The sequence below is a fragment of the Falco biarmicus genome, chromosome 4 (assembly GCF_023638135.1).
Source record: "Falco biarmicus isolate bFalBia1 chromosome 4, bFalBia1.pri, whole genome shotgun sequence".
Lineage (NCBI taxonomy): Eukaryota > Metazoa > Chordata > Aves > Falconiformes > Falconidae > Falco > Falco biarmicus.
Genome location: NC_079291.1, coordinates 109871376 through 110151992, shown reverse-complemented (window position 1 = coordinate 110151992; position 280617 = coordinate 109871376). Strand labels below are relative to the sequence as shown.

The window sequence follows — 280617 nt, the reverse complement described above, 5'->3', positions numbered from 1 at the left end:
TACGATTTGGGTAGGTGGTATATGAGTCAGTGGTCGCGATCTTCCCCTGCCGGAATTACCTTTTACTAAAGTTCACGGTTTCTTGGCAGGTAACTACAAGCTGTTCCAGTCGACTCTCCCCGGTTCCCATTAATCCTCCATTCTGACATTTCAATACACTTTCTACATACAGAAGACTAGTCAAATGCAAAGAAATCCTCTCCCCAGTCTACCTGTAAATACTGGATCCAATTATCTTCAATCTTCTTGAATCTTAAGTCTATTATCTAAGTTCTAATCGTTCCTACTAGGTGATTCTGACCTATTCTTTTGGCCTTGCTACAGGGCTGTACAGAGGATTTCATAGCAGCTTTTGCTGTGCAACTACAAGTCTCATTAAAATATATTTCTTTTTCCAAATGATTTTATAAAATCAAATAAAGTCAATTAATTCTAACTTATTAGCAGATCTGTAACGCTGTTACAGAAAGCATGGTTCAATATAGGGCAAGTCATCATCCGTACACCTGGTGGTGTGGTGATAAACGAGCATAGGATAAATTAGCATAGGATAAATTAGCACATGTGTGAGCCTGGCCATTCAGAATATCGGAATGGAGCACCTGAGGCAGGAGAAGGATCTCTGTTCCAGAACGCTCCCTGTCAGAGGACAAGCCACAGTGTACTCACCGGAGCGTGTTCGTGGGTTGGAAGCGACCACCGTGCTGCGAAGGGAAATTTTACTGCTCTGAGCAACGAGGTCCCAAAGGTCCCCACCACCGGCTGGGGTTTGGGGATTGTTTCCCACGCAGGCTGTGCTTCAGTGCCCAGTAGTGTCTCTGCGCTGCTTTAACTAGTCGCAAGTCAGATCGTGGAGCTTGTCCTTTCCTTCGTAAAAGTGTGTTAATTAATCGTATTAATAACATATCCATATTGGTATATTAATCTTTTTTTATTAATCTGTTAAATAATACATTATAATGCATTCATTATAATTAACATTAAGTACTTCATGGCACACAATATAAAAAGCAGTAGATCTGTTGAGCTCCCGTTCAAAATTCTTTCCTACTTTGTAGGTTAGCGAAAGATTTTGCAAGAGTTGTGAGGATTTAACTCTGAAGCACAATTTATGGAAGTAGCCAGAGAAACATTTTTGGGGGACTATGTTGTTTGTCATTATGACTAAAATGTTTAGGTGCAAATTAGATAATAGCTCACCTGTGTAAGTGTTGGCTTTATATAGTATTTTTTAACTAGTTGTACTAATCTGGCACATTCTCAAGAACCACTGTAAGTAAATTTATTAAATGTTCCATTTTTTAGTATATTTGCTGAAACTTAAAGAGTCCCCTCTAAATAGTGAGACTGTTGCACGCTGCTATAAACAGTAACTTCTGTCTGGTTAGTAAGTAATATGATATCATCATTGAAGAATTTAAATCAGCTGGTATTACTCAACTAGTTCTTGTCACCACTTAGAAAACTTAATGAGAAAGCTTTCAAGTATCTATACTCACTTATCAGTCAAATTTATTTTTTAAATCCTATTCCCCTTCTTTATAGCTACCTGCAAACTCAAGAAGAGTCCTGTCTTTCTCCACCATTAATTTTATCGAAAGGATGATAACAAGAGAACAGGACAACAGTAGCTCGCTATCAGAAGTATCTGGGGAAAAGAGCACGTAAAGAGAAGGTGTCAAAATATTTAATTGAGATCAGGTGTTATGAATTAAAATAATTAGCTAATAAGAAAGACACACACACACACACCCCACCCCACCCCACCCCCCCCTCGCATGTAAATTGTGTTCAGGATCTTAACCCAGTTGGTAGCAGCTCTGAGCTCAGTGAAGGGATGCTATGTTTCTATGAATTTGCTATGTTGTGTTTGTGGTGTTTAGTTGCTTGGACTTCTCAAAACCATAGCTCTGGAAAAATAGGTAACTTTTATTCTATCTTTTTATGGTAGATCTAATTACTTGACATTAAATTAAAAGGGCATTACATGTATTTTTGTGGATTATATTGACCTACAATGTACTTACTCTAACAAGTGAAAAAAGAGGAAGCTTGTTTGAAAACAAAGTCTGGTAACTTTTCAGAAGGAAGTTATGCTGTTGGCTAATATTTAGAATTAAGGTAACAAAGAAAACTTTTGAAGGGGAATTATTTGGTGTGGTTTTACTTGAATATTTGCATATTAGAAGAAAATCTGGGGAACAAGGTTGCTAGAGTATTGCAGAATTGTCTATCTTAATTTTCATTTCACCAGATCAAAGCTTCTCTTTGATGTGTCTAGGGTAGATTTTGTTCTAGTAATTTAAAGGCTTTGTTTTCCAGCTTTCCTATAACGCTGTTCTTTGCTGCATTTCCTTAACAGGCTTTTGTATCTTTTAGGCTTAATCTACAGATAGTTTCTTATATCTGTTTATCTTTTTACTGTCTCTTATATTGGTTCTATTTCCAATAGCACAGTTTTTACACTAATAGCTTGTGGTCTGGGACGAAATTTTGAGAGCCTATAAAGAGTTTATCTGAAAGTTTATGTAAAGTTATGTCTCGTACCGATTTTGAACTTGGCCTCTAGTCTGTTTTTCAGTCTAACTTTTCCTTTGCTAACTTTGGTAAGAAAATCTGCAAACACCAGAAGGTCTTAAGTTTCATTTACACTTTCAGCCAGCACTGCTGTTGAAGGGAGCAGTTTTCTTCTAGCCGCTTGTATCAGTGTAGGTGTTTGCGTGGCTGCATATCAGAACAGATTGGGGAATTGATGTGGGTTAAAACCAACTGTGTTGAGGTTTGTTGTTTTTTTTTTTAACCAATCTAGTTTTAACCAGGTCACCAACGTGCTTTACCACACAGGTTTGTGCTGGTACAAGTAAGAGAGATAGCAAGATTTCTTCTTCTGTTGACAGTGCTGGCTCAAAAGAGACCAGTACTTGGGGGCTTGGTTTGGTTTTTTTTAATATAAATTTTTCACATTTAGAATCTTGGCTGTGATTGATTCCATGCATTAAATTTGTGTAAGGAAGGGTACAATATTCTGTATGTTGCACAGTTGTCTTTTGCTTTTATTCCTTCTTTTTCAGTCAAGTTCAAATACTGCAGTGTGTTTCTCATGACAGTGCTTGGTAGAAGTCTGACCTTGAGCCTTTATTTCAGTTTTTGCCAACTACAAGACTTAGCTACAAGGTCGTTATTGTTTCTACCTTGCCAGTGTGGTCTCTAGCTCCTTACAGTCAAGGAGTCTCACGGAGGTTGACTTTATTCAGTCTCTGAGTTGCAAGTGTGCACCTCAAAGCATATGCTAAGCATCATATTATAGAAAGTTTCTGTGTCGGATCTTCACAGAGGTATCTTAATACCAGCATCTTCAGCTAAAGATAACAGTTTTCACTAACTGAATATAAAAATCTGGATGCTTAGGGTCTGTCAATCCATGCATTGATCTAGCAGTTTGGAACTGGGCTCAGCTTCCCTGTGCACTTCTGTGCACCATGGACCAGTGGTTCCCAGTGGTTCTTCTTCACAGCATCAGAAATGTTGTAGTTTAGGTGGTGGTAAGTACCTCGCTAGTGGTGGTACTGCTTCCCAAGAATAAGCTCATTCAGTTCTCCTTCTGCTCTTGCCTCTGTGGATATTTCTCCAAGATAACTGACAACTTTATGTCCTTTAGATTCCCCACTACTGAAAAACTGTCCTACTTTTCCATAGCATGTGTCTGTTGCAGGTGGCAGCCTCCCATGATCGTACATACATACACTTGCTACTTCTTGTGTGTAACCATTCTAACTCTTCTAATTTTTATAAAGTAGTGGCAGTATCTGGAATCAGAAGTTCATATTGTTTGAAGTGTCTGCGTGTTTCTGCGATTACATTAAGTTCTCTATTGCTGAAATTCTTTTTTTATTTGAAGCACGGGTTAGGTTAACTGCTGCTGGTGCAGCTGCACACACACAGTTGGCTTGCTGTTTGTACACGCTAACAACTGAACACCAGCAGCTGTCCTCTGTTTCTGTGTTGGGTCTGAATTTCCTCTTGGAGAGCCTCCTCTGGATTCTAACTGAAAATATTGATGTTAAACAAAACGCAGGGGGAGGCACACATGTAATAACAAACCTTTTTGCTTAGTTTTGAAGAGGTTGGAAACCTTTTCACTTGAACGTTTTTAGGGAACGTGTGCTATTTGTTACATTTTGTTAGTAAAGCTTCCACCCCCGCAAGCTTATTTGTGACCCTGTGACTCATCAGTATCCAAGGTATTATTTTCCAACAAGGACAGAGAAATAGCTGGATATTTCTAGGTGACTCCTGCAGACCTGTTGCTGAAACCAGCTCAGTCACCACCACACAAAAGCTTACCCTTCTCTTGCTGAGAGATTGCCAGGTAACAGTTACAATCAATCAACAAATGGATTTTTACTAGGCAACAGTGATAATAAAGATACTGGAAATAAAAATGAGTATAGAAGTTGGTTGAATACTGAAATTTTTTGCTGTTTTTCTCACCTTGGTTCTGTCTGCTTGCTTGTTCTAGTCGGGAAGGGATTTCTGTGACAGACTGGCAATGTGTGAGAGGACATATTTTTACACAGCAACACTATAATCATTCTGTGGGATGCAGTGAAACACTGTGAGACAAAAATCGTGATGTGTTCCTGCAGGTGGTGTACTGCAGGCTGTTTCACTCTAGGCCAAGTAGTTATTTTGTCCCCAGCAACTTCTGAGCTACAGAGAACTGACCTCTATATGAGACCACGTATCACACATTGCCAGCTGAAATCCTGTGGGAGCTGGGAGCCGCTGTTTTGCAGAAGTGATCAGTAGCGCTGTCGTCGTTCTTACTGAATGCTTTAAACTAGTATCACACCTTAAAGCTTTCAGGGAAGTTGCACCTTAGTGTCTCTATCTGGGTAGGAGTGATAAGATAAAGCCGTGTTTTTATGGGTTCCCCCCCTCTGTGCAGATACCGAACAGCGATAAGGGTGTTCCCTTGTGCCATTCTTAGATGGAACAAATAGGAGCCATAGGTTATCCCCAGTGCAGTGCTTCCTATTTCAGCTCTGCCTTCCTGCATTATTAACAGTCCTGGCTCTGGAAAGGTAACAGAACTCCAGCCGTATTCCCAGCGGCATTAACCCCGAGCAATACCAGATGCTGCTTGTCAATGGTTCTGTTCATTGGAAGCAGTGAGGCAAGTGATGAAACACCAGCTGAAGGTGACTTCAGAAACAAGTAATTTCAATGGTAATAATGTTTTCAGGGGCAGTGACTGTAATAGGCTGTTTCCTTATCATCCTTACTTTTAATTCCATTTTGTGAGTATTTCTCTTTGTAATTGCATGATTCACTGTAGCGTTAATGAATCAGTTTTTCCTATGATATGGGTAGATGTTAATAAGTTGTGTCAAGTCAAGTGTGATAGGTTAAGGGTCTGATGGTTTGCGGTTCTGAGTGCTCACCATTATTCTGGAGTGCTTCTTTGGTATTTCTATGTATTTTAGTTGATCAGCTGTTAACTATAGCTTAGCAACATCTCATTACATAGTAGTCTGTGAAACTGAGTGAGATCTTGTAGTTTGCTAGTACAATTTGTGTGTCGGAGGGAGTTTACTGTCCAACAGCTTCAAATGTTCAAGTGTATTTAACTGCCTAAATAATTACTAATATGCTAATAGCTTTGAATCTGTTCATAAGCAAGGCAGTTATAGCTTCAATACAGTACAATATTTATTAGACTAATAATTGTAGCCACTAAACTGCATATTCTCATAATCATCTATTACTGAAACAGTATTGAAATTCTGAGCACACACTAAAAAAGGATCATTAAGCAGAATAAACAGCAAGTGACACTGAAAAATACATTACAGTGATATTTTAAGCTAATGCTTGTGTGGGCTGTGTGAAAGCACAAAGAGTTTATCTCCTACAATCCTGGTTTGCAATTTTGCTACTAAACAAGTAGTTTGTACTGCTACTTTCCTTTACCTGGCTATGCTGGGTAAGGCCCTTTATGTCCTGAAGCAGGAAAGGAAAGAGAGCAAGGTGGCAGGACTGAAAAATAGCATAAAGATGAATGAAGGAGTTGATGTAGAAAATGACTGATACGCAATTAATTAATGACCATGTCTTCAAAGTATCACTTTAATACAACTTACTTCATTTTCATAAAAAGGTTCATCTTAATCAGGAGGAAATGCTTTGTCCCTCAGTCCTGATTTATGTTCTTTATCCGTTCTGGGTTCTAATCCAAGTGGAGGCTCTGTTAAGCAGGCTCTTTCCATAGATGAAAGGGCAAATTGTCATTGTAGTTCCTTGTTTATGAAAGTATTCACTTGTATTATATTATCAGTGGAATCCTAGCTTCTCTCCTATTACTTAAGGTGATTTATTTGAAATTGTTATGGTGGGAGATACAATCAATGGAATTCATATTCTGTGAAAATTGAAGCTTTTAATATTGATTATAGTTTATAATGTCGTGGCAGGGCAGTAATGCATCATGTTTGTGAAAACTGAGAATGTGTGAGTTGTTTTGTATACTGATGTAGAAATGACTGTGCTTTTCTGCATTTCACATGGACTTTGATATCTGTAATGGAAATTAAAATCATTTAAAAGGGCATTTTCTTGTAGCTGGTCAGTCCTATAAGGTTAATATTTCATTTAATTTATCACAAACGCTGTTCCTTGAAGTGCCTAAGTAGATGTGTCTGAAATGTCTGCAGTTCACCTGACTAGTGATTATATTTACTTTCTTATTCTGCATTTAGTTCCATAAGGCTTTGTTTTCCTTATTTAGACCAATCTCAGAGGATTTGAACTGCTTTGCAGAGCAGCAGTTATAAGCTAGATCTTTCTTGTGGTATTTTTCTTTTGGTCTCTTTTAGTAACGTAATCTTTAAGATGCTGTGTTCTGCAAACTTTTTCAAACTGCAGTGCACTCGTAACTGGATAAATAGAAAAGAGGAAGTTGAATTTTAATTTCTGTTAAAAAGGTGTTTCTGTTTCCTTTTACTTAAAGGTTCAAAACTCTTGCAAAAATTCAGTCAATGAGCATATTTTGCCACAGCCTTGCAAGCTGCCTTGTTGGTTTGCTTATGGTTGTGTATTTTATGATGCATAGTTAATACAGCTATGTAAGAAAACAGTTTCAATGTGGGGGCATGGGTAAGGGCAAGCTGGCTGCCTCATTATTACAAATCACGTTAATCTCTTAGTTGATTTATTAGAAGTATGATATAGAATGGACTTAAGTAGTAATCCATAAATGTTTTGTATATTTCATGTATATCATGAATGGATAAATTCACTTTGGCTGCCACAAAATCCTGGTTGACAAACTGGTAAGAGATGGCTGGAGCAGAGGTGGAAAACTGCCTGAACTGCCAAGCTCAAAAGGTGGTAGCGGCTCAGGGCTGACCTGGCAGCTGGGCACACGTACGGTTCTTCAGGGGGCAAAGCTGAGTCCGGTCTCATTCAATAAACCACCCAGCTGGCTGGGCTGCGTGCAGCACCACGCGCTTTACAGCTGACTCCAGACTGGAAAAGGAATAGATGTGTCAGAACGAAAATCATCGCTGAGAGATATTTCCGTGACTTGGAAGATGGGTCTGACAAGTGCATGGAGTTCAACAAAGATAAATATAAAGCCCTGCACCTGGGACAATAATCCAAGCCAGCAGTGTGGGCAGGATTCTGCCTGACTAGGTGTAGCCCTGCTGCAAAGGACCTGGGTGTCACAGTGGATCACAAGCTAGACAGGAACAGCAGCGTGTCCCTGCAGCGATGAAGGCAGGCTGTGTCTTGGGCTGTGCCAACAGGTGTTTAGCCAGCAAATTGGTGATGTAATTATTCTGCTCTGCCTGGTGCTTTTTAGAGCACATCTGGAATATTGCGTCCAGTTTTCCTCAGTTCATAAGATGCATTGAAAAGCTGGAGGGAGTCTAGCAGAAGGCAGCCAAGACAGCTAGAATATGTCATGTAGGGAAAGGCTGCAAGAAACTGAGGAACAGGGTTTGCTCAGCCTAGAGAAGAGAGGGGATCTGATTAGTCTTCCAATACTCAGAAGTTGTACAGAAGGTGGAGGTGCTCTGTTCACAAGGTGACAGAACAAGAGGCAATGGACGCAATCAGCTTCAGGGGAAACTTGTCTGGATAGAAGAACAAAACCCAAACACCTTCACCATAAGAGCTATTAAAGACTGGAATACATTCAGAATCTCCCATGCTGGGAATATTTAAGACTTGACAGGGCCCCACAAAACAGAATTTAAGGCCTTGTTTTCAATGAAAAATTATACCAGATGACCTCCAGGGGTCCCTTCCAACCTAGACTTTTCTATGAATCAGTAGCAGTTACAAAGTCTCAGACACAACCTATCTGAAACCCTTCAGTGAAGGGGAACACTTTCAGAGAATGGAGGTCTTAAAGCAGATGTTAATTACCTGGCACAATGTTCTAAAATCGGAGCATTTCATCAAATCTTGTTAGTGTTTTATGAAGGAAATGGTATCAAATGGTGTGGACAGATAGGAATTTAATTCAAGTAGGTGATTGGTGGGCTTAGCAAAATGATGAGTTGAAATTAAAAAAGGAAGAGCTGAATATGCATTTCAGGACAAATTATGTATTTATTGCAGGCCTACTGTCTTCCTCGAGGACATGGTAAAAGGAGTATTGCTTTGCATGTTTAGAATTATCTTAAAGAAGGCAGTAGATGATGAAGAGGAGGGAGCAAGGTTTCGCTGGGAGAGAAATACACCTACTGCAACAAGACCTGCGGTTGTCCTGGTAACAGCACTTGTGTGGAACTAGGGAGGGTGAATCGCTGTCCAGTCTTAAGGTTAACCTGTTCGAATGCCAGTATGCCGCTGTGGAGAAAGAATTCCATATATCATTTTTTCTGGTACTAAAACTGAAAAAAGTGATTCCTAATTGCCAGAGTTTCTCTAAATTGAAGGGGTATTGTTATTCTTTTCCAGCAGTGACATGACCCTGGGTAATGTGTGAGCTGAGCTACTGTATAGATGGAGGCACATAGCAATGAACACTGCTGTCCGTGAATTTAGCTTGCCTCTAGTTCTTAAACACTTGTTTATTTTGTAAAAATTCTGTGTTCCAAAGGCTGAGAACTGCATGATGAAATCCAGTAAAAAGAAGCAACCTGTGGGTAAACAATTAATTTCAAAATTAAGTAAAGGATTAATAAAGGAGCTTGAAGTGGGGTTTTTTGGGTTTTTTCTCAGCTCTAAAGCCAAAGATTTCAAATTGGTATGTTTTGATTTTGAGTACCACTTGCATGATGCTCTACTGCTCTGATGTTTGGGTGTAGTAGGAAACCATAGTTCTCCTTGTCGTGAGAGAATCAGAAATTTTTAAAACTGAAGGATCAGGTTGCATATCACCTTGGTCTATTCAAATACACATAAAATGCTCTTTCTGGAATTTTCTATACCATAATTCATGTTTACTTATATACAAGGTTATTGAATTACAACTTTTAAAATAAGTAGACTGTATTACTACTCTTTTGTCACATATACTTGATATCATCTATTCCTATTTAGTTCTTTTCTAAGACTACTTTTGTTTCTAAATCTATTATTTGTTTAGCTAACAAAATTTTCATGAGATTATTAGGCACCTTTTCCTATTGGAGTGGTACCTTGCTTTGCCTTAAATAGTTTTGCCCAGTAGATTGTAATTAATTCTTTTTCTAACTTATCTTTTTGCTCTAACTACATATTTGAGTGTCTGAAAATTGTTGAACAAGTTGGTGTGTTCTTCAGTTTCCCTTCACGTGTTAAAAATCAGAAAAATAGTGTCATACCATTTTAACAAGTCTTACCTTGTCAGAAATGAAAGGGGATAGTTTACTTGTGTTTTGATTCCTCCAGAATTTTCTCTAGATGGAGATTTTTAGCTATTTTCTGTGAGTGTAGCTAGTTGTAGCTAGAGAAAGCTGAATATAATTAAATAATATTCAATTGATTAATTGAACAGGCATATGAATCCTGTGTCCAGAAAAACCTCGTAAGTGTTGAGATCATACTTCAGTTTAATCTGAAGTAACAGTTAAACTAACGTGTTTTATGATGCACAGAGTAAAATGTTCCATTCTTTCTGACCTGGTAGTGTTCCTGAAATTTTATGGTTTTTTAAATTTACTTCTTGGGATATTGCTTCTTTCGTTTTCTGTTAGCCAGAGCTAAAACATAGACTCTCACCAGAAGCCTGGAAATGCAAGAAGGATTTTGCTTAAAAAGAATCACTTACGGTTGATGGACCTCAGAAGAATTCTTTTCCCAGCAACTTGAATCTATTGCTTTCCAAATAGATTAAGTCTTGGATGTTTGCTCTGCTCACTGAATTTCTGAAAGACCTAGCAATTATCTGGTTTTGGGAGGGGAGGCAGTGAGGGTCGACTCCTCTTAGTTATTGATCTTATTTAGGAAAAAATAGTTCTTGTACATGACAGTGTTCATGGAAGAGCACGCATTGAAAGCAGTTGTGTTAGTCACTGCTGCTAAGTTAGCACAGAAGGTTCCCACGTTGAATCAGGGAGATGTCAGCTGCATGTCTGGGTATTTTTAGTGTGTTTCTTAGGTTCTAATTAGCGATGTCTTAAAACACAGTTAAAATTCAGAAGATTCCCGGACTAACTGTTTATCTTATCTTCATAGTGAATGAGAATAGCAAATGTTTCTCAGTAGAAAAAAAGCATGTATTGGATTCCCCTGTTAGAAACAATCTTTTCTTCTAATGATGTAGGTCAGCTTCTGTAAAGCTAAAAAGATTTGTGACAGCAGTTCTTGAAAGGGTCGCTGTGCTCTAATGATGTCAGGATTTGGATGTGTGTTGATCTTTAAAGAAACTAAGGCTGTTTCTGTAGCCTTTGGGAAAGCATGTACAGCTCTGCTAACTACCACAGAATTCAACTGTATGGGGCTTCGTTAACATTGTGTGACCTAATTATTCTGTGCATACATGGGCCACAAACATTTGATACTTTGTTTTGAGTTCAACCTATGGGAAATCGCTTTTAAGCTTTTTTAAGTTGAAGTGATTACATAGCCAACGTATGCCCAAATTTGATTTTTATATTCTGATATTCTTCTTGAATTTTGGAGAGCAGATGTTAACGATTTGGGCAGGCAGAGATTCCTTTCTCCATACTTTCCTTATTTTGGGTTGCTCAGGGGTAAGTGCTTTGTTTAAGGTTTGCATTTCAATATGCTGCTAGTAAGTCTATAGCTATTTTTGGTAGGCTTAATTACGTGTTACCGAGGAGAGAGATTCCAGTGGCAGTTAACGAAAAAACATCTTTCATCTCCACAGGCACCCTGAATTTAGAAAGTAGAACAAGGAGAGTCTTGTACATATGTATACTGACGGGATCATTAAAGGGAACCGACGCTATTACTGTTTGTGCGGTGACTGGAGTTCATTTCACATGGGAGGTGACCAAGCCTGACTATGTGAGATCTCTCCAGCTCATAACTAGTTCCTGTTGTTTATATAGATCCACAAAGAGAGTATTCCTATAAAATGTGTACACTTTTACTTTTCTTATCAGTCTGAATAAATTGTTTGATAACAAGCAGTCTTGGGAGGCAGTTCTCAAGGTGAACATGGCATTCATTGGCAGAAGCAGAGAAGAAGTTCATACAACTGCTTCGTGCATTCTGCTGCTGGTCTCTGGCCATGTAGGAGGCTTAATTCTCAGATTTGTTTTTCTGCTGTCTTCCAAGAGAAATGAAATGTCATTGCTTAAAACTCATGTTTTGAGAATAAAATGTGCAGCCTCCCAAAATACTGTATTGACTGAGTAGTTCACCCACCTTAAGCCAGATTTGTAAAGAATTCAAGCCAATTAAATTGGCTCAGATATTGCTTCTTCAAGACTCCTCCATTCCAGAGCTAGAATCAGTGTCAAGTGTTCCTGTTGGATTTCTGGGAACTACATAAAACCCAAACAAACAACTGTTTCCTTCACTAATAGCAATAGACTTTCACTTATCACTGTCTTAGGGTTAGATTTTAAAGCCCTCTGTGACTTGCAAATATTTCATTTTTGGATTTGAAAAATAGTATGTAGTTTAAGTAACCAAATAACAAAAGCACGTTGGCAATGCAGGATACTTCACAGCTTGGCACAGAGTGTTGCTTTTTTTTTTTTTAACATGGTGACATGTGCAGAGATTCTCAGACAAAAATGAATCATGAATCACATGGGTTTTTTTTTATTTACAGAAAGCATTGGGGAAAAACAGAGCTGCAAAATAACGAAAGATGTTTCCCACAGGACAAACAGAGGAAAGTATGTTAGGGTTGTCTTCGGCAGAAGATTCTTAAAGTACTGTGGAAGTTTCTGCTGGCTATAGCACAGCTTCTCTTGAGGGCCAGTCTGAGCAGATGCATACCGTCAGTTCCACGCAGCCAAGAGCTTGCCCAGCCTGCAATGATAGGACCTGTTGAGGAGCAGGGTGAGAGTTCAAATGTTTACACTGCATCTGGTTGTGCAAAACTTTATTTTTTTTGCCTGTGAGTTATCAGCATACAATTAAAACCTGAACTACTAGAAAATTACTAAAATGTGAGAAACAGCTCGTTAAGTGAGTCATATCTTTAATGCAGCTCTCGAGGATGAAGAGTAATACAGTAATGTGCAAGAAAGAATACATGTGTTACACTGAAGTGAAAGTGAATTAGTCAGTGCTGCGGAAGATCCTGAGTATCTGCAGCATAACTAAAATTTAAAATGCAGTCACAGATTCACTTCTTATTCAAGCATCAAAAATTCAAGCCTTGTGGTTTCTGCAGGTAGCAAAACCTGATTTTGGATTCAAACAGACATAAACACTATTTCTGTCAAAAATTTACTCATGCAAGAATGTCCATCTTTAATTCAATCAAATGTCTGAGATAGTTCCTATACATATTTTTCTTGGGGTACTTTTCACTATCTCAGGTTGCCAGTGTTTTATTTCAGCACCTTCCTTTACTTTTTTCCCTTTCTTTCTCCTTAGTTTATTGCAAACTTCAGTATCCTTTCAGAATGTCACTCTTAAATATTTATTTTTTTTCCCTTTCATTTTCTCCAAACTCTGATAAATCCAGCCTGACCTCCCGCTCCCACATCTTGCGCTGTAGGTTTTGGCGATGTTCACCTTGCCCTGCTGCAGTTGCCCCCAGGGCTTTCTGCGCTGCGTGAGGCAACCCTGAGACTGGGTGTGAGGCGCTTAGGGCTGAGCCTGGCATTCCCCAGCACGGACCATCCCCGCTCCATCTGCGGCCCCATCCCCGCTCATCAGGTCACTGATATAAAAGGGAAGGCAAAAGAAATGGGCAGCTGCTGTTTTGTGCCTGAAAGCAATTGTTGGCTCTTCTCCACCTTCTGATTATTCTGATGTAAATATTACAGTCTCCTTTCTCGTAGCTGCAGGCCCTTTCGGAAGGGTGAGCAATGAAGTGCAGGTGGAATGTTCCTGAGGTTTCTCATGCCTTCGCTCAGGACAGTTGTCAGGAATCGGGCAAGTAAATGACAATAGGGAGGCATTTTACAGAAGATCCCCAGTGGCCTGCTCATGAACATGAGAATAACGCTTGTACTATGGAAAAATACTCAGTTCGTTTAGCCAAAATATACCACCGTGTTATCTAGATATACCTTTAATAACATAAAACCTCAAGCATGTGAGGGTGGTTATTGCCTGTGTGCTGTGTTAGAGAAACATAGCCTTTGTATTTGTGGGTGGGTTTCAGTTACAGGTTTTAACCCTGACTTTGTAGATCTGATTGATGAGACAATGTCTATAACCTTTAGTATCGTGAAACTCCCCGAAGTGACTTGCTTGTAGATTGTGAAGTGTTCTGTGGAATTTCAGGTTTTTGTAATGTTCTGGCCATGGAATAATGACAGCAATTCTCCCTCCCCTCCCCCCAGTTTAAATGTCAATACTGTACTTACTATATATGAACAGCATCATGTGATGATTTTTTTGTTAACAACAACAGGAATATAATTTTGCCTTTTTTTTCTTGTGGTCAGTCCATGTAGCTCTTATTACAGCATGTGATTTAATAATTGAAATGGTTCTCCTCCTGAAGTTCCTTTTCCTCACCTAATTTTAATTTGGAGTGATCAAATATATTGAGCATTAAGAAGTTGAGAGAAAAGTATATTCTCTCATTCTAGCTTTATACAAGCAGTCCTATCCTTGGGTTTTTCAAAACTCAAACAACAAAAAAACCCTGAACTCTTTAAACACAGAATCTAATATTCTGAATCTCATTTGTTTCCTTTATTCATAGGGATATTGCATGACTTAATTAAAACTTTTTTTACTGCCCAAGAATATGTTCTTCATTGTAAGTGTAACCCAGGTGTATGTGGAAGTAGCTTTATGGCCTGGAGCTCGCTCGGAGCCAGCGACAGGGTTTGTGCTGCTGTGCCGCGCTGCAAGGCATCGCGTGTGACTCACGTATACGTGCGTTCACTTGCTCTCTCTTTACTGATCTGAAAACGGGCTATTTGTTCTCATGCTTATGTATTGTATACTGTTACTGAAATACTGTGAATTTTTCTTTAATAAGTGCAAAACATAACCTTGTCCTGCGAGATTGTCTAGAGAGAAATCTCTCCGGAACTGGTAATATCCTCAGGAGAAGCAGATTTCAGTATCAAGTGAATATGTGCTGTAGTTTAATGGGCATCTTAAATGTAAATAAAGTTGTCTTCAGATCTGATTTTTGCCTTCAGTTGCCAAATGTCTGGCTGAGTAATTTATCTTAAAATTTGGTATGCTCAAAAGGAACTTGAAAAGAGTAATCAGTGCAGCTTTGCAGTTGTTGATTTCTGCATTTACCCAATTTGACTACAAGAGCTGTGTAAAGTGAAATGATCTGTTTCTATAGCAACATACACAGTCTGGAAGAGCTTCCATGGTGTACAGATTATACTGAATCCTTAAAAACAAACATAAGTTAAAGATGAGAGATAAACTTAAAAAAAAAAAGAATGTGAAGAATATGGGTTCTGAGACAACCCATATAAAAGCACTAGGAGGATGTACCTCCTGTCAGGCATGGGGATGCCCTTTATTAAGGTGCCCTTGCTTGTTTCTTGGCAAAATTTCTGGAATCTCAAAGCTTGTCTAACCTCACTGCACAGTTTGCCAAGCAGCTGAGGTTGTGGCAGTGGCAGCGTGTCTGACTCAGCGAGGTTACAGCACGAACCGTATATTTAAACAGTGAAGTGTTGGCAAGAGAGTGTTTTTGTAGAGAAATAGGAAAAGACTCTTTGCTTGTTTGTGTGTGTGGTTTCGGTTTTGCTTTTTTTTTATTTTTTTTTAATAAGTCAGACTTCTACTTTCCATATATTTGTCGGAGACTGAGCCTTGAAGTTCAAAGCAGGAGTAAGGTGGTCATTTCTTCTTACACTCATGGTTGGTTTTTTTTTTTTAGTTGAGAGGAGAAACTAATCCTTCTTGAGAGATGAACTCAGAGTGCTTATGGGTAGTAGGCTTTCCTGGTGAATGCAGTTGCAACAAAAACAGCCAGGAAAGTCTCACTCCTGTCTCATGTGCCCCTTCGCAGAACAACATCAATGGAGAATTAACCTGATGAAGCCAAAAGAGAAAGGGCTGGAAAGGCTCTTATTTGGAAAGAGCACAAAGCCAGAACTTCAGATAGAAATAAGCAGAAATACAGGTATTGCTGATAAATGAAGAATGATGGTTTTGTGTTAATTCCATTGCTGAAGTTTAATATAAATGCTGCAGTACAATTCCTAGTTGCCAAAATTACGGCTTGTGTTGAAAGTCCATGGTAACAACTTCAGCAGTACAATGTCCTAGATGAGAAAGATAAAGTGTGGTTAACCATTCAGAAACTGAGAGAAGACAAGGTTATTTGCATTTATTAATCTCCAGTTTGATATGTACACATGATAAAAGAGGATATAATAGGATACAAGTTTCGTCAACACGTAAGAGGAGAAAGCCAAAGTTCGGTATTAAACAAGGCTATAATTTGATGGTGGAGGTGCACTGGATTAACAGTTCTCTGCTTATTGATGGAGGGAGGTCTTGCGACTTGCTTGTTCTCATTTGTTCCTTCCTGTGATCCCACCCCTCTCTTCCCCTCTGCACCCACCTCTTGGGGTTGCCTGAAGGCGAGGTAGGCTGAGTCAGCTGTCACCTGGCAAACAGCATGCTCTGAATCTCCCCGTCACTGCTTCCATCAGCAGACAAGCACCAGGCAGCCCTCAGGCGAGCAGTAGCTGAATGTGTTTGGGACTAGGAAAGCAGTAGGGATGGGAGAGAAAACCAGCCTTCCTCTTTCAGGGCAGCAAGGAGGTTTTCTGTTTACTCTAGGAAAAGAATTCCGGATCCGTCTGGGGTTTCATGTACGTCTGTAACAATCTTGATCTTACGAAGACGTGGATGCTTAGAAACAAATGCATAGATAATTTCTTGCTTAGAACTTGTAAAGGAAATTTTATAAATTAGTATAACTCAGAAATCTGGTAGTTTTTCCTGAGATCTTCAATAGCTCTCTAATAGTCTTAAGCCCTATGGAAGAATCCTTCAGAGTTTGAGATGTGTTCGTGACTGCTTCTAATATGGTCCTGACAGTTAAAATCTTTCCTTGTGTATAGCATTTATAAGGACCATAATTTATGACTGCCTGCAGTAGCTGAATAACATATGGTAATGTCAAAACAGACTTCATTTTGACTGTCCTTGCCATTTGAGTGGTGAGGGTGGATTACCTTGGATAATAGAAGTATAAAATCCTATTATAGTGCAACTTCTCCTTCTGTCTCCTTTTTCCTTCTGTTACCTTGTATATCTTGCTTTCCCTGGCTAGACAATCACCTGCATTTTAATGGACTTTCTGCTTAAGCTAATTCAGTACTTTGAGAATAACATTAGTGCTCCCTGTCTTAAAACACATGATTTTAAATTGCATGTTAAAATTTTAAAAATGCAATTTAAAATTGTGTGTTTAAATTAGGGGGAAGTAACCTGTCCCTTGTTGCACAATCCAGAAGTTCTCTTCTTCTGTCTCTTTCTCATTCTAATGAGAAAATGAAGGCAGGTTTTGTATTATGAAATTTTCGCTCTTATTTGCATTTTAATTTTATTGTAATTCTTACTAACAGGTAAGGCTCCAAATATATTTTTTTTTAAAAAAAAAAATTATAGTTTGTGATTTCTAGTAATTTATCCTGGTATCATATCCAGCTTACACAGATATAAAGATTTCTCTGTCCACAGCAGAACTTTCCAGGAAATAAAAGCCTAAACACGAAGCCAAACTGTAAAGCTCGAGATTTTTTTAACAACTAGAAACATATATCTGTTACAGGATAGATGCCAGGGTTAGGTTAGAAAATCACTTGGGTTGGGAAATTTCAACTTTCCTATTAATTTCTCTACAATATTATTTTTTTATGCATACACCTTCTTCTAAATAGGACAAATATTACTGTACACTAGAAATCAGACGTTTGCTTTCTCCTTGACTCCTGTGTATAAGCCTCAGACAGTATTAAATACTGCACCAACATCCAGAGGCGCGCTGGTTATGCTGTCAGTCAATGTGCTCATGCATCATTCGGAAGGATTCCTTTTAAGAGCGGGCAAATAGGTTTTAAATATGACAGGAGCATGGGTTTGGGTTTGTGTTTTTTTTGGAGAGGGCTGTTTTCCCACATCCGTTACTTCCCAGGAATTCTGATGTATACAGCAGGACGATGTGCCTGGTTCTGAGTAACTATTAGAACTCAGTTTGTAAAACTATCCTTAATATATGACCTTGAAAAAGAAGTTACTTTTCCATTTCCAAACAGGGTTGGGAAACATCTGTAACACTTGGCTTTTGTTTGCCCCAGATACGAAGGGCAGCGGAACTAAATAGCTCTGCTTACCCATGGCGTTCCTCCAAACAAGGTGTGGCGAGAAAATGCTCTCTCATTAGAGAAGGCTTTCTCAAACTCTTGATGTAAACAGAGCTGACCTCTAAACGACGCTTTATTCTGCATGGTATGGCATTGAAAGGTTTGGCCAAAGACGAGTTACCTTGTACAGGATTCAGCAAAGGGATTATTACTGAAGCATTTCTGAGTATGCATAGAGTTCTTGGCTTACTAAATTCATAGCATTGTGTCTGAAAACCCACAACCACATCCTTGAAACCCCAGTGCTTTTTCTATCCTCCTCTTCTGTGTTCATCACTTGTGCTTTCTTCTGCTGATGCTTGACATGTATTTAATTTATCTTGTTTGATGTGTCAGACAGTAAAAGAATTAAAAATGTCTTGCATGCTAGAATAAATGTATTTTCCATTGTGCATCACTTTGATTATTTTTCCAAGTATACTGTGACAAGAGAGTACTGTAAGGCAAAATAGAAAAAAAAAGAACATTCTCTTGAAATGTTTCAAGTAACTCGCACTGCTTCTGTAGGAAATTTTTGTGCATTCCTATACAGGTTTGCAAACATGTATCTCAGGCTACACAGATCAGTAGGCAACAGTAAATATTTTGGTGCACAGGTGATATTCAACTGTTTATAACCAGTGTGAAACAAATCCTAGTGTTGTAGAAATTCAAGCAGCACTCTGGCCGCTCCATAAAATCCACAGAAAAAGACCGTAAAGGTTGTACCTGGTAAATTTGAATTGTGAAGTGGTGGAACAGAGTATAGAAACGCTTAAAATGTAATAGATAAGAATGTAAAACTGAGTGTTTGGAGATGAGCACACTCTAAGTTTCTCTCAGTAAACAGACAATTTAACAGAAACATGTTTTGCATACTTGGTACAAGCTCTATCTAAATATTATAGTGTCTTTGGGGAAGATCAGAATAGACTATAAACTACTGCAAGATAATGAAGAAACTAAAGATCTGTTTGCCTTAGCTTTTTCGGAGTGAAATGAGAGACTGGTATCGCTGTCAACTCTTTCTAGATACATCAAACATGGTTGAAATGTCTGTGTGGGAAAGAACTTGGGTTTGATCCAAAGATGTTGGAGGCATTACAATTGAAACTAATTAGTTCATGTAATATGATCAGGCTTGTTTAGATAAGTTCAGAAGTATCTTTCATTCTTATTTAATACTGTCTGTAGCCTTTAAGCAGTTGTAATAGCCTCCTTATGCACATGAGTGTGAGCCAACAAGAGGCTCCTGCATGTGTATAACCACTAACAGGGTATATGAAAAGCTGGTCACAGAAACACTCTTTCATTCTGCAAAACTTTAGGGATTTCTTTCTTTTCTCTTCCTATTGTTCATTGGGATGACAGTAAGACTTCTCAAAACCTTTTTTGGAAGAGTAAGAAAATACAGGATGTATTTACTGAATGCAGCAAATGCCCTGAAATATTAAGAGCTGTGTTGTCTCCAGAAACAGTGGTTCTCCCATTATACTGAATGACAGCCTTTACAGCCGAGAGCTTGTCTAGTTCTGGGGGAGGCTTCCATAAGCTGTGCCTTTTGGAGCGGTGTAACTATGGGTAAGTCTTTGTATTGCCAAGATTCTAATTTCTGAATCACGACTATTTGCACAAGATGGGACACAGGCATTAGGACAGAGCTGGCCACAGAGCAGGCCGTGGGCCAGGCCTTTGCCTTGGAGATGGGACAGTGGCAGAACAGGGACTCAAAGCGGTGGGTTTCACACTGTAGCCAATTGTCACGGCCAACAGACTAATGAGTTTGTTTTGGCAAATTCCAGACCATGTCTAATTAAAACTTTCTCTGAACAGTCCTGAAATGCTTTTCTACTGCTTTTCTTTGAATGTCGTTTTTGATATCAATTAAACAGTTTAAGAGGCTTCCTCATACGCGTTTCCAGCTGACTGACTGCCCTGCTCTTGGTTCAGGTCATCTGCTGGGTCACCGACCTGCAGTGAGAGCCTTCTCCAAGGGGCTGCTCAGAGCTCCCGCTCCTGAGCGAGCTCTCTGCCTGCAGCCAGCGCTTCCCTTCTGCCTGTCCCCAGCCTGGGTGGCTCGTTTCACGTGCGTTTTTTACATCTAATTTGCAGTAATGGTGAACATATACCCATGTGGAAACATCGAGTATTTTCCCCATAAGTGAAATAGCAGAAATCTGGATGTGCAAAATGCCTTGTATTTTACTGCACGCATGTGCTTTTCACTGCTTAATTAAGGTGTAGTGCAGAGCTCCTGATGAAAAGTTGTAATTAAAGAGTTTACCTTAAAACAGTGTGCTGGGCGTAGTAGTTGGCATTCATTATTTCTGTATGGTTAAAAGTATCGGACAAAACGGAGTGTTTTGAATGCTTCTTTTAGTATTGCATCACTTACTTCGGAGAACTGAAGTAGTATTGTCTTTTGCCTGCACAGCTCTTCTGTGGCAGAGGCATGGCTGTAGGCATTGGCAATCCTGTAGCAGTATGTCCTGCAGAAACACAGCAGAACAGCCAAGCTAGAGCTTTCTGGGGAGAACCTTTCCTGAAAGGAAAGTCTAAAGAAACCCGTGCGGCTTTTTTGCCTGAGTGGTAAATATAATCAAGTCAAAATGTAGAGGAAGCGGCAGTAAAAGCAGCAGTACCTCATACTGATGCTAAATAGATATGCTTTTTAGCTATGCCTTCCAAAGAAAATAAAGTAAGATGAATGTTAAGAGGTAGTTGACTGAGGTACAAAAAGTACTGTCAAATAGCAAAAATAAATCTTAGTCTAGTTATTGAAGATCAATTTAGAAGAAATCTATGGGTGGACCGCGTGTCTGTCCTTGCCTCAGCAGAGCATTCTGAAGGTTAGTACCCAGACCTCAACCCGTCTATTAACATGTTCCTTTTCTCATCTAATGAACGGTAAAGCGGAGTTTGTTCTGCCTTTCCCAAACTCCTCCTGCTCAAACTTCTTTGGCTTGCTTACAGGATTATCCAGAAGCACTCTTCAATGGAGCCGGTGCGAGGCATCTGATTCAGTAGCGGTATGAGCCAGATATCCCTGTATTTTTGGAGACAGCCCCAGTGCCTGGCTGCAAGCTCCTGTTTTCTGCTTCGGGGCATAAACTGATTACTGCTGAAATCAGAAAGGAATGCCGTCTTCTGAATCTCTGCCCACTGCTATAGGGAAACGAACTGGACAGATACAACCTGGCAAAGCGTATTTCTCTATCACTAGATTCTAATTTTGCTGTTAACGTAAAGTTTGTTCTGGATGTAATTGCAAATTGACAAGTATAAATTCATCCTAATTGCATTTCATAAGACTCCTTAATCTTCATAAAGACACTAAGTCTGCACAATGTCTCAGTGTCAGCAGCAGTGACTCATCGAGAGGAGGAAAATACAGAACTCTAGGTCCTTCTGGTGCTCTGTGAAAAACTAAATGGATCTAACAAGCTACTGGATTTTTAATTTCAAAATCAGTCTCCTTTGCAGGGCACTTTAAAAACCTGCTGTTTCATTCTGACATTAGATGTGGAAATAACTTATAATGCATTTCTAAAAATATTTGGAAAACTTTTGTTGGTTATTTTGATAGCTGAAGATCAGGGGTTTTCCCAGCAGTCCTATAGTACTCATTTTCTTTTCCTACAACTAAATGTATTTTGAAGAGAAGAAACTATGTGCATAAGGGGAAAGAATGCAGAAGTCAGTGCAGGTAAGATAGCAGGATTTATAATAAATCAGTTCTGACAATTTCATTATGTTACTTCTGAAAGTGTTTCTTTTCACTAAAATGATTCAAGAGGAAACTTCCTGCAGATTAAAATGATCTTCCTAGATTCATTGATCGCTTAAATGAGCGAAACAATAAAAGGTACATAAGATAAAATGTTTTTTGGGACTATATTGCAGATTCTTAGAGAGCACATGTAGTCATGCGAGATGGATATTTCGTTACGGCTCTGAAGGCAGCCGTTACTATCGGGGATGGCTCTTCCAGGGAGGCGCGGTGCAGTGCTAAGCCAGCGTTCCCCGAGTCGCTTCACTGGACGTTCCTGTATGCTTGCATTACTTAGGCGTCCTGCCTGGGTTAACTGGCCTGTTACCTCAGGGAGTGGGATAGTGAAGAGCATCATGAAAGCTGAGAAAACTGTTAAAAAATGGTTCCAAACAAGCTTGCAGCTGGTTCTGTTGGGCTGGATTCTTCCTTTTGCCTAGTTACTACTGGCCTTTTTGTCCTTCTGGAACTGCTATTTAAGGACATCCTTGTACCCTGCTGGCACCTTGGGCAGGACTCGGGAAGGTGCCAGCTACCACGCTGAGTCACAGCTTTTAGCAAGTGTACGGGCACCTTAGATGGTAAACAAGTAGATCCACTTTATAATGAACTAGTGCAGCAGTTTTGCCTGGACTTAAACCACAAATTGAATTTTTTTTCCCACCTAGAATGAGGAAAGCAAACATGCATTTCAAAAGGGACGCTTCAAAAAAGGCTGATCCCCTGGATGGAGGGGATGTCTCTTTCAGTGACTAAAGGACACTGCTGCCTGGCCCAAATGTAAGTAGAGGCTTTAAAAAAAAAATATTTTTTTTGTTTGGGCTGACCCACACTGGTGCATATTTATCACACAAAGCCCGAGAGACATTCCCCCAGTGGCTGTGCTGCTCCCTCTGGACTGGCAGAAGGCAAGGCCATCGCTCACCTGCTTTTGGAGAATTTATCTTGTGCTTGGCACTGCGCAGACTGCAAGTTCACAGCTTCCACCACCTTGAGTGCAAGCAGAGATGACCATTTACTAAGGTATCTATAGAAGAGATTAAACTGGAGTCAGAAATACAGGTTCTGCTCTTCCACCATTCCTGTCAGTAACATAGGAATAACAGTGTTGTGCTAAATTACAGCATTTCTCTAAATATCTAAGAGGGAAAAAATCTGAAGTATTCCCATAGGGTGTTTTTGAAAAGTGCTGGATAAATGCAGTAAATGACAAGGCTGTGTGTCCTTTTCCAGAAAGCCTTATCACAGCAGTTAGAAGGTTATTTAATTGAAGTGCTGATATAAATTCATTAGCCATAATTTGTTTGTGGCTCAAAGTTAGTATACTCCAGTAAAAAAATAAAATAGGATTTGTAAATTGAAATCCTGCTTAATGACTTAGTGTTTCTGAAGTTAGGAAGATTGTTACTTGGAACCTGGGCTACTAACCTGGCTTCACCAAGTTAATGATTTGCCCGAAATGAAGTGTGGAAGACTTTCTTCATAGTGTATATTCAGCACTCGTCTGTTTTGTGATCTGAATAATCTTCTGTCCGTCAGTCACCTACAGTACAGAAAGGAAAGCTGACCGGCAGCCTTTTGCAACCAGCTGGGTGAGATGGGATAGAAACAATATTCTTGCTTTCATCTGACAAGCCGTGTGATTGACAGTGAAAACTTGGCTCTGAAGCCTGAGCCAACGCTGTATGTGGGGCCAAGAAGCATGCAGGAGCTTTACAGAATCGCTTATAACAGTTAAACCTTAGAATATTAGAATACCTTTCTTTTTTTAATTTTTTTTTTAAGGGGACCAGCCACACTTCTGAAAGGAATTATTACAAATCACTTACAGCCAAGTTCCTGCGTAGATGTACTGACTGTTGTGAAGGGTGTAGTTATACAGGGAATCATGGATTTGGGTTTAAGGGTGTTTAGAGCGATGGAATCAAGCATACATTAAAATTTTTACCTGCGTGATATAATCAAGTTAGTCTATCAAAATTTCAAGCAAAACAAAACAGTGCGCTATAAGTAGCTATGGTTTTTGCATGCCGCATTTTGCAACATAAATATGCTGCTTGGAGACAGGCCTGTGAGAAGATGCAGAAGGAGTATTTTGCTTCCAATCTAAGTGCTGCTGGTTTCCCTTTGCATGTTTCCTTTATGAAGTACCAATTAGGATGTCAGCACATGGTTTTGCTCTTTGAACATAGAAAATATAACACTTAACACTGGGGATTCAAGATCTTAATTCAGGTCCCTGTTGTGTATAATTTGGAATACAGTCTCCGATGACATGATCACATTTGCTTGCTCTTGCTCTCTTGCACACTCTTATTTTCTTTTTTCTCCTCCCCTCCTCCAGAATGCCTCCACCTCACCGAGAGCACAGACAGCTTGGACAAGATGAGTCAGAGCTGTTCAGTAAACAGAGACTATTAAATTTCTCCTTCCTATGCTAAAAAAAGTTATATCACCTATGCCTAAACAGACATCATTTTGAAATTGTAGAAGTGGTTTTCGAGAGGATCTTAAGCCTGCTCTATTATAGCTTAATATGCTGTATGTTGCTGGAAAACACTGAGAGCTTAAAAAAAAAAAACAAAAAACAAAAAAAAAACCCAAAAAACCCCCAAAACCAAAAAAAAAACAAACCTGCTTGGACAGACTGATAAAAACATTATAAAAATGGTGAGTCATACAGGCCATTAATTAAAAAAGCCCCAAGGGGATATCGTTAAGACACAATTGCCTTGTTATGGGCAGAAGAAAAATTGGGCTAAAATTACTTCAAAAGGTAGTGGCTGAAGTAAGCAATTGTGAAAAGCAAAGGGCTGAATCCCACCTTTTTATGGTCACAGGTGTTTTGATTTAATATAGCATGAAAATATTTGTTTAGCTTAGTCTAAACACTTATATGACACATTTATTTTTTAGAATGCTTGAGCCTCTTTGGCATTCTTTTACACCGGCATATGGAACGATAAATGTGCCACAGTTTCTCAATTCTGCCCTTTACATTCTAATTAAAGGAGAAACAACCCACTTATCTGACTGTTTTCCAGAAGGAGGGATGATGAAATTTATGATAGTTTGTGAGTTGGAACCTCCTCCCACTTCCCCTGCACAAGACCTTAGAGAACAGAATCTATTTCATAACTATCTGGTAGAGGTAGGAATCTTTTAATGAGAGAAGCTTGACATAAAAATATCACAGTTTACTGGCTATCCTGAGTCAGGGTAAACAATGAAAGATTTATTATGTTCTCTAGTAACAGTGGTATTTTGGATGAGCAAAAAAAAATCAGCCTCTTTCTCTCATGGGCTAGTTTGACATGGGGATAGTCACTCTAATTGAAATTAATTTTCCCAGTTTGTTTCAGAATTTTATATGGAAAAAAATATTTTCGTATTCCTAAAAGAAATCCTTCATGTGTCACTTCAGTTTATCATTCAATCGCAGTGGGAGGCATCCCGGGTGTGCCTGTTCCAATGCTTTTCGGTAATTGTATTCATGAGACTGAGTGCCCCCAGTCTCTCCTCTGGGTGCTGCTTCTGTTTGTATGAACTTTATGCTTATGCAGGTCCAGCAGAACACACGGAAGAAGCCAAACTAGTGCTAAAAGAGGCAGTGGCAGGACCAACAGCAGCATAAGCAGCTCTAGCAAGCCGCATGGAATCCTGCGTGGTGAAAGCAGGGGAGAGGGGCTGGCACAAAGGGTTCCAAACCCAACCTCACGTGAAATGTTTTTCCCAACTGAAAGAGAACATGGGAACATTCACGTAAGTCATATAAAAACAATACTCTGAATTTCAGATAACGACCTGTGAGCCAAAGACCAGGGGGAAAAAGGATTTTTTGTAGCGTGAGCTGTGACAGGAGCACTGGCCGGAAAGGTTCTCTGGGCATCGCTGAGTCCAAGCTCCTGTGCAGAGCCAGGTTGCTGCTGGTCCTGGGTGGGGTCAGCCATGGCTTGGTGCACCTGGCCCAGGGACGGAGCACCAGCCGTCTCCCTGGGCACCTGTTCCAGTGCAGCACCACCTCGGGAAGAGCTTTCTTTTAACATCCAATATGAAGGCCCCAACCCTGAAGCTGTGGCTGCTGCCCCACTGCCCCTTGCTCTGCTGCCCCACAGATCTTGGCCAATGGTGTCTGAAATTGCCCTGCAGACAGTTGTAGGTTTGTATCAGATGCCACCACAGCCTTCTGTTTGCCAGGTGGACCATAGTACTTCACAACTACCAACTGACCTATCTTCTATTAAGTCATCTAATTAAAAAAAAAAATATGTATTTTCACTTGTCTTCCATAGCAAACCACTTCCTTTCAGTTTTTAATACCACCGCTTCTCAGCCACATTGCAGAACTCTCTCAGATGTCCCATCTTTTATCATTGCTATTCCTGGTTGAAGAGCCCCCAGCCTCTCAGTCCTCCTCACATGAAAACTTTTCTGTGCTCTTTATTATTTTTTTCCTTCTGTTGATCATTTCCAATCCCTCTGTGTTTTGGGGGGTGGGATGGTGGGAAGTCACCATTCCCCAGAGTATTCATCATGAGTGTTACCAAGTAGCAGAACATCTAAACTAGTTTCTTTGCAATTCTTTTCCTGATGCTTTCCTACATTTTGAGTGCCCTTGATAGTTCTCTGAGCACAGAAGAACAAGAAGAGTATCTTGTATATATTACCTGAGAGGCAACAGCTAATTTTAAAGGTGTAATTGGGTAAGCAAAGTAATTTTTCTTGACTATGCATTGCTTTGGACTCCGTGACATTGTGTCTTTCTTTTCATCCTTGTCACTCGGTGAGATCCTTGAAGCCTGCTTTGGATTTTAGTGCACTGGAAAACTCAGTGGTTTTCACCCTTTCTTACAGCCACTTTGAGTGCCAAGCAGCACCAGTCACCCAGATGTGCTTGGTGACCTCAGCATTAATGCTCTTCCTTTGTGAAAACTGTCTACTTATTCCTGACATTTTTTTATTTATTAAATGTATTGGTCCACGCAAACCTTTTCTTTTTGTTCTAGGAGAACTATTTTCATTAAGAGCCTTTGGTGAGATGTCAGAGGTTTGAAAAAATCCCATTATAGTACACTTAAATAATTTTAACAAACACAATGACCGATTTCTTTAAAGAACTCTAGAAGATTTCACTTAGCTTTTCTCTAATGGCTGTATCTTCCCTGAGTAAATAAAAGGAGCGTGAGCATGTTTAAATTTAAACAACTGCATTAATACTTGTAGAAGTATTGCAACCACATCTTTGCATCTCAAAGAACTGTATTACTCAGGAGCTTTTTGCTTTAACTTACTAACATTTTCTGGGGGCTCTTCTGCTTTCCTGAAGATGTCTCCTCATCTGCTTTTTCCAGGGATTTTTTTCCACTTGCTTTGGATCCAGTGTACCTAATAACATGCCTTAGATTAGCCTAAGAATATAGGGACTGCAGAGGATGAGCTAAATGGTTAAACTACAGTGACAGCTCTTCTTTTTTAAGAAAACCCAATTAATAAGTTAAGCTCCCAAAACAAGCTCAGAAAATATTACAGAAACTGACTGAAACTGAAAGCAGCAAAGTCTGTTTGAGATCTGATTAAATAGAAGCATTAAATTCTCTGGATGTATCTATACACTCTAAATACATAATCTTACAGATGAGGTGGTGATTTCTCATAGATGCATCTGTTCTCTTTTGTTTTGGGTTTTTTTTTTTTTTTTTGTTGTAGCTGCTGGCTACTGCTTAGATAAGCTTTTACTATTGGAAGACAGATATTGTTGCCTAATTTAGTTTGTCACTACAGAAGGATGGGATTTTTCACACAAAGAGCAATGAAAGGGCTTGTCACTGTGGAGAATTTTCTGATCTTTCTTCAAGTGAATTAAATCTTCCGAGCGCGCCCCCCCCCCCCCCCCTCCTCAAAGGTATGGTCCTGCCATTTGTTGGAGGGACATTTGTGACGCAGGATGCCTGCTGCTGGAACCGTGAAAATGAAAATCCGGCTGTTTACTTACTCTCTGTAGAAAAGACCCAAACCCCTGACTTTAGTGGTGACACAAATACCCACCTAAAAAGGGTACCAGGAGCTACAAAAAGAAGTGGTTATTTCCAATTTTAACCTCTATATTTTTCTTCCAAAACCTGAGAGATCAAGACCATCATTCCTACGGCAAGCCCAGCATTTGCCTCATCATTTTAGGTTGTCAGAGCCTTGGAGGTAGGGCATTTTTTTGCAAAGCACTGACTCCTATTTCTGATCAATTAGGATTGTCAAAGCACTGCTGACCAATATGGAAAAATCCTATCATGGCCTTCAGTTTCATGCATGATCCCTGATTTTATTTTTCTCCAAATACTTCTACTGTATGGTATCTAATATATCTGTTACAACAAGGGAGTTGTGAGGAAAGTTGATAACTTGTGGATGTGAAAGAAAGAACTCGGGCATTGGCAACCTATACATGGAAGAGAGCGAGAGCTTCTGTGCAGCGGGCGCTTCCCTCCAGCAGCTGTGAAAGTAGGACTGCACGTTCCAGTCAATAAAAACCCCATTCACTGAGTGTAGTCGTTATGCACAATTGCAATTACAGGATCTAACCATTTTTAATTTCAAGTGAATCTTTTTTCTTTTTTTTAACTAGAAGGCAGGTTTGGATCAATACCCTCTAAATTAGCAATCCCTGGTGGATTTGCCAGATGTAGACAGCAGAAACTTGGTTTATAAATAGGTGGCTCTTACAGTGCATCATCTCTAACAGAAAGGTTCCTAAATATATTATTTTTACTAGGTTTTGTTCTTACAGATCACTGTCTCCAAGTGGCATGCAGTGTGGGATGGAAGGTGGTGACGTAATGTGACTCAGAACACGACTGGTGGCAAAATATCCCAAAAGCATTGTCACTGGAGCCCTATCGATTGAGGATTTCTTCAGTGAGGTTTCTCAGCTTTTTCAGTAGAGCTGTGCTCTAGTCTTTAAGCTATTGCAAAAAAAAAAAAAAACAACCCCCAAACCAAAACGAACAAAACCAAACCTAGTACACAGATCTATAAGAGAAGCTTACAGATGGGAACGCTGATAACTAAGGCTATTTTCATGGCAACAGGATGCCTTTGGAAAATAGGCAGGAAGGACAAAGCAGTGAGCTGGTGCATTACATGGAACATGGAGAGGCTTTTAAGTATAAGATGCACCAAGCCTTCCAGCTAACCTGCTTTTCCCACAGGTTCAAGTAAGCCTCCTTTGCTCCTACCTGCCAATCGTCCCCCAGCAAAGTTGTACCCCAGCTGTTCAAGTGCCCCAGGTTCTTTACATTGCTGCTGTTGTGTAATCATTCATCTCTTAATTGTTTTAAAATTCAGGCTCTGTTACTTTCTTTGAATACCAGCAATCTCATTATAGAGTTTGATTCCACTTTACAAAGATGTGGAACTTGCCCATGTTTTATCAGAGGTTGAAAGAGGTGGCCTCATCTGAAGGTTCAGCTAGCTACGAGCTTGGCGCTCTCCCATAGCAGCTACGCAGTACTGGTGTGTAGGTGCAGCCTGTTCTTTTCAACAGATAACTTGAACAAGAAAATTATTGGTGACTGCTTTGAGAGAAAACAGCAGCGTGAAATAAAAAAAATTAAGTCTGTTTTTGTCACAGATGTACTTTCTGCTACCTTCTGTACGTGGTAATTGCTTTAAAAAAAACCCCCAAATTTAAAAAAAGTTCCAAAGTGAACATAGAGCTGAACTACAGAGAACAATTCTGTTAAGCTGAAAAACATCCAATTTTCTCTTCATCCAGGAGAAGAAAGTATAGGCTAGGTAAATGTGAAGAAGCAACCCCGAGCTGGGAGCAGCGTGTCCTGCCTCCAGTGACACTGCTGACGCAGCTCGACGCGTCTTTATTGACAAGCATCTGCTGCCCCCATCTCCTGGAGACCAGCGAGCTCTGGGGTGGTGGGGTTAGCTTGCCCTGGCAATGTTCTGTTACTTCGTTGGTTGCAACAGGCTTTCTAACAGGATACAGCATCACTGGGAGATGAGGTTTGGGTTTAGCTGTTTCTGAGGCTTTGGCTTTGCTTTGGGGAGGAGTAGGATTCTTCTGCTTTTTAGTGTAAAACAGAATCAGCAGTTCCTACAGTTTCTATGTTTTGCTTGTATTGCTTCGGGTTTTTTGTGGTGGTTTTTTTTTTTTTTAACACATAACTGGTGGTTGTGTTGGATTTCTTCTATTGAAAAAGGTAAACAGAATCGATTTTTCCGTAGTGCACATTTATCTTCAGTAAAACATTTATACATTCTTGAATTTGTGTTAATAATAAAAATTTTTAGACATATTCTATAAATCTGTTCAAAGGTTGGTATGTAATTTCCATTAGGAAACTCTAAGCGGAGTTAATGGTTGACTGAATTTTGTTCAATTTTTTAAACTAAATGAATAGAGACATAGATATAGATACAGCTAGGTAAGAGTCAGAACTCATGACTGGAAAAACCCGAAACTGATACAAAAGTATATGGATTTGGGTTGGATGCCAATTTTTCTCAACCCAACCCCCCTGTTTGTTAGACTGAGGAGTTTCTCTAAAATAGAAGGAAGATAAATGTGAAGTGTATTTATGTAAAGGACCTGCCTGTCCATCTTCCCCCACCACGCACTCCTGTCCTGCGATTCCTCTCTACTGGTTCCTGTTCCCGTGGCAGCACTGTGACTGTGCTTGCCTAAAGCCTGAATTTCCAGTACGAATCCTTGTTTTGCTGGGAAACCTGTAGTGCAGGTGGCTGCATCCCACCACCAGCAGCCCTGAGCTCCGCAGCTGCTCACCAGCGCTGTTCACGTAGCCGGTGCCCAGCTCCGGGCTGGTGGGTGGGGAGAACCTTCCCTCAGGCAGGCAGAACAACCAGCTTAACCTTCCCAGGAATCGCTGCCTTGGTTCTGTGTGCACGGCATCTGCACAGCATGTGCTGCAGTGTAATTTTTTTTTTCTCAGACATACCAGGTTTATTGTTGCTGCAGTGTGTTGGGTCTGCATATACCCGTGTGTTTCTTCTCGGGAAATCACAAAGATCTGTGACAGCCCTTGCCAGGTGAATTGGATCTCATTATAGATCTTTATTCTTATAAATACTATCTTTCTGATCTTGCTGTGATTTTTTTTTTTTTTTTTGTCTAAGGTATTGAATAATGAGGGTTTCAAGCCAAGCACAGTTTGCTGCTTTCCTCTGTCTGACCATCTATTCTGCACAGCTTGTCGTTAGAGCTGTGCTCAACCAGGGCAGTTAAAAACTGTTTCTCTCTTGTAATCACAGATCCAGACCGAATTCCAAGATTGCGCTTTGAGATTCCCATGCAAAACCGCTTCGATGCAAAATGAGTAGTGGTGGCTCCATGCTGCTCGCTTCAATAAGAGCTGGGTCTGTCTCGAGTTTCATTGCATCTTACCGCATGCCTGGCTTTTGTGAAATGATAAGGGTATCAGGAAGTTGTTGATAAAAAATAATTTATTTCTCCTTTAAATAAAAATATCAGCAAACTTTATTTTTAGTAAGATCCAGCTTTTTCTTGAAAAATGGACTTTACTGTTCAAAACTGGTTTTGTTTAAAACTGTATTAGCTATTCAGGTTTTTTCCTGTTTGTTTTTATTTACGTCATGGGGTTTTGTAACCAGCTACGTGTAGTAAGTTTTGTAACTAAAAAAAAAAATCATAGCTTGTCCTGATAGGATGATCTGTGTTACACAATTTAGATAATTATTTTAAAAAGAAAACACATACTTTTTCTATCTAATAGGAAATTTGGGATCGGTTGTGTAGGACACTGATCTCATTAATATGAATAGAATGAAACTGAAGGAATAAGAAGCCTGAGAAACAGAACTGTACCATCCCATTTTTATCAAGAGATCAGTGAATATTCCTGGTATGATGTGTCTTAACTAACACTAGTTATTTAAGGGTTTTGGATACAAATTGCTGTATCCTTAGTAGGCTTTCATGAATGAGTGAGAAAACCAAGTATCTTTCTTCTCGTGGATTTACTTGCTACCTGTTGACTTGCCCATGGCTGTGTTGACAAATACTTGCTAAGCCGCCTGCGCTCACTTAAATTTTATCTGAGTTTTGAATCCTCAGGCAAACCAGGGAATGTGTCCTCTCTCCCCCTTTGGATAGTTTGTTTCTGCTACATTTCTGATGCTGACTTCTGCAGAAACTCAGCAGGATATAAGTAACAATCAAGTTTGCTTTCTCCTTCAAACTTGTTGACATCCATTAAGTCATCTTTTGGCATGATGAAAGGAAATGATAATGCTTACTATTTTTATAAATCCCTTTCTGAGCACTGCTGGTCATTAGTGACTTTGTGTCAGGGTAGGTGGTAGAGAGATGCATAGCTCTGGCAAAGTGCAGAAGCATTTTCCAGAACAAACTACGTATTTCTGTTAGAATTTTGCTGGGGAAGGTGTTGTACACAAACTCCTGGTATCACCATTGTTTTACCAGCTCTCTTAGACCAGGTGCTGTGTTAATTTGGCTGGCATGCAGTCTGGCACCTTGATGACAGTCCTGCAACTATGGGATGGTTAACTAAACCAAAAAAAAAGTGTCCTCTAGCTAATGATATACCAGAAGACTGTGGAGACAGAGGCATTGTGTGTACAGTCTCATTTACTGCCTGGTTTACAGATCAGTAATTAGGTGTGAGAAGTCCTAGCGCGTGTGGGGCATATGAACAACTGACAGGGTTTCCCTGTCTTGCTTTCATTTTGGTTGAAGTCTGGTGTCCCACAGAATAGAATTGCCTTTGTTCTCTGAAGGGATGGGGTGGCTCTGGTTTGTAAGTGTTTGTGGCTGCAGAGCATGTGGTCTGCGCTGTGTGTCCGTGCTGCAGCCCGCCACGCGTGTTTGTGTAACCTTCAGAAGCCCTGTCAAGTTGGGCTGAGATTGGCCAACAGTCCCAAAGCTGAAAGGGGAAAAGGAGGCGTACGAATACATACACCGTATGATGGCACAAGCTTCACTTCTGGGAAGCTGGATTGAAATTATTTGCATTTAATGTTGACTCGACAGAATTCTTGCACGCTTTTGTAAATGCCTCCTTATTAATAACTTCTAGCTCCTGGTATAGTATGATATAGCATCCGTGGGTTTTGTCACCATCTTAAAAGCCCATTAATTTCTAATTCAGGAGTGCACGTTCAGGTACTTTCCCACAGGAAAAGGCTTTGAGTTGGGGTCAGAGGTAGAAAAAATTACTGATTTGCTTCTATCCTATCGTTTCTTGGGTACAGAAGGCCAGTCTAAAACCACAACTGCTGCTGCAGTGATTAGGGTCAGTGGGAATTTTCTCTTTGCTGAGTCGGTGAGAGTTCCATCAGCAGCCTGCAAGGTGGAGGTACTGCAGTGGTACTGGGTGTTAAACTCAAAAGACGAAGACGAAAGAATGCCTGAAATAATTGTGTGTGCATACAGTCTGAAGAGTAGGGTGAGCGGCTTGAAATCCATTCAGGATTTAGATTCATGTGGGCAACACGGTGTCTGCAGAGGGAAGGGATGCTTCTGAACATCCAGCACCCATACATCTGTATCTTTGTCTCTAATAACAGTCTGCCATATATAAAAGGTGTACTTAAGTTAAGCAGCTCTTCCAAAGGTTGTACAAAATTAGCAGGTGCTTTTTGAGTGGTATTTTATGGGGGTTATTGTGGCTGGTTTGGGCTTTTTTTTTTTTTTTTTTTGAGAAGTTCAGCTGAAGAAGTCCTGAAAATTCCAAGTAAGTGGTTCAGACCTCAGATGGATCTTTTCAGATAACATGGTCATATTAAACAAAAATGGGAAGTGACCCTCATTTTAAGAACCCTCCCCCCCCTCAAATCAGTCTGTTGGGAAAATTTTTAGGTATAAAATTCATAATAATGCCAATAAAAAATTATCTTTTATTTCTACATAAGCAGGACTAGAAAGCTACCTGTCACTTTTCTGGTATTTTTTTTTAAATATAAAAAGAGCTGAGAGTTATGCGAAGAGGTGAAATTATTTATTATACCAGCTGATAAAGGTTGATGGAGGTAGCTCAAAAAGTAAAGGCTTCCACACCTGTATGCTAACATGTTTTTGTTTTACTTATCCTGCCTATCTTCATCCGTTACAATTTCTAGAAAGATTTGTAGATTAATCTCCCTTATTGCCATCAGGGACACATTTTTGCTGTTTTACACAGTCCTTCACAAAGTATGTGGTTTAGTTAGCAATCAGTAACAGCAATAAAAGTAAAACTGTAAAATGGTTTCTGTTAAGTAATGGTTTATGTCCCACTTCTTCAAATATAAAGTATGAATAAAATCCTTCTGAAAGGTTCATTACTAAATGTGTCATTCCAGTCATCTTTCCCCAATTTTCACTGGCAGCAAGAGCTACAAATCATGATCTAAGGACTTAACCTGCTGAATGTAATAAACTGCCAGACAATTCCGAACAGTAAGGAATAATGCTTTTAAAAGGAAAAGTCAAAACATTTCCCTTAGTTTTTTAGAAAACATGCAAAATATTTTGCCAAATATGTTTTTTTCTTCAGCTTTTTTTTATTCTTCTATTATCTGCTGTTTTAAAGTCTCCCTGTCTCCTGTGGGATGTCTGTAGCCTCTGAATTTATCTTTTTTGTTGATCGCACATGACAGTTTGTCAAGTTTTAGTTGATGTTCTGCACTGTGCTGTGATTCCTTGTTTGTCTTGAGTGTTGCTTAGACATAAACATAGACTATTAATTCCATGACCAGAATTCATGAACAGCTGCCTCAGGCCTTGATGGCAGTTCCCGAAAAGAGTTTGTAACAGGGGGGCTTGGCTACCTGGGCATACAATGTAGAATTCTGGGTTTATCGCTTCTAATTTTCCACTATGTGAAAATAAGCAGAAAAATAACATATCACAGTTTGATGGTATAAGGTAGTTTCAAGTGTATTATAGTGCCAATATGCACTCGGTCCTAATATTTACTAAGAAACTGCTTTATTCTTCCTTACCACATACCACAGTATGTCTTGATTTTTTTTCTACAGGGGTGTTTAAGTATAGTTCCACACAGAGCTATGCTTGCATTATGACAAAAGTGTAAGAAAACAGAAAGTGAAGATAAAAGTGATTCAGCACTTGAAAAGGATGAGATGTTTGTCAGCAGAGCAAGCCTCGCAGAAGAATGCTGATTAACAACTACATGATGCCCTCACCAGTTGTTTTTTTCAGTTCTGCCTCTTACTTGGGAGGCCACAGTGACTCATGTAGAAATTAGCATTGTTCTGTATTAGCATTAGTTTTTAGGAACACTTAATTTCTTGAAGTAATTTATCTAAGCATTGATATATTGCATTTTTGTGGGTAATTGTGACGATATTACTGAACATGGTGCTTATGGAATCTGTAATGCAGAGAGGATAAAACTGAAATCTATCAACACTTAGGTCCTCTTTCTTTTAGACAGTTTCTTGCAACGTATTTATACAATATTTGTATTATGGCTGCATCCCACAGTGCATGGAGAACCCCATCCAAGCACAAGCAGACCTCAGCCCGGTGGCAGGTGCAGTCTCCTCTTTGGTGGGGACTGTGGCAAGCGTGCAACCTTCTTGCCCCGGTGATGGTTGTATACTTGGGTTTCAAGGACAAAGCAAATACAAGTCTATCTTTACAGCAGAGAGACAATTTTTCAGCTAAAAGCATTGTTTGCAAAATGGTCTATAAGTTTAGAGACAGTTTTGAATGCTACTTCTGTAGCATTTGATTTTAATAATCTACTAATTTACTGTGAATCAGTAGGAGATGCTTTCTGCAGTTAAGGCATTTGTGGTCACGGATCAGGTTAACAGAATTTTCCAGATCAGTTAAAAATTGAAAGGCATTTAATTGATAATTTCTTAGAGAGGCAAGGAAATCTTGTTATTGAGGACTGCCTGGAATTCCGCATGTCCATTGAATAATGACCGTGCCCTTGGAAAATTCATTTGCTGCTTATACTTTGGCTTTCCATTTGTAAAGGGAAATACTGACTCCATTCTCCACCTCTTAATCATCTGATTGCAAGTCAGGACCTAAATTTCCATTTTGGACCGTGCCCAGTACAGAATATTCAGTACCAGCTGAAGCCACTACATCCAGTACAAGCAATCAATTTCAAAAGACTTGTTTATTCAACTGGCAGTCTCTGCGAGGGGAGGCAGCAGCCAGCCTTTTTGCAGTTCTCACTAGGAACAGACGTATCGATATTGACCTGGAGACTCTTTCATTTGCTGTGTTTGAACAATGCACTGAAGCTGTAAATGCTGTCAGGCTTGCAGCGATGGGGATAGCCAACAGCATATTGCATTAATTTGGGCTTCATTATTGTTCAACCACAAGTTACAGGTGTCCAGAAACATTCTGGAGGAGTTTTTGCGGCTGTTTGTCTTGGAGACATCTGTTGATAGATAATTTAAATCTGCTCATTTGGTTGTATGTTTTATGCGAGTTCGGTTTTAAGAGTTTTTATTAAAATAAAGTAAAACCAAAAGTGTTTCTGCCAGTAATACACTTCTTTTTTTTTTTCTCTTCTGTTTTTTTTTTTTGTGGGTTTTTTCCATTGCTTTCAGGCTTTTCTAGAAGCCTAGCTTAGCCCTGTTCTGCACAGTAGATGTTCTGAGATTGCCCATGTTATGTGGTTTTAAATCTTGGCATTACAGAATCACTTGTATTTCACTAATTTTTATCATGTGAAGTATTTTTATCAACCTATGTATCTCTTCCTTATCAGGCCTTTGGTGTGTTTTTTACTGAGTTATGAGGAAACATTTAGGTTTTAGAGAGATACTCTGAATTTACATGGGAGGATGAAAGGAACAGCTTTAATGTACTTAGTCAAATAAGTATTTTTCTCTGTAAGGTTGTCAGCATATACGAGGAACTTGTAGAAACAGAAAAGCTGGATTACTGAGGCTAATCAGTCTGAAATGCTTAGCTTGTGGTTTTCATAATGAATTTCCTTTTATTTTAGGTGTTGGGATGACCAATAGGATTGATATAGAGCAAGTAAAACATACCAGGCATAATTCCTTTTTACAAAAAATCCCGTTACACATCACTATCTTATTTTTTACAATTATTTAAATCTCCCACTTTGAGAGCAGAAAGAATTCCAGTAAAAGGGTTGTTACAAACATCATTACCTTCTACTCTGAGTATGAAGTGCAACTCTTCCATGTTTTCCTGAGTAGTGTAAACACGTATCAGTATTACCAGACACAGTTGGAGGCATGCTGTACTTGTGTGACGTGGTTGTGGATGAGGATGAGAGAGCAAATAAACTGTGCATGACAGAGGTTACTCATGCTGTTTAATACAGATAATGGAGGGTGGTTAAATATATTTTACTGCCTTCCTGACTGAACTATTGATAACAGAGCAGAACAATGAGGGATATACTTGCTTTGACAGAAATGTTTGGCTGAATAAATCTTGATTACTGGTAATACATAAAATGGAATCTATCGTCTAGTTTTGTAGCACTGACAGCAATGCTTAAAGATTATTCTGTATCTTGAACTCTAGTCCTACCATTGTTTAGCATTTCCTGCAGTGATAGGGTGCTTTTCTTCTCCCAGCCCTGAGATGCAGGATGATGGGGTTATAAGCACTGTGGAAAAAAAATGAATGTAGTAGCACTCATCAGAAAGTAGTTTCATACATGGCTATTGCAATCAAATATATGAATAACTTCTGGACATAACTTACTTTGTTGTTTCACCTTCAGAGTGCACGGTGCCACCTACCAAGGTGCCAGCATTGTTACTAGTTATGATTTCACAGATTTATTTCTGTGTTAAATCTAGATGTTACTAGATTTATTTCACAGGCTAAACTCCAGATATTTTGTTGCTTTTTCCCATTGTGAGCAGAAGTGCACCTGTACGTGCTCCCTACCACTGTGAAACGGCCCTTACCTGCCAGATCTGGGCCTCCTCTTCTTTATGAAACCTGCCGTGACTCAGTCTTTCTAATTCCGTACAGAACAATATTCTACTAGATCATCTTTTACTAATGAATGTGAGAAATGTTCCAAATAATAAACGGAAGCTGTGATTCTTCAAATGTAATGCTAAACTGACAGGTACGGAATGGAAATGGGCAGTGGCCACAGCATGCCTAGCAGAAGAAACAGAAGAGCAGCAGTGAGCTCTTTGCTTTATGCAGTGTGTACCAAAGTCGAATTGCCTTTGGCTTAGAGAAAATGAAAGTACCATTATTAGCTTTCAGGAGAATGCTAGAACAGTATGCGTGCTGTTCCTTTTGAGAGTATTTGCTTCCCATCTGACACACACATTAAGAACTAAGAGTAAATATTCAGATATCTTGACTGTCTTGCCTTCTTTATTATGCTGTGCTCGGTTTTCATCCTGGGAAGCCATATGTGAAAGGCTTGCAGAATTAGCCAGATAGAACAACTGTGGTTTTTTTTCATACAAACTAAATAGTAATCACTCTTTAAAACATAGATTGACCAGAAGTGTGATTCTTGTGTGGTTAGCCTTTGATAATACTGATACTATGCAGCATTAATTTCTAGTACTTGCAGCTATTGTTTTTATAGTTAGGCAAATATGTGTGCCTTTGAGGTTCATCTAACCCTTTCAGAATAGGTTAAAATTAGAAGTTGCTGGTAGAGAGCTCATATGTTAAACCCAAAAAACCTAAACTGCTTTTGGATTTGCTATCCTTTCACTGCCAGCACCAAGATGCCAATTACTTACTTTGCTCTTTTACCAACCCAAATCCTGTATCTGTTAATAATGCTATATTCAATGTGCTGAAGTAAAATATGCAATTTAATTTCCCTCAATAAATACAGAGCAGGTTGTGAAGCAGTACAAAGGAAATGTGGCAAATAATGTGCCACAGATTAGCAAACTCACCGCCTAAGCAGAGGTGATTTCTAGCAAAATCAAGTTTCACTTGGGATAATCCAGCATCACCTGAGTTAGAAGTTCTTTTCTGTAGAATATTTGGCAAAAAAAAATAAAATATATATCATATATTTCATCATGTCTGACACATTCTGTTTTAGAATAGTCCTACATAGGTAACAAAAAATATTTTGTAATAAAGATTTACTGACAGTCTTTCCTTAGCAATTCTTCAATGATTTCTGCTGCTCTGAGCTTTCCCGTGTCTGAACTTTCACTTTATTTGCTGTCACATAATCTTTCAAGATAAAAAAACCCTGCAAACCCACTCTAGTTTAGAAAGGATGCTTTTGTTTAATCTACAGCAAACTGATTTTTAATCAGCATATTTTAAAAATTGGAACAGAACTTCAATGTAAGATAATTACTCTACTAGATGTGCTAGTCTTTCACTCGATACTGCTGTGGCATTTTGTTGATAACATGCTAATTTGTTAAGATTTCACTAATGATCTGAAGAAGTCAATTTTAGAGAAGAATATAATAGAATAGAAAACCATGGTGTTTGTGTTCTACAGGTTTCACTTGTTATCCCTCCTAAAATTAGTCAGCACTTTACTTCATTTTTATGTTACTTTATTTTACTTTACTTGTAGCTGAATAAAATGTGTCTTATACAGGAGTATTGGACTTCTTGGAAGAAAACTGTATCTACTGAAAGCTGACACCCTCTTGAATTTTGTGCCATTGTTCAGGCTGGACACAGATTCAGCTTTGAATATGCAATATCTCCAAAGTCAGGACTGTAATGACTAGTGGTCACATGGTAAAGCAGAATTCCCTTCCCTTCTTGTCATTAAAATCCAAAGATTCTACTTGAATGAAAATAGTTTCCTTGATGTGTTTCTGGTACTCCTTCAGGACCATGTTGGACATACCAGAACAACCTTTCCTGGTATCATTTAACTCTTGGTTTTGTCTTTAAAGTCAGGAATTTTACAGAGATGATGCTGAACATGAAAGTAAGCTAAGCAGTGAATGAGATTACACTACAATAGCTTTACATCACAGCTTTTATGTTGATCTAGAGCTATACTGATACCTGGCAGAAAGAATATCAAGCCTCCAGATCTGTTCATTGGTCCTTGTTCTTTGCTTCCCTCAAAGCTCACACACATTTAATTCCCTGTATTTAATGATACAGAGATAAACCAAGTTTTTTTATGTTGTTTTGTGTACAGAACTTCTAAATTGGTAATTAAGCAGCCATTCAATTTGCGGTGAGTGGTTTGTCTTACTAGAAAAGACGAAGCGAGAAAAACTTGTTTTGCTAATGACACTGTCTCAGTGCTGGTCTTTTTGTTGTTGTTTTGTTCCATTATTTTTCTTAATAGGCAATGATGGGACTGAAAGAAAGTTGCCTCTGATGTGCAGGGAGCATTTGGGATGAGGTGCACCTAGCTGCATTTTAATCTCTTGTGTTTGCAGAAGAGACCAAAGCATTTTCTGAGGTTCCATAGTCTTTTTATTGCTAGCATATTTTGCTGTAGCATTTACATCTAGAGCATTTTCAGACCATCTGGAGGAAAGCTGTGTGCAAAAGTAAAAACTGAAACAAACTCTAAGTTCTCTCTGTAAATTTATTCAGTGAGCCCCTCCTTATCAGTAAGGCAGGTTTTTCTTGGGATGGATGTAACACTGCCACTTATGTAACAATGCAATGAGTTTTCTCTTGTAAAATAGAAAGTCGGGTAACTAAGCAACAAAAATCATTCTTGCCCTGAACAAAATTGCTTTCCGATAGTTAGGATACTAACAAAAGTACTTTCAAGAATTAAAGGGTGAAGGTTTCAATGTGAATCCGAACATTTTAGCCTTCTCATGCTCATTATGTTATTTCAGTAATGACCAAAATGTTTTAAAATCCTTTTTTCTTTTGTAGAGAGAAGCTATGGTCCAGCTGTGTACCCTGACCCACACGACTTCCAACAAAATGCTGTTGTCTTTACCAGGATCCTGCCTCTACATGTGTTGATCGGGATACAGGATCAAGGTACTTTTTGTTTGAGTTGATCTTTTGTCCCACTAATTCAGATTTTAGTGATAACATATACTAGAATTTAAAAGCTTAACATGAACTTTTAACAGAGGGTTTGCTGATGCCTCAACTGGACTGTAAACTGCTTAAGCCAGTGATCACCGCTGTGCCTCCCCAGGCGCACAGTGCTGTACGCGGGGGCTGGGGGCTGTGCTCCGACCTTCCTGCCCGCTGCATTCACTGCAGAGGGGAATCCAGCTTCTGGTGACCCAGAGCCTTTGTACATCCCATTTCAGTCCCTGGATATGAGTGTGAGGGGGGTTTAAGTGTTGGCTTTGCCTGGGTATCTCTGTGACCAGGCAGGCTCCAAGTCTGCAGAGTGGTGACAGCGGTGCTCTGCCGGTTGGGATATTGCGTTCAGGCTTCAGGAGCTACCTGGAAAAACTTTTTCATGTCACTAATGATGGTATGTCTCATGTAAGGAACACAGAAGATGAGGGACGCAGCCCCATCCCACGCCAGGCCACTGCAAAGCCTCCATAGCCCTAGGCGTCGCACGGCACTGCTGTAGGTCAGCGGGGCCTCGTTCCTCCCTTCCTGCTCCACTTCTGGGAGCCGAGGTGGGCCTAGCACCAACCTCCTCTCCAGGCTGGAGCTGGGGTCATCTCCAGGCAGGGGCTTGTAATGAGCCAAGAGCTCCTGTAAGGCTTGATGTGATTATCCACACACAGAACACAGTTATGGCATAGCAAGGTTTAGCTGGAAATAGCATATTGGGAGACACAAACATAATTATGCTTTCTTACACAAAACATCATTATACTTTTTTACATAGCAAAGCATAATGTATATGGTAAAGGAATTCAGTTTAAAGATACCACTGGGAAAAAAAGTGAGAGTTTTGTGGTCAAATTTTGAACCACAGGCTTTTTAGGGACCAAGAATGGTCAAAAGGAATTTATCAGCTATGGAGGATGAAAATTTTTTGGACTTATTTCAATGCAGACTTTTCAAGTGAAGTTTTATGTTCTTTTGATTTCTGATCATGTACTTTGTAGGAAAAAGTTACAGAATTTTGTTTTACAGGTGTTGTGGGAATAAGCTTAAGGGGATGGTTGAAAATCAAAAGAAGATGAAGAAAGTGCTACTTTTCAGGTTTGGACCTATTTAGTTTGACTGCAAGATAGATTTAGGGTCAAAGCCCTAAAACTCCCTGTTTTTAATACCACTTGCTTGTGGCATTGTTAGTGAAAGTGGGAGACAGTACATGGTGTACTGACTCAAAAGCCATATATGTAGTAGAGCTTCTAACTCGTAGTATTTTTTGTACAATGTATGTTGTGTAATATGGTGGCAATTAGGGTTAACACTGTAGAGGTGGGAGAAAGCTTTGTCAAGTGCCACCTCCTTGGAGAAGGTAGATGAGCAGAGCGCTTTCTGAGGCAACGTGGTGGGGGATACAGACGCCCGGTCTGCATAGGAACGAGGACTAGCATGGTCACAAAAGGCAACGGCAGGCTGAATGGAAAGTCGGAAAGCCCACGATGAATGCTGACGTAGCCTTTGTTTGGGGATTAGGAGTATGGATGCAACGTTTGGCGATGTGTTGGTTCCTTTGCTTCAGAATGCACGCTTCCAGGTGTGGGTTCTCAGTGTCATAGACTGAGAAATGTGATGTTGCAATAGAGTTGTACACTAATATTGAAAGGAGAGGGTAAAGAAGCTGAGTATTTTGGCACGGAGGGAAGGTCGTCACTAAGTAGACACTAGTTGTTCTGGAAATTAGCACTGAAGAAACTAAATGTTAAGAATGGAAGAAAGCATGATAAAAAGCCCTAACCAAAAGGAAAGGATGTGCTTAACAAAGTCTAGCCTGGCAAATAGCTGAATAAAGAGAAGGGATCTGAAATAAAAAACTGCATAGAGCAACTGGAGGCGGAGGTAACAATAGCATGGAACCAGAGTAACCAGAGTTGTTCACATTCCACAGTATCTGGGGGACTGGGACAGAGAAGTTGAAGAATAAATGACAAATGAGGAAGATCCTAAATGCTGGGAACAGGAGAAGGTCTACTGCGGTAACAAGTGAATGATGAGCCGTGTACAGCAACCGGAGGGAAAAGCGTTTTGTGTTTAGTATGCATGCGTGATTGGATTAAAATAACCTTGAAGTTGGAGTAAAGAAATAGGATTTGCAGGAAAAGCTGTACAGAGGAGGAGATCCTAAGCAAACTGTGTTATTTGCTGTGTTGTGCTGCACTGACTAATGTCAATGGCAGGAGGGAGCAAGGGTGAAGTGCTCAGCCCAGCAAAGAAACCGGTGCCTGGCACGCTGTTAGCAGTGTCCGAGAGCAGAGGATGGGAGAAGGGTGATGGATGATGGAAGGTCAGCTGGATATAGGAGAGAGATTAACTCTCTTAGTCCACTCTCTCTCATTGAATCTAATAGTTTTATGATTTATAGCTTCCTTCTACGGATGTTTTGTTTCAATTTGCTTTTTATATGTCACGTGGCACGCTGGTCTGTTCTGAATCAAAGTACTTTCACTGTATCCTTGTATTTGATAAGAACTGCAGAATCTCACTGTGTTAAGGCAATTCAAAATCTTGGGAGAGATAATAAGAAACTGAATTTGACCCATTAGGATGATATCAAATAGTTTAGCTGTGTTACTACATCAATAATCTACTGAATTTGTAGTACACTGTGTTTTAAAATTAACGTCTCTATCAGTTTTGAATGAGTCCATGCAAAGCCATTAGATGTTATTAAAGTACAATTTCTCAGACTACCAGGAAGACAACAAAATGAAAATCCAGAGCATAATCATGCTTTAACCTCTGGTGCCGCAGTGAAAAGGCTATCGGTTTCTCCTCCCAGGGATGCTGTATTGCTCAATACTTGAAGCACCAGGTGATTTGGGTAGACTTGTTATGCAATTACAAAAGTATGAATTCAATAAAGTTCCAAGGGCAACGTTAAAGATGTTTTTTTTTCTAAATTTTTCTTTTACCGTCCTTTCACCATACTGTGACTGCTCTATGCTGATTTCCCCAGTTAAGCTCTGTTTTTCTGTGTTGTGCAACTGAAAGACTACTCAAGTTACTGAGACTAACTGAAAAACATTATTTCTAGTAGCTTGACATCAATTCATAGTTCTCAAATTTAAAAGAATTTTAGAAAGGAAAGGCACTGATATTTGCCCTATGGCAAACCCTCCATATTTCTTTTAAATCTCATAAATTCATTTTATAGAGATGTGAGGGAAGAATAGATGAGGACCTTTATCATGGTGCTCAAGTATTTTCCCTTTTCCCCTCTGAAATAAAGTATTTTTGAGGGCTTTCAGTCGCAGAGAGATCATTCAGACAGTTTGTTGTTGAAGAGTAAACTTCATTACTTTAAAATGTAGCATTTGGTATAGATATTCTGAAACTTTTGTGATTGTATGTTTTACAAGCTCAGTGGAGACCTCAGTTTTTAATGTCCTCTATTGATTTTTTAACTTGTCTTTTAAAGGTCTCAAATACTTTTTAACTATTCTCAAAATAATCTCAGCTAACTGCTAAAACCGCTTGTGGGATTTATCAGCCTGGCCTCGCATTCTACCATCACGCAAACAGCCCTCCTAGATACGGGTTGATGTTGGGCTCCCCTGAGGTTATTTGAGAAAGGTGTATGCCGCAGGTTAGTATGTAAAATAACTCTTAGGTATTCTTGCCTGGGAACCCACACCTCTCCACGCTTCCCGTTGTTTTTATGGCAGCGACCTGGCCACCAGTGACAGAACAGCCCTTCCAAACAAACCACCCTGTGTCGCATCTGTCTGGGTGCCCGAGCTGGCTGGGGAGGGCACCCTGCAGCGCCATGGGCTGGCCCCTGCTTCCCTGCCGGCCTCCAGCCCCCTTGCTTTGTTCAAGGACCAAAGGAATAACAGCTAAGTCATCCAGGTTCAGAAAACATGGGGGTGTTGCCCAGCTTTTCTGCTACATATCAAATAACCAGATGTTCGCTTGTCCTTCCCTCTCTGACTTGGCATTTTGTGCCCCCCATCCTGGCTATGAATGGCTTCTCCGTGAATTGCTCCGAGCTGCACATCACCCAGCTACCTGTGATGGGAGTATCTGCTGCTCTGGGAAATAAAGGAGAAACAGTTAACATTCCAAATTCCTTGGAACTTATGCTTTTGTGCTCTCACTGTCCCTAAAGAAATAAGGGATAGGACTGTGCTGGTCTGTCAATGTTTTCATATTCTCAAGCTGTCCTCTGCCTGCCCCAGGCCATCTTGCAATGTCTAACTTTCCGGTGTGCACCGTTTGCTCTGGCTCTCCATCGGTTGTTGGGTTTTGCAGCTGTCTGGCAAGAGGCTGATTCATGGCGCCATACACCTTTGCTGAGTTATACCAGCTGACCATGTATTTTTGGAGTATTTCTTCTTTCATTCACTTTATTTATAAATAAACTTTACATGTTAAACACTTGTAGAGAGGAAAATGTTACAAAATAGATGGGGAGTGAAAGTGGTAGATACTGAATAGGATTTAATGGAAATTAAATATTTACAGAGCAGAGACTTGATAGCTCTACAGACTTTTCTGAACAATCCTGGGAGCAGAAATCATCTTCTAGATGGCTTTGATCCAGCAAAGCGCTTAAGGCACAGAGGTAGTTTCATTGAGTTAATTGAGAATATGTGTGTGTGTGTGTTTAAGTGCTTTGCTGGACATCAGCCTTGAATACACTATGCTTTCATTTAAATTCCATTTTTATTTTTTATTTTTTATGTAAGGATGTAAGGAATCACCTTATATTATGGCACCAGCAAGAAACAATATAAATCTGTAAGTATAAATCAATACCTACAAATTGAAATGAAGGCTGAATTTAAAAAAATTAAATAAATATTTAATAAGTATCCTTAAGAGCCACTAAATCTGTTCCATTTGTAATAAATGACTTAAAAGCAAATTTACTTTTGGGCTAATGCGAACTAGTCTGTTTTGCTCTGTGATGATCAGCTTTATGGAAAAAATCCAACAACAAAACAACCAAAAAGAACATCCCCAAACTCCACAAACCAAAAAAACAACGAAATTTTAAAGCCTACCTGAGTCCCTTTCAACTACTTGAGTTCACAGATCTGCTTCAAGTGGAAATTATTTCTGAGATGTGCTATTTTATTTAAATGACTACATACAAGACAAAAAGTGTGGGATGTGAATAAAGTATGTTTGTATCGCCCACTTCTCTGTCCGTGCTTGGATGTGACTTGAGAACAGTTTCTTTGTTTAGCCTCTTTGGTGAAGACAGTAATTCAGTATTTCAAAATACTGATTAATACTAAGTCATTCTCTATTAAAGCCTAATAAGGTCAAAATAATCATCCTTTGTAAAACTATAGTTAAATTAATCTCTTATTACAACCAAATGAGCAAAATATGCATGATTAGTTTACACAATTGAAATGCTGAAAATGTTCCGGGGTGGACGTTTTTTGGTGTTTGTTGGTTTTTTTTTAAATAAAATTAACAGTGTGTTAAAAAAGATTCAGACAGCATAAGATCATGAGACAGTTCACATGATAACACTTACAGTCATGAAACCTCGATGATAAAGATAAGTAACAAATGAATATAAAAGCCATTTAGTTAGTCTAAATACACGCATGGCAATAAGTGCTCTTTCTGGTTTCCTGACATAAACTTATATGTCATTTAAAATTGGGGGGAAACCCCACTGGAATGAATCTGGGCTGGTTTTTGCCTTAAAGATGGCATTTGGTAGTTCATGTTTGGTACTTTACCGAAAATAAGCTGTATGTGTTCCAATTGTTCAAACCTTCATGTCGTAAGTATTTATTTTTACAACGTGATGATGAGGAACAGCGTATGGCGTTCCAGTCATAACGCACCTGCTTTAGCTGCCTCACCTTCTGGCCTGACTGTAGAATGCGTTTCAGACCGTTCTGTTGGAGGAATACGCTGTGCTCATCACTATGTTTCCTAGGCAGTATTTCTGGTATACTATATATTTTATCTGCTGACTCTAAGGGGGAAAGTGTGCAGTTTGGATTGGGTGGTTTGGGGTGCATGTTTTTGTTGGTTTTGGGTTGTTTGGTTTTTTTCAACTTCAAGGAAATTTATGTGGTGTTTTTTTTAAAACATTTAAATGTGCTCAAGTGGTTTTTTTTCCCTACATACATCCATCTTACTAGTCCCTATTTTGCATATTCATAATATTGAACAATCTGAGTGTTGGTAACTCCCCCAAGTTTTTCTCCCCTGGCAGTAACATCAAATGATGGAATAAAGAAATATAGACCAAACTTTCCAAACTGTTTCAAGTGTGCCTTTAATTCTACAGATTTTCAACGGAGCAAAGCCTTCCTTCATCACTTAAGTCCTGGATAAATATTTTATACCTGCTTTAAACCACCTATGTTAAAATCAGTTTGTTTAATGAAGCAGTCACACTAGAGTTCTAACAGGAGAGTCATATAAAGAGAGGAAAAATAATGCAATCAGACTAAAATTTCTCTAAGGGGAGTTTAAGAAGTTGTGAAAAGACAGAATTAACCCCTTTTGGGGGGCAGATGGATGGGGGATGGGAAGACTGACTACTGAGGTCACAAATGTTTTATGCTTTGATGGACAGCATGATGGTGGGTATCCCAGGTTTATTTAAAAGGGGACAGGTTGCACAAGAAGTTAAAAGTATTATGTTAGGGACTGGAGATCTTTTGTGGGTGGTGACTTTTTTCAATTTATTTTTTTACCCCTTTCTGGCTATCCTGGAATGAAGGATGCTCCCAGGTAAGTCCCAGTACTGAAACTGATTTTGAATCAAAGCTGAAATACAAAAACCAAAAAGCTGACTGTAGAACATAAAAACTCCATGTCAGCCTGAATGTTTTTTTGTGTCTAAAATGAGGTTGCTGCCTGATTTACTTGATTCAGTTCTGCATTCTTTACAGTTTCTTCTTGTAGTCGAAGAGTTGGCTAAAAATTACAAAATTTTTAGAGATATGTAATTTTGTCTCACTTGTCTTGACGGCAGGGGAAAATGGACATGACTGTAGAGACTGTGCAAGTTTACTCAGTCATGATTACAAAACTTAATTTATGCTACTGAAGCTTAAAATAAATTTATTTAAACCATTCTCAGATAAGTGACTCAAGCGAAATACCTGTAGGATATAGCTGCATTTAAGCCTTGAGCGTGGATTGATTTTATTATACTTGCAAGTAAAATTGTCAGCATTTTTTTTTTATTTGGGAGGATCACTTCTACAATCATAAAATATTGAAAATGGAGATGGGATACAAATAAACAGGACAGATTACAAAGTTGGTTGTTAATGATTCAGTGCTTATTTGCACTGGGACAAGAATATGAAAAGAAAAGTCAGAATTAAAAACTCTGAAAGACTAGAATTAACTTGACATGGAAGAATACAGGAACTTAAAATAATTAAAACAATGCTTTCTGAAAGATCAAACAAAAATATGAAAATGAACTGCAAAGTATTCTGTGATGCTGAAAACCTCAATTTATTTGAAAACTATTTCTATGAAATTTCTTCACAAAGATTACATACCAAAAGTGAATGCTAATTCACAAGATCTACCCTTAAATGAGGTCTCAATGCCTCACTTAAGTTACTTTTCTTTTAGCATAAGATACATCCAACAGGAATGATAAGACCACTTAGTTATTTTTGGACCTATTGTGGAAGACAGTGAGAGGAATGACTGACTGAGCGAAATCTTTAAAGAAGCTTTCACTTTAAGGATGCAGTTGTGAGTCTTACGGATTCAGGCACCTACATCTTGAAAAATCCTTAGGTACCTGGTACTAGCCATAACTTGGTACGCAATGCCTTAACTGTCTGTTTTAAATATGGGACAATTTGATGAACAAATATTATCATGCCTTCAAATACAGTTTTTGAATGAGTAAATGTGGGCCATTTGGCATTGTGGAGCTGTTTTTGCTGTCTCTAGTTCAGTGAGGGCATTTGTTTATCCTCTGCTCTGTTCCAGCTTCGCTCAGCCCTCCCTGGCTGTATGCACGAGGTGTGGGAAACCAACAATAATTTTTTGTGCTGCACAGCAGTTGGGAAGCATAACCCCTGTCTACGTGAAACTTTGTGTTATACGCACACCCTCGCACAAGACTTGGAGTGATGGGGCAAAGGAAGGTCCTACCCATCTTCTGACCTGCCATGGAGATTGGTGGGGAGCTGGTTTCCCCTTCTCATCCATCTTGAGGTTCTGATTGCCTGAGATACATGCAATATCCGCAGTTTATCATTAAATGGAGGAGGTTTTAAGGCAGTCTGACGGTCACATTTTCAATGGCACTTCCTTCCATAGCGTGTATTTTTACCTGCTGAGCAATGCAATTTAAGCCTCTCGCCTATCTCATTGTTTTATAATTATGCCTATGCGTTATTTACATATGTCTATAAAACCCACTGTCTTCTAAAGGTTTTCCCATATAAGAGCTTATGTGAAATTCCATAAACGTGTCTGAAAATTATAAACAAAGGCATGGAATGTGGATTTTTACTGTGTAGCTCCTTTGGCTTTTCAGAAAGAAAACAGACTAGGCGCTGATGACACAGTTGAAGATTTGGTACACTGAAAATTCAGCCGAGGAGGAAAGTGTCATTCTCCCTGCATCACTGGAGCAGGCATACTTTAAACATGTTACAGCTTTCAGCAGTATTGCCAGGGCTCTGTTCTGTTCCTTTATCTCAGCTAGTGACTCATTCTGCAGTGCAACCAGAGGCATCACATTCACATCACCTACCAGATTATTATTCAGGGCAAAGTAATTGTTGTTGGCATGTTAAAATACTCCACTGAGTACTTCATACTTCATTTGTGAAATATTAGAATTTTCCTTTGAACCAAATCTCTTCAGCTGAAATCAGCTTAATATGTCCATGAAATCCTCCTGGCTCTCTTATTAATGTTATTTCTAATAATACAGGTTTTTTGTTCTGTAGTTTTTATAACAGCTGGCAAGGTGTGTGTTTGCAATCCCAAATCTTATCTGAAGGTGCATTTCTACAATATCAGAACATAAACAGCACTGGAACCTTGTAGAATTTTCCAGTCTACCTTCAGACTGAGATTTGCTAATGGAATATATTGCCAGAAGTAGAAAAAGGTTTTCAGCAGGACTAGTAGGTTAAGAACAGAAGTTGGGAGATTTGGACCAAGTGTAATGGTGAGTTTCCTAGGGAGACCAGAAAGTGCCTTTTTTTTCTCACTCTTGATTAGATTTTCTACGTAAAATTCATTATTTTATTTCAGTTGAACTTATGCTTCTATTTTTGCTTGAAAACTAAGCTTCTGGAATCTTCTGGTCACTGCAAGTATGGAAACTAATTTTCTTATAATTATTTTTTAAAAGTGGCTTATCCTTGTTTTTGACAAGGTTACTCTGACTGGTTATACCAATAGTCTGTGTGTGTGACTTTTATTGTGCTAGTATCTGCAGGCTATAATTAAAGGGATTTCAGAACTAATAATTCTCCCAGATATTTTGCTTTCTTAATTATAACACATAATGGGAATGCAAGACCAGCAAATGGGAACAAGTAAGATGCAGAACACAGTAGCAAATCTCATGATGTGTTCACACAAATGGCAATGTCCAGCATGATGTTTCATTTCATGTTCTGCTTTCAAATAACATTGACTCATCAATGTCCAGTTGAGTTAAATCCGTCTCTCAGAATATACTACTGTTTTGCAGGGATTGGCTTTCATAATGTGCAGCTTAATTACGGTAAGATTCTGCTGCAACACTGAGGCTTTATTTTTTTTCATTAACTTACACTAAAACCCTGTGACTGTCCTAGTAATATTCTGTCAGTCTGCATGTTTCTACCAAGCATGTTTTATTTCACCATCTCTGAAATTCTCTTTAATACACATGGAACCATTGGCACAGGACTTACTCATGCTTTTGTATTAATGAAGCAAATTAGAGCAGGTTTTGATGTTTTTCGTCCATATGTTAAGCTGCATGACTGGAGAAACCTGAGAATACTTTAGTTTAAATCCAGTAAGATAGCCTGTTTAACACATCAATAGCAATTAAATGGTCAGAAAAAATCGGGCAAAACTCCTAGCAAAATATTCTGCTCTTTTTTGTAAATGGCCTCTTCATGTACAAGATGTTCAGGTGACAAGGAGGCTGATTTAAATATGAGTGAAGGGCAAAAAGGCATGCGTTATAAAGCTGCAGGTTTTTTTCTGCATATAGCCTTCCCACATCCATTAACTTTAAGGAATTACCCTAAAGCAAGATAAAATGATTGTTTAAATGGAAGTTTCCATTAAATCCTATCAATGTTTCTTCTGTTTGAAGCATGAAAGAGCTGTGAAAGTGTACTGAAACTGAGGTGGAGATTTTTAGTTCGCCAAGCAAGGACAGGGCAAGTCTAGAGAGTATGGAGTAAGTAGGATTTGTGTATCCCCTGCCTTTAGCTAATGCTGGAGAACAGTTTTGTTCCATCTGTCTCGATCTCCTTTATAATAGCCTTTTAATTTAGAAATTCTTGAGTAATTAAAATTTTATTGTGTTAGTTTTTTAAATGCTTTTTTTATTAAAGCAGCTTAATAAACAGTGTTCTTCTACATCTCTTATTAAAGTAGCTCTGTAGGCATTCTGTCTTCAATAACTGAAGTTTTTTCTCTATTTTACTTAATTTAGCTGCTGTCATTTAAAAATTATTTTATAACTTTATACACTTGTAATTTTAATTTTCTCTGTTCCTTTGTTCACACCTTTGTCTGTCCGTAGAAGTAAACTGGAAACTTGCCTCAGTTTTTATGTGGTGGGAAGACAGTCATTTTGCATCAGCTTGGTTAACGGGAAGTCAGCTTTTGTCAGCACTGAGGAATGGAGCTACGGTTTAGAAATTAGACACAACTGTTTGGACACAAACTGACTGGTGGGGCTGGCAGATATTTCCTTTGGTTACAGGCAGTCACTAAGAAGTGATCTGTTACTAGCTAAGAACTAGAGTACTTCTAGAAAGAAGGTCACAGTTTTGTTTGGTTTTTTTTGTTAAGATTTTGAATTTTTGAACAGAACTAAGATGCCTGAAGCTCGTCTCTTGCCTCAAAGTGTCACACTTTAACGGTCACTTTATGACTGAGAGGTCTACTCCGAAACCAGAGGAGGAGGAGAGTATACATGCACATATGCACACATGCACTAAAGCATCAGCTCCCAAATCTTTATGAATCATCCCCTCAGTCTGCACCATCAGTCTCTGCACATTATCACAATCGCCCTTTGGCAGCCCACCCTCCCCCCCTGCCCCCCTGCCCAGTGTTACCTCCATGGGTTTTTTGCTCTCTTCGTAACCCTGGATTTCTGCAGTTACATCGTTTGTCCATTCTTCTTTCTTGTTTTTCCTTCTAGCCCCATCTCACAGACACACTGCACTGCTTCTCTTCCCCTGTTGAGCCCATGTTACAGGCCTGACTTGAACTTTAATGTACTTCACAAGCTTGGAAATGCAGTGTTGGAATACAGCATTAAAATATAGGTTCTTCTGTTTTCCAGCCTATCCGTCATTAATTCTCTAATTCGGAGGATTTCTTTCCCTTTAAATGTGCATTTTGGATACAAAATGTATTAAAAATTCACTTAAAATAAGGGTAGTTTTAGGCAAATCAGTTTTGCCTTAACTACCAGTAAGCTTCTGAATGAAAAGGTTTTTGTTTATGGTTTTTGGTTTTCAGCTTAGCCCCTTGTGTGAACAGGTTTATTAGGGAAACCAATTACTGAGGTCAACTTTGAGATGTTTCGAAATTGTAAACTCTATTGCAGGAATTATTTGTAATTATCTTAATGTATTTGTTGTTAATGTATTTCCTAAAAATTTTGCAAAGAGGTTTATCAGTTTGATTACAACTTTTAACTGCACTTCCAGTTTATTATCAAATCTCTCCCAAGAGCTGTTTGTTCGAGCATTGGTTTGGCTTTTTCTGCCATTCATTCCCTTTCTCTCTGTGCCAAAAATACAATAGCTATGTGTAGAGGAATGAAGCTGGGTTAATTAACATTGATAATATACAGCTGTGGGCTGGCTGATGTAGACAAAGTGCAGCTGTGGCTGGTTCTGTTAAGGGGTTGAGAGTCAGTGAAGAGAGAGCAGCCGAGGAAGAGAGGGGAGGAAGAAGCAGAGAGAGAGAGAGTGTGAGCGTGCCTGGGATGAGGAGAGACTAGGAGAAAGCAGTGGAGGGTCTGTATGAAGAGTGTGCTGGTATGAGATGGTAAAAGACCTTGTTGCAGCCGGCTGGTTTGGAGAGTTCTGTGACAGCTATGGGTGAGACAAATAAGGATGGTTGTGAGTGAGTGGCTTCTGGTGAAGGCAGACTGGAAAGCAGACATGTGGGATAACCTGCGACTGGAGCTAGGCACTCTATTGACTGATAATTTGTTCCTTTCCTCTTCTGTGAATTTTATTGAAAAGACTGATGTTTGTTTTCTGTTTATAAGTATTTGAACATCAAATGCAAAAAGTCAGTGTCATCCTCCTGTTTCCATGTCTGAAAAAAACCCAGCCGTTCCCAGAACACTGGTGTGAACAAAACTACCTTTCTGACAAGCTGCAGCACTATGACTGAGCCATCTGGTTGTTAAGCATTTCAGTGGATATTTCTGACCTATGTTTTAAATTGGTTTAATAGCTAGCATAATTAATATCATATTACAAATTATAATCTACTAATGTTTTTGTAGTTATACTGGACATATCATCTGTTTTGGCTATGATAGATTAGTTGCTTAGTAAAACAGAACTGCAGTCTTGAGAAATACACAAAATAGATGACTGAAAATCTAGGCAATAATGCTGTTGAATGCAGCATTGACTGGCTGTGGAAAACTTAACCCAATTAACTGTAGTAACCTGATAAAGACATGTCCATATAGATCCTATTTCCCAATATGGATCATATCATGAGATGATCCAAACAAGTAAGTCCTTAGTAATGTTAGCAGGGAAGCTATCATGGCTGATATGAGTAACATCTAGTGAAATTATGAAATATTTCTCTGTATAAGTAGTTGATTCTGATTTTGGTGTTTTGTTTTTTTTTTTTTTTGAAAGCACAAGCACAGTTATTGACATCATCTTCATTGTGTTCATGTCTTGCGGGGTTCTTCATGGCCTTGACACCTAGCAGGACTTTGAATGAAAGAGCCTGGGCTCTGGAACACAATTAAGGTGCACCTGTATTCTCTTTCCCAGGGAATGATTTTCACTCATGTCTTAAAATAACATAAAACTGTCCAATCCGTACTCGGGATCTTTATGTTACACAATTAATACTGTCATATTATACTTTGTCACAAATCTGAAAATCACTTCTGTGACATAAATTTGAGATTTTTGTGCTTTCATCTCTGTAGTGTATTAGGAAAAGATTTGGCAGTTTAGGTTACACATTAATTGTTGTCTGAATGCCCAGACTTATAAGTTGTTTGTTAGCATATCATACTTTATTGCTATCTTCTGTACCTATGTGGCACTATGCCTTTTCGTACTAGCTGCCACTGTAGTGTACGTGCCTTTTCAAGTGTTGGGTTGCATCATATCACTGAGCTCACATAGACTCACAAGAAGGAATTCAAAAATGTTGCTATAATTTTGGTTTTGACTTGATAAAGACTTGCCAAGTGACAAAACATGGCTTTATATGGTAAAGGTAGTGATATTTTTTTAAGTCTTGCTTTTTTCCCCAAGGGTATTGGATTGTACTGCAAAAAATAGCAAGCACTAGTGTTCACATTTATGTATGTGGGTACAAAACCACAGGGGAGCAGTGACAGAGTGGGCAATGGAACAGAGTCCTGCTCTGATCACTCCACCAGATTTCCTTTACGAGTAAGAGTAATATTAAAATTACTTTTCTGTCCTCTTGTAATTGTCTCCCCACCAACAAAATACAATAAATCTTTGCAAAGTTTTGATTCGATTAAAATTACAAATTGCATGTGCAGTTGCATGCTAATGTGGTGTTAACCCAGACTGGTGCGTGCACATCGTGTCTGTCTGTCTGTATAGCAGACAGCAGTTAAAAGGAACAAAGAGGGACTTCACATGTACACTTCTGCCTCGTACCTTTATTCCCAAAGGCCCTACACAGCTTAACCCTCTTAACCCTGTGAGATACTTGTTTAGGATTTGTATTTTCTTTACTGGCGTTTGATATGTAGCACTGGAAATGAAATGGGAATTTAGGGAAATGCAGCTTTTAGTGGCTCGAGGGAGTAAAGGAGAAACATTTCACTATGGTATGAGTCAGGACACAAAGATCTGTATCTTCCAGCTATTTACTTCTACCACAGATGAATTCTTTAAAATTATAGAACTGTGAACACTGTTTAAGAGGCCCTTTTGTGAATTTGTCATCCACCTAATAAGAGAGAGCTACTTGACGGGGAAATACTGTAGGTATCATGTCTAACTGCATTTGAAGTACTCCCTACATATTGCAGCTGACACATGAGATCATTCTAGTCTTAAAAATGATGCAGTACTACAGTAATGCAACCATCTAAATCATAAATGCATGTAGAAAGACAATACATTGTCAGAGATCCAGTTCACTTCAAAATGTGAAGAACCAGCTGCTGAAGAACACAAATATTAATACTGCTAGTGAATGACTATTCCTTTAATAATAATACATAAAAAATTATAAACTTTACTATATGCTGAAAGACGCTATTACTCAAACCAGGTAACTCAGAGGACCAAATTCATCACTCTACTTCAATTTTATTTTCTAAAGGGCTATAATCAGAGCTATCTGGGCCTTCAGATTCACTACTGGATAAAAGACAAGGCTGTGCTACCTTGTTAATGGACTGAGGGCTGTAAAGAATATCCCAGTAACGGATTCCTGGAGACAGAGACATCAAATGTAAGGGTTAATTTACTGCATAAATACAGCATTAACTGAAACTCTTCTGGTGTGCAGCAAAGTAGTCTATTTTTACAACTTTACCTTTACTGACCTGCATCTGTTAATCAGCTCTATATTATGCAGATGCTGTCGATGTTTGCAAAGGTATAACTGCATGTCCTTGGTACTAAAGATGCAACATTTTTTGATTCTGTTTTTATTCAATCCTTGATGGTGATGTCCTCACCTCTCGGATGAGGCTAGCTATAATCTATTTGCTTCCTACTGAGAGAGGACTGTTGCTACAATACAGTGACTCAGCTAATCTAAACTGCTGACTGTTCTGCCAGAATTTGAGTCTTTTCCCTGTATGTGGACCAAAATATAGGGCTTTCTGTAAAAATATGAAGCCTCAAAAGAAAATTAATCTGTGACACATAGAACTAGGCAATTAATTTCAACTGCTTTGTCAAATTCTGTAATCAAGCTAGATTTCTTGCAAAACGTGAGCATCTGACTTTTCCTGTCGCTCTCATTGCCTTATATCTAGCATTAATGTTTACACATGGATTTTGGTATGTGAAGAAGCAGCTGATGGAAAGTGCCATGGGTCCTTGGCAGAAAGTGAAAATTGTGCACCAAGGACAAATATGAAATACTAAATATTTTTATAAAGATAAAATTTCAGGCATTGAAATAGAAATCTTCTCTATAGTTTTCATAGTTGGCAAGAATGATGCTGTCTCACAAATATTTATGATTTTAGGATTCCTACTGTAGAGGAACCCACCCGTGTTTGCACAATGAGCTCCCTTGTATGCTATAGAGGCAACAGCTGTTGTGGGAGGAGGCAGTTCTCATACTGTGATGTTCTCCTCAAAAATGTCCTGCCAGCTGTCAAAATTATTTATTTACTTGTTTACTGGGGGAGGGAAATGAGTATAACTTGGGTGTCTCTCCTTGTTGTAACAGATGGCAGAGACAGAGGTACGCCTTTGGACTGATGCCCACACTTCTAGATCAGAGCTAACATCAGTGAAATAAATCAGCTAAATGCATTTTGAATAAGATCTAATATTTTGTTTTAACAAAATGTTGTCTTTAAGTGTTCTTATCTCAGCTTTAATTTCCTAACTCATGACATCACATGTCTGTCTTCTGTGCTCTGGTTTGATTTTCACTCACAAGCTGTAATAGTTATTCTTTGAAGGGGTAGGGGGTTAGGTTTTTCATCCCAGACCATTGCTAAATCTTTATGTTTGAATCTAAATACAAGGTATTTAAGCGAACAGCTTAGAAGGACCTACAACCAAGCAAAGGTCAATGGCTGACTGTATAACTTCTAGATCTCTAAGGTTTAGGGAGTTCCATAATCTATTATATTACCTTAAAAAAGCTCTAATATTAATCCCTATAAGAAAAGAAATACTGCGTAAGCAGGAACAATGTAACTTAGTTTATATGCTTTATATTAGTTTTATTTTATTTCACACTGAAAATAATAGGGGTAAGAATGTTTTCACCTAGCCCTTTTGTAAAGTATGGAAAAGGGGATTATTACATAACTTTTAAAAAGTCTTGTAGCATTCCTGAGTGTCAAACATCAGATTATCTCTTGCTCTGTCTCAGTTCTGTAGAAGAAATAGAATGAATCTCTAAACCCTAAATAGTCTAAGAAATCAAATGCTTAAAGTGCAATTACCCTTAGAGTGACTTAAAACATATGATTAGTGTAATGCCACTGCATGATGAAATAGCTATACCGTATTTGAAAGTCTTCCTGATTTCCTAAGACATTCAAATCTTGATAAAGACCTAAACTTGGTGTTCTGTCTTGCACCTTCATCTTTTAGTCCTATTGATTTCAAAGAACATGTTAAAAAAGAGATTTCTTTCAGTTTTCATTCATTCATAGTCTCTGAAAGAAGCATAGCACTTAATGAAACAGATGAAATTTAAAAATTGATGTGACAGTTTTAAGAGTAGTTACAGTACATTAACAACTATTACTCTATGAGTTCAGTTCGCATCACCACATAAACATGTCACTGTGATGCACTATTCTTGACAATACAAAAATATATTGGATAGATTGGTATCCATATTTTATATAGCTGTTTTCAGGTATTTTTAACTAGGAACATCGTAAAGTTTTGCTTTTAGAAAGCACTCAAATGTATTTTCTGTCCAACTGATTATTAGTGGGCTCTACATCCAAAAGTTAGAGCAGAACATATGCTTAAGACTGTGCTGCAATAATGTTTGGTCTTTATGATTAGTCCATTAAGTATGGACTGGAACAGAGGTCTTTCTCAACTATCTTGTGACATTAGGAACCTCTGAAATAGACTGTTTTCTCATTAGTGGGCAACTAAAGTAGCTGCACTTCTTCAGATGGCCACATATTTATTGTGATATAAGAATATTTCAGGGCATAAATGATCATTACAGAGATGATGACAGAGTGCTTCCCTCAATACAGAACTTACTACAGAATGATTTTTAAAATATTAAATTTCCTTAGCTAGTACTAAAGTTATTTTGGTTAAACACAAAATGAAAATTACCCGATAATAGCAAATACATTGAACTAACATTTATTGTGCACTCTATTGGACAGATTTAATCAAGAATTTAGCACAAAGTTATCACCATTAACATTAAGTCAACTTCAATGCAAGAGAAGTGTTCTTTCTCACTTGGCCTTACTCTGCAGTTATGTATAAGGACATTCAGGCTTTTAAATCTCTGTAAAGAAGAATCCGTGTAAATTCTATATATTTGCAAAAAGATAAGAGAATATTTTTTTTGGCTATTCATTGAACAATAGTTTGTCCAATTCACATGATTTTAATAAGCAACATGGCAAACTGTTTTGCAGTACAATATACTATAATAAAATTTTTTAGATCACTTGCCCTCTTTAATTTTTCTTTTGGTGGGCTAAAAATTCTTTTCCAGAATTCTCGTTGCATAACAAATGGACGATATTAAACTCACTATGAGCAGCAAAACGGAAATAATTTTCTGAAGAAACCCATGAACAGAGACGTGACAAAACCTGTGCAGAATGTTGAAGAGTATAATAGTTTATTTGGCAGCACTGCAAGAAGTGACACAAAAGAGACCTGACAGCTTCAGCTGTGGGGCTTGCTCCTTTTAATTGCAGTAAGAATGACCAGTTATGTGTGTCTCAGTAACACTTATGGGCACACATTCAGGTTCTGTGTTTTAAAAATAATTTTTAGGAATTATTAAGTGTTAACTGCTTTAAAAAAAAGTCAAAAAAAGCTTTAGTAACATTCCATCTTCAGTGTTGTTGTACAAAGGTATCTGAGACACAAGATTTCAGGTTAAAAAGTAGTTTATATACATTTGAGGGACAGAAGTCAAGCCACAGGTTTAATATGAACTTTTGTCATCTTGATCACGGAATGAATAGTCTATTTCCTTAATTAGGAGTCCAAACTTATTTAATTTTTGTTTGTAAACAATGATGTAGTCAGTATTTGTTACTTGTGTCTTCTAGGAGATTGTGAATGATATGTTGACATCTGGTAATAATTTGAAAAAGGATTTAAAACTAAGTACCTGGGTTAGTTTTCAGGCCTGCGCTGTGTCGTACACAGTGTATTAAAGGTCCTTAGTCAGAATGCAATTTGCAGTAAATGACTAAAATTTTCTTCCATACTAAGGCCCTAAACTATATAAAGACTGACAGAAAGACTGCCTCCGTTAGACTTACCAGAAGTTTTGAATTAGCCTCTGAATACAGTTGTTTATACAAACTGTTTCTTTCTTTAATAAGAACAGAATTCATAGATGCATATTTTCCCTTTTCCTGAGAATCTCCAATTCTTAACCTTGCAGCTGAATTTAAGTCCTACTGTTACTATGTATTTGTCAATAAACTATATATTATAACGTGTATTCTTTTGTGTTATGTAGAAATGTGGCCTTCACGTTTTAAAAGTCAATTTTCAAATAGACAAGTGCCCGTCAAATAGGATGCTCCAGACTCTGAGCCACCTTCCACTGTGCCGAAGGAGGAATGATGGTATTTTGCCAGCAGAATATAGCCAGCTGATTGCTGACAGCTAAAGGGTTTGCGAACCAAATAATCCTGAAGTAATTTTTTAAAAATTTTTCTGGATTTCCCCTTCCCCCGTTTTTATCTGGAGAATATTTCAGTCTTTTAGCTTTTGGGATATGGCCATTTGAGGAATGCTGTATGCATGCATTTACATTGGCATAGGTGATTACTTTTGCTTTATCATTTGTTCTTTATTAGAGGACTACTTCAAATTTTGTTGTAGTCACAATTCTTCAAGAAATGTTTGAGGAAGGCCAGTCTGAAGGTATAGTTTACGTAACTCAATAACCTGAGTAATTACTTTGCACCATTTTGCCTAATTTTATTGCTTACTGGACTGAGGTATGAGCTTTTGACATTGTAGTACAGAAAACTATGGTGTACTCAAAGTTCTGTAACAGTGAGATCTGCTTTTAAAATATTTGAAGATGTGCTTGTTTTCAAACTATGTTTGCCAACCTCTGCCAGTACACAAGAGGGCTAACAGAGTATTTATGAACTTTCTCATGTAAGCAACACAGCAGAGAAGTAGAACTGCAAGTAAAACCAAAAGGCATACCTAGCTTTTTCAAAAGCCTTGAAAAATGTGCAGTCTTCTCAAAGCATACCGCTTCTGTGGAGTGACATTCTTTCACCTTTTGGTACCAAGGAATTGGTTTCTGAGAAAACCAAGATATTCTACAGTCTTACTAAACCTGAATAAAGAATGCAATAATACCCTAAGCAAATCACAGTCGTACAACTCCCGGATGAGATTAAAGGTGAGAAAGTGGAATCGTTGGCCAAGAATATTTTAGCTGAACTTTCTTTAAAAAAAATGGTAATTTTGGATGTAAAGATATATTGCAGATTGGTTTTCCCAGCCTATGTATCCCTTCCGTGTTCTTAGCTAATGATTTTGAGGGAAGTATTGGGAATGTATGTAACTGTATCTGCACAGATACATATAATCTGTGTCTGTATGTATAAACATATGTGCAATAATGTATGATTTACATTGTATAGTTTAGCTTTCACTTATAAAGCTGTGTTTTTCTTTTAATTCTTTATAGTGCAGCTGACTTTTAATGCCTTTTTTATGGAATAGATAGGTATTCATTGATGATGGTAATTTTTGAATCCTACACATTGCATAGTACTGGCTTTGAATTAATTTGAGAAACAAATTAGTAACAAAACAAAATTGTATTGTTTAGCTCATGTGCTGTCATCCTTTCAACTCGTTGCTCATCTTGCATGTTGCACATTAATGGCTTATCAGGTTTTCACATATGTGGTATTCAAAATTAATTTGTGGTAACTAAAGCAGCCAATTAATTAGGTAAACTTGCATTCATCTTAATCATTTGATAACTCATTTAAAAAGAAAATTACAGTTTTATTGCAAAGACCATATTGGATGTAAATGCCATATTTTGTTTGCTGCATTTCATCTAGAATTATGGTTTACAGTGTTTTATTCTTTTTCATTAGAAGCCAGTCCTGGGTTTATTTTCCACTATATAACTGTGTTGCAGTTGATGACACAATTATCTATTCAATCAATTAGAATATGAGTAGGCCACTTTCACTCTAACTTTCATAACATAAATAAAAAATTTGCAGAAGAAAACCCTTAAAAAAACCACAACCAAAACACTTTTGTGCCAATTAAATAGACTATGTATGATTTAGCTGGCAGACTTTGATCTTCAGAGGCTGTTCATATACTGTTTAGCCTCTTATTTGGAGAATGGAAATTTTATTTATGTATCATTGTTTTTTCTCTGATTCAGGTTTTAAAGGACAAAAAGGCCCATACCAGTGAAAGCACAGTACATCTGAGTGTACGCATATATGCACCTAGTGTAACTCAAGCCTTCAGCTCTATTGTTCTTAGCAGATGAACATTTTTTGTCTTCTGTACTTTTTCTGTAGCATTTTTATTGTATTCCTTGTTAGTTTTATTCTTTAGATATGAAACTGTCAAGTTCTAAATGATACAGTAGGCAGCAATATATAACTAGAGCCTATGAGGAATTTTATATGTTTTTGCTTTTTATAAATGTTTGTTCTCCGGTCTTGGTCAAATTCCAGTGTGACAGTCACTGTGACTATGTCTGTCTGTTGTTACTCATAGCATCTACTATTTGTTCCTTTTCATAATGATGGGTTTCTTCCACACTGACAAACGTCCAGGTTTTGTGGATAGGCTTCTCCCTACATAGTATGTGTAGTTTGTAAACAGTTTGTTTAGAAAAATCTATATTTACTCATCTGCAAAATACTAAATGTGTCTTACTAGTTGTGGTTTCTGTATCAGTTAGTTTTTTGATTTTCTGTAATATAGAGCAACCTTTCTGGGTTGTAAGAGAACACCGCTGACTGAGATGCAGAGAAATAAACTGCCTGTTTGTTGAGATTAGTAATGTAATAAAGGCTATGGTCTCAAACCCAAAGGAGTATAGAAACCTCAGGAAATATAGTAGGTCATATAGGCATACTATATTTATTACTGCATTCCTCTAGAAATACAATGCCAGTAAACAGTATTTTAGATATACTTCATGTATAATCATGTAAAGTTAAGATACGGATTAAACATGCCTCTCTATATTTTCAATTTGTCCATGTGTGTAATGGTTGAATTTTTTGCTCCTAATTATATTTTAAATTTAATTATTTAGACTTCTGTGTCTTGAGTTCTGAAATACTTGCAAGGTTGCCTTAAGCCTTTACAGATGTATAGTCTAAATAATGCCAGAAATATTTGAGCCTTAATTGCATGGTAAAAAGTGCTTGAAGTTCCTTTATACTTGTATCAAAGGATTTAAAAAGTAAAATAAAAATCCTTAAAACCCAGGATATAATGAACCAAAAAAATCAGAGAAGAAATATATTTATTAGTAGGAAACTGAAAGAGAACTGTTACTGCTATTATAACTTCAGATTTTGGAATTCAGACAAACTATTTTAACAGACTTTTATCTTCTGTAATCATCCATTTGACCTATAGTTACCACTGATATAGATTGTATTCTTGTCTGTTTCTATTACAGATTGTTTGCATGTCACATACAGAATTTTTTAAACTCCCTCTTACATCTCAGCAAACATTATTTATGAAACTAAAAAGCCCCTCTCTGCAGTATGAATTCATCCATGTTCAAAGCTTGCAAATGTAAAAGCCTAGTCTGTAAAAAATTATGATTTATTAAATAAATTTTCTTGGGTTTTCCATGTAAGAGTTACTGGACTGCTGAGCACAGAGTATGTATAATACAGTACTTTTAAAAAAACCTTATTTTTTCTTCTTTTTTTCATTGTCAGGAATGCTATGTAGATTCAAATTTGAGGAAATAATGCCACAGAGTCTTTGGCTTTTGTACTCACAAGGAGGAAAAATGCACCTTTTGATACTGGCACAAGTTAGTTCAGTCACTGAGCACTCTGCAGTTTACAGAAGCTTCTGTCTAGGGAGCACAGAGGCTGAGCAGTTCTTAGCCACTCTCCAGGAGCAGAGGCTGCTGCTTTTTACTACCTCCTTACGTACTGTCACAGCCATCAGGTCCTCTCTGTGAATGCTAGGAGATTGGTACAGTGCATCTCTTGCCAATACAGAACCATTTGAATCTGTATGCTTATAAAATGTGAAATTACTTAAGGCCCAATAAAAATTTATTAACTGACATAAATAAAACAGAGAGCCCTTATGCCTCAAGACACTTACCTAAAAATTTTGCACAGCATCCTGCAAATATTTTCAGTTCCTGTTACATTTTTGTGAAATTTTTTAAAATCGAAAGTCAAATTTCCCAACGTGATTCAAAACATATGTAGGTAGGCATATAAGCAGAAAATTATATTAATACCAAGGGAACAATCAGGCAGTAAATTCTTAGATGTTTAAATGACCATCTGACCAAAAACAATTCTGGTCAATTTGTGTTCTCTGTTAATGTTCTTAAATCAAAACAGGAGAACCTAGATTTGGGAAGGGAGGATCAAGCTGACTTTGTGTCCTTTCTGAAGTAATGACCGAGGCAGTTACTCCCCAGTGTGCCTATTTCTGTCACATCTTCAAATGGTTTAACTGTACTTCTGCCACCTTGGACAACAAAATGAAAGGAAAAACATAAATAGAAAGCTGACATGTTTCTGCTTCAGGGACATTTTAACAGCAGGAGTTCTGGGAGAACTCAGTGAAGTTTTCTAATGAAACTAAGTGTACTAGTTAGCAAGCTTCATCCTTTCTTTTCCTTTTCTTAGTTTGCCAACACAACTAATCCCTGGAAATTTGATCTTTTTTTTTTTTCTTTGTGATTTCAACATTTCAACAAAATGAATTTATACTTGCTACAATTCTCTGCTTTGATACTGACTCTGTCATTTAACATACCAGTGATTCAGTATTCTCACTTCCTAATATACATAATCATGTTGAATTATCTCACAAATGTGTCATGACGTGTTGAAGTATTAAGAAGAGTAGATTGGACAAAACGTGCCGTTCTTTTTCAGGCACAGTTTTATGTACTGTTAAATTTAGCAAGCTCCCTGTAATATTCTGCTGAGACTCTTTGAACAAAGTTTTCCATTTGCAGTAACACCAATGCTACATGAAGAGCTCTGCTTTTTGTTTGTACTAGGGACCAAGTTCTCCGAGACTTTGACCAAATTCAGTTGCCCGTGACTTCAGAGCAGTTTTGGATTTATAAGGTTGTTAAAATAATCTACAGGATGTTTTAAAAAAAACCCTGGAGTCTAGCATTTGAGGATGACTGATCTTTTTAAAAATTTTAGTCAGCATAGTGGTAAAGGGGTTAAAAAAAACCCCCAACCAAACAAAAAAAAAAACAACCACACAAAAAGCCCCGAGTACAGATTTCTGAGAAGATGCTCACAGAGAAGAGACAGTGCAAAGTTAATAAAGTGAACTAGGAAATATCTTCCATTCTAGCATTCCACATCGTCATAACATCTTCTGAGTGCACAGGGTAGGTGAATAAGGCTTCTGCTACTTACCCAAGCATCCCAGAGTTTGTGAAACCATAAAGGGCGACCATACCAGAGGGTCTGTTGGCCATAATTACAATTAGAATCAGTTCATATAATCTTAAAGTAATTGTTTGGGTGGACCAAGAATATACAAGAAAGTACAAGTACAGATAGGAATCGGATGTCATCAATCAGAAAACAAAAGTTTTACACACAAATATGTTAACAAGGATAGATCTTGCGTCACTGAGATTTGAGCAGCCTAGCCACTCAGTTTAATCATTTTTTTATTTCATTTTATAGTAATGGATCCTGACATTCAAATCACTCCCTATCATTTCCATTTGCTACATGTATCTTGCCTTCATAACAAAGAGTACAGCTGACACCGAAGATAGATTTCAGCCCTGTAATAGAGACCTGGTTAATACTTTTGTTACTGTGCACAGCAGAATGTAATACAGTTTGTTCTGCTTGGCTCTGCAAGACTGACTGATTTTTGTCAGTGAAACAAGCAGGTTCTGAGTATGCATAGGAAGCAGCCTGTCCAAAGGGGAAGCTTTTTTATACAATCACCCTTCAGTCTAGAACAGTAATTTGAAAAATATCTCTATCCTTTTTCAGTATCAGACTGGTTATGAGGGTTTCTCAGTAATCACAGGGAAGATGAAAGAGTTTGTACCATATAAAAAAAATCATATTTTGAAAAGCATAGGCAGTCCTTTTCCTTGACTTTGGCTGCCTGCTTTTTAGATGAGAAGGGAGAGGGGGGACAAGCAAGGAGGAATGACACAGTTCTTTAATCTTGTAATTTTTATCATTTTTGCATGTACAATATCAGCAGAAATTATATGTGTGCACTTGCCATGGTGAATTGCAATATTCTACCTCTGTCTGCAAGTGACTCGCTTCTGTGTTGTAGATGACTTATCTCGCCTTATTGTGCTTACTTGTAAGCTTTTCAGAAATACAAGTAGCCCCAAGATACCTTAACATTACCGAGAGAAAATTATTCTCTCTAGATCCCAGTAGACCTAAACTGATGTAGAAGTAAGTGTAGTTCCACAAGTTCTCTGGCAGTGCAGGCCACAGACTGATGAAGCGACAGCAGCTGTAGCCCAGGATGGTTCCACTTGTTCAAATTTTCTGTGCTCTTAATGCAAAAAGCTGTATCTGTAAGTGGCCTGGATTATGGCTTGAACATTTCCCCCACCAGTGTGTCTACGGTAAGCATCTTCCAATGGTCATATTTTATTTAGATTTTTGTCATTATATAATACATGAATGTTTCCAAATTCATTAAAAATCCTACGCTGTACTACCTTTGAGCATGTAAGCTGTAGACTGTGGAAGTGTCAGCACTCAGGGAAGCTTTATCAAATCTTTAAAAGAAATTGCTTCACGAATTTGCTGTGTATAATCTCAGAGCACCTGTTACAGGCAGGATGGCCTGTAAAGATCAGTTGCAAAATGATTTGCCACTGGGTACATCCTGGATAAAGCTGCATGTAACACGATAACGGCTGAGTTACGTTACAAACCAACGTGCGCGCCCCAAAACTCAGGGGAATGAAGTAAAAGCCGTGGGCTTTCTGTAGGAGCAATTTAGAGAGATGACAAAGCACCCCTCGGTTTCCGTGGCGATGTAAAATTGCCCGATGATAGGCAGCACTCCACTTTCATTAAACTCTTGTGGGTTTTTTTTCAAACCAGCAGCGGTGGCGTTGCGGGGGGGGTTATCAGTGGGAGGCCTCGCTACCAGCGCGGCGGCGGCGGGTGCCCGCGCCCCCTCAGCCGGCGGCGGGACGCGGTACAAGCCACGGCTGCAGCCGCTGCTGTGCCCCGCGGCTTGAGCCCGGCCCCTGCAGCGCTGCGCCGGGCTCCTGCTGCTGCTGCTGCTGCTGCTTCATCCCTGTCCCCGCCATGGCACGCCACCCGCGGCTGCGCTGCCGGGCACCCAGCCGCCACCCGCAGCCCGCCGGGCTGCTGCTCCCTGCCCCGCGTTACCTCTGTGAGAAATGACGGCATGACAGTATCTAGGCTACTACAGCCTAGCTCCTGCTTGTAACTGGCGCCCTTGGCCCCGCGGGTCCCCCTCACCGGTGAGAGGCGCCGTCCACCGCCGCCCCCCGCCTCCCGCCGCTGCACCGGCGGCTCTGCCCTGGCGCGGGCGGCGCGCGGCTGCGGGATTCCCGCCCACGGTGCAGCCAGCGCGGGCCCGGGTGCAGCCCGCAGCGTCCCCCCCGGGTGCAGCCGGCGCCGCCGCGGGGACTCGCGCTCGCTGTGGCGCGGGCCAGGAGCGAGGCCCCGCGCGCGCGGCTCCCCCGCCGCTCGCCCCAGCCCCGCCGCGCGCGCGCGCCTGCCACCTAGGGACGGGCGGGAGCGGCAGGCGCGCGCGAGCCGCCGCTGGCCGCGCTGCTGAGGTGAAGGCAGCGCCGCCCGCCCCGGCCGGCAGTGAGGCTGCGACCGAGCCCGCCTGCGGATCGCAGAGCCCGCCGCGGCGCCCGCCGCCCGCCCGCCCCGGTTCAGCGCCCTCCTCCCGCTCCTCGCCGAGAGCCTCGCCTTTCTCCCGCCCGGCCAGATGATGAACTTTCTGCGGCGCAGGCTCTCGGACAGCAGCTTCATCGCCAACCTGCCCAATGGCTACATGACCGACCTGCAGCGGCCGGAGCCGCAGCAGCCGCCGCCGCCGCCTCCCTCAGCCTCCTCGGCCCCTACCTCTGCCTCCCCGGCTGCGGAGCGCCGGCAGCCGCCGCAGTCGGCGCCCCCCCAGCAGCAGCAGCCGCCGCCGCAGCAGCAGTCGACGGGCAGCAGCTTCTTCAGCTCCCTCTCCAACGCCGTGAAGCAGACGGCGGCCTCGGCCGGGCTGGTGGATCCCTCCTCAGCCGTCTCTTCGGCCGCCGGCAGAAAGTTCAAGCTGCTCTTGGTCGTCGACGAGCCGCACACGGACTGGTAGGTGCCCCCGCGCCTCTGCATGCCCCTCTGCGCCCTCCTTCCCCGCCGCCCTTCCCCTCCCGCCCACTGCGGTCCCGCTCCCCGCGGCCCCGGCCCCGCTGGCGGCGGCTCTCCCTCCCCGGCAGACGCGGGCTCACCTGCGGGCGGCCGGGCGCGCCTCGGGCCCCGGGGTGAGGCTGCCCGGTGCGGGGGGCCAGGGAGGCGGCGGGGACCGCCGGGCAGTGCCTCCCGCCGCCCGGCCGCGCTCCGGCGGCACCCGCTGGGCTGAGGCGAAGCCTGGCGGACTGGAAGATGGAGCGAAACCAGCAGACCCTGGAGCCGCCTGACCCTGGTGCCGTTTTCCATCAAAGCACTAAATAAAACATATTCATCGCCCTGAAAAAGCATACCCCGAGTTCTCTAGCGAAATAAAGAACTCACGTATAGCTGCAGGTAGGATTTAGGTGTTTTAGGCACGGATTTCTGTTTTGAACTGCGTGTGGTTGTAGCGTTACGTGTGTTAATTCATATTTATGACCGGGCTTGTTTCCACGCAGATCCCGCTGCTTCTGTTGCAGCGTCTAAAATGCGTGTTTGGGTGAAGGTCCTTCAGGTTATTGAGGACCAGACCTCCGTTTTAGCTTAGCCCTGTGAATCTGGGCGGTTGGGTTAATTACTTTCACGGGTTTTGTTTGGGGTGGGTGTTTCCCTTCCACAAGCATAATAAATGTAGGATTTACAAAATGTAAAACTTGAACGGCAACTCACTTCTCCCTGTGCTTGGCTGCTACCAGTAGGAAAGGTTATAGCTTATTCAGACCTGTTTATCACATATGACTCTGGTGGATGCTGTATTTTAGAGGAAGGATGTATACTTATTTATACAACGTTCACTAACTTGTTTTCCTATAATGTGCGTTTACGTGTCAAGCTGTGAATCCTTCTCATTCACTGTTGCTAATTACAGTGTATAAGGTCTTACCAGTGCCTTAAAATAATACAGAGTAAAATAAATATGTTTTTATAATACTGACATCATTCAGTAATGGATTGTGGGTTTGGATTTTATTGTCAGCTTCTCAAATTTATAGCCTTACTGTCTAGATGGATTTGTACAGTTCTATGATTTGATACAATTTGCTTCAAAATGGTACTTTAATAAAATACTTGAAACAAAATGTAAGCCTTTATCTGTAGCAAGTGTGTTATTAATGTTAAGATAACATCTGTATGTTTTTCAGTTTTTTTCTTCTGTGTCTTGTTTTATGGTGGGGTTTTTTGTTTGTTTGGTTAGGTTGTGTTTGTTTGTTTGTTTTTTTTTACAAAAAAGGTTGTTGTATCTGCTGGACTAAGACAGCCTCAGTACCTACGTCATGGAGATGCATCCATGGACACTGCTCACTGCCTTGCAGATACATCTATTTATTTAGTATTCTATGGGGCACAAATTTTTGCCTGGTAAATTAAATAAGTGTATATGTTCATAGAGTTTGTTTCTGGTAGATTTTTTTCTATACTGACTGAAGCCATTCTGTGTATTGTAAACATGGTATGTTTTCGTACTTGATAAATGCACCCAAAATTAAAATAATCTGTCGGCAATATCAAAGCTGTTAGAGCTCTGCGTGGTGAATGCCACCAACAGCATTCCAGGTAGGAGACTTGATGCAGTCACAGATACACACAAGGTTACTCATGCGTGCTTGCTTTTTCTTTTTTTTTCGCTTTTTTTTTTTTTTCCCTCCTCTCCTTTCTTTCTCATAATATGTGACGTGGATATGTAGTAGCTCTAGAAGGAAGTTTGTTGTGGTACTGGCTCTTTCCCCTCCAAAAAGCTTATAATTCTGTAACTGAAGATTTTAAAATAAACTTTGAAAAATTATATATATATGGTTATTCTGCTAATACGTGTAGAAAAGTTTGTTCTATACCTTTGGAATTATGGATGTCCATATCGACCTGCATGAACTGCTATAATATTTGACTATTTGAGCTAAAATGGGATATGTATGATAATTTGAAAAAAAATACTGAAGGATTGGAACTTTAATAGATGAATTTTAATGGTCTGATGGCCACCACGCTAGCTACCCTGCCTGGTATGATGCATTGACGTACAGTTTTGCAAGATGAGGTATGTCGAGCTGCTGTCATGTGATACACTAAAACAAACCCTGTCAATGACAAGAAAAACAGTACTAAGTAAAGCTCTTAGGGCCTCCTAGGAAACAATTTCAGTTGATTTATGTTAATCCTGAGAGGACGATCATGTGCTGGGTGTTGTTTTCATAATGTTTTGAGCTGTATTGTGTTTGTCTTAAATTGAAAATGGATGTATTGCTTTTGGATTGCAGTTTCAATAGAAGTAAAGGAATTCCAGTCTGAATCATGCTGAAATCCTACTAATTTAGTATCCTCTTTTCAGCAAGGGCTGGAGGAAGCATTAAGTACCTTCTTCTGTCAGCAAGGGATATTGCCTCTTACCTCTAGCATCAGAAGGACATTTTGTTTCCAGTATATTTCATTTCAAGTAGAGGTTGACTTATACTTGAAGTCTGAGGTTTAGTAACCTGACATTATTGTTGTCACTAATGAAATTATATGGGATATTCTACGTACAAATAAATGCTCAGTCGTGGCTTGCATTTTTAAATGTTGATCTCAATGACCTCTTTTATCATTTTCTTGTCTTGAGAAGTTTGTCCTGGTACAAGTTTTGAAATTCTCCTGTTCTGTGTCACAGGATAGGGTGAAAATGGGAGAATTAACTTATATGTACTAATTAATGTATTTTTTCCATGTTATATTATTTGACTCCTTAAGGAAAGAGAGCACATGCAGTCATTGTGTCAAACCATCCTCCTTTCTCCAGTAGCACTCTCTATCAAAGATGTCTTACAGCTGTGAAAGACTATTCTTTTCCTACAGGTTCTTCGGACACTTGTAGCTACGTACATGAGAGAGACTTCTGAGGGCTTCTAATAAAGACAGGACTGCAAAATAAGCTGCTATCAGACTTTCTGTCGGCTAGTAGCTTTATAGGAGCCTCAGTGGCAAGTGAAGAGAAAAAAATGAAAACAGGATAAAGCTTGTAGTCAGCTGTCGGAGACAAATCCATAACAAGTAGTCTTCGATGGTTCTGGTTCTCATTGAATCTCTTGGAATCTCATGGAATCTCTGGTTCTCTTTTGGTCACTTTACATGATAACTGATCCTTCAGTCCAAAGATGAAAGCAAATAGCTGGTGATCATTTTCACCAATTATCTTTGAAACCTTCCCTTATTCTAGAATATTGCCACAAAAAAGGGGTGACTTGTAATTAAAACACTCCTTCAAATGAAACAGTACTATTAATTTATATAAAAGCATTGGAAAAGCTAATTTTATATTTTGGCCTATCTTTTGTGCATTTTATTGTCATGTTCTTTTCATCTGCAGCTGCATACTGAACGGACATTTTTAGTACCTTCACTGATGTCTGCAGCCTTTTCTGAGTTAACACATCTTGTTGAGAACCTTACAAAGTGTTTGAAGATGTAGTGGAAAAGTGTGTGATTCACAGATGCTTCATGGATCTGTTGGGGAGGGGAGAGCTTCAAGAACAACTTGTTATGTTTAATAATGATTTTATATAATGGACTTCAGTGATTTTTATTTTAACATCTTTAGGAATCTTTGTTGATATCTTTACAAATGGAGGAAACTAAGAAGTAAAATAATTTGTTCAAGGTCTTCCAAGAGACAAGTGGCAGAGCTAAATTAAAACCTAGGCAGCTTGCTTAACCTTTTCTTTTAATTTTTTCCTAGCTACTGGTCTGCACTAATTGTCCATGTTTTTCAGCTAGATAAGTTTATTTAATTTCCTTAGGAAGTAACCATTTTGTTCTGTATACAAAAATGTACTGAACATTCAATGCTGAACAAGCAATTGATTAGAGTCCATACATCAGTGGCAAGGTGCCAAAACACTGTGCATATAGATTATTATCTCCATTAAAAGCTTAAGTGCAATATTTAGAAAGCTGTTTTGATATTGAAAACTAATTATTGCTTAGTCTGTCTTGTGCTTTAAAGCTTGAACATAAGTCTCGTTGGCAGTAGTGATGAAACTATAAAAAGAATCAAGTTGGAAAATTTTGTTCTTGTATTTTTATGCATGCGTCTTGCTATAAGTATCAGTACCTTCCCACCACCCCCCCCCACCCCCACCCCCCCCCCCCCGAGAATTATGTGTTTCTTGTAATGTTTACTGCAGTTAGTCATCTTGTGATAGGCCCAAAAGCTAATTTCCAAATGGCTGAGGCAAATGCTATATGAAGAGCAAACTTTCTGTTTTACAATTACTGAGTCATTTATGGGCAAACATTGCTCATCATAAATGTTTTTAATATGATCACTATTGTCATAGTGCAGAAAAATGTTGGTTTATAAAACAAAAAATTACTGAAGTGAGCTGAATGGGTTTCTTGGGTTTTTTTTTGTGTTTACTAGAAGGTGGAAGAGAGTTTAAATTCAAAATAGTGTGTAGATGTTTTATGTAGGGGTAACTACCAAACAGCTTGCATACTGCAATGAAAATTTGTTCCAGTTTTTCTGTTTGGTAGGGATGGTTCAATTGTGAGTAACTAATTAGTATTTCCTAACTGCAGTTGAACTAGAAATTCTGATTTATCTTACTTGATTTAGTTGGTTTAGTAACTGCAGTTTTTATTGCATTCAGTATAAGCCTTTGGCAAATTTTCTGATTTTAGAAAGTGTAATTTAGGAATGCATAAATGAGGGCAACTGCTTTGCCAGAGTTCTTGCAGGACAGTGTTCTTGCCAGCCTCCTGGCATTGCAAAGCGTGCTGCTACTAGTATTAGCTATAAAGCCAGGGCCTGAGCAAACGTGGAACTAGTAGTGATTGCACAGAGGGAGGGGGATTGAAAGGATCCTCAGCACTCATTTAGGGGCTGGAAGTGAGAGGTTTTTGAAGGCAAGTCAAGGCAGGGGACAGCAGTGTTGCAGAGGTAGGAGACTGATTTTCAGAAAGGTCTAAGCTCTGAATACCCGACCAAATGGCCAAATGTAGATACATGCCTTCGTGCAGTGAGTGTAAGAAAAAGGTAATCTTCTCAATGTATGTATTTGTATAGGAAGAAAAGACATGTAAGTTTTATTAATTTTAAATGCTTATTAAGAACTGCTGTGCCTTTTGCAACAAGAAACTCGTAACATTAAAAGGCAAGTAAATTTGTGTTTGGTATAACACGCCAATCTTTCAAGGAGGCAAGAGGTTCAGTGAAACCCATGAAACTGAGCAAGAGTGATAAAGATTTAACTTTGGTTTCTCTCCAATTTTTGCTTCATATGTAAACATTGCATTTAAAAGTTATAGTTATGAGAAGTTGCACTTGAATCTTAAAAAAATTGGCTATGTTGCACTCTAATTCTAGTTATGGCCTTTAGACTGAGTTCCTAGTACCCCAAAAAGCTGGCAACCAGGTTTTACATGAAGACAGTATGTGCTTAGACAGCTTCTTACAACCAGGTAATTGGATCAGTGCTACTTCCGAGAAGGTGCTACAGTTTTCAACTCTGCATTAAGGGTTTTCGTTTTTTGCAATCAAAATAGCAACATAATTGAAGGAGAGATTCAGGCATAAGCAGGGGCTGTCATGAGCACAAGGGACACAACTCTCTAGTCACTGGGAGGATACGCTTGGGCACACAGATGAAACAAAGTGAGTTTCTGCAAAGCAAGGTGAAGTTTATTTTGAACCCGTCTCCTGATCAAGCGTGAGCAACTGGATGTGTATTTCTGAAGGGCTGGAAGTATAGCTTATTGAGCCATGTTACTTGTTTGTCCATTTTTTTACATATTAAGTCCACGCTGGGCAAGGACTTGAGCACAAGGATGTGCAGTTGAGCTAACTGAGGGATGTGGTGTAATGTGTTAACAAATCCAAATTTGTAGCATACAGCAATCTCATGCAAGTTGTATGTTGTGTCTGTTCTCTGAAATGGCCAGCTGATACGGTTTGGCACCAGACAATGTGAGTGCTGGTATTTGAAGGTGAACTAAGAAAAAAATGCAGATTTTTTTTCCAGTTCTGTTCTGTGTAATACTTGGCTGCATTAGTATAGATAGCAAAACACAGTACATGATAGAGATTACTTTTTTGTCTAGGTTAAGAAAAAAAAAAAAAGAAAAAAGCTTATAGTGGAAAACTCCTTGTCCTCCATACTCTGTGTATTGCTCTATCTAAACGAGCTGTTACATGTGCTAGTGTTATTTTAGGCAACTTTATGTATATGAGATGTTGACTACAAATTTGGACAGAGTGTATCGGGTGTCATCCCCTGTCCCATCCCTCTCCCCTACGCTCAGAATTAGTGTGATTTACTTTTTTTCCTTTATCTCTGAAGACACCACAGAAACTTCTCTGAAGTTTAATGAAACCTTTAGTAACATGTTCAGTTGAGTAGGTGATATTAAAATATGTTTGCCAATGTTTTCTTCTAGTTTGCATTAATAGAAAGGAAAGGGGAAAACTGGCAAGGAAATAAAGGATTTTAAGTAGGTATATTTCAAAGTAACAAGACTGAAGTGAGAGAGAAAAGGAATAATAAATTGCTTTGTAGACCTTAGACTCAAGTAATATAAGAAATTCTACTTACAATCTATTCAGAATTTGATAATGATTTGCCAGTAGCAAAATGTTGAAATAGGAACAGTATGAAATAAAAGGTTATTAAAGACTGTATTATTAGACTTCTGATTGTCTTGACAAAGTGTCCAGAGGACTTACTGTATTTTGAGCTGTCTGTTTAAAAGGGATGTGATTTGCCATTCTGTAAACATTATAGGACGCTGCAAGACTGTACACATTTTTTCTGAAACCATGTTTTTTCAAAAGATTGGTGCTAAATGTTCTCATAGTATCAATATATACTTAAAGTAGTGACTTCACTGTATGCGTTTTCAGTACCCAGTTCTTCATAGTACCATGTGATAGTCATCCACAGAAGTATTCGTATGCAATATCAGATGATTTTATCACCTTTAGCTCTTCAGCCAGCGTACCCATCGTGAATGCTCTGAACTACAGAAGTCTGTTTTCAGTATAACTGAAACACAGACTGATGATTTGGATTTTTATACATTTGTAGATAAGACGAACTGAAGTCTGCATGAAAAACATGGCAATACTTTAGTGAAAATATGTGTTAAGAGTATAAACTTGTGTCTGGAGAATAATAAACACAAGAAGTCAGATTTGGATATAGAACCTCTGTGGAAGGATTCTAGACCTGGTTGGATGAACCACCAGGAAAGGGTAATTAGAAGTAGGTGGAAAAGTTGCAAAGAATGGAAAAGAGTAAATTGGCAAAGGAAAGCTATGTTGTAGGTGACACAAAGTGAAGCAATAAATGACAAAGTAAGTGTTACCTGGAATAATGCTAGTGCCTCCAAAGATGAGGCTGCTTGCCTTGTGGAGTGGAGGAAAAAAAAAAAAAAAGTGTAATGAGATGATAAGACTTACAGATGCCATGGGTGGGAGGACAGCACCATACCTTGGTTTAGAATGCAAAATGTTTGCTTGATTGCACTGCTGCTTTTGCTAATTAAACAGCTTTATCTGCACTGAGTCAAACTTGACTTCTCAGAGGAAAGCTAGTGTGCTTTTAGCCAGCCAGCTGGAGGAGAGTAATGATGAGTATTCATGGTAACATGAAGCACAGACTAGCTTAAGCTTTTGTGAAAAGTGTAAAGACTGTCCATTTTACAATGCCCGCTTTCACCCCAAGTGTGTCCCTTAGTTGGCTGAAACAGAAATATTAATGCACTCACGTTAACAAATTCACTGATTCCTAATAAAAAGTCGGTGACTAAGGTCAAATCCTTGTTTACATATTTACAGGCAAAAGTGGTGGAAATGTTTAATTCTGAAGGCACTGAACCTTAAATCTAAAGAGGCAGTTTCTGGGTTTCCTACAGACTTGTGGTGTGTAAAGCAGAACAGGGTTGGCTCTCGGCTGTAGCTAAGGCTGGGTGGTTTTTGCTTAAGCTGTGTCAGGCAATAAGTGTGGGATGTCTGGGGCTCGAGCTGTGATTGTGGCTGCCTGTCAGCAAGCAAGCCAGTGGGGCAGCATAGCTGATGAGGGCTGCCGGAGTATACCTGCTTACTCTGCTCCCTTTTGCATTGCAAGTGTTGGTGGGATTCATTTAGCTAGTGGATTGGTTAGGTAGATACTGCTGAAGAACCGTTACATTTTTTCTGCAAGCTGCAGTATCTTCCTGTGTATCTGTGACCGAAGTAGGTAAAGACACATGGGATGTCACCATGTTGTTTAAGTGCAGCTGGGAAGGAGTGTGAACAGTGTTCTCTTAACTTTCACCTCTGAACACCTGGGTTTGCTTGGTTACAGCCTATTTTTTGTGACTTACTGTGACCTCTTCATATGAGAGGTGGGGGCAGGGGAATACAGGTTCTGTCCTCCCTCTGTGGAAACAGGGACTCTGTCCCAGCTTGTGCAGATAGAGGCATAAACGTACTTTCCCTATTTTCATTAAAAAAAAACCTCCAACCCAACCAACCCACCAACCAAAACCCAAAAAAAACCCCTCAAAACCGACTGTGGGAGGCTTGGTGTCTAATAAAGTGTGATCAACTCTTTTTTGCTGCCACCCCCAAATCTAGCAGATGGGGAGAGCAAAGCCATCACATGCCAGCATCAGCCACTCAGGGGCTAGGAGTTGTTGCAAAAGGCAGATTTTGTCCAACTATGAAATGCATCGTCTTTTCGCTTTTTGCCATGAGTGTTCCATGTTTGGCCTTCCTTGATTTACCGTTTGATCTCTGTAGTGTTATATCCCAATTGGATATTGGTGTTTATAATGCAACATATACACTGAATCATGGGAGGAATTATTAAAAAAATATTTTAAAATACATGCATTTCTTTGACTTTTTTCAGGTGATTTATATAATATAAAAATATTATCAGAGCCTCAGATAAAATAATTTAAATGTCTTAATTCTGTTCTAAGGCACCTGCACAAAATTATTTGATATAAACTAATATTTTTTCAATGTAATGAATTGTTCCTATTTAAAGGATTTATAGCTTTATAGATTTATTTATAGATTATACCAAATTTAAAACATTTTAATAAAAATTTTACAGAGTAATAGACTAAACAAAAATTATATGACTGTTAAGACACAAAATTTCTATAATTTCCTGTCCGAAGAACCATTTATTTAACATCTTGCCTTTACAGAAATTAACTGAGTGAATAAGCATTAAGGGATCTCACAATGAATAGATAAAAATCTAGATTTTTTTTCTCTAAAGATATAACAGATTTCCTCATGAATACTTAAAACTGTTATAGGAAGTTGTTTCCACTGCTCAAAATGAAGAAAAATCATAAACTCAGTAAGAAATGTAGTAACAAAATAATGTGCAATGCATTTTTAAAAGGTGAATTTACACCTTGTAACCAGCATCAGCAAAGGATGCAGTGAAGGCTGACAGGAGTCTAGGTTTTATTTCATTAGCCTTGGCAGTATTATGTCCTCTGGAGTCAATTTGTGCTTCGGTTTCAGAGTTGGGCACTCTGGCAGGCTACTGGTACTTTTTTTTTTTTTATTGCAATAGTAAACTTTCAGCATCTGTATTTCTGATTTAAACTAATTTGCCTCATCTGGTATGCAGTTTGTGTTTCTTTGTTAAGTAGGCATTGGAATAGGGGAGCATGCTTTGATGTAATTTCAAACTGAATATGACCAGTCATAAAACAAAGTATCAGCAACTTGTGCTGCGTATTGGAATGCTCCTGCAGGTAATTACTTTGGTGTTTGTTGAGAAGGTGAGTGTGCTAGTAATGAAACCCAAGTTATATTTGTGTGTGGATGTGTCCCTGTCTTCAGGAGTCAAAAAGATCTACATTCCAGTAGAATGAGGTATTTTGAGTAGGTATTTCAGAACTAAGTGCAAGTTTATATATTCTTTCCACATATATCTGAAAATAAAGTGGTTCTTTTGTGCAAGAAGTGCCTTTATCTCTTCATTTTGATCTTGCAAATCTAATACTGTTTATTAAACATTGGTTTTTTTGCTGAATTGCCTGGTTTGTAGGGGCTGAAATCTGCTAAGCTACGCTGATCAGTTTCCATTGATCATTGTGCCATATGCCAAGATCCTCTATTGTAATATTACTGACTTCTTGAAGGAGAAATCAGGGGTAAGTGTATGGAGAAAGTATGTGGGGGATAAAAACAAGCCTGGACAAAAAACACCATAGAACTTAAAATGTCTCTGTAGTTTTATGATTTAAAATTAGTTCCAAAAGAGAAAAAATTGATTCTGATTCCTAGCTTAAAAACCAAGGTAACGACATGACCTTCTTGTTGTATTTGTATACATATCTCTCTGCCTAACTTCAGTTTTGTTCTGTTTAACTGTGTTTATTGTTTATTACTACTTGACTTCTTACAAATAAAACCTGATTATAATTCTACTGAAACAATACAGATTTAGTAGATTAAATGCCAATGTGAGATCAGTCACAGTCTCTTAAGTCTCACGTTTTGTTTAAAGAAAGTAGAATATTCCAAAGAGGAGGATTTGGCATTATTTCACTACCTCTTCACTTGCTTCAATGATTTATTTGGCTTTGAAGGGCACTTCCAATGGTTCATCATTAGGAAAACTTTAAAAAAAATTCCAAGGTTTCATTCCTCTGTAGGACCAAAAAAATGATTAATATTAGAGAAGCCAGAATCTCAGTTTGGGGATTCTGGAAGGGTAATAAAAACGTTTTGTCATAAAACACTCTGATTCCACTGGGTGGTGATATGATTACATAATGTGCTGTGTCTACAGAATTTGTTTCACTTAGTAGTTGTCTTGGCCATCTACTGTTCGAGGTAAATAAGAATCACAGGAATATTTTTAATTAGGAAAATAATACTTCTTTTGAATCCTTTGTCTTCGAAGCAATAAACAAAATTAATTCTCCTGAGTCTTATATAACTGTTGCATACAATATATATTAATAAATTACAATAGTGTTTATAGTAGCACTTTATTATTTTATTCTAAAATTTTTATTTAAAGTATTTGTGATGAGACTTAAATAAGCACGCATTACAATTAACAACAAAAAGTTGCTTTAGTAGTAGTGTGCTAGGATTATGAAGTGTGTATTTGTGTGTATGTGTGCATACATATATATCTGTACATATATATTATTTTAATAAAAATTTGGAGGAATTTTCACTGGTGGACATTATGCGGATAAATAATACTTCTGTGGTTGTAGATTTCTTACTCTGGTGCTATTGGGTTGCACTGAAATAAAAGGCAGCTTTTTCTTTGTGCCACTGGGTAGCCACTCAGCTATTCTGAAGATGCATTACATGGAGAATCTCTTGTATGGGTTGTCAGGACAGAAAGCATGGGATTTAGAGATTCAGTATTTTGTGTGAGGTTATACTATACCTAAATTCTTTTAGTTAGACCCATATTCTAAAATTTTTGTGCTGATTCATTTTCTTACTAAGGCAGAGATGTCTGGTACGACCTAGCAGCAATTCAACATACAAGAGGTTAAGTTTAATTTTCTTGGCAGTAGTAATACTTTAGGGGAGTCAAGACAGACACTGATATAATTACTTTGTGTTAGGGTTTACATTACTTCTATTAAAATAACTTCCACCGGATCGGTCTTTGTTCTTGAAATGTGTGGGTAGAAGAGGACTGCAGGTCTGTTCAGGTTGGTGAGGATCTTAGTCCTTTTCAATTTAAGTTTTGCAGTGGTTGTCTAGGCTTTTGTTTTCTAGAAGTCCTTTCCAAAAAGTTAGGCAGGTGATGAAGTTTTGAGGTGGTTTGTTTTTGTGTGGGTTTTTTGGGTTTTTTGTTTGTTTGTTTGTTTCCTGAATGGTGTTGACCCGTTGTCACTATACATTTGAGATCCCCGGATCCTTGGCTGTTAGGTGGTGTATTGACATACCAGACCCTAGGTAGCCTTCAGAGTAAATTGCTACTTCAGAGTACAATGCAGTGTTAAGGTGTGATTGCTTTTGCAGGCGAGTTGTCCAAGTCCTTTGGTGATAGTATCAGTGTATTTCAAGAACAATACTCTGGAAAGGTTTTGATGTGGAATAAACACACCAGCTGCTGTTACTCTGAAATTCAGGCTGTGTGTGATTTTTACATTGTAACAACATAATTAAATCTGTATTTTCTGGTTTGCTATGCTTGAGGTAGCTTGTTGTTTGGCTTAGGTAGGCTTTTTCTGAGCATTTGTTAGTCATTTCGTATTTGGGTGATTTAGAACAATGCATTTATGGTGCTTTCTATGGAAAAGAATTATAGTACTGGTTTCAGCTTTTGTAAAAAAAGTATGATGAACTGATATCTGTCTGTCAAGATGTTATGAAGACTTTGTATAATTGCCTAACAAACACTAATGTAAGATTGAAAGCACATGCTACTTCATTTAAATGCTCATTTCCAGTTTGTGAATTTTCAAATGAGTGTTTGAAAGGAAGCAAACCTACATAATATTGAGAAAACATTTATTTTTTGGGAGTCAAACAAATAATTCTACAAGATTGTGCATAACTTTTCAAATATCTTAGAAGGGTTGTTTGTACCTAGAGCTCTTAGCTAATGCAGTGTTCTTTATAAATGTTAACTTTTTTTTAAAAACTGCTTTTACTGGCCTTTTTTCAATTAGTTGATGAAGAATTCAAAGAATTTCAACCTCAGTGTAATTGTCAGTGCTAGGATTCTCACTCAGAATAGCAGAGATACACTTCTAACATTGTATCTTACATCATCGGCAAGATCCAATTGTAACCACAAGATTATTGTTTAGATAATACTCTGTGTATTTATGTCCATGCATATGAAGTTATACCATGATAGATGAGTGATCTTATTGCTGATTGTGCTAAGTGTAGAGCTGCATCTCAGGAAGGGACACTGACACCTTCTTTGGCGGTCTCTAGATGATGAATAGAGGATCACTAATTCAACCACAGTCGTACGGAAGATCTCTGCACTGGATTATTTTGCTTGCAGGTTTCTCATAGCACTTTGGCAAGTACTGAACTGCAGAAAAAAGAGAAAAATAAAGAATAGTAAAGTTTCCGTATATGTTTTTTTCTTACTATCAGAACAAGTAAACATCAGCTTTTCATGCTGGGTCATTGAAAAGATAGTAATCTTTTAAAATCTGTAGCTTGGACAGATAGTGAGCTAGATATTGTTATAATCCTATTACCATAACTAGTAGTTTTAGCATATATGATAAAGTTATTTAAAACAAATTAATAGAAGCCAAAAGGGAAATCTGAGGAAGCAAAAGATAATTTTAAAAAAGTTACTGTGCTTACCATATGCTGAAATGTGTACACTCCGGAATTTTTGATTTACTTATAATATTCTTCAAAACTTTCTGTGTTGGCAAAGTATTTCAAAAATAGAAAGTATACTTCCGTATTTCTTAAATTAGTCTTAATTTTAGAGTTTTTTTAATGGATGATTTAGAATTTCTTTAAACCTAGACACCCTAGTCCTCAACATGAGAAGAGAATATTTTCATTTAGGTGGAAAATAGGATTCGGTGCAATATATAAATCAAAGTAAATTATGTTAATCGACAAAAATACCATGTTATAATGCATGGTTGATCAAAGTCAACATCTCTGCTGTATCTGTGTTTGAGTAGTGTATTCTAACTGATAATCTAGTTAGCATACAAAATGAATTTCATTTATTAATGGGAGAGGGATTAATGTGCATGTGTGTGAAGTACATATGCACATCTCTTTCTGCAGTAAACCAAGGGTATTTTCCTGAAAGAGCTGTCCAAAGCATAAAACTGTTCTGCATAATGCACACAAATTCTTCTGTTTCTGATGTTTCTGAAACATTGCCTGAAAACTCAGGGTAAAAATCTGTGACTGTAAGGCTAATAGCAGCTCTTTAAGTATGTAAATGGAAAATAATTTGATTAGAAACAATTTTGATCAGATAGTTAAAATTATAAATATGCAATCATCTTTAATACACATTCATTAAAAAAATATTTTTTTTAGGTGCCACTATGCAGGACCTGCCTGTGTAGGTCCTTTTATTTTATTCAAAGGGAATAGCTTTTTTACTGTTCAAACTCAAATTAAACTGAGATAGTGATGCTCAATTACTATCTTTTACAAGTCTCTTTTGTCAGCTATCTCCACTAACATTGCTAAATGCATTTTGAGGTTAATGTGCAGTCAGTTAACTATGTTAAAAAAACCCAACAAACTTCACTTTATAAAAGTTGAAATTTTTATTTCATAAGAATACATCAGAACTTGCTTTTCTCTGAATCAAGCATTACTGAAATTGTTTGGAAATGATGAAAAGGAAAAATCAAACTAGCTGTTTTTCATGTCATTTGTCTTTTTTTATTAACCACTTCTGATCTGATCCTTATGTTGAAACCCAAACTGAACATTTAGCAAGAAATTACTATGGAGGTTTGCAAGTGGCAATGAAAGAGGTAAAACAGTAATTGGGTATGTACTGTCACAAATACTCTATTTGTTTACTCCTGTTATTTTTCCACATGAGCAGTTAAGTGTCTGCATGTGCTAGCAGTGATGTTTTGGAGCAAGAGGGTAGTGTTACTAGTCATGAAGTTTTTACTAGTTCGTACTTTTTAAAAGAACTATTTCAAACCACTTTGTAGGAATTAATAGATTTTTTTCTGAAAATTTTATTCCTGACTTTAATTTGTCATCTTTTATTTCAAATAGGAAAAATCTATGACATGCTGTTTATAGATTTCAAGCTTAAGCTATAAAGTAAGGTAAATGCCTCCCCCCCCCCCAAAAAAAAAGATTGTAAAGCTTTTTCAAGCAAATAAAAATATTTACTATACAAAATTTACAGAAGTTAGTGGAGTGTTGTTGCAATTTCAGCATAGCTCTGTGGCTGGAGAGAGTGGCATTCAGGTGATCATTCTGATAATTCCTGCAAGCCATTAGCAATCAATTGTGGTGTCTGTGACCTTTTAAAACAATGCACATAAAGGTGTGAAAGTCAGAGTCCATTGCAAAGTTTCAGTTAAGAAATTATTTTCCTACTCACCTCCCTTTTTTTTTTTCAAGACTCCTCGTATGGAAAAGTTGGAAGTTAATGGCAAATTAAGTGTAGACTTTTGCATCAATAGTTCATCACAGAATGAAGAATGACATAATTGTTAGTGTACATGTAAAATGATTGCCAGCACATAAAATACTTGGCATTATTCAAACACATTTTCTCAAAAGTAACTTTATGACTTCTAAGTAAAGTATACATGTAGCTAGTGCGGGTATTAAAAAAAAAATTCAGCTCCCCTCTCCAGTATTTTCATGGGATAAATATGTTTGATTTGCACTTTTTTTACTTTGAGAAGTTGTACATCTTTGTAGCAACAGCACTTGTTTGGAAACAAATACATACATCAAACGAGAACTGCAATTTACTTACTTACCATTGATAGATCACTTTACTGGAATTTCTTTCTATTGGAATAATGGGGATTATATTTTCTTATTTCTGTAGTTTGCTAATAGCCTATTATGAATAGCACTGTAAATACAATGACGGTTAGACCACCAAACACAAGACAGTGGAAATGGAGCAGTCTGTCTGAATGGCTGTAAGCTGTTTCCTCTGCACACTCTACTTCCTCAATTTGTTATGTACATTTATAGCAGAGCAATGTTTTCCCTAATACATGTTTCTTGAGGGTTTGTTCTTGAGGGTTTGTTCTTGTTTTCCCCTGCTCATCCCTTTCCCTCTTCCAGTCTTACACAGAGGGTTTGTTTTTTTTTCTTTGGTCATCCAGCTCTTAGTGATTAGAAGTACTTGGCTTGTTGTAAAGGGCATGTAGCTAATTTGCTTCGTGAACTACAATAAATTGTCCTTTGTCAAACTGAAATAATGGATTTAAAAATTATCATGGCTGGGTATTGATATACTGAATGCAGCATTGATATACTGAAATACATTCATTACCTGAATAGGTTATCTTTTTGCCATATATTTAAACTACAGTATCACTTGCATTTAGGTTGTTATGATTCAAAGTTCTCTCCTCGTGCTCTTGCTGTCTGTATGAAATTAGCTTTTCCTTTTTAACATAATTTATCAAAAAAGTCATAAGTACCAGTGCTTCTATTTTGTTAGAAAATTTATTCATAAGACTCTATTATTAACTCACATTAATGTTCCCTTCGCTCCCAGTATCTACTACCTCCTTAAAGCCAAAATTACTTGCTAGATTTCCTATGATCATCTTAATGTCTAAAAATAATAAAATTAAGGAAATATGTGTATAGTACTTAAATTCAGACATTAGTTCACATGTACTAACAAGCATCTCAGAGTTTGAGTAGTAAAACAGACTTTAGTAGTTTTAAGTAATTTGTTCCCTGTGATTGAATAACACTCTACAGAAATAAATCACTGTTAATATCTGACATTCTAAATGGTTATTGAATGACTTACAAGTACAATTGGAAGAATATGGAAATCATATTTTCATAGGAGTGTTTGAAATTTGCACCAACTTCTTCCAATTTTTCATGCCCTTTTGTTTTGCACATTTTTAGCTTTTCAGCAGTTCAGCTTTTGAGTAGACAGATTGAGCCAAGAACAAATTTTTAAAGTATGCTGCAGGATGCTCGTGGAGAAGTAATGTACATTAATAGTCTCAAATTTTTCATCTGACTCCTGATTGTGATTGAGGACAATCATATGCAAGAAGTCATAAAGCTTATAAGCAGCTTATTATATTTTGCAATTAATACCAAGAATTATTAAAGAAGCAAACCCTGATGGCAGACTGCAGAATGTAGTGAACAGCTTATTCACCTTTTAAAAACTGGCAGGGCTTTTCTGAAGCAGTTGTGTGTTACTTGTTTCGTAGGATACAGTGTTAGAAATTACAAAAAAAATAATGTGTGTTGGACAGCTTTGAGTTAAGGCTTCAGTTCTGCAAGGATGAGTAGAGTTTGATACAGGTACAATTATGGCAGCTGTTGAGGTATTGACCCAGGAAATTTCTTAGAAACATTGCAACTTCATATTTGTAATAAATACAGGAATTGCAGGTAAACCCATATTCTCCTTTTTGGTTTCTAGTTTTCTTACAAGTCAAGGATGCTCTCGCTGATGGGATGTAGGGAACTCCCTGAAATTTCAGAATTTTAAAAAATCCAGCAATAATTGTTCTGTAAATGAGAAATGCCATCAAATGAAGCATGTGGGCTTAAATCCAGTGACTAGGATTTAAGTCAGAGATACTTGCATAATTGAGCCAAGTTTCCCTAAAATGTGCCTACAGAAGGAATAATACAGTTCAGATAAGCACACTTAAGCTAATTTAGCTAACTTGAGTAGAAACCAGAGAATTAGCAGGACTGGAAATCAGCAGCTGCAGTGCAGGGCACAATTAAGGTGTTGCCAACCTGTGCTGGATCCTGCTTAGTCGTTCCCTGCCCAGGAAGCTAAAAGCCAGTGTGTGTACGCTTCCCTGTGCTGTGGTGGTGATTTATTTCTGCTGGCACGTTCTGTGGCCCTATCTTTTTATACTGGCGTACCATGGAGCATACATAAATTAGCTTTGTTTGAAGGAAGGAGGTTGGGTAACTTTCAGTTATAGTAATAAAATAACAAAAATTAACCTGTTGTAAAACAGGGTAATACTGGGAAATGTAGGAAAAGTAAGAATTTGTAATAAAAGTAATAAAAATTCTGAATTGTACTCTGTTTATTCCAAGATCTAGGTATGCATATTTCATGTTCCATTAAGAAGATTGTGGAAGCAAAATAACTAATATTTTTTAAATGCTTATTTAACTTCCTGTATATCCACTAAGGTTGCATATTTTTAGTAGCTTATGTATTTGTATATTATGATTATGTAGATTATATATTTGTGCATTATAGTGGCATTGTACAAAGCAGTGGAATTTTAAAATAAACAAAAATAACAGTTTCTACATTGAATTATTATTTACCATTATTTCTTCCCTGCTTTCCAAACACTTCTAGAACAAGTAGCAAAACATACTTATCCCCACAGGAGTCTAGCAAACTTGGAATTAAATACATAAATGCTAACACAGAATTCTCAGCTAAGTAAATATAATGAGACTTCAGTCTTGCATCCCATATGTTAACCATCTTGCAATATTAAAGGTCTTTGGGTAGCAAAGAGCATATTTTGTTCATTTGACTTGGAAAAAATAATTTTGCCTTTTTTTGTTTGGTTTTTTTTTGGTGTTTTTTTTTTTTTTAAGGTGATGATATAATTCCTGCAGGTCTGAACCTTGCCTTTTACTTTCCCTCTAATTTGGAAAGCATTGCAGGAAAGGTGGTATTGACCTTTTGATAGTTGATGGCCAGCAAAGATAAATTTTTTCCATTGTAGTAAACAATTGGAACAGATTTGCTACATTTCTAAAGTAGAGGCTTCTGTTGCAAGCAAATATATCATGAAAAATTTGGAGTTTGGATTTGTCTTCTGAATAAGGGCTGGTAAAGATTTTGTGATTGCTAGAACATTGTGTATATTTGTACTATATAAAAAAAAAGAGTACAAGGGAAATACTTTGCATTTTAAATAAATGCAATTGTTTGTGTGAAATTAATGGAAGTTTCCACTGATGTTTTATGAAAAAGTATTTTATTTCATCCTTGGATTTCAGCAAAAGTCGTCGTAGAGATATTGGGGGTGGGGGTGAAGGGGGGCATAGCATTAACCATTCAAATAGGAGTAAGGATGTGTTTTTATACATTTCGAAAGCAGACATCAGAATGCTGGAAATTCAGTCCTCTGAAAATGAAAAATTAATCGTCACAGAAATGTATCTCAGCTTAGAGAAAATCCCTCTTCTGGGTGGAAGTCAGCACCATGACTCAGCTACTGCTCTTTTCTGATAAAATGTATGTGGGTGGTTACGCTGCAGCAATCTCTGTAGCCTTCCCTTCTGTTAGTGCCTACAGACATTTTTCTTATACCCATGCGTGTTCTCTGGTTCCATACAGAAGATTAATAGGTTTTTTTGACACTGTGAAGATGTATATAGGACATTCTTTTCTCTCTGTGTACAAGAAATGTATGTTTATTGTTTTAAAGCACATTTGTAGAGTAAAGCAGAATTAGTCAGAAAGGTGGAAAAATGTAGAAATAAAACAGTTGAATCTCTAATGCAAGCAGTGGGACATCTCTCTATCCTCTATAAACAATAGGAATTTATCAGATTTCTAGGGTCAAGTGTAACTGTATTTTTTCAGTGGAGATTTTTCTTTTTATTCAGAAGAAATCAGTAGAACAAAATTTAAACTTATTTTTTCATGCTAAGTACATTACAATACCTTAAGAGCTTTCAGATGTTTTACTGAAAATATTTTTCTTTAAAAAGCCAAAAGTGATGGATAATTCTGAATTTTCAGAAGGTGAGAAGCAGAGAACTGAGAAAGATTAGGATTGCTTTTGTTTTTTTGGGAAGACATAGTGAATGTTACACACTGTCCAGGCTCTGAATTGCTGTGTCATTCTAAATGAAGAGAAAAAAATGTGTATTTCTTGTATTACCTAGTATGGAAGCTATTATTTCCTATTGAATTGATTCTTGTTTTTATGTTCTAATGTTTGAGGTTTTTTAAAGAAAGGTATGTATTACTTCAGTACGGCAGCTATTACTTCTTGTTGAATTGATTCTTGGTTTTCTGTTTTAGTATTTGGGGTTTTTAAAGTTTAGAACTAATTATATGACAGTTCATATATAGATAGAATGGCAAAAATTGAAATTACTTACTGACTTGGTGTCCCGCTGTTTGTAAATCACTGAGGATTTGTGTTTGTGCACTTGTTCTCATCCTTTCAGAGTCTTCTGGGGGATATATTGCCATGGTGCATGTACCACAACTTTGCCATAAAAGTCTAACCTTGCAAATCTTGTGTTTTTTTCTAATGAGTATTAGCATTTTGTCAGGAAGAATTACCCATGTGAAAGTTAAATGCCTAAGTCAAATATCACTGATGAAATCTTTTAGGCAAGTTCAATACAAACTCTGGAAAGGTGATGTTCAGCCAAAGTCTGAATTTTCTGCTTTATAGGAAACATATATATATGCAGTATGTCAGATAACTGTCGATCAGCTTTTCTTAATGGTCCTGTTTGAAGTTGTATGCACGCTTAGAAGATTAAACTGAGGCTACATTTTTTGGTTTACAAATTTTCTAATACTTGATCAGTTATTGCTTTTATAAAAAATCCCCTTCTCACTACACTCACTAGACAGCATTTTTTTAACTATTAAAACTTTGTTTCTTCATTGAATTCTTGTGAATTATGAGGGTACTTGTAATGGATTGAAAATACCTTGGTGGTGTTGACATTTTATACAGTGTTTTGTAGAAATTAGGCATGTAGGCAAAGATCTTAATTTTCAATGTGATGTTAATCTGATAGGCTTTACATTTAATTTTTTTAAAGACTTGGGAATATGTTTTGGGAAGTTTAGAATGAGATCCTGAAAGACTTAGAGAATTATAGCTTTAGTTTTTCTGTACCAGTTTTTAAATGTTATCTAACAAATTATTCTCACTCTTTTTTTTATGAGCTTTCTTGGCAAAACAAAGAGAAAACTCCCCATGCTTCATACCCTTTTCTAATTTCAGTAATTAATCAGTTGGATTGGAGCTGATTGTAAAATAGTTTTCCCCGTTTGATAGCTCTTAGGAAATGTTTTTGGTACAGTAAGATGTTGAAGTATGAAAGAATTGGCCAGCATATTTGTAAATAACCTTGATTCCAGATAAATTTTCTCTGGGAAATTATTCTGACAGGTTCTGCTGACTGGTAAGACGATGCTTTTGATTTCTGGGTCCCTTTTAGATACACAGGTGGCAGCAGGCAGATAGTTTTAGTGAATGTTTTATTGCAACCAGAAAAAGTAGTATTTTAGATTTAGTTCTTGTCAGTAGCAGCAAAAATATTGAGGTATGGGTTGCAGAGAGTAATTTTGGATTGAATGATAACAGATTTATTTAATTTTTGTTTAGAAAGGCAGGCATTAAGAAATTCCCTGTTGTTTGCTGATTGAAAATCATGAAGACGTGAACTTTAGTCTTCTTTCAATTCTTGCAGTGTATCTTCTAGTTTTGCCCTTGTATTTTCTTTGTATTTTTTTCATATTTGGTCATTTTATGTTTTTTTCACTTTTCTAAGTGGCATCCAGGTTTTTATTTTGTTAAGATTATCTTGCTGAGTAAACCAAGTTTTCTGCTAATTTTTTTATAGGACTTTACATTTTAAATGTGTATTTAAAATTTCAAGGTTTGGTTTAATGCTTTTGAAACGCTGCAATGAGAGAACTCTTCCGTGATGTATCACCCACTGCACTGCATCTGGTATCAGTATGTCAAAGTTTATTATATAATCAAGCTATATTATGGGTATTTCCATTGATGGGATGTCTTTTAAAAAAAATGTTCTTATTTAAAATACATTTACTATTTGCAAAAAAAAGAATCTCTACCACAGTGTTGAGTAACAGGCTATTTTATCTGAGTCAAAATGATTTCTATAAGGTGACTTTCATATTTAAATTGTTGAATTGAAAGGATGAAAAACTTAATAACGAAAATATCAAGGATTTAAGGTTTACTTAAGATTCTGTTTGCTCGTACATCTAGCATATTCTTCGGAAATTTCTGCAGGTAAAATGTGCAAATGTAGTCTTTTCAGATTATTTTTTTTATTGTAATAAAACAACATTTTGGGAATTACTCCCTTTGGGGTAATTCTATACTATATCTAATAGTGCCAGATAGTGACCTCAGGAGCACTCTCAAAATCTCTAGGAAGAAGAACTCATCTATAAATTAGACAAAATCTTATCTAGTGGCTTTAAATCCTGTGAGTAATAAAGACAATTTGTTGAATGTTCTTTTCTGATTAATTTGTGTTCCTATAAAGAAGCTTTCTACTTCAACTGAACCATTTATTTCAGCCCTGCAGATTAGGTTTGTTAGAGGAAAAAATCAAGTTTATACCATTAACATTAAGAGAACAGTAAAACACCTCAGCACTAAGACTTCAACCAATATTTGATGACTCGCCATATAGAACTATCTAAGGTGTGACACTTTATTATTACAAGTAATACAATGTGATACCTGTCAGGAAGTGATGTTTTTATTATTTTTATTCTGTTAAAAATATTTTTATATATATGAATGATATAATGTAATAGTCTGTACATTTTGACAGCTTTGTATCCTGCTCCCTTTGTCCCTAACATCTGTAACATATGTGCCCGTTAAATGGTGATACATTTGAGCGTTGCCTGGTCACACACGTTCTATAGCTTCCACATCTATTGCCCTTCAGTGGTATCACTGTGGCTGTGCTGGCAGCGTGCTGCTAAATGGTTTCAATCTACATCTGCAAAAGAAGTAGTGAGCCAGGAAGGACTGCCAAAGCCAACATCATTAGGTTATGCTTGGCCAACGTACTACTGGGTAGTACGTAACATGATTTTAAAAATTATTTAACAGAGAGTAGAAGTACAGAAGTAGAACAGATAAAATTAAAGCATTTTTAGCTGTACTTTCTGCAGTGTTTAACTCGTCTATGACAACTATTATCTGCTAGCAATGACTGAGTGGATGTTATAGCTTGTAAGTGCTACTGGCTGCAACAGTCAGTAAGGTGAGCTAGGTATTTCAGACTGTGACCATCTACAGTTAAGGGTGATAGCTTAGTGTTTCCTCTGTGAAGTATCAAAAAGTGCAATGTTTAGAGGGATTTTTGAAAAAGACATGGCTTTAAACAGAAAATGCATGTGATGTCCTGGTTGTAGAGTTCATGCAAATTCTTCAATAATTCCCTTTTGTAATCTCAACCTGAGTGTATTGAGATTCAGCGTTCAGTTTAGCAGTCAGGGCTCTGTAATTTGCATTTTGCTTCTCTCTCAACTCTTGATAAATATCTCTTGGATCTGTTTTGTGTTTTGATTCCATTTTCTTTTTTGCTAGAGAGCACTTTAATCAGATAACACTGTTGGCTCAGGTCAGTTTCCTACAGCATGCATGACAACTTTTATCTTTTGCTGTTGATGCTTATTTAGTAGTAGATGTTGTATTTTTGCACTTTTTTTTTTACAGGCATTTTGTCTTTTCTCACAGGAGCTGTGCTCTTTTTGGGGCTTCTGTTGTTCTAAAGGTGATTCTCTGGAAAACACTAAAGCTAGAATCCCATGCAGGCTACAATTATATAGGTGAAAAAGAGGAAAAATATGAGAGTGCTTATTTTTGCATGGATTAAAAAGCATAATGAAGATAGTAACATTTTTTCTTTTTTGGAAGAAATGTATTGTAAATGTCTACCAGTCTCTTCAAAGCTGTAGCAAATGTGAAATTTTATTACTAAAATTTTTATTTCAAAAAGCATATTTGTCTCTTTTTAGGAAGGAGATGGTGATATCATAGACCCTGGAACTGTAATATGCTTATGTGTAGATATATCGGCAATTATAAGACTAAATCAATAGGCAATTTATACATAATTAAATGTACTGTTGCTTATTTCTGTAAGGTCTATCATTGAACCTGAGTGACTTCAGAGTCTCATCTAAAAAAAATGAATTATTTAATTTCACAATTTGCAATCTTAAACAGAAGATACTAGTTGTTATATACATACAGGGAACTTCTGTGAATAGGATATCTCAAGAATCTATAGGAAACCAGAAAACACAATTTAGATTTAAAAGTCCTAGCTTTGTCCATTCAGACAGCTCACATGTGGGGGAAATGGGAAAATCTTTTTTATTAGCTCATACTATGACAAAGAACCTTGTTGTTTTGTCAAAGCACTGCTCAGTAAAAATGATCCATAGCTCTGTGTTCAGCAAGTAAGCTGCCTTCTGTTGAAATGGCATGTTCCCCCTGAATAATTTTTCATTTTCCTGGTAGTAGTTGGCACTTTGAGATAGGTCTGTTGCACCTCTTTTAAAGAATAGCAGTGATCAAGTAGCTATAGATGTGATTTTTTTTTCTGAAGGTACGTTATAATTATGGGGTTTTTTCTTTATTCTTTAAGAGTTAGTAGATAGACCAAAGGGAGACTGTTTGCTTCTGTGTACATAGGAAATCACAGCTAATCAGTGGAGGTCGTGTCATGAAGAGACTGAAATTATTTTTCTGAGGGAGGTCATAGTTCATTTGCAAGAAGCTCTGTCTTGAGAAGCTGTTGGTGCAAGAGGAAGATAGGTTCTTTTTTTCAGTACTGTAAGGCTAGAGAGGTGATGTAGCAAACTACTACTACACAACTACAGGTTTAAAATTGAATTTTAATCTCATAACTTCTTTCCATACTTCTTCCTGCTAGTAACAATTATTTACTTTAACAAAATGTCTTGCAAAATGCATGTCAAAATAAAAGCTTCCAATGTTTGTGTTCAGGTGGATTTACAGTACATAAAATGTTAATTTTTTTTTTCTTAGACCATTTACAAACTATATTCACAATAGAATAGTTGAGCAAAGTTAGGTTAGTAAAATACTAAGCATTGTTGAGAGGCACTGAAATACTGTTGACTTAATAAAACTTTTTCCCCCTCCACTATTTGTAAGCTGGGCAGTGTAGAGAAGTGTTGCTTCAGACTCTAAAGACAGTATCTTCACTCTGTAGCTCTCCCATTGTGATTATGTCTTGGTTTATCTCAGTAGCTCATATTCCCTTTGGGCTCCGTAAAAGGCAATGCAAAGTTTATCTAAACCAAGCAAGTTTCGTGCATTGACCTATATAACACATGCACGACTCTCAGCAACCTTCCAGTCTGTTTGTTTAGAAGTTTGGATCAAATCTTAGGTTGTCTGCTTTAAATTTAGGTTGTCTGACATCTTTAAATTGCTTCCTACACTGTTAGAATACATGCAGATGTGTAGAGGAGATTATTATGTAAAGGACGGTGTTTTAAGAACAACTACCAATAAATGCCTGTGTTTTTTATGTCTAAAAATCAGACAATGGTTTCTTCTGATCATAGTAAGGTTACTGCAGAGTAGGTTTGCAAAGAAAGCAAGGCAGCAAAATTACATCCACTTTTGAAATAATTTATTATATAGTTTCCTGTGTAGTGACATATGTTGGAATATTTCCTTTAATCCAGTATTTTTCCTTATGTAAGCTATATATGTATATACTTCAAATGCTACTGTAGACTGTCACAAAGGCTCTGAATGCATAAAAAAAACTAGCGGCTTGGAAAAAAAAAAAGACTGATCTGATATTGGGTTTAAAAACATCATCTTAAATTTGATTGCTTTATTAATTAAATGAACCATTCCACTTTAAAGAGGTAGTCTGTACAGGTACAGAAGTCATCCTGAAGGCTTAATTGTGCATTGATGTCTTACTGTGCGTGTGTGTGTGACTTAAAGGGATGGTATCACAACTTCATGAGATGATTGATTAGTAGTTCTTCTGGCGACAAACCTGTGAAATGTAACATACCCCTAAACACTCACAATAGCCCTGAAATCATAACGTTCTGTTATTTTATGAAATGAGTGCATTCAAGACAGTAAAAGTAGAAATTTTTGATTCTCTTAATTACTTTTAGTTTTCAAGCTTTACTAGATTAGCTTGTTTTTTGCACTAGCCAAGATACAATATATTAATTATTTTTTCAGAAGACAGTTTTTGACAGCAAAATTTTCTTGCAGTGCCAGAAGGTTGTTCTTGCCTTTACTGCTTGTTCTCCTAATTAACATCAGCATTTGATTAATAATGTACTTAATAATGTTCAGGATAATCAAAGGCAGGTTTTGATGAAATGGGTGTGATTGTTTCCAAATCTGCTTGTCTGTTACTGCTCACACCACATATAATTGTATGTAATATCAGTTTCTGCCTCTGTTTACTATGTGTGCGCCAATATATTAGAGGAAAAGTATATATACTTTTTTGTATATATATACAAAAGTTAAATCTTATGTTTTGGCAATGATTCAAGAAATAAAGCCCAATGAAAATTAATACAGATGGAACTTGTACTAATGTTATGTATAGTGTTATGTGTAAATTAATAACACAAATACTATGTATTTTATTTGTGGTTTGATTTTTTTGTTTTTAAATATATTTATTTATACAAGTAGATAATGGGCCTCCATAGATGTTCCCATATGTGTGGAATCAGGATTGAAACAGAGACGGGTCAGCTGAGTAGTTGCTAATGAAGCCATTAGAACAGACCAGTTAATCTGGAATGCTTCTCAAGCAAATGGTAACTGATTTATGAAGACCAAATTACAATGATCAGCTGACTATTTCATTACTCAAATGTATTTTTTTACTGCTGATTCTGTACTTGCAAAAAATATTCCTCAAATAATGTGTATCTCTAAAGACAGTGGGAAAAGAATATTTCAGGCAACAAATAGAAAATGAGATATAAAAATATTGAGTACAATCATTCTGTACTTGAGAGAGAATAAAGTTTTTCAATATATTATTTTAGCAAAGTAGTAAACTCTAATGTGTATGAATAGTTTATTGCAGAAGTTTACCTTTTTTTTTCATCTCCACCAATTTTGGTCTCAAAACCCATGAACTGAGGAAAGATTATTCACATTACGAACTGTCAGTGATGTTCTGCTTGAGAAAATATGTCTTATTACCAGTAAATATGTTTTGGTAGGTTGCAGTTCTACACAAAGTTGGAAGAAACAGCTGGCATTTGCTACAAGGGATTTAAGAGCATTTTAAATGTACATGAAAGAGTCTTTATAGTCTTGAATTTAAATTGTTGCCTTTGAAATTGAGATTGTGGAAGAATTTAAAATGGGTTGCAAAATCTAAGTTCGTCTATGCATGGAAGAACAGGCTGCATTTGCTTGCTTATGTTGTTTACGTGGGATATAGAGGTGCTGACTGCTTTGATTGCTCACAAATTCAATTTTTCCAGGACAGTAAAGTGAATACTAAGAAGTCTCACTCTCTCTTCTTCCTGAAAAGAGGAGAGATGCTGTTAACTTGGAGGACCATCTACTGATACAGAATACGATTTTCAAAAAGCTTGAGAAATGCTTTTGTCTTGGTCAGCTGGGCAGCACCCAAATGCCTTGAGAGAAAAAAGTGAGAGGTCACCAATGCTGTGGGACACTGTAGTTCAAACACAAGCCACAGGTTGAGCACCAAAGGAGAAGACAAGGCAAAAATCTTTCTTCTTCAGCATTCCAAAAAGAAAATCCATGTTTCTACTGTAAATATTGTTTGAAAAGATAATATCTTGCTGGCTGCCTCAAAATGACAGAATTGTGAAAGCAAAGTTTATGAAAGAGAAGCTGCTTGCAACTTTTAATCCGCAGTTTGGTTCGGTATCTCAGCATTATTTCATCGTGTCTTTAGCACATTTTGTTTTTAATAATTATACCAGTATCTAAGCCAATCAGAATTAACAGAAATAGAATTTCTCTTGCTTGTAAACTCATATGAGGTATTTTATTCACTTTTAAAAAACTTTTAAAATTTTTATCTTCATGAGTGTACTTTTTTCTCCAGTAGGATTACATGAGGGCAATTAAGGGTTTTTTTTGCAGGGAGAGGGGAAAAAGTGGAGAGGTCTGTTAATAGAACAGAATATTCCAACAGTGGAAAGTGAAACTTTCAAACTTTGTTTTCTAGCATATAAACACTATATGCTCATTAAAAAGATTGTTACTTGGTTTCCCAAACTATCAAGAAGAATAGGACCTGAAAGAGTATCACCGCTTAAAAATTAAGCCTTGTGCAATAAGTTGGTGATGGTAAAACTGGTACCTATTTTTCAGAGCAGAAGATATTATCTTAGTAAATTCTTTCAAATAAAAATTTTTGATAGCTATGTGCAATGACTGAACATATATGGAATCACTTTACATGGATGTAGATTTCAGATGGTGACATCTTGTTGTATTCTTACTGCGTTGTTTTGTTCTGTAGAGTTCATTGATAACCTGGGGCATTAGAACAAGACAAGCATGTAGGAATACAAAGCCAGAATACTTTGCTTTCAGCAATATGGTCAAGGGTTTAGGACATGGTTGTCATTCTTCAAAAAGGTATAGGATAGCTTAAATATATGTTAAGATTCACTTTTGTTACCATGTGAGACTGAATCAAGGCCAGGTGGACCTTTGGCATGACCCAGCGTGTGTGTTCTTTTCAATATTCATTCTTCTTTGCAGATCTTAACTTTTTTATTGTTTAATCTTTAGTGAATATTTCAGTGCATTTTTTAATGTCCTCACATTTTTATCTTTTAGTAATGTTGTAATATTTTAGTGGTTGACAGAAAGCTTATTAATGTTTAAATGGCTAAATGACAGGAAAAGGCTTTTTTGCATTTAGAGACGTTGAATCAACAGTGCTCTTTTTATAAACAAAGAAATACTGCATTTAATTCGATGTGACTTCTAGCATTTTGCATCCAGATCCTTGTCTTTACTCCCAATGAAAGAGGGAAATAAAAATGGTGCATTAGTAATTTTAATAATGTTTTAGGTTGAATTTCTTCCTTTTCTTTATTCTGCTTAAGATTGCTTGATTATGTGTGTTTATTTGGAGTTTTTTCCTCCCCAAGACATTGTTTCAACACACTTCTGTGGCATGAGGTTTGTGTGTGTACTTTTAAGGAAGTGACAAGATAACATAAGTTCTGAAAGCTTTCTGTGTGAAGTAACAAAAAAACAATGTTGGTGCTGCAAAAACATTTCATGAGAACCTGACTACCATAAGTGCCTTTCCAGCAACAACATAAAATGCTGCCAGTTTCTTCAGGCATTGTGATTTATCACATCTAACTTGGCATGATAGGTCATCTTTGATCAGATTCCAGTTCTTAGAGCTAGGTGTGCTCTAACCAGGAACCTTCATATTCTAGGGTGACTGGAAGTGGATCTCAAATCCTGCAACCCGCGTCAGTTTTGTTTCTTTGAGTTCTCAGGTTCTCTAAGGAAATGACCTGCTGCTTTTTTGCTAACTGTGCCTGCAGAATCTTGTTCCTTACAGTGCCCAGCAAAACAGTCCTAGGTTTTCTTTAGGTTTAAGATCAAGTAGCATTACTGTGACCTGAAATGACTTTACATGGTGTGCTAAAAGGTGCTTATCTATCTGGAGAAGTTGAAGTTGGTTCCTCTACCAATAAAATCCATAGAGACTGGGGGTACTTAGGGATGTCTGTTGAGAATTTCTTGAATAACACTGTTAAATGGTTTATCCCAGCTATACTGCTGCTAAAATAATGAATTGACTGAGCATGTTTTGGAGAATGTGTGTCAGTGCATTAATGCATATAAGGCCACACGCAATTCTTGTCTTTGCTCTTCTCGTAGTGGTACATGTGATCCTATGTGTACTTTGTTGTCACTGCCATATTGTTCGTATGTCCAAAGTCAGAGGATGTTTAATACATTAACTGACTCATTATAAGCTAGTAATTTAGAAACTTGCAAGATTTTACATATCTCTACAAAAGGGAAGAAGGTACTTCAGAAGAATAACCTGGCCTCTGATCAACTCTTTTTTTCCCCCTGCTACTTATTTAATTAATGGCTGTGGGATTCACGGAGTCATTTTAATAATGTGTGTAGTAGGTGGAAGTTAGGTACTTTTGTCAGTGATTGCACTTGATAACAGGCTTGGACAAAACAAAAATGTATCTCCAGCTATGATAATTATGTCAGTGTTGCTAAGTCCTAGTTCTTTTCTACAAATACTATGCTTTGCTTTGCTACAATATAACCAAACCACTGCAGATTTCGCTTTATGTTGGATTTACTCTGGTATGAATAAATCTATTCTATGCCTTCTATGGTATGTTTACTATGTTTACTTTTCTATTAAAGTGACAAAACAGGACGTGGACAGCAGACTTCAGTACTGACAAATAAGATTAATTCTGAACGATGCAAAAGACAGAATTTAGGCAATTATAAACTATGCAGATACTTTCAACTCTATGCATTATTGTAAGGCAGTAGAAATTATTCACCTCTAAAGAATGAGTTGTATAAGGTAGGCTGTCCATTAGTCTGTAACAGGGTGGTTTTTTCTTGGTGTATTTAAAGTATTGTGGTACTGACACAATATGACTTTGATAATCCCTCCTGCTACACTATTTTCTATGTCTCTTGTCAGTGAGCTGCAAAAAAGTTTAGATTTGAAAAATCAGCAATTTCAAATTTATTTTAGTAAATACACTAAGTAAGATTATTATGTCTTAAATGATTATTAAATGCCCATAGATTCTTTTACTAGTCACCATTCTGAAATCAGGAAATACAGACCTCAGTAGGAGATTTGCACGGGCTTTTTGAAATGTCGTTCAGGGGATTGCTCGAACATGTGCCTTTCTTTGAAACGCAATCAAGGCTTTGTATTTTTGAGAGAAATCACCTGACTCGTGATGATGCTGGACAAATAAAAGTCTCTTGCAGGCTGGGAGCATGAAGGTCACATGTGATAATTATTGCATGTTTTTTCTAGAGTTTATAATAGAGAAGTATATCTGCTGTTGCATGTTCATCTGAAAATAGAGTACAAACTATGATTTTTGAGCTGTTTTAGCTGATCTAGATTGCCACTGTGCTTATCCAGAGCTAAGGATGTTCCAGAACTAGTATTTCAAGTTATTCTTTCAGAGGATATTTATTGGTTTTAAAGTGATTTTCTTCCGTGAAATATCAGGTCCTCATATATTAAATGCTTTTGCAAAGAGGACAAAATTTGCCACTTCTAAAATATGCTGATTTTTTACAAGCCTTAAATGCATTTGTATGTTAATGACTTCACTGATAATCTGTGAAGCACATCTAATCTGAAAATTGCTAAAGCTGCCTAAATGTTCAGTTCTGTGTGGATAGCTGTGTATGTATCATGTGTACTTGATGAGTATTAGATTGTGTGCTTAGATTCTTTAGTCCTGAAAGTCATTTAAGCTACATGAAACTCAAGCTATAAAAGTCTTGCTCAGAATGAACTGATGTTGATTTGGGGCATTATTTACTTAACTCCTTAGACTCAGGGAAGCAAAAAGGGTGAAACTTTGGCATTGAGCATTCCACATCAGCAGGCTATGTCGTAGGATTTTGCCAATAACAGGCTTGTACTTCTCTGGTTGAGAATTTGCAAAATTAGAAGTCGAGACACAACTGTAACTGTTCTGCTAAACTATGCCATGTTTGTAGATATAAGTGCTTTCAGAAATCAGTATTTAGATACCAATGTCTAAAGCATTGTAGAATGTGTTATGAAAGGAAAATATATAAGAATTTTGGTTCTCTGCCTCTGTGTTTTTCATCCTGTATTGCTGTGTATTAGGGACTGGTGCTGTCTGAGGCAGTCCTCTGCGTTAGAACTATTAGTTCTTGGCCATAGTAGCAAACAGCAAGATGGAAGCAGGAGGGGGAAAAGGATTTGTACATGTTGGTGTTATGGGTGGGGGCAGAAAGGGAAGAAAGGGCCTGTAGGACTGAGAGAAAACACAGCTGCAGACACAGGCAGAAGCTACAATGGCCGTGAAGCTGAGGAATGGTTTTATGTTGGGTTTTTTGTTGTTTTGTTGTTTTTTTTTTTAATTTGATTTTGCCTATTAGGCAAAAAGTCTTGATCCAAATTCAGTTTGTTATATTATTTTTTCCATCTATCCTGTACATTTATAAATTTCTCAAAATCTATTAAAGTTGCAGCAGACAAGTAAAACTAAATTGCCTTTTTAGTATGTGCCATTCTCCACTTCAGGAAGGAAATCAAATGAGTAAACAGCAGACCTGCTAATAAACTTGGATGATTTCAGCATAAGTTCTGTTTACATGACAGGAGCTGTATGCACACACAGACAGAAAAGTAGGAAATTAGTGTTTGAATGACCATCTCAAGGTACCTAAAACACTGATGGTCACATCTGCCATTGGAAATTCTAAAAAAAATATCAGTCCAGCTAGTGCAAAAATGAGCCATAGCATTGACAAAATCTTGTTGTTAAAATACAGAACAAGAATATATGCGAGAAGTGGCAATTGTTATATTTGAATATAACAATTATATATATTTATATAAGAATTCCTTATTCTTATGAAAGGGCAGGTTATAGCTCCCACAGTGTCTGTGGAAAAAATGAAATACAGTCTGTGCCATTTACAACTCTGTTGATAAGAACTGAGCTCAGGAGGGGGAAAAAAATCCTCCATATCTGTAACTGCCCACCTGCTTAAATGAGTAGTATTGTTTTATCTCCTTCATATACAAATTGCTTACTCGCTTGCAGCTGCTTGAGTCGAATGGGGGCAGAGCTTTCTCTAATATACAGGAGACTGTATATATTTATATATATCAGATATTTAGAGTTGTGGTGAGTAAATGCTTGGTATATTTCCCCTTCTCCTAGCTGAAAAATGGGTTCATGGCAAAAGGAATGTGAGCTATGGTCTCAGCAGTTTATTTCTTGACATGACTGTATGTTAAAAAAATTTAAAGAAATGGTATTGAATATACTCTTTCTTTAAAAGTAGGAAAAGCCTCTAGTTTATACAGTCATCTACCTAAACCGTTAATGAGAATTGGCTCCAGCATATAGTTATTCTACTGAAATATATTTTCTGTTTTCAGCTATGCTGTATCTGCATAAGTTACATGGTCTAATTAATGAGAAATGATTAAAATAATACCAAGCACGTGTCGGAATGGCCTGATACTGACAGGAAATTTTCAGCTGTGTTTGATGGTATAGAAGGGGGTCTTTATTCACTCTGTCAGACTCTGTACTGCTCTGAGGCCTTTTGGTAGAGATCATAATAATATTTTGCCCTCAGTATGTCTTTTCTGTTGTGACTGGGACCTGTAGGAGCTTGATTTTTGGTCCAGCAATACATGGCATGTGCTAGGTGCTGTAAAAGCACAGAATAAACACAGTCCCTTCCCTTTTACAGTGAACTTTGGTTTCAAAGTGAATTGTCACATCTGTAGTCAGAGATGATTAAAATATTTTTAATTAATTACTAGCCAAATAGTCATTTCAACTTGTGCAAAACAACATCACACACACTTAAATGCAATTTTTTGTGTTTGTCTGTGCTTTTACTGGGCAGTACTGAGAAGAGTCTGGCTCCATCTTTACTCCCTCCCGTCAGGTGTTCACACACACATTGACAAGATCCTCCCTGAGCCTTCTCTTCTCCAGGCTGAACAGACCCAGCTCTTTTGGGTCTCTTCATGTGACAGATGGCCTTGTTCCCTTAGTCATCTTCATGACCTTTGCTGGACTTGCTCCAGTAAGTCCACAGCCTTCTTTTCTCCCTTTCACTGCTTCCGAGTAAATTATTCCTGGATTCTGTAAAAGCAACAACAAAGGTTGACAGCTGTAAAAAAATATAGTGAAGCCTTTTATTAGTATGTCCTAAAATAGTTGTGCTTTTTGAGGATTCCTTGATTTTTCTGATGATGTGGTCTACTAAAAACTAATTTTGTTTTATGTTTGAGATTGGCGGTCATTAAGGTTCAACTGGATTTTAAAAGCAAACTTTCTGGCACAGTCATGAGATCTTAATCATAACACTTAATGTATTTTTATAATATATGGAGCTTAAATGACTTTTTTTGCTTACAGGACTGAAATTATTGTATGAGAATCCACCAAACTGGGAATTAAAAAACAAGTCCCAACCTTTAACCTTTTAAAGCTATGGGACAGCATCCCAGATTTTGGCCAGAAACTTATATTTTTTGATTTTATGGAACTAACTTTTACTGTTCCTGAGCATGTAATCTGCTTGTTGATTTAATTTGCTACTGAGAATGAGAGACAATTCCAGGAAAAGACTTGAAGTTTTATCAGTTATCATCCAGGCAATTGTTTTGAATCTATAGACCATAAATTTAGAAGCCACAGTTTTCTTCAATATAACATACAGTTTAAAATTAATAACTGCATGACAAGTTGCAAAAGAATTGCTCATACTGAGTTTTTTTTTAATGTAAGAAATAAAAGAGGTGAGGATTACTATTTTGGAAAAGAAATGGAAAGATAAGGGAAATGAAGGAGAACAGTTCTGTAAATGTTTTACCTGAAGGCTTCATACAAGCCATGTAAAGAAAATTACTGTAATCATATGCTTTTAAAATATGAAACAATTTGGAAATGGGTATTCTCTCTTTCCACCCAGTGGAAAAGTTTAGCTTTTGAATTTGTCAGCTGTAGTGACAGGTTAAACAGTACTTCTGCAGGTGAAAGGGACAGAACCCACCAGGTATGTGTCAATAATTTAATAAATGTTGTTTTCCTAACACTGTATGACAGAAAATACTGGCTTCTGCAGATACTTTTTTTCTTTTAAAAAAGTTATGATCTTCTCAAATTTGCAAATGCCTATCATTGAGATTGAACCTTTGAGAAATACTTTTGAAAGTACTTTGTTAAATCTATTGTATACCTGGAGTACCTTCTTTCTGAGTAATGACCATTTATTTCCATATTGTTTGAAAGTTAAAATAACTGTGAATTGTCAGTTCATAACTGCCCTCAAAAAAACCAACCGTTTTATTACATACATATTTTCTTTTATGCTTTGTATAAATTCTTATGTCCATTATAAAATTCCTGAACTTCCTTGTTTTTATTTAGATATTCAAGTTTAATTAGCAGCTGTTTTCATGTCCAAGTCTGAAGAATGCTTGAATGGTAGAGATTATTATGAATAACCTGTAGAAATTCTTACATTTTACTTAGAATTGTACTTAAAACATCAAAGTAAAATAGTAATCTTGAGCATCTCGTAATTACTTATGGTAAGAAGGTGAAAGTCTGGAAAGTTTATTTGCATAGAGATGAGCAAGGGAGCTTGAGTAAAACTATGGAAAGCTGAGCTATCCTGTTGGTGAGGGGTCTGCCGGTGGGGCCAATGTATAGTTCATATTGTTGGCTTTTCACCATGGCAGTTCACATCTGACAATAAGTTAGCTGAGCTAGTGGTTCTGGGGAAGAGTTAGAGGCAGAAAAATCCCAGAAAAATACTACAAAGATTAGAACTTCCCTTATATTTTGTTACAGACAAATCAGATACTGTTTACTTCAGTTTTTTGGTTTGCATAGAAGGTGTTTGCAAATGCTTATGAACTGACAAAATCTTAGAGGGGATACAGTTATCTGCTGTCCAAAAGGTGGGCTGTTTCTTTGCAGTTGTTAGTAAGTTCTGTTTACAGTCAACATATTCCATATAGTTGTGAGCAAGGAGCATGAGGCTTGAAGTAGGGTGAAAATTATCATGAAGGGTTTTAAGTTAGTGTCCTAATTGTCTTGGTGATCATAGGACTTCTTTTGACAAAATTTGAATGTTAGTGAAGCCCAGGAAAAGTTCTGCAATGCAAGGTTACATCCATCTCTAAATCAGGATGCTCTTTAATAAAAGTAAGTGAAAGCTTTAAAAAAATAAGTCTGGATTGCAGGCACCAGGCTGGCTAAGTCCTAGTTGAGAGGGGAGGGTCTGCTTAGAAACGTGTGGTTTATTGTAATATTCTAAACCTAATACATGTTGATGATCTGATTACAGTGAATAAATTCTTTCTTGTACTACACTGCTTGCACTTATGAAGGGTGATTACATTGTAACACAAGTCAGAGGGTCAGGTTAGAAGTCAGGGGTTTTCTGTTTTGGGGCTTGGGTGGTTTGGGGTTGTTTTTGTTTGTTTGTTTTGGTGGGGTTTTTTTGTTTGTTGGGGTTTTTTTATTATTTTATTTTATTACGGATAAATTTACCAAAATTCACTGCTATTATCTAGATGTGATGTAGGAAGGTAATTGTTTATGTTCTACACAACTTCTAAATGTCTTTTAGTAAATGTTTTCCTGGACTGTAGCACAATTTATTCCATGGACTGGAAAGCTAGTTTCAGTAATGAGCAATTAAGTGTACAGATACCTTCCAGTATGACAATTTGCTATTTGATTTTCTATGCCTTATGGTTTTGCCTGGAGCAGAATTTTCATAATACTGACTAACTGAATAAAACTCAGTTTGTTTATTTCAGCTGAGAATGTGTAAATAGGTCAGCCGTAATTTCCATGTGTTGTGCTCGAGGGAACTTGTAAGACATTTTCCACCCACTGTGTGGAAGCTCAGGTTCTATGTTACCAAAGCTTTTAAACCACAGGGTGGAGATTTTTGCATCAGGCTTCTGTGCAGCAGCACCGTTTGGTGAGGAAGGGGTATGAAGTGTTCAAGTTTCCAGTTATTTGTGTCTTTGCCGTGTTACTCAAGCGTAGAAAATCACCTCAGAAATATAAATAAAAGGACCTACTGATACCAACTAAATCTGGTGGCACTGAAAGGTATGTCTGCAATAGGGTGAATATTAACCACTAACTTTACTGGTGTTTCTGTAAAAGGAAAAATGAGAATAAAACATACCCAGACAAGTTTATGGCAGGATCTACTTATGCTGCATGTAATATATTTGCATATATTTTCCACACACAGCATAAGGCAATTCAGATTACAGCAGCCAAGTGGTAGGAGCTTATGTTACTTATTTCTAAGCATAGCTCAAATATAGATTGCTGTGCTGATCAGTTTTATGAAAGTTTTCATTTTTTCCATGCCTCAACATTCATTATTCAAAATCCTGCCTATTTCAGTTATGGAGAGTTGAGTTATTTTCATTTCAACATTTTCCCTCCAGGTACTACCCAAATATTTTTTAAAAAGCAGAAATAAAATACAAGGAAAATGCATTGCATGTCTTGTAGCTAAAGTGAAGCTATATTATGGAGGTGCAGTGATGGGATATTTGCTTTAAACCTAACAGTATTTATTTTTGTATATTTAACAATGCTATACCTTTATTTGCAAACTTGAGCTTCTGATGTGCTATCCTTTATTTGTTTCCATAATGCTTAAATACTTAAAATTTGAATAGCTGCCTTAACGTAAAATAATTTCTAATGCTTCTGTTGAATTTCTAGAAATGGAGTAGTATATAAAAACAATTTTTTGCAGTCATGTCAATCAAATCTTTTATTAATTTGCATGATAGTCTATGGATTTTAAAAATTATGAGTCAACATTCAGCTGCAAACTTCAAAGGAGGAATATTCAGTTTAGAGTTAAGTAGAGCGTATGAGTCAACTCACCAGCTTTCTGGAATGTGCTTTTTATCAGGAGACAGCAATGCTGAAGCTCAGGATATTTTTGAAAATATAGATGGTCAGAATAAGTTAACTATGAGCAAATCATGGCAACGTTAAAGTATACGTGTCTTTAGAGTAATGCAGATTTTCAGCTTCCTGTGGTGAGGCATTATTAGAATCTTCTTAAGACTTACCCAGTGACATAAACTCTTATCCAGTTTGCAGAAAGCTGATTAACTAAACAAGTAACAGTCCTGTGAAGGAAGTTTTCAGCAATGAAATAAAGTGGTGTGCAAGTAACAGAGAAAGGAAGCTATTCCATGGCAATGAACTCAATTTATGTTGGTAACTTAGTGATTTTTAAAATGTCAACCATTGCAAATGCTATGCTCATATGAATAAAATTTATAAAACTACATAAACCTACAGTGTATAGATGTGTAAATGGTTATAAGTATATGAAATACATGTAATTCATGTAGGAGTTATGTCTGTTATATAAAGAAAGCAGTACTCAATGCAGCGTGGTATTTTATTTTGAATACTAATATAGGAATAATTCTTCAACTGTTAGTTTTCTTGCCAAGCTAACAGTCGGTTCCTGGTTTATTTTACTCAACCAATGCCTTACGTTAGGCAGAAGGCTGTTCCGGGGGAATATAAAGAGACACTCAAGCACATGTCCGGGTCAGTTCATAGGTGCATCAGAGCGAAACAGAGTATGATGGGATGGATTAGAGCAGGGAAGGAGATGACCTGTAGAACTAAAGCAGCAGAGCAGATCACAGTGAAGATAAGAATAGCGTATTTGGTCTGGAATAGGAGAAATGACTATATGAACAAATAAAAGTACTTAGGTGGAAGAAAGGGTGTGTTATTACTATGTTATAGCAGTACATGTTTCAACCATGTATTGTATGGAAGACCAAGAAGACAAACAAATGTCTCAATGATATATGTATCAAATTTGCAAGGAAAAAAAATATTGACAGAATTCTTCCTGTGATGCCACAGCAGAGGGTGAACCTTTACTGGGTACAGCTACATCATGCACTTTCTGACTTATGATGTTTCTTTCTTGATCCAAGAGAACTGTGGGTAACTGTATTAGAGAAATATACTCTTATTGTATGTCAAAAGGTTTTTATAAAATTTCCTTTCCTATTTCCATCACATTGATATAAGGACTTCTGTATGCCTGGACATTAACTTATAAAACAATTGGGTAAAGAAGACAAAGTATTTTAAAACTAAAACCCAAAGAATAAACCACCCCACCCTTCTGATTCCAACTGCCTCATCTTTTCTAGATGTCTACAAAAAAGACCTAAAAAAATGAGTGAGTTAAAACCTATAGAGGTTACCAGGCTGAGGCCATCACTTCAGAGTGTCAGTTCTTGGAGTATGTTTCTGTAAGATGCACTAACAACTGCAGTCCCACAGATCCTGGATGAATCTTATGTTGGAAGGTGAAATGTAGGTCATTTCTCATTGCATTCTAAAATAACTTGTCACATAGGATTAATTTCATAGCTAAGAGGTTATGGTTAACATTGTGCCTTTTCCTATGTATATAATATGAAAGAAAGACCAACAGATTTGAGTTGTTCCTTGTTTCCTGTCCTTAACAAAATGATTTAATATTAATATGCTGTGTATTAACCTTTTTCCTTTTTTTCAGTTTATATACAATTGAAATCAATTTACCCTGAATTCTTTTTCTAGTCTTAGCTGTATTTTTATCTTGCTTAGAATGTTTTAAAATTGTATCTGCCAATAAATTATTTGGTATCAGCAACAGGTATGTTACTCTGTGCACATGGTATAGGAAATATACATACACATTGTGTGTCTTTTTTCTTCTTGTCTCTGTAGCCTTTTGCTGATGTTTAAATCTCTCATTTTCCATGATACTGCTCATGGAGTTGTGTGTTCAGGTGCTTTACTCCTTGCATGATTTTTGTCACAGTTTGCTTTTTTCTTTTTTTTTTCTTTTTTTTTTTTTTAAATTACTCTGTACATAAAGTTGCTTTGCCTTTTTTTTTTTTTTTTTGAGTCAAAGATGGAATTTATTCAGGCAGTTTTTGAGGTCCCTATGAAAACGGATATCAACCATAATATCTAAATTAATTTATCTAAATTTATCTAAAATAATACAATAATTCTGCTAGTTCTTGAGGGAACAGAGTATTCTATTAGGAACTGAGTTGTGCAGATAACATAGTAAAGCAAAGTTACATGCACTATGGGTAGTAAAATCTTTTGGACTCATTTTGCTCATCAAGCAGCAATTCACACCTAATTAATATTGAACATTTATTATCAAATGACATGTCAACATCTAAGGATAATCATAATAGTATTCACAGGAAAATGGACTTAAAAAGGGCTTCTTGTAGCTGATGCTCATATTGTTTGCACTTCTTGTTCCTTCAGGATTATCTTTTAGTTAATTTCTTAATTAAAGTTGGAAGCGAATGTTTTAGTTCAGAGGTTTCGTAGATGTGCTGTACTTTAAGAATGTGTAAAACCTTTGCAGCAGAGCTGGTTCAAATTTGGTGTAGTTTATCTGTTCTTCCTTGATAAAGGCACATACCAGTTCCAGGACTTTTTTCAGTTGTTTCTGCAGATTTCTGATGTTTCGATTATTTTTTTTTCTTTTAAACTCTTCAAGTATTAGTGACTTTAATTTGTCCATACAGACGAAGAGATAAGTTATGAAATAAATAATCTGGTACATGGAACTTTACTTTTTCTTGTTTGCACAACTCCGGAGGCGAAAGGCTGAAAAATTCTGCTGATATTTGATCACTTTTGAGATATGTGGAGGTCAATCCAAAGTGTAATAACTTAACTTGATGTGACAGTTGTCTGTTATCACAAATCGTGTTTTCTAGGGAGGAGTTCAAACTGGAAATATTTGAATACTTCCACACCTTTCCTTTTTACTCTTAACCCATCTCCTGGTTTTACAGGACCTTTTTCTGTGGAATGTGTGTGTCCGTACTCTGCTTGTGGTAGTTTTTTTTTTTTTTCCTATTGGTGTTTTGCTGTGGCTCCTTACGGAGCTTGCTGCCATCTAGCAGGAGATGGTTTAGTGTGTGACGTCTTCCTGGTGTCATGTAAAGTGAGACTGCCTGAAGATGTGATGCAGAGTAGCTTAAATCTGGGACGTGATTTAATGTAGCACAACAAATTGGCAGTTGTGCTAATTTATTTAGGTCTGGTAATGTCAGAGGTACCTGCTGAAAGTTTGTTGTCATTGTTTATTAATAGATACTTGGAAATATTAAGAGGAACAGGAAAAGTTGCATACCCTTTGGAATTTTTCCAGCAGGATATCCTGTCAGGTGATACATTAACTTGAGTAGGGCAAATCCCATCTGTCATGTCTGTACACTGAAAAACTACCCATTTCTCAAAGTCATAGCTTAATATCTTAAGAAATTCTGTATTCTTTATGTCATAATGAAGTCTTTGCTAGCTAATAGTGGCTATTGCAGTTATTTTGGGATTCTAAAATTTTTAATCATTAAAGGCAGTGAAAAGAGTTCCAGAGTACTGATGATGCTAATGCTTGTCTGTTCATCATCTCCTCTGAAAGTAACATATTCTCTAAAACAGAAGATCAGCATAATTTTGTATAAAATAATACATACTATTTTCAGACTTTTTTAAGAGACAGTGTTCATTAGGGTCATTTAGTAGTATTTGACTTGCTTTCCCTTCAATAGTCTAAACATCATATTCCAGTGATTTTACAGGGACCTGGATCAGTCTTGTGGTATATTAGATACTGTAAGTTTTGATTTGACAAATATAGCTAGGTTACCTAGTGAAAGTTAAAAATAAGTAAGAAGTAAAATTGTTTTTAAAAGGCAAGGTGTGCTATGAGATATGGGCTGTAGAACAGAAACTGAATTCTCAAGAGCTGAGTGCAAGAGGTTTTGTTGTGACACAGTTTTGGAGCTAGAAATGATCAGTTGGTTTCGGTTGTAATTTGGATTATTGGAGTTCTATGTACTGTGGAGGATCACCTATAAAGTTTCATTCTCTTTAATATTTTTTTTGTGAGAGTCACATCCTTCTTTTAAAGAAAATATTGTTTGTACATGGCAGCTTTTAAATTTATCTGTTAAAATCAGTCAAATTTAGGACTTTTGCTGGGAAATACATTTTTCCTAAATAACTTATGTACAGAATACTACAGTTTTTTTCAAAAGTGTTTTTCCAATAGCAAACATGATTTCAGTGATAGAAAAGGGATGTTTGATTTTGGAAATAATAAACCAGCAGATTTTTACAGGTTAGGCTAATAATTCCTTTTTGTTAGTGCTAAAAATGGAGTTGAAATGTTAAAAAGCAGGCTACAAGACACAGCCAGTTTTCAGATATATTCAGAATGTTCTGTTAAAAATGATGTGGCTTGCTAATTGCTTTTAAATTAGGGTATTTGTGCCTATGATGATTATTGCACAGCATCATTAGAATCTAACAACTGGAGTAGTGTCCTAATTGGGATTTGATTTTTAAAAAGTACTTGAGAAACATGATGCTGTGGACTTGCAGTTGTATTTCAAAACGTCCTTGTCAATGAATAGCAGGATGCCATCCTTCAAACAGACATTACAAGTGTTGGATGATAACACTGCATAAAGTAAGGTCTGTGTTGGGGTGAATGGTTGTTTCAGAAATGAAAATTTCTTAACCTACCCATTTCAATTATTATTACTTCTAAGAAATCATGTCAAGATTTATTTAAAAAAAAATGGCTTAGTCATTTAATAATTTGTCTCTGGGTTCAGCATTAACTATTAAACTTCAAAAAGACAAAACAGCAACAAAAAAAGAAAAAACTATTCAAGGCCTCTTATGCAATCTATACTATTCAAAAGCGGGGGTGTGGGAAGAGAAGGATGAGAGAGGGGGTGTTCTATTTCTTTACATCAGAAGATTAATCTTCCCTAAAATATTGTTTCATCATTGGGAGATCAGAACAAGAAAAAAATAATTTCAAACTATTTTTTATATATATATATATTGATATATATAAACCAAAATATTGATATAAAGTATGAATTTCAGATTAAAAATTATATTACATTTGTCTACCTTAAGAATAATAAGTATACCAATATGGGTGCGAACTGCTGTGTGCAAGCAGGTCAGATTGAGCAATTTACACACCTTTAAAACAATGTGCTTTTCTATGCCTAAGTGGTTTTCAGGGGTAATCTGTTTGTATATATCAGAACCTGTAGCATAATCCCGTAACTTTTTTTTCTTGAAGAAATGTAGCTGTAACAATAGATTTTCTAACATTAGTATGGTCTCTTTTTAGCAGATTTTTCTGAGAATTTCCTTCTTTTTTTTCTGTACCACATATCCACTCTTAATTTTTCTTGCACAGTCAGGATTTATTAAATACAATAGGTGGTATTCTAATAATCATAACAAAATGATACTATTAAAGGCCTTATTTAGTTATTGTCATGTCTTTTTCTTTTTTTTTTTTTATGGTCAGAGGCATAAAACAGGAATGTCAGAGAAACACTTTTTATGGACTATTTTTTTTAAGTTAGATACAGCTTGCTCAGTTTGAAGTTCTGTCCTGTATTTTGATCCAAATGAAGACATTTCCTGCTAAATTAATTGCAAATGTTAAAGTCACAGATAATATTATCCAAAACAGGCATTTTCCTTTATGTCTTCAGCTGTGTCTTCGTTATAGCCAGGTCGTTTCCAAAGGAAAAGGAAGATTTCTACTTTTTTTGTTTAATTTTCTGACTTGTGGTGTCAAAATCTAGTAATGCCTCTGTGATACCACAGTCAGAACTGGTTCAAAGCTTACCAAAGTGAAGAATATTAGAATCTCATCTCTGCATTTGTGACCTAATTCATGCTTTCCTAACATGCAGCTGGAGTTACTCCTTTCTTGTGCTTTTCCATCCTCCTCTTTTACCCTTGGGTTGTCACAAACTTCTGGTGACCTTTTGAGAAGGTCATATGCCCCTGATCTGGGAAACGGAAGCCAAAATAAGAGTTAATATCGTTGCTGAGAAAGTAGGCAAGTGAGAGAACATTTCTAATTTACAGATAATTTAATAGTGGAGGGGAGGAGAAGTTATTTTCTGTACTGACTTATTTTTGCCTAGGAACAAAAATCTGGATAGGGAGCTGTGAAATATGTTAAATGAAGCAGTCAGTTCCTCAGGAAAACTCATGGCTGGTAGGTGAGGTGTTTTTTTTAGTGTCTGTTCTGTGTTTCATTATCGGTTGATTGCATGAACAATTGCTTTCCCTGGGATGTGGAACTACATCCAGTTTTGAGATTGAACAACTTGGATATATATGTATTTTTACAAGCCATAATATAAATCAATCAAGTGAACACCGTGTCTATAATTGTTTGGCATCTGCTTGTATTTCTGTGTTGATGGGCATAATGCTGCCATTAACACTAAGAAAGCTTACCTTTTAACTTTCCATAATAGAGCATAGCGATTATTTAGTCCAATAATTTCAATAAAAGTGACACCACATACTGTAGGAAAAAAAACCTTCAGAAACTCAAATGCAAAAGATAAAAGAAGTGAAATGTCTAATGCTTTTCTATATAAGCTATAATATATTATCCTTGTAAGGTTCACTAAAGTACTGAATTTATTTAGTATTTCTTCCAGTATAGCTTACTGTAAATTACAAGAAGCTTTGAATGTTTTTAATATGAATGTTTAATGTCTTTTTAATTTTGTTAAAGTCTTGGTACTTTCTGTGGCAATGATAGCTGCTTTTTAACAAGATTTCACTGATTCAGATTTCCTTTAAAAGGTGTTTGGATGAATTAATCTGGGTTAATTTGGGGTTAAAAAACACTCTTGTTCTCTTGTTATATAAGAAAGCTTGGGAGAAGAAAGATTCTTGATCTATCTGTAATTTAAATTAATCATCATTATTTTATACACTTATTTCAACTTACCTTCTATTAGCCACATTTCTGAAGTAAACAGTGCTACACTCTTACCTCTCTTAAGTATTTCCAGCCACTGTAGCAGGTACGGATATGAGACTTTTCTATAACGCTCATTAACATCTTTTTTATTGTTAAATATACATAGAATACTCTGCCTTCATGTACCAAACCCTTTGCAATAGTGATTATTTTTATCAGGAGGTGGTTTGCCTTTTGCTATGGACAAGTAAGTCTGGAACATCATCTTCGGTGTGTGCCATCTAGGTGTGATGCTGCTGTGTTGTCAGTTGGCTGTAGGGCTTCCAGCGTGGCAGAAGAAGAAAGCTCAATCCCTAGTAATATTGCTTCTAGCCTAATTTATATGGGAATATGTTCTGTGACATTTTGGGGCATTTTATTTGAAATTATGCTGTAAACTGTGAAACTACCAATTGCACTGTAGGTTTTTGTTTCTCTAACCTTTTTATGTGTTCTGTGTGATATTTTGCTGATTGGAATTTTTTCTGTCAGAACACAAACATTCATACACTCTTTTCTGTTCCCTGATCCTTTTCCAGGAGGGAAGGCATAAACTGAGGTAAAGCAATAGCTTTTCTTTCATCAACCAAAGAGCTTCTGTTTCATTAATAATCAGAAGTCTTGCTTGAAATATTTTTTGATATTTTTTTAATGAGAAAATTTGATAGAAAATGGGAGAGAAAATTATTGCTTAGAATATTTTAAAATAAAACATACCTGTCTGTTTTATACCTTTTTATGCTAACTTTGTTGCTGTTTCTGACAAATCTACGTTAACCATTCCTACTAATACTGACTTACAGTACTCAGTATTCTGAAATTTATTTACTATATGCACGTGCAACCAATACTGGCCTTCTGTAAAACTCAGCATTTTTGAAACTGTATTCTGTTCATGAAATGCATGTGTTCACATTCCGGTGTGTGACGCTTGGTCTAGTATAGGGTTTTTTTTCTGATCTGTACTGTGATTTCATTTTAGCCATCTGAAGTTGACCAAAAGAGAATCCTAGAGTATCTCAAGCTGGAAGGGACCCATGGGGATCATGGAGAAGTGATCGCTGCTGCAGTAGTACACTTTCCTTTCTTCGGACTCCAAGGAATCAGCAGCTTGAATTTATCAGTCAGTGGAAGAAGGCTAAGGAATTTATCATGGCTGGAGAACAAAGGCGTGAAATCTTTAGGGGAGAAGGCTTTTGGGTAGAAGCAGATGGCACTAAAATTTCTGTAAGGCCTGCGGTAGTTTTAATTTTTTTCTGTATGGGTGCAGATGGGTGAGGGAGACTAAGGAGTCCTGTCTCTAATACGGTCAAACAGCTGAGAAAGGACTAGTTTGGTGGCCTGGTTGCCACACATGGGGCATATTTTACGCAAGTACTGTCAAGGAGGTTACACGAGGTACCAGCTAAAATGTAGTTTGAGAGCAGTGTAATTTGCATGTCACAAAGAAAAGAGAAAAAGTTCTAAGGTTTATAGCAGAGAAGCACTTTAAGATGTGGTGTCTCTGGCTTCATAGCCCATCGATTATTTAAAGGAGTCTGTGGAAGGTGACTGAAGAACCAAATTCAGTTAAGTTATATTGCCATCCATATGTGTGAAATTCCTAAATGGGTGGAGGATTCAGAAATAATTCTCTGCAGGTAGAGAACAGCCTTCCAGAGAGATACACGGTGCACACAGCCTTTCCTGACAACCAGCCGTTGTTGCCTATTGCTCTGGCTATTGCTGCACAGCAGCGTTCTGCCTAAACCAGTTGGTAAACTGTTAAATGTTTCTTTTCTCCTCTCAACAACGTAGCATGTGATATAGTGGTATGTAACAGTGCCAGTGGCAATGGGAGTGCAGGGCAGCAGGTGCGCTCAGCTGCACACTTGGATGGAAGATGGGAACGGCTCAGCATGGAGCTGGCAGCAGGATTTTGGGATGTACCATATGCATCCAGAGATGCTTGCAAGGAAATAGCACAGCAAATTTAGATTTGCACCACACCAAAGATCTATTTGTTTGGCTAAACTTTTCTGATGCTGTTGGCCATTGCTCAATAAGAAGTAAAAAGCCAGCTGGGTATTTCCGTAGCCCATCACAATATGCTTCTTTATGAAGAGATCTCTTAGTACTTTTGTAGGGAAAAGTTTCAAGGTAGACATAGAAGTGAAGGATTTGGAGAAGTATCCAAAATTGTATAGAAGGTGCTTAACAAAATTGTATGAAATTGTCAATATGTATCTAGCTATTTCTCTTTGAAGAGACACTGTTTTAGGTATTTTTGTGCTGCTCTTTTTATTTTCACAAGGCTAAATGGTTTGCATGATTCTGTCTATCCATCAGCTTTGATTGGAATTGCCCAGGAGGTTCAGAAATTGAGGGGTGCAGGATGACCACACAAGTCCTGCTAAATTTTTCAGTAAAAATTGTGTATGTATGTGCATGAGATTCATGAGTTTAAGTACATGTTCTGTCTCACTTTCTGATTTTTTTTTTTTTGTTATATCAGTGAGAAAGCATACGACAAGTGTTTATCTTTTTTTCAGGTATTTGTCAGGATATGAAGTACAGTGTAGCTGTTACCATATGTTAGGTGCCAGATACAATTAATGGTACTAGGAAATTGTCACATTAAATACTGGAATTTGTATTAGTCTGAAGATCTAGAAGCAGGACATGATATAAAATGTATAATATCTTATGTTAACTGCTTCATATTTTGTGAGGCCAGGATCCTAATTCTATGGACCAGATGAACTCTGAGTAAGGCTTTAGCCTTAATTTATCAAAATTAATCTCTCTAAGATCTTCGTATTTTGGTCAGTGTGAGCATATGCATAAGATATTTTTGATTATTTATGGTGGATATCATTTGAGAGTGCTGCTTATGTGACTCTTGATTGCTTTCCTTACATTTAACAGTGGTAGCTGCTCACAGGCAAATGGTGTTTTATGAACAGGTGCTGGGAATAGTGAGCAGCATGATTCCAAGCCGGTGTACTCAGCAGAGCCCATCAGGTGGGGCTGACTTTTGGATTGGAAGCCTGTTGTGTGAAGTGCCATGCAACATGTCCAAAGGCATCAGGTTTAATGCCATCCAACACAGTGGCCACAGTGTTTCCAGTAGAAATGTAGAGGCAGAATTCTACCAGTTATGATCTACAGGCTTGGCTTCTCCCAAGTGGAATTTTAATTAGTTCCTGATGTAGATTTTATTCTTAGATTTTATTCATAGAAGGATTTCCCTTCTATGATTTCTCATTTGTTGTGTTAAGTTTACAATAATTAAATTCACCAGTACACATTTGTGCCCAGTCAATGCTCTATCCTTGCTGATGTAAGGAAGACAGAAGTGTGGTAAGTAAAGTTGGTACTCAACAGGCAGAAGGATTTGATTCTGCTCTACTAAGCATAATTTAAATGTGAAGCTTGATTTTTCTCAGCTGCTAAGTGCTGCTGCTAGTGGAAGTACTTGCTTTATTTTTAGGCACTCTGTGCTGAAGTGCCTAAATCATGGAAATTTAGGCACTCTTACAGTGGAGATCATGCTATAAGACTGAACCAGAGCTTCAGGGGAAAAGAGCAAAAACACTGCAGCTTTTTACCAAATGTATGTTGCACAGAAGAAAGTGCATGCGATTGATAGCTTATACTGTATTTAATGTAGTACATTTGTATTCATATTTCATATCCCTGTTCAATGAATCGACTAAAGCTGCTTATGTCGCTGACCATATGTCCTCATCCTTCACGAGAGAAGTGGAATCGTGAAGTCAAGGTGTGTGTCTCTCTCCAAGCTGAGGTTTCTATACAGCAGGATGCTTGGCACGGGCTGCTGATTAGTCTTTCAATAGGCTGTATCGCTTTGGTTTTTTGTACCAGCCAGGTGCTCAATGGTTTTGTTTGAAGCTATATGCTAAATAACTTATGTAAACATTTTTCCAGATATGCATGATAAAAAGTTAGTGTCTGTGATAACGTTTTAAGTGGTGCACCAAGTTAAAAAGATGCTGTGAAGCAGTGGAGGCATTTGCATTCTCAGCAGTTCTACTCCTGCTGTAACAGGGTGATGCACAATTGCTCTTTGCTCTTTCGTGTTACTGTTCTGCTTACTATGTAGTCAGCATGGGCCTTATGCCTTGTTTCGCTTGGATGAATGGCTGCATGCCTTGGCATCGATATTTATGTGTAGTTAAATGGTGACAGTTGTGAGAAGTATAGAAATGCTGCTGCCTTGGTTGGTTCTTAATTTTCAGACATACACTTGAATGTAGGTGATAGATTCTTGCGATTCAATGTTTCAGACATAAATTGTTTGCAGAAAAAAAATCGTAACATCTTAATTTTCTATGTGGCATTTGGGCAAAATGGCTCTTCATCAGGTGACAGCATCTACGTCAGCTGCACACCAGGAAAGTCTGTTCTTCTATAAGCTGCTTCTAGAGGGAGTTCCCATGGTCACAGTTAGTTGCTTCCCATCTGTTGGAAAACAAGTCTGCGTGAGTAAGGTAGTAAAGTCAACACACCTTTTATATTGAATTCAGCTCAGACAATTATATATAATTCATGCAAAATTCAGACAATTCAGATGGCAATTACAGGGGAAAATTTTTAATATAAATACATGATCTGTGGCTGAATGCATTGCCATTTTTTATTTTTTTTTCACTTGTGGCCCTTATTTTTCAGGCACCGCTATGACTGTTCTTTCAGGGAGGATTTAATTTCCTACTTACTCATGAGTCAATCTTTGCACAACTAACCGACAGTAGATCTCCATGTCTTTACCCTATAGGAGCTTTTGAAGAAGGCTAAGGGCAATAAAATGCTTTGCACTTTTGCATCTCTATATGTAGTGTGTGTGCGTATAGAAGCAGGCTGTGTAAGTATGTATATAAAATAAGGAGTTCAGCTGGTTTTGTCAACTTGTGGAACTGTGGCTAGATGGCTTCCACCTGAACTCAGGATGTGCAGGGTGAATTCATTTCTGCTTGCAAAAGACCATCTGTTTCTAGAATCTCTATGTGTATTTAGACTGACTAGCAAAATAAGTAGCCTCTTCAACATCTTTTAAAGTACAAAAAAAGCAACATGATGTACTCATTAGACGAATGATGTTAATATATTCTAAGTAGCAGGTAATAGGAAATAGCCAGTCATTTCTGTGAAGTCAGTGTGGAAGGATGTGTACGGATTGTATATATTTTTTTAAACATGCATGTGTGCTGGAAAGTTCTAGATTTGGAGATATTAAAAAAACATGGCTTTTTATTTTGAGTGGTACACAGCAGATTTTTCCCTATCTCTTTTCATGCTGCTTTTTTATAAAATGGTAATTATTTTACATTGACGGAACAATGCTTTTGAAGAAATTGCAACATTTTCTTTAAATGGGAGATTTCTAAATTGCAGCATATCTCCAGTTGTAATGTTTGTAAGCATTCTGTGTAATTACAGATTCACAAAACTGACTACCACTCATGCAAATAATGACTTGGTGTTATTATGAAGTATTTAAGTCAGGAATGCAAAAAACAACAAAGCAGTATTTTGGAAAACCTTGCCCCTGGAAATTAAATATTATCTCTTTAAAATTCTCAAGGAAAAATCCCATTGGAGCACTACAGTGAGAGGAAGGGAAGATGAAGGACCTAGAATGCAGGAAAAAAAATCCCATTTGTAGTTCAGTTATCTAACTATGGAATAATCCATAATTTGTATCACCACTTCAGGTATCACTAAATTCAAGATAAAAACATTATTGTGAGCTCATCTACCAGCAGATGTCAGTTTATTACATCAGTTAGCAATTTAATTCTTATCATATCTAATACACATCCTTTTGTTACATTTGCTGGTAGTAATGGATTCTGGATCTGTGTGTGGCTTTATATTACTGTTTTTGAGGAAAGCCCCATGTCACTGAATACCTAAATGTAAAAAAATCATGCCTTCAGCTACTCCCTACTATAGACACTGGTGGGTAAAAAGGCTCAGGGAGAGTGGTTAAAGTATATTAATAAGTTTCAAAAAAAGTATGCGTATAGCAGATTTTTAGTGTCATTAATAATTTCAGATGTCTCAGGATATGAACTTCGGATTACCTTTTTACAAATTCTCTACTCTGCTTTTTAAGTACCACCTCTAAAAAGTCACAAAAGCACCCACAGAAGAGGTCTGCAATATCGTTACCTTGGAATATATGACCACATACTGTGTGCCAGGTGATGTGTTTGCATGCATGCTACTTACACATTAGCCGTTCTTTTTGACAGATCTACTGTCTTGCTAATGAATAAATTAAAAAATGACAGCTGTTAAAAGTACAAGTACAGATCCTGTTTGGAAACCAGGAAGGCCATTATTTAACAAACTTTTTGTTTGTATGTAGCCATTTAAAACATTTTTTTGTGATATGTGAAATAAATTTTCAGAGTAGAAAGTTCATTCTTCCGCTGGAAAGAACAGTTTAAGATGTTTTAAGGATGCCTAAATAAATACAGTTTTCTAAAGGGTAGGGTTTTCTTTCTTGTAATTCCATATGTGAAATTGCAGCTTTATTAAGATGGTGTGGCTGTAAAGGAAAGGAAATTGTACTTGGATCTGTTCAGTTTCACGGAGGGAAGAAAAACAGTTATTCTTTGTTAAGATGGACTAAATACAGTGATTTCAAATGCAGCAGCAATGTACTGTGAAAAAGTCCTCTTAGTTTTAATGCTGTAGTGAACAGCTTGTTAAAGTATCTGGTGTGTTTCACTGCAGTAGACCTTTCAGGATGTCCTTGCTTTTATCAGGTCTGTTAATCAACTTGTACCATATTCATTGTAAAAGGAATGAAAAATGTAGAGACAATAACAAAAGCGAATAAGGTTTGAGAAGCAGCACGGTGGATGGGGGAGAGAGAGAGAAGGTATGAGTCATCACGTTTTGCAGAATCACTGGCAATTTTTTATGGTTATATTCCAAATGAATTGGCACTGTCTTGAACTCCTTTCATTAGCGTCCCTTTTAACTCCCCTTTCAGTACAATGTGCTTTGTCATTCAACCCACACTTTTCTCTGCATTTTCAATTCCTTTGAGATTTTTCCTCTGTAGGCTTTCTTACAGTGCCACCTGTACTGAATTTTTTCTAATTAAAATTATCAAATTTAGCTATGGCCATAAGCATTAAATCGCGTGCACTTCTAAAACAAGGAGACCGTCATAACTGAGTGGATTTTGCAAGCTCTTACATTGTAATGAATGTCTTATTATGCAAATTTTTTAGACCAGTAGAGATTTTTGCTGCTGATATTTTTCAAGTCAAGCATATTTGCAGGTTTTCTTCATGTTTTCAAGCACACTAAAGACATTTGCATATTTATGAAAGAGAATGAAATATCATACTTTTAGATTTAAAATTAAGGCAAAGGATGATGAAATTGAGATGATGATGTGTTGCACTGCTGGCATTACAAAAGAATGATAAATGATATCTAAATACTCATTTATTTTTCTGGTTTTAAAGCCAGTTGGTATCTGACGTATGCTTGCAATTTGCAAGGAATAAATTATGGTGGCATTTTGTTTTGTAGTGAGCACAGCTTCAAGAAAAGAAATAGTCTTGTCCTACACAATATGAACAATATAAAATGAGAGTGACAGTTAAGAATAGCATCTGTGGTTATATGGGATGGAGGAGGAATAAATAGCTCCCCATCCACTACTCTTTCAGGGTAATGTGCAAATGGATGTGTGCTCTTTGGGACAGGGTTTATCACTGAAAAGGGCTGGAAGCCGTATGTAGGCAGATAAGGAAGTCAGAACATTTTTAGTAACTATGTGGGGGGAGGGATAGACATCTGCTGATTCGCCTTCAGCTGTGGAATCTCTAAAACTAGTCTGTCTTTGAAGCCATAATATAAATGCCGGCAGGGGAAAACACGTTGTAAGAAATGGTCTGTTTGCTGTGGTGATTCCTTCTTTTCTATTCTTGTGCAGATCAGAACAGCCTCCCAAGAGTAATGAAAGTAATGAAAAATATAGGTATTCCTTTTTGTCTAGATCCGTTTACATATGGCAGAATGCTAGCAAACCAGCAGTATTGCCAATCCTCAGCATTCAGAAGTAATAAAATCCCTGAAAAACGACTACTTCATTGGAACATAAGAGGCTTTGAAATACACGAGTTATGAGAATGAAGGCATGTGAAGGCAAATATTTTTTCATTTGCTTTTTTCTACTTGAAAAATTATTTTTTCCCAGATGTCATCAAGTATAATACTTTTTCCCATTCCCATCTGTTGTAGATTAGTTTCTTATTTAATTATAATGTTAATAATAAATATGCTATTGAGATTTAATATTTCAAAGCCCATGTCAGTAACCGGGAAGCCTGTTGAGATCACTAGTGAGTCCATATATAAACCACCTATAATCAGTTTGGTACCAGATTTTCATTTATTATGCTGTCCAAATCATCTTGAGCAATCAGGCATATCTTTCTTATGGAATACATATCAGTTATGTTAGTGATTTTCCAGTTATTTGGAAGTTGCACAGAATATGTTTTGAGGTAAAGAACAATCTCTTTGCTGGACAGACATTTTTCTTTGGTTGTTGAAATTCTCTCATGTATTAAATCTGCCAGGTGCAAGCTGGCCCGTGACATGCAGGTGTTCATACATTTCTCCAACAAGCTAAGCAAATTGCACAGATAATAGATACGGTGGGGAAAAATGAGTAATGCTTACAGTGCTCACATGTTTTTCTTGTAGATGTGTATATTCACATCTCCCACCCTGAAAGTTTTTGCCTTTAGCTGAAATACAAAATATTCCTCTAATGAAGGTCACCAATATTGAAACTAATGGTCCTCTTGGTCCAAAAGATGCAATTGCTTTCCCTTTGTAATGGTTTTGTGATGTGAACTCTTATGGTGTAATGGGAACTGTCTGTTTGTCTGTCTCATTATTCAAAATAATACATAAATGTGTGCCCTTCAAATTAACGGGACACGAACATTTGTCAGAAAAGACACACCCATGAGCTGCCGTAAATTATTCTGTATGTATGAATTTGAAAGCTTGTTGGAACAGGGTAATAGTGATCTACTATTACTGTGTTAAATTATGAGTCGGTTATCATTGAGTTACGCATCCTTCTTTGAGGCACAAATAGTGTGCAAGTGACTCAGGCACATGGTACTAACTTACAGTGAGTCATGGGCTGAAACGGGAATAGATTAATTTTGGTTTAGTATTTTACATAATCAAAACCTTTCATTGATTTTTTTAATATTTTTTTTTAACCTGAGAAATCCTTTTTGAAGTAATGCCTTTTTTAATTGAGAGAGAAATTTTTGCAGAAGGAAATAAATTGCTTTACCTAGGGCTGTATGTTAGGGAGTTACTCTTTCAGTTTTCTTACAGGCATCATCTTGTTCCCTATAAAACTGCAATTTGTGCTTTTTTCTTTGTTCTGTTAATTGACCTGTGTTTTTGCAATGATTCTCCTGCCCTTTCTAGTTTTAATCCTTACATTTATAATATCACAAAATGCTTAAAATTAAATAAGAAAACGTTAGCATATGTCTTCTGTAGTCTGATATTTTTCAGAGTGAGGAACATGTATATCGTGTTGAGATAGGTTATGTAACTGTGTTCTTTTATCTGGCCTAAAGACTGTTTTATTTGAAAATTCCTTGAAAAGAGAAAGAGTGAGCTTAGTTGTTTGCATGAGCTTTGTAAAGCTATTTCTCCTCCTTTTTAAATTTTCTTTTTAGCTTATTAGAAAATTGTATCATGTGTGTTGGCAGATCTTCACCTCACTGCAAATGAAGAAGAGTACAGCTGTTGTCCTTGTCTGTGTTTAGCTGATGGCTGAGATTTGTTTTAAGGGCTTTTTATAAGGGTATTTGGGATTTCATAATGACAAACTTTAGATGGTGATAATGCTACTGATAATTCAGAATTAGTCTTTAGCCTTCTTACCCTATGGCATGAAAAAAATCAGTGTTGTTATTCTGCCCTTATTCCAATTAAATCCAATGAAGTTTTTTTGTTTCCGTAGTTTCATTTTAGTCTCATATCACAACATTGGAATAACTGGCAAGGCATTGAGAACCTGTATTGATTCAGGTGATAAAGATCTTAAGAGAGCTGGTGAGTCAGACTCCATGGGGATCGTCGGACTCTACTGGCCTAGTGTAAATTTTACTCTTGTCAAAAGAAGGCTCTCGCTAAAAGCCAGTACTCCCATTTGCTCTAGTGATTTTCCATACTGCAAGCTAATGAAATAATCTTCCCTTGGTTTCTTAAAAAAAGTAAGTATATAATATGTGGTATATCATAGATATATATAACTAAAATAATTTATTGGAGTAAAAATTGTATATATATAAGGGATTTAAAGATATATGTAAAATATTTTAGATATACATACGAAATATAGAAAATTATATAAATATATAATTTATATATATAAGAAATTAAAATTAATTACTAACAAGGTGTAGCCCTATAGAACTGTGCTATTTACTGGGAATTGCAAATTGCACGAAGTTGGATTTTTGTGGATCTGTTTCTGTGCTGCTTTACAGTCACCTACCATTGCTGTCATTTAAAGTTAAGAGGCCATCCTCACTTGTGCCTGTGTCCCCACCTTCCTGCTGTTTTACTTACAACACATTATGTTCTTGGGGCAACAGCAAAAATCACTGGAGTCATTGTCCTCGTCTGGATTACCAGGCAGCTGCATGAATGCCGGCCTGGGTGGCCAAGTGCAGCTGTGGCCACAAGGAGGGTCAAGGCACTGGGCTTGAGTCATCTTTAAGGGACTGTGAAACTGTTCTGTCTCTCTGGACTTGTCCTCTATGGCTTCTTTCTCCTCTTCTTCCAAGTCCACTTTCTCGGCGCTGCCTCCCTTCTTCATCCCTTTCATTGAGGAAGGGTATAAAGTCATCGGTGGGGTTGATTCGAGGCATAGTCCCTGTTGCTGTACTGGTACTTTCCTTCCAAACTCACTCCTCGTTTTACTGTAGGTTACCTTCTCCTGAATCCTTATCTTCATACCCATCACTATCAACATTATGGGTGTCCGTGTCATATTCGTGTGGTTGGTTCAACAAATTTTCACTGACTGCATGATAGCACATGCCTGTACATTCTGGGATGAATTTCATTAAATGTGAAGCCCAGGAGAAATACAGTTAAGCTTTGTGCACAAAACTATAAATTATTGGCATAGTGGGCTTAAAAAAAAAAAAAAAAAGCCTAGTTATTGAGTGTATTTTTGCTATGCCTTTAATTAGGAGGTTAAGCAACAGATGATGGAATGGTTGTTAACGGAGGTTTCACTGTGTTAATTTACCTTCTGTCGTCTTGGTGATGGTTTGCAAAATACCACATAATTAGTGATTCTTGACTCTGATACAATACTTGTATTCTTTAAAAGAAAGCCAAGGTTTTATAGAGTCACTAAAGGAAATGAGATGCCATCTCTTTGCAGACCTCTAAAGACTCAAATGTATTTGTGTGTATATATACACACATATGTGTGTAATATAGGCATACACAGGCACAGATCCGCCACTTCTAGGTTAGATGTCTGTTGTCGAAATAGCTAATTTAACATGAAACAGCAATAAAACCCTGAAAGAGCTTGGAAAAAATTAAAGCACCAGAAAGTAAATAGAACCTGAGAGGGGAAAGGAAAGAAAACTGGAAAAGTAGCTGATAGTGACTATACTGACACTGTTAAAAAGTGAGATGTGGAGAAGGGTGGGGGGCGAGGGGAAGCATAATTTTAAGTGACCAGGAAGACAGCGGAAAGGATAGAGGAAACGTTAGCATCATCTGTCTGTATTTCATGTCATAAAAAAAATGCTTTCCTAGCTAGCTAGTGGGTGAAGGTATAAGAACAAGGGTACAAATTTTGCATAAAGTAGCTGATTTTGTCATTAGGAGACTCGACTTTTTTGTGCCAGTGTCAGCAAATTACACTAAAAGATTTTACAGCACTGCCCTGGGAAGAAGGAGATAACAGTTAAAAGAAGAGCAATGATAGATTTTTATCTTTTTTGCTGGATTTTTAAATTTCATGTCTCTTATTTTTCAAGCCATGACAATTTCAAATTAATCAGATAAGCTTTTGTCAACCAAAAGTACATGTTTCAGCAAGTTTGAAGATTAAAACAAACACCCATGTATCGCAGAGGAAGCTAAAAAGTTAATGAATGTAATGGTATGTTCTTTGGGCCTGATTTGTGTCCTTACTGTTTTCAAATGAGGTCGCACTGAGATTTAATTAGAGCTGAACAGTAGTCACTGCATAGCAGCTGTTCAAGTCATAGCGAAGTTTATCTGACAATTGCTTTTCCATACCTTCAGAAAAACTAACACAGCTTACTAACTGTCCTAACATTGTGAGCACTGAGAATTTTCTTGTGAGCATCTTTTTTTTTTTTTAAGTTTACAGCTTTAATAAGCAAGTAAAATCTCAGCTCTCCTTTCAAATAACTAAGCTTACACTTCCTTAGAAGGGAATCAAAAGCATACAACAATGAGTCATGTATACTATTTTCCTTAAAATATATGTTTCTGTTAAAACGAAGGGATCTCTTAAGCCAATCTTGTGATTTTTATCAGACCTGTGACTCAGACTTTTTTATTATATTCTTGTATTATAAGTTTTAGCTCTAACAGATTTTGTCTTCCCACAGACTACCTCCCATCTGTTCAGGGTAATGGGTTTTCTGTCGATACTCAGAAAGGAGCATATTGAGGGATTTGAGTTAAAAAAATTCTTCTCAAGAAACCACTAGTCCTCAGAGTCTACTTAAACTTGGTTGCCAGGACTACTCCATCCTAGGCAAACAGGACGAAAAATTTGAGATCCTCTTGCAGAAAAATGAGAACTATAGCCTGCCTACAGAAAGAGAAAAAAGATGTGTGTGATAATGAAATATAAACTTTGTATAAACATTGTGATTGAGAAGTGTTCAAGCTCTCAAGTCTTAAACATGTGTGGGCAGGTGGGTGGTTGGGTAGGTGGGAAGAAGGGGAAAGGAGTAAAAAAGTATGAATCCAGGGATGAGACAAAGAGTCGTAATACCTTTTATAGAGGGATAGTACAAAAAATAAAAAAAAAGACTCAGTATTATCTAAATCGTGATGCATTTGATGTTTTCTCATACTAGAACTGAGAGTTAATCAAAGTATCGTAATACTGTGGGACTGAATTAAGCCCTTAAAAGAAGTGCTTTCTTCAGACTGTCAGATCCAGAAGTGATGTTCAAAATAGGGTGATTCACACAAGTATCGAAATGATGAAGTGTTTTAGGGCTTGACCGCTACCTTTAGAGATTGTGTTTTTTAAAAAGCAGTAATTTAGAATGTTTCCTATTTGCTGTTTCTGTTGCTTCATAAATCCTTTTTGTTTGCTGTGAAGCACTCTGTGCTTGTCTTTTCATTTCCAACGTGGAAGTTCAGATGCAGAGGACAGGGGGTGGTCTTCTCAGTCTCACTGTGATGTCTTGAATGGTGTAGGGCTGTTGCTTATTTGTGCTGACAAGAATGAATGATTAATTCACGTTCTTTCAGGATTTTAAGATTCCTTGGAATTAGATACATAGCAAGGCTCTGCTGTTCAATGTTTCTGTTCTTTTGCCTACTGTGGTTATTGAAATAGCAGCTCTTTGGCTTTTGTTTTAGTAAACAGAGGTCATGTTTGTTAGTGAGGAGGCATGTGAAATGTGTTCTGTGGTAGGACAGGGGTGAGCACACCGTGGCCCGGCATGAGGTATTCATTCCGTAGCAGCAGGCTCTGTGCTCCTGGGTGTGCTGGAGCATGCTGTAGGTGTCGTTAGAGACTGTGGAACATCTTTGATGTCCAATTAGTTTCTTCCTCAGCAGCAGAGTGCAAACACCAGTGCAATTTGTGAAAGGACTGTGGAAGTGTTTTCAAGATATTTTTCCTAACTGGGAATTGTGTATGTTTGAATGTACAATAATGATCATCTCTTTTTCTGTTGAGCTCGCTGAGGAAATAACACTGCATTGTAAAGAGCTGCAGAGACCTGAATTTGTCCCTTTCTGAGCACACATGTTGAAAATATGGTGTTCTGAATCACTTTTCGATACACTGGCCTGCAACAAGGAATGTGTACGAAGGGTGAAGCGATAGTTTGTGCAGAAGCTGGTAAGGGAGGATGGAGAGGAATAAGGGTTCAGCCATCAGTGGTGTCACCTTCCTCTGCCTGTACTTTCTGTCACTGAGGGTTGTCAGGGTATGGGTGTGCAGTCACAAGGCTAGGCTTCACTTTGGGAAAGAAGGATTTAGTCTCTTACAAATTACAAAAATTGGGTAGTTTTGCTTATTTCTCTGTTGTTTATAAAGAGGCCTAATGATAAACTGGACCATAAGTGGACATGGGTCCTGTTCTTGCTTCTGGCTGAATGATGCAAAACAGTTAATTCATAAACTGGTACTGAGAATGTTCCAGTTTTCTCTGTCTCACAATTTTTGATGTCTAGACCCCTCTTGTGTTCATCTATGAGCAGGAGATGCCCCCTTTCTTTCTCCCTGCCCCTCCCCGTCAGGCGATCAGCTGGATCTGACAGCTGTGTGCCAGCCAGAAGGGGCACAGCAGGGTGCTGTGTTCGCAGTGGGGGACCACCGGCTGGCAGGGCCTCGAGCTGGGTGTGTAGCCCACCGATTTCCCCTCTCCCACACAAGACAACTTTGTGTGAGAGATTCTGTGCTAGGAGAAAGAAGTCTTTAGGGAATCTCATCTAGCTGTTATTATTTTTAGTAAATAATTCCGTCTTTATATTTTTTAATTTTTTTTTTTTAGTTTTCAGCCTCAAACAGAGGTAAAATGTGAAAGCAAACCGGGGGGGGGGGGGGGGGAAGCTTCTGGCTGTTAACAGCGCTGTACCCGTGTGCCTTGTGAAAAACTTGCAATAGCTTGGGTTGTGGTAAGTTCGCTTGCTTTACTTATTCTGTTCTATTCCATGATTCTGTTACCTATTTACACTGAGAAAATGCGTCAGCTATACCTCATCCTTCAGAAAATTTGTAGGAGCAGAAACAGAGTTCACAACAGGTAGCAGCAGTAAACAGATGGAAATCACTATCCAAATTACTTTTAGTTGCAGCGGCTGGTGTTTCAGTTTAAAATGAAAACATCGTTATTTTGCAATTCATACTTTTTGACCTACAAATTGTTTATGTTCTTCAAACTAGATGACCGTGCCCCCAGGATGGCGGGGCAGTCGGGCACCGCTCAACGCACCCACGCAGCCGCTGTGGGGACTCACCTTGCCTCGCTTCGCTTCCCTTTTCCAGCCAAGTGGTGCAAGTGGGCATCCTGATGAAGTTTAAGGCAATTGCTGAGGATGCAAAGTAACGTGAAGAGATGTAGAATTTTTGCGTGGAGTGATCCTGGTTGAAGTGAATTTTGAAATACTTTTAGAAGAAATACCCGTAGTTGTGGCAGTCTTCATTAAAAATTACTAAGACTGGTTTTTGTTGCCTTTAAACCCTGACAAAATAATCTGTTCTTATTTTCTACATAGTAACGTACTATGCAATAGTAATACTACTTGTTTATGTATATACTAAGATATATATGTATATATACATATGTTCATATGTATGTAAATGCTACGTAATAATAACAACACATATTAGTGCATGTTATGACTACATTATCAAAAAAGAGTTCCACTAATAAGAAAACCTTTTAAAAAAAACAAAACAAAACCCACAAATAAAAACTAGTACATAAGATTCAGCCTGTAACTCAAAAATGTGAATTTCTTTTGAATTACCTGCTGGACAATGGAATGTGGCATGCAGTTCATGAGAATGGAGAAGCTCAGACTACAGGAGTTTAAAATGAAATTAATAAACATAATGCTCACCAGGCTTGTTGATGATTGCTATAGGAGAGAGATGTGGTTACAGAAAATGAAGTTATAAAACCTACTGGGGATAAAAATGCCTCTGAACTGGCATATACAGGCTGAAAGATAGAAAACGCTGACTTCAAAAGTAGTCAGAAATATTTTGCTGATTTTCTGTAAAGAAATTAATAGCCATGTCTGCAAATCCTGGTGACATTTCTTTTGATTTTGCTGTTAGGAATTTAGAGATTACTTGCTCATTTTGTTTTGCTCTGGTTTTTATCCTAGTTCACCACTGGAAAAAAAGAAGGATTTTAGAAGAAACTGGCAGTCTGCCACTATGTGGGATTTTGATACGAGAGTTGTATCAAAGCAGTCGCTGATATAACTACAGACTAATTTGTGTTGATGCAGTAGCAAAGCAGAATGAGTGTAGCAGCCTTTTTTTCTTAAGGAAATTAAACTTGCAGTATGGATATCCTAGGTCTCCAATTTTGAAAGGTTTTCAACACATCCTGAATTTTCGTCCCAACAGGCCTTACTGTGGAATAATCAAGAAAATATTCTTACTGTGAATGCTGTTATTTGTTCATGTTCTGTTTACTAACCGGGATGATCATCCTTGCCCAGAGTCATAAATCTACTAGCAAAAATATTTACCAGTAACTAGCTGCAGATTTGGATCTTACGTAACAAAGGCTTGCACATGCCTGCCATTTCAGTCTTTGCCAAATGGCAGTGTCTTCATGGGAAAAGTACTCCTGTCGTCTTCTCTGACGACTCGTGGCCAAATGAATCAGTGCCACGGACTGCAGACTTGTGGTTGCCCAAGGATGCATTAGTGGAGGGGTGACTAATAGCATAAGCTAGCCACTTCCCATTAGGGACAAAAGTGGGTGGGTGTAGCCCACAAAATGACGTAGGGCTGGATTCAGTTCATCTCTTGGGCATCCTTGACTAACGTGATACATGTCACCAACTAAAATTACAGCCGTCTTTTCACAGCACAGCTCCTAGAGAGATCTGCTCAAATCTCTGAGATTTTGCAACAGCCTTTGCTGTTGTTTGCAAAAGAGAACAGGTCCTGTTCTCACCCCTGTAGGCACTTGGGGAATTAATCCCGTAAATGTGAATTGTTCAGTTACAGAATCATTACAACTCTTGCTATATGTTAGTATATATCATATATGTCAAAAGAGAATGCATGTTTGCATCTTAGTTGTTTCATGTTACACTACCATGTTTTTGGCAGTAAATCTCCTATTTGACAGCATTTAGTTGGGGTAGGGGGGGAAGGGCAGTGCCCATCTCGGAAGGGGAAGAGATGTTAGAATACAGTTCTGTGTTCAGCAGTGGCTTCTGCTCCTCACCGCTGTCAGGTACTGCTGGTCAGCCCGGGCTCTGGGCTGCTGGGGGGCTTGTGACACGGCCTCATCAGGAGATCTCTTCTCCAAAGGTTGGCACACTGCTGAATTTCAAAATTCCAAATTTGAGGTACAGGATACTATTACATATTGCGCCACTTCCACAGCTGAACGTGACCTGAATGTAGCACAGCCCTTGCGTGGAGGAGCCTATGCTGCTGTACAGCAGCCACTGGGAACAGTGGGGGACCTGCTTAATTCCAGTGCGCGTTAAGCACTAAGAACTCAGATCACTTTTGTTTTACAAATAATGAGGAGGGTGTGAGCAAGTGTGGGGTTTTGTATCACTGTAATGCATAGTTAGAATAAAACAAATGTATCACTCATGGAGATTTTTTTTTTTTAAATCAGCTCCTATTATTATTATATTTTATATAGAATATATTTATATAGAATATAATATGTATTATATATAATTATAGATGCACTATAAGCAAATACAGTGTTTACACAGCTGCCTAGAAAAATCCAAACCTGTCAGATACTACCCTAAGGAAAGTTATTGTTGTGTATCCAGGTCATGTTTCTCATCTTTAATGGCTTCCCTTCTGTCACAACATACCTGCAACTTGTGGTGTGTTTTGTGTTGCAGATCCCAATAGTCTTAACCTGGCTTTTATTTTTATAGACTGTTCCAGTGTAAGGATTTTTAAAGCCCATATCGCCAAGGTCAGCTTCACTTGGGGAAAGGGTGGGTCATGCTTCCAGTCTAGCGTATTAGTTGCGTTGCCAGTTTAATGCAGAGGAAAATATAATTCACTAACTTCAGCAGCACCAGAAAATTCCATTGTTCTCTAATCTGTAGTGGGAAGCTGAAAATCCTCGGGAACACAGGCTTTTAGTTATTTGGCTTTTTAGAGAATATTAAAATCAACAAGCCAAACATGGATATTTTAAGTACAAATAAAATTATATGTGATTATACTTTTAAAGTGTAATATTAAAATACACAGTGGTTAGTTTAGTTTTGTAATGTATTTGGAAGCTTAATTCTGAGCAGGAGAGACAATTCTTTTTAGTGAAAGGGTTAGAGCATTGCTAAAATATATTCCGTGCCATATTTTTCAGAAGAACCCATTCATGCATGTTTTGCAGGAGTTAATAACAAGCTAAAAAACAAGTACTATATTTTCAGGTCTCTGCAAACATAGTAACCTGTTTGAAAAATTTTTCTAGTGATGATTTGTCAGTATAAAAGTACCAGTATGTCTAAAAGTATGACCGGAGAAGGAATATATATGGAGATACCCTAGATAGGGCAAAATGGTAACCTGCTACACTATTGTATGCTTTTCCCTGCAGAACACAAAAAAATATAAAAAGTGGTTAAAAAAAAAAGTGAAAAAATAATACTGGGAAAAGTATTTCCTATTTTCTTGGTATCACCTTCTACTGAGAATTACCAGTATAATGTGTTTCTGATAGCTATTGTAACTTGAGTATCTTGAAACAATTGTTTTTTTCATGGCACCACTCTGAACCTTCCTCCAAAGCCAGTGGGTAGATAAAATGCATGTGTCTGAGGCTCAGTCTTCCACAATAACTGATAAATTAATATTTTTTTTTCTGCTGAGCACAGTGCATGAAAACCCTCCTTCCCGGGGGGGGGGGGGGGGGGGAGGGGGGGGGCGGGGAGGGGAATTTCGCTGGGGGTACACCCCAGCTTCCTGATACACTGGAAATCTTATTTAGAGTCAGAGGAGACTGGTATGAAGCCAGCAGAATCTGAGTGTGTATGTGCAAGAGAAAAATCCCCACCTGAATATTATTCATTAATGCAACATAAAATAGGAGAGGAGCATAGAAAGCATTAGCAATTACTAGTAATTTAATCCATGTTGATTTCAGTGATTAATTTTCCTGTGGGTTTTTGCTAACACTGTGTTAAATACGTAGAGAGTTCTTACTGCTGCTGTTAATCTGCTTTTTCTAGTAGATCTAAAACGACTTGCAGGTTAGGTTCATCCATCGTTCAGCACAAGCATACACCTAACTCCATGACAGTGAAGTATTTCCCTGCGTGTGACTGCTGCCTGGCCCCGCTGCTCGTTCCGAGTGGGGCTGATACCAGCACAGCTGCTCAAAGCCAGAACGATGACCCAGGATCTACATTTATCTGTGGTCGGGAATAATTTTATAGCCCATCTGATATACATGTCTTTCTACAGAAGAGGGCAGCAAAAACCATATACTCTACTGCATCTGTAAAGATGAGAAACCTAGTTAATTGTAGAGCTGCAAAGACTAGGTTTTCTAATTGATCTGCTCAGAGAAACAGGGCAACACGACTGTTGTACTTGAGACACTATAAAAACCTAGTATAAGAAGTATAAAACCATAAGTTTCAGTTGCATGGAAAAAACAACAAAAAAAAATAATGTCAAAGGCTGTTTTACACCAGTTCTTTGGGATCTTGATTCAAATGCAGCCCCCTAGTATTCCTGCAGCACAAAGCCAGTGATAGAATCGGAAGAGACCCCAGTTCTGTGTGATGGAGGTGAAAGGATCTCTAAACCACAGAGCAAACCAATAGCTGATCTGCGAAAAATCTTTTAATCCTTAATTCATTTCAATCTCATTCAGTATCTGTAGCTTCACAGAATTATTCTGCAGGGGTGTGGAATGCTTGTGGGGGTCCAGTTGGAAAAAAAAAAATAAAATACTTGGACTTGCCTGTACTGTCACTGCTATTCTTTCTAAAGGCCACTTTTGATTGAGTATGGTTTTGTGTATGTATGTATATGTATGTATATCTTTAAGATATTCTGGCACTTGTGGCAGTCCTTTCTTCTCCTGTTACGCTGTGTTTCCACTGGGTCTTGCTCCTGTGTGGGGCTGGAGATTTAAGGTTTGACATCAGGACTGACGGTTTGATGTGCTCGGTCTGATTTAACTGGCAAACTGGAGCTCAGAGGTGCGCCCTGGCTCTCCTGCTTTCTCCCACAGACATGCATGACTTGTCTATAGGACAAGCACAGAGGGGAACCAGCTGGAGAGGTTTCAAAGATACAGTTTCTATATTAAATGCAGGATCCTCAAAGGTGAAAATGCAAAAAAGATTTTTTTTGGTATGTTTACATAGCCCAACATGTTATGTACAAAGTATCGCCTTGTAATGTCTCCAGACATAAATGATTCCGGCTTTCTCACCTCACAGAGTCATGCATCTTGCTTTGAGGCATTAAAATACCTTAGAGAATTCAGTACAAATAGCAAAATTAAAAGGCAGATAAATTCTTGCTGAACAGTTTATCAATAATGTGGATTCAGCCTCAAAGACTCTTTTACTCCATGCTGGTCTTTATGGTGTTTCAGATGTTGTCAGAAATCACCTTCTGTTAGTGTGAAGTCTTTTAGGCTTACTTTATTTTATTTATCTTGATAGGAAAAAAAAGTAAACTAAAATATTTCTAGATGGTTTAGGTTTTTTCTGTCATAAACTAATCACCAGTGACTGCATTGTGCAACATTTCTGCCACTTATTCAAGATAGAGTGCTTTACTTTCTAAACAGTGGAGCTGCCCATTAACATTAACTTAATCTTTGTTCGCAATAGAATGAGAAGTTGGAAAGAAAGGTCGACTTAATTGGTGGGGAGACTTGGAAATGACAAATTTAACTTTGTTATTTAGCCTGCAATATTATTACATTGGCTATAGTAGATAAGATTAAGGAACTTACAGCAGCTGGTGCAGAAGATGCAGTTTAAGTCCTATAGCACTAAGAACCACTAAAACCTTCACCAGTATTTAAACAGTAATATTTTGTTAGACTAATCTGGCTAGTGATGTTTTCCTGCATAAGATTTGGGACTTTCTGTTCATCTCATGAGTACAAAATATTTTTATGACCCTAAACCATGGGAAATTGTTGTTCTAATGAGTCTAACAGATTTGGAAAAGGTTATAATGTGTTGCATCACGTATGAGGTCTTCTAGTGATGAGGGAATGAACATTTAAAAATACTTTCATTTGTCATCTAGTTTACAAAAAAAGCCCACAGAAATTACATCGTGACTATAAATCTTGCACAGAAGGAATGGGCTAATGGTAAATATTACATAATCGGAGGTGTGGGATTTTGAGACATTACCACTAGCATTTGGTCATGAAAGAGTACTTGTTTCACCTTGAGTGGGCAGAAAATTAGGCATTTTCAGTAAAGTGTGTGCTTCAAAAGACCTAGAAAAATTGAGCTCAAATGAAAGATTCAAGAGTAGGAGGCACTTTCGTTTTTGTTAGATTTCTGGTGAAAACACTGCATTCAGGCACAGAACAGAGTGACAAATAGGTAGGCTCCATATTAAAACAACAAAGGTCGTTCTTGGGCTGGAAGATCTGTTCTGTAAAAGAACAAAATTAAGAACAAAAAAGAACAAGACACTGTTTTGTTTAAATAATCAGAGTAACAGAGATAACATTCAAATATATGCCAAGGGGATGAAATAATTTGTTAAAAAAGAAAGGTCTAGTAACAAATTAGGTGGGAAAAACAAAGGGATTGAGTCAGAGATTGTGAAAGCCTCTGAAGGTGCCACATATAAAGCTATTCTAAAAAAAACCAACAACCTTTCTAGCAAGGTGGATATGCAGCACAAAAAGGGAAACCGAGTAATTGTTACTTAATAAGCTTGCATTCTTTATTTCTAGATCACTATGCTTTCTTCTTTGATATGCTTTTAGAGCTGAATCTCTTCACACATTCTGCACTGTCTGATCGGGAAAATCCTCCACTGGGAAGTGTGTACTCTGCTTTTTCGTGAGTTTAGCCATCCCTGGTAGAGGGGCTGGGGAAGGGTACGATGGTTCAGTGCCTTTGCAGAGGAAAGGCTCCCCGCAGGAGCTCTGTTCTTTGAGCACATATTTAACAAAGGCTTTGCTGCAAGTTACAGAAGTCAGGGGAGGGAAAGCCTTGTTCCAGAGGACGGCTGCTTCTAGAGATGTCTTCTGCTGCCCTGTTATGTTTGAACTGCTGGGGTAGCTGTGCTTTCATGGTCCTCAATGAAACTGGGCAGACCAGCGATGAAGAAACCCTGTAGCTTGGTAGAGCAGGTCTCATATTAGGCTATTTGGGATAACTCCCTTATGTGCCCTAGGACTGCAAGTGCTCGCTTTTGTTCCCAGTAATTCTCTTTCCATGTACCCTCATTGATGAAATTGGTATAAGAGTAGTCAAGACAGTAATTTCAAGTAAAGATATACAGTGAAAGACTGAGACATATTGTACTGGTGGAAACAATGTGATATATTAAAAAAAAATGTTGGCCATGTTGTGCCATTGGGCACAGAAGAAAATGTTCAGAGCTCATTTCTATTGTGACCTCCATTGAGCAAATAATGGGCTGAAATGCAGTTGTTCATATGTTACTTATTGGCAGAAGCTAGCACTTTTTTCTTTTTTTTTTTCCTTTCTTTTTTTATGAAGGTTTTATTTTCCCTTTTGAAAAGTTAGGCAATGACTTAGAATGAGAACTGCATAAATTGTGTCTTGACTGTCATACTGAGGGGGAAAAAAAGGTTTTTATGAAATTAATCAATTTTTGGTTAGGGTTTCTGTGAATTGTCAGATCACACAGTGAATTACTAGAAAGAACAATCTGTGTGTCCTTGCCAATTACAGTGCCTCCATTGAATACAACATTTCATCAAGCTGAGTGATTAACAGCAAAACTTAACTGGCCCAATACAAATGTGAGCTATGGAACCTGTTAAAATAAGCCGTGCTATTTCAGACCCAATGAAATGTGCTGCTGTTCAAATTTACAGGCTCCTGGTAATGGAGATCGTCATTAATCTAATGAAATCCAACTCAACAGGGAGCACTAGTAGAACTAAAAGTCATGCATTTGATTTGTTCTATCACTTCTATAACTCTTGTGGTGACAGTCTGCTTCCTTTAAGACAATTTCTGAATGGAGTAATAGCTTGACAAAGCATAACTGTTTTATGTGAGAGTGAAATACTGGCTGGGTTAAGTGCCAAAAGTATAACTTTACAGTACAGAAGAAAAAAAGATGATGTTTTAAATCCAAATAGGTCTTTACAGAACCTGAGTAATTTATTTAAGAGTGTTAAGGTCTTTAAGAATCAGGTTTTAAATAGGATACTTTAATTTTTTGTATGTCTCTTACCAGCGTCTTGGAGAAATGTGGGACAAGTAAATAAAAGAAAGTCTGTAAACCGCATTTCTTAATAATTTGTTGTATTTAGTCATGATAGCATCATCATAGCAGTTCCAAACGGTGAGCTTTATAGCTAAGCTGATTGGGTGGAAGTTGGTGTAGCAACTGTTGATACTATCAGACTGTTGCAGAGCCCATTGATGTTGGTAGAGAGATTCCCACTGGTTTCAGTAGATTGCAGATTAGGTCACATAAAATGAAAACATTATGCAAATCTTACCATATGCGTATTTTGATCACAGTTTCTTATGGTTTTCATATGTTTACAGAAGTCCGAATAACAGTCTAAAAAGTCCTCAGCATATGGAAGAAGTAATAATCCTGCTCCTTAAAGTGATCCTTATTGTGGATTCGTGATATGTACGTGATCATGTTTTTAAGCCTTTATTTCCTTGACAGATTCTTTTGATTTCAAACTGAAAACAAATATATTTAGAACTAACTGCTGTTCTAAAAACCATGTACTTAGAATGTGTCTAGATTATATCAATGAAATGTTAATTAAAAGATACATGATTTTATTAGATTGTTCAATACTTTCTCATGGGACAGTAGACAAGTCTACTGAACGTATGAAATTTAACAAGAGCAACTGCTGGATTCTCCACCTGGGACAAGGTGATCAGCTGAGGGGTGACAGCAGGGGGGAGGTGCTGACCTCCTCTCTCTGATGACCAGTGACAGGACACCAGGGAGTGGAATGAAGCCATGCCAGGGGAAGTGCAGACTGGACATTACGAAAAGATTCTTCACTGGAAGGGCGGTCAGTCGCTGGAACAGGCTCCCCAGGGAAGTGGCCATGGCACCAAGCCTGTCAGAGCTCAAGGAGCGTCTGGACAATGCTCTTAGTCATATGGTTTAGTGTTAGGTGTCCTGCAAGGAGCAGGGCGTTGGACGCAAGGATCCTTATGGCTCCCTTCTAACCTGAGGGATTCTATGATTACGCCAGTGTTCTGTGTCTTTTTAGCACCTGTGTTACCCGATCACCTAGCAGTACAAATGGGATGCTGGCGAAATTTTAGACACAGTCATATTGCTATTAAATTAATAGAAAATACTAGCAGCTGGGGGTAGATTGACTGTTTCTGATTCAGCATGAAATTAGAGCAGCATATACAAACCATAGTTTTTCTGGTACAAAAACTTTGAGACAAAATCTACTCTCTCGCCTCTCTCTCCCCTTCAATTAAATAATCAGTTATTTCTAACTCTATTTGAACTTGAAGACCGGGCTTGCTTTCTCTTCACATTCGCTGTTCTGTTACGAGGCTAGCGTGCCCTGCTTTTCACGCCTGTTGAGGTCGGGCTGGTTCAGTGTCAGTACTCCGCCAGCATCCTCGCATGCGCGCGGCAATCCCAGTGAACCAGTTCCCTGAGACAGCTGTGTGTGTACCTGCGTGTTGCCCTGCCCAACATAAACGATGCTAGCGGTGTGTAAGTGTTGACGGTCTGCAGTTGTCACTGTTCCGAATGATGAACAGACTGCCCTGTTGTCGTAAACCGGTGCCGTAATTATTTTTGAGCATACAATCTTCTTGATAGGATTGGTCGTTCATTTCCAGATCGCTGTACAGACGTGCCCAGAAACTGGTGTTCAAAGGGAACCAAACCCTGTGCACATTCTGTTGGTCATACAGAAGGCAGCCTACAAGTGCTGCACTAAACTGACGGGCACTAGTCGCGTTGTTGGAAGCTGTGAGAACAGGTGAGTGATGCACAAAAGCAGTAGTTTGCAGGACTGGACCCCACCTGTTTGCTGGACGTGTGCTTTGACTTTAGGAAAGACTGTTGCTGACCAGCTCATCGCTGCCGAGTTAAAGAATACAAGCTGAAGCAGTAAAACCCGTTGCGTGTTAGCAAGTGATTTTTCCTGTTGATTTTGCTGCCGATCAAATGTAGCACCAGTTTTAATGCTTTGTTCGTTTAAATGTGGTTTAAACTGTGGTTTCATGGCATAGTAAGATACTGTGGAAATGTACATAGATGCTGTGTATTTTAAGGGGGAAATATTTCAGGTCTTTCTTACGTATTTGAAACACTTCTAGTGATTGCTACTTCATTCATTGTCCCTGCCAAAGTTCATTAAGCAGTATGAGTTTGTATTAGGCTGCATCTATGGCAACTGTATATCCTATTGTTGTGTAAAGATCTTTAACCACAAAACAAAGCAAGAAATACATAAATATTTCACATATTTGGAAAAGATGCTGACTATAAGAGGTCATGCTTGTAACTCCAATAGGCAGCATTCATATTAGTAGCTGTCTGTTTTCTCTGCCTTTAGGCTTTGGCAAGCAAGCGGTTACTCAGAGTTTCAGATGAATAAACTGCTTTCTTTCCTTCTCTTCCCCGCCCCCCCCCCCCCCCCCCCCAACCAACCAATGCAAGAAATCATCAACTATAGGCAGTCATATGACACTTGAATTGGGGCACATTTGGTTTTTTAACTTTACTCACACTGACAGCTAACCTCACTCTTCTCAAACACCTTGCCTGGGGTCCCTGGCCGGAAAGCGTGAATTCCTTCCTGTGGAGGTGCGCCAAGGGTTAATACGCAGGTATTCCATGCTCAGTACTCAGAGTAATAAGGCATAACAGGGAATCCAAACTACAATTCAGTGGAATTCTATAAATCAATAACAACAGAGAATTTTTTTCTCCATCTCCCCTCAGTAAGAAAATATAAATTAATTAAAACATGTCATAAATGTCTTTATGATAAGATTGCACATTTCTCATATTGCAAATGGGAAATAATTCAAGCAGGGTATGACTGTATTTCCTAAGTACAGTAAATAAAATGAAAACTAGGTTCTATTTCACAGGAAACATGCTAATCTTAGAGTTTTTTCTGAAGTTGCTGAGTCATGACTTTTAGCTGTAAGTTATTTTTTAGGATATCATAGGAAATTCTTGCAGATTCTGGCTCAACACTTGGACAATATTACTGAATGTTATACATTTTTATAAAAGCTGTTGGTTAAAGCTACTTTGAAATTAAGTCTCTTTAAGTGATTAAAAGTCATGTTTGTTTTCAAGCTCCAGATTGCTTAACTTCAGCACTTACTACTACTGTTTATTTTCATAGCTGAAGTCATTTGTTGAAATGTGAGTCATGCCAGAGTTTAGTTGTTGAAAGGTTGCCTCATCTAAATGATGTTTAAATAGAAAGACAGAATTTAAAAGAATAGCATCTCACTAATTAATAATTAACTGATGTTTTGAGCCCATTCCAATATGTGCAGTGGACCTGGTGCTAAAGAATAGAAGACCCTCTCTTGGGCCCTCGCTGGCTTCTTAGTTCTCTTTCCTCTCTTAAAGAAGGGATTGGTTGCTGATACCTCTTAGGGTAAGCACTGGGGGAGGCTTAATCTCTCTATATGGTCAAGTTAGCATTCAGCTTTGAAGAAACTGAGTCTTGCTCTAAGCTTATTTTCCCATGTTCAAGAGACAGCTTCACTGCAACATTATCATGTTATGTAGCCAACGTAATTCTATTCAAATTAAATTTGTGTTATGTGATGTCCAGTAATGCATTTACCTCACCTATTGCCACATCAGAACAAATCTAGGTGCTCGTCCTGTTCCCAGTAAAATTCAGCAATAACATTACTGTTAAATTGATGGGAATCACAACTGCAGTTTGAAATATTTTTTGAAGTGGTAAATTTTAGTTTTTCAAAGAGGCATTGAAGTTGTCTGTTGTTATGAATTGGTTGCTTTTCTTCTGAGGTAGGTGTGGTGTTATCTTTGAACATGATAACTTCCTCTCTGGTCTGGCTTTTGTGGACTTCTCATAGAAGTAATACAGATGTCCTTGGTTTTCCTGCTCCTGTTGGATTAACGTGGCCCAGCTGAAGCTTCAGCATAAAGAGCATTATAAAACTTAAGCCATGTCCAGACATCTTCAAAGTTTTCAAGAGGTAATTTTCATATTCGCTATATGGAATTTCAAAACAAATTTGGACAGAAAAGTAAGTGGTTAATGATATTTAAGTTAGACTTTTGACACTGTATATTTAAATTCTGCTTTTGTTATTGCCAAAAACATTTGATAACATTATGCTGAGTATGCGCCTCCTATAATAAAATGATGGATTTCAAACTTCATATTTCATGTGTATTTATTATAAGAAAACATATAGTAATGCAAATGCTTTCTTTATTGTTATCTTCTTACTAGTTGTGTATATTTGTACAGTATTAATTGTTGGGCAATATTTTAGAATTCCATTTCAGTGTAAACACTTTCTTTGCTTTCTACCATATGTTATCCATGATACCTAACATACCTCTAAGAACTTTGTTGCCAAAGGCACTGTTTTCAGTTGATTATTTAGAAGTTTGGTTCTTTCACTATTGAAACCAGTGGTGAAACTCTTCTGGATGTCAGTGGGAAAAGGATTTTCCAAAAGCAATGATGAATGGTTTTAACATGTAATATACATTACTTTCACTGATGAAGTAGATTTAATTGAATAGCATTTTGTCAGATGCTGAAAATGGGTAAAGGTGGTACTTTTTGTTAACACTTGAGAAGATGTCCTGTGGTGTTCTGTTTTTGGATTGTGCAACAAATTGTGGCCCACATATAATAAAAGCCAGAAAGGTACTCTAAGCTTAGTCTTGAGCAAAAAAGGTGCAGAGAAACTGATACCATATCCCCTTTCCACCTTCAGAGTGTTAGAGTAGTTCCATTTTGTGAACAGATTTATTATTTTTTTTAAAATTCCCATTTACTCCAAAGCAGATACATGCTGCCTAAGGCATAGAACTAACTAACATTCCTAGAAGAATGTCTGCTTGTCAGGCTTGGGAGACTGGATCGCTGAATTCAGTTCTGTTTTATCATAGCAATCCTGGTGTACAATGATTACTCATAAACACTCCTTCAGATTAATTGCATTGTCTCAAGTTATAGTTTAGAAAAAGCAAACCTGATTAGTAAATCATGCACTTTCATCTTTGGTGACAGAGTCTCCAGTACCTCTGATAAATTTCTTTAAAAAAAATATGAAGTTTCTAAGCATAGTGTTTCAATAAACCAGTTTTTCTAAATAAATTAATTGGATAAAGATTGCCATGAGTGGCTGTTACTGAAATTCATTCACTGAGTTGAAATTCATCGGAATGAATTTCCACTGGTGGTGTTGACTTTAATGAGAGCAAGATTGCATCTTTTTAATGGTACTCATTTTATATTAATAAGTAATTGTGCAATATGTGTTGCAGTATACTTGAGTATGTACTTTAATGTTGAAAATCACATTATGCATTTTAATCCCCCAATACCGTGTGATGGGATGTTAAGGGCCCAAGGATGTCAAAGGATAGAGAATTGTATCTGTGTAGTAGGTAGATTGAACTAGTAGATCAGTGTATTCTCAAGATAGGAAGGCCCTACAAGAAGCTTTTATATAGCTACTGATTACAGATACCTATATCCTTGATTTTCTCTCTCCCTTTTTTCCTGCAGGGCCAAGGCTTTTCGTGGAAAAAAGGTCCATGGAGAATATGACATAAAGGTTGAACAGGTAACTAAATTACTTAATCTGAGTGTTATTTTTATATTTGTTTATTTATACAAACACATGTATATGTATAAACACATACCTCCCTGAAGGTATTTAAAAATGTGTAGATGTGGTGCGTAGGGACATGGTTTAGCGGTGAACTTGGTAGTGTTAGGTTGATGGTTGGATGTGATGATCTTAAGGGTCTTTTCCAACCTAAAGTGTCCTATGATCCTGTATGCAGATATGTGTAGGTAGATACATAAGCCCTTGTACTTCAATAAACCTCACAAGTTAAGTAGATGTGCTAGTTTTGGCTGGGATAGAGTTAATTTCTTCTTAGTAGATGGTATGGGGCTGTGTTTCAGATTTGTGCTGAAAACAGTGTTAATTCAGGGATGATTTAGTTACTGCTGAGCAGTGCTTACACACAGCCAAGGTCTTTGCTGCTCCTCACGCCACACCACCAGCGAGCAGGCTGGGGGGCACATGAAGCTGGGGGGGGGGGGGGCACAGGCGGGACAGCTGACCCCAACTGACCCAAAGGACATTCCATACCATAGGACTTCATGCTCAGCATATAAAGCTGGGGGAGGAAGGGGGGATGCTTGGGGTGATGGCATTTGTCTTCCCAAGTCACCGTTACGTGTGGCGGAGCCCTGTTTTCCTGGAGGTGGCTGCACACCTGCCTGCCCGTGGGAGTGTTGAATGCATTCCTTGATTTGCTTTGCTTATGTGTGGCTTTTGCTTTACTGATTAGACTGCCTTGATCTCCACCCGTGAGTTTTCTCACTTTTAGCGTTCTGATCCTCTCCCCCATCCCACGGCAGGGCAGTGAGCGAGCGGCTGTGCGGGGCTGAGCTGCCAGCTGGGGTTACACCGTGGCAGTCCTTTTTGGTGCCCAGTCAGCTCTTTGTCAAGATTCCGACCATAATTTGCACATTAAAAAGATGTCATATTCCCAAGTTGTTGCTTAGAGACTGAATTTCCCAGACACTCCATGAATTACATGATGCATTATTTTTTTTATCACTAAGTCCTTCACTTAAGAATATACATACGCTTTGGTTGCAGTGCTAGCGTGTGGGTTTTTTTAAAAAAGCACTGAATAAATATGGAGATATAGTTCAGGGTCCATTAGAATTTTGGCTATTTTATTTGAGATAGATATCTGAGACTAGGGAATTAAATGTCTTTTTACCGCTTTTCAATCTTGAATTCTACAAGTAGATGCTACTGTAAGAGGCTTCGGTACTTTAAACTGAATTGTTTTGTCACTGGAATTTCAAAGAGTGAGGGAAAATTATCACTAGCTGTGTGGATTCAGCTTATCTAAATTCACTGTGATAGTACAGCATCTAGCTTTGCTCCATTCTTTACACCATTGAATATCTGCTGATGTTCTTGGCTTTGAAACATGGAAAGCGTTGCCAGGGATCTTCAAGGGCATTGAGGGAGAGACAGGAAAAAGAAGACATGCTGTTTTGTCCCCAAATACCATTCACACCTAGATCAGACCATGCCATTGACATCACGCGCACTGTCTATTTAATACTAACAAAAGCTCTGTGTAAGCCTAGAATTTCCTTCATATGGTCTCTTCTAGGACCAGAACCACCTTTAATCAGTAAGAAATTGAAAGTTTCTAAACCCTATTAATCACTTTGTAAAACGTTAGCACTGTGGCAGTCATATACAAATAGTTATTAACAACTACTTTAGTCTACTTTTGCTAATACCAGAGACCGTTATTTTATTTTTACACTACTTACAGCAACCTATCTTAATGTACAATGTTTTCCACTGTGTGCTAAGCTTTTGAACTACAAAACCTACATTGTGAATCCTTGTAATTGTTTAATATGTTTTATTAATTGGGGAGATCAGTTGTCAATCTCAGATTAAATATATTTTAAATGATACTTTAATATTGTCAGCACGATACAAATATTTCAATCTCTCACCATTTGTACTGCTTTTATAATAATCTTAAAGCTACCCCTTGTGTTTAGAACACTATAATACTGGTCTGAGACAGTATATATGCGTATGGGATTTAATGAAGAGACCTCCATGCTTGAAATCAAGCACATACTTAAGCTATTGAGTTGGGAGGGTGGTTAGAGTAGGCAACACTTGCCTTAACTGAACACTGAATTCTGAAAGCCTTACACAGATTTTACTTTGGAAGACTCAGTGATACTATTTTTCAAGAGGAGACTAATGAGAATTCTGACACGCTCTATTCTGTATTAGTGTCCGGGACAGCAAAGACGCTTTTATTTATGCACTAGAAGACAGTTGGCTGCATTTCAATTGTTCTGCTGTGTAATGTTATTGTAAAGTGCCTTGAGAGTCTAAGCTGATGAAAGACTGTGGATAAATGAAAAACATCCTGTCCTTTCCTTTCAAATAACTGTAGATTCAGAGTATGGAAGTGATTCCTTTTAAATACCACATTTCCAGGGTGAGAAGATACTTTGAAAAAGTTCTTTATTTGTGAATTTTGCAAGTCAATTGTTCATCAGCACCAGATCTTTTAACGAATAAATGCTCATAAATGAAATAGGGGTAAAGTATATGAAGAGACACTAAATCCTATAAGAAAATATTCTGTTTATCACAGTTATTTTAATGCTGCTTCTGTACTGTTTTCTTCAAAAATTTTTGTGAATGTTTGTTGAGTCTGTATTAATCTCTGAAAACACCATACAAATATAATCTCTACACTTCTGTGCAGACGTGAATAAATAAATACACTTGCTACTGCCCCATAGTCCTTTTTTGGAAAAAGTTGTTTACATTTTGCTTTCTTTGTACAGAATTTATTCAAATGTGATGTGTCATAGGTGGCAAATGCTGTTGGATTTATATCCTTTTGGTGCTCATTATATTCCAAATGTATATTATCAGAAGTTTGGATACTAACACTTAAAAGAAGGGATTTAGGAAAATAAAGGTAAAATAAACGAGACTGACTAATGTGAGTCTTCTTTTCATAGGCAGAATTTTCAGAAATCAACTTGATAGCCCATGCTGATGGCAATTATGCAGTAGATATCCAAGTATTTCGAAATGGCACTAAAGTGGTCAGGTAAGAAAAAATATATATAATAACAGCAAAAAGCAATGAATGGCATAGTGCATGCATGGAAAAGGTAGTGAATGATTTTTTTTTTGTATATGTGCAATAGGGTTTTTGACTGCAACGCACTTTGGTCACTGGCATGAAAAGCAGGAAAAAAAAAGTATGTGATCAGTGCAGTACTTCCTGTTTGTGGCGGGAAGGGAATCTCTCAATGTTTTGATCATATGAAAGGTGGATTTGAGTAAGATAGGAATGAAGTCTGCTATAAAAAAAACACATAATTGGGAGTTAGGGTTATTGGTTTGGGTTTTATCTTTGCTTCAGAAATAAAGGTGGTCTTTGTGACCTTTGTACATGCCAGAGTTTTCCAGATGAGCTGTATTTAGTCCAAAAATTGAGTATTTTCTATTGAAACAGCCAAGTCCTAGCACTTCTCTCAGGATAGTTACTGGAATATCACTTCTGTTTGAGAATTTCAGTTTAAAAACCTGAGATTTCCTAATAGACTGTTTTGTCCAAAAAAGATTATTCCAATTGAAGGCAGGGTAATTTTACCATTTCTTTCAGCGAGGATGTCAACAGCCTTGTAAATGTAAGGGAAGAAAACAGGGGTATGTCTGGGCAAATTGAAAGCGTAAATATTAACCGAGTTATTTCAGGAAGTCCTATATTTTATCTGGTTTATGAGAATTATAGCTACTTTGGCCAGTGCAGTTAAGTATGAGTTAAGTATAGCATAGCAGTTGTTTGACTGAACAAGTGCATTCAGAAACGTGGATCAAGCCACTAACAAACAGTGGTAGATAACTGCTTATGTTTATCTTTGTTTACTGCTTATGCTTCTCTTCAGGCAAGAGTTCAGGGAGCTAGCATACAGCATGTCTTGTATCGTCATGTTTTTGCACAACATCTGTCCAAATAAAAGATTTGAAAATGTCTGCTCATTCATGTAAAAAAAATCATGAAAAAATACTTTGTGTACTTTATGCTTTAAAACTCACAACAGTTTAATCTCTTGTGTGTTCTAAAAATACTGCAGCTTAATACAACAACCACTTCTGCCAAATCCACAAGATTATTTCCTTAGAAGAGTAAGAGATTTGATATTTTTAGTAGTGGTGGTGATGGTGGTGTTTTTTCTCCAGCGATAAATTTTTGGAGCCAGGAAATCTTGATCACTGCTCCTTAGTGGCTTTTCTGTAGAGAGTTTTCCAAAAACACCCAAAATATAGAGGCCAAGTTAGCTTTGGTATGTGTCAATACTTAATGTGATTTGGGAACCTCCAGAAAATAGCATCTACAAAGATGTATATTTGCTGTTTCTGAGAAAACTTGGTAATGCTGCTGCTTATGTTAAGAAACAGATAAATCTTGTTGTGTCATCAGATAACTCTAAGATTTAGATGACAGAGGATTTTATAATATTATCAGTCTTATGGGTAGTTTAATTAACCAAATAGAGCTACCTTAGGTTGATAAGTTTCACTCAAATCTGTGTGATACACCTGCACGTATGTGCATGCTTTCCAGTGTGACAGGGATATTTAGACATGATACGAGAGCAGTTCCCTGTTTCTGTGATAATTTATCTGGAGATACAGAATATATTTGAAAATATTTTTGAAACATAAATATTCTGTATCTCCAGGTAAGTGCTAGTCTTTACGTTGCTTTAAGCCTAATTGGTTTGTGAAGTTTATTGCCTGAAGCTTGGAATGTGTCACTAAGGTAATATCCGTCAGCATCCCTGCATTCTTTACATGTTCAGTTGACAAGAAACTTTATTTGAAATCCAGCATTGAATTTGGGTGAGACAACAGGATGTGTGACACGTTCCTTTGTTTCGGTCCGTCTCAACTATTAAGAAAGATGGGAGAAGCTGCGGGTCCCACTGGCATCAAAGTTCATATTGGATACAGACTATGAACACATTACCAAAAAGGCATAAACACCTGAATACTCAGATGAAAATTTGAACGTGTTATTAATTTGAGGTCCCAAGTGAACTCGTATCATAGATTTGAGCAAAATATTCATTAGCAAAATCATAGAAATTTGAATGACAGATTTTTGATGTCTTGATTTAGGAGGAAAAAACCATAAACAGGCATTTGCTCATTTCATTTTGTGAATGAAAATCAAACCATGAAAAATGGTATCTTATGTTACATAACACTGAGATTTTGGATCTTACAAATGCGTGAGCCAGGATTAAATTTTTTCTCATGACCTTCTGTACACACAGTCATTCTGTCCAGCAGTCATTACAGCACTAGAACAATTATGTAAACGTATCATGTTCCTTTGAGGCGTTTTTGTGAAGCTAAAAATGGGGGTTTATCTTTATTTTTTAAAGTATCTTGCCTCAATTCTCCAACTGTTTCATTAAATGGGTATTTTAAAGGACACTTTGCGTTCTTTACTTTTATCTAAAAACACAATGCTGTATTTGAGATGATGTGTAATTCCCTTAGCACTATTTTAGATTATAGAGGTGGTCTCTTTCTTTCACTGAGTGGTCTGCAGTTTTGATTAAGGCATCATTAGTCCTCTAAGTATTATATTCATGCTGTGCCAACAAATTGAATTTCTGTGTTTCAAACACTTGGCACACCATCCTGAAACCTAGATCACAAATTCTCGGAACTATGCTACAAGTATTTTTTTGGAAACTTGTTTAAAAACAAGCATTTCTTTAGAGTTTTGGCCATTGGTCTAGAGTGCCATTTTAATGATTTTTGACAGCAAATCAAAAGTGCTGGTTTTACCAAGTCATGCATTACATTTGAAAGCCAACTTAAAAATCTAGCTAATATACTTTGACTACTGCATTCAGACCGGAATCTTAAACTGCTGAAGAAATTTTAACATGTTTTGGGTTTGTTTTGTTTTGCTAGATTGAGATTTCTGAATCATTTTGTAATCTTTGAAATTTTTCACTCCAGCGTACAGCTTATATTAATTCAAGGCAAGTAAACAATTACACTGATTTACTACACTAATTTAATTTACCCTGCAGTTACACTTCTTTCAGGAGGTTGACAGCTTCAAGCTAGACAGGTTTTTTTTTCCACCTATAAAATCTGAATGCAGAAAAGAGTCCATTGACAGTCATGTTTAGGAGTGACTTGCCCCTGTACTGGTGGCTCCATCCTGTTGCATTGTGTCTTCTGTTTTCCATAACCTCCTTCAGTTACTAAATGTCAGGGTCTGAGTAAGTTGAAGATGGTGTCAGACTGTTCTCAAAGGTGCCTGGTGGTAGGAGAAGAAGCCATGGAAGTTGCAACAGAGGAAAACTTGATTAGATAGAAGAGAGAAAGAGAGGGGAAAAATGTGTAGTTCACGTTTAGAAATTGATTTTGACAAATGTCTTGATCAGAAGTTGAATTGTGATCATCTCCAGTTACAGTATGATTCATTCTACGAGCAATGGGGTTGCTTCATTTCTTACTGTCTTTAAAATGGTCTGCCAACAGCAGCGAAAAAACATTGTTCCCAAGAAGCTTCGGTTTCTGGCAGAGACATCAGTCTGCTTTGGTTTTGATTGTCACGGCTTAGGAACCAGTGTACACAAACTAAAGAACATACTCAGAGTTTATATACATGATTTATCTTTCAGGGGCAAACAACCTGAAAAGCCATGATATTTTGTCTCTCCTCTTCATGGGGGCACGTTATTGACTGGATGCTGATGTTTCCTGGACAGCAATTAAGAACTGATACAGTACAGATTTTCATAAAGCCATAACTTTCTGTCTTCTAACATTTACCTTTGTTTTGAGTGTTCATTTGGTATTTCTCTATCCACGAGCTAGACACTTTTCCCTTTTAAGATTTTGCTGTTGAAGGAAAAAGAATTTAATCGTTGACTATTAGTAACCTATCTTTTTCTTGGTAGGTCATTCAGGCCTGACTTTGTCCTGGTTCGACAACATTCATTCAGTATGGCAGAAAATGAAGATTTCCGTAACTTGATCATTGGAATGCAGTATGCGGGCATCCCGAGTGTCAACTCGCTGGAATCAATCTATAACTTCTGTGACAAGCCGTGGGTGGTAAGTGATGTACCAAAAAGTTCTTCTGGTGCAAAAGCAGTTAGTGCCTTTTTTGTTGTTGTTGTTGTTGTTGTTTGTTTTTTGTTTGCTTGGTTGGTTCCCCTTCGTGAATATTGAGTATCAAACTGCAAAGTTACTTAGCAGACCGGTGAAGCAATAGTGAAAGGAATAAAAAGTAAACGAACGTATTTCAATCATGTTTTCAAAGAGCCAGTGTAGGTGGCGTGTAGACAGAGAGAAAAAATATTTGTAATACAAATAATGAAATAAGTGAGGAAACCAACGGAATGCTAACATACTTCCTCAAGTGAGGAAAGTGTGTTTATTCACAATTTGTCTGGGAAAAGCAAGCTGAGAATATTTTTCATATTTGTGGTTTTAAACCATGCCTGTGACATTTTTGGGGCTATGCTTTAGCAAGGAAATCTGCAGCTATTCCTTTCCTCATTTGAAAGCTCTTTTCATAATCCTTGTGCATATGGATGTGGGAGTAGTCTTTTCAGCTACACCTAGAGTAATGAGGTACACTGGGGAATCTCTGCTCTTTGCCAGTTTTAATGTAGAAGCCAATTCAGTTTTTCATTCCACGCTTTGTAGGAATACAGAGTTTGGTGATCTTTTTGGTTCATAGAGAACTAAACATTAGTAGCAACAAGTTAAAACATGGTGCTTTAAAAGTTGATTATCAATGGTGCAGTCATTGTTCTTATAATAGATTTTTAAAAAAATAATTTTAATTTAATTTTAATTTTAATTTAATTATTTAAAAAAAAATAGATTTCCAGTTGTCCAAGGTCTAATGAAACCTTGAAGAATACCGCTTGTTATAAATAGCCAAAGCTTCATAATTTTTTTGTCTGATATCTGGGTAGGAAAAGAACAGTTGTCAGTATTTTTCACACTGCAGGAAATTTTAACAGTAATACTTTTTACTGTCTTGAGGATTATTTTTTCATACTTACTATGAAATCTCTCCAAAAAATTGTCAGCGGATTTGAACATATACCACTTGCAGCTAATTTTATTATACTTTTATATTGCAGTAAACTACAGTGGGAAATAAATAATTGTTAGAGCATTTATAACTTCTCAGAATATATATTGTATATTGCTGAATCCATTATTTTAATACATCACATTTTCTATGCTGTGTGGCATGTCTTAATGCTTTAATTCATTGTATGCAATAAAGCTAGGCGGTTAAGCAATAGCAGTAGCATTTATATGCAATAATGATGCAATAAAAAGTAAATTAATAATTCCTCCTCATAATATTCTTCTGGTGGCATTAATGTCATGGCTGTTCTTCCACCAGACCAATAAAGATATCCCTTTCTTACAACTGGTCTTGTTGCACATAAAATTTCTGTGCTGATTTTTCACTCTTATAACTGGGAATAACTGGGAGCTGCAGCAATATTTACTATAACAACTGGAAAACCCAGCGAAAGCTAATGTATGGTTATGTGTGTAAAAGAATTAAGTCATGGTCCATATTTTTTGTTGTTGTTGTTCTATACAGTACACCTTAGAAACAAATAATGAAGTACTATGCTTATAAGGCCTTATTTGAATTTAGAGTTAGAATAATTTAATCTCAAATTATGGTAGAGTTTTTATAAGGTGTGACATAGCAGTTCACGATGAAATGGCTGTCTTCTGAATTGTCATATCTGAGTCTTTGGGTTTTGCAGAAATTCTCATTTTGGCTGAAAATTCTGTAGTTTGTCTCAGTTTAGATATGAATGAAATGAAAATATTTTTCAGCTGATCTTATTTAATTTGAACATAAAGAATGATATTTTTTCCCCTTGAGATTTTTCTACCTTGCAGCTTCTCATCTGACACCCAAAATATGTTTCCTTTGAAATGCTTAAATTTTGCACAGCTTCAGCAAGAGTCCATTTCACATCTCTTGGGTATTTCCTCTCAGAAACAACTGTTTGAGAGAAATTTTGGTGTCAGACAAGTCATGTGCTTCAAACTAGCTTCTTTCATGTTTTAATTATCTTCTGTCGTTCCCTGAAATTGTTAATTGAGTTGCATTATGCCCCCACTGCAATTCCATGGACATCGAGGTTGAGTAGGCGATGTCTGTGTGTTGTCTATGCGCGGTCATGCTTTGCTCTGGCAGTGGCCTCAATTCTGCATTTTAACTACCTGTGACCACAAGCTAAGCCTGTAAATGTGAGAGTTCTGAATACGTGGTGGCACCTGCACTTTAGTTGGGTCCTACTTAGCAGTGTGGACTTTCAATTTGAGCACACAAATATTTTCTGTACAAACATGAAGGGGCTTGCTTGGGCGTTGAACTTGGGACATCTTGACTTCTGGTCTTTGTGACAGTGGGAAATGTAGACACAACCATGTTCATCCCAGAGCATCACAAAATCTTTATCAGATTTAGGAAAGCTAAGCTCTGCGAGAAGTCATGCAAACCTGTTTCAACCCAACCTTACTTACTCCGAGGGTAAAAATCCATTGACCCTTTGCTTCAGCCAATATCATGAATATTCAAATTATTCAACAGAATCCAGGGAGTGTTGGTTTTGCTATTATCTTCTAGTTTGTTTGGTGACACCTGACTCATGCATGCTACCCTGCCTGAGTGAAATCCCTGCTGCAAACTGCAGTCTGGATTTGGACGCCCTTGGGGGGCCCTCCCCGACCTGTTGCTGCATGCCAGCATGAAGCAGAGACACCATCGATGCCCGTGCCGGGCTCCTGGATGTACTTCAGGCCAGTGAATCAAGCAATGTTCCCCACTGTTGAAATGACATGTATTTAAGCATATACCTGAACATACCAGTTCAGACAGAAACTTAGTTAAATTGTTACAGAAAAAAAACCAACAAAATTATTCTGCAAGTTGGTTGATCAGAAACCAGCTCAACATTTACAGCACTGAATAAAGGTATTGAACCACCTGCCAGTCTCATCTCTCACATACAGAACTGCATAGTTTGCTGAAACTGAAATTGTGTGTTTGCAGTTAAGACTTTTCTTGTTTATATTTGTCTTTTTCATTGTGGCTTAAATACTAGAATACACTTTAATTCCGTTTCATGTTATTTGTCGTCTTAACATTCACATAAGAAAAATAGGTTTGACTTCATACAAATTGTATCTTTTCATAAAGTGTGTCTTACTGCCAGAATTTCAGAAAGTGTATTCAAGCAGTCATGAGTGCCCATGCTGGTTTTGCAGTAGTGCAAGTAAGCAAGCGTGTGCTTAGACTTACTGTCGATTAGCCCCCTTTTTTATAGCATGTAAAGGTTGCCTTTCTGGACAATTTCTTTGCTAACGTGGGTGACCTGATATTTGTATGAAAGCTATTTCTATAAAAATAGCAAGTTCAAAAGCCTTCTGAAAAATTAGAAAGCAGAACTCTAGATAATGCCATAAGTAACAATCTTTATTAATTAAGGAGAAACAGATTGACTTTCCTGCAGGTAAAATTTGAGTGGCAGAAGTGAATTGCAATTTCTATAACAGCAGAAAAAAAATAGGGTGTCCAATGGAATGGGCTTTTAAGGGATGAAAAATTAGTCATGGGAATTGATTTCATTTACATCAGGAGTAGTATAGAACTGCTAGGAGGGGAAGAAGTTGGGAGAGTTAGACTAGCTGTAAAAGGGCTACTGAATAAAACGAAAGTTAGAATCCAACACACAAGATCTTTGTTTTATAAATGACTGTTCTTCAGAGTATCAGGTCTTTCCTTTGTTTGTTCTTTGGTGGGGTTTTTTGTTTGTTTTTGGGGGTTTGTTTGTTTGGTTTTTTTTAAGATTCAGCTCTAGACGCACATCATCTCTTTACAGCCCTGAGGACAGATTCACACCCCACATTAGGAAATGAAGCACCTGCCCTTAGTTTTGCAGCAGAACTCTTTTTTTTTTTTTTTTTTTTTACTTTTCATTTTACTTTTTTTTTTTTTTTAACTTTTTTTACTGTGTCTGTAGACACCCCCGGGCTTCTGTGCCTTTGCCAATAGACAGTCAGCAAATTTGTATTTGATCTGAGGTATGTTAATGAAAGATGGGGGTGCGGTAGGAAGATTGTCAGGAACATATTAAAAAAAAATTCTGAAAACAAGTCTTAAAGCTTGCGTTTTCCAGTGTCAGGACATACATAGTTACTTCAAATGTATGTCAAAAGTTCAAAGCACCATATAACCCTTTGAAAAGTTAGGATGCTAGCAACCATGGCAAAGAAAATATTGAAATGAATGTGTGTGGTGAGATGTTTGCATACTGAAATATGTTAATGATTTGGGTTTATTACAGTACTGCTGTTATTTCAGTTCTGTGATAACACTTACCACCTACCTCATGAAAAACTAATGATCCTGGCTGGTGAGATGGATTTCATTTAAATGCTAGTAAGAATATCAGAAAGCTACTTACCTAGGGGGAAAGTATGGGTTTTATAAATAAAGACTAAGTTCTTTATTGCTGAGTGCACGCAGAGCTGTGGAGGAACTGTTTTAAGGTTCACGCTTTTGTGTGTGACTTACCCTGTTACCAGGTTTAATTCAGTTACGTCGAGTTAAGGTGAGGTAAAAAGATATACTTCCCACACTGGATTCATGTTCCATCTTACAGTTTTACTCAGGTAATGGTGTACAGGACCTGTGTAAATCTGTAAAGCATTTATGAAAGTTTTATAACAGTAAAAAGAGCATAATTAATTACTCAAGGCTATCACTTGATATTATTTAAAATCACGATCTAGATATTTTATTATCTTTGTTTTCCTTTAGAAAATGTCATTCAAGAAATGAGGCATTCCTTAACTGAGGCTTAGGAGATTGTATGTGATCTTTCCAATAGTACCTGATGTACGTAATTGTGATGTAATTACCTGATGTAAGTGATTGTGGAGGCTGGAAGTAACTGGAAAATGTGATGACAATGGCAGTGCTTGCAGTAATAGGTAAAAATCATGCTCACGATTCAGACTGGGAAAATAATATTTTTTAAAAAACATGATTTAGCAGTGTATTGGATTGAATTTAAAAAAAAAAATTCTTGTCTGCATGCAACCTTTTGCATACTGCCTATTAAGATTTTTGTGAAATTTACATGCTTAAGTGTTTACATCAGTTGAACCCTGCTCTTAATTTTAGTTTCCTTTTGCAGTCAGTGGTGCTAGGGGTGCAGTCTTGGAATACCACAGATTATTAGCTTTTCACCCCAACTGTGTATAGCAGATTGCTAATAAGTGGATTTCTGCAGTAAGGTAGAGTTAATTGGACTATACTAAACATGCAGACTGACTTGTCAGGGACCGCAAGGTACAATGTCCATGACTGCCGTAGATAGAACACCTAATTTCAGTTAAACCTGACTGTGACATACTAATTACATGCATTATAGTATCTGGATTGCTACTTCTAGATTCACATAGTGATAAGCATTTCAGCACTGCAGAGATTACAGAATTGCTGCAGTTGTATAGACCAAGTATATATGACTGAAGAGAAAGAAAATTCTCCTGAGATCAGTCCAGTTCCATGGTGGCAGTTCTGGTTCCTTTGCTGCAGAGGGAAAACACAGCAGCACCTGTAGCTGGCTGCAGATCTGTTCTCTTGTTAGAGTTCCTTGAGAGGCTACGTGGCAGTGATTGGTATAAAAGGCTTCAAGGATCTGCTGATATGTTAATTACACATTTACCCTGGTGAAGGAGACAGCACAACCTACAACGTGATAATGGGCCTACAAAAAAACATTTGTGAGTGCTGTGACCTTAATTAGCTGTTGCCATGCTGGTGGAAGAGTCTGTATTTAGAGGGAAATGCTGACTTGATGTAATCATGGAGGGGATGTGGAAGCCCACTGTAGTGTGTGAAGGTACCCCATAGCTGTAACGGCTTGCAAAGAGCCGTCTGTCACGGCGCGGGTGAGCTGGGTGCTGAGCCGCTTGGCCTCCAGTGACGGAGACGCTGCTGGCATAGTGACAACCTGCTGCATCGGTTCAGTGATGCGGGGGGTAAAGGGGGGAAAAAATAGGAACTGTTTTCTGGTCAAGAGCTGGCAGAGTGGAATTAAGACCCAGAAGGCAGAGAGATATCTGTGTTATTTTAAAGAAAGCTGAAAGATCCTGGCATTTTTTACAAGGCGCTCCAGGTGTAAACCCATCTTGTACTGAAACATCTTTAAAAGACCTCTGGGGCTTTGTCTCCTTCGTTGTAGAAATTTATTGTTAAGAATTATAAATGTAAGCGAAGTGCCATAGAACACTTTTTTATGCTAAAATTTATTTCCTTGCTCATCCGCAATCGTTCTGAGGGAAGGCTGGTTGTGGCTTTTCCTTTTGTCAAATTTGGTAGTATTGTAAATTTTGCCGTTCTTGTTTGTTTCTTTTCCTACAGTTTGTAAGCAGACAGCCAAATACTTTTTTGCAAGTTTCCTGGCATTTTCCTTTTTTGCTCCTTTTGCCAAGCTTACATAATTCTATGCCTTCGTGTGTTGTGTTTGGCTTTGCATGTCTTTTGCAGTTGATTTTCTACTTATCTGTCTTCATCTTTCTACTCTGATTCAACACTTCATTTCTCTATTCTTACCTTGCTTTCTTTGGAAGGTCTGTTTCAACTGCCCTTTGTTGCTTTCTGGTGGTGTTCTGGTACTCTTTCCCACCTTGTTTTCTCCTCCTTCATGTGCTGCTGTCTGAAGTTGCACTTTTGTGCTTTTCCCCCCTTCAAGCTACACTTTAATAGTCTTGAGCAATAGACTGATGCACTGGCAGGAAACTTGTAGGCACTCTGCAGGGAGGAGCATATAAAACACGAGCTCTGTTCATTCCAGCTTCCTGTTGACTCAAATTATTGAAGCTGTGCTAAGGGGCAGACACAATCACACAGATGACTTTCAACATCATGTCAAAGTATCTTCTGGAGAATGAATAACAAATAAAATGAACGTGTGCAAGCAAAGTATTTTCAAAAATCTATTTACTGGAAAGCGATGACACTCCGTGCTCTTCCCATGCTATTCCATGTCAGGTTTAGAGAAGAAAATTATAAACTTCTTACCGAATGTTTATTGCGCTATAAGAAAATTCTGTGCTCAATACTGAAAATAAGATTTGTACAGTAATGCTGAACAATGGCCTAGAATTTGGCTGGTTATTGCACTTGCCTGTATGCCAGAGGGGATCTTATGCGTTCCTTAGCCTTGACCTTCAATACCTGCAATGTGGCTTCAACTCAGATAACGAAGGTGTTTAGGGACCTTCAAATTTAATGTCTGTTAACATTACAAATGTTAGAAATGGTAAGACCTGTATTTTAGTCAGTGGCTATGTTTTCAGATATTTTGTTAGGTGAAACCTGGAGCCAGCATTGAACTTTCTTGTTGTTTCAACCATTCTGAGACAAGATTGATCTACTTGATAGAAAAAGACAGGGACACTGGGCAGCCAGAGCCCACCCAAAGAGGTGGTTCAGTGGCTTTTTCCTACCCTTGCACTTCAGAAAGCTACTGTAGCAAGAGCAGTTCCTTCTTTGACTTCAGCACGGGAAACCAGGTGCTGCCTGTCTCTTTCTCAGGCAGTGCAGAGCTGCTCTCATAGGCACTGGGCACAATGGCATGGGTGGTAAAGGTGGAACAGCTCCATGTGATAATGCCTGGCGAGCTCCGTAATTAATTCCATGACTCTATTTGCAGATATCTACATGAATGGTAGAGGTGTTTCTAAAACCAGTTTTGTGGCTTTCATTCATATGAAGGATCATAGTGAACGCAGAGGTCTGTGTGTCTATAGGGCAGCCAGAGAACAAATTGTCCACATGTGCTGCTTTTCCAGCACTGGTCAGAGGAGAACGTTAAGCATTAAAAACCTGTAGTTTAATTCTCTGTCAGCCAGTGAAGGTTTTGGCCTCTTCACTCAGCCTGCCAGTTAAAGCAAAACATGTTGATGGATTTGTAGTGCAAAAGCTGAAAGTAAATTCACAAAACTGTGTCGGAAGGAAGGTGAAAGCATTTTAAGCTTTTTGGTCAAATGCAATTTACCAGCAAGCTTGAACGTTAAATTGGAGAAAAGTTCATGAAAAATTATTAATTTAAATGCATAACAAAGAGATCTAAATACAATAAGCCTAGCACTGTGTTTTCCTGTTTGCACCTCTGCACAGTGCTATTTTGAGCTTAATATTTTTTGAAATAGAAAGGGAATATTACAGTGATGATTAATGATTTTGCTTTCCTAAAGTGTATAAGCTCACTGGAAACTCCTTCAAAAAGCAGAGACCCTTAAATGAATATATCTTGGCATCATGATGATTTGTTTTCTGTACCATACAGCAATTCTTAGGGCTCCATGTTCATCAGTCTTTGCTTGAACTATGAAGTACGTTATATATAAAATGAGTATATATACCTATTTTGCACTGACTAGCGTTTGCTGCCATGAGGCTAATTCAATGCAAAAGTAGAATCACATTTGTTTTACTGCATTCTTGAATTTTGTGGTAGGTTGTTGCTGCTTTGCCCTGTTCTCTGCACTAAAGAGCAGTGGTGGGAACTCTTGACATCCGTGACAGACTTTCATTGCATTGAACTTTTCTAGTGGCAGAAAACTGAAACATACTTTAAACCATTTCTGAACTTCTACTGACAGAAACTATATTTAAATAAAGGCTGTAAGATTAATCTGAAAACCAGGACTGTAAAGCTGCGGTTTATATCCTTTGCGTTATCTGCTGTTCCTGCTACAGTATTGAAATTCAAAAACTCTCTTCTGTGCTTGCTTAAGGCAAATATCCATAACTGAAGGCCAGATTATGAAAATTAAGTTTGATTTCTTGAGCAATATCAGTATTTAATTAAAAAGGAAACTTGTATGTTATATTCCCCATTAAAGTTCCTTAGAAGATAATTTTTTTCTAGCCAAAATCTAGGTAGAGATTATTTCTGCTTCTTTTATATACAGCCACGGTGACTCAGTGATGAGGAGAATCAGGGGGCTAGACTCACCCTCCTGAAGCAATTTGTCACCTATCCAGGAAAATCCCTCCCACTGTGCTGGCTCTCCCACCGCAATCCCCGCTCTCCCTCTACACAAGTATTGTTCTCCCACATGATTTTCAAACCTCCCACCAGTGCTGCTGTTGCTGTCTGATTTCCTTGCCATCATTCCTTCATGTTTAGGTTCTATCCTTAGCTCCAGTTCACATCTGAAATGGATGCCAGGTGTTTCTTCTTTGTTTCTTCTATGAGGCGTATGAGGCGTAGTAACTAGCACACCTGTTCTGTGAAGTATCTTCTTTTGTTTATAGTTCCATTTAAAATGCTGTAAAATATCGCACTCTTTGGATGCTGGCCACCTTGGAGAAGTCCTCTGACTTTCTGTGCTGGGCTTAAAGGAGAGCATGTTGGCAGGTCTTGTATGAGGAGTGGCATCCTACCTTTGGTCTTTGCCAGCAGCCAATTTGAGAAAAAGTTTTCAAAATTTCCTTGTCTGGTTGAAATGCGGGAAGGATCTCGGGACAGAAAAGTCCATATAGGTAAGAAGCCCAGTTTGACTGAGTTTGAATTCTGTGCACAAAGTTGTAGCAGCACATGATTGCATCTATGTACAAATTAAGAGAAATTAAAAAAAAAAAAAAAGTATATCTTTAGCTTTAAAATGGGATTTAATACTTCAGTGGTTAAGTACATCAGTAATGCTTTTTTGCCTGGAGATAACTTCATACAGACACATCTGAACACCTGCACAAAATTTCATTAACTACAAGAGTTTTTACCAATGAATATGGGAGGGCTATATCTGCAAAACCACAGTTTGCATTAAAAGATTAAAAGATTTCTTCCTCTACTGTGATGTTCTCTTGAATTCAGTATTTTTATAAAAACTTACTATTTTATCTGGAAAGTCTCAGGATCTTAGTATCTCTAAAAAAAGCCCCACAGAACAGTAAAATCTCTTTTTATTGTAGTGAGCCCCAACCCCTTTTGAGAAGTGCTTAAGCAAATGCCCAAGTCCCATTAAAATAAACAGGTGCACAAATGTTTCCTTTAACAGGACACTGAACTCTGTGTTCCCATAATAGTGGAATAAACTACATTCTCATTTATGCCAAGTGCACCCAAGAAGAGTCCTCAAAGCTTTTATTTGAATGACTCAGTTCCATAACCTTCTCTTTTCCCTCTGTAAATTTTCATTCTGAAATAAAAACTTCCAGAAGGCCTGTTGCTCTCGGCCTCATGGTACTAATTTTTGCTAATTCTGACATGTCTTGATCTGTTTTCTACCTTTTATGCTCATGGGCTACTTTTCCTTCATTTTAATCTGCATGTGTTCCTTAAATCTCACTTTCCTCACTGTTTACACATTTTGTCACTGTCTCTTTCAGTAGCCAAGGTGTTTCTCATTGCCAGATGCCTCTCTACCCAACTCTGCTAGCCGAGACAGAACAAAAATATCTCTGTCTTTGATCCTCTTCTAGTTGTTTGTTGGTTTGTGGGGTTTTTTAAATCCTGCTTTTATAACTGTTGTAGAAAACGTCTTGTTTTTTCCTCTCATGGATGCACTCTGGTATCTGTGAGAACTCTGCATGTGGTTCTTCCAAGGGCATGAGGTTTTTATTTAAGACTTTTTTTTTTTTTCATTGTGTAGAAGTTCTTAATAATTTGTATGTCTTATCAGATGTAATTCCGATGTGAAAATGTTCCAGCAGTTAATTACAGCGGTGATTAGCAACTGGAGCGAAGTGCCTCTTAGAGGCGGTGCAGGCTGCAGTACTCATGCTGCAGGAGAGGTGCAGTAGCCAAATAAACGCCGTTGGATGTTCTGGATAACATGGAGCAGACAACTCAAATAGTTCTTGGAAGCACAGCACAATCCACACAGGCTTTCAGTAGCTTCATCTCAGTAGATGCAGACAAGCACCTCAGAGGGTGAGGAGGGAGCTGGAGATAAAGAAGGTGAGGAAATATCAGCTGCAGTCAGAGGTGGAAGGGAGAGATGCTGCTGGTCCCAGAGTGATGGGTCAAGCAGCAGGATGCAAATGAAAAATGCACTGGGGGAGAGCAGCTCAGCTTGGCGAGGCAGAGCTCATCACCATGTGCTAGTGTGAGGCTGGGCCACAGAAGGGTTAGGAAACAACTCATCTTTGTTCTGAAACTGCCATTTGAATTATGATGCAGGGTCCATATAAGTTATCTCTCCATTGTAATCCAACTGTGTTGTATTTGGCTTTGCATCGTAATCATGGAAAACTACTGGAGGAACATCAAGTTCTTTTGTCAGTTCCCATCTTTTCTATATTCTGTTAATGTGCCCAGACTGATTGGTAGGCGATGTGTCATTGTTCAGTTGCCATGTCAAGCTTTGAATTGACTTTGAAAGTTTGAATACTTTCATTAAGTTGTCTGTCAGCTCCTGCTGACAGAAAGAAGTACGTAAGCTACAGTCAGCGGTCTGTTCCTCTTGATTCTCGTATTAGGTATTAAATAGTAATTCAAATGAGTATGTACTCAGCCTTCTGGAAAAGTATTTAATGTTTACTAAAGCATAATAGAACAAATGTAGGCCAATCGCAACAAAACAGCGCATGAAGAGCATAAAAAGAGTAACAGAGAAACTTCTCAGGTAATGGTATTTTAAGAAAAAAAACCCAGGTCCTTGGTGTCCAGCAGATCAAGAGGCAAACATTGCAGACCCTTCAGAGGGAGAAGACTATATATTTATTCTTTTCCTTAAATTAATTCTTAAATAATAAAAAAAGAAATATATATATATATTATATATATATTTAAATCCAAAAAACCACCGAAGCTGTGTTTAAAATACAGGCATAGTGAAAATCCTTCGTTAAAGCAAATTGACTCCCAAAGAGTACCTGTGTCACATGTACCCTCCTAGCCCCTTCCACAAAACTGCTTCATTTCTTCTCCCTCTGAAGGGTCTGCAGTGTTTGCCTCTCGATCTGCTGGCCACCAAAGGCCCCTGATATGTTTGTTCTAATGGCACTTAGTCTGTGCATTTGAACATCTATTACAAGGCAATCATGTTTTTCTGGAATGACCAGCCATATCTCTGAGCCTCAGCCTAAAAATGTACATTTCAGCCTGAAAGTGGACTTTAGTACATTTTTCATGGTGCTGTCTGAAGGGGGGTAAAGATGTCAATGAGTCATTATCTTTACTAGTTTCCTATAATAGAGATGTGACATAAACCAGCCGGTAATCTAAACCAGATCATCTCTCAGCTTCATAACCTACAGACCCCTGAAGAGACCTCTGTGGGATGGTTGTAGGGAAAAAGGAGCTTCTCTTTGTATATTGAAAAGGAAAATCCAATTGCTGAGGCCCCCATCTGTGCTCGCGTGTAATGATATAATATATTCAGGCATAATTTATTCTAGTGTGCAGTTTACAGAGAAATACTAAGAACCTCTACAGCATTTCCATGGAAAGCTGTTTTTCATCAATTCTTAGTCTTACAAAGGAATGATTTAAGTATACAGTAGGATGAAACTTCTACTCTGTCTAAACATTTGATCAGCATAACAACCCAATCTTTAAACTATTTTACATCATCTGCTTCTAAGTAATACATGTTCAAAGCAAGCTGGCAGCGATACTGAGATCATATTAGAAACCTGGAGATTTTATTTTGGTAATATCAGCCACGGACACTGATACACATTTCATATATTTGGGAAAAGGCAAATTTATATCTGGAAATCCAGACGTAAACTGGTATTGCATGGAATTTCTTCACTCTTTAGATGTATCCACGCCTTAGAGCAATCAAAGATAAGATAAATCTCAGCTAAAAGTGCAAATTTTTTATGACAGAGGGATTCAAAAAGTGTTCACCCATCAAAGTTTTCCTGTTTCTCCAGTCCTAGAGGCTGCCCACTCATCTGCTTTGGTGAAGCACACTATCCAGGGAATTTTGTGGTCATTTTAGTTGTTACTGTGAAGTGTTAGATGACTGGTTGGAATTCTTTCGCTGTCAGAAGAAGCAAGCCTTAGCTTGTAAAGAGAACAGTTAATGAATACTCACAGTAAAGGAAAATCTGTGACAGTAAAGGTTTTATAGCACACAGCTCAGTGGTGCTTCCCTAATAGGGAACAACTGTCCAAGGAAACGTGAAGTAGTTTGTTGCATGAAAATCTTAACATACCAGGAAATTCCCCACTGGAATGGACAATGGTATATATCCTTCCGCCTGGCAAGAGTGATCAGAAGCTTGCTGGAATTAAAGGTAACACAAAGCAGCATCTCGAGTAATTAATTTTAAATATAATCTCTAATTATCTGAAAGTTTGTGCAGTTCAGAAAAAAATCTGAGCGTTTCAGGGATGACGTGTTTAATTAAGCACAATTTAAGTCATCTAAAGCGATAAGCAAAGTCGTTATTATAATCTTTATGAAGTTAGTAAAGCGATTATTTTTTTTTTTTGTAACTGCACTGCTTGATTACAGTACAGTCTATGCAGTCAAATTTATAGTGGTCCATTTTTACTGTACTGAAACCCTATAAAGCTTTTATATGAAGTCAAAGGGAGCAAGTGTTTTTCTAATATTTCTTCTTATCTGTATCATACTTTGTTGGAGAGGACAAAGCTGGTGCTCTCCTGTTTCTTTATGGAGGAGCAATCTATAGGCCTAGATGTGAAAGCATTTAGTCCCTAGCAGAAAAGAGAAGAGCTGACATTACAAAGTGTGGTACAAAATCCCACTATTTTCCTTCAAAATAACCCAACCTGAAAACCCGACGTATATGTACTTGAGAGTATCTCTCTTTGGGCTGAAAATAAGATGCAAAATTTGAAATGAGAAGTAAATTCAGCTAGCTAATAGGAGCTAAAAGAACTTTTTTTCCACTCTCTTGTTTTTTCTGAAGATGTTGAAACGACTCCTGCTGAAATAGTAAGCTCTGTGTGTTTCTCTTTTTAGATAATTGTTAAAATCTCCCATGGTTTTCGGCATACGTGTAAAATACTTTATATTTAGGGTGGCTCTACCAGTATTCTCCATTTCATGAACATCCCATATGTGAAAGCGTTCAGCATAGAGTTCGATAATAATTCAATAGTTTATCATTTAAAAAGATGATGCTCTTGCCTAGGGAAGAATTTAATAAGCTTTACTGTGATTTAAAGGTGTAATTTAAGGTCATATTAGCTAGCCCAGTAAAACAAAACAATTTAAAAGCTCTAATCAAGGCAAAGCATTAATATGGTCTTTGTTGTTGTAGGTTTGTGGTTTTTATTTTAATTAAAGTCTAAAAAATGTCAATTCAAGCTTGTTAGTGTCGTTTCCAGCAGACCTTTAAAACCTGGCTTTTAACATGGCATTCCATGTTCACCCTGTTGGTAAGCTCTGTATAGCTTCCACTGCCCAGGTAACAACAGGATTTTAGAAGTGGTCATCTTTGATCTGTGTAACACGTGTGTTTTCGTTCAGCTTCTCGAAAGGAAAATATGAAAAGGTATAGTCCAGATAACACTTAAAAACTGATAGAAATTAATTAAAACATAAATGAAATTATTTTTCATAAACCACCTGGTAGGAATCTAGGAAAAAAAGAAATATTTGTGGCAGTTTAAGGATGTACAATTAGAATGCCAAAATTTTATGTGAATTTGGGTTGAATTTATCAAGTTTCTTTCTGGGGGGAGAAAAGTTGGGCAAGAGGTTCCTAAAATTGTAGACACACAGGTGAAGCAGGGGAATCTTGAGTAATTTCTTTCCTCTGCTTCAGGAAATTTAGGCCCACTTTTCCTACGCGCTGTTTCATACCTTAAGTACTTGATTAGAGGGTCTTTTTGAGTGATATATGTAAATTATCTGTGGCTGATACTATTTTATTTTAAGTAAACAAACATTTGCTAGTATTAATCTGAATTATAGCTTTCTTGACTCTTGAGTGAATGCTACAACCCCTACAAATAATGTCACTTTCTCACTGTCTTTACCCTGCTTTCAGTGAAAATGGAAAAGAAAATAAGGAAAACAATCACAGGAAATACAATCATGATTTTTTTTTTTTGGTAAGGTTTTTACTTAAAGATAGATTTATTTTAATGTAATAAGTGTTTGGCAAAAATCATGTATTTGATAGGCAGTATTTATTTATGAAATTTTGATTTTGGATCTTGGATAAGAACAGAAATATGTAGTAAGTTGTCAGGAATCCTATCTGCAAACCACCTTATTTTGGTAGCTGTGATAATATTTCCTTTCCTTGAGGTCTGTTTTGTACAGTACACTATCCAACTAGAACTTCTTAAGCTTTTGGTGAAAACTACTCATCATTAAGGTGTTTTCCACTGGACTTCAAAATTTAAGTATGTGTTTTACCAAACCTAAGTAAACACCACGAAATTAAACAAATACTGTATGCCAGCTGGAAATGTGATGCAAGGGTATCATAATTTTTTTCCCTTTAAACAGTTTTTACTATCCCTGCACCCTAAATTGCGTTAAGAGAAGGTATTTTGTCAAACTGCATGACAGACAGAGTTCTATTGTTCTTTGCTTTTTTCCTGTTTGTAACCAGCAAATCCCACTATTCAAACTGTTGTGCTAATTTGTTTATGTCTCATGTTGGCATAATGACAATTAAACACATCACAGGCATGTACAAGCCAGAGCTTTGGAGTCCTGAAACAATAGTGGTCTTCTGACTGCCAAAGTCGTCTTGCTCCCTAGAAACCTCACTTGCTAAGCCGTGATTTCAAGAGTGATTTAGTTTTTTGAACTATTGCAACATAAGAGTTGATCTGTTTGCTAAAGAGAAAGAGCAGACCCAAAATAAGTTTTCTATTTAATAAAGAATTCTTAGCCTTTTTGTGTTAAAATGTTGTTTTCCTTTCTGTGTTAAGTTACTGCAGCCCAGCATATAGGTAGCCTGGATATTTTGGAGAAAGGCCACAGAAAGAAAAAATTAATAGAAATGGCAATAACACATAGCCATTTAAATGGGCAATATCCTTGTTTTGATCATGGAAGAATGGCCGTGTAGCTATGGTACATGGCTAGAGCCCAGGGAATCAAAATTCTCCTATTTGGTCTTTGCCTGGCTTGTTACATATGACATAGTTATGGCTCTTCTCTGTTTGCCAGTTTTGCAAAATTGTGTTTCAGTGTCAGTGAGGTGCCAGAGGCTAAATTAGTGTGAAATATATCTGATCTTTAAAGACGGTAGCAAATGCAAAATTATAATGATTTTATTATCACAAAATCAGCTTAAACTATACAGACAATGAGATACCTGAAAACCAGTATTCCAACATGCTTCATTTTCCCTACAGGCTTAACTCTTAGAGGTGTTGTTCCTTATTGATCTGTATGTGAAATTGAGCCTTGGGTGGATTAAAAAAGGTGCGCATGGGAGAGGGGAGGAGAGAGAAAGTGTATAATGTGTATGTGTATTTGCTCTTTATGAAACTCAGAAAAGGAGAAGCAAAATGACAGTGTGAGATTGTTTTGGTAGAATGTGGTTTCTTTCCTAAGCTTTTGTTTTGTTTGGCTTTATTTTGCAGTTTGCCCAGCTGGTGTCTGTCTACAAAACTCTGGGTCCAGAGAAGTTCCCTTTAATTGAGCAAACGTTCTATCCAAATCACAAGGAAATGGTACGTGCAAACACCAGTACTAAATTTTCTTGCTGTCTCTGTACAACAGGAACTGTAAACACACAATTCATTTCCCCCATTTACTGTAGATTTTAAAAGCCATTTTGGAAGCTTTCAGAGGGATGAGACAGGGTCACCACTTAAAAGCATTGTGCTGGTTAACTGCAAGGTTTTCAGATATGAAGGTAGTAATTTTTCAGCTAACCAACTTCAGATCTTAAGGAGATTAAATACATATAAAGACACTGAACAACTATTAAAGCACTAGAAGTACTTTTATGGTTTGATTTCAGCCTAGTCCTTTATGATGTGTTCAAAGTGTTTGTTATCTTTGTTGATGATCCAGAAGGCTCTGTGTCGTCAGTGTGGAACTTTGAACTCTTTTAAAATCAGAGTGGTTATGACTTGTGATCTTCATGTACCTGAGCTGCCATTGATTCCCAGTCCTTTACAGACATAAATGCATTTCATAATGAGAACACTTACAACCATTACTTACGACCTCTCTTATGCTGCAGACATCTTTTTCTTTCTTTTCTTCTGGTTTCCAAGCAGAAATTCTTCCCTGAGTGCATTTTTCTAGAGAAAACACTTTGAGTACTGAAACTGGAGGGTGGCTATTTGCTGATTGACTAGACAGCAGAGAAGCATCAATTATTTTTAGAGTATAATCCATTCAGCATGTGTCACACAGCTGTGATTCAAGTACCATTGCAAGGTCGTGATGCAAATGTTAGTTAGCTGTTTATGTAAGGTCCCCCCCCAAGTTGTAATTGCTGTGTGTCTGTCTTGAGACTCTGGCTAGCACTTCATTATCATAGGTGACATCTGAGATAAGCCTCGGTGACTAAGATTTCTTCTGAAGTCTTCTTTCTCCCACGTCCATCTCATCTTTAAGTAATAAACACAGCATAGCATGGTGCAGTTCTGCCCTATTTTTGTACATATTGCAAGTGTGCCAGGATGGCGCTTCGTGCTGCTTTCCCAGTTCTCCCTGGTTTCTTTGGACTACTAACTCACAAATGTTTCCACTTCTCTTGTCACGTAGGACACTTCTGAAAGAAGCTTTCAGCACTATTATCTCTTTAGTAAATTTGCTACACAGGAGTTTTGTAGAGCCAAAGGAGAATGGTACTGATCTGGAGCCGCAGATTTAAGTGTTGTGCCAGACAGTCAAATCTTTTCAGAATGGGAGGGGTTTCTGTTGATGGGTTTGTCAGGAAAATACACAACTTTAAAATTTTTTTCTTACTATTTTTTGTTTTATGTAAAGGGAGTGTTTTATGCCTCAGGGATTCATTCGTAACAGGTGGAGAAGCAGATCCACATCTCACATTATGCAAGATGCTTTTTTAAATGGTAATAAGTTTTATATCTCTCTATTTTCCTGAGAACGTCCAAGATTAAAGCTGGTTTATAATTTCCTGCACGCAATTTGTTGTTCTTTCTTCAGTATTTTATCAGCTATTATTCAGGCTCCCCAGGGAAGTGATCATGGCACCAAGCCTGTCAGAGTTCAAGGAGCATCTGGACGATGTTCTTAGTCATATGGTTTAGTTTTAGGTGTCCTGCGAGGAGCAGGGAGTTGGAATCAATGATCCTTATGGGCTCCTTCCAGCTTGAGGGATTCTGTGATTTTATTGAAAAAGCAGGCCTTTTAGTGCGTTGCTAAATTGCAGTACAGAGAAACAAAGAAAATATCCTCTAATTTTGGGACAAGAATTAATGTGTTAGCTTTTAGTTTCAGTTACACCCTGTAGAAGGTCTACCAGTTTGATTGCAACCTGCTGTCTTGAGCAACTGATTGAACTCAAATTCAGTAATAGAATACAAACATGAAAATGGGTGTATGTGTTTATAAGGCATATTTTGCTTAAGTGTATAACAACTATTTGAGTGGTTTCTTCCCCTCTTTGTTCCTCTACATTGCTCATTAATGTCTGAACTGATGTTTTGTCTTTTGTTCAAACTGTTGAATATTATTCTCCACAGCTGAGTGATTTTCTTACATATTTCTACGTAATGGATGTTAATCTAGAGAAAATGAATGCATTTTGGTACTGCATTGCCATATGTGGTTTAGAGGTGCTGTAATAACTGATTGTGATAAACCTCATTTGTTTGTCTTTTTCATCTGAAGAAAATATTTGGAGATTTGTGGCTTGAAAAATAGTTGGGGAACATGGCACAATACAACATTTTATTTAAATTTCTAGAATGGGCTGTAAGATGATCTGGATATCAGAGTCTTCTAGTCGATAGATTGAAATCATAGCATGCTATTTAAATTTTGTTGATTTTTAAACACTGATTATTAATAACTGGCTTTATTTGCATTAACTTTTACAGAATTTGGTGTTTACAGTTTAAAACAATTTTTTGTAGTTCCGCTTGCGTTCACTCCTTCCCTTCTTGTTCTCCAAATTGTAACCTAGAGCGCTCTCCCTCCCCTCAGTGCAAACCAGTTGGGGCGAGGGGGGGAGCAGGGGAAAACTCCAAATCTCTGTGAACTGAGTTTTCAGCTGAGCGTGCCAGAGGTGCAGTTGTGCTTCTGTTTCTTTTACTTCTTTCATACTAGGGTGATCATTTGTACTGAGTCTTTAGACAGCAATACAAGGTAAATAAACAAAGATGCCATTCTTTTGTGTAAAAATGGAGCTGCTTTAATGAAACACTTTTTGAAACAAGAAACATTCATCTCAGACTGATTATACAAAACACTGTAAGGCTTTTTAACCTCATTGCTAGTTGAGTCATATCTACAGCCTTTCCCTCAGTAATTAGTTCCCTTTGTTTCACTACATTCCCACCTCTTACGTTCTCTGTCATGAAAAGAACTCTGGCTTTTCTGACATAATTGTTGGACAATTTAATTAAAACTTAACTGGAACATGAGAAAAAGCCAGTAATATTCAAGGTGGTGTTTCTTCTACCATTCACCTGTACAGTCTCCCTTCTTCATTCTTTTCCCTACTCTTATCATAAGTCATGTGAGTCATTTTCAGATTAAAATCAAATGTTGTACCAGGCTATACTTCTCCTCTAACCTTTCATGTAACACATACACAGTTTCAAGAAGTAAAAATAAAATGTAAAAATATTCTGCTGTTGATAATATATCAATGCCACTAGAGCGAAAATCTTGATAGGAAAGTAACATATTCAGAATGCTGCGTTGAAGTTAATCCTTTTCATAATCTGTATCAGTTCTGAATCCCAGGGAAAATAAAAACTCATTCTGCGAGGCTTTTTTTGTAAAGCTTTTCTTGCCATATTTATTGATATGCAGGGGAAAAAAATCCCACTTTGTACTTTGTACTTTTGTACATTTGTACAAAAAACTTCATACCTTGCAGAAAGTTTGGCCAGATAAGTGCTCAGACAGAAATCAAAGTGGATGGCCATTAGTTTTGAAACACCTTGTGTTATATTTTATGTTATATTGTGTTATATTTTATGGCAGGTCAAATATAAAATGTTTTTACAAGTAATTATGGTGTACAATTCATATTACAGTTTGTTCATAAATATCGAAGAGAACATTTATTTTTACAAGGTACATAAAGAAGGCAATCTGAGTTGGGTTAGTTGAGTTTAAGGTCTAGTTACTGTAAAACTGAAGTAGAAACAGAACTATCTTGAGTTAAAAATCAGAAAATATCTGTTTGCTGTGGAGTGCTATTCAGAAGATACCATGACATCAAAATGGATTTGGAAACAAATGCTACACTGTACATGTACTGAATATTAATTAGCCATGTCCCGGATTCAGACTTTGTATGGTTATTAAGCTCTTACAGGCTTGTCTAGGAATTGTTTTGGTTTGACGTGAGGAAATAAGGTTTGTTTTTTAAGTCTTTCTGTAAGTTTGTAATATAAATGCACAACACTGACAATAAATAGCAATGTCAATATTGTCGCTGCTACATCAGCTCCTTTTTAGAAGAAATGTAGCCTTTTTATTTCATTTATATAAGTAGCCATAATAAGTCCATGGTCCAGATTAGTGTTAGGTAGTTTTTGGTTTGTCTTTAGCAAAACAGAAAACAAGCTAGGCTTTACATTTGGCAGCACAAATATATGGTGCTTTGATTTAGGATTGTAACTTAAAAGAGAAACACTGCTTTAAAGTAAATAACGAAACATTGGCTATTGAGGAACATATGCTCCTCAAAGGAATGATGGCATGCGTTCCTGTTGGCCTTGCACCCTTTGCACTTCATTGGAATTGCATACATTTAGCCACAAAAAAAAAAAAAAAAAGTAAAAAATAATTATTCTCACAACAGTGTTTTCAAAACTATCCTTTAAATACGGATTCATGCAATTATCAAAACAAACATTAGAAACAGGAGCAGAATATGTCACAAAAGTCACATATACAGGTGTTTTTTTCAAGTATGCATTATATATCCAATACAACATCCTTTAGGGGGTGACAAGGTACATGGGGCACGCTGAGGTTTGTGTCCAAATGACAACTTCATTGAATCAAATGGAAGATGCCCATACACTTAAAGATGTACGTATCTTCTATGTAAGTTGGAGTCCCAATGATTTTGTAAGGACTCTGTTGGAAACAGACTGAAGGAGCTATTTGGGACACTGGACCCTTGAACCAACAGGCAGTAACAGCTTTGATTCTTAATGAGCCCATAGGCTGGAAACATCACACTATGGTTAGCAGGAATGAGTAAAGCGTTTGTGTTAAACCTTGAGATAGACTTGATCTAACCAGACGAGAACAGAACTGTCTAAATCTCTGCCTCTTGTTAAAAATTCTCATATGTGGAATATGTGAGAGCAATTTCTAGCCAAAATTAGAATGAAGTGAAAGAAACCCAATGAAGAAAATAGGAGAGTAAAATATATCAGAAATGGCAGCTATTACAGATTCATATCCTGCACGATGGTTCTCATTCAGTTTCTAGAACCCAAGCAGCTGGACCACTGTCTAAACTTTGGCATTTACTGAAATAATTTCTTAAGTTTTACCACTATGAATTGAGTTACTTTTGTAAACTTAAATACGTATGAGATTAGTTACTAACTACAGTAATCAATTCATAAAAGTCAGAACACTAAAAAACTAAAAGGCAAAATATGTGGTAAAACTTTTCTAGTATAAGTTTATGAGTTACAAAATTCAATAAGACAGATTATGATTGGTGTTCATGAATGAAAAATCATTAATGTAAATTTAAACTAAAATATGGTGAAATATTTGAGAGCTTTTTAGAAATCACTTGCAGTGTAAGTTATTCGATATATATTGCATATATATTTTACAGGAGTTTCTAAAGCCAAGGCTCTTAACGGTGCTGAAATACAATGACCTAATCACATATTTAGAGAGGCACTATCAAGTACTACAGCTGCTGTGATGATGGACATGGTTTCTGTAAATAAAAGCAGTTTTAGCCTGTCATTATTTGTGTTGGTTCCATAAAATGCTGAAGCATTAGAACATCTGGCTTCTCTTTCAGCAAGGTATAGTAGTCCATAGCAGTATCGACTTGGGTAAGAGGATTTTGATTATCAAGGCTGTTTTTTAACTTAGTTATCAAAGCAAGTTACAACTCTGTAGATAAAGAAAGCTGTGATGTAACACTCAAAATATGGAGCACGTACTGTTTTAATCACAGAAGCGTTCAACTTGTTTCAACAGATAAGGAAATACAGGGAATTTTTAATCTTTTTTCTTTTAATAGCACATTGTTATAATACTTTACATATACACTGTACAATAATTCTTTTGTATCAGAAGACTTTCATACAGAAAAAAATAGTTATATAAAACATTCTGTAGTTCATCAGAAAGATTTTTGAATAAAACCTGGGGCTCTCTTAATCTGTAGGTTAACAGAAATAGGGGGCAAAACTCTGGCAATTATTTTGTTCTCATACATTCATATGGGTAAAAGGGAAACTTGTTATGCCTTAGAGGACACAGAGGAGCACTCTCAGCTTGAGCCTCTCTGTACAAAGCATAACTGTACAGAGCAGCTACCTCCAGGAGATTTGTTCCTCATCTGGCGTGAGTGCCAATTCCACAGACTCGTACTTCAGCTGTACAGGACAATTTGTTTTTGTTTCTAAGCAACAGATACATTAGACGATGGCAATTCAAAGCTGTGAGCGTGCAATGTTTGATGGAATTAGACTCCAAAGCTTTTTAGGAAGTGATCTTTTTAAGGTTCGCTGATATCAATAAACTCTTTCTCTGGGGGAGGACCACCTCGGTACCAGCTGCAAGTGCCATCGCTTCTCTTGATACAGGCGTAGTGCTTGGCTTGGTGCCCATATAGCTTTCTTTCGATCAGCCAGTCTGTCCAGAGGCACTCATTTGGCATGGTGATTGAACAGGGCACCATGTAGCAGGTAGTAATCTAAACGTAAAATAGCATATTAATTCAGTACATTGCAGGTTTCTTTAAAATGGTATTTATTCTCAAATATTATGAAGTATATGGTGTATAAGAGAACAGTTCCCACCAGTAAAAACTGCTAGTGCCTGTAAGGTGGGCTCCACCATCAGACAGAGTTTCGTTCTGTACTTACTTTGCAGCCACAGCCCATCTGATATCTCTGATTAAGACTCTTCTTTTGAGACAAGGATAAATCATCCCATGGTTCAATGTAGTTGCACAAATGGATGAGGACTTTACCATCACTTGAAATTTGACCTACAGCATGAAAAATAGGGCATGCAAATAAAACTGTTTTCTAAATACTGGGATGAATTGCAAGAATACCTAAAGTTTTTAAGTAACTGCACCAAATTAGTCACATTTCACCCTTTTTTCAATGAATGTAATTACAACTGAGAGAACTATTCTGCTGATTGCATGCTGAAAAAAACGTAAAAGATGTAAGAAGGATATTTTTCAAAAGATGATGATAATCTGTAATTAGAACCCCAAATCTGCATACATGTAGGCATGTGGTGTCTCATTAAGCATGTTTACATTCCTGGGAAAATCGGTACTGTTGCTTTTAAACAAATAATCGCATACTTCCTATTTACTAATTACATAGTTACTGACCTTGACTTCCTTTAAAACTTTAAGATTGTTGGATGAAGTATGGAAAACACATAAGATCACAGTATAATTACAGCTTTACAAAATATTTACATTGTGTAGTGTTTGTATTATTTAGTACAAAAATATATTCTTTTTTAACAAAGGCTTGCATATTTTTGTGAAGACAACCTAAGCTGTTATTTTTGGTTTCATAGGTATATTAGTTTTGCTACATTTTACCTGTCAAAAGATACTGCTTTTTGTTGTTAGCTTCTAGCTTCACTCCACAGAGTGACGAATCAAAAGGAGTATAGACATATTGAACATCCTTGAGCTTTTCAAAGCCTTTAAACATCTGAAAATGTTCAGAAACAGAAAGTCAGCAGTGAAAAACAAACATGAATAAACTGTTGCAAGTAACAGCTGAAAGAAGTATATGGTGCAGCTCTTTAATGAAAGCTATAGAGTCTGAACTTATAAGAGAAAATACCAAAAATTAGACACCTTCTCTGCACTAAATGAAATGTGTCTTATTATTTTCAGAAGGAAATTAGATCTTTGTTTTTTTGTTTTGTGGTTTTTTTTAAATTATTTTTAATATTTTTTTTAAGTTTCTAAATGTGCTTTTTCAGTGTTTTTAATGGCTCTTTAAAGCTTTTCCAATTTATATTCTACTGGCATCTTCCACTTAAGGAGTAATGCAGAGACCACATTCATCTTAAACAAGGTGCTACAGCACTGTAAGATGAAAAAAATTCTTGATATATTAATATGGAAGATTTTATCTTGACCATTGTAATGATGCATGTCTTCAAGGACATGAAACGTGCTAAGAAACGGAGCATTGTTCTTATATTCAGTCATTAAAGCAAGCTCCTTTTCCACATCCAGAGTTTTGCCCGATGCATCCTTCTCAAATAACGGTTGGAAAATGGGATCGGATAAAACCAAAACGGATAGGTTCAGGATCAAAGCCTGCGCAGCGTTCAGATTGCCCACTCCTTAACTAGCTTTTCCAACTAGGAAAATAATTCTTAAATAAGCTGTTTAAAGATCAAACTGAATTCAGTTGTGTCCAAATGTGAGAAGGAACCGTAAGATGCTAATCAGCCTCGGAACGCCTGTCATCGCCTAATGTGACATAACGAATTCCCAGCGCCTTGGGGGCCCTGCTTGGTGACCTCATCCCGTGTGCTGGCAGCCACGGGCGGTCGCAAGGCTCCCAGCTCCCAGGGGCAGGCTCTCCCAGTCGCAGCTGGCGTCACTGGAAAATGTGTTCCTCTTGCTCAAGTTCTCTCAGGAGATTTAAATAGTACAGGGCACCGGAAAATACACGGTAATATGTTGATTTTTCTGAGGTTTTGTTTATGGAATGGAAGAAGCCAAAGCTGTTGTAATTGGGCTTCTGATCCAAAAATATTAGGTGTGATTTTGAAATGCTTAGTAGAAAAAAACCAAACACAACAAACCAAATAAAAAACCAAACTGGTATCCTGTACAAAGCAGCAGTGAAAATAATAGGAAAATTTATATAATGATGATGAAATGCATCTAATTTTATTAAATCAGCGTGGTGTGTCAGCCCAAAATAGAAGTTCTTGGGGAGACGGCGGAGCAGGGAAGCAGCGGCCTGGGGCAGGGACTTCCCTGACCGCCAGCCCCCCACCTCGGCAGGAGCCCCAGGCCTTCCTCGGGATTCCTGCTGTCTTTGAAACTTGAATCCCCTGCTTCTGCTATGCCTAAATCTGCCCTATTCGGGGTATGAGTACTGGGCATGGGTGCCTAGTACATACTGACTGTGAGCTGCACAGGTATCCTCTGATCCGTGTTCTCTCTGTTCAGAATCCTGGGCTGGGATGGACAGTAGGGTGCAACTTCTCTTCTAATACCTCATCACTTGATCTAAATTAAGAGGCATTATGCAGACAACACAAATTGATTTAGGTATTAAAAAAAAAAGATAAACATCCATGCCAACTTACAATGGAGATCTAGTTAATAAATGAGTTTAATGTTTCTTTTGTTGGGGTTTTTTTGGTTGCTTGGTTGGGGTTTTGTTTAAACTGCAGTCTGACCTATCTCAGGTTTTGACCTAGTTATTTATTAAAGCATTTCTTAAGTTTATAACCTTCTGTTTAATTCAGTAAATCACATTTGATCTTCTCAGTCGTATTCTCCCATCTCCTGGAAGTGTAAAAGGATAAGCTTTCTCTGTAAAGGGATGAGCTGGCTTGATTCAGTGCTGCATTCTGGTGTGGTCCATTTACATTTGAGGTTCTGCTGAGGTAGGAGAGTAGGACGAGGGACTGGGAGAACCGAGAGGTGTGTACTAAAGTCTGAATTGTCCCTGTCCTTCTGAGGTATGTAACTGAGACCCGTACATGGCTATTGCTTGACGATGTTAGCATACTTTTCTTTTAAAACTATCTACATGATTTGCAGTATCTCAGGCTTGCTGCTGTTATACTAATTACATCCTTCTCTATTATCCAAGCATTTTCAACTATATCAAGGCTTATTTTATTAGCTTTATATAGTGATTAATATCTAGCTTTAAAACTGCATGCATTATTATAAAGCATAAATACTGTTGTGTTTAGCTTAAATACCGCCTCGTATTCCCACTGTGAGGGGACCCACCCTCTTGTAAAAGGATTCTGATTCTTTCAGTGGGTTTCCATCCATGCAGCTCGTGTGGAAAATACTTAGCAATTTTGCTTATGCTAGTTCAGTTTGGTAAAATGTGTTGACTTCAGGTATGACAGTAATATCTTGGGCCTTACTTTGGTACTCTGACAATACAGGACAAAGCATCACAAAAGCTAATGGCGCTGTTTTGATATTTAGCTGGCTCCTCAGAGGAAGTATGATGACCAAGTCAGTAAGAATATTATGAAGACAAATTTTCAATTGTATGTAAATAATGTATTTTTTTCTCTCTTTAGTATAATGCTGTAAACGTTACAAAAAAAGAGAAATGAACAGTAATTGTATAGCTTCTTAACATGCCAACCCATATATATTAAATTAATAAACCCCATTATTATTCTTTTTTTTTATTTCTGAAAATTAATAGCAAAATCATATTTAATATCGGTATTTTTGGACAGAAATGTTTTAATGCTAAGCCTAATGCACTGGATTTAAAATAACAGAAATACAATTTTTGTAACAGAAGTAGCATAAACAGCCACACTAATGTTACATGTCAAACAGCCCAGAGAGTAATATAAAAGAGAAACAGCAGCATTTTGTTGGATTTACAGTTGCAGTAAAATGTAACCTCTATAGGTTCTGTGTTTCTTTCCCAAAAGGGGAGAAGAATTGCTGAGGGAAGTCAATGTAACGAATTTAAATGAATTTTAATTTAATGAATTTTAAATGACTGTGAGTGTGGCTTTAAAAATATTCATCAAAACTAATACCAAGTTGATAATAATGTTTTAGTTTAGTATCCATCAATATGTATATTGATAGATACTACAGCTCAAAAGAGATGATTAGAGAATCTATTCTTACTGTGTTACATGAAGCTAATTCTTAGCATATCCCTCCAGTGCTGTAGATGCTTGTGCAGAGGGTTAGCCAGAAACTCGTGATCGGTGCCATCTGACAGTGACAGGACTGTTCAGTTTGTCGTGACTGCAGGGCATCACATTTACGGCATGGGAAATCAGTCCGCAAGCACTCAAGAAAAACTGCAATAGTGAAAAGGGAATATTCTACCGTTTGACATACACTGATGATTTAACTTCTTTTAGATGCTATCCATCTGAGGGGGAAGGTAAGAAATAGTGTTATCACGTTGTTGCTCTGGTCAACCGAGTGCTCAGTTATTGAGGGAACCGAGATACACAGATGAGGCCACCAATCCGTGAGGCTCAATTTGAAGATCTCTGGCAAGCTATTTCTGTGATATTAGTCTGTAAATCATCCTGCTCCATGGGGGTGGCCAAGTCTGGCCAACTGCATACAATTTTATATTATTTTAATTGATTATTTTACACCTACAAATGTTTACAGGCATGAACTATTTACAGTTCTTCTTTTTACTTTTGTAACGATGCAGACTTTATCCATAACACATTCCTATAGAACATCTGTTAATTTAAAGGTGAATGTTTCTCAGTAACTTTTCAGTATACACAGTCCTGCTTATTTTTCACCGGTATGCCTCCTCTGAGCTGTATGCTTTAATATGTCAGGTTACGTCACTGCGTCAGTTCCTGTATGGTTTCCCAGGCGCGGGCACAGTGGCCTGTATGGGTTTGTTTCAGTGCCCCAGAGTTCGCTAGCCGCCCCAGAAAAGATTTGCAGTTTACAGAAGCTCCTGTTCGCTCACCTGCTCTCCGTTGCGGAGATTTTAAACGAAAATCCTTCTGCCGGGTTTGAGCAGGGAGCTGGGTCCCAGGGCAGCCGAGCAGCCTGCGTGCCAGGGTGGAGGCCTCAGCTCCTCTCTCTTCTTAACTCGCTTCTGGCCAGGAGTATGAATTTGGAGGGTGGGACTGCTATGATCCCTTTGTCTTTAATCTAAGCTTGTATGTATGATGTAGAGCATCTTTTATTAGAAAATAAATCTCTCTGGTTTGTCTAGTCCTAACTGACTTGCCTTCTGAAGCTTAGTGGAATTAAATGAAGATCTCTTACTGATGCCTGAGGTTTGAATAGGCCTCCACTTACGAAAATTTAGGAGAAACTCCAAAGGAGTTCCAATATTTCAAAGATTTCAGTGTGCTGTTACTGAAGAACAGGATTATAGACTGAAAGCAATAAAACAGACTAGACTTCTCATTCTTCATTTTTGTGATGAAGTATAAGATGATTTGCATTTCTATAAAGTTACTGAAGTGTTGAGAGCAGCAACGGAAAATTAAAATGCTAATGGGAGGAAAGAGAATTGCTCTGGTATTTATATAATTATTTCTGTAAAGAAACATTTGAAAATGCCATAAATCATTTCAGAAGACAGAAAGTAGCAGATGTTAAAGAGTTTGTGGGTTTGTTTTAGCAAGGTGAAAAGAACGGCTTGTTGAAATTGCTATAAAACCTTAACAGAAGTCATGTGTGATAACCATCCTTGTGAATATTTTAGGATATTCTAGTTTACTGTAGATTTTTCTTAGTAAAACTCCTGTGAGGTGATCTACTGATAATACAATTTGAAGGACTGAATTTTTTTTGGAAGCATGTAGCTGTTAATAGTGTTCTCCTTAAGTGTTCCCAGTAAATGTAATAATAAAAATCAGTACAAGTAATTCAAAACAGTATGCTATGAAAAATAAGATAAAACCACCTAGAAAACTTCAGCCAACCAACCAACCAAAAAACCCCACTGATGCACACAAACATATCTTAATTGAAACAGACTACCGATTTTTTGTGTATTCCAAAACCAGGTAGATCGTGGGCTTTTTTACATCACTGAGTTTGACAGTGACTTTAATGAGATCAAGATATGTCGTCTTAAAGTATATTAATGAATATATCTCCTTATTGGAGCTGAACAAATGATGGAAAAGTCCTGTGAGATTCTGAATGAGTGTCGTTTTGGGTGCTCCCATTTTGTGTTTGCTTTCCTAGCAATGTTCATACAAATGGATTTTTGTTTATATGAATATCAAGGAAGGACTCCTGTTTTTGCAAATAACCCTATTCACTGATGAACAAAGGTCCTTGCTATTTCAGCTGGAAAAGCTTTCCTCTGTTTATAACGTTTGCAACATCCAGTCAGAGAGTGGATATATCATAATACAACATAGGTGATCAAGTATCCACTAGAAACAGCAAATGTATTGAAGACCATTCATAGATTGAAGTAAGTTTTCAGAAAGTCTTCATAAATCAATCATGAATAACAAAATTTTCATCAAAATAGTTATTTAACAACTCATGAATGTCAGAACAGCTTTCTTTTCTTCCTCCCCTTCCCACCCCCCTCCCACCCCCCCTATATATTTTATTCCTACTCTGATCTATTCTGTGTAGTTCACCTGGGTCGAACTGTGGAGGCAGCTAGAGCCTTTTCCAGCTTTTAAAGCATTTAGGGCTAAATTGTAGTCATATACATAGGTTATCAGCATTGAACTTCAAAATAGCTAAGTGATGCCATATACCTTTATTTGTTTGATTTCATACCGGATCATTTTGTGGGTATCAAGAGGATCATCACTGGCAGGAACCACCTTTTCACTGGATATTTTTGCTCGAATCACTGTAATAGAAAAAAGATTTAAATGCAGATAAGCCTATGCCTAATTTTACAATCAGTAGCAGAAATTATATTGATAAATATTTAGCATTGTCTTTACACTTCAGCTAGAATTAGATTTTAAGGCTTGTTACTATAACACTAGATGGAATTGATTTCTGAAAATAAAACTAAGTGGGCTGCCTATGATATAAATCTGATTTTCCATGAATCTGGAAACCTGAATTAAGTTACCACTCGGTTTTGGCAAAAACTATCTATCAAAATCTTTGAAAGACTTTAATCCCATACAGTTGTTTAAAACAGTCATCATTATAATCAGTGAGCAAAAGAAAGGGACACTTTGGCTGATGACAGAAGAATTGTTGATCAATTAAATAGACTTGAAGTTAACACTCTGAAAGATTGTGCCAGATTAAAGCATCAATTTTATGTATGAAATCAGAACACAAGAAGAGAATAGTCTTTAATTCACTTTTCTGAAATTATAGATTTTAGAATTTTTCATAAGATGTCATTAATTGTGTTAACCTGTATAAATTAATTACTCCCTCTTTTGACACTTTTTTTAAAAAAAATTCCTGTTCTTCAAACAAGGAAGGTAGGAGATTTCATGAAAGAAGAAATGGCTTATTTTACTGTTTGTTTGAGCATCCCTCTTGTATATGCTGTTTAAAATATACCAGGATTATTAGGCACAGAGGATAACAGGATTCTAAGAATATAGTATATGGCCAAAATATTTTGGGGGGACTTCTATCCCCCAAAGGTACTCAGAGTCCTGTTTTTGTTCTGGGAGGCTGCTATTACAGCTCCTCTGCAGATGTAGTACTTGTTAGAGCAAACGATCTGTATCTGCATGGAGAGATACTGGTGAAGGCTGGAGCAATCAGCAGTTGAACCCCACTTCAAGTCCAGTTCTCACTGGGCAGATACGGATCTGTGCGAGGACATTGGCATCTGCAGGTATGAAAGAGACCAGAAAATATTCTTCAGCAGGAGGGCAACTCTCAGGCACCTTCTCCTTTATCTTGGTTTTTTTTGTTTTGGTTTGGTTTTTTTTTTCCATGCTGAAAGGAACCATTCTACCAAAATAACTGTGAAACAGGCATGAGGTTTCAGAGAGTAAGTTAGGTTAGAAGGAGTCTCTGGAGACCTAGTCCAACCTCTCACTCAACTTGAATCAGGACGCTCAGGGCTGTGACCAGCTGAGTTTTGAGTATCTCCAAGGATGGGAGTTCTGCAGCCTCCCTCAGCCCCTGTCCCAGGGTTTGACCACTCTTACAGTGAAGTCCTCATACTTCCAGTTCACTGAAAAAACCATAAAGCTGATGCAGAGGAAAACCTTTTGGCATCAAAATTGTGGTTTTCCCCAACAAAGACTTCTTTGATAGATTGACCTCCTAACATCATATCAAAAGAAAAGAAATTAGAAACCCAGACTGTATTACAGCATAATAGAGGTCAGTCCCATCTAATGATGGGCAATTCTCATTTCCTCACTTATTAGCAGAGTAAACTAGATGTAATAATCAACATGATGCTGGTGCCTACAGCTTCAAAGCTTCAGGCATCTATCTTCTGGCACAACACTCCCTCCTCCCAAGCCATTTAAACTCTTTTAAAGGAGCATTTTAGTCTTATGGGTTGGATTGGAAGAAAATATTTTTTTTAAAGTATGAACAGCAAATTCCTCATTTCAAATGGTTAGTGGCATCATCTCTTTAATCATCTGCAGATGTGTTATGTTCCCACAAATTAACAGTACTTCTTAAGTGCTTTGATCTCATTCCAGATAAAAAGTGTTGTGGATTCTGCATACTATACTGCTGGAAAGGCCAAATTATAATCATGTTGCTTTGTTTTGCGATGCTTTCCTTTGCATCATTACTTCCTAAAAAAAAGGTTTTCTCATTAAAGTGTCCATTCAATATGGAAGGTAAGGGGTGAGACAACCGTTAGGAGCTAGCTCCGTTGTTTTCTTAATACCGTAAGATAGTTTATATACAGGCAATCTTTTCCTGCCTACTCAATGCAAACATTTGTAGGTTAATTAAAACTACTTTTCCTCTTGTGTTTAATGTTCAAACATTACTCATGTTCATATTTTTATTAAATTCTGCTTGTTAGCCTCTGAGAGGAATATTACAGATGATTGACGATAGCTCAAAGAGTTTCCATGGAGTTATGCAGGACTGAAAGTATATTTTGGGGTTTGTCATTAAGAGATCTTTTTCTGGGTATGTAGAAGAAAATGAAAACCATTTTTATGTTGTGTGTGTTTCATTTATTTGTTTGTTTAAGAGAAAGCTTCCAGATGGCGAAGGAAGACCAAATTGAGATTGATTTTTTAATTTTTTTTTTTAATGACAAAAAAGTTTTATTGTTACAGGATGTCTAAATCTTTCATTATTTGGCTTTTGCTTTTCTATTCTGAAACCAGATTCAAATGCACACGGATCTTTTTGGGCCTTTCAATCCTGCTGGGTTTTTTTCTGTGCTTTAATATTTCTTTTTTTTCGATCAGCGTCGTCTAGCTGTCTCCTAAAACCTCTGATTCATGTGGTTGCTTCTGTTTTTAACCACAAGCACTTCCTGATTTAGCATTCCTGGTCCTAACCATCTCCCTCTCTTCACTCGTGGTTCAGAGGGTGGTTATAACTTAGGATTCCTCCTAGTCTGCACTTCTTTTCAAGGAATGGTTTCAAGTATACCATGGCTGGCTTGGCTTCTCCTCGGTTTGACTGAGAACCTCTGGTTGTTTAGTGTAATAATGTCATTTTATCTGTCAGACGGTTATTGGTTCCGTATGAGGAATTTGCATATATGAAATACATATGCATAACCCTCATATTCTAATGCCAGTAATTGTCTGTCTCAAATTCGTTCTGCATTAAAAACATATACTGTTTTTCAAAAGACGTTCACTCTGATATTTCAGTAGTAGGATGCAGCACTTCTGTGGAACTCATATTTTGTAATTCACGGTACTTTTGTAAACTCTAAACTTTTATCCTCACTTTGTAGCTGGAGGCTGTCTCAGGTAACTGAACTGGGAGGATGTTAGTGTGATGAAAGCCGTGCAGGGGCCAGGCAGACCCTCAGACCAGGAATGCTACTGGCCGTTGCTGGCTCCCACCATTGCAGAGTCCCCAGTGCCGAGCTGCCCCCTCCCTGCTGGGATTGCCGGCGCCATAGCGCATCACAGCTCTAGGAGGACGATGGTCTGTTTAGGAAAGAGTCCTGTCTATTAGACAGTCTCTGTTAGAAATTCGCTAAGAATATTTTTATTCCTTCTTTCCCGAATAGTAATAAACATCTCCAAACCGTTTTTGCGTCAACAAAAAGTAATTTTGAATGGGGTAAAGGACAGAACTAAATATCATATCGGATATATCTGTGTTTATACAGTCCGGAGAAAAGTGTTGGGGTTTATACAATACGAAAGTGTTTATATACAATACAGGTAGAAAGTTAGGCATTAACTGCATCTTTTCCAAACCTGGGTGATTTCTCTGTGAAATTAGCTACACTGATTATTTACCTTTAAATAAACTGTGCCATCACCTCATGTTTTAGAGATTTTTATGATCATGAGGTATTACTTAGACTAGTGGCTTAAAAAAAAAATAAAAATCCTCTGCTGTTAGATTAATTTTACATCACTACAGCGACATACACAATGAAATATGACAGGCAACGCAATGAACTGCGCAGTATACTGCAGGCCTCCTACCGAGTCATAGATAATGGATGGAATCGGAATAGAGTAAATCCTTGCGCTGTCCACTGAAATTTCGATGTTCCTTAAAAGCATTTTTTAGAGTGAGTTATTTCTAAGGTATTAACAAAAGGAAAACTGTTTAGTGAAGAATTATTCTCATTGTTACAAGTTAGCGTTATTAAAGAATATGTTCTTTATGTTACTATTTTATATAGTATTATTGTACTTGGACAAGTTTTAAGATGTTGCTATTTAGCCTTTATCCTTAACCTGTTGGTCTCAGGACTACTGTTTGAAGAAAGGCAACTTTACTCAACAAAAGTATATTACTCCTTCAAAAAGGAAACTAAATTGGAGTTTACTCTCCAAATTAACTATATTATCCTAGTAGGAGATAAGGGAGAAGGTAAAAACTGATTAATAAATGAGATTTTTTTTTCCCAGCATCTGTTAAATATTGGCAATTATACAATAAAAAATACTTACATAGGAAAATATTGAAGATATTGCTGGACATAAGAATAAGAAATTGTAATTGCTTTTGTGCATTCTTATTTTCAATATATAAACCTAAAAATGATTAAAACATAAATAAAAATATAAAAAACTTGCTAAGAGGAGTATAAATTTTAAAGATGGACAGATAGGGAGGCAGACACTTGGAGCTTTGAAAATCTCTTTCGTCATCTGTTTGCACTCTAAAAACACTCAAGCTACATCCTGAACTAAGTTGTCAAGTGTGTTAAGATTACAGTACTATGAGAAATAAAGATTACTGTTAAACTCTTTTTTTTACTTAAGTTGGATTTAGTTTAGTATTTTTCTTTCTGGGATGTGATTTTTGTCAGAAGAAAAATATTTCACTGTCTTCTAGAATGAAAAGAGATTATTATCGCCATGGATGCATCCAGTTTGAAATATTAGCTACACTGGAGTTTTCATTGTAAATGGTGATAAACTATGTAATACCTAAGATTCATAAATTAATATATTTTTGGTTAAGGAGTTGCAGCTTAAAGCAAACTTCAACAACAAAAAACCCCACCCCAACTCCAGAGTTAATGAGCCTCAGCCCTTCAGCGATAGGTAGGTTAAGGGAATACAAAGGCAAGGTTGTCTAGACTAGGATGCCTTAGCTGCTTTTCGTGAAATATTTCGTGAAAATAAGAGCTAGATCCTGTCCATTAGCCTTGCAATTGATCCTGAGGTCCATGAACACATGCAGAGGAAGCCGTAGTTCTGGGCTGTGCCAGCCATTTCTGTTCCTGGCTTGCCCTGGGGGTTGTCTCTTTTTTTTTGCACCTCCAAGCCACTGGCAAAATTTAGAAACAGCACCTCCATCATTGACAGTGAGTCAAAAATAGGCAGCTACCTAAACTGCAAATGAAAGTCTCCTATTTCTTTTCTGCATCCTTTCTGCTGAATATTCTTGCTGCTTGGCATAGGTTACCCCTCCTTAAGAAAATAGAGCAGAGAATCCTGATATGTCCAGGTAATTAGATCACTTTTTAGATTTGAGATCAGAACTAGGAGTAGCGACATCCTTCAAATAGGCTTATTGAGGAAAAGTCTGTTTCAGTTGTAGCCTCCACTTTACTTTAGACAAAACTTACAGACTATGGCATAGCTATCTGAATAGAAATTTAATCATTTTTAAGCAGTCCTCCTCACAAGAAATAATTAAAGTTTACTTCGTATGACAGAAGTTTATAATCAGAATCAGCTTTGCTATAAAAACCTTGAAATGAGACTTACAAAACTCTCTTGACAGGAAAAGAAAGATGTAAGTTACTAAAAAGTTATGAACAAAGTTGTGCTAATGATGCATGTGGCTTCCCCCTCACACCTTGTATTTTATTGTCTCTGTTTAGCCCTTTAATTTAATCACCTGAAATATGAGGAGTGATTTTTTAGTACTTATTTCTACCTGTCTCTTTAGTGTCTGACACTCCAATCAAGCTGTTGCCAGATGCGATTAGTATTGTAGGGACAAGGCATAAGTGGCAGAAGGAGAGGGTTCCAAATAAAAGTGTGTTGTTATGTGGAGGGGGTGAGGATGGCATCCCCAATATTTATGGGAACCGATAGAAGAAAGCATCCAAAATTGCAAAAATAGAAAACCAGCGTTTTTCTGAAGTTACAGATCAGTTGGAGTACGCAGTGTGAAATAAAGCAGAACTATGGACACATAATATGTATGTGCATAATTTTGAAGGCCCCTATATTCAAATGAACTCATATATAAAAGTATGTCCTTTCACCTAAGTTAAAAGATTCATATACACAATATGCAGCTCTTTGTGCTCACCCTTCCACTGTAAGATTACTTAAATTTTTTATCTATCTATCAGAACTTCTTTCTTCTTTGGGGTGCAGTAGCTTAAACTTGCTACCTAAAGGTCTCCAATTCCTGGAGGATCACACCCGAAATACGGGTGTAGGGGAAATACCACGGTGACAGCTGCAGGAGCCCCAGCCACAGAGACCGTGAGTTTATTCGGACGTTGATGTTTCAATTAAAAAATTCTTGTCCAAAAATCTTGACACTGTTGATTGGGGGTGTGTAGATATTTTTATCAAAAGCCTATATATAAAGTCTTTTTTCTCAAAAGATATTGATGAAAGAGATTTGCTCTTCTGGATTTTGCCTCATTGCAAACATTTTTGTGAGATCCAATGCTATTTTATATATCCAAAAGAAGTAAAGAGAGGAGAGGAAACTTGAAATCACAGAAGGGACTTTAATTCATTCCTCCTTACAACCAAAGAGCTGCTCCAGGTGGAATTTCTGTGTTCAGAGTAGTCTGGCCAGCATACGCAATTACAGGTCAGATTTCCTCTAGTTCAAGTCAGACCTCTCTCTGTAACTGGCCAAGAAATTAAATGTGAACAACCAGAAAAGCCAACCAACAGTTTTTGAGCAGAACTGGCCTCATCTACCATATTCACCTAAACTCAAGTTATGGTAAATAATGCTAGAAGTCCAAGATAAACTCCCAAGGCAGAGTATAGACACACTATCTTGTTTACGTTCTTTGTGTCTAGATGCCATAGATACTCTACTGTATCTGTAAGGTATATTATGGTCCAATCTTACAAACTCTTGTTTTCTTGAAGAGTAACGTTGGCAAGTAATGCTATTAAAGCTTGCCAGAGGAACCCAAGAACACAGTTTTGAATACTAGAGTTCCATGAGTACAGACATACGACAGAAAAAGAAGGAAAAAAAAGGCTTTAGATTGGAAACTAGACGTTTGATATGCTTAGCTTTTCTTGCAGAGAGGAAGAAAAAAAAAAAAAGTCATCAGGCAAGGAGAATAATCCTAACCTCAAAAAATAAGAGGAATCTGCATGGAATTTGTCACAACAGGCAAAAATCAATAAGCCAAAAATAAAAAATCAAAAAGCTTCAAAAAGCTTTGAAGCAATACTGCACAAATTACATAACATAGAATAGATAGTTTGGATAGAATTCTAAATACAATAGTGTGCACTGGGCGCTGACTTACATTGCTTACAAAATATTTAAAAGGTTTGAAAGATTGTAAAAGTCCTACTCCATCCTTTAGAGCAACTGTCCCATCTGTGCAGCATTGCCGCTTTCCCTGGGCAGCTCTGGGGTATTTTATCTAAATATGCTGAATTGTCCAGTTGTAGAACAGACGTACTTGCCACATTTGCTTATGGTAAAGCTTTGAGTTTCACCAGTGAAGAAAGCAGATTAACTTGCTTCAATATTCATGTAATATGTATTCATGTATCTGTATATGGAAAAGATTATAATTTCTCCTATTACATATGAAAGGAAGAAATAAGTATTAGCAATACAAAAGGAGCACTGTAACTGGTTTACACTTTCAGATACTGCTCATGCTGCCAAAAGAAGGCAATTTGTCCAAAAGAAGGCAAAAGTTATAAATTGGTTGACATTAAAGTAATGTTTTAAAGTCTGTCATTAATTACCTAATATGTAGCTTTACATACACTCTGATTTTTTTAAAGCAGATTATTTTAGATTATTTTAGAAATTTAGAAACAATCTTTAGGAGAATGAAGATTTTTATTTTCTTACATTTGCGTTTTGGTATTCGATTTGCCTATGTTAGCTTCCAAAAGAATTAGCAGTAATTTAATCTCAGTTATTTGAAATCTCTGAAAAAGAGAGGTGTGAAATACAGTAGATGTGTCTGTGCTGTATGTAGGTACTTGAGTGTTCACGTACCATTCACTTAGTAAGAGAAGATGTGTACCCATTGGTATGGTAAGCAGTTGTGGAAATCTTTGCATGTGTTACAGATGTCGCTTGGAGCAGCAGTCATATCTGCTGCATTTTAATGCAACAAAGTAATGAGTAATACTATCAAGTGCCAGTAGCATGAGAATAATGTTATGGCTTAATAAGTTGCCCTTAACCTGGAACGTTTAAGGTCTTTTCAAAGCAAGTCCCTTAACAGCAAATATTCTAGTTTCTCTGTTCATGCTAAAAGATTTGCCAACTATAATCTCATAAAGATGCCATTACTTTTTATCCTGTTCCCATTTCTAATTTTCTTCATTTTTCTCTGCTCTGAGTCCAAAAAAAGGTTCTGCTAGTGCTGTAACTCCATTTCAGGTATTTCGAGTTGACATGATCTGTTCTGCATGCAAAAAGCTCTGTACTCTATGTTTTCAAAAACTGCTCTACTGCTTTTTATTGCTTCAGTTACTTGGTTTTCAACTTGGAGGCATGTAAATCCTTATCATTATTTACAAGAAGTAACCTGAGGTAAACTCATAGGCAACTTGCAATTTTGCAAATCGACTCAAATTTATTTGTGATCTTTCAGAATCTGGTTGTTACGAGTTTACTGGAATACTGGAGGAGCCTGATCTTCTGTTCATTATTGTACTGATTTTTAACTTCTTTAAAGAAGAATTTGGCACCCGTGTGGTTTAGGTTCCATCCTTTTAATGTAAAATATGTGCGTTTCATTCTGTTCTTCTATTTTATATAGATACATTTTTATGGTTTACAATGGCCACAATCCTTTCTACGTCAAGTGCTTTCAGTCATCTAGAGACCACTTCTGCCACGGGTGTCCAAATGCTTTACCACCAGTTGGGTTGGGTTTTTTCAGCCAAAATTTACTGGTCACCATAACCACCTCTGAAAAATACTTTCATAGTATTTGCGTATCTTTTTCTTCTTACTCAGAAGACTCTAGATCTTGCGGGGACAGGGGCAGCTTGGAAGTTAAATCTAGGTACTGCATGAAAACTGATGCATTTTGTTGAAATGGTTCATGCAGTGTTTGTGGGAGATCAAAAGTGAGTCGTAGATTCCCACAGGAGTTCTGCCTAATTACTGAGGATAACACCAGTTTGGTGATGAGACAGATATAATAATACACTGCTTTGAGAATAAATCTGGCACATCTTTCCAATGTCTGATGTTGTCATAGCCATACAGTGCAAATATTCCATGGTTTTTGCTTTTGATGCTTACAACATAAAGATGACTGCAACCATATTTTTGCAGTATTGATTCCTGAATTATTATGCAAGCTTTTAATTGTTTCAGACTTCAGTGGAGAGAGAGATGATTACTTCAGGATATCTGCTCAGATGCTAGATCATCCTTATTTTGGGAATGGAAACCTAACATTAAACCCCTATACTTTCTTTTCTCTTGAGAACCAAACAAGATGCTATTGAAAGATCTTTTAAACAGCTGAAACAAGAGCAAATGTGGTTAGCAAACAGCTCATCTATGTATTTATCTTTCAACAGGACAGATCAGCAAATGGTAGTTTCATTTCCAAACCGTAACCCAATTCAGATGTTTGAAACTGTTGTACTAGTTCAATTCTAGATCTGAACAGAATGCAGCAGCAGCAAAGCTGGCCCCAATACTGGGTGAATCGGAAAAAATCTTTGTGTTTGCAGGATGGATTTCTTATCTGTAAGTCTACATTGTTAATATTCACTCCTCCTCCACAACTCCTAGACCCAAAGTCAAGGAATCTTTAGTTGAAAACATGTTTATGCTAAGTTAGGAGGTAAAGGCAGTCTTATTTTTCCTGCTATGTATTTTAGTTTTCTGACATTCCATCAATAAATGCTTATAGCCATCTGTCAAATTACCAAATCAGCAACACATTAATTAACTGAGCCACAGTTCCTGAAACCACAAGAAAGAAAAATAGTGGAACCTACTGGACTATTTGGACCCCAGTGTTTTGGATCTGTAACCGCAGAGCTTGTTGAAGAATGTAACTGTAACAATAGCAGACTTTTTTCCTTTATTCTGTGAAAAGCAATTTATGCAAGAGCAATGCCTAGTCTTGGTAGTGCTTCCAGTTGCATGAGAAGGTAGGTGTTGTGAGATGACAATCGTATCTGTAACTGAAAAGTCAAATCCTTATAGTAAAGTTTTATCACTTGGGCTAAAAGAACTGCACAGAAAATTTTGAAGGGGAAGACTAATTTAAAGTAAGTGTTGGGCCAGACCTAAATGCTTGTAACCCAATGCAAAACAGAAAACAAGGTGAAAAGGAGGAGTTAGACCTATGTGTTGGATGTTGAGGGGAAAGATCACCAATAAAGGTTTAATACTTCAATCAGTATGGATCCCTCTACCCAGTTACACAAGACAGCAGTGAAACACCTTTCGTTTCTAGATGATAAATTAGGATATTTCATTGTTCATCATTATTTGTGGCATTTTTATTCAGAAAAAATCACGGCGTTTCAAAAGCTCAACCTTGAAAAACACATCAATGCTTCTGAAGTTGATAAAGCAGATACCAAAGATTATTTATCACCATTTCATATGGATAGTAATTTGCACTGTATTATTTTTCGATATAAATGCTTTGCAGAATTTGGTTAGTCTTTTGAGTTTTATTAACACAAATCTGTGCTAGTCTGCACCCAAAATGCATTTCCATTTGAGGCTTTCAAAGTGTAGGAGGCCTATATTTAAGCTCATTAGGACTCTCAGGTAGGTCAGGATTTTGTGAATCTCTGTGTGTTTTTGGCTTGGGATGCAAAAATTCCTTCTGTTGAAGGCAAGAGTTGATCAGGTTTGGCTTCCTTGTTAAATTAGATTATGTGGTTTTACTTTTTTTTTTTAATTAGGAGAATACGTTCAGTTTATGAGAGTAAGGCTTTTAAATCTAGTTTTTATAAACTTTCAAATAGAAGAGGTGAGTGTATTTTTAACAGATGTGTGGTATTCTTTTAACGTAAGTATTACCTAAAAAATATCATGATTTCCTAATGTTGTTCAAGATCAGTTTTATTTTTCTGCACTGTTTTTACAGCTGCTGCTCATGTTACCAGAAATATTTCTCTCTACTTCACAAGCCTCAAATACCACATCATTTGACTAGTAATCAACATCTGCCTAATTTCAGCTGAGGAATAACACTCTCTTTATACTCTTAAAGTCTGTAGAACAACATACATAATGTTATTGTAGATTTCCATTCATAGCTCTGTGCCCCTTCCTCTGTGCGGAAGAAACCCCATGTTATTGAGATACTTTTTAATGAGAAAGTTAGGGATTAAAGTTGGTAGATTAATAGGATTAAGAGTTTGGCAATCTTTCATGTCCTGTGTTTTATATTATTTAATCTTTGTTTCTAAGCCTGAATTTTGTTATCCACACAGTGTGTGTAGAAAGTTGTTTTTGAAATCGTGGGGTTTGGTTTCTTAGCACTATAATACGTGCTTTTAAATAGAAGTAACACGGTTCCTGAATTTTTTTGTCCTACATTTATAACATACTCAGCAATGAATCAGTGTTACTGAGTTATTTCTAAATCAGGCAACTAGCATAATTCTTCTGAGATTTCATTTTACTATACAATACTCAGCTCTGTTTTTTTTCTGTAAAGCTAAATTATTTTACAGTTGTCAGCTACATTCTAATTGACAGGGATGTTGTGATCAGTGGATCTGGCCCCTTAAAGTTCTGTCCTGTTGTTCAGTTTCATGATGCCACCTCATTTTACAGCTATAACTTTTAAGCTTTTGGGAACGCTGCCATGAAAAAGTTCAACAAGCGAAGAAAAGGAGAGTGACTGCAATTTTTCCAGACAGAGCCCCATTTTCGTGCTTAATTGGCAGGGTTCTGAAGAACAGTAATTTACAGGAGATTGGAAATTATTTCTTTTTCTTCCATCACATTGGCAATGCAATTCAAGTCTTGTATTCAGAACTGGAAAGTAAGTTAGGAAGCTAACTAGACAGGGAATTTTGAAGTAAGTTCTCAAAATGTTTGCTTCTGTCTTGAAACCTCAGGTAGGTGTAGCATTAGTTTTATGGAATCATAGAACCATTTAGGTTGGAAAAGACCTTGGAGATCAAGTCAAATTGTTGACTTCATTCAAGTAATACTTCCTACTCCCAAACAGGAAGCTCAGTCTTTATCCTAGGAAGCTGTTTCACTTACATTTTGTTAAATGTTAGGTGTGAATGGAAGGACTCGGGCTGCTGTTCCCACAGCAGCACTCCAACAAGTCATTGAACATAAATGTCGAGGTGCTTTATCGAACATTCAGCAAAGACAGGCACAAACGTGGTATTGTAAGTGGTGACTAACAGCACAGCATCTCTGCCGCTGGTGTGGTCGTTTTTTGAAAGCATTTAGAAGTTTGAGGCTATCATGCCAAGACATTTATATGTACTGCAATTATAGCTTCATTGGAATATGCAGGCATTCGTACCAGAGATGGGCCTTTGCAGGGCTGCAGGTATATTTTTAAGAGCTTCACTTCTTAAGCGATGCACTTGTTAAGTACTTTAAATAACTTCCTAGGATTCAGGTTACCTAGGGGCCATAAAATTTGATTTGAAAGTACTATTAATGTGTACAAAAGTATGCATAAAAGACAAGAAAAAAATACTATGTTTCTTTTGTACTTACAGAAGTAAAGAAACCTATCTGCTATTGTGTAACTGACTTTGGTAGGACATTGTACAGTCAAAATAGGTGAAAGGTGGGTTTGGTATTGATATCATTTATGAGTCTGTTGAAATGTGAGTTAAGGGTACAATATGTCATTCTTAAGAGTTTTTGTTAATGAACTTGAGTATTAGTCATATAACAAAAAGTAGACATAAGTAAGGGTATGGCTGTTAATGATTCTTACATACCAACATCATTTTCTGCACACTCAGACTCTTGAATGTAGGACTGGAATTCAGCTTTTCTCAGCCACTTGCTGAGGGCATGAGGGTAAGAGAATTGCCTCATACTCAGCACCTCTGCATTAAACCCACCACATGTGAATAATGTTACTTTTGAGAGTAGTATAATTTCTAGCTGATTTTAAGACGGTTTGTTGGTTAATATAATTAGAGTTCTGGCAGTATTGTTCTGGCAACATGCTCTTTCAATGGCACTGGTAAAATCTCACAACCTCTTTTTCACAATAATTCTCACAAGAAACGTGCTTGGGTGCTGTGCTTTTCTGGTTGATCAAGAGAGAACAACAGTGAAAGTCCAGTACGTTATTTCTGTAACTGAATTCACAATTTTTGGAATAGAAATTTGGTTCTTATTTCTGTGTGGGACCCCTGAGAAATGGTGGCTGCATAACCCTTTCCAGTCAGTGACGAGTTACTCTAGAAATACACCTACGTGTTATTGTCACTGATTTCCACTCTAGAGGAAGGACGTTGCGATGAAGCATTAAGACCTGCCTCCATTTGGCAGGTCAACAATATAAATGCAGATCAGATGCCAAGTACTGTAGTCTTCCCATGCTGTGGAGAAGTCTAAAAGACTGTAGGCAACTCAAGTGGTCAGCTGCCTGAGCCCATGTCTGTCGGTGGGATGTCTGAAAGGGCGGCCTTTGACCCAGGATCCTGGACTCTGTTGGAACCCTCACAGAAGACTAAGGTCTGGTGCATCCCTGTCTTTAACGGTCTTTTGTTACATGGTACGGTTATTACTGTTTCTGTGAACACCGTACGAAGATTAATTACATAGCAGCTTAATTTTGTGTCAAAACCCTCACTGAAGGTGCTCATTGTCCTGGTTTCAGCCAGGTTTCGTCATTAAACCATGACACTCATCAACCTAAACATGCAGGTAATCGGTATCTGCATAATCACAATGCTCACAGCAAGTAGACTCCGTGAGATTAAGACTATGGTGATTATAGTAAGAACAAAATACATTTTCCCATGCTGGTTTTTCCCATCAGACAATGTTACTTCCCACTCCAATAATGTAAAAAGTAATCTGTTCTAGTACAAAACTAGATATTATATTGCAGGGAGGCAAAATTGTGGGACACTGAGCCATGGAAGTTTTAATATGAAATTCGGTAATAAAGAAATAGCATATTGTAATTTTATCCCAGAGGACCTGACTTTTAAAATTAATTCTGCAGCATTTAAATAAAAAATCACTGTTTTTTTAAAATATGATTAAAGTTTAATATATCATCTGGCATATCTTTACAATGCCTGATCTCAGTGATCTTATGAGATTTTAACAGGCTGAAAATGCTGCCAAGCTCCAGCTGTAAAGCTTCCATCATATTTCAAAATATGCTACTCTTCTCCAAAGCTATAGAACTATTCTCTGAAGCTATATTATTTATCTATTTATACTCAAGAACTGTTAGTCATTTTCTTGGAGTGTGGTGTGCAATATGCAGTAAAAATATCATTTTCTATATATGTTTAAGAAAAACCAATGAGAAGTTCACATCAGAAAGAACACATTAACTTCAAAGGAAGGGTACTGGTGGTACATAGCAAAGAAATACAAAGTTATTTACGTATTTGCCCTGTTATCCAAAAAACAACCTTGCCTGTTCCTGAGGGGGAAAAACCAGCATGAATTAAAAGTGACAGACTTTAGAAAGGAGTTGGTCTTCTCCATGTATACCATCTCTCTCTACAGATATTTTTAATCTGACATAGGTTTAGAACTAAGTCCAGGAAGATGGAAGACAGAAGTCAGTGGCAAAAAGGAAATCTGTTAGCTTGATGCTGTCTGATAAACTCAATTGCATCCATGGTTGTCTCCAAAACAAAAAACCATTATCAGAGGAATTGTCTTGTATTGGCTTGAAACTATGTTGCCTCACTACTGAATTTGAAATGTTAAATGGCACGTTCTCATCACGTTTCATTTCTCCTCAATTCTTCTGGGGCTGGGGGCTCAGCACTGATAATGAGCAGTGTGGTGCATGGCGTTGCCATTTCATGAACCTCCCGTCTCCATTTCCAGTGAAAGTCTTCTCGAAAAGTGTGGGTGTCCATGGGGGTTTGAGGGCATTCAGCACATTTTAAGAGGGCCTCAGCACCATTTAGAAGAACACAAGAGGAATGTCTCTCCCTTTTTTTATAAAGGTGTGTATCTTCATGGTGCTAGGCACTCCCTACAAATGAGGATTTACCCCTCTTAGAATTGAAATTTAAAACTACTGAGAAGTTCATGCAAACTGCTCAGATCTGCACAAAATCACACTCTCCTAAGGCTATGTGGGAAACTACCAAACCTAGGGTCAAATGCATGGCAGGACAAGCATGGCACTCATGATTTACTAACCATCACTGCTGTTCTTCCTGTGCTGTAGGGCTTTTCCTTCAGCCCTTACTTCAGCTTTAGCCAGCACCTCGCAGGGCCGGCAGCTCTCTTTTACTCTAAGTCTGTAAGAAAGTCTGTGATTTCTGTCAAGTTACTCAGGTTGTGTGGTAGCTGTGGGTGTTTAGAAAGAGAGTAAAGCCACAAAAGCCTCCTGGCAGTAAAAGACAAAACTGTCACAGCACTAATCACATGAACAATCGTAAAAGTGAAAAGACCTTGTCCCAGACTTAATTAATTTCTCTGTTGGTTTTTATTCCCCTCCCTTGGGTATCTCATATAAATGCTAAGGTTTCCGAGTGGCTTCACACATTCAGTTAGCAGCTATACTAATGTCTATTGATTCAGCCCCCTCCACCTCCACTTTTACTCCACCCAAATCACAAGTGATCCTAAAGGAAATTAAAAATGTCACAGGTATACAGTGAAACTGAGAAATAATGCAGTAACTGACGTGCATATAATGGTCAGTAGCTCTATGAGCCAGACTGAGGCTTTGTCTCAGTTTCTACTTTACTGTGGAATTTAGAGGCATGGCATGGTTTCTTTTTTTTAACAAGATGTGCTAGGGGTTTATTCTACAAGAAAATACTGGAATATGTTTGTGGCCACATAGATGGATGAACTTAAGTGAAAAAAATTCAATAGTCTTAGCAGATAGCTGGATTAGAATTCAACTGCCATAGATTTGAGCAGCTGAAGAGCTGTCCCTTTCTTTGTTTATCAATATTTTGGAAGTATGAAAATGTTGACATTGAAGTACAGAACTTCAATTTAATCTTTAATCTTCTTAAATCTTTTAAAAAAATAATAAATTAAGTATGGTGATTTTAAGAGGAGAAGATTGAAGTGTGCTACTGCATGAGATACTTACTAGTGTGGCCTGGGTTTCACAATCTGCCTTAAGACCCAGGTGGCCCTAAGGGCACAGGTCTGGCTTCAGACCTGCTTTCCCTAAAACACAGCAGAGCTGTGGAGGCACAGCCCTAATTCCCAGGGGATGGTGCTGCCCAGGGCTCCAGCCTCGTGCTGCCCCCATCCCAAGGGCAGTGCCAGCCCACAGCCTTTTTGCTGGACACCCGTGAAAAACAAGACTTCTGGCATCAGGGAGGGAGGAGCTGTCTTTGCCAGGCTGGTTAGTGGAGGTGTCTCCTACGCAGGGCAGACCACTCCACTGGTCTTCTCCAGCTCCTTTAGTCATTGTGCTCTGCTTACGCAAGATATTGCGGCCAAATAATTAATCCATAAATGCTTAGAGCAGGTTTTATGTGTACGTAATATGCAATGCATGTACAAATACCTATGCACATATTTATATGAAAGAATATCTACATCTCTATCATTTTATAATATATAGACATGCTATTGTAAAACGATAAATACTCAACAAAGGGATCCTTGATACACAACATTCCTTAGCCAAAAGGTACAGTTGACTTAAACAGGAATTTTTATAGAAGTGAGAGCTTGAACGTCAAGTCCAAATATAAAGCAGTTTTATTTTACAATCTTCAGTATTTAAATATAAATAAAAAGTAGCAAATCGCTACCATTTGTAAGATGTATCTAAGAATGGAATACATCTTAATATATATCATAAGACTGGCCAGAATGTCTTCCCTAAGGAAGATGGCTCATAATGAGTATTTTGGGTTTCTTCTATACTGTGAAATTGTTTATTGAGGAAAATCTTTGTATCAGTTCTGTTGAAAAACTGTCACTTGCTTGTGTACAGGAATGTAGCAGACTAATACAGTTAAATGTATACATATATAGTTAAGCTCCTGGTAGCACAACTTCAGGGTTTTTTTGCAGGTTAAACAACCACAAGTTTGTGATGCCTGGTGTAGGTAACTTAATGAAAAAGATTGCTTAACATGAGCAGATTAAAAAACAATTTAACCGATGGCCACAAACAGAGCTGAGAGTTTGTCATGGCTACAAAGATTTTCTGTCAGGGTATAAAAGCAATTAATCAGTATGCAGAAGGTATTGCCTGCCCCATAGAGATGCTAATTTTGTGACACTTTAGAAACTCATGTTCTACATTTACTGTTCACACTAGATGGAAGCTAACCAGCCTTAGCTTGAGCTAATGAAATCAAAAGACTGCAAAATGTCACATATTTTCATGCCCATGCAGTCTGATTTTGAGATCTTTAGTTGCTTTCTATAAATTGTTTGACAACTATGCTGCTGCCTGAATATCATGAAACACAGTTCTCCTAAAGACTGGAAAGTTTTATTTATACAGAACTGCTGTAGCCAGTTTATCTGCAGAAAATAAAGGGCCTATCGGTTTCCTGCTCAAGTATTTTTTTGAAAATGACAAACACCCCCCCCCCCCCAATAACCAATTAAAGAAATTGTATAAATTGTAGTATAGCAGAACAAAGATCAAGTGTTTCAACATGTTATCACTGGGGACTCTTATTTTCTTCCCACCCCCCCCACTCCCCCCAAAATGCTATAAAAATATCTATATCCATAGTTTACACATAGCAGATCTACTGAGATGGAATATTCTATTACAGATACTTTTAGCAGTAGCCATTTGAAAGTTCAGGTATTCTTCCCTGCTAACTCTCAGTTAGGACCTAATATAGAAGCCGTTCCTATTTAAAAAAAAAAAAAAAAAAAAAAGTAAAAATACAGGTATTTCAACAATTTGTAACCACAAAATGTTCTGGAAAAACAAGAAAAGCAGAACAGCTACTGTAGTTTTGGCTTTTTGGTGGCTTTGTTTTTTTTTTTTAATCCTTTGTTCTACAGCGCTCTCTTCAAAAAGGACCTCTGCAGTCATTTTGTTTTAAAATCTTTCAAAAGACTGAGCCCACCTGGTTAAACATATTCCTCTGCAGCTGCACAAGCCACCCTCGCAGCAGCCAGAGTTGCTCCATTCCGAGCTGCCGGCGCGTAGCCGGTGGGACTCACCTAAAGCCGAGTCGCAGATGAGCTGCTGCGGATGAGCCGGGGCACAGCTGCACGCCTCCACCAGCTCCTCCATCCTGTGGGTCAGCAGCAGAAGCACTGGAAACAACAAGGTGCTGGCTACAGCGTTCATGTTGCCTTAAGCACAGCTGGTCGGTCAGCCAGGAGAAAATGCTTTCTTACTGTTGGTTTTCTCTCTAAACTTCCTAACGGCTCTCTGAGTTCTTCCGCCTGCAGTTCAATTTCGGCAGGCTTGGGTGGTTTAGGAAAGCCCTCTAATGCTCGCTCCGAGTATATGCTTATGTTAACTGACTTCTAATTTCCCTGACATAGGACCCTCTTATTTATGGCCCCGACACCAACGCCTAACCCCGCCTTCCTGTAAGGAAAAAGCACATCATTGGTGAAATTACTGTCCCAGGAGTGAGGTTATACCTTAGCAAGCCGTACAGTGTTGCTCTTACAAGTTAGCAGAACTATCCAAAATCAAAAGCCTTTACAAAAACAGCTTTTACGAGTATCTGAAGCTGATGTTATGATCTTGGCAGAGGAGAGATTTTCTCTTTTTCTAGTAAATTTCCTTCCAGTTTGAATATCAAACTGAGTTTTGCTACCTTCTCGATTTTGGTCAAGTAAACAAAGCTGTCCTTTTTTAAGCTCTGTTTTCATTTGCCGTCCCTGATCTTCCCCTGCACTTCTGTGCATTTTCTTGAAATGACGTCCCTGTTTGCAGACTGGACAGAACTTCATTCATGAAAAGGAAACATTTCAATGCTCTGTTTGTGAGCCTTGAACAATTGGTTGTTACAAGGAATAATGAATTAAAAATAAAAGCTGCACCAAAAGGCATTTTTTTTTATTATTTCATCACAGATTTGATTTAAAATAACAAGGAAAAAATATACCAATGGTGTATATAGAAGGCATGGCTCTTTCTCTGCATTCCTTATTAATGTACAAGTCCTAATCGACACAGGTCTGCATCTGTGTTTTCTGGCTCATGTTATACGTGGAACACAGACATAAATGCAAGAGTCTGGAAATCTTTTTCAGCATCAGACCTTTTGTTGCTGTAGCAATCTGGATATGTGCAACTTGTATCCCCCCTATTATGAAGAAGTCGTTTCATGAGAGAGCAATGTAAGGTTTGATTAGAGAGGAGTAAAATACATCAATAGATTGATATACAGGACAGGACTGCTTAAAGGACTGCATATTTTGTCACTTCACAAATCAAGCTTAGGTTATGAACTGAAAAATCATTAACCTGATTTGAACCATTTCAATCCAGACTCATGAAAATTTATTTTGCTGAGGCTGAGATTTAGGTGTACACAAAGTAGCTTGTCATCTTTATAAAGGTGTGTATATTTTTCCCAGCAGCAGATTTATTTTATTTTTGAACAGTAAGAGGCCAGTTTTACAACTCTTAGTGGTCTGATTCTTCTTTTTGTTTTTCCTCTCACACACCACCCCCCCCCCAGACACACATTCAGTCACAAATATTCAGAATTATTAGAAATTGATCTCATTTTTAGATTTTAGATCCACACTCAAAACTGAACCAGGAATGTTGTACACAACATCCTGATTTAGTTCAAGCAGCTGTACATTGATGGTTTTTTTTTTCCAGTCTGAAGTTTTGGCTTCAGATCATAAGGTTGGATCAAAGTCCAGGACTAACACCTGAAAATAATTTAGACCTGTTAACATCTCCGTTCTTACCTAGGGAAACTTACTTCTTTCAGGAAGCTTTTCATGTGAGTGAAAGGGTAAAAAAGATGTGAGGCTGAAACCTTACACAGGAAGTTCAAGCTACAAGGACACCAAAAAAAAAAAAACCAAAAAACAGCCCCAACATCAAACCCAACAGAAAACCAAAATGTAGCAGATATTTTAATGGCCCCTGTGGTCAGTAGTTCTAGGACTATTGATTTTCAAGTCTCATGTAAGGCAGAAGGACTAGAAAGTGATGAAGGAATTAATTGAGAGCCATTGATTGGTTTCCAGATGACATCACATGGCTATTGCTATAGGTGATCTAAATAGACCAATTTGATTACTGTTCCAGTAAAATTCAAATAATAAAGAAATATGCTGGGCGAACTGTCTTCTCTAACATCGAGCGTCAGGCCTACCTGCTCGATGGTTAATGAAGACACATCTTGGCTAAGATTGTCCAGAACAACACATCAAACTGCAGCTCCTAAAGACTTTTATCTAGTACAAGCAAACTAACTGTACAACAAAACTAAAAATATTATGCTCATAACAAAATTTAAAAATAATTTGTGACAAGTTAAAAATCAATTCACAATTATCTTGTAGGCAGAGCTGAGAATTAAATGCGTTCATTTGGATGTATAGATACATAACAATGCTAAAACTAAATCTCATACAGTAATTGCACAAATGCCATGAGACCTCATTTTAATTATGATCTTATATAGTATTGCCTTCAGCTACCCCTGAAGTAATCCAGTTGGTTTTTAGAGTCTTTCAAAGCCATCTGTACATAGGTGGAATATTTAAAGCATGATTACACTTAGAGAAGCAAACGGCCATAAGAGCCATTTATAAAACATTAAATATGTTCCCTGTAGGTGCCTCCACACCTGCTCAGCATTGGAAGGGGTAGGCTTGGGATGCGTTGTACACAGCAAGACCTTTCATCAGTAATGTGGATTTTAGTGACGTTTGTGGCCAAAAGGTTTCTCAACCCCAGCACGCACAGCAGGGAAGGCGGGCAGGTACACCGTTGTCCTGGGGTGTGGGGGTGACTCCTCCAAAGCTGGCACTTGAAACTGGCTGTTCTGCTTCCCACGCAAGTCCAACTCATGAGCAGTGTTTTGGTAGGCGTCTCTCTCATTTCTTCATTACGACATTGGTACAATCTCATCATTAAAGTGTAAAAGCCCAACAAATTTTGAAGCCTCGGCAGGACCCCTATTTTCTGGTAAACCTTCGTTCTGAAACAGTAAGTTTTGTCAAATTACTGTCAGAGTTTAGACAAAGACATATTTACATCATAGCATTTGAAAAGGATTTTATTAAGTCTGGAAATCCCTATACTCAGGAACATGCTCTCAGAAATGTTCAGCAATTTTAGTCTGTTTCTTAGAGGAGACAAATATTACCTGTAACTTCTAGTGATTTCAGTACAGTGTTTGAGTACCTGTTACCACTGAACAGTATCAGCAAGCATTAGGTCTCAGTCTGAACCTTCTTCAACATTTTTTTATTTTATATTGTTAGTATTTTTCATTGTATTAGGAAAATTCCCTTAAAAGAGTTTAAAAGAAACCCTAAGTTCTGTATCAGAGTTAGATTTTGATCTTGTGAAATACAAAGATTATTCCCAAAAGACATAGAAATATTCCTTGACTAACTTAAACAAAATAATCTTGTATCTTAAGTAATAGCAGAGAAATTATAGCCAAAGTGTTATAAATTTAAGCAGACTGAATACAGAAACAGTCTTTTTACTGTTTGCATAAATGGTCTGCGGTACAGGGCTTCTTTCACTTTGCTGTATGTGGTGATGTCACTTTTCCTTTAGTTTGATCAGTAAGCCATGATGTCATAGCAAATTATGTTGTAGTGCTGGTGCAGGATGAAAGGCAGCAGGATGAAACAGTGCCCACTCCCTGGTTATATCGTTATACAGGTAGCGCTTGCTGGTAAAAACCAGAAAAGTTCATTTATTTAGGATTAGTCATCGATTCCTTCAATTAATTATTGACACCTTAGAAAAAAAACCCTGGGCACTTTCTCGTCTCTGTCTAGCTATCTAGGTCTAGTACTGAACAACTAATTTCTGTTTTCTAGTAAAATGCAAGAAAATAAAGAGGATTGGGGGTAATCTGCTGTATTTGTTGATGTGTACAACATTAAGACAAGGCAGGAGACCTGACTGCAGTCAAATCTATCATCAGCTTCATCTCTTCTCAGTGGGAACTCTAATTTCACACAGGATTTCTAATTCTGGAGGGGCTTTATGTGCTGTGGATTGTCACAATCCTTGTTAATTTTTACTATGAAGCATTAGCATCTATCAACAGCCTTCTGGTCATTAATTACCATCATTGTTTCTTTCTTTTCTAACGGCCCCCAGAGACCCGTATTAAAAACACTAGCTCTCCTGTTGGCTGCCGTACGCACAGAGTCCCATGGAGTGAACTGCAGCTTCCTCCGCACTCCAGAGCCAGCTCCCACTGACTTTATATTTTCATCTCTTCCCTGGGACTTAGCAGGGGCGAAGGTGACCGGTCAGGTGTGGCACCCTTACAGATGACATGGGCAGAGGCAGCGCTGCCAGGTCACCTCTGCCCCACACTTCTTTTCAGCCCTTCCCCACTGTGCCTGCCCTCTTCTCTCACCGTCAGCCTTTTCCAGCACCGCAGGCCTGCAGGATAACCCCCCAGGAGCGCTGCCTTTGTCTGCCCTGTGCTGGTGTGTTATCTCCTAGCGCTGCTGTCTCCCCTCTGCTTTTCCATGTTTCACGAGGGGCAGCCCGGTGCATTCTGTTTGTAGGTTCCTGGGTACTGACAGTCAGTATTTCTCTGGCAGGCTGGAGCCTGATGCTTGTCGAGGAGCGCCAGACTGTGTTGCACGGGGATTGTCTGTACAGCTTTTTCAAAGGCTTTTTAATTCTAATGGGATATGCAACAGACACCTTGCTGTCCCTTCCAGCTGCCGAGCAGTTTGCATCCACACAGTGTCTTTTGGTTGCACTGCCTGCTCTGTACCTTAGCTTCTGGCAGTCTACAGAGCATATTTTTTTTAATCTATATCAATCTTATTTTCTCTCCGTTGTGACGAGCGAATCTTATTTTAGAACGATAGCAGGCAGAATTCTCCACGGTAATAGTATATCTGTTGCCTCCTTGATGCTTTGCTGGAGTTCTTTTCTCCTTAGTTCTCATTTGGCATTCCATTTATTTTTCCTCCAAACTACTTTTAGTTTACCTGATATAGTCACAGTGTACATCCTGTACAAAAACTGTACAATCATGTAGAAAAGTCAAAATTACAATAGTATTTCACAAAATAGATGAGCTTTCTTGGATTTAAAATTCCAGTGCCTCCACTACAGCCTGCTTCGACAGGGAGGGTATTTATAGCTGTCACTTCCTAAACACTACAGTAAAACAACCCCATACGGTTTGTAGTCACAGCAACTTGAGTCCTTTTCTTTATAGGGTAAGTTACTTGATTTTAGAGGCAGCATTTTGCTGAATACTTGGTAGAATGGTAGGAACTGAACGAAACACTGACATGCCAGGAATCAAAATATAATTTGTGTCTGCAAAGATTTTGTCTTCTCCAGAATTTCTACTAGAGATCTATGGGAACCACTCTTTTTGATTCACTGCCATTATACTTAATGTTTTCCTTATTAATGACAATTTCTGGTTTCATGCTATACAGGTATTGGTAACAGAAGATTTTTCTACCACCAGAGCACTTCTGTGTTGATTTAGATAGCTATTCTTTTTTAATTGAAAAACAGTTGTGGGGACAAAGGTATTTTAGATTGATTTCCTGGTTCAAACCTACTTGATAGTCTCACTTTGTACACGAAGATCATGTCAAAACTTGGATTGATTTTTATGATTACCAAGCGGATTGATTTCTGAAGTCTTATGCGGTGGTGTTAATGGCAATTGAAGGCGCTGTGTAAAAGGGCTGCTCAGAATTCCCAATTTTGCATCTAATCCCATTAATTTCAGTGGGGATTGAGGTGGCCCAGCATTTCCCTGAGGCTGATCTATATTGCACATATACTGTTTATAAGCCATTTTAACCCTCTGTTTTAAACAAAGAAATCACATTTAAGGTGCATTTGCCTGACTGTGGTTACCTGGCACACTAGTCAAATTAAAGCTCAACTTTTTATCCACTTGAGCTTTTAGATTTCTTTAATGTCTCTATTTCTAAAAAGGTGATGCAAACCCTATCAGATTCTCCTTGGGCTTGCCACTTGTTTAAGTATAAAACTTTACTCCGTACAGATAGAATTTTACACCTATTTCTTTCTGTCAAGGGACAAGGTAGTGGAAAATCTGGCTCGACGTCTCCGAATCATTCTTTGTGTTTGCTGAGAATAACAGCGATTTGAGCTTGATGTTTCTGCTTTTCTTAGTGAAGAGTGGAATATATTGGGCTACCCCTGCTGGTAATGGACAGCTTCTGCATGGCTAGGCCCACGCTTTATCTTGAGATTGTGTTTTCTGAAAACTGCATGGACCAGAGCAAGTACATCTTCCACTTGTTTATTGATTCAGGACTCTTCCTGCCTGTTTCTGGGAAAGAAAAAATGAATACAAGGCCACCTTCATTTTTTCACTTTTAATTTCCTTTCTCCAAAGTAAGCAGAGCAAAATTAGATTTAGGCTGATGCATATTCCACAAATAAATTACATGGAACTAGAGTGGTTAAATGAACTTTGCTTGGGCATTATTGGAAAGATAAATATTTAAACACTCAACTTGAGGTAAGTCATGTTTATGCAACATCTGGGGTTTTTGTCACTACTTCCTGCCTCCCCCTCCCCTCTTTTTTTCCTATGGTGGCTTTTCTAGTCAACTCAACCATGAGGACATTAAAGCCAGGGTGAACACTACCTTCCAAAAAACTGTTTTCAGTATTGTGGCCAGCAGAGGGCTTTTTTTTTTCTTTTTTTTTTTCTTTTTTTTTTTTTTAGCAGATGATTTTGCCTGGTTTTATTTTTATATACAGCTTTGATTATATTTTACATTATATCTTAGAAGAATTCAAAGTAAATTTACAAGAATTCAAATTATATCTCTTGGAAATAAACCAGCTTATATTCTGTAACCCTAAGCATTGTTCAAAAATACTTACATTGCAGAAGACCTTAGAAACTTTTGAGCATTTTAGTGTATGAAGCTATAAATTTTAATGGTTTATTTTAAATTAATAGACTTACAGTGAAGAAATGGCAGCATGACACTCTAGAAAGCCAGACTTAAAAATTCCAGACATTTTCTGAGGTAGGAAAGGTTTGGTATTATTTCCATTACCTATAGAAAAATATAAACAATAATACAGATTAAGACTGTGAAGGTTAACTATATAGCTGATTACTGGCTACCTAAATAAAACTTCACTTGAGATTATAGAAGATGATAATGGTGCCTGTAGGTACTGTGTAAGTCTATCAACCTAGAATACTTCTTCCTACAGCAAAAAGCATGATAAGCAGATCTATGAAATCTTTAGGTGGCCAGATATTAAAGATTAATACAATGAAATTATACTTATCTTTGTAAGCTCTTCGTACAAAGGATCTTCAATTTTAAAACATTGATGCAGATGAAATGTTAAGAAGCAATGAATAATAATTATCCTTGCTAGTGTGACGTCAATAAGAGAAACATTAAATTAACTGGCTTTTTAGATTTTCATGCTCATCTAATTAGGAGAACTGCTTCTAACTGTAAGTCAGCTTTACTATTATCAGATAACCTGCATGCATGAAATTTATATTCTCTTGAGTATGTTGGTCAGAAATTAAACTGAAGTTATCTATAATCATCAGAATATAGCAAATGGCATTTCATTTTCAAATTTGAACCTAGTGAAGAGTATACGGGCTTCGTAGTAGATAAAATAATAAAAGGAAGTAGTTTTAGTGACTAGTCATGGTGGCTTTATATAGAGGTCTCTGGGCACCGTTACCACCTAGGAAGATGTCCTAGAGTGCCAATAACCAAGAGGGCTCCTGGGCAGACAGGAATGGGGATGGGGTGCATTTTAGTCATTGAACCTAACATGACCAGGTGTGTACAGTTCTGTGATTTCAAAGTTTATCTTTAATCAGGCAATGCCTTCAAAAATTATTGTGGTAAAACTATGTCACATACTGCAACTAACTTATTCGACTCCATTCAGGAAAAAAAAGAAAAACAATTAAGTAGGATTTCTGACCAAGAGCTTTAGGTTTGGCTCGAGTTATAAAAGAATAAACTGACAAGGCAGAAATATGTTTGTAAGACAGGGATGTCAAATCTCTGATCGCTACACAAATCCTTAAGAGTGGACCTACGTTCACCAGACTAATGGTGCTGCCAGCTGCCTCTAGTTACAATGTGTGTTTTGTTTCTTTGTAAAACACAAGCTAAGTTTATTTTGTCAGGTTCACTGGAAGGACATGACTCTTGCTGCTACGTTCAAGTAACAGGATTTTTTTTCCCCTGCTGCTACACTGGAGCTGCATGCACAGTACACAAATTTCAGTTTAAAGGAAATTTCAGCAATTAATTCAGGAGGAGAGAAGTATGAAGTACTTCTTAATAAGAAATACTACAGCAGGCTAACGATTTTACTTTTTTTTTTTATTAAAGTGCATTGAAAATACAGGTAGCAGTATAGTGTAAAAATAGAGCACTTCTTCATGAGTACCACATTGATCGGATCAGTATCCCTGAGCTTTATAATTTCGTTAATTAACTGCTCAGAGGTCAAAGTTGTAGCGTCTATTTCAATAGCTTCCTTCCCACAGAGCAGGTTTTGTATTGTTCATTGCTTGGGGTTGTTTGTTGGTGTTGTGGGTTTTTTTCATTTAATGCCCAACTGTATCTTCTTGGTTCTTCTGCACATACTGCCTGGCAGTTCCGAAGCCGTGACCTCAACTCAAGCACCCCAGGCTTGGTAGTTGTTGGCCTGCCATGTATTGTAGGCCAGTGGAGATACCCAGGTGGTTTGGATGCTGCTAATGCTAATGACTTTTACAAACACTCTGCGTTTGGATAACAAATGAAATCTTCCAGAAGAATATGGATTCCTTCCTTTTCTCAACAAGAAAAAAAATCTTGACCAACTTTTGAGAGGTCAGATACAGCCTTATCTTTAACTGTATTTTTCTTAATTTTGGGCTGTCAGGGTATGCTTAGTTTTGTTGAACGCAGCCAGTTTGGCAACTATAGTTACTTTGCTAGTCGCCTGTCAGTAGTATGGGAAACAAAAAGCAAATGGAAAATTGGAAATACTGTGTGTCATGAGTTCCTACTGTACTGTCTTTGTTCTTACTGAACTAATATGAGTAGATCCAGTGAAAAAGGAATGGCAAATCTGCAACAGCGAGAGGTGTTGAGGGGTTACTGTCTGTTTTATTATCAGTAATTTTAAAGAATTAAATAATATTACAGTTGCTGCTGCAAGTGGTTTGAAAGTATGAGTCTTGTACATTGGTCTCCAGTTTACCTATGGGGGTTGTGTGTCCAGACCTCAGGGCATTTAGAAACCCTACCAGTGAAGCTCAAGTCTGAGCCAGTTTGTCAGCTGCTCTCGTCCCATTGCAAGTACATGGCTGAAAAATCAAATCCACTCATTCCAGAAAAATCGCTCCTGTGAGGATTACCCCAATTAACTTGAAATGTGTTTATATGAAAAACGATATTAAGTCCAATACAGAATCCATTTCAGTGACATCCATACAACAACACTAAAAGAATTCTTTTCAACTGGACTGCCTTGAAAAAAATAAAATAAATGATAGTTAGGTAAAATAAAGTGATAGTAAAGAGTTAAACAGCGTGCAAGTAAGCTCCTGAATGAAAAATCCTAATAGTTATTTGGATAGGGAAAAACAGACATGTTATTAAAAACACTGTATGTACTGTTGTATTTCCATCAGAGATTTAATTGCTTATAGCATTTAATCCCTCATTCTCCTTTGTCCTTGAACCCTTCCACAGTGCCGTTAACCAAGCCAGGTTAGACTTCTAACACTTAGACAGGCGTTAGCCCAGTCTGCCAAGAGGTTTTAAAGTATTACTGCTACGCTCACTAAGACTCACGTCAAACATGAGTGAGCTCCCAGGCTGAAGGTGCCCTGTGCTAACAACCATTTGATTTGTCTGGTCATTAAGTAAGTAGATTTAATTCACGCTATTAGTATACGACAGAAGCCATTAAACCATGTCATTTCAGCAAAGCAACTTCCATGCTAAATATTTCTCAGTTTGAAACTTAGGAATTTACTTCTGTTATCCAAGTTTTAAAAGGATTCTGCTTCAAAGATTCTTTACTACTGCTTTTTATCTGTGAAACGTAATCTTTTTGCTCTCCCGTGGAACATGTCTTCAAGTTCACAGATCAAAGTAGTTCCTACCAGCAGCTGCACCTAGTGGGACATGGGACATGGGACACTTCCCATATGTGGAAGTGATCTGTGCAACTTATTTCATGCTAAGGTTCTCTTGAAATGAGACTTCAATTTATTTCAAATACCGATGTAAGAAGTTAAAAACGCAGACACGAAAGCATGTAGACTGAATCTGTCTTTTTAGTATTTAGGAGCTGATAACTTTTTTTAATACTCAGTGACATTATTTTGATTAATGATATCGTATTAGCAAGTATCAGTAATGTATCTCCGTTGGTTTATATAGGGGTTCCTACAAAGACCCGTTTTTTCCAGTTGCTGCTAATCTTTATTATCAATCCAATCATATTCAGATAAACTATGAAAAATTGTATTGCATGCTTGACATATATTCTGTTTTCTCTCTAGTAACAATAGTTTATTGCATTGTTATTTAAGTTATAACAGAAGTCCTCTTTATCCTAATTTTTTAAAAAATATTCAAATGTATTTGATGTATGTTACATGTGTGTGCAAGAGTTCATGCAGTGTAGTCCATTTCCATTTCTCATACATATGAACTTGCCACATTTCTTAATATAATTTCTGTTGTTGGTCTTTTCTGATTGTTTTCCTCTCAACTTTTAATTATCACAGTAGAATTAATACTTTTCTGAATTTAAGAAAAACCTTGGAAAAATAAGTCATATGTTGTACAATGGCCCTTCCTCTTAAACATTTCAAGGAGAACATGCAGTAAATCCTATTAGTATCAGCTGTGTTTAAAGCGGATCCGTTGATACATGCTAGCTCTTCTTCCAAGGTATCCCTCTACCAAGTAACTATAATGTAAATTAAAAGGAAACCCATGGAGCTGGTAAGTTTTCACTCACTATCACAGTTGTATTGTACCTCATGTTTACCCAAATGTCTAAGAAGCCTTGAGACTGCCTGTCATGTTAAGACTGAATTTAACATAAAAGAGCAGACTGGGAAGGGGGGAGGGCAGGACTCAGATCAGGTTTTCTATATTTCCGGTAAGAAATTTCAGGCTTTGTTATTGCTTGACAGAACGATGCCATGCACAACTGGAAACCAGTTAGTGGTAGGGAAACGACTGCGTGATGGCATGTGTGTAGTCCCCATGTGCAAAGGGAGAACTGTCGTAATTAAAGTAAGAGCAGGAATGAAGACAGCGCTGTTCAAAACCCAAAACAACTACAACTCCCTCAGCTCAGCCCTGGATTCATGGGCCGGTCACAGGCGTAGACAGAAACAAGAGAAGCACTGGGATGGCTTAAGATTTGTCTTCCTTCGATGCTACCTGCTTTTTCTTCCGTCTGATGTTTGAAATGCAACATGCAGTGCCTTTTCCGCCTGCTGCCAGCTCTTTTCTGTGTCTGTGCTGGGATGTGGTATCCCACAGGAAATCTTGGTATCAGACTCCACAGCAAAATGAACTCTATTGCCTCGGATGATGTTAGTGCATTTTTTTGAGGGAGAAAGCAGTTTCTTTTTTATTCTTTTTTAAGTTAGTGTTTGTTCCTGCGGCCTGCAGAGGATTCCACAGCTTTGGAATCATGGGAAGATACGTGGTACTGTTAATTACAGGAGCGCCTTTTGTATCGCTATAGTTACAGGTCTGCCAGCATTTCCATTACAAAACCCGGTTCAGTGGTTTATAGCTCAGTCATAAAAATGTGGTGCTGCCCTTATGAATTTTGAGTCAGGCAATGATTTGTTCGCCCCCTCCCCAAAAAGAATTTTTTTTGGGGAAAAAAGTGGTTAAAATATGAAATATTAAAATATGAAAGCAACAAAAGACTAGATGTTGACTATATAGGACTTTGCATCCCTACAGTTTAGCAAAAATTTTAAATTTGCTGTATAGGTGACCTTTACTGTATAATGCTTTTGCAAGTGCTTTTGGATATTTTGAGTGTAATCAATATTTTTCATGCTTACATGCCTTAACTTAAATTGATCAAATTGAAACAGATCTGGAAAAAGCAATTAAATTTATTTTTGGATTTAAAGACCAACACTTGAAGTGGTTCCTACACAAGAGTCTAAATAAAAGACTTTCCAAGTTTTCATAGTTACTAATTCCTACAGTGTTAGTCTAAGTACCCAGAATTTCTGCCAAAAAAAAATGCAAGTTACTTTTACACAGGCACTGGAAAGTGGCAGCTACAGTTGTGCGTGTGACACAAAGCGCCAACAGATGTGTTTCAGAATGGTCTGCTTGCCTGTGGCAGTAATCCTTGATTTCAGATCTCGAGGATGCCCTGGCAGAAGATAAACATAGATGACACTTTGCTTAACTAATGGATTAAACTAACTAGGATTGCAGTAGATTTTTTGTAACTGCAAGTCTTTAAATTGAATCTGGTGTTCTGAAAAGACCCACTAGCCCCAGCTTTCAGTTTGATGCAGAAATCAATGGAAAACCTCCATGGCCTGTGCTGCGTCGCTGACTGCTGTAGGACCCTGCAGTTTCATCAGGCTTTGAAAACTCTGCTGTGTTAAAAGAGTAGATCCAAAGATTCCTCCTTTTTCTTCTCATCAGGCAGAACAGAAACAGAGATTCTGTCAAAAACGAAGCAACTTGATTTTGTTTGCTTAGATGTCCTTTACATGTTAAAAAAAAAAAAGTCCGAAGAAAACAATATTGCATCAGTATGCATTTTAGGAAAGTCAGAGTAAGTCCGTTAAGAAAAAAAGAAAAGAAAGAGCTTGATGTATTGTGCTGGGAATGTGACGGTAAGTAGTGCAGAGTATGTACCTTGCAGTGGATGACCACTTGTTCTCATGCAGATTAGCCTTTCAGCTGAAGTATTTTTAAAGCAGGCATCCTTAAATCATATTGAAAATAAATGTTTAAAATATAGGAAACGTGTGTGTGAATTTTAATTAGCTTTATGACCCTACAAATAGTTTAGGATGTTAGCAAAAGCCAAGTGACCTTCCTGTTCTTTATCTCTTGATCTTAATGTCAATATTTACAATCCCGTGACATTTTCCATGTATAGCTGTTTGTGTTTGTGCCTTTCTGTGCACTGTTGTGCAAAGCACAGTGAGATAAGTGTGAACTCCATTTAACCTCTTGACAATCCTTTCTAAGTATTCGGAAAATAAATTTCTCATAAAATCTCTTAAGAATTGTCAGCTTATTTTCTAAAGCATCAGGTTTGCCTTTGGTTGTATTTACTGTGTTAAAATTTGGTATTAAATGAAGGCTTCAGACCCCTTAACACTTACTGTTCTGCTGCTCCCCAGTTTAATTACAAGTTGAGGGTGGTGTGTTGTTTTTTTTTTTCTAGTTATAATCCAGTTCTACTAAGTCCTTGTATTTATGCTTGGTTGATAGAGGTTCAATATATGTTCATTTTAAGTGGAAGAAAAAGACAAAGAAGGGCCAGCTGTACCCATGTCAGGGAGATCTAAAACTTCTTCACATGAATGATCTAAATAAACCTGGGTATTCACAGAACTTTCTGAGAGACAGAATCGTTATCATTTATTGAATAAAGCGTATTAATGTGCCTCTGTATATTCCATTTCCTAATCAATGGGTGAATTATTACTTGCATTCTATGCAGAAGCTGGAACCTTTCCTAGAGAAAGGATCTGCCTTTAAAGAAAGGGGGTTTTGGTGAATTAGACATCATTGCTTTCATAAGTGGTCACAAAAAGAATTTACAACCTTGCTAAATGATTGAAATCAAGGGGAAAAGATGATTGATTTGACAACAACGATTATAACCTTGGAGAGTGTGAATTTATGGGCCAGAAGACGCCACAGCAAAACATAAATAGGAAATAGCAGAAATTCAGTTTAAAAAGTGAAGTCAAAAGAATGACATACAAAAAAGTTAAGGTAGAAGTACATCAATTGCTTGTACTGAGAATAACACAGCACTCAGAAAACACACACGTAATTCATCAGAGCACACAGTCTGTAGTAACAGTTCAAATAACAGCATGGCAAGAACAGCTTTGGCTGCATTAAGGTCATGCTTAAATAGTTTTCATAAATGATGTAGTTTATTCATTTAACTCGTGGCTGCTATCTCTAACATGTCTTTTTTGTTTCCCCCCTTAGCTAACAATGCCAACTTTTCCTGTTGTTGTGAAGATCGGACATGCTCACTCAGGCATGGGAAAGGTGCAGATGCTACTTACTGCATGTTAGGAGGCTGGGTGTTTGTCTAAAATAATTTGCATGTTCTTTCATTTCCTGGATATTTTAAATTTTCACTGTCTAAATTCTGTCTTGGATCCCTACCCTTGCAAATCTCTGCTTGTATATTATTCAAGAAAGCATCTCTTTTTAGGAAAATATTAAAATGTGTCATATATTTTCACATTGGTGCCTTTCCAGTTTATGCATTGTCCTATATAGGATGTTCTTTGAAACATCCCGAGATGCTTTCTCGAAGCAGAACCTTATCTATTAATTTAGTTGACTGCAGTGAAACTATTTAAGAGTCAAGGTCTGTTTGCACAATCCAATTTTTTGGACCTGGGAATATAGGAAGGTTTTGCCTTAGTTCTTTATTAGTTTCAGCTTGATACTGAACTTTTATTCATTTCCTATCTTAATGTATTCTCTCTGATTGTTTCATACCACTATATAACTGCTGCTTTCTTTCTCCAAAGTAATTGCATTTCAGTGGTGAGTACAGTTGTTTTGATATCACTTATCTCACAATGGTGCTTCAATGGGATATGATTTAAATCCCGCTTTCATTGATATCAGTGAATATTTCTAGTCATTGCAGATTAACCACTTTCTTTCAATGAAAACACTTCAGTGCTTTAAGTGTTTTAGATTTTAAAATAAATCATCAGAGAATAGTTACATTTATCATCTTGAATCGCCAAAAGGTCCATGAATGTATTTGCCGCTAGCAATAGAAATAGAGAACTGGTTTAATTGTATTTTATTCAGTAATTGTGCAAGTTGTACTGCATGTTATGTTTTTTTGCCTATGACTGTTTTGCTTTATTTCGTACTTAGTAAGCAAGTGGAAATCCAGCAGCCACTTTAATTGAGAGCAGAATTAACCACTAATTACTTAAACTGCAGGTTTTGTGGATTGCAATATGTGAAGTGTTAGAATATTTATACTGTACTTTCAATATTCACCTCTCACAGGAAAGGGAAATAATGTACAGAAATATTCAGCATGTCAAATGTCTAGAAATCAGATATTTTAGGTATAAAATATTTTAAATCCTTAAATAATAAATACCAGTCTTTTGTGGCAACATGCTTACTGTCAGAGTCCAAATAAAGGTTTTCCTCACATCCCAGTCCTCCCTAAAGGCATTGCTAGGACTAGTGTTTCCACTGGTCATAACTAAACTTGCATATGCTATAAGTTTTCAGAAACTAAGTTGAAACCAGGCATTGTGTCTGGTTATGTGACTCTCAAATGGCAAATTACTCTGTATTCTCTGTCTGAGAGTTGAGAGCACGTACTTAGTCCTTATGACTTCTTTTAGCTTCCCCAGACTCCATTTAATACACAAGTCCCATCTCACAGCTGTGGCAGTCTGGCCTGCAGGTTCCGTCTGAAGTACCAGGTGACAGTGGGAGCAAACAAAGCACCAGGCTTGGAAAGAGTTGCAAACTCTCCTAATACTGGAGAGCATGAGAAATACTAATCCCTGCCTCCTTTCCTCACCGTTCTGAAATGCAGTTTGGGTCAGTGTGTTGGAGTTCTAGTTTCCCTCTCCCATTAGCCCTAAGACTTCTCTTCTGAGTCACCTTTTCTCCCAAAGCCAGACAGCTTCCTATAAGTCAACCGTAGCGATGTGCCCTCCCTGTCCAAAAGTAACACCTCTGTCCTCCATCTGTCCTCTAAAGTCTCCTTCTCCCTCTCCCCCGAAATGAGCATTCCCCACTTTTCCACCTCCCTCTTATTTCAGGATGTTAAAGTTGATGGGTTTAGTACCATGATGGGTTTAGTACCATTCACCATCTTGGCACCATGTTCCACAACTAGGAAATCCTACTTCTAGAAGGCTGGCTCCTTGCAGAGAAGTGGGAAAAATAAGAAAAAACTGGTTCTGCTGTCTTGAGCCAACCCTCTTTGCTCCATGTGAATGTGCATCCATCAGGATGAAGGAGCCTTCATCCCCTCCCTGCTGGGAGGTACATGACGTGACAGTCCATGATGGGCTCCATATGCACTGTTACAATGAGCAATTTACAGAATCAGCAAGAATTCTGTATAAATTAGTATTGCATATTATCACACCTTGAAAAATTCCAAAGCCTGCAGATCTAAAATTAACAATCACTACTTAAAAGAAACAATTGAAAAGCAAAATAAAATTCCACTGTCTGCAAATTGCTTTCTACAGATAAACAGGTAATATTTTGCCTAGAAAAATAGATACTCTTGATACAGGAATGTTACAGAATCTAGAAATCAGATGATATATCCTCTACTTTTTTTTATAAACTGGTGCTATCAGAAACATACTTCTCATGAATGCCATTTGCAAATGAATTCTACATTTTATTCCTAATCACTCTTTTTTTCTTTTGTATATGCTGTTTATTTGTGGTATGATGACTACAGATCAAGGTAGACAACCACTACGATTTTCAGGACATAGCCAGCGTGGTAGCACTTACTCAGACCTACGCCACTACTGAACCGTTCATAGACTCCAAATATGACATCAGGATCCAAAAGATAGGCAGTAACTACAAAGCATACATGTGAGCCAAAAACTTATATTATTTCATCCTTTTGTTTCAAAATCAATAAGCACCAGTACGTTTAAGAATGTTGGCTGAGCTGATGTGGTGACTATGCCTCCATTGTCATACTCTCTGGAAAGACAGTATTTTGGACTTTCTAGATTTATCAAAGGTTTTTAAGTTGATTGTGACTGGGAGGAGGAGGATAAGACAACAGGTGAGCCTGCCAGAATGGGTTTCCTGCTAACCTTTGTTTATATTTTTAATTTCAAGAAAGGAGCAGTTGGAAAGGGATTTGTTTTTCTAGCAGACTTGTTAAATCAAATTCCTTTGTATCTTTTCACCAATTTAGGGCAAAATTTTCTTCTCCCTTTAAGGACAGTTAGATGACATTCATTCACACAAACGTGAATCATAACGCTTCAGTGTAACAAAGTAATCTCCCTTTAACATAATGCATGTAAGAAAAATTCTGATTTTTCAGTGGCCTTTGCATGTATAGATGAAAATCTCTTCTGATTTTAGATTCCAGGTGTTTGTTTAAAGATCATGACTATACAAGAGGCTAAAGGGGTATTTCGGTTTCATAGACGACATTAAGCTAGAGCAGCGAAACAGGTTATCATGTAGTAGTTGAGCTGTGGTAACTATGTTTATTCATATTTTTACTCTGTTTCAATTGCCAAGCAATGTAATCCGACATACACTCATTTTATTCACCTTTTTAAGATAAATTAGATCATCTCATGTCTTTGTTCCCTCATGCTGGCAATTCTGGGGCAGGAAAAATGAAACAAAACATGGATAAAAATACACATGTGCATTTACATATGCACACACCCCTACACAGGCGGAGATACTTCCTTAGGAACTCCTATAACACTGGAGGGATCGGAGGTTTCTTATATGTTGATGGTTGTCAGGAACAGGTGCAGTCAAGTTCTTTATCAGTGAAAACAATGGAATTCCAAGCAAACCATGAATACAAAGAGAAGCAAAAGTTGGAGCTGTGTTAAAATGCTTTAAAAGTTTTATAATATTAAAGACAGGGCTAGCATCAAGTGTCAGGTAATTTAGGAACCTAGAATTTAGAATTCTACAATTTCTAATCTGTAAAATTAGAAATTTTACATTTATTTTCTTAGAAAAAAATCTTTTCTGTCTAAAAAATATATATTAGAAATTTTTTTTTCTAATAAAAAAACTGTTAGAAAAAAAAAGCCAAGAAGCTTAAGAGAAAGTAGAACCTTTTGCATGCGGTGAGAGGAAGGGGCAAAATATATCTCCTTCGGTTGATATTGGAATGCCACATACTCATGCCTCCACCCCTGAGACTTTGCTGTCACAAGGTCAAACTGTGTGAGCAGCTGCTGGTCTCTCCTGACATGTGACTTGAAGGGGTATTTGAGAAAGAGCACCAAAGATGAGGCCTTTCAAGAACAACTCAAGTAGTCCAGCTGCCGCTGACTGTACATCCGAGGAGCCTCAAGAAAACACAGAACTGGGTGGAAATACTGTTCACATAGGTCAGATCCATCCAGCAGCATGGACACTCAGTCTTCTGCTTTATTTTGAACTATCTTAAGTTTTGCGGAAACAGTGTGTTGGAAATTTGAGTTGTACACAGCGACAAAGGCAGGACACAGAAATAATTGTGAGGGTTGAGAGGTTTCTGCAATCCTTCGCTGGTGACTTTCAGCGTTCTTAGCGATGCAGCGCAGCAACTCTGTAACTCGAGGTTCCTACAGGATTTCAGGTGTGTTGGGCCTACCCCATCTCTCCCTATATGCAATAAGAATCATAAACAAATGCTTCTGAATGATACAGCTTTTACCCTCTGGCTTCTCCGGGGAAGTTAATTCTAGTTCTGCTTGTTTGTCTTACACTGGTGTTCCAGACTGTTGGCTTGCACTGGATTTAGCCCTGTGTCTGGAGACATGCAATACCGCCATACTCCTGCATCCCAAGGTCTCCTCTTTCCTACCTGTCCAAATCACAATTTGGTCCAGTCCCACCGCTTTCCCCGACCACCACTTTCTGTCTCTTACCCCTCATGTCTAACTTTTTCTATTGCCCCAGGTTCTCCCTTTCCCCTTTTATTCTGCTCAGGGTTGTTCTACGGCCTTGTTCTCCCTCTACTCCCAGTTACCAGTCACCCTTCTTTCTCTGTCTCAGACCTTTTCATACAACTTCTGCCTCTTCAAGGCTGCAATAGTACTTTTCTTTCTTGGTTTTTTTGACAGGCAGATTCCTTGTGTTGTGCTGCCCACCTCTCCCCTCCCCTGTTGTTTATAATGAACGTAGTGGAATGGTCTCTCTCTTGCAGCTCCCAGCTGGCAGAGTCATAGGAACAAGGCCCAACACCTCATGGTTATGACACACTGCCAGATACAAGTTAGTAACTTGATGGTTCACTCCCTATGGTAAAAATTGGACATTTCATAGGAGAGCACCCTACATTTTTTTCCTTGCCTTGAAATTTAAGTGCTGTTCAGTGTCTAGAATAATTTTGGAAGAGTCAGCCATGGTAAATTTACCATTTTCAAATATAAACGTTTCTTCTTTACAGAAGAAGCAGTTGGCCTAAGGAACAGCAAAAAATAAGTTAAAATGACAGCCTGTTCCTCCTACCTTTTATTTATTTTTAAGTTTCTACTCAGAAATTATGGGTTCATCCAAATGCTAAAAGCCTAGCAATCATTTTTTCTCTAGATTCTTTCACACAGTTAAATCACACCAAAAAATGAAATACCAATCCATTGTTACAAAGCATCATGAAAAGGAGAATATTTACCAAATGTCTGAAAAAAATCTTCATGTGTGTACATATACATTATGTTAGTAGAATAATGTTTTACAGCTGGTTCCCATTTTGTTCTGTGACACAGGAACAGAGTACTTAGAGAGCCACCACAAAAAGTACCAGCTGAACATTTGTTTTTGTAGTTTAAAGAGAGTTATTAAGAGCTTCAGTTTTAAAATTCTGTGGGAAATTGTGGTATAAGTGGATCCATGACTCACAAAACATTGGTGCTTATCATCTGTCAGTGGAGATTATAGCCAAAATGCAGCACTGGATCCCTCTAAATACCACAGCTCCCCAAAACGCTTTGTGACGCATACTTAACTACACTTTGGTACCATTACAGAATTCATCTGACTTCAAGGAAATAGACTTAAAAGGGTCACATACAATGAAGAAAAACAGAAATACAAACCCACTGCATCTAAATCTCCTCTCCAAAAGCAATACTCTGAATCCGTAACTTCATGCACTTTGATCAGAAGAGCAATAAAACTGAAGTAGAGCACATCAACCGAAGGACAGTGCTATCGAATCAAAGCTCTAAGCAGGCTACCTACACAAGAATTGTAGTTAGACATTTCTGAATATTTTTCTGATGACAAGTCCCCGTCCCAACAATTTGGATTGCTTACTTTAAATGGTATTAAATAAAGCAGAAGGGTGTTGGAAAAGGGGAAGCTCAAGTTACTATGAATTGTTTATGCTAATCATAATTCCTTTTCCCCCAATTTTAAAACAGTTGTTCCTTCTTTGCAAAAATCAAATCAAGTGGAAACATGTGAAGCCTAATTATAAAGTACACAGAAGTGTTAGGAGTTGTTTCCTGTATTATCCAGTATTTTATTTAGTAAAAGAGGAGGGAGTAACAATATGAAAGACCCTTAGCAATTATCAGGACAGAAGTGAAAAAGGGTGGGAAAACTACATATTTCAGTAGAAGAAATCATGTATGAATTACAGAAACCACATCTGAGGTTTAAGATGACAGTCTGGTTGGGTACTTCTGTCTAATGGAACCCCTGTTGTTTTGGAGTTCTTCTGTGTCATGGCCCTGGCATCAACAGCTCCAGGCTACAAGCTGTTGAGATGACACCAGTCAGGTCTGTGTCCATAGCAGCCCTCTGAGTCCTCATCTGGTCCCTACGGTATCCTTGCAGCCAGCCAAGCATCCAGTCACGAGGCTTCTTCAGGTCCTGCAGGGGATCTTTCACGCTGTGGAGTGAAAGCATGGCTTAAAGCAAACCATCTTTTCTTCTCTAGTCAGTAGTGCTGGTGTGACATCTGTGCAGGTGAGGAACCTGAACCAAATACTGGCTGAAAGTCTTCAGGGTGATTATTTTTTTTTGGTGTGATGTGGTCACATCTTGCTTCCTAAAAAACACCTTAAATAGTAGATGCTGATGAATACCTTTAAGTCTGCAACAGAGTTGAATTGAGATTTGTGAGAAGTATTATCTCTCTGATGCAGAATATGGGTTGAGTAGTAATGAACTTAAAAATTTAAATTTGTAAGTAGACAACTTTATGTGTAAATAACACTTGAAAAACTGAAGCAGAAATCACAAAATAGCCTTATTATTGGGCAAAGTTACCTTACACACAGCACTCAATATGCATGTTCCCCTTTCACTGCTTCCTCCCACATCAACAAAGAACGTGGCATCTTAGAACAACTTGGTGCTTTAAAATTCAGCTAACTTTATGAGACTCCCATAGAAAAATCAACATTCCCCCACAATTGCTACTGACCCTCATAATTAGGTTAATAGAAAAATGGAGAGAAAACTATAGCTGCTGCCTGATATATTTTTAATGCATTACAGATGTTCCCATTATTTTACTAACTGGAAACACTTCATAATTTGTATCCTTAGCCTATTCCCAGTACAGCATTTAGGTTTCAGAAAACAGTAATCTTCTCAGCCCTAGTAGCAGTCCTAAAGTCTAAGGAGAAAAAAAAAACAACTTTATACGAATCTTTTTTTTTTTTTTTTAGAGATTAAATAGAAGATGGTATACTCTAGCCCTGACATAAAAAGTTTAGATTATGTTAGTAAACTAACAAAGACTGAAAACTGGAAGGGAAACCAAAATCCAGTCTAAAAGAGATCTGATACCACTTCAGAAATGTTAAAAACATAGATATCTTGATTTTGAAGTATTGTGACCTAACCCTGTAGTGGTATGGATTTGAAATGAGAAGCTGAACCTTCATCTTCTTGACATTTACAGTAACGGTATGTTACAGGCTATTCAATACATGCATAACTGATAACAGCTTATTGCAAACACTTTCACTTAATCATGGTAGTTGGCTGGGTTTTTTTAAAGTATTACTGACAATTGCAATGCCTGTTAGAATCCTTTGCATTTAAAATGTTCTGTTACAAGCTGCCAGATATGAAAAACGTGTAAATACTGCTGTAGTTTCATGTGAAAATCAGAGTAATTTAAGAAATAGTAAATATAATACCACTGGCTGCCTTTGTAATATTTTCCCCCTTTCAGGAGAACTTCTATATCCGGAAACTGGAAGACAAACACGGGCTCTGCAATGTTGGAACAAATTGCTATGTCAGATAAGTAAGTCGAGTCTCTTGTAAAAGGTAATTAAAAAAAATTAATGGAATTTTATTTTAAATTATTTTTTAAAAAATCGCATTGTCAATTTGCAATTCACAGTAAATGCATGTCTCCCATGTCTTTTGGAAAAAAAAGTCCTTGAATGAAATGAGAGAACATGAGCCAAAATTTCCATGTGACTTGACTCAGAGTTAACTACCGAAACTAAGTACTAGCCTTAGGTGCTTACGTGCACCCTTGGGTTCCTACGTCCGTGTCTGCACTGAGAAAACTACTGGAATTCCCTTCAGAAAATTTGATTTTTCAGATTCAACCTGTCAGTCATTTCCTTTCGTTCATTTGCCCTCTTTTACCAAACAGTCTTACCCCATGCCACCATGCTTTTAACCTTTCTCGTTCTACATCATCTATTGTAACCAAGCAGTCTGGTCTTAATTTTGCCTATTTAAATCACATTTCTCTTTTCTGGCTTTCATTCCTGCTAAATTATTTATTTTTCATTTTTGAAATTTCCACGAAACTGCACTGTGATTTGCTGGAATATAATGAAGCTTATTTCCCTCATGTCATCATTCCAGCTCTGTACTTTGGTTTTCTGTGCTTTTCTTTTTCTCTCCCATCCTTATGCTGGATACTTTTTGCAATCCAGTCAAAAACATTCTCCTTGTAGTATTATTTTGAAGCTCAGGTCTTCTTTTGACGTGATTCTTCTCTCAATACTGTCTATTTGCTCCAAGCTCCTCCACAACATACAGACCTCTTTTTCCCTGCAAAATAAATCTGTGAGGTTTTTTGATGGCTATGAATTTTCTCTTGTTCAGTTTCTCCAAAGGTTGCTACCAGTGGAAGCTGAAAAAAGTCTGTATAATAAAAGTGTGATTTGAAAGGTGTTTTAAAGTTCAACAGTAGTCTTTTTCTGGTGGTTTTTGGGAAAAAAAAAAAAAAACACCAAACTTAATAGTCTTTTGTTTTTTTTTAAAAAAAGTCTGGAACCTACAACTTGGTCCTTCCTGTGAGCTGAGGGAGACACGGGAACTGAACCATTGCTTGCCCTGGAAAGGTGAAAACAAATAAGACAGGAATTACAGCTCCCTGCTGTCCAACCCCTGTCTAGACTGTGTCCTCACTGATCTCCCCTCTGGGGATGGAGTGGAGCCACATTATTTTCTCTTTCTCGTTCCCCTCCCACCTTCCTTTAGAAAGTGAGGTTATGTCTTCACTGAGAGGGAAAGTGTGCTGTAGTGTGTGTAATTACAGTCCGTGAGCTGTTCCTCTGTAAAAACACAGGCACTCGAGATTTGCTGTAAGGAAAACTAAACACTATCTAGTGTGGGTAAGGAGTGCGGAGGGCCAGCCGGGCCTAGCGGCCTCGCTGCAAACGCTCTGTGTGCTCTGCTTCTGCTGCTGGCTTTGGATGTAAGATAATGAGAGCCTCATAGGTATTTTCCCGTTAAAAAACACTAGCTGACAAAACTAAACTTCTTTTACGCTGATGAAGACAAACGCGTAGAAAATTTGTGTTATTTTGTATTATGCGGATGTTTTCTTATAACAGAAAGGGGTACGTATCACATAGCCCCTCTTTTTGTTCAATTACCCACTGAGGCGAGCAAAGCAGAGCAAGGAAGGGAAGGGAAAACTGAAGTTTTCTGAAGAGTTGAAGTAGTCTAACGGCATACCAAAAGCAATCAAATCTGATGCATGTGCATTTCATTTATAATAAGTGTCACGAATTAGGAAGAAGTGTTCTGAAAGCACTGCCTGAGTTGACATGGTTGATTGAATACAAATCTGAGTCTAGAAATGTAGAAAAGCAAGAAGAATGTGGCACAGGAAGGGACAAGGACGAGGCAGAGAACAAGCCCAATCCAATGTTACACGTTCTTATTGATGCCTGCGTTTCAGAGAGGCACTGCTTCCCAGATAGAACCAGAAGAAGAAAGACCTATACCAATTATGCACACCTCATCTGGCACACCAGATATTTCATGTCGCACACCTGAGGAACAATACTTTATGACCTGACAGTTCTAAAGCAGCTGCTGCATGCTGTATTTGCTCTGGGAAAATAAGAGCCACGACCTCTTGTCAAACCTACTGTGCAAGCCTGGGGTTTAAAACACTGCAGGCTAGTCCATCCAAGACTTCTCCTTCCAAATGAAACTATATTTTTCCAGCCCTGTGTTTGTTGGCAGAAGATAGACTATTAAAAATACTTTCATAGATCTGATTGATGTTTTGGTACTTTAAAGAAAATGTCATCTTTTTTTTCATACAAACTCCAAATACTTACTGTTAATGATGAGTTTTGCTGTCCACATGTCTTTCCAAGATACATGTTGGTTTTTTACAGCAAAAAAAAAGTTATTTATAAGCAAGTGCATGCAAGCAGTCGAGTCAGTCAGTGCATCTACAGATGTTGAAATTGTCAAGCATCCAAAAAGCCCTCTCATTTTGGACAAAAAACTTGTTTCTCACAGGAAAAAAAAATATTTTCATTGCTAAAATATTACCATCAGGATCTTTTCAAACAGTTGTATCAATTTCTTTGTATTCTGCTCAAAAGAAAAAGTTTTCCACTGGAACAGACTTTATGTAAGAAAATATAAAGAATATGACCTAACAAGTTTGCTTGGAAAGGATGCTATTACTGAAAGTATTTATGTATGAGTAAGACTTTCAGTCCAGGAACCATTTTCCTTTGATCCTGTAGTGAAGTCAAATGCTATGTTTATTACATCAAAATTTTTGCAATGGAAAATACTATGATGTGGTAAATCTATCATCATGGCTCAAAGGCTGGAACAGGAGAGAGCAGGAGAGGGTCTGTAAAAGGAAATAGCTCTAATTTACACTCAAATGCTAGCCAGTGAAAGAGAAAAAAGTTCATGATAAATGGTTGCTTTAAAACTGGGGGTTTTTTGAAGCAAAATGTGCCCTTCAGTTGGTAGAGCTGCCTGTATAACCTTTCAGGATCATATCAGAGCTTACTGCTGCCCGTGCGCAGCTATGCTATCAGTTAATGCAAGTTCTCAATGTGGTTTTGTGCCCTATGAGCCACCTCTTGCCATTGAGCAACATACAGAGCTCATGTTGCCTCAGAACGCTCTCAGCAAAGCGCTGCGCTCCCTGTTATGTCACTAGCAGTTCTGCTCGATCACAGGAATTGCCTCCCTCCTCTTCTAGTAAGTCCCACTTTGTTCCCTTGTTAGCCAGATGATCTCTCTATCCATAGAGAAAGAAAAAGAATTTGTATTATTGCACGTAGAATGGGTAAACTGTCCATTCCTCAGTCCGTGTTTCTTAACATGAAGTTAGAATATAAACAGAGCAGTTCTTATGTTCAGTCCTGTTAAACACCAGCCTTTTTAGGGGTTGTAGAATTCCTCAGAATTCTTCAAATTTCAGTTGAATTTTGCTGTAGTTGTCTATAACCCTCCATGAAGAATATTGTCCTTGCCTGCATGCTACGTAACTTTTACGGAGTGTCATCCATCTGTTTCTCTTGTGTCATCTTAAGGGTTGTTTTGTCTTGATTTTTCTTTTGCCCTGTTCAGTGATGTGCCTGTAAAGCTATCATTGCTACTTTGGAACACAGCTGGGTCCATAATTTAAGAGAGCGACTCTCATTCTAGTTTTCCTGATAAAAGAATAAAGCCCATCCGTGATTAAGTACACTACCAAGCACAGTAAGCAAGAGGACCGTCACACTTGAAGCTGTGCACAGATGCACAACTCTGAATTTCACAGGAAAACAGGAGCCCTGTTCCCTACTTCCTAAAAGCCCTTGGCATCACTGAAGCCACGGAAACTGGTCAGATGATAAATCCTCCTTCTGTGGAGTTCTCCCACAAAGTACAGCCACAACTAGCAAGCTGTACTAGTGTGAGGACACTGGGAATGCAGGGTGGGGTACAGCTAAAAAGCTCTTCGTGTTTCAGCGTATCTTATGTTTGGGTTACTCACAGTTTAGAGCAGTGACATGTTGGGACCAATATAAACTGGGACAGAATCCAGCATCCAGCATAACACTAGGTCAGGATACAGACCACAGCTTTTCTGGATCCTACTGGGGAAAGCAGAGTAACTGAGCCGCTATCTCTAAGCTACTGTTTTGGGAAATACAAATTCAGTAAAACTGACAATGTAGTGAAAACTCTGAATGTACAGCAAATGTTATATAAAACACGTTGTTAGGTAAGCCTATAGAAAAACAAGAGCCTGATGAGATACTCACAGAAAAAAATATTTTTATGAAACAGGTACAAGCTTTGGGTTGACACCTGCTCTGAAATATTTGGTGGTTTGGACATCTGTGCTGTTAAAGCTGTACATGGAAAGGATGGAAAAGATTATATTTTTGAGGTAAGCAATCCCACTCTTTTCACTGTATGCTTTTATATATTGCAAACACCCAAGTAAAGAACATTTTTGATAGTTAGGCACTGGCTTATTTGTGTTTCAGGAAAGGCTGTGTATTTTTGAGCAGTGTTTAAATCATAATACCAAGCCACATGCCCAAGTTAGTGGCAACACTTGCTGGAAAATGTAACCATATATATGGTAATGTCTTTTTGTGTTTGAGGAAATGTACACAAACTACAAAACAAAACCAAATGTGGATGTCACATTTTCCCAACCCTTATGATTTCTTTCCTGAGCAGGCTTACCAGTTTTTCCTGGAAGGCTTATAGATAGCACTATCCTAAGGGAACCCCAACAAAATTATACCTTTATATGGAAAGGGAAATTAAAAATTAAGTGGAAGCAACTTTACTTTTTTTGAGCCTAAATATTATCTTTAAGATCTGATTCCTCATGAATCACTGGTTTCTGCTGCAGGTGATTTTGAAAAGGTTAAGATTTTCATTTACCTTAAGTTTATTATGGATAAATAGACCTTTGTCTGGCCATAAAACAAGCCATCATCACTTGCCTGTCACGCAAATCAGTATTTCTTCAGCATCTTCCATGTTCTTAGAATTTTATTCATGAGGTAGGCAAGTATATTCAGCATCTCCCCACTCCAAAAGAGGTGGATATTTGCTAAAGCAGAAGTCAGAGTGTTTTTTCTAAACCATGAGACTAACCTGGAGATTTTGGATTAACCCTTTCTAGTTATTTGTGTCTGTTTATAACAGAAAAGCTTTGTAGAAGTAAAAATCTTTGTTTGTCTGAGTGTTAAACAGCTCTATGTATTCTATTGCAGTTTCACAAATTTGTTTATCACTATTGCAATTGTTAATAATCCCCAAATCACTCCATGGCACTTCAAAGGACAGAGCAGCTTGCAGCATTAAACCTTCAGCAAAACAAACAGAATTAATAAATGCCTCCCGAGGTGCTGAGGGTGATGTCAAGAAATCCTGTTTCCACAGTCTGCCTGGCCAAATTATAACTTAATGGGTCTTTTGTATCAAAACTCACTGTAGCATAAAATTAAGGATTCCATACTAAACCTCTGTTGCTCCTTCATAGAGTGCAGTCTTTCCCCTCCACCGCACCCTGAAGTTCCTGGTAAATCTGTAATGCCTGACCCAATGAAATCTGACTGAGTTTTGACAGAGTGAAAGAAAAGCATTTTCCTCTTTCTGAAAACAGACCACTCTGACTTCCGCTGATACAATATAGAGGAAATTCCTGGAAATAAGATCTGTCACCGGTGCTACTTCCTAGCTTGGCTGTAGCCACAGGTGGATCTCGGTCATTTCCACGTACTGGGAAGGTGTTGATGTCTGCTTATAAGCTGCTCTCCAGCAGCTGGGCTTGGGCAGGCTCCCCCATACCCTCCGTAGGGAACTCCGCTGTTCCCAGAGCCCCTAAACATCTCGGAGGACGAGTCTCAGCATTTTCCACACACACCCATTTACCTAAATTCATTGTGAGAAAGTTTGTGAGTATTTGGCTCGCTTTAATCCAATAAATTTAATCCAAAACCTTTAAAATCATGTAGATTATTTTAAGATACAAGATCTTAGTTGTCTTACCTCATACGATAGTAGTTACAAACTGAAAGATTGCATGCACAAAGATGCAAAACTAGAGTAGGATTGCATTTAACAAGTGTATTCTTGTAAGAACTGGAAGTTTCAGACATAAACCAAAATTGCTTCTTATATACTGTAGCTAAAGCTAGTGTGTTGGTATCAACCTACGCTACTTAGTCCCTCCTACCATTCTTTTATTACCTACTTTCTTTTCATCCTGCTCTTTCTGTACAAACACAGTTGGACCTTTTCTGCTTCCAATGCACATGAAGGATGTCTCCTTTGTTTTAACAGCTGACACTTCTGTGGCATTCCTCAGGTTAGCAAATGCCTGTCAGACTAAATACACTTCACTTTCATTCAGTGAACTCGACTGTTTCCACATTTTTGATGTTGCACAATATTTCATATTTTTGAGTAAAGCCAGCAAGCATCATCAGCTTCCACTGAAGCTGGGTACCAAAACTAATTCCTGCATCATGCCTGGGATGTCTGTTGGGTAGGAGGAGAAGGGGGAGCAGTTTTTTGAAAATGAAATGGCCAGTGCAAATTATATAATGTACCAACATAGTACCTCATTTCCTGCTTCTGAACAAATACGCTAATTTTCCGTGCCAGATAGAGTCGTGCTTTTAAAAAGATAGGATTCTAAGAACTGTAGGACACATCAGGAACTGGGTTTATAGAGCATTTTAAGTATGTACATAATAGATTGTTGCAATTAAAAGGAAGTGTGGATAGAAGCGTGATAACAGATTGCTGTTCTACAGAATCAGCTGAATTGTTTGGAAGATGGTAATGCTCATCAGCAAGAATATTTAGAATCTGTATAAGGCATTGAAATGTGGAATTGTTTGCAAAGTTCACATCCAACAGAACATCTGTAAAACTTATGCTCATTTGCTGCTGAAAAGCCATCTTACATCAACAGTTATGACACTATAATTTCAACATGTATTGCACTCTAATTCTATGATACAATGAAGAGTAGCAGACCGTCTGCACCAGTATAGGAAAAAATTTCACCTTTTGTGTGCTTTCAACATGGGAAAATAAATGTGTTATTAAAACTAGCACGTACATGCTGCAATCAAGAACCAGTAGCTGAGCAGGACTATCGGTCTATAAATACTTGGTTTAAACTCCAGTTGCAGTCCTATACCATACTGAAACCTATGCTCTCATGTTTTCGTGATGGCTGGTATACCTACTACAAAATGTTCCGGTATTACTGACACTTTAATTCTGCAGATATGATCTGACAAGAAACGTACAAACTTCATAATGTATGAAATAATGTAGGCAGATATTTTCTTCCGGAGTCTTCCGTTTGAACGTTCAGCCTGTGTAACTACCAACAGGAAAGCGTACGTATGTCATCCAGCTTCAGAGTGGGTGTGAGTTAGGGTAGAATTCTACTGAAGTATGCTTTGTGTAGTCAACATTCTAGACAGAATATAACCAAAGGGATTCTCTGTAATAAGGTTGGGAGAGCAACATTTTACAGGAATAACTACTTAGTACCTAGTACATGTTCTTCGACGAGAGCTTTAGTGCATAATCCAAGGCAATAGTTTCTAAATACCCACAGTGTTGCAGTGTTATGTGTAATAACTCACATGCTTACGAAAACATCCATTCTAAACTAATGTTAGAAACCATAACGCGTAAATGACTTTTTGATGGGTTGTTTTTTTTTTTTGATGTGGTGTTCAACTAATTGTTATTTTATAGATTAAGCCAATCTCTTTCACATATTCTCTTCAAAGTGCTTGAATTTTTCTCAGATATATTGACTGCATTTTCTATAGATTTTCACACTTTTTTTAAAACTATATCACTTATGTGAGTTTGCAACATACAAATTCAGCTTCATCGAGCAAATGTGTTTGGATGTAGTAATCATTTGCTTGATCTGTTTTCGTTCCAGATGAAAACAAGGCCATATAAATTCATCTGTAGGCACCAGATCCTTCGTCTAGGAATGCTGGATTCACTTTCCCAGCAGTTCTTACTTTCTCTGCAGATGTTGTTACTCACCCACTGCAGGAGGGACTGTAAAAATTTCCTAGCAGCCACCACTGATTTTCTGCTGTACTATCCCCCGCTGGTTTCTCAGGTGTGGTTACATTTCCAATTACAAATTATTCCTGCATCTGCCATAGAGACCTCAGGGAAAGCCCCGTGATTACTTCATATCCAGTCACTCCCTGACTTCTCAGAAATCACACCATCTCTTCTTACGTCCCATTCAGTCATAAATGACCTCCTCGAACTATTAGTTTTTCTTAGTGTCAGTTACTTTCACCATACTTGGAAGTCTTAAATGAAAATCTCTATCGGTCTCTGCCTTTACAGTCAAAGTTTTCACCACAATTAGAGACATCCAGGTCCCACAAAAACAACGCAGAAGAGTAACACATGCATAACGCAGCAACAATGCAATCCAGCTCCTTTTACCCGCAGACCAAAGTAAATGTTTTTTCTCAGTCCTCACGCTCTCAAGCATGGACCTTGAAAGCTACCCTGATTCGCAACAAAATTAATTCCTCCTCCCTCTGCACTCACCAATTATCATATCTTCTCCTGTAATTATGGGTCCTTTTCCATGTGAGATCCATATATTATTATTCTGCCAGGCTCCTTGGGCACTTCTGGCTTGCAAGCCCTCTCTCTGTTCCTTCCTATCCCTCTTGTATTTCAGCATCATGACAAACCCCTTTTTCTCCCACTGTATCAGCAAAGTTCTTTACCTTTGCCCGCCCTTTATCCTCACAACTCTGCCTTCCCAGCACTGTCTGGGCTGGCACTTCATCAGGCTCTAAGCAAGAGAACTTTCTTAATCCTGTGGTGGTAAACATAACAAGTAATGGAGAACTGGGGGAAGTGGCAGTCAGAGTAGTTTCTCCTTCAGATATGATGATCCCTTTGCAATTACTGATCTTTTATAATTGCAATGGCTCCTTTATTAATCCCATCCCATTTTCTTTCATACTCGTCAGAGTTAAACGGCATTTCTCTTTCTTGCCAGTCCCAATCTTGCAGCCCAAATTTCAATTATTTGCCTTATCCACACCAGCAGCGGAGGGCCTAGACTAATTCACTGGAAGGTTGTATCATCAGAAGGTCATAATAAAAGTGTAAATAAAATAAAAGTGTTTTATTTTATCACAGTATTGTGTTGACTTAAACATGCGGCTGTAGTTTCTGTTACTACTGCTAATATATGCAGTCAGTCTCTTATAGTTTAATATAAAGACGCATTAAGTGCATTTTAGAATATGGTTTCTGGGTCATAAAAGAAATTAATCCCATAGAACTGGGTACTGGAATGCATATAAATGGAATATAGAATTGATATGAACTAAGTGACCACAATTCATAGTGATGCATGTTTTTACTGTCATCTGTAAAAGTAACATATTTGATTTTATAAATTACAGATGTCTTTTTTTTCTATGAAATCCTCTTAGTGGGAAACTCCACGATTTTAAATAGCTAAACTAGGCACTGAAAAAAAACCACCTGACTGTTTTTGAATGATATTTTAAAACTAGTACAAGCTGTAAATAGACTATTTCTAAACAGGATGCTTTGTGTATGTTTAAACTTTGTCAACTCCTCTGAAGTGGGGGAAATGCTAGCATGACATTCCTGTTAGTCACTCGCAGGTTTTAAAAACTGGTAGTGTTACCCAAAATATTTTTTTAAAAAAATTGTAAGATACATTTATATAAAGCATGACTGATTTCTGATAACTGTCGTTAGTTATTTTACTAGGAAGGAAAATAGATGGCATTCTTGTAAAGAAAAAAAGACAACAAAACCCACCCTGTGAAGTGTTCACCTCGATCTTGGCTCCTCTGGGAACAACCAAAGCGCTCTCTGCGCAAGGGCCACCTCTGTCCCTGGGGGTGGCAGTGGCAGTAACAGAGGGAAGCTCAGTCTCTTCTGAGCAGCCACATGCCACGCTGGGTGTAATTGCAGTGCTCAGACACTCCAGCCATCCCCACTCAGCAATGCAAGCACTAAGAGCCCCCTCAGCCACCCCCTCACCCCCCCGCATTGCCTCTCGAGTCCAATTGGTTATTAAACTGGACGGTGTCCTGCAATTAAACCGCTTTTAAGCCTCAGTAATCTTTTACTCGCTCAGCTAGTTAGTGACATTTTAGTTTGGGATCGGTAGTTTTCTTTACAGTCTGATGCCTTACTTTCTCTTTTTACCACTTGGCTACTATCTCTGTGCTTCGGTAGGGCACCAGAACACTTACAGCTTGTCACCGTTCAGGACTCGGCATCTGGCTCAGTACGTCGTCAGTGTCAGGTTCAGCATATCTTTGGCCAACGGTATTGGTTCAACTATAGCGATGCACAGAAGGATCTTTAACAATGCCAAAACCTCTCCAAGTGGCCCAAGCTTGTCAAGGGCAGACGGCTATGACGTGTAACACCATATGAATCTGAATCTGACTCAACATGGGAACAGGGCAGCTATGCCTGCAAGTGCTGTCCTCAAGAAACGTAAGATCTTCTCCACTGAAGTCAACGTGAAGTTTTGAGCAACACCTCAAGGCTTCTTTTTTTATCCTTAGCCATAGAACTACACTTTTCCCACATGTTCTGGTAAACAACATAGCAGTACCTCCTAAAGAATGTTTATATGTAAACCTGCAGTTAGAGAAGTATTTAAAAACAGAAATTCTGTCAGAAGCCAGTCCTGCAGATCTTAAACCTGTCTAATCCTTTGGCTTGACCTTATTTTAGACAATTAGTTTCACAGTCAATCCAAATAATTTTTTTAATGTAATTGGATGGTAAGAAAAGTGAGGATTTCTTTGCACACTTGAGAAACATACAACTGTTGCTGCTTTTGTTGGGTAAGAGGGGGGTTAATATACACCTGATAGTGGGAGGAGCAATATTTTGAAAAATAGATGTCATTCATGCCTGCCTTCAAAAGGGGCAGGTTTTCAGACCACAGATGTAACTCCCTTTCTGAAAATCAGATGTTTTGCAGGAGACAACCAAGCATCCAATGCCCTTCACACTGACACCGGGACATTCTAACGTTCAGTCATGTTTAACACTTTAAAGTCCTTGCAAAAGTATCTGGTACATACGGTTGCCTCCTCCCTCCAGGTATTATACGTATTACTCTTACAAGAAAAAGCTCATGATAAAATGAAGTGGATCTTTAAACATTACAACAATTTTAAGAAATAGCAATATCTGAGCAGAAATTAATACTGAAGTAAATCCTCAAAGATTTTGTGCTTCAAGAGCCACACAACCAGCAAGACCACATTTTACCTATTCAGAAATATCAGCTTGTATCGGTTCAATACTTTCCTCTCAATTAATTAAAAACATCAGGTATGTTCCACTTAAAAATATCTGTATTAAAAGATATAGTGCATTCTATAAACTTCCCGTGTAATTATTAAGCATTTCTTCAATACTATTTATGTGCCCCAAGAGTGGAAAACCATTCATTCATTTCTTAAGAAACATTTGCTCTGGATTTCAATTATTATTTCATTGTTTACTTTGCTATTATTTTAAAGCCTTTTAGCTGTGAGGAAGCTTAGAAGAGACACCCCAGATCTGAAAATTCCAGAACAAGTATTGCCAGCGTTTTGGTTGCCAATACTCCATGCCAGTGTCTCTTGTAAATGAACGAACAGAATAATGTAAATGCTTTTGGACTTAAAACTAATCTTGTTATTAGAATGAAGCAGTCTTTCTCCGTCTCGGTAAGAATTTCTGTGGCACTTACATATTTTGAAAATCCTCAAGCTTTGGCAATACTATTTACAGTGCAGCTCATTCCCAACTACTATGCAAGATGGAAGATTACATTCCAGCGTTGTGATGAATGTGCATGTTCGTTTAAATCCAAATGCCTCTTTTAAGCATTCTCCTGGAGAAACTGGCTGCTCATGGCTTGGACAGGTGTATACTTTGCTGGGTTAAAGGCTGGCAAGACGGCCGAGCCCGTGGGCAGTAGTAAATGGCATTAAAGCCAGTTGGTGGCTGGTCACAAGCGGTGTTCCCCAGGGCTCAGGGCTGGGGCCAGTCCTGGTTAGTATCGTTATCAGTGACCTGGATGAGGGGATCCAGTGCACGCTCAGTCAGTTTGCACACCAGGTTGGGGGGGAGTGTTGATGTGCTGGAGGGCAGGGGGCTCTGCAGAGGGGCCTGGCCAGGCCGGGCCGATGGGCCGAGGCCACCGCATGGGGTTTGAGGGGGCTGAGTGCCGGGCCCTGCCCGGGGGTCACACCAGCCCCAGCAGCGCTGCGGGCTGGGGGCAGGGGGCTGGGAACTGCCTGGGGGGAAAGGGCCTGGGGGGTTGGTCAACAGCCACCTGAACATGAGCCAGCAGTGTGCCGGGTGGCCAGGGAGGCCAACAGCATCCTGGCGGGTATCTGAAACAGTGTGGCCAGCAGGACCAGGGCAGTGACCGTCCCCCTGCGCTCGGCACTGGTGCGGCCGCCCCTCGAATCCTGTGTTCGGTTTTGGGCCCCTCACTGCAAGACAGACACTGAGGGGCTGGAGCATGTCCAGAGACGGGCAGCGGAGCTGGGGAAGGGGCTGGGGCACAAGTCCTGTGAGGAGCAGCTGAGGGAACGGGGGGTGTTCAGCCGGGAGAGGAGGGGGCTCAGGGGGGACCTTATCGCTCCCTGCAACGACCTGACAGGGGCTGTGGGCAGGGGGGGTCGGTCTCTTCTCCCAGGTGACAAGTGACAGGACAAGAGGAAATGGCCTCAGGTTGCGCCAGGGGAGGTTTAGATGGGATGTCAGGAAAAATGTCTTCACGGAAAGGGTGGCCGAGCATGGGAACAGGCTGCCCAGGGAGGTGGTGGAGCCACCGTCCCCAGAGGTGTTTAATAGCCATGTAGATGTGGTGTTTAGGGACACGGTTCAGTGCTGGGCTTGGCAGTCCTGGGTTAACGGTTGGGCTTGATGATCTCAAAGGTCTTTTCCAACCTAAACGATTTTAGGTAATACTCAATTTGTGTGTCTAATTCCTAGAAGCACTTGAATATCTAAAAGAAGGAAGATGAAACTGCTCTTGGTTTATAAAGGAGATAAAGTGTTTGGTGTAGGCTGATGAATTGGGAAGAGTTTCGTTGTTCCCACTGTATCTCTTCCACCTCAGGAGGGGTCCATACAATGCAGATGCACTAGCTTCATGCTCTTCGGTGATACCCCTACAGATAACAAAATTCTTCCACCTTGTATCAGGTCTTACCACAAAATTTCAGTATCTTCCCTTAAACTACACGAGCTGGTTAACTAACAAAAATAGCTGAAGGCAACAATCTATAGCAGAACGCCCACCCCAGGAGATGGGAATTAACCTCTCCAGCCAAACCAGTCCTGCCTCCCCATAGCAGAGCTGTCTGCCTGGTCCTTTGGCTAGAGATTGGATAGGAGGGGGAGACGTTTGTGGTTTTTTGGCCATTAGCACTTACAATTGCCTGTGGCAGCAAAAGTCCTCCAACGCTCTTCTGACTCTGTTGAACCTTCTCAACCTTGTTTCATTTACCTGCAATAGAGAAGGAACTGCAGAATCTGAAGAGACACAGGAGGGTGCGCTTTTGGAAGTACTAAAACACCCTTACAAAATTCACTGATTGGTTTGTACTAAACCCATGAGGCTCCCTTACTAATGAGTCTTTCCTTCTTCACCCACCACCACCCTCTCACTTCCCAGCACAGCTTATTATTGTGTCTACTGCAGGATTTGCCTACGCTAGTGAGAAATATTTATTGTGTGAGATTTGGCGGCTGGACAGCTTTTCATAGACTGAGTGGTAGATGGACACAACTCAAGTTTGTACAAAGACTAACTGGACCGGATATAATGACATCCATATGGTATATTACTGCTAATGTAGTTTAACTGCTTTATCCCTGACAGCCTCTTATTAATTATTAATACTCTTGTTTGTATTGTGGACCTCAGTCACTTGTGATCCATACCTATGAGAAACAGCAGAATGCAGGACCGCAGGTGACATGCCTTCACCTGTTTCTGAGCAGCCTTGATATATGTCGAAAAAGGATTGCAGTTCCTTGAAAGGGAACTACATCCTTTTATTGTTGAAATAAGAGTGTCCAGTGCCATTGTGAGTATAGTTGGGGTTATTATGTTATGCTTTTATTTCCCCTGAAACAAGCACAGATGTGCCAAAAGTAGATAACTATAGAAATAATTCCGTAGAAATAACAAATGCTTATAACCCACTAAAGTGACTGAATTCAGTATTAGTTTTATTCATCTGAACAACTAAATTAAATAATTGCTGAACACTACTAACCTGCCCCATTTAGAATGGGAATGTGCACATTTTTATTTGCCTCTGATATCCTGCTTTCTTTGTAGAAATTCTTACTTCTTTTTTGCATCAGCTGCCGTGCAGCCACACTACTTTTCAAAAAAACCATATCAATAACAAGGTCTTATCTTAAATTTTTCATTAATCAATAAGGACCCAGCCTTCCCTAGCAGAAATCTGACAAATAACTAGGAAGCTGAAGTTTTAATTCACATTTCCATGTTCTAATTCTGCTAATGAACACGGTATGAGCCACAAAAACACCTAAGAGGGAAAATCTTCGGAAATGTAGCTTAGACAGAAACACAGACAGTTACTTCAGATTTTTAGCAGACCACAGAAATTTCATTTTCTTTATCAGCTCTGTGCTTCCCGCAGGAGTCGTGTTCCCCAGAGCATGCACGCTCAAGTACTGAACCTGTACGTTGCTTGAAGACTGGAAAGGGATGACGTTGTAAAGTTCCTCTTCTCTTGCTCTGACCCATATCCTGCATGGGGGCTGTTGTTTGGTTTTGTTTTTTTTTTCTGATCTAACATATACCATTTCTAAAGATCTTGTTTGACTTTTCTTAAAAACAATTAAGTAAACAGATGACCTGACATACTACACAGATGTGGAACAAGTTTACTCGGTGCTGTATCAGCAGCTGACGTATGGTTTTATTCTACAGGTCATGGACTGTGCAATGCCTCTGATTGGTGAGCACCAGGCTGAAGACAGGCAACACATAACTGATCTAGTTGTAAGCAAAATGAACCAAATGTTGTCCAAAACTCCTATACCATCTCCTCAGAGACCCACTGCCACTCAGCAGCCTCAGGTAGGAAACTGTTGTTTTTAAAAGAGAGCATCTTATTCTATAATTTTAAGCTCAAAAGTTTCCTCAGAGAATTTGGCTGGAAAACTGTGCAGACATACCCTGAACTACGTGGATTCAGAGCTTATCAACACGTGTTACAATTTTGTCATATTTAAGTGAGACTATCTCCAGATACAATCATGTGCAAGTGTTGGTGTGTTTCTACCAGTGAACTGGTAACTGTGGATTCAGTGAATTACCAGGCTGTGTATTGTTTCCTTTCAGTTACACCTGTATAAAATATCACGGAAATAATAAGAAGCACTGTCATAAACAATCTTTGCCCCAAGGATGTCAGAAAGAATAGTAAGACAATAGGTTTTGTTGTTCTGGTGAGAAATGAGTTACATGATAATCTTTTTTTATGTGCTGCAGTTCATGAAAATACCTTAAAAATCTAGGAAACTCCTGAAATAGCATACTAGAAAACTTGTGTCAAAGGTTGCAAATAGACGCATTTCACTTATTTAATCTTAAATGGCCTGATAATGATAGTGTGGGGATGCAGAATTCTGCACCTGGCCTTGCTGCCAGCTGGCTTTCAGACTTCAGAAATCATCTTTGTGTTTCCATTTCCATGCTTTCAAAAGGTGAAGTTTATTTTATTGATCATTTAAATAAATTCTGAGAGTGTGGTATTTTGGTGAAAGGCTCTAAGAATGTAAATATTTTGCCTCTAAATCGGAAAGATATGGATTTGATGGGTGGACAATTGGATGGATAAGGAACTGGCTGGATCACTGCATCTAGTGTTACAGTCAACGGCTCAATGTTCAAATGGAAACCAGTGACAAGTGGTGTCCCTCAAGGGTCTGTACTGGGACCAGTACTGTTTATTAATGACTTAGTGGCATGGAGTGCACCCTCAGCGAGTGTGCGGGTGACGCCAAGCTGAGTGGTGCCGTCAATACGCTAGAAGGAAGGGATGCCATCCAGAAGGACCTGGAGGGCAGGGTCCTGCACTTGGGTCCTGGCAGACCCCCAATATCTGTACAGACTGGGTGACAAATTGATTGAGAGCAGTCCTGCAGATGGGACTTGGGGATACTAGTGGATGAAAAACTGGAATTTTTCCACAATGTGCGCTTGCAGCCCAGCAAGCCAACCGTGTCCTGGGCTGCATCACAAGAAACGTGGCCAGCAGGTCAAGAGAGGCAATTCTCCCCTTCTACTCCACTCTCATGAGACCTTACCCGGAGTGCTCCATTCAGCTCGGGGGTCCCCAGTACAAGGAAGATGTGGACCTGTTAGAGTGGGTCCAGAGGAGGGCCATGAGAATGATCAAAGGGCTAGAACACCTCTGCTGTGAAGACGGGCTGAGAGAGCTGGGGTTGTTCAGCCTGGAGAAGAGAAGGCTCCGGGGAGACACTGTGGCATTTCAGTGCTTAAAAGGAGTTTGTAATAAAGATAGAGAAAGACTTTTTATCAGGACCTGTATGTAGTGACAGGACAAGGGGCAATGGTTTTAAACTGAAAGAGGGTAGATTTAGGTTGAATACAAGGAAGAAATTCTTTACAATGAGGGCGGCGAGGGGCTGGCCCAGGCTGCCCAGAGCAGCTGTGGGTGCCCCATCCCTGGCAGTGCCCAAGGCCAGGCTGGACGGGGCTGGGAGTGACCTGGGCAGTGGAAGGTGGCCCTGCCCATGGTAGGAGGGGTCAGACTAGATCATCTAGACCTAAAGGTCTGTTCTAACCCAAACCATTGTATGAGTCTATGATTCTTTGCAAAATGCTATATAAATGCTAAATATCATCGTTTATATCTTCGTAGCTAGGCAGCCAGTCTGATCAAGAGCAGCATTATCAGCTGTAACTTTCATGTCCTTCTTTTAACATACTGAAGGAATAAACCATGACAATACATTCTGACAATAAGCTATTAAGGACTGTAGCGCTGCTCGGTACAGTGCAGCTCCATGGTAATCAGTTAAGCAACAGAATAGAATAAGCCAAACTGTAATACGGGAATTACAAAGCCTAAATCAAGAATCTGTTTTTACTCCCAGTAGGCTGCACACCAGGTAAACAACTTGAAACCAATTTTGTGGCATACCTCAGACAGACTAGTTCTTGAGGCAGAATGACTAATTTGTTCTTCAAATATATCATCATGCTTTAAGTTATAAAAATACACCATCCCACATAAAAAAGTGGCGTGGCTTCTATTTATATTACAGCCACTTGAAACTAAGCACAAAATTGTTTCAACCGCAGAACCACATACAATGGAGAAGTTTCCATTCAACATGACTCAAGACCATTGTAAAGGGCACTGAAAAAGAATGACAAGGAGGGGAAAGAAATAAATCACCTAATGCCAAAATACAGCTTGTTTTAGGACTTGTAAATTAGCCATATATTAAAATAAAGCCAAGAGTCAAATTTAGAGTTGCCCAGAGTATGCAAGTCAATGTAAATCAAAATTTAAAACAGTAATAGACAATATTGTAGCATGAATGGATTCACAGTCATTTAAAATACTTGATTCTTCACATTTTGGGTAAAAAAAGTAAGGTCTTGGGCAGGCATGCTTCCCTGGATTTTAAAGCAGACAAGGGAGGAAGAATCTTTATGTTTACTGGTGTCGTCCAAAGAATGGTTATCTGTTGTATGTAAATAAAGTTTTTACTCATTTCCAAAGAAAAACTGCCTATGTAAGTCCAGAATGAAAATGGGACACAAAGAAATTTTTAAGAAAGTTTCTAAATTCCTCAGTCATTGCTGTCACTCATCGTGTCCATGAAAAGGGTTTTTTTCCTCTTAAACAAAAAAAGTTTTGGATGAATTTGAAGATAGTATTTTCTGGCTAGCTGCTGGACTTCTGTTAGATTTCTACTTAGTTTGGGTTACTGAGGAATTCTGCCTTTGCCAATGGCAACAGGATGTTATGCAACATGAATTCCCTTTTCCTTATCCTATTCTTAAATTACGAATTGCAGTTGAGTTGACCAAAACCAGAGATACCCCTTCAGAATATTTGCAATATTTGTTGATTTTCCTCCCAGTTAATCAGACTCTGCTTCCTTTTTGCAGAAAATTTGCCTTGTTATATTATCCACCAGTTTAGGACAGACAAAGGGGATCTGAATTTCCACAGAAGATGCTATTTCCAAATGCCCATTAGTCTTCCCAGCTTTAAGGGAAAATGGTGAAACAGATCTGTAGTATTTATAGTGCAGATATCTCTTCACGTGTAGTTAATTTTTAGCTGTGTTATTTTCCTAAGAATAAAATCAGGCTGTTAAACCAAGCTGTCCCTTTCATCTTTGAATAGTCTTCTCCTTTCCTAATCTAAGAAATTATTTCCTATTCTTGAGAAATACAGCCCATTCATTTGTGGGGCAGTGGGGTACTGCCTGTTTCTACAGGTCACATAAAATGCAAAGCCAGTAATTTCTCCCAAATCAACTATGGTCATGTGAATGTGTGGTCTTAGAAACCAAAGTAATATAAATATCAAAGAGTAATTGGTGTGGTTTGCTACTTCTGCTTTTAAATTAACAGTTTACAGTCAATAGTACAGCTATAGATGTGCCATGTTTGGAATTCCCTTATTATCTATGTGGGGGGGTAAAAATTATTTACAATCCAGCCACTACTGTGGCAGTGGATGCATCATACATAAAAAAAAGCTTCAATTTATAAATGCCTACAACGGTCGGTACTATTCCAATTGACTATCCATCAGAAAACAAGTCAATGATTAGGAAAATAAGTCTTTATTTAGAGCTCTGCAGCCAAATCTTGATGGAGACGACTGGCCTTGCAGTATGTTGGAGGGCCAGCGTGGTTCGCTGCCAGCGTGCCAGCAGGAGCGCGCGCCAAGGGCAGGACCTTTGCTCATGTTGCAGCCTCAGGGGTGCAGATCCTGTGATTCTTAAAGCCATTAAATCTATACTCCAAGACATCAGATATATTGAGATTTTTTTAAATACGCATTTTGCATATTACATGTTTATTTATTTCTCTATAAATACTTGCCTGGGCTCCCTAGCGAGTCCTGCCGGTGCACAGAATGGCAGAGAATCGGTGAAGGAGAAAAGCTGCAGCTGGCAGCTCTGCCTGTTGCACCTCAGGCCACCGGGCTCGCTGCAGCCACCAGACTGGGTCTCAGGCTTTTGTCTGGTCCCAGGATGCAGTTTTCTCCATACCTTTGACAGCATGATTGAACTGTATCGGGATCGAGAGCGTCCTCGCTTACAGGATTCAAGGCTTGCCAGCTTGGCTCTTACCAGCCACTTTACAAGTCTTCCCACTACAAAGAAAAACAAGAGTCCCTGAACTCAGAGAAGTTCCATCTGATGTAACTGCGTGTGGTCAAAAACCTCTTTCCAAAACTGATGTTGTTTCTATTTAATTTAAAAACATGACAGCTTGTTTTACTCACAGCTATGATGAAAATACAGAATACAATTTTATCTAGGAATATGATTTTAATAGTTTTCCATGAGACAAACCTACTCAGCTTGCAGGCAATAAAATGATGGAAATCTAAATTTCTACCTTTGTAATCTCTTTGAATACTTTTGACAGATCTTTTAGGAAGCCGTTTTCAAATCTTTCCTTAAAAACAACCCAGTAGGTAAAACTACCCAGTGAAGTGTTCTAGCCAGTGGAATCACTTATCTCTGCCTCCATCTGTTGATACCAAGGATCACTGCCAAAACCTCCGCTGTCTGGATCGGCAAAGCTCCGCAGGTGGTTGCTCAGTGCAGGCTATTCCATGCCTGTTTCCGTAGCAGCATTTGCATATAAAGCAATCATAGTGAAATACCTATTCAAAGCTGCCTATCAGCTCATGGTATGAGTTGTGATAAACTAAATTATGTGTAGAATATTGCATTGTGCATGTGTATTAGCATGAAATGCTCTTAAAAATGTTTACTGTCATGTTAGCAGTTGAAGCTAAGGCAAATCGTATTAGGGAAATATTATTTCAGTCCAGCTCTGTTGAGACCATGTTGCATTATCCACAAAAGAACAAGAATTATTATCCTTAATGGAAGGAAGAAGTCTGTGCACCACAGACACAATATCCATAATGACATAACATCACAAAAGCACAGCGTTCCCAGCTACATCCTGGTCCTGTTTGATTTAAAAGAAAAGAGCAGCACACTGGTAATAAACGAACAAACAATGCAGAAGTGAAGAAGATGGTCTTTTAATTATTTTGAGACTAGAATAGCAGAACCCAAAGAGTTTCATTTTTTAACACTCTGCTAAAATGTTTTAATACCTTCTTTGCTCTTCACCCACAGGGAAGTTCGGTACAATTACACTGAGTTCGGTAGCAACTGGGGTCAAGGAGCCCTTACTCAGCTGTCTTCAGCTACTTAGAGATCTGGTTTGATTTGTTTCCCTTTTTCCTGGTTTTCTCTTTATCTTACTCATTCTCCATTCCCTGATCCCTTATATGATTTAACTACAGCCAAGCAGTTTTCTCCAGTTTAATTTTAATATGCTCAGAGATAAAAATTGAACCAAATGTGAACACAGTGTAAATAAAAATTATTACCTCCAGAGAAAAAAGCAAAGTCTTATCAAATTACCTGTTCTTGGGCTTCCATAAGAGCAGTCACAGTTCTATTACCTTCCGTCTGTAAGACTTTTCTTTTAAAGCAAAGTACTTATGATGAGCAGCAAATTGTTTCAAATCACTGAAGCTTTTATGGTGGCCAGACGGTACAGTTACTTGATCTTAACTGAAGAAGGCATTTAACTGGGAAGGATCCCATCATGGAGTTATACGGAAATCTAGAATTCAGTATTAGCCTGCTTATTCGGGGAAGTAAATCCCTCTGCACTAAATCTGAGGTGGGAACCTTATCTCTAAATGACTTTCTGCTTTGCCCAGTGTCTCAGAAGTTCACCTGAAGTATAACCATCGATCGGGGAAAAGGAACAGGGCTGTGACTTGCAGGTTTGCTACAGCTTTGTGTCATCCCTCAGACTCCTAACGCTGAATCTCCTTGCGTTAGCCAGGCCGTGTTCATCCCACCAATTAACATCACCGCTGAGAGTTTTCTTTCTGTCACAGTCTGTTGGCACTTACTTGCAGGAACATACTCGTCTTCCTTATGTCTGGAAAGGAAGACTGCCTAACAAATAAGAAATTAAAAGACCACACTAGACCACTCTGCACGAATGAAGATAAATACAGAGTTTCAGTGGGAGTATCTGAGAATCCTGCTGAACTGGTGTCAAGCAAATCACTCTGGTGATCACACTGGTGTAATTAGATCTATACTAACAGCGGGAGTAATTTAAGAACAGCTTGCCTTAAGAAGGTTGGTAAATGATCTAATGACCTCTAAAACCATACCTGCTGTATTTCTTTCTCTTAGGAAGACATTTAAATAGGGGATAAATGGTAGCTGTGGCATCATACGACCATAAAGTGGATGCACCCAGATTTGTGGAATCACATCTGATGGAAGCCCAGGTCCTACATGTGCTCAGGAGATTAGCCTGACTGTCTCCTTGCTCCAGCCAAGGGAGCACAGAGACCTGGAAAAGGTCTGGGCAGCATTTTAGTATCTGCCTCTTTAATCTTTTACCTTTCCAAACTCTGACATCAGGTTACCTATATAAACAGAGCAATATGGCTTGTCAATAAACAAGCAGACTGTCGATACTAATTGAGCATCTTCTGTAGTCCTCATTAGCAATCAATAAGGGTTTTTCTGTTCATTGTTTACCTCAGAAAGTTTGTATGTGCTTCAACAGCCATCAGTGACTGCAAACAAAATCTAAGTAGTTATTCTTTACCATCTGCCTAAAAGTTCTGTTAAATCGTAGTGCCTAGTAAGCAAATTACTTTTCCCATTAAAATTCTTACTGAGTTATTATTGCGACTCAAAGGCAAGTTAGTCAGGCAGCAGCAAGATACCTTCCTAAAAATACCGTCAGAGAATCTAAACCATCAAAACTAATCAGGAACAATGTTCCCGGGCCATATATACACATCACACAACACGAAACACAGTATCTGTCAAAGGGTATAGAAATCAAAAGTCATTCTTCAATCTGTCACGTTAAAACGATTTTTGACATGGGGAAGGTCTGGACCTCTTTCACTGCGGTGAGTTTTGGTTCTTTGAATCCTAGCGACATCTTCTGGCATCTTCTTTGCTGGGAGAACTTTTTTTAGTATTACAACGTATTACATCGTCTTACAGAAGTTGCATCACATGAAACAAGAAAATGGGTATACATTTTACAAATACTAAATGCTCCCTATAAAAAAAAAATCATAATGCTGTTGTATTTATTTATTTACATTATTTTAAGATTGAATGCATTTTAATGTGCTGCTTTAATGTGTACACATACATGTTTAGTTGTGTGTATATGAAAGAGGAGATGCTTATTTTAACCCAAGCTTTTTTTAACCTTTTAGTTTTTTTACATTTGTGAAAATATAAGAAAAACAGCTGTTACCCTTTTAGATCCTAATATAAATGTATGGAATTAAGAAAAGCAGAAGAAAGTAAGTATGTATGGACCCTGAACTCACCACATCCTGGTAAAAGGCCACATTTAAGGCATACTTCACTCCAGCAAAGCTCACAGCAGTCGAGTTTATTGAACACAAGTATAAAACGGTAGCATTTTTTTTTCCTACACCAAGGATGCTTTGTCCATCTTTGAATAAGTTACCTGTTCAGGGCAGATACCGTGTAACTGGCAGAGATCGCAGCAGAGGCAGAGACTCGGACTTTGATGTCCATATGTTTAAGATAGTCACTATTTCATTACACAAATCTTGATTTATTTTAAGCATTTGCATTTGATATTTGGGTATTGTGATATATTAATTACAAAGTTAGGCAGGAAAATAAATCCTAAAATTTTTAATATTGCCAGTAATTAAAAAACAGTGGGAGACAACATAAAAATGTTGAGCAGAGATTTTACTAACAAATTGATCATGAAAAGTTAACATAACCTATATTTAAATACTTATTGAGATCCTGTACCAGTAGGTGGAGTAATTACTAAGGGAGGGAGGGATGTATTGCTCAATTCTGTTGCTTTTTTAGTCTCATTCGTGAACAGAAATAACAGGTAAATAGCTTACTGGTTGTTTGCTAATGTTGAATGCCTACATAAATGCTTTTGGTTGTCAGTTGTTAATGTATCATTAAATGAGGATGATTAATTCAAAATACTAATAAGTGCTTATCTTTCTTAGCTTGTTTTGAAATAATGTGCCAAGAGCTAAGCGAGTGTGCCTTTGCAATGCCCCTTTTGAAGGGCTCTGATGATGTTTAGACTGTAAGAGAGAATATACTAAGGCGCGTATATTAAAGGTTTAAGATTATGTGGTCCACATTTCTACCGACATCAACAGAAATTTGTCCAAATGAAATAAAAGCATTCAGGATGTGGCTTGATACTCTTTTATTATTAATACACTATATTGAATGCTTATCACGGGCCGTGTACCTGGTAAAACAGATGATCCCTGCAGACAAGCCAAGGGAAGCTCGGTAAGGCGAGGAGCTGCTCGTGAAGGTGCTCCTTGGAAGAGAAGCCCCAAGGAAAACGCCCCACAGGCGACCTGACAGAGTCAAGCCTCAGGACAGGATGATTAGGATGACTTCAGTTGTCTGTAGGATATAGCGCTTTAGCCTTAGTACTAATGATTTTATAATGCAAAAGGCAACCAAATGCTAGCTAAAACTAAAAACATAAGAAGTATCGGTAGTTAATAGATACTTTCCCCCGTTTATTTGAAATGCAATAACAATGCTGTTCTCTTTTTGTCTTCATTCACACAACAAAATCGTGCTTTTGTTAACTTTTTTATCTTCTGCCAGATGATCTTCTGATCATCTCACAATCTGCCCGTTGTGTTGGCAGAAGCAGACACTGTGTCTGGGAAATCTGGAACTCTGTGGTGCCTACCCTCAAGAGCAAAGAAAAATTTCATTTTTAAGTAACCATGAGCCCACCACTGTAGAGTAACCTGTATGTTCTTAGTAGGCTTCTGTGAGAAATAGCTTTTTTGTCCCACAGGCATTTGGGGGAAACTTTGAAAAATGTCCTCATTCCACTATAGAGCAAAACCCAGCCTTTTTGAAATTAAAGCAAGGAAAACAGTAATCCCATCATTCTAGAACAGGCAATAGCTGCCACACGAATAGAAAAGTAGGGTCAAAGTTCGATCTCACTGTTTTGTCTTAGTGCTATAATTACTATCATATAACATCCCTTTGATTTTTTTATTTTATCTTATTTTTCATCTATTTTTACTCTCTGATTTTTTTTATTTAAGCTGAACCTAATAGAAATATCTTTTTTTTGGAGGCTTTTCCTTGGTCTCCTTTCCTTTCCCCACTCTGGTGGGTGTTCCCTCTCTACTTTTTTTGTTAGCCTTCTCTGTCTCCACTTGACTTTTTTATTTGATTTCTCTGACCTTTAAATCATAACCTGTTAAGCAAAGCCGTTTGGCTTTACTCCATGTTTAACTTGCGAGGATTCTGTCCCTCTCCCCAGCAGTCATTGCCACGGTTTATTTTGAATAAGGACCATGTGCTACATCTGCGTTACAATTTTTAAACGAGGATAAGCACCAAGAGAAATTATGGAAAAATCCAAAACAGAGGAGCTCATTTTCAAATATTCTTGATTTGTCTGTAGAACAAGAGAACCTCTTGCCCCCCACCACCGCAGACACTGATCTGGTGGTGGATCAGTGCTCCACCTGTCTAGCTGCTGGTGGAGCAAGCTTGTCTTTAGCTGTTTATATATCATTTTCCAGTATCTCTCGGCTCCTCAGGAGAGACTCGGGAAGCTCATCCTTGTTCAGACCAGCCACCAGTACCTCCTCTGTGTGGCTGCGTACTTGTACTGCACCAGGAGAAGCAAGAAGAGGAGCCCAGGCAACCACTGACAGAGAGGTCTTATGCCCAGCTCATATAGCAGAGTTCTGAACTCTGCTGGTGTTTGGGGGAGAGCTCAAGTGTTTCACTCAGTGCATTACCTCTGCTCCATGTCTCCTCCTACTCCACTGTTCCGTAACACTGATACTGTACTATTAAGATAAAGTGTGGGTTATAGGACTGGACTTGAATTAGCTCCACCATCTTTTTTCCAGGCTCTCTTTTTTCAAAGCATAAGCTTCAATTCTGAATGGATCCAGTAAGGATGGATCTTTGTGGCTCAAGCTGAAGTTCTGTAGATCTTAATCTCTCCCTGTTCATGCAAAGATTACTTGCCATCCCATATTAAAAAAATGGGGTTTATTTTAGGGGTTTTTTTTAAGACTGGAGGACCAGATACAGCACAGCATCAGCCAGGGTCAAAGTCCCTGGGTTTGAGGGTCTAAACCTTCCTTACAACTTCAAACAGCGCAGGATTGTGCCACTGCCAAGCCCCGGGGGTATCAGTACCCCCCACGTATATAGGTGGATGTATGTACACTGTGAATGGTGTAAGGGAGTTTAACTTCCCAGTAGCTGGACAGTCTTCTAGACATATCATCCCCCTTTCCCTTGCCTGCCTGCCTGCCTTTCGGCTCCCCCGGTCCAAACGCATGCCTTCGCATTTCAGTCCCAGCTGCTTCAGCACACAGGGGGAGCCCTCTCCTATCACATAGCCCGCATTCCTTCCTTGTCTTTCGGGAGCAATTTTTTCTCTGGAAAGAACTGCCTGAAAGCTGCTGTGCAACTGCTTGCTTTTAATGTTCCCTTTTCACAAAGAGGAGTTGAAATCTGGCTTCTTTAATCAAGAGCTGCGGTAAAAGAAGACCGCATCCTTGACCGTTGGGGTTGACTGGCTGTGGAAGGGGACCAGCTTATTTCAACAAGTGATGCTACTTTAAAAACTCTTTTTCCCTAATAAGTTGACATCCTACTTTTTCTCTAGAAACCTGATCTCTCAGGGGCATGGGATTATTTTTGTCCAGCAGAATACTGGAACAATAGGGCTGGACTGGACAATGGGAGATCACCTGTTTCAGTATCTCAGGGAAAATAGTGGAGTGTGCCTTTTAACAGCAGTTGAGTCCATACTAGGGTACTCACTTTTAAGACTGTGTGTAAAAATACTCAAGAAGGAAACTATTCTCTATGAGGTAATTAGTTATCTAGCAATGGAAAACACAGTCTACAAAATCGCAAGTTAGAATACTTTTTGATGCTTACAAAAAAAAAAAAAAAAAAAGCCTTTTTCAGTACATTTTCTACGTACTATTCCAAGTAAAAATTACGCTGTATAGCTTTTTTTCTTCTCTTAGCAGTCACTTCCCTTCCTGTTCAGAGGAGGACCTTAAAAGGCTTTGCACAGGTAGTTTGGAAAGCTGGTTGAGCAGTAACAAAAGCTGCTCTAATTTTTTGAATTCTTTATCACAACTTCAATGTGAAGACATTCTAGGCTGGCATCACTTTTGCCGAGGCTCTTTTCCATACAGATTTCCTCAGTGAAGAAGGGCAAGACTGAACACTAGTACTCCAAAAAACTGTCAAAAGCAAAAGCCAGCTCTCCTCCAGCTGCCCCTTTGCACTAGCAAAGTGAAGGTGGCTTCTTTTTAAGGTGTGCCTCACCACGTCTCTCCCTGATAACTGTAACTGGGCCTGTTTTACTGCATTTCTCAGGCCACAGGGAATATATAATACAATAAATACCAAAACCTTTGTAGTCCCATTCAGTGCCACTGGCAACACAGTGAAGCAGATACATCGCCTCTGCCAGATTCACCCGAAACAGGGTAAGGTCTGAACCAGCAACCAGTGAGTATCCGTGCCATACTCACTGCACATTGAGTGGATAAAGCAGTAAGCAACGAGGGGCTAAGGAGTTCCTTATTTTTGGATGCTCCATATCAGAAAGCCACTTCAAGATCTCACTGCTTTGCTAAATTATACAATAAGTGCTTATTTCCAGCCCAGTTTAATTCAGTTTATACCCATTTCTTCTTGGTTCGCACCATCCTTTAGTCTAGCTTTTTTCTTTACCAAGTTCTTTACCGGTGCAATACATGTATAAGAAGCAACTGTACTGCATTCAAGCCTTCGTTTTGCTGAACTAGGCAACACACATTCTTCTCTTGTGTGTATAGGTATATACTTCCTATATAGGTATATAGGTATAGACTGATCCATCTGCCTGGTCAGTTTAACAGCACTTTTCTGTGCCAGATCAGCTTACATGCAACTTTCTTGAGCAGGAGTGATGTAAACGATACACAGCATCATGCCCAGCACCTGTTGGAAATACTTCACTGAATGTGTGATAAGATTTGGGGATTTTTCCACTGCACAAATCTTTCCCATTAGATTTCAGTTAGTGAGCTCTGGATTTCTGACAGATGCATGTTATTAGTCCATAAATAAATTACTTTGAATATTGCATTTAAGTTTGGGGCGCGGGGTGGGGGGTTAACTCCATTCATCGATTTCATTCTTTCCTTAGGATATTTTGGTCCTCTAGTCTTCCAGCTCTGTATCATCTATAGGTTTTAGCAGCACATACCTACTTTTTTCTGCCAACTTAACGAAAATTCTACTTGAGCTCCACATCCCAGTTATATCCTTCCCATTAGTTTTTCTTCAATAACTGCCTATCACCTCAGTAGCCACTTCCTTACCCACAATGTAATTCCTGTACTATTAGTGCTTAACCTTCTCCAGTGTAACTCGTACATTTCTAGTCGTTAGAGATGTGTGGTGTGGAATTCTTCTGTCTGTCGTGAGTCAGCGGTTTTGATTTCCAAGACGAAGAATATTTGGTCTGACTGATACGAGCCCAGGACAATCTTTGATTTTTTTCCTCCATCTCATTTTTTGCTTTTATCCCACCTGCCATCTTGCACTTGCTCCTGTATTTATCATAATCTTTGTCACTTCAAATATTCATGTAATATTGACACTCAAATTATCTAAATTACCTCTCTCCTTAGCAATTACATTTTTTCTTAGTTCTCCTGTTACTTAATTGTTCTACTGTTTATTCTTGTTCCTTTATGAGATCTAACTCAGCTTGTATTTTGGCAATTGTCATTTGATCCCTCTACTTCTTGACCTGAAAAACATGGCTTTCCCTTCAAATATCGAAATACCTATGAAAAGCTTCTATAATTGCATTACAAAGAAAACCAAATGAAACCCAAAAACAACTATACGTGCTCCAACTATAGTTCACAAAATCTTCAAACTCAGCCAAATCAAAATCAATTTTTGCTGGGACTCAGTTTAGCATCTCTTTGCCCAAGGGCTATTTCCCTGCCAAGTTGCTGCTTTTGCTCCCACCCATTTCGACATTCTTTGACTATTCAAAATTCAAGTATATATGAATCCAATCTGCATTTATATAAATATACAAGGTAGAAGAAGAAGTAATACCACTGATCAAATTCTAATTCAACATGCTTTGAAGAATGAACAGTTCTTTCCTCCAGTTCTACCCCTCAAATTCTAAGGAGACCCTTTCAGGTAAGTGTGGAAAGGAAGGAAGTGCTCCAGAGACACCTAAAGACATCCCTCTTCTAGACAAGTGGTGGCTATTCTGCTCAGACTATAATTAACTTAGCCAATATTCTTAAAGACCATTATGCAACCAAAGCATCGATTTTTATACCCAGAGTTGTGAAATCACTATAGTATACTTGCAGCGTTCATGTGGCTTAGAGGTTTCCACAAGTTATATTTTTTTAGAATAGTTATATAAACAGTAAACCCCTTTGAACAAGAGCTTCTGTGAGCAGTTCTGTATAATGTTACTATCAACATCAGCAGTCCCTTCTCTTTGGGGAATTTGGGTGTGATATGAAAGTTGTGTTCCGTAAAATGAAAACCAAGAGGGCTCCTTACAACCGCAGGTAACCCTAAGCCATACTCAACGGTGCAGTTTCTAGCTTCTGCATTACTGATTTTGCTCTTTAGCCCTGAGCATCTGAATAAGAACCAGGGTCATTTTCCATGAGAGGTGCTGCATTGTCATCCTCAATTCCTGCAGCGTTTGAACTAAGCAACAGGCAAGTTTGTAGATCAGAACTGCAGTTCAGGAAAACATGTTTGTACTAAAAGAAAGTGGTAGGAGGGTGAGCATCTAGGCTGGGCAACAAAGGAAAAAAGAAAAAAAAAACACCAAGAGGGGTGAATACATCTGCAGGACAGGTCTAGTCCAGCATCTCTGTTCAGAGAGACTGTGTTGCGTATAAGGAGTTAGCAGCTCTTACAATTACATTGGCACACCACCTTGGAGAGGTGAGAAGTAACAGTCTGGAGTTAATTTGCCAACAACTGGTGTTTTAGAAGCAGCCTGGATTTTATTAAAGGCCTTGGCTCAGGACAGCAAACAAGGCTGGTTCAAAGCCTGTCTTTAATATCAAGTATCAAGGTTTCTGACTGTCTGAAAGAAAGACTCTTGAAAAGGACTGGATTACTACAGACCATTGAAAAACCATGAGTAAGGCTTCTCAATTAGGAATGTAATGCTAATTAGTCTTTTTGGGTCAGCCTGGGTGGGTTGGCTAATTAGCAAAAGTAATATACCCATGTGATTGGCCTGGAGTGTGGGTGAGGTTCCTGGAAGCACCAGGTGATATCTGGTGAAAAAAAGGATGTGTGGGTGGTAAAATCAGGACAGCTGCAGTCAGTGACTAGAGAGGGGAAATACATCTTCACCAGAGAGCGTACAAAGGCTCTAAACTTCCAGAATGGTTCAGGTAAGGATCAGCAAGCTTCTCTAAGGTTTATTGAAAACTTAATTTGGGTTAAACTACTTTCTTTGTGAGATGGAGAGATACGCAGCTTGCATAAGCACTGATGTTGTCACGTCAAGCCAGTTAGGTGGTGTGTGGTGATAAAACCCAAGGCCCTTCCAGCCAAAAGCAAATGGCAATTTGCTGCAGCCTCGAGGCGTGGGGGAGATGGAGGCCCCGCAGATGTTGTTTCAACTTTAAAGTAGATGGGTATTTAAACTGCCAGCCAGTGTTTTCCCTTTCTAAATGAAAGATGAGTTTTACCTAGGTAATCTTTTGTTTTAGTAGAATATCAAGGCTCCCGTTGTCCCTAGTCATCTGCAGCCGCTGCAGAGGACCACACAGGTGGGTGATGGCCTTTGTAAGGCTCCAAAGTCTATCGCACGGCAGTGGTGGTAATGTGCCTTATAAAATATTATGCATACTTTCTAAGAAAAGTCACGTGATCTGTTTGGTCCTCCAGAAAGGAACTCCTGGCTGTCCGTAGTTGTACTTTCCCTTTAAGGGCTGTGACACTCCACCAGCAAAGGAGAGGCAGGCTCTGCAGGCAGAGCACCCAACGCCCTGAGGGCTGCAGGGGAAGGTGCCAGGTGCAGGAGAACAATGGCACTAAAATATGAAAGGAGTTAACTCCTCTAGGGCAACTTTTCAAGGTTTCCACTCTGGGCTAATTTCCCCAGCATCCAAGGAGTTGGTGATGTAAATGCATATTGTTTCAGTGAGCTCCAAGGAGTTACACATCGTGGCTACCGCAAATACTTAACGTTACTGAAACGTGCATAGGATAGAATGTCAGCTTTTATATGTGGTTCAGAAAATTAGAGGAAGGAGAGAAGCAAAACAGAGAAGGTTTTAACCCACACTAAAGCACTTTAATATTTTCTGGTGGCTGTGTCTTTCCTAATGAATGTCTCTTCTTTCCTCCATATCTCACCCTTACCGTGATGCTTACCGAGAACTGGGTAACTGGGTCAGTTGATACAAGGATCAGATTTTGCCTCGTTCATTTTGTCCATGTCATTTTTACTCCTCGTTTGGTATTCTGAAGGTTGGTAACAGAGTAATTAGAGCTTTGGACCTGTCCTGTGTCCTCTTTATTTATATAGCTAAAGCAGACAAAGCGATCTGCAACAGCTGCATACGATACAACAAGGTGTTGTCTTGTAACATTTTAAAAGTGTAACTTCTGGATTGCTGTGCAGGAATTCACATCACTACGAGTAAGATTTGTTTCTGTAGTTCTGAGATCAAATACAAATCTATCAGGAAAAAAACAACAACCAGTAAGCTTTGCAAGAAACATGTTTAATAAATTTTACATTTACTATTTAATACGTTCTGGGATTTTCCCCTCTTGACAGATGGCAATTTAATTGCTGGATCCTTAAAAAAAACAAACCCCCAAGATATTATGTCCAATGATTCAATATATTTCACTTCTCAAAATATTAGAGATGGGCCTAAGACAAAGTTTGGATTCAAGTACTAATGTTCCCAGAGGGTGTTCTGCTCCAAGCTTTTGGTTCAGGCCCATCTTTTCCTCTCAATAAGTATACATTTGAAAAGGATGCTGCCAAATAAATCTCCTGTTTTGAAAAGTCAAGTATTACATGTGTTTCTAATAACATGTCAGATGGAGTAGCATGAAGTAATTTCAATTATTTTTATTATTTGTCTGTGGTTTTTGCTTCCTTCTTTCATTTTGCTTAGCAAAACATCTAACCTAGAGTAGTCCATCTCCCTTCCCATTTACAGTCAGTGAATCAAAGTGAAACTATCACTAGCAAAAAATCCTGCTGCATTAGTGCTTCCAGATACAAGCGAGTGCAATTAAAAATAAATTATTTCTTAAATTACATGAAAGTATCTGTTGAAGTCCATTTTCTGTTTGGTCTATCCTATAAAAGGAGGGCAGAAGCAATGAGATACAGGAAGGTCGGCCAGGGTGCTAGGAACTGAAGGAGAAGGATCAGACACAAATGGAGGTAAGGTTTGAGAGGGCACTCCTTATATTATGATCACACGCTGCAAAGAGAAAACAACTCTTTTTTAAGAACTCGCCTTTGAATTAGTCCAGGATTCATATATCATCTCAGACAGAAACTAAATTAGAAAATGTTATCTGGAATAAATTAAAAGTATATGTTCAGCCCGAACCAATCAAGAGATTTCTAATGAAAATAAAGACAAATTAGTGGAAAATTGGAACTAAGCTACTCTAATTTTTTTTTCTCTTCTGTTTTCAAATGTATTTTCCAGAGTGGATCACTAAAGGAGCCAGAGCCAAACAAAATCCCACCTCAGCGACCACCACCTCAAGGTTGTTTACAGTACATTCTCGACTGTAATGGCGTTGCAGTAGGACCAAAACAAGTCCAGGCTACTTAGATAATTGAGACTAAAAGCAAGGGTTAAAGCAAAAATGAAAAAAAAAAAAAAAAAAAAAAGGAAAGAAAAGAAACAAACAATCTTAAAAGCAAACATACCAGTTTTGTTCAATTTTCGCATTGTTTCAGTGCTGACCTGGACTGTGTTTTTTCTATGCAGTGTCAACTATACCGTCTGGTTGTTTACTTGTTCATGTCTGTGCGTGTAATGCTTACCTACCTTTCTCTGTAAAACCTGTGATTTCAGGGCCGTTGTCAACAGTGTACAAAGAATGTGCCTCTTTAGAGCCCAGTGCAACTGTACATTATGGATGGTTAGACAGTATTTTTGGAGTATTATATATCGTTAAGTAAACTACCACCGAGGTTCAAATCTAAATACTTTTGCTTACTCTGTGAGTGTGTGCACACTGTACTCATAGCCTTTATTTTTTTGTGCGTGTGCATGACTAATAGGTAGGTGATCCAGATATATTTTTAAAAGTCTAGATTAGAATTTGCTAGTGAGGCTTTTTATTTATAATTTTATAAAGTTTGTTAACATTTTAGTTTTACTTATATGCAAGTGGAAGTCTGATATTTCAGTGACTCCATAAGATAACAGTTCTTCCCAAGGAATATTTAAAGTATCTTCTATTTTACATACTGGTATTCATATTTTTAGTAATTCAGCATTAAATTATTAGCTACAAAGCTATGTAAATGGGCCACCTATGTGCAATATCTCAGTGAAAGTGTGAGTATTTCATGTTTCCTATTTCAATTAAGTAGTAACTTTTGTTGTCATTCTGAATTAGTAAACTATGGAGATTTTTAATGAAAACTAATGCAAATACTTTCAAAAATCTTATACTTACCTAAGAGTTAAATCCCAGGTTATTTGGTGAGAAGTACCTCACGGACTGTTAAACTTCCTGTAAGAGCTCATTTTTTTAAAATACAGAGATGCTAGGAGATGGTAGACCAAGGCACGTTTAACCAGCTAGGGATCTTGCCCTTCGGTTAGAGTGCAAGACAAAAATGTCGGTGGTTTTCTCTGCCAACTCAGGTCTACTGTTTTAAACCTAGAGACAGCCAGATAGCTCTAAAGAAAATTCAGTCCCAGCGTTATCCACATAAATAGGGTTTATAATAATTGCTTGACATCAAACATGCAAAAAGACTCGAGATGCCCGACAACTGCTAGATTTTCTGTAGGTAAATTATTTGTGATTTTTGCATAACCAGTTTGCAATGCACTATTACAAGAAAAACACAGGCAGGCAGTTAATCTGTTGAGAGAAATCTAGCCTAGAATCACAAGCTACACACTGCTAGCATACCATAAAGCTTAGTTGCAAGTGAGCCACAAAACTATAATTTAATCTTGAATATGTACAAAGATGAGTAGTGGCCATTAGTTTAGTGCAAACAATTTTGTTTAAAGGGAAAACAGTCTTATGTTCTACTTCTGTTTTCCCCACAAACACTGGAAAAAATTATCAGTGAGACTCATCATTCTTCGTGTTTCTTTTATTTGTACAAGCTGGCTGGTAAGATGAGAATTAAGGTATGCATTATTAGCTATTTAAATGTTTGTGGTAAGTGCTACTGTTTACTACCTATCAGTAAATTACATGAATATTTTGCTTTAGTGATCAGCATTTGTCTGGGTCAGTGATCATTCCGACGATGGCATTGGCTATTTTGTTCTATATTAAGAAAATCCCACTCTAGAATCAGGTTCACCAGTCCTTACCTCCAGACACCATACACGCGGATAAACCATACTGCCCTGGAGAGAAGAAATGAATCTGATGATTGATTTTATTTAAAGCAGTTGGTATTTTTTTGCATGTAGTAGTACAAGTATTCACAAGTGCTTCTCACATGACATTTGTGAGCTGTGTGTGCAAAGAAGAGATGGGTGTTTCAGATAGGATTTCAGCTTGTTGACTGTAAAGGATTTACAAGGGCACGCACTATTACTACATACCACAGACAAGAAGCAAGCCAAAATGTCTCTCTGCATGTAAGCATGCTTAGGTGCAATATTGTGGGTAACAGGGAACAGATGTTTTACAGTGTAGGCTTAATGTTCAGTTTTGTTGAGTTATTTTTGGTAAAAGTTTCTTTCATGATTGTTGCCTTTTGTACAACCCAGCTGCAAGAAAGTGAGCAAATGCTGGAAGTGTGACAGCAGTATATCTTTTATGTGAAATATCTTGTACAGCTTAATGTGCAATAAAAGAAAGTTATATCTGTCTTCAGTGTAAAGTTTCTGGCATGCAAGCCTGTATGTACAAGTGGGGGAAAGAAACCTTTCTGTTTTTCAATATTGAGTGAAAGGAGACTAATAAGAAAAGGATCCTTATTAAGATGTTGCAAGACCATGTTATCACCTTCAAATATTTCCTACAAAAGCGGTTCAAATTAATAAACAATGAAGGCACATTCCTTAACATACAGTACGTGCTATTTATCTTTCCACACCACAACACGCTGCTACAACTGTATTAAAACTTACTGAAGCATTAGCACATGCTGTTCTCAGACACATACCCTGGAATCTCATATAGTGAGTGGAAGGCTGATTATAATAGCTGTTTTAAAAAAAAGTAATCATGTATTACAGCAGTACTTCAGATATGAAGGTTTTCTTTTAGAGACCTGAAGAGATTAAGTCTCTTACTTGCACTCATTATCTATGTAAGACTAAAAATTCCCAAATGTTCAGAACATCTAGATCAGTTGTCTTTTATAATATTTACTGTTCAGCAAAGCTCTTACTCTGACTGAAATATTCTACAAACAAATCGCTCAGAATTTCATCCTGTCCTTTCTTCCCCCTAACTCATATATCCCGTGGGCCCTGTCACATGCAAGAATAAACATTCAGTTGTAACAACTATCAGCCCAGAAAACCACATGCAGACATCTGATACGAGATAAAAGTCGCATGCCTACTGATACCTGACACAGCACTATTTCAGTCAGAAAGCAGAAAAAAACCAACCCTGTATGATGATTTAGCATCTTTCAGCCATGGATTTCACAACTTAAGTCTCTACTACACACTGTAGTTTCACACTTTGTGCAGTATTTTGCCAGTGTATGTCCTTCTCAGTGGAAAGTTCTCTTTGGTAAAGAATTAGTAGTGACTTTTCTTATGTTCCTTGTAATGTTCTTGATATATTTCACTAAGGGGTTAAATAAATTATCAAAAAACTTTAAATTAGCCAGGGAATTTCAGTATAAAGTTGTTTTACTGCTATAAGAGTGAATCTAAGAGGAATATTACAGAAATAATTTTAAGACTTTGGAGGAACAAAGCTGCACTAACTACACAGAAACTAGTAGCTGTACTGCTGAAATAGATGTTACTAGTATATTCAGTTATCTCGCAGCCTGTCCTTGACTGGGCCAGAGTTATACTGGGTGTAATTCCATTGAGTTGATTTGAAGTCGGTACTGCTACTGCTGGGATAAATTTGGTGGTACTTAGCAGTTTTAAGGGTGAATAGCAGGGGCTCCAAGCAAGTTACTAAGGTACCAGCTGTGATTAACAGTAGTGACTACCTGAAACTGCAGTCCATATTAATAGAATTTTGCCTCGAAAGTAGAATTAATCACATTCAAGGGTTATTTTAAAGTGTTGGATATGAAATCTAGTAAGAATTCTTTGATACTATAACATTATGAAGTTTTTCTTGTACTGAACCTAGGGGGCCCAGTGCAACCCCAAGGAATGCAATCACAAAGCCAGGAGCCATTGCAGCCACAGCGCATGTACCCCCCTGGGCAGTCAGCAAAGCCCTCAACTTCCCAGCCACAGCGTCCACCTGGACCTACAACCCAGCAGCCACGGCCCCAGGCTCAAGGTCCTTCCAGCACCAGATTATCAAAGGAAGCGGAGCCGCAGCCCCAGCCTGCTCCACCGCCTGCTCGCCAGCCCGCTCCACCGCCCGCGCCGCAGCCCGCGCCGCAGCCTGCTCCACAACAGAAGCCTCAGTCTCATCCACAGCTCAAGTAAGATTTGCTTTATCCATTTTATTCTCCCCTCCTAAGACAGGTTTTGGTGTTGTAACTGTAATCTGGGAGTTGGCCTAATATTCAGAAAAAAAATGTACATATATGCCCAAGTCTAAAATGAGGTTAAAACATTTCAAAAAGCCTACTCGCTGTTGATGATTAATAAGACAGCGTCATTAGTTATATCCTAAGCACTACACAAAACTCTCTTTAATAGTAGTGCAGTTTCTGCCCCAACAAGGTCTGAAAACTCATCATCTTTCTCCTGTTTGTTTTCTCCTTTTCATGTTCCTGACTCACGGTCCGGGTGCGCTGTGAGCCTGCACAGAAAAGAGGAAGTCTTATCTATTGAAACTTTTGACCTTGCAGTCACTCAGGCAACAGCTGCCCCTTGCAAAAGGCCCATCTCAGGAGCGGTCCGGATGGGCACGCTGGCGAGGGGCTGCCAGGCTGTGTCTGTGGTCGCGTTCGCTCGTGGTTGTGTGCTGCTGCGGACTGCACAGCACCCGCAATTCACGCGGGCCCTTTCCAGGGAAGCCTGCAGGGTGTGCACAGAACACTGTAGTTACCTCGCTACTGGAAGATTCCATGGTGCACAGCGTGATGTTGCTGTAGCGAGCCAGCTGTGCGCTGCAGGAAAGCCTGTGGCAAGGATCTGTGGCTATATCCCCTCTCACAGCCCAGACCCTGCGAACAGAACTCATGGGGAAGGGATTAGCCAGGAATTGCTGGTTTTCAGCCCAGCGATCCTGACACACACTACTGCCGCTAGAGTCACAGACACATTTCTTCTTACTTTGGCAAGTACAAAGACTGGCGTTAGTCTTTGTTTTACCCACGTGACACAGATCCCCTTTTCCCAGCCACTCGCATGGTAATACTGGTGTGCACTGGTTCCGAGTCGTCACCTGAGCACAGTTCAGTGGAGAAGATGTGTTAGGGGACGGTATGCGAAGGTGACAGTATTTTCGTTTCCTTCCTAGGAGAGTGTATTTCTGTTTTCTGTTTTAGAATAATAAAACTTAAATTAATTCATCCATTATTTAAGTATAATATAAGCTTATACTTATTATATGTATTACACTTTAATATAAGAGAGCAGGGAGGTCGATTTTCTTAAGCAAGATGGAAGCTAGTTTATCCTTTGAAATGTAACTTGTGAACGTCTGACATTTAAGAACCACCACATGCTGTTTGCCAGCTTTCTCCCTCTCCTTTAGTTCCTTGTTCAATTCTAGATTCTTTTTTCTGTTCTTCAAATGGAAGAGAATAGTCTCTATTTAAAATAAAATAAAATAAAAAAGGAAAAATTAAAGGTTTTAAGATGCAAGCCACAATAGGAGTAGTTTTTCTAACTTTCAAGCAGCAGTTTTAGGTCCGCACCAAGACTCAGATCTCCTGCCTGTAGGATTAACTCTATCTATTTGCATGTGTATGCTTTGTATTCACCCACATGCTGTTGCCTAACCTGTATGTACATGTTATTAATCTGTGAATAAATATTTAATTAGGCTACTTATTGTGTTACTAATCAAGTCAAGTGCTGCTTCCCACCCTCCCTCTTTCAGTGAGTACAAACAAACATTTATCAGTCTATTCTCATTAGCACAACTATAATTTATGAAAAACCTAAAATGCCTGTAGCACTGTTTGCTGTACATTATTAGTTTAGAGGTGGCGAAGCTGCAAACCATGACGAGTACAAGACAATCTGAATAAGAAAAGTTTTGCAGTTTTACTATAGCCAAAATTGAAATCCTATTGTACTGAGATCAGTTAACTAGTTTTACTAATGCATGGATATCTTTGTAAAAAGGTTATAAATCATTCATGCTTTCCACTTAAATTCAAGCCTACTTTCCAAATATTATTTTATCTGACAAGTCATGAGTTAAAGTTTTAAACTTCAGATATTTTTCTTCATGTGTGTTGTTTTATTCATGCTTACAGAAGTTTAGACCATAGTTACACGATAGTACTAAAAACGAAGCAGCATTCCTAGACTTACCTGCTTATAGAAAGAAAAATTATATCTGATTTGGGTATTTTTTTAAAGTGTCATTAAGCCTCCATTAAGGACCAAATATCTGAGAGAGAGCATGCACATTACAACTTCAGGATTAATTCTTCAAACTCTAGCCAATATACCTAATTTTTCTTTGTGCGTAACTGTTTGCAGCCTTAATGAACACAATTGTTAATCATCCTGTGTTGGGTAGTTATTTGGATTTAGCAGGGAGGCCCACTTTTTCCTCAAGTTCTAATTTACATCATCCAATTTACTGGAATACAATGTTTCAGATCTGTAAAAAAAGCAGGGTATTCTCTAAAGAAAAGATTATCTTCTCAGAGGAAAGGATAGAAGGAATGTGCTTCATTGCAGCGGCTCTGTATGCTGCAGCTAACTATATTGCTTGTGCTGAATGTCCATTTTGTTCACATGCAAACTGCCTACATCTCGTGGGAATTTATCCTTTTCTTGTCATTTATACAACTTATATGTAGATGGAAGCCGGTAGAAAATACGACCATACAAAACATGTTGCATTTTTTTTTGTCTTGCAGCAAGTCGCAGTCTTTGACAAATGCCTTCAGTTTCACAGAATCGTCCTTCTTCCGATCGTCTGTGAATGAAGATGAAGCAAAAGCCGAAACCATTCGAAACTTGAGGAAATCCTTTGCTAGTCTTTTTTCTGATTAGCCAGCTTCATCTAAACGCACCTAGCATATAGTCTAAAAACTACGTGAATGTTACATAGGTTTTGTTTTCCCTGTGACAGTACCCTTCTCTACTGTGCTAACTGTTGTATCAAGCAATATGTTAAACTTAAAAGAAAAAAAAAAAAAAAAAAAGAGAGAGAGAAGAAGGACTTTGATGAGGTACCATTCAGGAATATGTATAAAAATCTATAAAGAAGGAAGGGTTCTATTACTAACACAGAATGCAGAATTCTAAGGTCCTTATCCATTGTAATATTGTGGCCTTACTGTGACTGAACTATATACTCCTATTTGAGACTCCTTTGTAGAATTGTGTTAATAAAGCATTGAGTAATGGGTTTCTCCTTGCTTTACCCATTTCCAATGCATTGCAATGCATGTGTATTTTGTGTGTAAATGTTTTGTACTGCAAAAGTATAGTCTTGACTTGTTCTTGCCTCCCAAACTTAGGAGGCAATTCACACTGACATTCTTGTCAAGCCACAGAAATAATGTGAGAAATTGAAGCAGTTTCTTCCTCCTTATACAATCTTCTCATCAGCTGGTTGTAGACTTCTGATGTATTTCTGAGAGCTATCAGTACACTAACTTAATGTCATAAATAGAGTGTATATGTACTACTGTATCTCCATATGTCTATTTAAATTTATTTCCAAATTGTAACCATAATGGGGTTTAGTTGCAAAGAATATGCATGATGTTACCCTTATTTTTGTGAACACCTTCTAATAAATGTAAAGTCCCATGCCTGATTTAAAAAAGTCTTCTACAAAGCTTGTTTTGACATCAATATATGTTGTCTATTTTGACTGAAATCAAAAGGGTACCTTTATGATTATAAAATATTTGGACACAAAACACAAATGGAAGTAAACAAACTATCACAAATCATTCCCTTTTTGAATCATAAACAATTTATAAATTTTAGGAATCACATGTACATTTTCTAAGAAATTACGTGTTTTAAAAATATTTCTCTAATTTGAGAAACACTTGATCCCAGACTTTAGGGTAATAGCAGCATATTTTTTTTTTAATTATATAAACCAAACTGAAGTTCATTAGTTCATTAGTAATCTAGACTATCCACTTCCAAATGATTATCATGTCATTCTGCCTATAATGAATTACATGCAGCAGTATTCCTTGCCAGGAAACAGTGCTAACAGGGGAATCAAGAAAAAATAACTGTAATATTAGCATGTCTGAGGGAGAAAATGAGCAACACAAAGTTAACTTAGAAACCCGATGGGATTTGTAATGGGTTTGTAGAGACATATCCATTTGCCTTAGAAATTTTACCTCTTGTAGATCTGCTGGTTTATGAAGTCTGGGTAAATCACAATCACCGTTTGATGACATCAGTCCTTTCAGCAGTTTTGGATTCCTTTGGGTGAAGAGCCTGGCTTGGGCCAGGAGCTTGGCAATAAAATATGGAAACTTTAATCTCCAGTGATGTCAGAATGTAGTGCGTACATTAGCATCGGATAGCTCTCTGTTTGTCAACACGGTCGAAGCTGATGATCTTAGCACACATATTTCCTGAAAAGCAGGCATGTCCAAATCACTCACAGCAACACAACTGACAGCCTTTCTGGATGGACAATAAGGACTGACTCAGCAGCAGGGTTGAACAATCGTGCCTCGAACAAGGCTTCTCTCCAGGTCGAGACCTGGTTGGAGCAGCCTGGGCTGGTGGAAGGTGGCCCTGCCCGTGGTGGGGGGGTGGAATTAGGTGATCTTTAAGGTCCCTTGCAACCCAAACCAGCCTATGAATCTATGAAGACTGAAATAAATTGATGGGTAAGTTTGCACTGCAACGTTACAAATCTTAAATACATAGTCCTGCCTTCTATAAGGTGGGAACTCAGCCCCTGTGTTGGGCCTGTAGCCCTCAGCCCACAGAGAAGTCCCTTACTGAAGGAATGACAATTCTTTTTCAGGAGTATTCTGTGTACAGAGGCCTGTGGTTCAGACAACGAATTCTGTGGCAAAACAGAATGCTTTGACTCTCAGTCGTTTTCATTAGTTCATAAATATCAGCTATACTTTGATTTTTTTACGTTCTGTCCCCCTCCTGCCCCCCACTGGGGTGGAACACCCTTCTTCACCGGCCTGCAATAACAACCTTGAGCGCTTACCAAGCCTTTCATGTCTGAGAAGCACTTTACTTTTAGATTAGAAAGATTAATCAAAGTTGCTAACGCAAATTAATTACTGCTACAGAGAAAGCATAGTAATTATGCATAGTTTGGCATGGTTCATGATTAGTACATGCCTAGTTTCAGCAATATTTAGCACAATATGAATTACAGGTAGTTCATTAGTCCAGGCCCCAGATTTCGACTTGAGGCAAAGTTTCTCGCTCGTATAAAATTCCCTCCCACCTCTTCCTGGGAGAAAACGGGTTTCACTACAGTCTTTGTTTTACCATCTGGTACAAAAAAAAAAAAAAAAAAAAAAGAAAAGAAAAAAGAGAGCAAGATGATGCAATCAAATCTGCATGGTGTATCCTCCCACACAATGTACATAACACATTGCCTCTCCACAATGCCAAAACTTCTTTATACCTCCGAGCGTGCTAAAGCGCGTCGCGCGCAAGCTGATGCATGCTTATGATCCTCATGCAGTGTTTCATGGTTAAGACATTTTTGAGCAATCTATAACCCATCTCCAAACTACTAATCAGAAAAAATGAGTTTTTTTAAAAAGTCTATTCAAACATTGATTGTCCTTTTGTCTTCCTTCATTAAATGGCTTGTGCTTGGAATTCCCATGCAAGCTCTAAATACCCAGTTACCCAATACAATGCTATCTACCGTTGCTTGAATGGTAACACAGACCTAATTAGTGTCTGTGATTGTTCATCTTTATGAACATTTGCCTAGGAACATAAGGTCTGTACTTCATTTCCACCTTTTCCATGCAGACGCAGCTTACGATGCATTTCTATGCATGACACTTCATCTCTTTTTTTTTTTTTTGTCTTTCATTTATAAACCAGGATAATATCCAATCTACAGGAGCTACTAATCAAGTTTAGTCTTCAGATTGAGATGGAGCGATTTTCTGGCCATTAGGCCCAAAGCCAATTCAAAACACTGAAGCAGATTTCGAGAGATTGTAATTATGGACAAGGTGACTAATGTAGCTTTGAAACAACCACTAAGTCTCCAGTAAAAATTAGTCAAAATAGTGCTAAGGTACTTTGTAAATATTGTGTGTACTTTGTATACTTCCTACTCCACAAGAACCGAGCCACTTTTCTGAGCCAATGTTGTCTCAATGAACAGCTCACACACAATAAAGCTCCTATTTACAAAATTTAAAAAAGTTAGGGCTTATTGTCTGTGCGTTGACATGGCTCTTGCCAGTATTTGGTTGAACACTACAAACAGATTTCCTAGCCAGCTGTCCATCAACAGCAGCTTCCAGTGAGGTGGAGGAGGATGCAGGTGGCTGAATAAGTCCAACACAGTTAGCGCCGCTTGTAGATCTCCTATCGCAATGCCTATCTCGATGACCAAGACAGCCGCACAGGGGTTGGCAGGTACGATACAGGATCTGTGGGAGACCCGGGCTGTACCGAAATGTCAGCTGGAGGCTAGGCAGGATGTACAAAGGTGACCTAAAATGGTTGCCAGTGTTTGGGACTGAGTTTCCTTTCCTGTCTGGACACTCGGCTATCTTATCCTCTGTAACCATTCTGGCATGGAGTAAGAGGCACCTTAAGTGAGCTCTGCCTTCTTCCCCTGGCAAAATAAAGCTGTTCCGCAAGACGGTGCTGCTAACAAAGAAGCATTTGCAAATTTTGATCACTAATAGAGTTTATTTCTCCATACCAAAGGAACCTAGCAGTGATTATTGATTTAAGAAAGATCACCTAAACTGTCACATATGCTAGCACAAATGAATTTAAGCTCTGAATGACAATACATGTCTCCAAAATGGAAATTATTTTTATTAGACATACATTTCTAAACAAGCAGGTTTTTTTCTATTTTTTTTAAGATGTTTTTAACATCTCATATTAGAAGTTTCAAAATAGGTACCTAAAATCAGTAAATAGTTTACCAAGTGCATATTCAATCATGCAAATAAGCAGCCAAATTTGCAAAATCCTGTTTTCCTCATTCCCTCTAATTCTTCCTCATTTTCTAAAGAAGAATATTGCACATCAAGATGATGGTTTACATTGTTTCATGAAACATTGATTTGGTCATCTGTAGATTCTTGCAGCTCAAAAATTAATTCAAGAAAGAATGCAAATAAAATTTAACTTTTTTAGAAAGAGAAAGAATTCAGATAATGTCTAGAGTATCAAGCACGTTCTTGAAAGTTAAAATAAGCCAAGAAAAACAACAGAAAGACTATTCTTTGTTTCTCTTTAAATAGGCCAGGAGTAAAAGAGATGAGTGAGTTTCTCTTTCCCCAGATTATGTTACAAAGAATTAGAAACAGGATCAATTAAAAAAAAAAAAAAAAAAAAAAAAAAAAGAAAAAGGCAGACTTTGTATTTTTTACTAGAACTGGAGTTTTGTCTTCTGCCAGCAGCGACATTGCTCAGAACTTCCAAGGGTAGATGTGGTGGTTAAAAACCAATCCACATTATTTGACATTTCAGTTTCCCAGTACAAGCTACAAGTTATAGAGGAGAAGGTACCTGAATTTATGGCTAAATCTTTGTTCTACAAAAGTGATGGATGGTAACAGGGTAACAGCCACCAGGTAAAATGTAAGCTAACCCAACAAGACTGAGAATGGATTAATTGGGAGCTTAACTCTTTACATATGGGTTTTGTTAGCATTTTTCTCTCCTCCTAACCATTTCTATTTTACTCCAATGTGCCTGGTTTTCTGACCGATCCCAATTAGTCAAATTACATATTAAGGATTTATAAGCTCTGAGGAATAGCTGATATTTTTGTTTAAAGGCAAGATTTTGAATTATTATTGCCTTGCACTGATCTATGCTTCCTAATACCATGAAGATAACTGGAGTAAGTCGTAAGAAATGAAAGCTGACTGTTCGTGTTCTTCTCTTGCTTTCCCTAAGTAAGAATGAATTTTTGGTAAGAGATTACGTAGAGTTTAAAAGCACTTAGACAGGCAATACAAAAGAACTTTTATCTATCCAGATGAGTAACAAAAAGGAAGAAGTAGTGCATGTGGGCTGGTACTTACCTGATTTTAATTTGGGAGCTACTTCTCAAAAGTCTGTTGCAAGTGTTTGAGTGACGAGAACTTTTAAGAGGTGATCTAGTATAGGGACTTAAAACTATACAGCTAGATCTGCTCCATCAAATACAGAGTTACTGCACTACTGCAGAAACACTAGACAGTACTTTAGATGTATGAAACTAAAATTAAAAAGTGCTGTGCTTCATTAGCATGCCATCTGAAGTGTGGGTTTGATTTTACTGTAACTCAGAACAGTGAAGATGATCACCCAAAGAGTTAACATGGACCACAGATGTTAGATTTTTAGTAATTCCGCTGTTAAGGAAAAGCAGGAGGAACTGATGCTTCTTTTCCCTTACCCCTCAGGTATTTCACATACAATTCTGCCATTTAAGTCTCCTGAAATCTTGTTTGTGGGAACTAGAGCTACTGAGCAAATATTTTTCAGAAAATCAGAAAAAGATGTCGATGTGAAGGAAGAATATATTTATTTCGTTTGTGCCCACTTTAATAAAACATAAGGATCTCACAGATTCACTCAGAATATGCCTCCTCCCCTCAGGTTAGGGGGTTTAATATAAAGAAGAGGGGGCAAAGCATCCTTTTGCTGAGCACAGATTGCCATACGCTAACACCTCACTTGCCAAGTGTGCTCTAACTGGAGATCTACTGTACAGATCTCTCCAACTGATGATTATGTAAATCTTCCAGATGGGCCCTTTAAACAGTAGATTACTAACCTGACTATACCTATCATCACTGAATACTTCATAGTTTTGGCTGGGTTCAAGCTAAACTCCTGTACTCTCTACTTTTTGCACATTTTTCTTTCTCTGCAACCTGCATTAACAGTAGTGTCATGACCATAGATGTACCTTTAGGCGCGTTTTCCCCACATACGCCTTTTTTTCTGCTGCCATGCATAGCCCGAGACCAGACACTCCACTGGCCTTGTGCAGTAAGAAACATGGTGTGCTGCTAAAAGAGACTACCACTAGAACTCAGTGCACAAACAAATTCTGCTGCCAAGGTGCCATATCAGCTCGCCGTCTGTGTACAATTTGTCTCACACAATAGATCTACCAAACAGCTGCAAGTGCCAGATTTTCTAGCTTAAAAAAAAAAAAAAAAAAAAAAAAAAGGAAATGCTCCTTTCCTCCCCTCTCCACCTGGGGAAATGGAAATTAGTCACTCCCTATGCAGTAGCTGAACCAGGCCTAATTACTACATAGAGATGATAGTAGAGCAGAACTGTGCTGGGCTCTGTTAGTTAACTGTTCGTCTTGGTGGGAATTTAAGTCTATTAGTTAGCAGTAAGTGCTGTATCCTTCTTCTTAAGACTCCTAGGAAACCAGGCAGTGTTTCCATATAGAACAGATTCTACCTCTGATAATGTTACTACACAAACCAACCAAACTTTCATCTTTTAACAATCTTGAAGTTGGGTGTTGCTAGCTGCATCCACTGCTATTTGCTGTGAAAACGCCTCTTCTCATTGCTTGATGGAATTGTAACAGATCCGGGTCTATGGAGGAGACCTGTAATTTGAAGGCCTCTGCCCCACCTGTTATGGGAATGCCTCTGAACTAGGATCAAGGAAGCATTCTTTTTCTTATTTAGATGTTTTTTGTCTGTTTGCAAGTCATGACTTAATCTATTAAAGAAGTGAAATGGTTGTTTTAAAAGTAAAATGTCTCAATCTCTTCTCCCCTTAAAGTCAAGTTCACTTACGGGTGAATGCCAAGCTATAATATATACTCGTTTACTCAGCTTTGTTCTACAGTGTATTTTTGAAGACATTAGCATTTTTCACACCTTTTTTTTACTAGAAAGGGAAAGCATGTGCATTGACTCTGCGCCATAGAAAGCTGATGTAATTTCATGGCAAGAAGACTCCTTCTACCCTTAAGAATGTTAGTACAAGTTCTGAACTGACTTACCCTCCTCTGGAATAATTATGCATTCCACTCTGGCACATTTTATCATGCAATTCTCCTGCTTTGTAGATTACATGTCTTGAGGAGGTACAAAAGGGAAGAGCAAAGACTGTTTTATTTCTACACATGCATCTAACAAAATTATATACACACACACACCTCAAATAGTACTTTTAAATGTAAAATTATGTGAGAATTTACTTTACAGACTTATTTAATATGTACATTAAATACAGGTATCCTTTCATGCATCAAGGAGATGCAAGCATCTCTTGGGAGGAACACAGCAAGTATGGGGAAAATATATTGTTAAATTATAACTGAACAAGCTGGAACTTGTTCAGGTTAAACAGCCCACCCTCAAACTGCAAAAAGCCAAATTACGCCCTCAGCAACTTCTGAAAAGCAAACTGCCTTCAGTGGATTTCTGCAAATTTAACTGTCTAGAGTCTACAGCCACATCAGAATAAGTCTCCCTGATCTCAGAGATTAAGCAGTCCCCAGCCCAGTAAGTATTTGGATAAGAGACCACTTGGCAGTCCCACACAGCACGAGACATTAACACAGGATGCATTCATATTTAAGGGCTTGGATGTGAGGGGTGTTCACAACATCGGACTTACAGTTATAGTAAATGTACCTTCCAACGAGGTATTAAGATGAGTTTATTAGCCTACCTCTCTCTGACTACAGCAAAAGCCTAAAATAGGTTGGAAAAAACCCCCAAACAAACAAAAGCCACCCCCCTGACAGCCTCCCACCCCCCAAAAAACGAAAAACAGCCCCAAAAAAATGAACTGGAGGCTTAAGTGTCCTGAGTTCTCTTTAGAAATAGCAGATACTAAAAACTGAATGGGTGAAAACTAAATTCAATCATCTGTTCTGAAAGATGGGGAATAAAACATAATTATGTCCAAGAAAGACTACAGACCAGGTTACTTTTTAGACTGAAGGCATAAAAATATATGTTACACTAGATTCAGCAGAAGCACACCGGGAAATGGAGCTGCTCATAAGGTTACCTGGACACTTGTTCTTCAGGACAAAGTCAGAAAGAAGAATTTTACTGTCCTTACAGCAACTCTTTCAAATACATTTTAGGACATCTTCTTGAGGTGTAGTTATTCCAAATCAACATTTCTTTTTGATCTTCAGTAGGTCACGCATAAAACTTAGGAAGAGGGGAGCAAGTACACTGACCAGCTATGAACTCTACTTAGTGACCCATAAGGGACCTAGTCTTTCATTCTGAACATTCCCAAAACATTATTTCAGCTATTAAAAATCTCTACCTTGTTCTACAAAACATATAGCATTGCATACTTAAAAACTTCTGGAGACTGGTCAGTCATACCGAGTTGCAAGGTCTCCATGTTTCTCTAGGATATGGGGGGTGGGTGATGTGTTGGAAAAATCCGTAACTAAAAAGGTTACAAAAAGACCCATCATTGTTCTCACTTCTCATCTAACATCGAACATCAGGAAAAACTAAGTCAGAATAATAGCAGAGTGGGTAACGAGGACTCCTGCACTTCTGTATGTATCTGAATGGTTGTGATTAAATCTTACAGTCCTTCCTACTCTCTGCACACAGGTCTTCCATTTTAGTTGCTTGCTCCCTGTTCAAACCAAATGTCAGCTTTTCTACAAACGGGTCAGATTTACGAGGGGGGGTGGGCAGGAAGGAATATATAGGGGCAGCACACAGACCATGTATACAAAATGCAGATCTTCGTTATTTTTAAGCTTATTCTCCCCGCTACCACATTGAAGCCCTCCAGATATTTTTTCCCTCACATTTTTTAAGGAAAAGCCAAAATTTCCATTAAATTGAAAAATAGTGTGTTAAGTTGCTAGATAGTACCGATGTTTTTTTGTGCTCCCTCACACATATGGCTAGCTGAGAATGCATAGCAAGTTCAAGCTTGAAACAAATTTTTTTTAAGCAACCAGTATATAACACTAAACATGATTTAATAATGGAAAGACTGGCACAACCTTAAAGGAATATCATCAAGTAGGCAAGGTATGCTTGTGACTTATTATAAAACAGTTAAATCAAGTCGGAAGCATAATCCAGATTCTTTACATAATTATGGCAGAAGGGTGTGGAAGAAGTAATATCAATTATTTTTTAAACTGGAGAGCTTCTAACAGTAAAAGAAGCAATACATTGATCTCTCATTTCTCTCAACTCTCTTAAAAATGCCTGTAATTTTTCATTTATATCAATGTTATAGCCGACTTAAATGCCAGCTTAACATTTTGCTAACGTTGGGCTTATTCCTTTGATCAGAAGTTAGTAAAATTTTTATTAAAATTCTTACCAGCACAAGCTTAACGTTCTTAGGACAGCATCATCTCTCCTTAATCAAGCTGATCAGAGAAAGTAAATGAAACAGCATTGGTGGTCCTCGTTCCACTGGTAACAAAACATTATTAACTTAGTCACATACAGAAATTGCCTAGTTATAATGTTACAATCTGATATCATGTATGACATTAGAGAAGTGACTGAAAATGGAGAATTTGTTGTTCTATAGTGCTTGTATTTATGCTCGGTTAAAGCTCAAATAATTTCTGCCACAATAAAAAACAGATTATTGTGGCAAACAGCACAAAAGTAAGGCTTTTAACTAGCATTAAGAATTAAATACACATCAAAGCACTACAATAGTGTTCCGTATTTTAGAAGTAGAAATTTTAGAATTTCCTTAGACACTTGCCCCTTGCAGCCTCTCAAGTTTTAAACCTTTATTCTTAGAGATTGGAACTAGAAAACAAAAATGTGATTTGTACACGCTGGGTTAGGTCTGAGGAATCAACAGTCCTTTACTGAAGCTATTGAAATAAGAGGTGTGTCTGTGATTACCAAAGAGATCTTCCGGTGATAAAAGAAGAATTGCATCAGCTTTTGGCTCAGAGTGTCAGAGTGACTCAGCAATTCAGAAGAATGTGTTTCCATTTTCTTTCCGGTTGGAAGATGGTGAACCTTCTCTAATACTTTCTCTTAAAATACCATGAAGCAGGCAAAACAGGGGTGTTGGGTTTCTCAGAAATAGCTTGACAGCCTTTATTCAGAGTAGAAGAGCCATACAAAGTTCACCGATACCGCCGTAGCACATGCTTTCTTTGCACTAGTAGCAGGAAATTTGTTTCAACAGCTCAGCAGCTGTTCCCTAGTGAGCTACCGGCTCGTTTCTGCAAGTTAGTACAACACATAGCACAGGAAATTCTAATTTTGAATTGAAATTTAATTGTGAAGAGCAAACATTCCTGGTAATTGTGGTGGTTAATTAGTCCTTTTTTCCTATGATTTTGGCCCTCTCAAACCAGAAATTTGTCCATTCTGTAGACATTCAAAATGAAAAAATAGAACATCGCAGGAAACTCTCATTAATCAGTAGTCTGTATTTTGGGTACCACGCCAAAGTACCGTGATTATAAAAATAAACTATGTAGAATATCTTTTTCTTATTATCCTCTCCTATTGCCATTATTCAGAGGTGGAATACTGAATTATATTGACCACTGGTTTGACCCAGCAGCACAGTTCTTGTGGTCTTTCTCTTCTTCCCTCTAAGTAATGAGTTTGCACCCATTACATTAAGCCAGCCCAAGTTAAAGTTGATTTGGCAGGATTGCCAAAATTTCTTCTGATTGTGAAAGATGGATGCTTATGTTCCTTTCCTCACACGAAAGATTTGTGAAAACTGAGTAAATCTACCTGGATATTTGATTTTATTCTACAGCGAATCAGTCCGTTTGCATTAGAAATAGTAGAATCAGGAAAATGTATACCTGTTCCTGGAGACTTCTGGTGTTTGTTTGGCCTGTCGTTGAGGACCAGAGTTAACATTCAGCTGCAGGCAGTTTATACTTGTATCTGGCCTTTTATCTGCCCTTCTGCCTCACTGCTCAGCAACAGCTGAGGTTGGCACCTCTGCTCTCAAAACTGCAGCACCCTCTGATTAAAACTCAGACCACCACACCTTCTTTCCATTCTGTCCCTGCTTTCTAATGTTTAATTCACTTCCTTGACCACTGACAGGAAGCAATTTCAATCTGTGCATACTTTAACAAGATATCACAAGACCTTAACTGACTAAATTTCATCATCAGACAATGTCAGACTAAACATTTCCTTTGGGCTATGCTACGTTTAAAAGTGGTCTTCAAGAACTGGAAAAATCTAAAAGCTACATTTCCAGTTAGCCTCGTTCTTAGGAAAGAGCTCTGAAAAGTTCCCTAACAATTACAAACATATGGGGATAAAACTGACACAGACAAGAAAAAACAACTCATTCAAATCAATCATTGTCAAGTATCGTACCATGTTCCAGAAAGTCTGTTCATTCTGCTGAAATAAGAACTTGCATATTCTAGGTTATACTTGTGAAGTTTGAATGGAACTTTAAAAACAATTTTTGAAGTCTGTCATTTCCTTTGCATCAAGTTCAATAAGTCTGAAATAGGCGATGAAATGATGATGGAGTCAAGACTAACTTTTGTGCCCAATTTGCACAATACAGTTCTAAAATACAATCCATCATCTAATCTAGAAAAGTATCTTAATGCCAGCTGTGGTTTTCAGCAACATGCCCTTCTGAATCAGCATCGAAAGTAATTTAACAGCACAACTGATCAAACCCCCCAGTTACTTAGCTTCTGACACACACAAAATGGCTAAGTGATTTTCTGCTTATTTAGCTGATCTTGCTGCAGCAGCTTTGGAAGTTGTTTTACAATAATTAAACTAATATACGTCATTTTTGTAGGAGTCGGTCACTTTCTTGGAGCAGCTTGGGCTTTGAGGAGACTTGTTTCCTGTGTGAAATATTGGCGCCCAGTCTGCTGCTACAGTAAACTTAACTCTATTCATGAAACCCACACCAAAAGAAGTCAAATGTATTAACAAGCCAATTACACCTACTTTAATATCAACGAAGGCTAAAAATCAGGTGTGTACTATCAGGACAATTCAATCCAAAAAACCGCCATGATGTTGCAAAATTGATTGCTACCCAGCACGATGATCATTTACATTTTAAACAAATGGAAATGTTGGTTATATGCATATCAGTATTTCACAAGGTATAGTCTTAATGGAGGAAATACTTGTTTTTCAAGTACAAATACCGTGTTCCATAATTTTCAAGTTACTAATAAAAAGTTCAGGCCTAAAGAGCTGTAGAAAAAATCAGAAGCCTCTTTCTGGCCAAGGCATCAGCTATCTTCTCAAAGAGTTATTTTACCAAAAAATCCTGAAAAGCAGGTAACTGCCAGCTATGACCAATTGTGCTGCCTTACAGGAAAAGTAACAGTGAATACCAATCCACTTGTCCATTGTGAAAGATAAACCACAGGGATCAAATGCTGGTAAACAGAGAAGAGGCTCTAGGATGCTTCCAAGAAAAACACTGAAGAGCAATAGGTGAGCTGGCATTGCAGGTTCCGAGGTGCCACCTGTGGCAGCAGGAGCCCAGGTGGGGGTTGGGGTGCACTGGCACTGCACCCCTGCCCACCATCTTCCTCATGAGAGACCAGCACAGGGCCCCAAGCTGTAGCAAGTAAGCCTCATGCTTCTGGGGGAGGAAGAGGATTTTCCCAAAAGCAAAGTAAATTGAAGAAACATATACATCAGTTTGAGATGCTCTCTGAACCACTAAATATTTTTCAACCTTATGTGCTTATGTACATATATTTACTAGTTCTGTGCATCTTACTGCAAAGACTTTCTTTTCAATTACCAAGAGAAAAGATCGTTCACATCAGCCTCTTGCTTCACAACGCACACAATAGATGTAATTCATACGTGGTTGCACTCAGTGACCTGTATTATTTCTTACTCCAAGCACATAAGCTTTTGTAACAGTGTACAGAAAATGCATGCCAAAAACTCACTTCAGCATAAAAGGCCTATCCTCTCTCTTCTCTTCAGCAGATCTGGTTAGAATGGATTTTCCAAGTGTATTGCCATCTTCCCACTAGAGATACTCTGTAGCTATTCTTTGACTGTTGGCTTCCTGATATGAATTACGAAATGTTTTGAAAGAAAAAAAATCTCACAGTGAAAATTTCTGTAAAGATACTGAATCACGATATTATCATAAACAAAAGCAAAAAGAGGGTAATTGGTAGGTTACATTATGTTGTCTGCTATCTTATCCCTTCTGCTATGTGCAGAGAACCTGAAAGTAGTACTGCTTCTGTATGGAATTAATCATCTGTCATTCAATGACTGTTTCAGTCATTACACTGTTGGCTGAGCTGCTCTCAATACAACGTTCACGTGTTAAAGTTCCTTGCTTTTACATTAATCACTAAAAGCTAGGGCATTACACCAGTACGACTGCTACCACACCCAGTTCCACCAACGTCAGACACACAATTTCTGTCTGATGCAAACACTTAGGAGATCAATCGTATTGATTTTCTGAGATGGCTACTAATTAATCTCAGCTCATTTGGAACTCTTCATAAGAGTTCTACACCTTTACACCTATGTTTTGAGTTTGAACTTTGGTAGAGTCACTGCTTATTATTATGCCAAAATGTAAAATATTAAAGTCCAAATAAATGCTTTTTAGATCACACAAAACAAATCTCAACAGGGCAGCTTTCGGTTCTCTTTTGGCTTTAAAATGAAGCTTCCTCTATCTTAACACCACCACCCGTTTTGAGACACTGCTATTCATTTTTTTGATTAAGCTCAGTTTAAATCTTGAAAACCGAATCCGTTCCCCAGTTTGGAAGGAGGGACATGCCCCCCGTGGCACTAACCCCTGAATGACGAAGGAGAGCCGGCAGTCCCCGTGCTTACCCAGCCATCGGTGTTTCCCGTGCCTTCCAGCAGGGGGCAGTGGCAGATGTCATGGCTGCACCCCTGGCACGAGCCCCGCGCGGGCAGCACCCAGGGGTCCCTCCGCAGGGGGCAGCGGCAGCCAACGCTTCCCCATCGGACAAATCCTACAGCCCACGGCCATAAGGAAATGTGAGGTGCAGCAACAACCTTGTATTAGTTTTTGTTCCAAACTACTTCTATGGCAGCTAAGAGTCCCAAAGCTGTTAAAACTGAAAGCATGATAAAATTCAAACACATTTAATCGTTTCCTCTTTTTTGACTCTTTTGTTAAACTCAGCTTAGGCCACATTAGCTTGGAAACTTCCGCCTCCAGACAATAAGAAATCATATGAAAAGGGTTTGCAAAAAGAGGAAATAATATGAGTAACAGAGAGACAGTGGGCTACAAATAACTGAATGACCTACACAAATATAGACAAATTATGTCCTATATTTTACCTATGCTAGCAAAATCCTTTTGAAAATGAATGCATAATTTGAAAAGCCTGCCGTAAAGCAAAAACTTTAGGTAGTGCTCTAAAATACCCCCAACAAAGAAAAAAAAAAAGATACCCCTACAATTAAAATTTTCATGTGAAGTTCTTTGGCTGAGTATAGGCACACGCTAAATTTCACTTTTTTGTTTATTGCAGCTGCAGGAAGGAGGCTTTTGGGGTTGTTCCTCTGGCCCCAACCCAAGTGCACACACACACAACCTCATTGCCAATTTCCCCCAGTTGACAATAGGGAGATGGGAGGGAAATGAGGGAACAGAGAAAGAAGAGAAACAGGGCTTGGGTTTTTTTTCCACCCATGGGCTCTGAAACAGACCTTGGCTACGCTACCTATAGGAAAGATACAGTTGCAATTAAATTCATAACATTATAGCATCGCAGTTGAAAAAACGAAAGACATTTTCGTAATTTTTTACCCTGTAGTTTTATACATAAATTCTGTAATCCCTACTTTAAAAGGGTAACACCTTCAATGTTGAGCCTTGTATTAGAAGAATAACTCACCCTTGGGATGCAAGACAATTCAGACAGCGTATGCCAGATCAGTCCTGGGATTATCTTCTACACACAAAAAAATATTCCTGCCAACAGTGTCACGTTGTGCTGATTTATTTTCTGTGCATTTTCAAATGCCACTGCAGCATTGTTCATTAGGGACTGGGCTTAAAAACACGGTACCTCAGTAATACACATTTCTTATTTTAACTGAAGATCCAGCTTTGTGTTCTTTCAGGCATGTAGAGCTTAAATGTCATGGTATGCTTTCCTCTCCTTTTCAAAATTGAAATATAGCTGCATACATATAGCAATAAAATGTTTTCATCTCCCACAAGTCTTAAAAAGAACAGCATAATCAAGCAAATCCCATCACTAATGCAGAAAGTGTTAAGAAAAAACTATTGCTCTGTTCTGAAACACTAAAATGCTTTTCTTCTGTACTTCGGTATACACTGGGTCATCAGAAACCCCATCTTGAATATACAGCACAAAACAGCAACTGTGTTCAAAGCCACCAATGCTTACTGCCATCCATGAATAAAGAGTAAAATAGTAGGATCAGTTTCTGGTATTTTTCCCAAAAATTTCATATAAAGAAATTAAGATATAAATATTTGATTTCAAACTCTGGAATTCCTTCCCCTCCTCCTTCAAACAGGAGTAAAAGTGATCATCACAAGCTGAAAAGCAGTTTGATCTTTGTTACATTGGGACTATGGAATCTAAGCAACTCTTTTACAAGGCATTGTAATTGTTTGTACTTGCAAAACTGGATTAAGAAATCACTGCTATTCTTAAAACACATTTATCACATACATACAAAAGTCAGCATATTTCTACTTCGAGCCGAGCCTTCAGCCAACCAGAGTGAATTCCCGTGTACCGCCCACGCTCATTCTCTCATCCTCCCCTTCCCCAGAGCAATCACTGCATCTGGCCAGTATAACGTGAAAGAGTTTCCAGCGTGCCTTACCAGGGCACACCTGCCCGATGGATGACCTGGGTATCTCTCACCTCTGCTCTCCTGATGTTGTGGCAATTTCCAGCACCCCTGGTGTAGTTACTGAAACACAGACAGTAGAAGTTCTGAATAAAGAAGGTGAAATTATGGGAAGATTTGAAGGTGTTTAAGGCACAAGCCTTATTTTATTTCAAAGGCATTGGGAATTAAAGTAGTGGCACTGAAGTCCACAGGGTAGCTGAGAGGAGGAACAAATGAGGCTATAGTATGGGGGGGTTCATCAGACCTCTAGAATTTATCAGACTGGGGATTTACTGAACTTTTCTGTTTCATGAAACATTTGTTCCTGTTATTTAAATCCATTTGTTCTTTGGTTGAAGCTTAATTTAAAAAACATGTCTTTTGAGTGGAGTGGAAGTTTGACTAATTCTGTTGTAAATGCTGCTGAAGATGAACAAAATTAACACTATCAAAAAAAAAAAAAAAGCTTCATGCATACACAACAGCCACAATCAGGCTAGTGCCTGAGTTATGAGACAACAGCTCTCATTTTTGTTAGCCAACTCAAAACCAGCACCCTTACCGCTAAAATCTGTACCAGTCTATACGGAAAACTTAATGACTGGGAACCCAGAAGCTCAAGTTTCTTATCTGTTTTCTCTTCCTATTTCTTCCTTCATTATATGTCTGTCTTTTCTGTTTCTCTTGCCCAATACAGTATCCACATTTAGACTTTATCCTTCCAGCCCTTCAGTGATACATTCTCCCTTACAGTATAAACCAAAGAGCATTCACAGCCCTTCAGCACCATTCCCTCTGCCATGCTGCTTCCAAAAGGAGTTACGATTGGTCTCCAGGCCCAGCCTCAGTGGCAGCTCTACCATTCTTTCTCCACTCTCCAGGGAAGATAAGAAAAAAGTAGCACAGATATCCTTCTTCCTCCTACCTCAACTCCTCGGTCCTTCTCCCATACAAGAAAAAAATTATTGGGAACTAGATCAAGCAGCAGCCTACTTCACACAGAGGAGGAGTCCTGGACATTCTGGTTCATTCTCTGACTGTTCTGATACTTCCAGAGATACCTCATGGGTAGTCATGATATCACAGTCTATTTTTCGTATTAAAATTTCTCTTAATGATACTAAATAAGCAGCTGTGATACACTGCCTATAAACAAGACGTCCCAATATTTTTCATAGGCACTCATGGCATCCTCTCTTTTAAATTGCATTGCTTGCTAACTACAGTCCATAGCAGGCTGAGAATTCTGAGATGACCATAGTTTCCTTTCCCCTTAAATGTTTGAATTCAATCCTCCTTTTGTCTATCCTCTATATAAAATCTTCTTTAATAAGAAAAGTCATTCTAGACTCCCCTTGTCTAAGAAAAAAGTATTTTCTCACAGGAGATTTCATTTGATCTATTGGAGTCAAAATATATTGTTATGCCCTTCTTGCTGGCTAAGAATGCTGCTTAGCCTTACCTATATTCTACCACTGCCAAAGAAGGAAGTCTATTTTTTTTTCCTCTTGGCAACTTTTTTGGAGGTACACTATTGTATTCTCAGAGTACTCGTTCTCAAAGGCTATTGTCAAAACTGTAGTAAACAGAACTCTCAGCATCAGGATACAAGAAACAGGATCCAAGGCTGAAACTATTTGCCAAGAGTGGATGTGACCGCTGCCCCATTCAATCCTGGATGGTACAACAGTTCATCTTAGCTGCTAGATATAGCACATTCTGTAATGAGGGGGACAAAGGTGGCAATTACTGAGAAACCATGTTGCTGGAGAAAACAGCATCAGGATGTAAGAAAAATTTCCTTTCCATCAGGCAACTAAACAACGGATCTCAATTACAGATAGTAGGCTATAGCCTCTATTTGTATCGGCATATTTCCACGTACTGTTGGAGCTCCATGACTACGACAACTGAGTTGATGACAACTGAGGATTTGGCCCACAGATTGAAATTGAAATACTCAGAGTATTTCAATTAGCTTCTTTGCTGTTTGGCAGAATATGTGGTGTCAGGCGTGCCAAATGGTTCACATTTATACAAAACTAGAGAAGAACCAGAAAGTGGTAAATCTAAACATTTAGGAAGCTAAGATTAAATACAGAATTTCACAGAATTAAACTATAAAGCAGAAGTAGTATTACACAGGGAATAAAATACTGTGAACAGCCGTGGAAGCACTGATGTTCTGTCATTTAGATTATGGAAGGAATAAGGGAAATCTACAGGGGGAGAAAACCCACCAGATGATAAATCTGATGTTAAGAGAAAGATTACATGGATTTTACTATTCATTAAATTATTTACCATAGTGGAAAGAATGCATCAAAGCAACTCCAGACAAGCGCAAGTAATTGTTTGGTACTACCAATCTTCAAAATTCAGGTGCATAAAGTAAGATATTGTGGATGTTAAAGATGGAAAAGGTTATTATCTGATTTGATCTCCCACATAATACAAAGACATAGAAACTTTCCCAGAAATTGCTCTAGCAAACCTTTAACTAATGCCTGATAATCAACCATGTCTTCTACAGATATATTAAACCTTGGTTTGCAGACTCTGGGTAGTAATACATCACTTTCTAGATGACTTGTTTTAATTATATTCTTAATATGAACCTGTGCAGTTAAAATCTTATTATATCTTTTATATTTTCCTCCAGTTTCCACTGCTAGAAGAACCCTCCTTGCATAGTTACTGAATCAATTGACCTTTACCTTCTATAGGTTGGTCCAAGTCACTGATGTCTACAAGTTGTAACAACGCTGTAAAGTGTAGTGCAGCTCTCTTACTTTCTCCTAGTAGAGTTTCCCACACACTGTTACACTCAATTTGTATCAATAGTTCTCCAGTGGTCTTTGCAATGTAAAAGCCCATTTAAATTGTTAAGTAATTCAGAAAACACTACCTATTCTTAATAATATTCCTTCACTTCTTATCTGATTGGTAACTGGATTCTTTGATGTTGTTGAAATCAAACACAAAGATGCTCCTTGCCATGTCTGTAAATCCATTCTGGCACATACAGCCAAAATGGAATCCTACATCAGTCAAAAACTTTCTGATAATGCAGTTTCTGTGCAAAAAGATGTCAGGACCTTTCCTCAGTCTGGATACTCTACCGTGAGCCACCGACAAAGACACTAGGCAGAAATACCTGGCACACAGTTATGCAGGGAGAAAAGATAAAAGAGCACCTCAGTGTCCATAGAAAAGGAGAAGATTCAGAGAAAAGTTGTCCATAAGACGGACAAGTTCAGGGTTATTTTCAGGCAAAAACTAACACCTGAGCAAAGCAAGTGTGTACAGAACATCCTTTAGAACTTAGTATCTTTATAGAAGCTACTTCTTTCACTTCATGGGTTTGCCACTTTTTAGCATCTTCCTCTCCCTCACAGGTAGGAAGCATGTGCTTAGAAGTCCAAGCAAAAGCTGTCACTCACAGTTTCCATTTTATAAGGTGGCTTTTTCCATACAAGAGGTATATTTTGTTTTCTAGTAGGAACGCATATTTCTGTCTGCTTACTAGCTTCCAACCATGCATCTGTAGTTGCATAGGAGTCTGAAATAGCTTTTCAGAGTTGGGAAACGACGTTGCAGACAATAACTGCTTTTTTTCTTCAGTTCACAAATGTCTGTTTTCCATAACGGACCGCAGACCACTAACCAAAACAAAGAGTTGGGGCAAAGCACCCCCTCAGAGACTACCCACAGTTATGAGAAAAGGAGCAAGAGATCATATTCTGCTCTTCTTACCATCAGACATAAGTTGAAGTCTTGATTCCTGCAGTCATTGACACAGACACACAAATAACTGCATTAATATCAGTTGTTCCCACGGCAGTGCCAGTAGACCTGTGTAAACGTATGTGGGATTGTGGTCTAAGTGCTAGTACTACAATGCTACTTTTAAAATCGACAGAGAACACACAAGATCTTTGGTGACACAGAAAAGTTTCTCAACTTTCATATCATTCACAATACAGCTCTGTCCTTTATGGAAGTCTGTAAACAGGTCAAATCACTGGTTTAAGCAGTTAAAATAACATTAAAAAGTAATAATTTATGGAAATATTTTTATTCACTTATATTCAGGAATAACTAAAGCCACTTTGTGAAAGGAATTTCCCAAATTCTGCTTTGACCAGAGAACATTCTGGCAACTTATTGCTATGGCAATGCTTTAAAAATTACTCACAGCCCAATTAACATCTACTTTAAGAGTTTAAGTTATTACAGGGTCATTTATCTACTCAAAGAATCTTGTACACAACTGAGCAGATTTTTAATGTTTAACGTTTCTGCCCATAAACTACCAGTGAAAGACATTTACCTAAGGGAACACGATAGGTAATTCAGGTCTGTGTTTCTCTTCAACAGGTCTCACTAACGCCAGTTTTTGTATTCACCGGATAGGTAACATCACATAGGAAAGAAATGCAGTCCTTTTTAGAAAGCTCAAAGCAGACTTCAAAACTTCAGTGCCAAAAGAGAAAATAAAAACAAAATTGCAAACAGAAATCTTTTAGAAAGAAACTAGAGGCTCTATAGATAGAAAACCTATTCTCTGAAAGGTCTGATGTAAGTGGTCTTAGGTGCACATTATTAGGAAATGAACCTAGAAACATACACATCTTGGAAAGGTCCTCGCTGAAGCATTACTGGATAGAAGATGATCAATCAAACTGTAGCTATCCTTCTTCCACCAACTGCTGTCCTAATTTTTAGGGGAATTATTCTCCCAAATTTAATTTCCCACTGTTAGATTGGCCAGTTTCTTACTAGGACAAATGGGCTGTTGGGGAACATATGTCACAGGATGCACCATTCAGGCAGGGAAGAAAGTTGCAGGACTCAGGAAGATGAATTTCCCTCAGCTCAGGCAACCTGCAGCCTGCAGCATGTCCATAGGTGTCTTTCTGTTGTGTCTCTAGGGCTCAGAAACCAGTTTTTTCTAAGGGATGATTTGAAACTTAAGAGGACATCTGTGTTTAAATACAAGGAGAATGCAGGCCTAGGAAGTCAACCCTTCTTAAATTTAATTTTGGTTTTTCTTAATGTTTTTTTTATTACATGCATCAATCAAAAGGCTCTGGAAGGCCTTTTTAATCCTGATTCTGACAGTTATTTTACTTCTGGTTTGATGCTTGGGGTTTTTGTTGTTACTGTTGTGCCCTACATAAATTTCTAGATTAAGAAAGCATTTCTTTTAATGAGATTGTGTTAGTCTGTAATTGCTTCTAGCGCATTTAGCAATGGTTTAGAAGAGATAAGGTGTCTAATTGAAACAATAGAGAGAATCAGCAGGCGGAAGAGACAACTGGTTCTTATTAATGCCCTTTTCTCTAAAAGCTGTGTTTTGAAGCATACACCTGGAATCATTGCTGTGAAGTACCCAGGAGAGATCAAAAAGCCCTCCTAGTTCCTTGCTTCCCCAAGCACAAAAAGAAAATCAAGACAGTGTTTCAGTTAACAAAGTAACGAGGTCAGAAGCACACAGAAAATCTGCTCCTTGTTATAAGAAACCTCAGAAAGCCTTCTTTTCCTTTTGTCTGTGACCCCACCCCTGCCATACACACAATCTATCAAGTACATTAGAAAGTCCCCCTCTTTTCCCTTTTATCACTCTCCCATCAGGAAGCCACCTCGCCAAGGGCTCCAGCCAGACCTCTGGGAGCCCAGCTGTGCCTGTGCCGATCCCGATCCGCGATCCACTCGCTCCTTTTTTGGACATTGGGTGAAGCTCTTTGCTACTGCGCAGCAAAACGGGATGCTAATTCAGGCAGAGCATGCATTGGACCAAATTCTGATCTCAGACACCCACACAATTCCTGTTGTAAGTCACATGTGTGCACATTTCTGACAGCAGGATATGCCCACTTGTGCTCTGTTTTAATGCATCAGCAGGAGTGGTGTGGCTGCCTTTTGAATAGAAACAAAAGTGTAAAGAAATGGTTTTTAAATGCCTGGGGTGTAGGCAGACTGATAATGTTTCTCCAACAGAAAGCCAACAGTTAAAAGAAGACAGTTAAGCCAAACCAAAAACACTAAAACAATTTCAGTCCTTTCTCACTTAAAAGAGATTTTAAAAGACTCGCTTGTGTCCAGGGCAACTCTCTACCTTTAATATGAGTTGAAGGATATATTTCAATTTGAGATTAGTTATGGGGAAGTTTTATAATTTAATCAAATGGTCATACAGAAAAGCTTCAGCACCAGCTCCATTGTTACTATTTAAGCTTAAGGGTAACAGATGATTGGCATATGGAAAAACAGTACAGTGTAAAAGTGTAAAGTAAAAGTGTAGCTGGAAGTCAACACTACTCAATGTTAAGAAATATTTATAAAATTGTTTTTAGATGTGTGAAGGAATACACAAATATGGTCTTATAAATAACGTTACGAGATCTTCTAGAAACATGAATATAAAATATTCTACCATTCTTAAAAGACAGAAAGATAACACAATCAGAAAGAGGTGAATTTAACGTTTGGCTTTGCTGTCATACCCTCAGATCTCATAGCAGATTGGCTTATTTTCTTTTCCACATTCCTAGTTTCACCTGGCTACTAGAAATCATTATTTATTTTCCCAACTTGAGTTGGCTCAGAGTGTTGGAAAAGCAAATTAACATAGCTGGGAAATAAGTATACTGCTGCCTGTTTCAAACATACTGCCAGTAATAGATATGCATATATTTTTACAAGGACTGTTTCTCAAAAATATAAGCATTAATTTAAAAGAAGGTTTGAGAGAATTTAAAAACCTGATCTGGTAAGTAGATCAGACCATAAGAGATCATATCATACAATTTAAAAAATGGGAATGTTACATATGACAAAAAAGCTGAGGTAACAACCTGGACAAATGGAGATGAAGTTTCTAACCAAAAAAAATCAAATAAATTAAAAAATGGTACACCCCTTAATAAAGAACTCCAGACAAAAAGAGACTGGAGCTGCATGATGAGTAAACAGGAAACTGGAGACAGAAAAGATAGAATGGAAGGAGTTTGCTGACATGTGTGAGAGGAGTTACCCTAAATCACTTCTTTGTTCTGAGCTAAGATTAGCAGTTTCAATAACTTAATTCTGAGGAACAGGCTAAATCCTTAAAACTAATAACATTTTTTCCCACTTTTAGTAATGTTCTGGACATATATCTAGACACAAAAGTCATTCTGCTATCTTCCTCCCAATAATCACAATGAAAGTTAAAATCTTACAGTCCTCCTCCTCTGCATCTCTCATTACAATACGGAATAATAAATTTGAAATTTTGCTTTTCACATCTTGTGCATCTGTTGTTATGTTTTCACTCCATTATATACCACTGTAGTTTAGATGAGAAGTTGTTCTATCCTGCTTACAAAAATGTCCTTGAAGATCAAAGCTGTCCAAGTCACAGTCTAGAAACA

General features: G+C 38.0%; 2 protein-coding genes across 2 annotated transcripts; one reads left to right on the top strand and one right to left on the bottom strand.

Moving 5' to 3' along the window:
- The first annotated feature begins 64501 nt into the window (after positions 1 to 64501).
- Positions 64502 to 258177, top strand: SYN2 (synapsin II). Its single transcript, XM_056336676.1, has 13 exons — positions 64502 to 67601; positions 140753 to 140810; positions 143792 to 143883; positions 147776 to 147932; positions 164435 to 164524; positions 210220 to 210282; positions 212711 to 212853; positions 218150 to 218224; positions 222487 to 222589; positions 233225 to 233374; positions 250383 to 250443; positions 254215 to 254518; positions 257087 to 258177. Exons 1-13 carry the CDS (start codon positions 67231 to 67233, stop codon positions 257220 to 257222), a joined length of 1803 nt encoding a protein of 600 aa, XP_056192651.1. The 5' UTR covers positions 64502 to 67230; the 3' UTR covers positions 257223 to 258177.
- TIMP4 (TIMP metallopeptidase inhibitor 4) lies at positions 167147 to 196370 on the bottom strand. The gene is made up of 5 exons (XM_056336677.1): positions 196006 to 196370; positions 177663 to 177760; positions 171790 to 171904; positions 171086 to 171210; positions 167147 to 170913 (listed from the first exon to the last, which is right to left on the bottom strand). Exons 1-5 carry the CDS (start codon positions 196133 to 196135, stop codon positions 170716 to 170718), a joined length of 666 nt encoding a protein of 221 aa, XP_056192652.1. The 5' UTR covers positions 196136 to 196370; the 3' UTR covers positions 167147 to 170715.
- Positions 258178 to 280617: the final 22440 nt, after the last annotated feature.

What these genes read in the sequence shown, in the direction of transcription:
- SYN2 (XM_056336676.1), top strand. Translation starts at nt 67,231, where the DNA reads ATGATGAACTTTCTGCGGCGCAGGCTCTCGGACAGCAGCTTCATCGCC. An exon ending in CTCACTCAGGCATGGGAAAG is followed by an intron (nt 210,283 to 212,710) that starts GTGCAGATGCTA and finishes TGATGACTACAG; the next exon opens with ATCAAGGTAGACAACCACTA. An exon ending in AGTAACTACAAAGCATACAT is followed by an intron (nt 212,854 to 218,149) that starts GTGAGCCAAAAA and finishes TCCCCCTTTCAG; the next exon opens with GAGAACTTCTATATCCGGAA.
- TIMP4 (XM_056336677.1), bottom strand. Translation starts at nt 196,135, where the DNA reads ATGAACGCTGTAGCCAGCACCTTGTTGTTTCCAGTGCTTCTGCTGCTG. An exon ending in CATCTGCGACTCGGCTTTAG is followed by an intron (nt 177,761 to 196,005) that starts GTGAGTCCCACC and finishes TTTCTATTACAG; the next exon opens with TGATTCGAGCAAAAATATCC. An exon ending in AAAGCAGTATCTTTTGACAG is followed by an intron (nt 171,211 to 171,789) that starts GTAAAATGTAGC and finishes TTCATGCTGTAG; the next exon opens with GTCAAATTTCAAGTGATGGT.